Below are 288358 nucleotides of genomic sequence, written 5' to 3'. Positions count from 1 at the left end.
TGTACTTGTATATCTGTCAAGTCGTCACATATCCTGTACTTGTATATCTGTCCAGTCGTCACATTGCCTGTACTTGTATATCTGTCAAGTCGTCACATTTCCTGTATTTGTATATCTGTCCAGACGTCACATTGCCTGTACTTGAACTTATCTGTCCAGACGACACATTGCCTGTACTTGAATATCTGTCCAGACGTCACATTGCCTGTACTTGAATATCTGTCCAGACGTCACATTGCCTGTACTTGTATATCTGTCCAGACGTCACATTGCCTGTACTTGTATATCTGTCCAGACGTCACATTGCCTGTACTTGAATATCTGTCCAGACGTCACTTTGCCTGTACTTGTATATCTGTCCAGACGACACATTGCCTGTACTTGTATATCTGTCCAGACGTCACATTGCCTGTACTTGTATATCTGTCCAGACGTCACATTGCCTGTACTTGTATATCTGTCCAGACGACACATTGCCTGTACTTGTATATCTGTCCAGATGTCACTTTGCCTGTACTTGTATATCTGTCCAGACGTCACATTGCCTGTACTTGTATATCTGTCCAGACGTCACTTTGCCTGTACTTGTATATCTGTCCAGACGTCACATTGCCTGTATTTGTATATCTGTCCAGACGTCACATTGCCTGTACTTGGATATCTGTCCAGACATCACATTGCCTGTACTTGTATATCTGTCCAGACGTCACTTTGGCTGTACTTGTATATCTGTCCAGTCGTCACATTTCCTGTACTTGAATATCTGTCCAGACGTCACATTTCCTGTACTTGAACTTATCTGTCCAGACGTCACATTTCCTGTACTTGAACTTATCTGTCCAGACGTCACTTTGCCTGTACTTGTATATCTGTCCAGACGTCACATTGCCTGTACTTGAATATCTGTCCAGACGTCACTTTGCCTGTACTTGTATATCTGTCCAGACGTCACATTGCCTGTACTTGTATATCTGTCCAGACGTCACTTTGCCTGTACTTGTATATCTGTCCAGACGTCACTTTGCCTGTACTTGTATATCTGTCCAGACGTCACTTTGCCTGTACTTGTATATCTGTCTAGTCGTCACATTTCCTGTACTTGTATAGCTGTCCAGCCATCACATTTCTTGTACTTGAATATCTGTCCAGCCGTCACATTTCCTGTACTTGTATATATGTCCAGCCATCACATTTCCTGTACTTGTATATCTGTCCAGCCATCACATTTCCTGTACCTGTATATCTGTCCAGCCATCACATTTCCTGTACTTGAATATCTGTCCAGACGTCACATTGCCTGTACTTGAATATCTGTCCAGACGTAACATTGCCTGTACTTGAATATCTGTCCAGTTGTCACATTGCCTGTACTTGTATATCTGTCAAGTCGTCACATTTCCTGTATTTGTATATCTGTCCAGACGTCATATTGCCTGTACTTGAACTTATCTGTCCAGACGACACATTGCCTGTACTTGTATATCTGTCCAGACGACACATTGCCTGTACTTGAATATCTGTCCAGACGTCACATTGCCTGTACTTGAATATCTGTCCAGACGTCACATTGCCTGTACTTGTATATCTGTCCAGACGTAACATTGCCTGTACTTGAATATCTGTCCAGACGTCACATTGCCTGTACTTGAATATCTGTCCAGACGTCACATTGCCTGTACTTGTATATCTGTCCAGACGTCACATTGCCTGTACTTGAATATCTGTCCAGACGTCACATTGCCTGTACTTGATTATCTGTACAGACGTCACATTGCCTGTACTTGAATATCTGTCCAGACGTCACATTGACTGTACCTATCTGTCCAGACGTCACATTGCCTGTACTTGAATATCTGTCAAGACGTCACATTTCCTGTACTTGTATATCTGTCCAGTCGTCACATTGCCTGTACTTGTATATCTGTCAAGTCGTCACATTTCCTGTATTTGTATATCTGTCCAGACGTCACATTGCCTGTACTTGAACTTATCTGTCCAGACGACACATTGCCTGTACTTGTATATCTGTCCAGACGACACATTGCCTGTACTTGAATATCTGTCCAGACGTCACATTGCCTGTACTTGAATATCTGTCCAGAAGTCACATTGCCTGTACTTGAATATCTGTCCAGAAGTCACATTGCCTGTACTTGTATATCTGTCCAGACGTCACATTGCCTGTACTTTTATATCTGTCCAGACGTCACATTGCCTGTACTTGAATATCTGTCCAGACGTCACTTTGCCTGTACTTGTATATCTGTCCAGACGACACATTGCCTGTACTTGTATATCTGTCCAGACGTCACATTGCCTGTACTTGTATATCTGTCCAGACGTCACATTTCCTGTACTTGTATATATGTCCAGCCATCACATTTCCTGTACTTGAATATCTGTCCAGACGTCACATTGCCTGTACTTAAATATCTGTCCAGACGTCACATTGCCTGTACTTGAATATCTGTCCAGACGTCACATTGCCTGTACTTGAATATCTGTCAAGTCGTCACATTTCCTGTACTTGTATATCTGTCCAGTTGTCACATTGCCTGTACTTGTATATCTGTCAAGTCATCACATTTCCTGTATTTGTATATCTGTCCAGACGTCACATTGCCTGTACTTGAACTTATCTGTCCAGACGACACATTGCCTGTACTTGTATATCTGTCCAGACGACACATTGCCTGTACTTGAATATCTGTCCAGACGTCACATTGCCTGTACTTGTATATCTGTCCAGACGTAACATTGCCTGTACTTGAATATCTGTCCAGACGTCACATTGCCTGTACTTGAATATCTGTCCAGACGTCACATTGCCTGTACTTGTATATCTGTCCAGACGTCACATTGCCTGTACTTGAATATCTGTCCAGACGTCACATTGCCTGTACTTGAATATCTGTCCAGACGTCACATTGCCTGTACTTGAATATCTGTCCAGACGTCACATTGACTGTACCTATCTGTCCAGACGTCACATTGCCTGTACTTGAATATCTGTCAAGACGTCACATTTCCTGTACTTGTATATCTGTCCAGTCGTCACATTGCCTGTACTTGTATATCTGTCAAGTCGTCACATTTCCTGTATTTGTATATCTGTCCAGACGTCACATTGCCTGTACTTGAACTTATCTGTCCAGACGACACATTGCCTGTACTTGTATATCTGTCCAGACTTGACTGTCCAGACATTGCCTGTACTTGAATATCTGTCCAGACGTCACATTGCCTGTACTTGAATATCTGTCCAGAAGTCACATTGCCTGTACTTGTATATCTGTCCAGACGTCACATTGCCTGTACTTTTATATCTGTCCAGACGTCACATTGCCTGTACTTGTATATCTGTCCAGACGTCACATTGCCTGTACTTGAATATCTGTCCAGACGTCACATTGCCTGTACTTGTATATCTGTCCAGACGTCACTTTGCCTGTACTTGTATATCTGTCCAGACGTCACATTGCCTGTACTTGTATATCTGTCCAGACGTCACATTGCCTGTACTTGTATATCTGTCCAGACGACACATTGCCTGTACTTGAATATCTGTCCAGACGTCACATTGCCTGTACTTGAATATCTGTCCAGAAGTCACATTGCCTGTACTTGTATATCTGTCCAGACGTCACATTGCCTGTACTTTTATATCTGTCCAGACGTCACATTGCCTGTACTTGTATATCTGTCCAGACGTCACATTGCCTGTACTTGAATATCTGTCCAGACGTCACTTTGCCTGTACTTGTATATCTGTCCAGACGACACATTGCCTGTCCAGACGTCACTTGCCTGTACTTGTATATCTGTCCAGACGTCACTTTGCCTGTACTTGTATATCTGTCCAGACGTCACATTGCCTGTACTTGTATATCTGTCCAGACCTGTACGTCACATTGCCTGCCTGTACTTGTATATCTGTCCAGACGACACATTGCCTGTACTTGTATATCTGTCCAGACGTCACATTGCCTGTACTTGTATATCTGTCCAGACGTCACATTGCCTGTACTTGTATATCTGTCCAGACGTCACATTGCCTGTATTTGTATATCTGTCCAGACGTCACATTGCCTGTACTTGTATATCTGTCCAGACGTCACATTGCCTGTACTTGTATATCTGTCCAGACGTCACTTTGCCTGTACTTGTATATCTGTCCAGACGACACATTGCCTGTATTTGTATATCTGTCCAGACGTCACTTTGCCTGTACTTGTATATCTGTCCAGACGTCACTTTGCCTGTACTTGTATATCTGTCCAGTCGTCACATTGCCTGTACTTGTATATCTGTCCAGACGTCACATTGCCTGTATTTGTATATCTGTCCAGACGTCACATTGCCTGTACTTGTATATCTGTCCAGACGTCACATTTCCTGTACTTGAACTTATCTGTCCAGACGTCACTTTGCCTGTACTTGTATATCTGTCCAGACGACACATTGCCTGTATTTGTATATCTGTCCAGACGTCACTTTGCCTGTACTTGTATATATGTCCAGACGTCACTTTGCCTGTACTTGTATATCTGTCCAGTCGTCACATTTCCTGTACTTGTATAGCTGTCCAGCCGTCACATTTCCTGTACTTGAATATCTGTCCAGCCGTCACATTTCCTGTACTTGTATATATGTCCAGCCGTCACATTTCCTGTACTTGTATATCTGTCCAGCCGTCACATTTCCTGTACTTGTATATCTGTCCAGCCATCACATTTCCTGTACTTGAATATCTGTCCAGACGTCACATTGCCTGTACTTGAATATCTGTCCAGACGTCACATTGCCTGTACTTGAATATCTGTCCAGACGTCACATTGACTGTACCTATCTGTCCAGCGTCACATTGACTGTACCTATCTGTCCAGACGTCACATTTCCTGTACTTGAACAGCTGTCACATTGCCTTTACTTGTATATCTGTCCAGTCGTCACATTGACTGTACCTATCTGTCCAGACGTCACATTGCCTGTACTTGAATATCTGTCCAGACGTCACATTGCCTGTACTTGTATATCTGTCCAGACGTCACATTGCCTGTACTTGTATATCTGGCCAGATGTCACATTTCCTGTACTTATATATCTGCGTGTTATTGTTGCCATTCTCTTTGCCTTTTTCCCCCTGTTAATAAACTCATTCCCATCCTGTGGCCGGTGTTGTCCTAAGAGGTCTGGCTGTCACTGGCCATTAGGATAGCAGGGTAGGCCAGGGTAGTGCAGGCAGGGCCGCGAGTCAGGGGGTAAACTGGAGCAGAGCGTGGTTCCTTCCTGTGGCTGGCACACACACTGACCCTATACAGGTCTGCAGGGACGCTGCTCCTGTTCTTGGAAAGAGTGTAAATGTAACCCTATGCACCTCAGGGCTGGTGGGAAAGCACAGCACAACACTGCTTACAGTATCAAGGGAGTGTGCAGCACTGGGGGCTCTGGTCAAAAGTAGTGCACATTATAGGGAAAAGGGTGCCATTCGGGATGCACCCCATGCCTTTCGATGAACGAACAAGGACTGGTTGGTTGCTTGGTCAGATAAGAGAGGCTTTGTTTTGCTTTTACTCTAAAGCAGTGGAAGGTTATGTAGGGTGATTGGCTAATACACTCCTAGATATCGTTGTCCTTCAACTGCATACATACACTACATGGCCAAAAGTATGTAGACACCCCCTAAAATTTGTGCATTCGGCTATTTCAGCCACACCCATTGGGTATATAAAATCGAGCACACAGCTATGCAATCACCATAAAGAAACTTTGGCAGTAGAATGACCCATAATAAAGTGCTCAGTGACTTTCAATAAATCACAGTCATAGGATGCCACCTTTACAACAAGTCAGTTTGTCAAATTTCTGCCCTGCTAGAGCTGCACCAGTCAGCTGTAAAGGCTGTTATTGTGACGTGGAAACATTTAGGAACAACAATGGCTCACCCACTGAAGTGATAGGCCACACAAGCTCACAGAACGGGACCGCCAAGTGCTGAAACGCGTAGCACGTAAAAATGGTCTGTCCTCAGTTGCAACACTCACTACCGAGTTCCAAACTGCCTCTGGAAGCAACGTCAGCACAATAACTGTTAGTCGGGAGCGTAATGAAATAGGTTTCCATGGCCGAGCAGCCACACACAAGCCTAAGATCACCATGTGAAATGCCAAGCGTCGGATGGAGAAGTGTAAAGCTCGCCGCCATTGGACCCCCGGCGGCAGTGGAAATGCGTTCTCTGGAGTGATCAATCATGCTTCACCATCTGGCAGTCCGACAGACGTATCTGGTTTGGCAGATGCCAGGAGAACGCTACCTGCCCGAATGCATAGTGCCAACTGTAAAGATTGTTAGAGGAGGTATAATGGTCTGTGGCTGTTTTTCATGGTTCGTGATCCAGTGAAGGGAAATCTTAATGCCACAGCATACAATGGCATTCTTTCTGTGCTTCCAACTTTGTGGCAACAGTTTGGGGAAGGCCCTTTTCCTGTTTCCGCATGACAATGTCCCCATGCAATGCGAGGTCCACACAGAAATGGTTTGTCGAGATCGGTGTGGAATAACTTGACTGGCCTGCGTAGAGCTCTGACCTCAACCTCACCGAACACCTTTGGGATGAATTGGAAAGCCGACTGCGAGCCAGGCTTATTCACCCAAAATCAGTGCCCGATCTCACTAATGCTTTTGTGGCTGGATAGAAGCAAGTTCAACATCTAGTGGAAAGCATTCCCAGCAGAGTGGAGGCTGTTATAGCAGCAAAGGGAGGACCAAGTCCATATTAATGCCCATGATTTAGGAATGAGAAGTTTGACGTGTAGCTGTCCACATACTTTTGGCCATGTAGTGTACTTGGCCAAATCCTCATACTTGGCCAGTATGAGAATTGTAGTGTAATGGGGGGCTCATACGGGATTCCATTAAACCCACCGGACCCTGCTGCACTGAGCTCTCTATGATTGGTTATTGAGGTGTGATGGTAGGTTGTGAGTTTGGATGCCTACTATAAGCAATATGGTATACCCCATAATCCAATGTGTTGATTTACATTTCTCGCTAAAGGTAATCCTCTTAGGGATGCTTTATTTGTTTTAGCACATATTCCCACTATTTCTCCCGGGTCCTGGATTGTCTCTTTAATTATTTATTGGAATCTGGTACGGGTTTGTATGTTGCAATGATTTCAATAACATTTTCCCTTCTACAATACAATCCAAGCCCTGGAAACCAATAATTAACACACTCTTTGTGACGTAGAATTCCGTCACTGGCCGAGGGCAGCATTTGGTTCTTTAACGCACACATACATTCATCACTCCTCCCTGCTCCATTATCAGATAAGGTAACAATGTGGGTCGACACACAGGTTAACTTCTCTGTCTTAGTACATACATTTCACACTTCTGTCAATGTTCATATTTAATATAAGCAATATTTATTTTACTTATTGATGTTATGGATGAGCGCGTTGTTTGTTTGTTTGTTCTGTTCCTCTCTCTCTCTTCATCTCTGTAGCTTCCGGGTATGCTGGAGAAGGACCCGAGCAAAGAGAATTGGGCTGACTTTGTAGTGCCTGTCCCAAATGGCTCATTAATGTAAATGGGCATATTGAAAGACACTGTCACTGGTGATGTAATTTTGTAAATGTTATGTGATATTGTTTAATAAACATGTTGCAATGTATATACTTTAGTATGTTTAGTTAAATGGAAAATGTAGGTTTGTATAGGTAATTGCTTAATTAATTAGTGTTAATTGTTCTGAGGGGAGGGGCTAGCCCTACAAAAGGAGCCTCTCTTTCAATTCATGGAGAGGCCATTTTGGATTGAGCTGTGAATGGGGCAGCATTGTGTTTAGCTGTCCCATATGGTTTGATGACAGTACTGTTGTTTTGTTCCGGAATCACTTTGTAAATAAACACCCTGAAGCACAGAAGAACTTTTGCGACTCCGCCATTTTTTTATTTTGAGAGAGGTTAGATTTTCCATAATACAACATACTGATTTTTTTAAAACTACATTGCAGACCTCTCAAATTGAGTTGAGGCACTGAAAACAATTATGGTCAAACATGGTACTGGCATTATCTATAACATTTTGTTGTCACGCTCGCTATCCTCAAACTCCCTGTCATAAATTGACCAAGGCGCAGCGTGCATGTACTTCCACATCTTTTAATGAAAGTGAAACAACCAAAAAAACAAACAGGTAAACAGCAAAGAACGTGACACACACGGAAAAAATAATTACCCACAAAACACAGGTGGGAAAAGGCTACCTAAGTATGGTTCTCAATCAGAGACAAGGATTGACAGCTGCCTCTGATTTGGAACCATACCAGGCCACACACATAGAAGAACAAAACCTAGAACAAGACAGAATGCAAAACATAGAATGCCCACCCCAACTCACACCATGACCAAAACAAAATAGAGACATAAAAAAGAAACTAAGGTCAGGATGTGACATTTGTCATCTATAATACATAATGTGTGTGCAATAGTTATTTTTCTTTTTCTATAATTGATCTGAATGGAGAAATTGAAAATGGTCATTTTCGTATTCCTTTATGAAAGTGCATTGCTGCTGCTGTTGGTTGTTGCTGTTGTTCAGTGCTCTGTCAGGTGATTAATGACTGGTTGTTGATCTGAATCTCAGCTACACAACCATTGCACTTTTTGTCCCCTAAAGGAAACTCAGATGACATTCTTATAAAGCAATTACATTTCTGTTGTACAGGTACGATAGATTTGGGTGAATGTTCTCTCTTTTACTCAGACTTAAAGCTTGACTTGTTTAATTACATTGTATCTTCCATGCAGCTGTGTCAGCAACACCTACAGGCTGCATGCTAATGTATGCAAATAAGCCAGCCTTTCCATATGCAAAGCATTTAATTTTTAATGAACATTTCTCCCTTATTTTCCCTTTTAGGCCCCATTTTAATGATACTTCACAGTGGTGGTGGTTGTTGATATGGAGATAGTCAGTGTGTGGCGTATAAATCTGAGGGTATGCATGTCCTTGCATGCAATGTTTTCAAGCTGTGTGCATTAGGAAGACTGTGGTGTTCCTCAGTGAACTGGCAGGAGAAATACTCTCAAACCATTCCAATCATAGATGAATTGATTGCACTGCTCTCATTAGACCCCAGTCTATCCCTACTTCTCACATCGCTCTCATACCATTTTATCCCATAGGAAAGACAGAAGCCTACTACTATCTCTATTGAAAAATAGCTCCATTTGAGCTGCTGTTTGGATTAACATTTTCAACAATTGTATCGCAGAAATGTCATTGTCTATGAACTCATTCTAGGTAATTGTGTAAGTCCTCCTAGTTTCAAGCTTCTTGCCATTGCAATGCTAAACTGGTCTGGAACAACTACTGTACAGTAAACCAAGCTACATTTGTTGGCTATGTACAGTATGTGCTGTTTGTCTACTAATTGAAACACTAAATAAATAATGACAATGAGTGTTTAATCATTGTTTTTTCATCAACAACTCACATGTCCACTACTGACACTATTGTATTCCACCAGCCAGGACAGCCTATGGTATTGATCAGTGAGTGGTCAGTTCCATTGGAATCCTGTAATGACATGGTTTGTGTTTGTATGTGTGTTGCATGTATGAGCGAGCATCCGTGTATGAGCGAGCATCCGTGTATGAGTGAGCATCCGTGTATGTGCATGCATGTGTGTATGAGTGAGCATCCGTGTATGAGTGAGCATCCGTGTATGAGTGAGCATCCGTGTATGTGCATGCATGTGTGTATGAGTGAGCATCCGTGTATGTGCCTGCATGTGTGTGCGTGTGCAGTACTTGATTTGGACTGAGTGCCGGTAGCCTACTGTTTGTATTTAGGTGCAGGAGCTACACAATACTTTTGAGCTAATATTCTATAAGAGGAACAGGAGCTCTAGCAGTAGATCATTGGAGGTATTCAGCTCCGGTGAGCTCCTGCCCAAGTCAAGCACTGTGTGAGTGTAACCAGTGTGAAATGGCTGGCTAGTTAGCGGGGTGCGCTCTAATAGTGTTTCAATCGGTGACATCACACGCTCTGAGACTTGAAGTAGTTGTTTCCCTTGCTCTGCAAGGGCCGTGGCTTTTGTGGAGCGATAGGTAACAATGCTTCAAGGGTGTCAGTTGTTGATGTGTGCAGAGAGTCCCTGGTTTGAGCCAAGGTTGGGGCGAGGAGAGGGACAGAAGTGACACTGTTCCCCCTGCGTGTGTGTCTCTGTCTGTCTGTCTCTATGTGTGTGTGCGTGCGTCTGCTTGTGTGTGCATGTGTTGTCCGTGGGTTCCACTCCAGCATAATGACTGGCAGGAGATTTACTGTGCCTGTGCCTGCCATCTGATTTGGCTCTCAGTCAAATGGGAGAGAGAACATGCTGCTGAAATTTTAAGCTGGAAGTCATGCTTCCATATACAACATGGTAATGTTGACAAATGATTTGTATTTTCATGTTTATTTTCACTTTGTTTTGGTTTTTCCATTTATATTTTGATGATGGACGTTAGCACATTAGCATGTTGGGCGCACCGATTGGTGTCACCTCATTAGTCAGTTTGTGTTACACTTGTGCTGGCTTGTCATTCTGTTCGTCAGAAGGTGTTTCACCTGTGCTGGCCCAGTGCCCCAGTTGTCTTGAGAGATTTGGAGGGTAAACACCTTTAGTTTGCGCTCCCTATTAGTTTTTTTTTTAAACAATCCGTTATCTGATCTTCCTAGTGTTTTCTACCACCTCATGGTTTGCTTCCAGCCTTTAAGTTTGGTCCCGGTTTTCATTTTGTTTCGTTCTTCTTGGGAAAATGTTGTGGGCACTCATGGTGGGTGTCTTTAATGTCCCAGTTGTTGTTGCTAGTCAACTTTCAGTGGACACCCCCGTGAATGTCTTTCAGAACCCCTTTTGGCGGCAGGTAGCCTAGTGGTTAGAGCGTCGGGCCAATAACCTAAAGGTTGCTAGATTAAATCCCCAAGCCACTGAACAAGGCAGTTAACCCACTGTTCCTAGGCCGTCATTCTTAATAAGAATTTGTTCTTAACTGACTTGCCTAGTGAAGTGAAGGTTAAATAAAAAATGTAAATGTTGGTTGTAGTTAGGGACTGTTTGTTAAGTTCTGTTAGAGCGATGATTTTTGGCTTCTTGCTGGGAGCGTAACAAAATGGGGGCTCATCCGGAATCCTGTTTCCCATGAGTATGGTAGTCGCTCTAATCACCTACTCTGAAGCTCTGCTGTGCCCAGATATGATTGTTAAAAGTATGTTAAAAGTTTCTGTCACTAACATCCACCCAGAGTGATTGGTGGAATAATTTTGAAAGTTGCATAAACACACACAAAAAAAAAGCTATGGACTGATTTTAAGTTAGATGCATTTGTGTAAGACGTTACTTGGGAGATGCTAGATAAATGTACGAAGGGAAATATGCTCGCCATTGCAAAGCATTATGGCATCAAAGTTGCACATGCTGAATCAAAAGCAATAGTCAAAGAGTTAGTCTATAATGACGCGTTGTCAGAAAAGTACCCAAGAGTGTTCCAAGCATATGTCGTTACATGTGCTATGTCTAAGAAAGTTGCCTGGAGCAAGTCTAGTGTTTAGGAGGATGTCAGCGATGCCACCATGTTCGATCTGTCTGAGACATTTATGTGTGATCCTCATTTCGGTTAACCTCCTGAGTTGATCTCTCCTTTGAAAACCACAAAGGTGAGCGAGTTTGTAGGGACCACTTAAGAAAGAGATGTTCCCTACAGTTGAAATTTCAATGTCTAGGAAGCAGCTGATTGCTGAACAGCGTAAAGAAGTTTCCCTCTCCCCTCTTTTTGCTGAGATATGTCCAGAGGAGGAGTTTGACGTTTGTATGGGTTACTTTGACAGAGATGATTTTCTGATGAGGAAGAGTGGTAACCACGCCCATGAGTTTTTTTCAGAACCTGTCCTAGAACTCCATCTGTTTCGTTTTAGTTATTATTAGTGACTCTTTGTTAGTTCCCCCTTCTATTTGAGTGACAATTGTTGGTTTCTTTCTGGAGAATGTAACAAAGGGAATACTTTGTCTTGTGTGTCTTCTTCATTCCATAAGCATTTTAATGTAGGCTTACAAATATTTTTGTTGCATATTTCCTAGAAGTATTAGAAAATTAGGTTTCTATTAACTTTTAATTCAATCTATATCTAGAGGAATACTACTTAACAGTAAACTCATTGGGAAAGCTCATCTTGTGAGTCAATGTTCATCAAAACAAATCAGAATTGGCTGAGACCTGTCCATTTACTAGCTCGGGTATCCAGTGTCCCTATGGAGTGTGCAATAATCAGAGTTCTCCACAGTTTGCAACGTTTAAATTAGTCTTTCACGTCCATCTCAGCTGAGCAGGGTGACAGAGAGGAAATAGATTATGTGTAGCTGCACGTGGATGCTCCTGCTGTACACTCAAACTGTTATCAGGGTGGCAGGTAGCCTAGCGGTTAACTTCACTAGGGTAGGGGGCAGCATTCGGAATTTTAGATGAAAAGCGTGCCCAAATTAAACTGCCTGCTACTCAGGCCCAGAAGATAGGATATGCATATAATTAGTAGATTTGGATAGAAAACACGCTATAGTTTCCAAAACTGTTAAAATAATGTCTGTGAGTATAACAGAACTGATATGGCAGGCAAAAACCAGAGGAAAATCCAACAAGGAAGTACTATTATTTTGAAAGGCTGTACACCATTTCTGGTCAAAACTTGCAAACTTGTTGCTGTGCGTTTTGTTGCCAACCTTACTTTGCTACCTGACAACTTTACGGTTTTTACTTTTTAATTACCATTTATATTTTTGTTTTTTCCCTCACTCAACTTTTTTTCATTCAACTTTCTCACTCCGTACGCTTTATCTGGACGTGGTTCGTCAGGACCTCCAACAGCAGAAGCTAAGTAGTAACATTAACATGATGCCTTCTAATAGCAGTCGCTGTACTCATAATATACAGGAGAACGATCACCTTACGGCGAAGATAGCTGTGTTGCAAGCCCAGCTTCAGGCGCAATCGTTAGGCAAGGGTGATTTCAGTGTAGGAAAGGATGAAACACTGTCTGTGCCACCAGTAAGTACAGATAGTAACGTTAGTATAAATCCCCTCGCATGGTCCCCGCAGTCGGACAACTTTCTCATGGTTTCTGGAGGGAAATGCTGTAGGAATGCCGGTGTCTTAACGTTTTTAAGAAATTAGCTCCCTGGTATACAGAAAATATCAGATCTCTGAAGCAAGCTTCCAGAAAATTGTCTGGAAGTTGATACTGTTGCAAAACTAACTAAAAAAATCGAAATTCCCCAAGTGAGGATGGCTTTCACTTCAGCAGTAATAAATTCATGAACTTCTTTGAGGAAAAGATCATGATTAGAAAGCAAATTACGGACTCCTCTTTAAATCTGCGTATTCCTTCAAAGCTCAGTTGTCATGATTCTGCACAACTCTGCTAGGAACTAGGATCAAGAGAGGCACTCAAGTGTTTTAGTACTATATCACTTGACACAATGATGAAAATAATAATGGCCTCTAAACCTTCAAGCTGCATACTGGACCCTATTCCAACTAAACTACTGAAAGAGATGCTTCCTGTGCTTGGCCCTCCTATGCTGAACATAATAAATGGCTCTCTATCCACCGGATGTGTACCAAACTCACTAAAAGTGGCAGTAATAAAGCCTCTCTTGAAAAAGCCAAACCTTGACCCAGAAAATATAAAAAACTATCGGCCTATATCAAACCTTCCATTGCTCTCAAAATTTTTAGGAAAGGCTGTTGTGCAACAACTCACTGCCTTCCTGAAGACAAACCATGTATACGACATGCTTCAGTCTGGTTTTAGACCCCATCATAGCACTGAGACTGTACTTGTGAAGGTGGTAAATTACCTTTTAATGGCATCAGACCGAGACTCTGCATCTGTCCTCGTGCTCCTAGACCTTAGTGCTGCTTTTGATACCATTGATCACCACATTCTTTTGGAGAGATTGGAAACCCAAATTGGTCTACACGGACAAGTTCTGGCCTGATTTAGATCTTATCTGTCGGAAAGATATCAGTTTGTCTCTGTGAATGGTTTGTCCTCTGACAAATCATCTATACATTTCGGTGTTCCTCAAGGTTCTGTTTTAGGACCACTATATATATATTTTACCTCTTGGGGATGTCATTCGAAAAACATAATGTTAACTTTCACTGCTATGCGGATGACACACAGCTGTACATTTCAATGAAACATGGTGAAGCCCCAAAATTGCCCTCGCTAAAAGCCTGTCTTTCAGACATAAGGACGTGGATGGCTGCAAACGTTCTACTTTTAAACTCGGACAAAACAGAGATGCTTGTTCTAGGTCCCAAGAAACAAAGAGATCTTCTGTTGAATCTGACAATTAATCTTAATGGTTGTACAGTCGTCTCAAATCAAACTGTGAAGGACCTCGGCGTAACTCTGGACCCTTATCTCTCTTTTGACGAACATATCAAGACTGTTTCAAGGACAGCTTTTTTCCATCTACGTAACAATGCAAAATTCAGAAACTTTCTGTCCAAAAATTATGCCGAAAAATGAATCCATGCTTTTGTTACTTCTAGGTTAGACTACTGCAATGCTCTACTTTCCGGCTACCTGGAAAAAGCACTAAATAAACTTCAGTTGGTGATAAATACGGCTGCTAGAATCCTGACTAGAACCAAAAGAAAATTATCATATTACTCCAGTGCTAGCCTCCCTACACTGGCTTCCTGTCAAGGCAAGGGCTGATTTCAAGGTTTTACTGCTAACCTACAAAGCATTACAGGGGCTTGCTCCTACCTATCTCTCTGATTTGGTCCTGCCGTATATACCTACACGTACGCTATGGTCACTAGACACAGGCCTCCTAATTGTCCCTAGAATTTCTAAGCAAACAGCTGGAGGCAGGGATTTCTCCTATAGAGCTCCATTTTTATGGAATGGTCTGCCTACCCATGTGAGAGACGCAAGCTCGATCTCAACCTTTAAGTCTTTACTGAAGACTCATCTCTTCAGTGGTTCATATTATTGAGTGTAGTCTGGCCCAGGAGTGTGAAGGTGAACCAAAAGGCTCTGGAGCAACGAACCGCCCTTGCTATCTCTGCCTGGCCGGTTCCCCTCTCTCCACTGGGATTCTCTGCCTCTAACCCTATTACAGGGGCTGAGTCACTGGCTTACTGGTGCTCTTTCATGACGTCCCTAGGAGGGGTGCATCACTTGAGTGGGTTGAGTCACTGATGTGATGTTCCTGTCTGGGTTTGCGCCCCCCCCCCCTTGGGTTGTGCTGTGGCGGAGATCTTTGTGGGCTATACTCGGCCTTGTCTCAGGATGGTAAGTTGGTGGTTGAAGATATCCCTCTAGTGGTGTGGGGGCTGTGCTTTGGCAAAGTAGGTGGGGTTATATCCTTCCTGTTTCGCCCTGTCCGTGGTTATCATCGGATGGGGCCACAGTGTCTCTTGACCACTTCTGTCTCAGCCTCCAGTATTTATGCTGCAGTAGTTTATGTGTCGGGGGGCTAGGGTCAGTTTATTATATCTGGAGTACTTCTCCTGTCTTATCCGGTGTCCTGTGTGAATTTAAGTATGCTCTCTCTCATTCTCTCTTTCTTTCTCTCTCTCGAAGGACCTTAGCCCTAGGATCATGCCTCAGGACTACCTGGCATGATGACTCCTTGCTGTCCCAAGTCCACCTGGCCGTGCTGCTGCTCGAGTTTCAACTGTTCTGGAATCCTGATCTGTTCACGTGCTACCTGTCCCAGACCTATTATTTGGGCATGCTGGTCATTTATGAACATTTGAACATGTTGGCCATGTTCTGTTATAATCTCCACCCGGCACAGCCAGAAGAGGACTGGACACCCCTCATAGCCTGGTTCCTCTCTCGGTTTCTTCCTAGGTTTTGGCCTTTCTAGGGAGTTTTTCCTAGCCAACGTGCTTCAACACCTGCATTGCTTGCTGTTTTGGGTTTTCGGCTGGGTTTCTGTACAGCACTTTGAGATATCAGCTGATGTACGAAGGGCTATATAAATCAATTTGATTTGCTTTTTCCATTGAAAGCCTATTCACCATACAAAGTACACTAGCTCAATGGCTTCTTCTACATGTAGCCAGTCTTTAAGCCTTGTCTCAGGCTTTTACTCTGAAAAATGAGGGAGATACAGCACTTTCAATCAGTGGCCAGTGGAAATTTCCAGACATCAGCCATGCGCCTGATCGGGAATTCGCTTTTCTTGTTTCTCTTTTTCTATTGACAAAGCTATTGTCCGGTCGAAATAGTATTGATTATTTATGACAAAAACAACTGGAGGATTGATTTTAAACATCTTTTGGCATGTTTCTACTTACTTTTATTGTACTTGTTAACCTCTTCAGTCGACCCTCTACTTTTTTGAACATTCTGTTAAAAATCGCGCAACATTTCAGCGCCCTGCTACTCATGCCAGGAATATAGTATATGCATTTGCTTAGTCTGTGTGGATAGAAAACACTCAGACGTTTAAAAAACTGGTTAAATCACTGCTGTGGCTTTACCAGAACGGCATTTACATCGAAAAGCACAGGAAAAACTGATCACTGAAAATGGGGAAAATATATCCATGCGCTACTTGAACCCATTGATAAACGTGAACCACAATTAATTGACTGAGGTTGCAGTACCTACAGCTTCCACAGGGTGTCTAGAGTCTTGTCATTTCCCTTCGAGTTTTTTCTTGGTCAAACACATACAGGACACCGTATCTAATCCGGTCTAGGACCGGATATTTTCGTTGAGTTTCTAGCCGGACATTTTTCCAGACGGACAGCTAATGATCTTTACATCGCCTCCTGATGAATTTTATCGCTTATTAACGTTTACTAATACCTAAAGTTGCATTACAAACGTATTTCGAAGTGTTTTGTGAAAGTTTATCGTCGACTTTTTGAATTTTAAAAAATGACGTTACGTTTTGAAACAATGTTTTTTTCGTTTATCACACAGTCTACATATAACGATATCTAGGCTTTATATGGACCGATTTAATCGAAATAAAGACCCAAATAGTGTTTATGGGACATCTAGGAGTGCCAACAAAGAAGATGGTGAAAGGTAATGAATGTTTTCTATTTTATTGTGCGGTTTGTGTAACGCCGAAATGCTAATTATTTTGTTTACGTCCCCTGTGGGTCTTTTGGGGTGTTGCATGCTATCAGATAATAGCTTCTCATGCTTTCGCCGAAAAGCATTTTAAAAATCTGACTTGTTGCCTGGATTCACAACGAGTGTAGCTTTAATTCGATACCCTGCATGTGTATTTTAATGAAATTTTGAGTTTTAACTAATACTATTAGCATTTAGCGTAGCGCATTTGCATTTCCAGAGCTCTAGTTGGGACGCAAGCGTCCCGGGTGGAAGCAACAGGTTAAAAACCTTTCGTCTGGACTTAGTGCACGCACCTTGAGCATTCGGATTACTGGACAAAACGTGCAAACAAAAAGTACTGTCGTTTTTCCACCCTAGTTTGTGGGATGTTGTTTTTGCACAGTTGCTGTCTGCCCTGCAGAACTTTACGTTCATTTTTTTCCTTTGTTGTTTTTGTTGTTCATTCAAATAAAGTACGATGAACATTTTCCACGCTGTGCTTTGGTCTCATTCCGACGGCGGAAGTAACAATAGGCTAGCATTGAAATGGCCTGTGACCTAAAAAAAAATCCAGATGGATTTTCCTCGGGTTTTCGCCTGCAATATCAGTTCTGTTATACTCACAGACATTATTGTAACAGTTTTAGAAATGTCAGTGTTTTCTATACAATGCTATCAATTATATGCATACCCTAGCTTCTGGGCCTGAGTAACAGGCAGTTTACTGTGGGCACATCAGTCATCCGAATTTACGAACAATAACCAGTATTCCGAAGAAGATTTATTAAAGATCGAGCCAACCGGTAGTCAAGCTTCTTTACCTTGGGTTAAAGAGAACTTGGCCGAGTTCCAGCACAGAGCAGGATAGATAGAAATGTTCTTCAAAAGTACTACGACTTACCCCAGCGGTTCCCAAATTAGGGGTCACTACTCTATGTGGGGTTGCCTGATATGGAATGGGGTTAATATTATAATATCGTCTTCGTATCTCAAAATCATTATAATTTGGTTAACCTTATAAATCTAAATTATTCAAAGATAAAATTCAACCAGGGAACGCCCTTAGATCATGGGAAAAGGCCACTCTTGACAATTGCACTTGAATCATTCCCATGGTGAATGGCAAGGCCTGTTACGCTATGAAGCCACACACTATTGCAGAGACTTTGATATTACCGGCTGCAATTGACATTGTGAAAAGAATGTTTGGGGAGGTAGAAGCACAGAAACTCACATCAATGTCTTTGTCAGATAAAACCGTGAAACAAAGAATTTATGCTATTGCTAGCAATCAAGAGTAAACTCTGACTGAACGACTCAAACTCCCCAGGTTATGCTCTCCAAATGGACGTTAGCTGTGAGATGCAGAGATGCCCATGCATTGACTTTTGTTTGCTATACATGTTGGGGGATGCTATTCTTGATGACATATTGTTCTGTCTCACGATTCCTGAGCATGAAACGGCACAGGGGATGTTCAGTGTGTTGCGTGGCCATATTGACAAAAAACAGATTCCATGGGATCGAATGGTGAGAGTTTGCACAGATGTGGCTACATCTATGGTGGGACTCTGGGCAGGCCTCTGTACTCCAGTTATGAATGTGTCTCCCTCTACCATATAGACACATTGTATGATACACCGAGAGCAACTGGCAGCAAAAGAGCTGAGCACAGAACTCAGCGATATACTGCAGCAAGTAACTTTGATTGTAAACTACAGCAAAACTATGTGGCGATATGGGATGATGATGTTCAATTTCACACGAGGCTTGGTGAATATCCAGAGGGAGTGTTGGAATGATTTTTCGCATTGAGAGAGGAACTGTTGTCATTCACAATGGTTGTAAAAAAAATACTTGGTTGACTTTCTGTGTAATGAAAAGAAAATGTGTCTCCTTGCCTATGTAACAGACATATTTGGGAAACTGAGCATGCAGGGGAAATACAAAAACATTCTACATATGAGTGACCGAATCAGTGGATTCACTAGTGAATTCACTATTATTATTGGAGAGAGTCTTTCAAAAGTGAACTATGCCCCCTTCCCTTGGCTGTGCATGTTTCTAACAGAAAACAGCATCAGTAAGTGTCCCACACGAGTGATGACTGCTCACCTCCAACACTTGGAAGAGCACTTTGGGACCTACTTCCCAATCCATTCGACTGTGATCCTGGCTCTGTTGACATGCCGGTAAGTGAAATCAAACGTCTGATCGAGCTGTAATGTGACTGATTGTGTTCATGGGTCACAACGGAGGAGTTTTGGTTCCTGACTCAAAGGGAATACCCTGCCATCGCCCTCTCAGCATTAATGCAGTGTTCAAAACAACTGAGAACTCGGAACTGGAAATTCTGACATTTCTGACTTCCGACTTTACTGCATTCAATACAACTGTGAACCCGTAAAAACATGAGCTCCGACTGGGAAAAATAGTTTTCAACCGTCAACCAACTCAGAATTCAAACTCGGGAACTCTGGCCTCTTCCTAGAGCTGCGACTTTCCGACCTGAAGATCACTGACGTCATGATATTTCCCAGTTCAAGTTGTCTTGAAAGCACTATAAAACTCATAGTACCCTTCTCATAGTACCCTTCGCCAGCTCATGTCTGTGTGAAGCTGTATTCAGTGCTCTCATCTGCATTAAAACCAAATATTGATCCAGGTTGGATGTGACAGCAGAGTTGAGGTGCACACTGTCGACCACGCCCCCTGACTATGAGATGCTCTGACACAACATACATCAAGCACACCCATCTCAGTAGTGGTGGTGAGATAAGATACATTATGTCAGACTAATTTGCAATTGGCTGTCATATTCCCACATTAAAAGTATGTGATGGTGAGTTGAGAAGACAATTCGAAATACTGTTAGAATGTTTTTCTATTGACTGCCATAGCCTGAAATTAAAAAGTAAACATTGGCTGTTAATTACATAATTTTTGGTTGGGTTCGCAAGGATTTTTAGATATCAAAATGGGATCGTGGGCCAAAAAAGTTTGGGGACCCCTGACGACTTACCCTAACCCTAGAATCCTCAGGGATGTGTTTTGTCCCCACTCCTGTACATCTTGTACACTAATAGTTGTACTAGTTCCCATCCTAACAGATACCTCGTTAAGTTTGCTGATGACACTGCCTTGATCAGCACAGCCTGTTGCATGATGACGAGGAACACCATGGCCCGGTCCTAGATGACTTTGTAGAGTGGTGTGACGAATCACACTTGGTCCTCAATACCAATGAGACCAGAGAGATGTGCATAGACTTCAGGAAGCATACAACACCTACCTCGGCAACATCTATCAGAGGTCAGAACATAGAGATTGTAGAGGAATACAAATATCAGGGTGTCCTCTTGGACAGCAAGCTTCAGTGGTGATAATGTACAGAGCTGATCTACAAAAAGAGTCAACAGAAACTGTACTTTCTCAAACATCTGTGATCTTTTAATGTTAATTGTACTATATTGACTCTGTTTACAAATCTTTCATGGAGAATATTTTAACATTTTGTATTGTGTGTTGGTTTGTCAATTCCACTGTCAGCCAGAGAAATATGCTGAGAAGGTTAATCACCACAGCAAGCAAGGTACTTGGAGTCAAACAGACAGGCCTGGATGAGATCTTTAAGGTCAGGGCCCTACGCAAGGCTCACAAAATCATTTTAGACCCAAGCCACCCCCTGTACCTGGACTTTGAACTACTCCCCTCTGGGTGCAGGTATAGGGCACCCCTCGGCAGGAAAAACAAAACCAGACAATCATTTGTGCCAGGTGTGATATCGCTCCTAAATAACTTGGGCAAATGTTCCTATCCACCCAGTAAGGCCAGCAGGCTAGTCTCTTTTTATTGGTATGTAACTGTTATGAAAGTTGTATTGTCAATTTGTTTTGTTATTTAAACGCCACTTTAAACGTGTACATGACACTGCAAAAAAAATCCCCATGGGGACAATAACGTTAGTAAAAGTAAAGTAAATGAATACATTGTACTTACAGCAGTAACCCCAACCTTAACCCTAACCCTAGCTTCCTATACACATCCTCGTTCTAATCTGGGCATAACCATAACTCTAGCCTTTTGTTCAAGCCTGTCTTAAACCTAACCCTAGCTTCCTATACACATCCTCGTTCTAATCTGGGCATAACCATAACTCTAGCCTTTTGTTCAAGCCTGTCTCAACCCTAACCCTAATCTGGGAATAACCCTTTTGTTCAAGCCTGTCTCAACCCTAACCCTAATCTGGGAATAACCCTTTTGTTCAAGCCTACTTCGACCCTAACACCTCCAACTAGGGCTTTTCTACCTCTGAATTCCCCATTTAATCCCTGACTATCACTGACAGGCTGAGATACACACCAATTCACAGAGGGCTCATTTATGACAATGGGAAAGCCCTTTCAATGATACAGGCTACAGCACAATGTCATGGCAGTGAATTCAATAAAAAAAAGTATGTAACAGAATTCAACAGACCAGACCAGTGGTGGAGGGGTTAGCAGATTGGCCCTCGTCCAAAGTAGTGCACATTAAAAGGGAATAGGGTTTAAGATGCATCTGTTGTATTTTGTGCAAAATGGGTTTTCTTCCCTATTAACTTTGGGACTTATCATGAAGAATTCATGCTCTAACTTTGCAGTAACAATGTGCTGTCTGGAGGGAGGCCAGATTGGTTTATTGCAGCCCCTGCGGGCTGGGTTTACTTTAGAATGGGATTGAGATTTATGTGACATACTGTAATCTGTCAAGCTTCAAGGGCAAGAGTTAAAACAAAGAACAGTTGAAGTTGAAATCTTGGCGGATGGCCCCAAAAAGGAGTTATCTGTTGGACCGTACTTCAGTACATTTCTTCAAGCTAACAGAGAATAATCTGCTATGCTCTTAATTTACAAGCAAATAAACAATCCAGAAAAAAATTACTTCGCCCAAAAAGAGAGCGAGTTCATCTGACTTTCAAGCAAATGATTCATGTATGTAACACTATTTGTTATGATGTGATACCATATAGATGTAGGATTTTAATTTGATCACCCTGTTGCAGGAGGATGCATAAAAAGATAACCCCAAGCAAGCCCCCCGACCCCTTCCCATCCCACCCAGCAACCGAGGTTGCCGATAAGTCCCACTCTCACCCATCTATCCCCCGAGTCCCATTTTCTGCATTGAGAGATAATGCAGCCCAAGGAGGAGCTGCTTCTGATGAAGCATCTAACATATGTAATTGCTGACGGAGGTAATCCGAGGATAAACCTTTTTCTTTAACAAACCCTCTTTGGTCCGTGTGGACACAGTGGTGTATTTAGGTATAGGCGACATGGGCAACCGCCCAGGGATTTTTTTTTTGTGCGGGCACCCCATTCCCCCAGGAAGATATATATATATATATATATATATATATATATATAGTGGGGAGAACAAGTATTTGATACACTGCGGATTTTGCAGGTTTTCCTACTTACAAAGCATGTAGAGGTCTGTAATTTTTATCATAGGTACACTTCAAATGTGAGAGACGGAATCTAAAACAAAAATCGAGAATATCACATTGTATGATTTTTAACTAGAGGAGATCTGCATGGAGGAATGGGCCAAAATACCAGCAACAGTGTGTGAAAACCTTGTGAAGACTTACAGAAAACATTTGACCTCTGTCATTACCAACAAAGGGTATATAACAAAGTATTGAGATAAACTTTTGTTATTGACCAAATACTTATTTTTCACCATAATTTGCAAATAAATTCATTATAAATCCTACAATGTGATTTTCTGGATTTTCTTTTCTAATTTTGTCTGCAATAGAAGTGTACCTATGATGAAAGTTACAGGTCTCTCTCATCTTTTTAAGTGGGAGAACTTACACTATTGGTGGCTGACTAAATACTTTTTTGCCCCACTGTATATGTTTTGTCAACGAAAGCTTGATATCTAGGGTTAGACCCAGCGGTGTAGCCTTTTCAACTTGCTCATAAGTGTAAGGGGTACTGGCGGCAGAGAAGTCAGACACAGGAGAGCAAAAACTGTGTTTCCAAACCGCGCAGTTTAATAACAAAAACCCACCGGAAAACAGAACAATACAAATAATTTGTACATAACCTGACACATACCAGGACAGATGTGCACAAGCACTTACAATAAACAATCACCGACAAGGACATGAGGGGGAACAGAGGGTTAAATACACAACATGTAATTGATGGGTTTGGAACCAGGTGTGATGGAAGACAAGACAAAACCAAAGGAAAATGAAAAGAAGATCAGCGATGGCTAGAAGGTCGGTGACTTCGAACGCCGCCCAAACAAGGAGAGGGACCAACTTCGGCGGAAGTCGTGACAAATAGCCACATTATTCAATAATAGATCTAATCGAGGCTTAGCGTTGAGCAAGTGATTTATCTCAAAAATGTTGCTTTTCTTTTTTGGGATATTTAGCACCAGCCTATTGCTAGTAACCCATTCTAAAACTGTCTGGAGCTCTATTACTGGAGCATATCAGTTAAGTGTATCAGTTATTTATTTTAACGTTGCATCCGATGTGTATACTGTTGCGTTGGCAGCGTACATAGACACAGGCTTTATTCAAGGTCAGCGAAAGGTCATTTGTAAAAACAGAAAATAATGTCCCTCCTGCGGTACACCACACTCAACTGATTTTGCATGAGAGAGGCTCCCATTAACATAAACCCTCTGTGTCGTATTAATAAAGCAGAGGATGCAAATCCATAACAGCTATGTTGTTTCAGCAATAGGTTATGATCAATGACATCAAAAGCTGCATTGAAGTCTAACAAAACAGCTCCCACAATAATCTTACTATCAATTTCTTTCAGCCAATCATCAGTCATTTGTGTCAGTGCATGTTGAGTACCCTTCGCTATAAGCATGCTGAAAGTCTGCTGTTTATTTTTTTCCTGTAAAATAACATTGTATTTGATCAAACGCATTTTTTTCCAAAGGTTTGCTATGCATTTGTAACAGGCTGGTCGGCTGTTTGAACCATTAAAGGGTGCTCTTCTATTCTTGGGTAGTGGAATGACCTTTGCCTCCCCCATGTCTGAGGGCACACACCGTCTTCTAGGTTTAAGTTGAAGTTTAAGCAATTTACCATCCAGTTGTTGGTACCAGGTGGTTTGCCTTTATTTATAGATAGCAACAAAAAATAATCACCTCTTCCACACCCACTTTGTGGAACTCAATGGTCCATTATGCATGAATATGAAGACTCAGTGTTTGTTGTTTGCATGTCATACCTAAGTTTCCTAATTTGGTCAACAAAAAAGGTATTTAAGTGGTTGTCAATATCAAAGGGTTTTGTTATAAACAAATCATCTGCGTCCATGAAAGATGGCGCCAAGTTTGATTTCTTGTCTAGAATTTAATTTAAAGTACTCCAAAGCATTTGATTATCATTCTTTGTATAATTTATCTTTGTCTCATAGTGTAGTTTCTTCTTCTTTTTATTTAGTTTAGTCACGTGATTTCTCAATTTCCTCTTTTTGCCAGTCTACTGTGTTGTCAGACTTATTTTGCTATTCCCTTTGGCCCATCCCTCTTAGCCATACAATTTTTCAATTCATCATTTATCCATGGGGATTTGGCAGTTCAAACAGTCAGTTTTTTTAATTGGTGCATGTCTATCAGCAACTGGAAGAAGCAGTTTCATAGATTCTTCAAGTACAGTGTCCGGAAGTTCCTCATAATACACATTTTGTAGATTTGGCTATTATATTGTGATCACTAAATCCGATGGGTGTGGAAACTGCTTTAGAGCAGGTTGTTCAGCAATAATAATAATAAGTGTTCCTTTTACCCAATTGAAGGGGTGTCCTCATCATGGACTTATGCTGAGGGTAGCATCACAGCTATAGGCTGTGTGATTGTGCCTGGATAGCTTACCCGAATATTGAGTCAGTCAAATTGGGGTTGGCCTAGATCTGTCGGCTCGTCCCCTTGTGTGTTGGGCTTCTTCAAGAAGTCTTGAACCTCCTTGGTAGTGGAAGACGTGGAAGGTCAAGAAGTAGTTTGCGTAGCTGTGATCTCACCTCATTGTAGGTTGACCACTATTTCAGCTGTTCGGCACTCAGATCTGGGTAGATGCTGATCCTCTTCCCTGCATAGATCAGAGCCCCAAATTCCACTTCAATGAGAACAATTTGCACTTTGACTTCAAAACTGTGGATTCTTACATTCATACATTGAGATCCGTTCCGGTTGTGGTGAGCAGTGTTAATCAGCAGCATCAGACCTGAAGGAAGTTGGGATGCCCTCTTCCACACCGTTTCCACACAAGTCCTCTGACCCGCACATTGAATTTACAGGAATGATTTCTGAGTGATTCTGTTTTATTTCTTAGGAGATCCCCTTCAAACTTATTTTGCTCTATTTCCAGGTCATGGAATCGCCCCTCTGTCACATTGGCCACTGTCTCCGAACTTTCCACTTTAGTTGAGTGAGCAGTGCAGGAGATTCATTAATCGGTTTTAATTGCAGGGGCAGAGATAATGTGCTCACGAACATTCTCTTGGAAAGTAGTTGCCAAATCTTTCTGTTGTCATGTGTTGAGATCCGCCATGTTTCAACAGTTGAATTGTGAACGAACAGAATATGCCAGCTGCTGGAGCAAAATATACCTGCTACTGTTCCTTGTAAAACAGTGAACGTCCCACACCTAATGTGATGTTATATGTTGACAATTATTTGAAAATAAGTCTGTTAGTTTATTTAGCAAAAGAAAACCACGAGAAAACCATGCGTTTCAATGCCATCAGAACCTGCTCTCATAGTGTATTGTAGGGTATTTGAAGTTTATTGTCGTGTATTTGAGGTTTAAAAAGGCATCCGAACTTTGGCATTTCCACTTTGAAGGATTTTCCCTTGCATCAAAATGTATCAACCCGTACAAAACTGTCCTTTTATTGCAGGATTATTTTCCTGCTCTAGCAAAGTGTCTGAAATGAAGATCCTGCATCTGTACATCTTATTAGAGGCTTGCACCATATAATAGACCTAATTCATATCTTAATCATGTATTCTTCTCAACACTGAGTTTTATAATATAATACTTAATGGTTTAACATCAGCATCCGTCAATGTAATGTAACACTCTGCCCCTCTGTGCTCATTTACAGCACAGTGGTGGCAGCAGCTGCCTCCCTCTTATTAAGTCAGGAGATCCTATTCCCATCATCCCAATACATTATTCATGCCTGATGTCTCAGCTTTATTCATCAAAATATTTAGCAAATACACAGTAAATATATAGGGTGAAGCCAGCAATAATTTCAACTGTCAGTGAAGGCGTTGCGGTGGGATAATGCATTTTAAATTGACGAGAGCAACGTATTCTTAAGTTTTATGCAAAGGTGGCAAATCCTATAGCCCAAGGGGAATACCATACATGCCATGAATGAATGACAGTTACGCATTCACTCCAATCCATGCAATGTAATGTAATTCCATCAAATAAAGAATTTCAACTCCACATAGAATAATTTTAGCACCCCAAAAATGCTGCTTAAATTCCATGTCAAGACTCTTAATTTCTATATTAAAACGATAGATGATTGATTGTTCATTCCATAACTAGCAGTCGTATACTGTCCTTTTAGAGGTGCAGGCGAGAAAGCGAGTAATGGGTGCAACATTATGATTCACATCCCATCACGTCCTCATGCTACCTTCACCATATGCTAATACTAAGCCTCAATAACAATATATGGCACCATAAAAAGGTAAGAGGCAAAAGCCCTTGTGAAGAGCACTGAAGGAGAGAGTGAAGTGGGGAGCCATGGTGGATTCCCTATGCTCCAAAGGGGGTAAATAGGCTTTTTATTTATTTAACCAGGCGAGTCAGTTAAGAACAAATTCTTATTTACAATGACGGCCTACACCGGCCAAACCTGGACGACGCTGGGCCAATTGTGTGCCGCCCTATGGGACTCCCAATCACGGCCAGTTGTGATACAGCCTGGCTTCGAACCAGGGTGTTTGTAGTGACGCCTCTAGCATTGAGATGCAGTGCCTTAGACCGCTGTGACACTCGGGAGCCAAGTAAAGTTGGGTGTAAAAAAGTAGACGGATGTGTTATATGTCAGAGTTAGTGCTACACATGCATGGTGTCTGACACAGTGTGTTTGTAAATGGTTTCTAATCACAGTACAGTTGGGCTTTGATGGCTCTTAATTGGTAATCTAGTCCTGTTGCATTGGCAGGGTCAATCCTATCATCATTATGGTAGCATGCTGCCAAGACTAGAATTAGGGAAAGGACCCCTAGCCATCATTAACAGTTCTAGTTTGCTCGTCTCATCTGATTGATGGCCATTTATGGTGACTTCATCATTAAGGTCAATGAAACCAGCTGCCAATTGAAAATGCCTACTGCTACCAGCAGACCATTGCATCCAGGGCACCAGACAATGTTCTGAATAGAATTAAATGGCCATTAATAAATGGCAGAGTAGCTGTTGATGCCACCCGACCCTTTAGGTGACAATTAACAGAGAAGGACTCCTATCTGCATATTTTGTATCCCAGATTCTACTTCTGTTGAGCTGGGAGTTCAATGACTGGAGGTTCATCCCATGTAGCCTGTCATGTCTTCACCACCAACTTTTCTGTTTGGGGATTGACTTCAGAATTGTGATACCGGTATGTTGCTCCTGGGCTTCAGTGTTAGTCTACAGTACACGCCTTGGATTTTCATTACTCCTAAGCCCTTGATTGTTCTATTTCACTAATGGGTAAGTGAAAAGAACCTGCTTCACCCAGAAACCTCCAGAGGATCGAATATGGCCTGGTCCTTTAGAATAAACTTCCCTCTGACTGCACCCTGCACCAGCCATCCTCTCCTCATTCTTGCAGTACACTGTTTCTGAGAATGTGAGCACTGCTATTACCATCACACAAGTCTCTATGGAATGAAATGGAACCCCAAACACATGTTAATATCAAGTCAGGGATGTCCTCAACTTTCCCCTAACAAAAAGACTGGCCACATTGTTCTGTATGAGACAAAGGGCCCAGTGCAATGACCAGTGAATGTGCCGTGAAGAGGGTGCCTTGTTACACTCCCCAGTGCCATGTTACACTCCCCTCTGAACCATATCGGGTTGTCCTCATCAGTAAAAGTGAGACTGTGTGTGTGTGTGTGTGTACACGTGTTCTAAAATAGTAAATTCCTGTCCTGCACTCACCTCTCTCTGCTAAGCCCCCTGGGGCCCCAAAGACCAAACACACACACACACACACAATCTGCTCAGATCAGGTGACAGTTCAATAGAAAGTCAGCCTTGTTTGTTGGCTAACTCTGACCGCTCACATTACATCCTGACTCATATCAAATCATATCATTTTAATCCAATCTTTTATTCAATTATCAGCCATGTACCCCTCCTTCTTCTTGGGGGGAATCTTTTGGAAAAATAATATTGCATGGTAGTGTAGACGAGGGGACACTTTCATTTCATATCCCTTTCATTTCAAGTCTGAGAGCAAATGAGGTAGATAGATGGAAAGTGTAAACGATTGGCTACTACACATCACTTAATATGAGGCCTCTGAGTGGACCCCTACCTATATGTGCAGTACATATCTACCTCAACTACCTCGTACCCATGCACATTGACCACATTGTTCCGGCGCCGACAGAGATGGCCGCCTCGCTTCGCGTTCCTAGGAAACTATGCAGTTTTTTGTTTTTTTACGTGTTATTTCTTACATTAGTACCCCAGGTCATCTTAGGTTTCATTACATACAGTCGAGAAGAACTACTGAATATAAGATCAGCGTCAACTCACCATCAGTACGACCAAGAATATGTTTTCCGCGACGCGGATCCTGTGTTCTGCCTTACAAACAGGACAACGGAATGGATCGCATGCAGCGACCCAAGAAAACGACGCGGTCTTCTGGTCAGACTCCGGACAAGGGCACATCGCGCACCACTCCCCAGCATTCTTCTTGCCAATGTCCAGTCTCTTGACAACAAGGTTGATGAAATCCGAGCAAGGGTAGCATTCCAGAGGGACATCAGAGACTGCAATGTTCTCTGCTTCACGGAAACATGGCTTACTGGGAAGACGCTATCCGATGCGGTGCAGCCAACGGGTTTCTCCACGCATCGCGCCGACAGAAACAAACATCTTTCTGGTAAGAAGAGCGGCGGGGGCGTATGCCTCATGACTAACGAGACATGGTGTGATGAAGGAAACATACAGGAACTCAAATCCTTCTGTTCACCTGATTTAGAATTCCTCACAATCAAATGTAGACCGCATTATCTTCCAAGAGAATTCTCTTCGATTATAATCACAGCCGTATATATCCCCCAAGCAGACACATCGATGGCTCTGAACGAACTTTATCTAACTCTTTGCAAACTGGAAACCATTTATCCGGAGGCTGCATTCATTGTAGCTGGGGATTTTAACAAAGCTAATCTGAAAACAAGACTCCCTAAATTTTATCAGCATATCGATTGCGCAACCAGGGGTGGTAAAACCTTGGATCATTGTTACTCTAACTTCCGCGACGCATATAAGGCCCTGCCCCGCCCCCCTTTCGGAAAAGCTGACCACGACTCCATTTTGTTGATCCCTGCCTACAGGCAGAAACTTAAACAAGAGGCTCCCACGCTGAGGTCTGTCCAACGCTGGTCAGACCAAGCTGACTCCACACTCCAAGACTGCTTGCATCACGTGGACTGGGACATGTTTCGTATTGCGTCAGATGGAAATATTGACGAATACGCTGATTCGGTGTGCGAGTTCATTAGAACTTGCGTTGAAGATGTCGTTCCCATAGCAACGATAAAAACATTCCCAAACCAGAAACCGTGGATTGATGGCAGCATTCGCGTGAAACTGAAAGCGCGAACCACTGCTTTTAATCAGGGCAAGGTGTCTGGTAACATGTCCGAATATAAACAATGCAGCTATTCCCTCCGCAAGGCTATTAAACAAGCTAAGCGTCAGTACAGAGACAAAGTGGAATCTCAATTCAATGGCTCAGACACAAGAGGCATGTGGCAGGGTCTACAGTCAATCACGGACTACAAGAAGAAACCCAGCCCAGTCACGGACCAGGATGTCTTGCTCCCAGGCAGACTAAATAACTTTTTTGCCCGCTTTGAGGACAATACAGTGCCACTGACACGGCCTGCAACGAAAACATGCGGTCTCTCCTTCACTGCAGCCGAGGTGAGTAAGACATTTAAACGTGTTAACCCTCGCAAGGCTGCAGGCCCAGACGGCATCCCCAGCCGCGCCCTCAGAGCATGCGCAGACCAGCTGGCCGGTGTGTTTACGGACATATTCAATCAATCCCTATACCAGTCTGCTGTTCCCACATGCTTCAAGAGGGCCACCATTGTTCCTGTTCCCAAGAAAGCTAAGGTAACTGAGCTAAACGACTACCGCCCCGTAGCACTCACTTCCGTCATCATGAAGTGCTTTGAGAGACTAGTCAAGGACCATATCACCTCCACCCTACCTGACACCCTAGACCCACTCCAATTTGCTTACCGCCCAAATAGGTCCACAGACGATGCAATCTCAACCACACTGCACACTGCCCTAACCCACCTGGACAAGAGGAATACCTATGTGAGAATGCTGTTCATCGACTACAGCTCGGCATTCAACACCATAGTACCCTCCAAGCTCGTCATCAAGCTCGAGACCCTGGGTCTTGACCCCGCCCTGTGCAACTGGGTACTGGACTTCCTGACGGGCCGCCCCCAGGTGGTGAGGGTAGGCAACAACATCTCCTCCCCGCTGATCCTCAACACGGGGGGCCCCACAAGGGTGCGTTCTGAGCCCTCTCCTGTACTCCCTGTTCACCCACGACTGCGTGGCCACGCACGCCTCCAACTCAATCATCAAGTTTGCGGACGACACAACAGTGGTAGGCTTGATTACCAACAACGACGAGACGGCCTACAGGGAGGAGGTGAGGGCCCTCGGAGTGTGGTGTCAGGAAAATAACCTCACACTCAACGTCAACAAAACTAAGGAGATGATTGTGGACTTCAGGAAACAGCAGAGGGAACACCCCCTATCCACATCGATGGAACAGTAGTGGAGAGGGTAGCAAGTTTTAAGTTCCTCGGCATACACATCACAGACAAACTGAATTGGTCCACTCACACTGACAGCGTCGTGAAGAAGGCGCAGCAGCGCCTCTTCAACCTCAGGAGGCTGAAGAAATTCGGCTTGTCACCAAAAGCACTCACAAACTTCTACAGATGCACAATCGAGAGCATCCTGGCGGGCTGTATCACCGCCTGGTACGGCAACTGCTCCGCCCTCAACCGTAAGGCTCTCCAGAGGGTAGTGAGGTCTGCACAACGCATCACCGGGGGCAAACTACCTGCCCTCCAGGACACCTACACCACCCGATGTTACAGGAAGGCCATAAAGATCATCAAGGACATCAACCACCCGAACCACTGCCTGTTCACCCCGCTATCATCCAGAAGGCGAGGTCAGTACAGGTGCATCAAAGCTGGGACTGAGAGACTGAAAAACAGCTTCTATCTCAAGGCTATCAGACTGTTAAACAGCCACCATTGAGTGGCTGCTGCCAACACACTGTCATTGACACTGACCCAACTCCAGCCACTTTAATAATGGGAATTGATGGGAAATGATGTAAATATATCACTAGCCACTTTAAACAATGCTACCTTATATAATGTTACTTACCCTACATTATTCATCTCATATGCATACGTATATACTGTACTCTACATCATCGACTGCATCCTTATGTAATACATGTATCACTAGCCACTTTAACTATGCCACTTTGTTTACTTTGTCTACATACTCATCTCATATGTATATACTGTACTCGATACCATCTACTGTTTGCTGCTCTGTACCATCACTCACTCATATATCCTTATGTACATATTCTTTATCTTCTTACACTGTGTATAAGACAGTAGTTTTAGAATTGTTAGTTAGATTACTTGTTGGTTATCACTGCATTGTCGGAACTAGAAGCACAAGCATTTCGCTACACTCGCATTAACATCTGCTAACCATGTGTATGTGACAAATAAAATTGGATTTGATTTGATTTTGATTTGATTTGACTTGGTACTGGTACTCCCTACATATAGCCATGTTATTTTCGACTCCCTATATACGGTGCATTCGGAAAGTATTCAGAACCCTTGACTTTTTACACATTTTGTTACGTTACAGCCTTATTCTAAAATTATTAAATTGTTTTTTCCCCTCCTCAATCTACACATAATACCTCATAATGACAAAGCAAAAACAGGTTCATAAATGTTGAAAATGTATTTTAAAAAATCTAAAACTGAAATATCACATTCAGACCCTTTACTCAGTACTTTGTTGAAGCACCATTGGCAGCGAATACAGCCTTGAGTCGTGGGTATGATGCTGCAAACTTGCCACACCTGTATTTGGGGAGTTTCTCCCATTCTTCTCTGCAGATCCTCTCGAGCTCTGTCAGGTTGATTGGGGAGCGTCGCTGCACAGACATTTACAGATCTCTCCAGAGATGTTTGATCGGGTTCAAGTCCGGGCTCTGGCTGGGCCACTCAAGGACATTCAGAGACTTGTCCGGAAGCCTGCATTGTCTTGGATTTGTGCCTAGGGTCATTGTCCTTTTGGAAGGTGAACCTTCGCCTTAGTCTGACGTCTTGAGCACCCTGGAGCAGGTTTTCATCAAATATCTGTCTATACTTTACTCAATCCTGACTAGTCTCCCAGTTCCTGCCGCTGAAAAACATCCCCACAGCATGATGCTGCCACCACCATGCTCCACCGTAGGGAGGGTGCCCGGTTTCCTCCAGACGTGACACTTGGCATTCAGGGCTTGGTTTCATCAGACCAGAGAATCTTGTTTCTCATGGTCTGAGAGTCCTTGAGATGCCTTTTGGCAGACTCCAAGCAGGCTTTCATGTGCCTTTTATTGAAAAGTGGCTTCCGTCTGGCCACTCTACCATAAAGGCCTGATTGGTGGAGTGCTGCAGAGATGGTTGTCCTTCTGGAAGGTTCTAACATCTCCACACAGAAACTCTGGAGCTCTGTCAGAGTGACCATCGGGTTCTTGGTCACCTCCCTGACCAAGGCCCTTCTCCCGCGATTGCTCAGTTTGGCCAGACGGCCAGCTCTAGGAAGAGCATTGGTGGTTCCAATCTTCTTCCATTTAATAATGATGGAGGCCACTGTGTTCTTGGGGACCTTCAATGCTGCAGAAATTTTGGGGCACCCTTCCCCAGATCTGTGCCTCGACAAAATCCTGTCTCGTAGCTGTACGGACAATTCCTTTAAACTCATGGCTAGGTTTTTTTTCTGACATGCACTGTCAACTGTGGGACCTTATATGGACAGGTGTGTGCCTTTCCAAATAATTTCCAATCAATTGAATTTACCACATGTGGACTCCAATCAATGGAAACAGGATGCACCTGAGCTAATGTAACATTGTAGCTTCCGTCCCTCTCCTCGCCCCGAACCAGGGACCCTCTGCACACATAGACAACAGCCACCCTTGAAGCATCATTACCAATTGCTCCACAAAAGCCGCGGCCCTTGCAGAGAAAGGGGAACAACTACTTCAAGGTCTCAGAGTGAGTGATGTCACCGATTGAAACGCTATTAGCGCGCACCCCGCTAACTAGCTAGCCATTTCACATCGGTTACACAAAATTTTGAGTCTCATATCAAAGGGTCTTAATACTTATGTAAATAAGGTATTTGTTTTTTATTTTTAAAGCATTTGCATTCAAATTTAAACCTGTTTTTGCTTAGCCATTATGGGGTATTGTGTGTAGATTGATAAGGAAAACATTTTTTTAAATCAATTTTTTAGAATAAGGCTGTACAGTAACAAAATGTGGAAAAAGTCAAGGGATCTGAATACTTTCCGAATGCAATGTATATTATGTTCTACTCCCTATAGCCATGTTATTTTTTACTCCTCCTTTTTACTCCTTTTTACTACCTGTTGTCTACGAAGCATGTGACAAATAACATTTGATTGATTGATTTGATTCCAGGTGTACTGATATAACATAGTGAACTTTATTTTGATTTCCCCTAATGATACATTTATACATTTTAAATAATCTACCGTACACTGAGACTGTTAGAAATGAAGGGACAGTAGTTGCTGATTATATTTCCATAAATAATTAGTGACATCAAAATTGTGAAAATTACAATTCATAAAACACTTAATTGCTCTGGGAAAATCAATGAACACATGTTTATTGTCAATAATCATATCTAGCTGTTCTTTGCGGCATAGTCTTCCCTTTGGAAACTATTTCAGTGGAATTCGCATTAATTCAACTCACATGAGTGATATTGATTGTCTGAAATGCATTTTGTCAAATGAAACTATAGCTGACAGCGTGAAGCCAGAGGGAACAGATTTGTTTTGATGAATTATGTTTCTCCAGTAAATCCTTGCAATAATTCAGACATGTTTTTCGAAGGGATTTTACACATATGCAGGCACACACACACGTACACTTGCGTATACACACAAACACAGTTTGAGTTGCATTTCTTCTGGGAATAACATGATGCAGTATTATCATTCTGAAAATGCCACCTGTTTGAGTCGACAAATTGCTCCTGAGTGAGAAAAACCTTGACGAATAATCTCTGAAAACATTTCTACCCATGTACTGTAACACCTGTATATCTTCCTCTATCCCAGAGACAGAAGCCTGTTCAATAATGCAGCACGCATTCAGTTGAACCTGCTTTGTAAAGTTCTAACTTCCTCACAATCATTATGTCATTTTCCAGGCCATTATTTCAGGAAGCAGATGATATGGCATCTGATCTGTACTCTCACAGAGGGATAGTTATAAGTCAGAAGGAGCACCACACTGTTGAATTCTGCAGAGAAAACTTTACAAACACCCACAGCTTTATACAATCATTTGAGCCTGCTTCTAACAGCAGGAAAATAGTCCAACAACAGGAAATTTGAATTATTATGTGGATTAAAAATGTATGGACATTTTTGTAGCGGTTGATTTGATCTGAAATTTAATGTGGAAATTGTAAACTTTAAAAATATTTTTTAAACCTTGTACACACCTTACAATTGGCATTTCGTGCTGTGCAGGAACATTCTCTACAACAGATCTGTAACAGTAACATCTTTGTTGGTATCTCTGATGCTACGATGGTGGAACTAGAAGTGTCACTCGAGGGGTAGTAACAAATCATCTAATCCCCAATCACTGTAGGCTAGGAATGAACACGTATCCTCCTCCACAAGAGTGAAACTAATGGGATATGGAGATGATGAGTGGTTTTATGTGTGACGCATATGGTTCCAGACTGCTTCAGCCCCTCACTGATGAACTAGCGTGTAACTAGGAGAAGGAGACTGAATTAACTTAAATCCTTTTGGGAAGATTTAATACATCTCCTCATGAATATTTGACGTGTCTTTGCTATACTTAGCCTCTGAACCACGCGTCCATCATCTTGTGCAACAGATGTTCTTGCTACACCGGGTAATGGATTATCATGTTCCACAACACATCTGAACCAGCAGTGTGGGATGGAAAACAATGTGTTCACCATTGTTGGCATAGATTTGCTCTCATCATAGCCTTATTGTCTGAATCTGAGCTTGACCAAAAAGGGTCTGAAACATTCTGTACTCAGAAGGTTATGTGGCTTTATGACAAGATGATGACATCTTGGAGATACTATGCCCGTAGGCCTACAAAAAAAACAGTGTGAGAAGTCTGCCTAGTTTTTCATGTTGAGTGGCTGCTAATGAATTCACCAGGGATTTCTATTGCAACATGGTCTGGTTAGAAAATGTGACATGTCCGCTTATTGACAACTGCTCTCTATACAGATCTTAATTTGACCAGTTTCTCATAGCAGGGAAATAATTCCGCAGCAACAGGAAATGTGAATTATTATTAATCAAATGGCCACCCGGACCATTTACATTTGCCCCCCTCCCCACACATTAGTTTTTACACTGCAGCTACTCACTGTTTATTATCTATGCATAGTCACTTTACCCCTACCTACATGTACAAAATTACCTTGACTAACCTGTACCCCAGCACATTGACTCGGTACCAGTACACCCTGTATATAGTCTCGTTATAGTTTTTTATTGTTACTTTTTATTTGTATTATTATTTATTATTATCATTAGCAACTGTTCAAGCAGTTGTAATGATGAATTGCATAAAATCATCAACTCTTTACATAGATATCTCTTTTCAAATGACATAGCGTTCACATTTGTATTCCTAGGCATTAGTAATCAAGTTCCACACAAACAGACATCAATGGAGCACTCGTATTTTCACATTCACCTGAATTATTCGAATATTACTTACAATTCTGTATATCAGGAATCAAGGTAAGCACAAATGCAGACAAGTTGAATAAACAATGGTTTAATAGTCCAAGGGCAGGCAAGAGACAGGTCAAGGCAGGCAGGGGGCAATAATCCAGAGATGGGGCGAGGGTACCGGTCGGCAGACAGGCTCAGGGTGAAGGGCTGGCAGAGTTGTAAGGCAGGTGGGTACACAGACGGGACAGACGAGGGTCAAGAAGGAGGGTGGGAAAAAGAGAGTCTGGGAAAACAGCAGCTGACAGGACAAACGCTGGTAAGCTTGACGAACAAGACGAACTGGCAACAGACAAACAGAGAACACAGGTATAAGTACAAAGGGAATAATGGGGAAGATGGGCGACACCTGGAGGTGGGTGGAGACAATCACAAAGACTGGTGAAACAGATCAGGGCGTTACAGTACTCCCCCTCTAGGGGCGCCACCTGGCGTCCTACCTGGGCTCATACCTGGTTGACCGGGTGCCAGTGGTGGAAGTCAGTGATGAGGGCTGGGTCCAGAATGTCTCTAACAGGGACCCAGCACCTCTTATCCGGACAATAACCCTCCCAGTCATCCAGGTACTGGAAACCCTTGCCCCGTGGTCGAACCCTCAGGAGACGTCTCATCGTGTACGCCGGATGGCCATCGACGACACGTGAAGAGGGGTGGGCCTGGAAATGGAAGACAATAGACTGTAAGACACATGCTTAATACGGGACAAATGAAAGGTGGGGTGTATATGAAGGATCCATGGGCAGTCCATGGATCCGGAAGACGTGCTGCACCATGAGCTGGGCCGTCTCCTTGGCAGAGGGTAGTTTGGGGAGAGGAATGAGGTGGGCGGCTTTGGAGAAGCAATCCACCACAGTCAGGATGGCGGTGTTGCCATCAGACGGGGGAAAACCTGTGAAAAAGTCCAGGGACATGTGGGACCAGGGACGGTGGGGGACAAGCAGAGGTTGGAGGAGACCAGCCGGAGCTTGCAGAGAAGTCTTGTTCTGTGCACAAACTGTGCAAGCTGCGACAAATGTTCTGGCCATCGTAGGCCACAACAAGCACTGTCGCATAAAGGCCAGGGTTCGACGGGTGCCCTGGTGGCAGACCAGCCTGGAGGAGTGGGCCCACTCCCGGACCACGGAGCGGACGGTGTCAAGAACAAACATCCGGTTATCAACCCCCCACCGGCTGGGAACGCTGAGCCTCATGGACCTGCTTCCCTATCCCCCAGCTGAGTGCCATCGCCAGGCATGAGGTGGCAAGGATAGTCTTGGGTTCCGGGGTGGTATTCGTGGGGCAATAGTGGTGGGACAGTGCATCTGGCTTGAAATTCTTGGATCCCGGCTGGTACGAGAGGGAGAGTTGAACCGTGTGAACATCAGGACCCATCTGGTTTGCCTGGAGTTGAGGCGCTTGGCGGTGCGGAGATGCTCCAGGTTCTTGTGGTCAGTCCACATATGTTCTGCCCCCCCAACAGCCAGTGCCTCCATTCCTCCAATGCCATCTTCACTGTGAGAAGCTCCTGATTCCCCACATCATAGTTCCTTTTCGTGGCATGAGGCAATGGGAGAAGGCACAGGGACGTAGCTTGAGGTCAAGGGCAGAACGCTGGGACAGGACAGCCCCCACTCCGACGTCCAAAGCATCAGCCTCCACCACAAACAGACAAGATGTATCTGGATGAACCAGGATGGGAGCTGTGGTGAAGCGATGTTTTAGATCCCGGAACGCCCGTTCAGCAGCAGAGGACCACGTGAAGGGAACCTTGGGCGAGGTGAGTGCTGACAGGGGGGAAGCCAGGGTGCTGTAACCCCGGATAAAGAGGCGATAGAAATTGGTGAACCTCAGGAAACATTGCAGCTGCAACCTGGACGTAGGCTGAGGCCAATCAATCACAGCTCTCACCTTCCCGGGATCCATCTGGACGCTGCCATTAGAGATGTAACCCAGAAAGCGGTTGGTGAAGCGATGGAACTCGCACTTCTCCGCCTTCACAATCAGCTGATTCTCCGGAAGGTGTTGAAGGACCTGCCGGACGTGGAGTACGTGTTCTTGAGGAGAGCGGCAGTAGACAAGGATGTCATCAACGTAGACGAAGACAAACCGGTTCAACATGTCATGGAGAACATCATTCACCAGAGCCTGGAACACAGCAGGGATGGTTGTGAGGCCAAAGGGCATAACCAGATACTCGTAGTGGCCACGGGCCGTGTTGAAGGTGGTCTTTCACCGATCCCTATCTCGTATCCGCATCCGGGGGGTAGGCGTTCCATAGACCCAGCTTGGAAAACACAGTGGCCCCCTGGAGTTGCTCGAAGGCTGAGTAGATGAGTGGTAGTGGGTAATGGTTCTTAATCGTAATGACGTTAAGTCCCCGGTAGTCAGTGCACGGGCGCAGGGTCTTGTACTTTTTCTCCACGAAGAAGAAGCCTGCACCGGGCAGAAGAAGAAGAGGGACGGATAAATCCAGCAGCTAGGGAGTCCCAATGTAGGTATCCATAGCCTTTGTCTCCGGTCCCAACAGAGAGTACAGTCATCCCCGGGGCGGTGTGATGCTAGGGAGAAGGTCAATCCCACAGTCACAGGGTCGGTGCGGCAGAAACGGCTTGGCCCGGGCCTTGCTGGAGGTCCTGGTACTCTGCAGGAAGGGAGGAGAGGTCTGGGGCACCTTACGAGCCCCCAGGAAGACGTTCAGGGGCAGGTTGTGCTGACTTCAGGCAATGGGTGTGGCAGAACAGCATCCAGCCCATTATGGCACCAGTATACCAGTTAATGAGGGGATTGTATCGTTGGAGCCAGGAGAATCCTGATACTACGGGAATCAGATGGGACTTGAAGAGCAAGAACTGGATAGCCTTGCTGTGGTGCCCTGACACCCGTAGGTGGATTGGAGTGGTGTTGTAGGTGACTCGGCCTATAGAGCGCCCTTTCAGCACTCCAACTTTCATGGTAAAGGAAAGGGACTGATTGGGGATGTTCATTTCGGACGCCAGGGTAGCGTCCAAAAAAACTCTCGTCGGCCCCAGAGTCAATGAGAACCTGGAGAGATTTGGACTGGTCTCCCCACAGCAGAACGGCATGAAAAGGGTTAGGAGCAGGGGTAAAAGGAACGTTCTCCATATGGCCCACCAGAGTCCTTGCTCCTACAGGTGAGCCTGGCTTCTATAAAGGACAAGAGGACAATAAATTATTAAGAGTCCCGCAACACAGACAACTCTTCGTGTCAATTCTGTATTGCCGTACCGCTGGCAAGCAGTGACTCTGCAGTCTTCGGCAGCCCTCGGGGCAGGTCGGGAAACCTCGGGTCCTCTAGGCAACGAGACCATCAGGAGCTTCCATGTTGACTCGTTGGCAAGGTGGGATCCCTGGACGTGCAAGCAAAATCAAATTTCCTCTCCCTCCATCATTCCCGGAATCGCCAATCGATACGGACGGTCAAAGCAATGAGGGAATCGAGCTCCATAGGTAACTCCCGGGCAGCAAGCTCATCCTTGACTTCCTCCGAGGCGCCGTGCAGGAACATATCGAACAGTGCTTCTTGATTCCAAGCACCGTCCGTTGCCAACTTGCGGAAATCCACATGCATAATCAGCTGCACTGCGGGCGTCCTTCCGAACCTGAATTAGCTTCTGGGCGGCATCTCACCCGGAGAATGGGGCATCAAAGACCTTCCCCACTTCTCCCATGAACCTCTCCAGACTAACACATATGGCTGGCTGTTGTTCCCACACGGCAGTAGCCCAGGTGAGAGCCCTGCCGGACAACAGCGTGATGAGGTAGGCTATCTTGGAGCGATACGAGGGGAAGGAGGAGGGTTGAAGCTCAAAGACTTGGGCACACTAAGCTAGGAATGCCCGACAGATGCTCGGCTCTCCATTGAAGCGTTCTGGTTGAGGTAAGCTGGGCTCCCGAGAAGGTGGAGTGACCGATGAGCTGGCGTTGCAAGACGAACTGGCAACAGACAAAAAGAGAACACAGGTGTTACGGATACAGTTATCCTGTGTGTGTGTATCCTGTGTGTGTGTTTCTTTTCTCTCCTTCTCCCCTCACAGGTGAAAATCATCACTCCCCAATCAGTCAACAATCAATCATCAATCAGAAGACACACCTCCTCCTATTTCCTACCCTATCACAGTTCCTTCCCCATGGTTTAAAACCCCCATCATTTGTTTGTTCTAGAGCAATCTCTAGCTCAATCTCTAGCTCAAACTCTCTGTAAATGCCATGTCTGTAGGTCTCTGTGTTTCACTCTCGCTTTGTGTCTTAACCTCGCTTTTGTTTAAGCACCTCATAGCACTTTGTCATCACCTGTGAGTATTGTTTTTGGTTATGGTGTTTGTTTGTTGCTGGTGGGAAAAGGGGGAAACCAAGACAAGTCGCCCATGGGCATACACTACCCGTAGGTGAACTTTGTTAAATACACTAGTTAGAACTGGGCGGACCACCCACTGTATTTTTGGTTAGTTAGTTAGCTGTTGTTAAAGTAGGCTAGTCTAGCTTTGGGGTGTTTTTGAATACTTATTGTTTCTTTTCTTGGGTCCAGCTCAGCCCCTTTTCCTGCTCCCCCCATTACCGTGTGTTTATAAATAAACCTAGAGTTTGACGGTAGATTTCTGTTGTCGTGGTTATTTTGTGCACACTTTTACTTTGTCACAATAATAATTTGCATGAGTTATGTTACGGGTCTCATTACCATCCCCCCTAGACTGTCGGGCCAAAAGGGATTCGTAACACAGGTATAAGTACACAGGGGATAATGGGGAGATGGGCAACACCTGGAGGGGGATGGAGACAATCCCAAAGACAGGTGAAACAGATCAGGGCGTGACACTATTAATATCAGGGATGTAGTGGTAAAAACATAGGTAATGGGTCAAATATATACTCCAGTGGGCGATTGAGATAAAATGAACAACCACAGATATAACAACAAGGTATAACATTTGTAGAACTCTATTGATTGCATTTTCATTGCATTTTAATGACGGCCTATGGGGAAGATTGACCATGTGGAGAAGTTCATAATGAAACAAAGTGTCGAAAGCGTTCCACAGGGAGGCTGGCCGAAGTTGTCTCCAATACTTCCTACAGTTGTATCAAGTTGGCTGGATGTTCTTTGAGTGGTGGACCAATCTTGATACACATCAAAAAATGTTGAGCGTGAATAACCCAGCAGTGTTGCAGTCCTAGACACAAACTGGTGTGCCTGGCACCTACTGCCATACCCTGTTCATAGGCACTTAAATATTTTGTCTTGCCCATTCACCCTCTGAATGGAACACATACACAATCCATGTCTCAATTGTCTCAAGGCTTAAAAATCATTATTTTACCCGACTCCTCCCATTCATCTATACTGATTGAAGTGGATCACCTGGATTTACTTTGTATGTCTATGTCATGGAAAGAGCAGATGTTCCTAATGTGTTGTACACTGTTTATAAGTGTCAATTTCCCAGTTGTGCACTCATTCGCCTAGAGTTGTTTTTTGTTTGTTTGTGGGAAGTCTTTAGACACGGCAGGAGTTGCGGGACTGTTTTAAAATGTACTTTTGTCCGGCATCTTGCAGATACACTGTCAGTAGCGTCTCTAGTTGCCTACTTGATCCGACTCTTTTGAGCTGGGTTAGTTCGTTTCAGGTTTCAGGCCCTCGACCTGTGCCGCGAGAGGGCGGAGTTAGCCGTTTGAGAGAGTGTTCGCAAAGAGGCAGGCACGATTAGTACTCAGTCAGATCAAGAACACAAGGGTTCCGAACTTTGATCAACGCTGGGAGCTATATTTAGATGTTGACCCCGTAATTAATTTTCTTTATTGTGAGTAAAGCCAGAGTGTCTATGTATGCGGATGACTCAACGCTATACACGTCAGCTACTACAGCAACTGAAATGACTGCAACAATTAACAAAGAGCTACAGTTAGTTTCGGAATGTGTAGCAAGGAATAAGGTAGTCCTAAATATTTCCAAAACTAAAAGCAATATATTTGGGACAAATCATTCACAAAACCCTAAACCTCAACTACATCTTGTAATGAATAATGTGAAAATTGAGCAAGTTTATGTGACTGTCATGGTCAAAACATATTGATACAACAGTAGCTAAGATGGGGAGAAGTCGGTCCATAATAAAGCTCTGCTCTGCCTTCTTAACAACACTATCAACAAGGCAGGTCCTACAGGTCCTAGTTGTGTCGCACCTGGACTACTGTTCAGTATTGTGGTCAGGTTCCACAAAGAGGGACTTTTGCAGTTGGCTCAGAACAGGGCAGCACGGCTGGCCCTTAAAAGTACACAGAGAGCTGACATTAATGACATGCATGTCAATCTCTCAAGGCTCAAAGTGAAGAGAGGTTGACTTCATCACTACTTGTTTTTGTAAGAGGTGTTGATAAGCTGAATGTATCGAGCTGTCTGTTTAAAATACCTGCACACAGCTCAGACAGCCATGCATACCCCTCAAGACATGACACCAGAGGTCACTTCACAATCCTCAAATTCAGAACAGACTATGGGAGATTTCCATGTGGTCATGGCTCTCTATTCTACATCAGGTAACTGATGCAAGCAGTAGAATCAGATATATATTTTTTTAAATACACCTTATGGAACAACAGGAACTGTGAAGAGACACACAAAGGTACAGACACATCTACATTGTTGTATGGTGGTATCAAACATTTTGTATTGTAGATATGTAGTGGTGTAATAATGATTTATGATGTACTGTTTTATATATAATATAAGTGCTTTAATATTTTTGACAGCAGCTAATGGGGATTCCTCATAAATACAAATACAAATTGTGAACAAAATATATATGCCATTTGTCACGCCCTGACCTTAAAGAGCCTTTTTATGTCTCTATTTGTGATTTGGAGTGGGCATTGTATGTTTTTGTTTTCTATGATTTTGTATTTCTATGTTTTGGCCGGGTATGGTTCTCCATCAGGGACAGCTGTCTATCGTTGTCTCTGATTGGGAACCATACTTAGGTAGCCCTTTTCTCTCCTTTCTTTGTGGGAAGTTGTCTTTGTTTGTTGGCACTATAGCATTTAGCTTCACGGTTGTTTTGGATTATTTATTGTTGGCGTCATGTAAATAAAGGAATATGTACCACGCTGCACATTGGTCCTCTTCATTCGACTGTCATGACACCATTGCATACTTTCATTACTCTTGGTCCCAAATTTGTGGGATAGTTTATTATATCTTAGTGAGGCACTGTCCTTATATAGAGGTCAGATGTTATAGTGGTTCTCAAATGGCTCCTGGGTTTTTTCACCCCAAACCCATTCCATCTACTTATAGAATTTTGCAGGCTAGTGAATGTTCCATTTATTTATTTTATTTTACCTTTATTTAACTAGGCAAGTCAGTTAAGAACAAATTCTTATTTTCAATGACAGCCTAGCAACTGCCTGTTCAGGGGCAGAATGACAGATTTGTACCTTGTCAGCTCGGGGATATGAACTATGAAATTGGATGTTGCTTAAGTTCCCCCCAACATCAGCAACACCGCTGGTGTCAGCTATATGTGATCAAGCATTCTGCAATTAGAATGTGATAATGTTCTCTCCTTAACTGCTGTATCTTTCCCTTATCTATTTTGTAAATTATGATTCTTTGTTTTTGGTTTGTTGGCTGTAATATGTGTTTTCCTTTGACTTATTTACATTCGCAGTATCACAATGTTTCACATATTGTCTATCTTCTATGGGTAAGAATGATTGAAGATTGTAGATAAACTACCAGAACCTTATCAGCTAAGGAAGTCACTAGAGACTATCGTAGATGTAATGCACATCATGAGTTCTACAAATTAAGAAGTTACAGAGGGAAGGTCATTCTTGCTCACCATATAAAGATTGTCATTCTAACTCACCATATAGGCTGCTGAAGGCTGTACAAGTCACTCATAATATCTGACCAATGACATCAAAGGTCAAAAAGAGCTTCAGGGGATCTGTGTGACAGATAGAAACCTAGCTGCATGTTAGGGAAACCTATTTAATGGTACTTTCCCTATCAATTACTTTATCAAGGACATTATCTACAATCAAACCAAAGGTGTCCGTCCCAAATGGCACCCTATTCCCTATGTAGTGCACTACTTTTGACCAGACCACTATGGACCCTGGTCAAAGGTAGTGCACTACAGTGCCTACAGAAAGTCTACACCCCCTTGAACATTTTTCACATTCTGCTGCCTTAAAATTTAATCTAAAAAGAGATTCAACTACATGTTTTTTCCTACGGATTTACATGACCTACTCCAGATTTTCAAGGTGAAAAAAAGTTATAGAACATTTTATAATTAAGAATAAAAAACAAATAATAATGACATATCATAATTGGATAAATCTCAACCCCCCTGAGATAATACTTGGTGGAAGCACCTTTGGCAGCCATTACAGCTGTGAATCCTTTTCATTAATACCAACTTTCAACAACTCTTAGGACAACATGTATCCATTGTTTTTGTCAAAATTGCTCAAGCTCTTTAAATTTGGTTTGGAATCATTTATGGACAGCAATATTCAAACCTTGTCTCTAATTTTCAAGTAAATTTAAGTCAGAACTGAAACACCTCTTAAATCAGGAACATTCAACATCTCTTGGAACTGAATATACTGCAAATTTATTTTTGCTGAAAATGATTCACAGTTATATTGACTTCCAAAGGTGCCTCCAACTAGTATTGATTAGACTTATCCAATTATAATATATGATATTTCAGTTTTTAAAAACGTTCTATAACCTTTTTTCACTTTGAAAATGTGGACTAGGTTGTTTAGATCTCTAGGGGAAACAATATCATTTAATCCCTTTTTAGATTTTATTTTAAGGCAGCAAAATGTCAAAAAAAATTCAAGGGGGTTAAATTATCGAAGCAGGGTATGGTGGAGTTTCGAGAATTTTCTTCCTTTCTCCTACTTCCCTTTTAAGGGCACAAGGACACTTTCTTTCCGAGCTAAAAACAAATCGTTGAAAGATATTGGAGACCTTTCAGGGTTTTATCAAGGGGAATTTAAGGTCTATAGATTGTGTCTGTGCATGTTACATCTTACTTAACTCCTCCGTCGATTTCACATACTGTAAGTAATTGCTCCAGAAAGGAAAACAATGTGCTTTATCTGCCAGTCTGGATTCTCTGTCAAAGATAGATGAGGGTGAGGCTGTAATATGTTCATCATTAAATGTATTAGATAAGGACAAACACAATGTTGGTGAGAGCCTTATCTGATAAAAGCACCACTTGCTGTAATGTGCCAAATGATGCACTACAGAAGATTCACATGGCTTTTCTACATCCTGATGAGGGAATTGTATTGTTCTAGGTTGTTCCACAGTCAGGGTGAGATACTGCAGCTGGTCACTAGGATTTAATCGACTCCATGCAACTTGGCTGTTTTCTTAAACAAGGCAGGCAATAACCTCTGATTGCTTTATTCAACTTATGAGAATACAAGACTGATTTCCGTTTATCTGAATCTTTGTTGTACTGAGATTACTCAGGTTAAGAATGTAATACAGAGCCTTGCAAAGCATTCATACCCCTTGGATTTCTTCACATTTTATTGTGTTAATAAGTGAGATTCAAATGGATTTCATTCAATTTTTGTCAACAATCTACACAAAACGTTCTAATGTCAAAATGGAAGAAATGTATTACATTTTTTAAAAATATTAATAGATGAAATGACTAATATATAGTCATTGCATAAGTATTCAGCTCCCTGAGTCACTACATGTTACAAAAACCATTGGCAGAGATTATAGCTGTGAGTCTTATTTGTTAAGTCTCTAAGAGATTTACACAGACTGGATGTAAGGATTGGAAAGCAGCACTAAATCCTATGCCTGTTGTCCTCCCTCCCTGTACTGGGAGAAAAGCAGAGTGCACTGATACATCTCCAACTCATCTGTCTTGAAAGGATATAATAACATCTGAACTTCAAGCTGCTGCGTCTGGCTTTTCTCTTCTCCTCCCAATCTACTGTATGCTCATCAGACACAGATCTGACAGAGAGGACCTATCCATCAGCTGCAGACCAAGACTACGTCCCAAATAGCATCCTATTCCCTTTATAGTGCACTACTTTTGACCAGGGATCTGGCATGGGGTGCCATTTGGGATTCACGCTGATGTGAGATGACCTACAGGTATAGGAACTTAATTTGATCACTCTTTTGTTATTCTCTTTTGTTGCTCTCTTTTGTTGCTGTTGTGATTTACATCAATTCACTGAAAAACCACATTAAACCACCTTTATATTAACAGTATTTCATTTTCATGTAGTCTACTTTTGGCCAGCTAATAGCCTATAGGACTAAATGTTAAAATCCTTTTGCTGCAGGATTATTTTGCTGCGACAATATAGGTCAAATTAAGATCCTGCATTTGTATCCATTGGCTGCAGACTGTGAGATATGACCTCATATAACCTTCCCCACCTTCACCACCATGAAATGCTCTGTCTATCATACAGAGACATAAAGAGAGTGACAGAAAGGATTCCAGAGTTGAATGAACTCATGTATCAGAGAGCAATGAGAGAGCAATCAGACTTTGTAATAGAGTCAAATCCCCGCTCCCAAGGTTTTCCTGACAATTAATAGAATATAAAATGTTTTAGATTAGAACATTGTTTCTGATATCTGACTTTTTGGCTGCCTGCTCGTGAGAACGTTTCACTGATTTTGTCCTGCCATAAAATAAGATTGCCAACATGAACAATTTTGCATTAATGCCCATATTTTGAATGGGGTTTCAAGAAAAGTAATGAAAAAAGAGTGAAGAGATATAGCATTTCATTATAAACGGAGATAGCTGCCTGCCTCATATGGAAATTCTTCTGTACTCTTTCCAATAGATGTAATTTTAAAATGCTATCGCTCCCACAATGACCCAGAGAAAGTGTAGACCAAGCATATCTGTACACTCTGATGGAATGAAGCAAAACAAATTCCCTATAGAAAATAGACATTGCTCATAATATAATTTAAAAATTGCTAAGGTTGCATTCAACAGCACCACGGTTGTCAAGATTAAGCTCCAATAAGCATTTTTTCAGAGGTAGTTGTTTTCAAACTCACTTTTTGACTTTAAGACTCAGGGCTGGATTCAATCCATATTGCAGAAGTAGGCTATTATGGAAGATATACGTTTTAGCTTGATTTAAATTTAAAGGAAATGTTCCTGTGTTCGAAGAGACTGCATTCACGGTGAACTTTGCATATGTCGGCTCAATCGGATATTACCTTAAATATTTTATGCGGATCTTCCACGATACTTCCGCGATATGAATTATATCCAGCCCTCAGTCTATGAAAATGAACATCCTATAATTACACATTACTGCACTGTGCCATTGTCTCATTACTGGCAACAAGCACCACAGCCTCTCTCAATGCCACACCATAGTCCTAAGTGACCTTCATGGAAGTCACAGAGGATGTAATCCTGTTATAGCTCCATTAGTGATGAGCCCTGCTGCTTTCCTGATAGAGAACCATGTCTAATGGGTTACTTTGTTTGTGGGGGTGTTTAATTTTGTATTAATCACCATGCATGGATTCTATAGGACTCGTACTTAATTCAAATTTTAAAAGTAGTTCCGATATATTGTTTTTGTGTAAAAAAAATGTAAAAAGTTTATTGGAATTTAACAAGGTTCAGTGGATATACAGTTAAAGTCGGAAGTTTACATACACTTACGTTAGAGTCATTAAAACTTGTTTTTCAACCACTCCACAAATTTCTTGTTAAAACTTCTTATGGCTGCAATCCCGTTAACGGGAGCGATATGACAACAATCAGTGAAAGTACAGGGCGACAAATTCAAAAGAACAGAAATCTCATAATTAAAAATGTTTCTTTTTTTCTTTTTTGTTGTTTTCAAGGTAGTCTTGTTGTTAATCCCACCACAGTGTCCGATTTCAAATAGGATTTACGGGGAAAGCACCACAAACGATTATGTTAGGTCACCAACAACTCACAGAAATACACAGCCAATTTTTCCAGCCAAAGAGAGAGAGAAAAAAACAAATAGAGATAAAATTAATCACTAACCTTTGATAATCTTCATCAGATGACACTCATAGGACTTCATGTTACACAATACATGTATGTTTTGTTTGATAAAGTTCATATTTATATAAAAAAATCTGAGTTTACATTGGCGCGTTACATTCACTAGTTCCAAAAACATCCAGTGATTTTGCATAGCCACATCGATTCAACAGAAAAACTCATCATAAATGTAGATGATAATACAAGTTATACACATGGAATTATAGATATACCTCTCCTTAATGCAACCGCTGTGTCAGATTTCAAAAGAACTTTACGGAAAAAGAAACCCATGCAATAATCTGAGATGGCGTACAGAAGTAAAAATCACCACAGCAGCAACGATGGCGTCAACATAAACAAGAGATTACATGATAAATATTCCCTTACCTTTGATGATCTAAATCAGAAAGCACTCCAGGAATCCCAGGTCCACAATAAATATTTGTTTTGTTTGATAATGTCTGTTATTTATGTCCAAATACCTTCTTTTGTTATCGCGTTTGGTATACATATCCAAACGCTCATTCTGGCAAGCGTTACATCGGACAAAAACTTCAAAAACTTATATTACAGGTGGAAGAAACTATTCAAACTAAGTACAGAATCAATCATTAGGATGTTTTTAACATATAGCTTCAATAAAGTTCCAACCGGAGAATTCCTTCTTGTCTTCATGAGCAATGGAACGCAAGTGGGTACCATGAGGAATAAGCGTGATCAGAAAATGGCTGCTTGATAGACACCTGATGCATTCTGCTCTCATTCACACCCACAACACCATAGAAGTCTCATTAAAATGTATAATATTGGTTGACATCTAGTGGAACCCCTAGGCAGTGCAACTTCATTAATATCTCAAGGGGATTTCATTGGAGACCCTGGTGAATATATACAAAGCTCATATTTCTCACTTCCTGTTTTGATTTCAACTCAGGATTTTGCCTGCCATATGAGTTCTGTTACACTCACATACATCATTCAAACAGTTTTAGAAACTTTATAGTGTTTTCTATCCAATACTAATAATAATATGAATATAAAACTGAGACTGAGGAGCAGGCCATTTACTTTGGGCAACTTATTAAACCAAGCTACTCAATACTGCCCCCCAGCCATAAGAAGTATTAACAAACTATAGTTTTGGCAAGTCAGTTAGGACATCTACCTTGTGCATGACACAAGTCATTTTTCCAACAGTTGTTTACAGACAGATTATTTCACTTATAATTCACTGTATCACAATTCCAGTGGGTCAGAAGTTTACATTCACTAAGTTGATTGTGCCTTTAAACAGCTTGGAAAATTCCAGAAAATGATGTCATGGCATTAGAAGCTTCTGATAGGCTAATTGACATAATTTCGGTCAATTGGAGGTGTAACTGAAGGTACCACGTTCATCTGTACAAACAATAGTAAGCAAAGTATTAGCACCATGGGATCACGCAGCCATCGTACCGCTCAGGAAGGAGACGCGTTCTGTCTCCTAGAGATGAACGTACTTTGGTGCAAAAAGTGCAAATCAATCCAAGAACAACAGCAAAGGACCTTGTGAAGATGCTGGGAACAGGTACAAAAGTATATATATCCACAGTAAAACAATTCCTATATCGACATAACCTGAAAGGCCGCTCAGCAAGGAAGAAGCCACTGCTCCAAAACCGCCATAAAAAAGCCAGACTACGGTTTGCAACTGCACATGGGGACAAAGATCGCACTTTTTGGAGAACTGTCCTCTGGTCTGATGAAACAAAAATAGAACTGTTTGGCTATAATGACCATTGTTATGTTTGGAAGAAAAAGGGAGAGGCTTGCAAGTCGAAGAACACCATCCCAATCGTGAAACACGGGGGTGGCAGCATCATGTTGTGGGGGTGATTTGCTGCAGGAGGGACTGGTGCACTTCACAAAATAGATGGCGTGATGAGGAAAGACAATTATGTGCATATATTGAAGCAACATCTCAAGACATCAGTCAGGAAATTAATGCTTGGTTGCAAATGGGCCTTGGACAATGACCCCAAGCATACTTCCAAAGTTGTGGCAAAATGGCTTAAGGACAACAAAGTCAAGGTATTGGAGTGGCCATCTCAAAGCCCTGACCTCAATCCTATAGAAAATGTGTGGGCAGAACTGAAAAAGCATGTGCGAGCAAGGATGCCTACAAACCTAACTCAGTTACATCAGCTTTGTCAGGAGGAATGGGCCAAAATTCACCCACGTTATTGTTGGAAGCTTATGGAAGGCGACCCAGAAACACTTGACCCAAGTTAAACATTTTAAAGGCAATGCTACCAAAATCTAATTGAGTGTATGTAAACTGCTGACGCACTGGGAATGTGATGAAAGAAGTACAAGCTGAAATTAATCATTTTCTCTACTATTTTTCTGCCATTTCACATTCTTAAAATAAAGTTGTGATCCTAACTGACCTAAAACAGGGAATTTTTACTAGGATTAAATGTCAGGAATTGTGAAAAACTGAGTTTAAATGTATTAGGCTAAGGTGTATGTAAACTTCCGACTTCAACTGTATGTGTCTCTAATATGGTCATACATTGGGCAGGAGGTTAGGAAGTGCAGCTCAGTTTCCACCTCATTTTGTGGGCAGTGTGTACACAGCCTGTCTTCTCTTGAGAGCCAGGTCTACCTATGGCGGCCTTTCTCGATAGCAAGGCTATGCTCACTGAGTCTGTACATAGTCAAAGCTTTCCTTAAGCTTTGGTCAGTCACAGTGGTCAGGTATTCTGCCACTGTGTACTCTCTGTTTAGGACCAAATAGCATTCTAGTTTGCTCTATTTTTTTGTTAATTCTTTCCAATGTGTCAAGTAATTATCTTTTTGTTGTCTCGTGATTTGGTTGGGTTTAATTGTGTTGCTGTCCTGGGGTTCTTTGGGCTGTGTTTGTGTTTGTGAACAGAGACCCAGGACCAGCATGCTTAGGGGACTCTTCTCCAGGTTCATCTCTCTGTAGGTGATGGCTTTATTATGGAAGGTTTGTGAATCGCTTCCTTTTAGGTGGTTGTAGAATTTAACGGCTCTTTTCTGGATTTTGATAATTAGTGGGTATCGGCCTAATTCTGCTCTGCATGCATTATTTGGTGTTTTACGTTGTACACGGAGGATATTTTTGCAGAATTCTGCATGCAGAGTCTCAATTTGGTATTTGTCCCATTTTGTGAATTCTTGGTTGGTGAGCAGACCCCAGACCTCACAACCATAAAGGGCCATGGGTTCTATAACTGATTCAAGTATTTTTAGCTAGATCCTAATTGGTATATCAAATTTTATGTTCCTTTTCATGGCATAGAATGCCCTTCTTGCCTTTTCTCTCAGATCGTTCACAGCTTTGTGGAAGTTACCTGTGGCGCTGATGTTTAGGCCAAGGTATGTATAGTTTTTTTGTGTGCTCTAGGGCAATGGTGTCTAGATGGAATTTGTATTTGTGGTCCTGGCAACTGGACCTTTTTTGGAACACCATTATTTTTGTCAGGGCCAAGGTCTGGCAGAATCTGTGCAGAAGATCTAGGTGCTGCTGTAGGCCGTCCATGGTTGGTGACAGAAGCACCAGATCATCAGTAGACATTTGACTTCAGATTCTAGTAGGGTGAGAACGGGTGCTGCAGACTTTTCTAGTGCCCTCGCAAATTCATTGATATATTTGTTGAAGAGGGTGGGGCTTAAGCTGCATCCCTGTCTCACTCCAGGGCCCTGTGGCAAGAAATGTGTGTGTTTTTTGCCTATTTTAACCACACACTTGTTGTCAGTGGACATGGATTTTATAATGTCATATGATTTTCCCCCAACATCACTTTCCATCAATTTGTATAGCAGACCCTCATGCCAAATTGAGTCAACGGCTTTTTTTAAATCAACAAAGCATGAGAAGACTTTGCCTTTGTTTTGCTTTGTTTGCTTGTCAAATAGGGTGTGCAGGGTGAATACGTGGTCTGTCATCCGATAATTTGGTAAAATGCCAATTTGACATTTACTCAGTACATTGTTTTCAAATCTGCTGTTAATGATAATGCAGAGGATTTTTCCAAGGTTGCTGTTGACGCATATCCCACGGTAGTTATTGGGGTCAAATTTGTCTCCACTTTTGTGGATTGGGGTGATCAGACCTTGGTTCCAAATATTGGGGAAGATGCCAGAGCTAAGGAGGATGTTAAAGAGTTTTAGTATAGCCAATTGGAATTTGTTGTCTGCATATTTGATAATTTTTTTGGCGGATACCATCAACACCACATGCCTCTTTGGGTTGGAGGGTTTTTATTTTGTCCTGTAGCTCATTCAAGGTAATTGGAGAATCCAGTGGGTTCTAGTAGTCTTTAATAGTATCTCTCTCTGTATTTTTTTCTTTCTCTCTCTCTCTCTCTCTCTCTCTCTCTCTCTCTCTCTCTCTCTCTCTCTCGCTCTCTCTAGCACTCCTGTTATCTCTCTTTATTATTCAAAATGTTTCTTAAACCTTTGTTACCTACTGTAAGATATATGATATTGCTATTATTATCTCTCACATTGCCATAGGAAGAAACAAATATAACTAAATTATTCTGTTCTGGAAGGAGCAGATGACCAGATGACCAAGCAAACAGTTTCATTCTAATTTAGAGACTCTGAGAGGCAGGAGAGACAAACAGTCAAATCAGTCAAATCAAGTTGGTGTTTTACACATTTGTTTATTATGTTTCTTCCTTTGGCAAACACACCAGGTTGATTTGACTGATTTGACCATGTAGTAAGCTACTGTGGTAGTATGGGATTAAGTGGGAGAGGTTTCTTCTCCCAATGCATTTCAGCTACACCCTTTCTCCTTGCCAGCTTGGATTTCTTTCTCATCATTGACTTTGTGGAAGCGAGAGTTTTGACTTTGTTCTTGTGAAAGAATATTGAATTTAATTATAAAAAATGAGGGAGAGATTGAAGAGCGGGTCAGCGCTGAGATGAGGCGAGAAGAAGCGCCATCATGCGTGGATTAATCAAGCTGTGAGAACTCAGCAGAATCTTGCGGGAATGAGATAGAAAGACAATAGAGAAAGAAAGTGTTGACATTTGCACTCTATTATACTTGACTGTTTTCCTTGTTTTGCTTTGATGTGAGGGGCCGTCTCTGTCTGATTGGGAGATTCTGTAGAGATGCTGGAAAAGCACTAAAATGTTGCTACAGCTTTACTTTGGTTTAGCTTCGGGGCTCAAAGGGTGACCTCTATACTACCTCGTTATTGGAATTATTGGAATTTAACAAGGTTCAATGGATATAAATGCGTGCACCAGTTCTCTTACTTCAGTGCCAGCCATTCATTAACAAACATTTCCCGTGAAGTGTAAGCCTCCATCACAGAGACCCAGTTGCTCTTCTCCAGGGGTACTAGACGTATTTATTCACATCGTGGGAAAGAAGGAAAACATTTATTTACAGAGAAGAACCTATCACCCAGACAGATCGAGAGTAACCAACAGACATAGCTACTGCATGTTTATCAAACTTTGAAGCAAAAGCACTTTTTTCTTCTGTGCTAGTGGTTTTGCCTCATGGCTGCGGTGCATAACAAATCCATCTTTAAAAGTTTCTGAGCGATGCTCTTTTGAAAATCGATCAGATCATTGTTTTCTGGAAATTGGGAACTGCAGGCAACACGTGATTTCTAGTATGGAGAGATCATTGACCCAATTAACAGCTAACATGTTTCTGCAACGTGGTTTGTGCCGCTATGTTCAACATAGCTGAATAAACCTGATTCATCTGACTAATGATAGAAAGATAGAATGGAGTATTTTTTTCTGTTCTCTTTCTCACTCTTCATCTCTCTCTCTCTCTCTCTCTCTCTCTCTCAATTCAAGGGCTTTATTGGCATGGGAAACATGTGTTAACATTGCCAAAGCAAGTGACGTAGACAACATACAAAGTGAATATATAAAGTGAAAAACAACAAAAATGAACAGTAAACATTACACATACAGAAGTTTCAAAACAGTAAAGACATTACAACTGTCATATTATATATATATACAGTGTTTTAACAATGTACAAATGGTTAAAGGACACAAGATAAAATAAATAAGCATAAATATGGGTTGTATTTACAATGGTGTTTGTTCTTCACTGGTTGCCCTTTTCTCGTGGCAACAGGTCACAAATCTTGCTGCTGTGATGGCACACTGGAATTTCACCCAGTAGATATGGGAGTTTTTCAAAATTGGATTTGTTTTCGAATTCTTTGTGGATCTGTGTAATCTGAGGGAAATATGTCTCTCTAATATGGTCATACATTGGGCAGGAGGTTAGGAAGTGCAGCTCAGTTTCCACCTCATTTTGTGGGCAGTGAGCACATAGCCTGTCTTCTCTTGAGAGCCATGTCTGCCTACGGCGGCCTTTCTCAATAGCAAGGCTATGCTCACTGAGTCTGTACATAGTCAAAGCTTTCCTTAATTTTGGGTCAGTCACAGTGGTCAGGTATTCTGCCGCTGTGTACTCTCTGTGTAGGGCCAAATAGCATTCTGGTTTGCTCTGTTTTTTTGTTCATTCTTTCCAATGTGTTAAGTAATTATCTTTTTGTTTTCTCATGATTTGGTTGGGTCTAATTGTGCTGTTGTCCTGGGGCTCTGTAGGGTGTGTTTGTGTTTGTGAACAGAGCCCCAGGACCAGCTTGCTTAGGGGACTCTTCTCCAGGTTCATCTCTCTGTAGGTGATGGCTTTGTTATGGAAGGTTTGTGAATCGCTTCCTTTTAGGTGGTTGTAGAATTTAACAGCTCTTTTCTGGATTTTGATAATTAGTGGGTATCGGCCTAATTCTGCTCTGCATGCATTATTTGGTGTTTTATGTTGTACACGGAGGATATTTTTGCAGAATTCTGCGTGCAGAGTCTCAATTTGGTGTTTGTCCCATTTTGTGAAGTCTTGGTTGGTGAGCGGACCCCAGACCTCACAACCATAAAGGGCAATGGGCTCTATGACTGATTCAAGTATTTTTAGCCAAATCCTAATTGGTATGTTGAAATTTATGTTTTTTTTGATGGCATAGAATGCCCTTCTTGCCTTGTCTCTCAGATCGTTCACAGCTTTGTGGAAGTTACCTGTGGCGCTGATGTTTAGGCCAAGGTATGTATAGTTTTTTGTGTGCTCTAGGGCAACAGTGTCTAGATGGAATTTGTATTTGTGGTCCTGGTGACTGGACCTTTTTTGGAACACCATTATTTTGGTCTTACTGAGATTTACTGTCAGGGCCCAGGTCTCTCTCTCTCTCTCTCTCTCTCTCTCTCTGTTTCTCTCTCTCTGTTTCCCTCTCTTTCTCTCTCTGTCCTGCTCTCTCTCTCTTGCTCTCTCTCCTGCTCTCTCTCTCTCTCGCTCTCTCTCTCTTTCTTTCTTTCTTTCTCTCTCTCTCTCTCTCTCTCTCTCTCTCTTTCTCTCTTTCTCTCTTTCTCTCTCTCTCTCTCTCTCTTTCTCTCTTTCTCTCTTTCGCTCTCTCTCTCTCTCTCGCTCCTGCTCTCTCTCTCTCTCTCGCTCTCTCTCTCTCTCTCTCTCTCTCTCTCGCTCCTGCTCTCTCTCTCTCTCTCTCGCTCCTGCTCTCTCTCTCGCTCCTGCTCTCTCTCTCTCTCTCTCTCTCTCTCTCTCTCTCCTGCTCTCTCTCTCTCTCGCTCCTGCTCTCTCTCTCTCTCTCGCTCCTGCTCTCTCTCTCGCTCCTGCTCTCTCTCTCTCTCTCTCTCTCTCTCTCTCTCTCTCTCTCTCTCTCTTTTCAATTCAAGGGGCTTTACTGGCATGGAAAACAAATGGTAACATTGCCAAAGCAAGTGATAATATACACAAGTGAAATAAACAATAAGAATATTGAATTTAATTATAAAAAATGAGGGAGAGATTGAAGAGCGGGTCAGCGCTGAGTTGAGGCGAGAAGAAGCGCCATCATGCGTGGATTAATGATTAATCAAGCTGTGAGAACTCAGCAGAATCTTGCAGGAATGAGATAGAAAGACAATAGAGAAAGAAAGTGTTGACATTTGCACTCTATTATACTTGACTGTTTTCCTTGTTTTGCTTTGATGTGAGGGGCCGTCTCTGTCTGATTGGGAGATTCTGCAGAGATGCTGGAAAAGCAGTAAAATGTTGCTAAAGCTTTACTTTAGTTTAGCTTCAGGGCTCAGAGGGTGGCCTCTATACTACCTTGTATGACGAAAGCATGTGTCTGAAAATCTCCATCCGATGTAACAAATTGCAATACTACAAAATGTATATAAATCAAATATATCCTAGAGGAAGTGAAGATCATGGACGTGGACATATGTGAGGAAAGACATTTATATGAAAAATGTTGTCATTATTCAAATGAAAAGCACTTCTCCATCAGATTAAACTGATCACATAAATATTACAACAATTTAGAGTGCTTAATAATGGAGTCATAAAACAGTTACTGTCATAATACTGTCACACCCTGATCTGTTTCACCTGTCTTTGTGATTGTCTCCACCCCCCTCCAGGTGTCACTCATCTTCCCCATTATCCCCTGTGTATTTATACCGGTGTTCTCTGTTTGTCTGTTGCCAGTTTGTCTTGTTTGTCAAGTCAACCAGTGTTTTTGCTCCTGCTTTTTCCAGTCTCTTTTTTTCCTCACCCTCCTGCTTTTGAACCTTGCCTGTCCTGTGTCTGAGCCTGCCTGCCTGACCAATCTGCCTGACCCTGAGCCTGTCTGTCGCCCTGTACCTTTGCCCCACCTCTGGATTATTGACCTCTGCCATCACTGAGCCTGCCTGCTGTCCAGTACCGTTGCCCCATCTCTGGTTTACTGACCCCTGCCTGCCTTGACCTGTCTATTGCCTGCCCCTGTTGGATTATTAAGCCATTGTTAATTTGACGTTGTCTACATCTGGGTCTTACCCTCATACCTGATAAATACGTTGCACACAACAGGATAATTGGTTGTAGGTGAAATAGACTAGCTACACTCTACACAATTAAATTGTGACTGCCATCAAAAAATAACTTAAATACCCGTGTTACAGTGCACCTCGGGACTGGATCAATGTCTGATTTTTAAGGTAATTGTAACCCAATGATATTAAGGTCTTATTTACCACATAAGACACCTTAAATATAGTGTACACCATACTGATGATAAGTGCAGGCTTTCTCCCTCTCACATGCTGAGGTCATTGATTTGTGACTTCTCTAAATTTGAATAATGAACAGAGCAGACAGTCAATAATGGGACTATTTTCATGTTGATTTGTGTTGGAGTCAAACATGTAGCTAGTTGACAGATTACTTCTAGAGGAATCCAATGAACACAATGTTAGACATAGACTTGCAAACCAAAATGTCACCCTATCCTCATAGCACACTTCTTTTGACCAGGGAATAGGGTGCCATTTGGGACACCGTCATGGACTCCTAAAGCATCAACTCAGTGTGAGAGTAATGGGGATTGGTACACTTTCTCTTTCCGATTGATGAGGTTGAACTTCCCTTTAAAAGCAGCCACATTTTATAGACTCCTCTCCGGCGGTAAATCATACCATGTGAGCATAGATATTCTCCTCTCATCATAACTGACTGCCCGGCATGATTTGATTTGTGGAAGGCTGCCCGTGCTCTGAATGAGATTTGTATTCTCACCACCTCTTTATGTTAGGCATTATGTTGAAGTTTTTACCAGCCCAATATAGTCTTACTATAGTGGTGGATACAGTGCCAGGACTGGAATTTGCTAATCACTCAAACGTGGTTACAGGTATAGCCAACATAGCTCTATAGTGAAGCCTGCTATGGAGAAAGACAAGGGGCATTACAGAGGAAAACTCATTCGCATGTGTGCTATGAGGTTTCATCTGTTTGCATGGGAAGCTACTCAGTTTCACTTCTCTAAGTGGGCCCAATTTTACCAAGACTTAGTCACTGAAAACATCCTGGATTAAGTGTAATTCCCAGTGAATCCCACAACAAACCACTAAATGTCATCAAAGAGAGAACATGTATTGTGTTGCTAAATCTGATTGACATGAACGTTATTATGAAACACGATCTCGTATATCGCAACCAGATCCCAGAGAAATGGCAATGTTAAACTATTTTCAATGTCGTGCCGGACACTTGAGAGCACAGGAACAATGCTTTTGTTTTGCTTGACATCTACAGAGCCTGTATATGAGCTAATTGATGAGAGCCTTTCACCAAGTTAATATCTTTGCTGAAAAGTATCTTTGTTTCCATAACCCCCTGACAGTTAATAAACAAACAAAATGTAACTGTTGTAAAATAGATTGTCTGTAAAATGTGTATAATATGTATAAACTGAAGGTAGAAGCCTAAGTGTTATTGTTTATATATTAACTCCAATTGGGGGAGGGGTGGTAGGGTTTGCGGGGAATAATAAAGATATATGAAGAAAAAAAATGTATATACAGTATGTATGTATATACATATGTGTATATGTATGAATTTTTGTGTGTGTGTACATATATATACATGTGTGTGTATATATATGTGTGTGTATATACAGTGCCTTGCGAAAGTATTCGGCCCACTTGAACTTTGCGACCTTTTGCCACATTTCAGGCTTCAAACATAAAGATATAAAACTGTATTTTTTTGTGAAGAATCAACAACAAGTGGGACACAATCATGAAGTGGAACAACATTTATTGGATATTTCAAACTTTTTTAACAAATCAAAAACTGAAAAATTGGGCGTGCAAAATTATTCAGCCCCCTTAAGTTAATACTTTGTAGCGCCACCTTTTGCTGTGATTACAGCTGTAAGTCGCTTGGGGTATGTCTCTATCAGTTTTGCACATCGAGAGACTGAAATTTTTTCCCATTCCTCCTTGCAAAACAGCTCGAGCTCAGTGAGGTTGGATGGAGAGCATTTGTGAACAGCAGTTTTCAGTTCTTTCCACAGATTCTCGATTGGATTCAGGTCTGGACTTTGACTTGGCCATTCTAACACCTGGATATGTTTATTTTTGAACCATTCCATTGTAGATTTTGCTTTATGTTTTGGATCATTGTCTTGTTGGAAGACAAAATCTCCGTCCCAGTCTCAGGTCTTTTGCAGACTCCATCAGGTTTTCTTCCAGAATGGTCCTGTATTTGGCTCCATAGACCTTCCCATCAATTTTAACCATCTTCCCTGTCCCCGCTGAAGAAAAGCAGGCCCAAACCATGATGCAGCCACCACCATGTTTGACAGTGGGGATGGTGTGTTCAGGGTGATGAGCTGTGTTGCTTTTACGCCAAACATAACGTTTTGCATTGTTGCCAAAAAGTTCAATTTTGGTTTCATCTGACCAGAGCACCTTCTTCCACATGTTTGGTGTGTCTCCCAGGTAGCTTGTGGCAAACTTTAAACGACACTTTTTATGGATATCTTTAAGAAATGGCTTTCTTCTTGCCACTCTTCCATAAAGGCCAGATTTGTGCAATATACGACTGATTGTTGTCCTATGGACAGAGTCTCCCACCTCAGCTGTAGATCTCTGCAGTTCATCCAGAGTGATCATGGGCCTCTTGGCTGCATCTCTGATCAGTCTTCTCCTTGTATGAGCTGAAAGTTTAGAGGGACGGCCAGGTCTTGGTAGATTTGCAGTGGTCTGATACTCCTTCCATTTCAATATTATCGCTTGCACAGTGCTCATTGGGATGTTTAAAGCTTGGGAAATCTTTTTGTATCCAAATCCGGCTTTAAACTTCTTCACAACAGTATCTCGGACCTGCCTGGTGTGTTCCTTGTTCTTCATGATGCTCTCTGCGCTTTTAACGGACCTCTGAGACTATCACAGTGCAGGTGCATTTATACGGAGACTTGATTACACACAGGTGGATTGTATTTATCATCATTAGTCATTTGGGTCAACATTGGATCATTCAGAGATGCTCACTGAACTTCTGGAGAGAGTTTGCTGCACTGAAAGTAAAGGGGCTGAATAATTTTGCACGCCCAATTTTTCAGTTTTTGATTTGTTAAAAAAGTTTGAAATATCCAATAAATGTCGTTCCACTTCATGATTGTGTCCCACTTGTTGTTGATTCTTCACAAAAAAATACAGTTTTATATCTTTATGTTAGAAGCCTGAAATGTGGCAAAAGGTCGCAAAGTTCAAGGGGGCCGAATACTTTCGCAAGGCACTGTATATATGTGTGTATATATATATATATATATATATATATATATATATATATATATGTGTGTGTGTGTGTGTGTGTGTATATATATATATATATAAATGTGAAAATATATATATATATATATGTGTGTGTATATATATATATATATATGTGTATATATAGTATATGTGTATATATATATACATATGTGTGTGTGTATATATATATATATATATATATATATATATATATATGTATGTGTGTGTGTGTGTGTGTGTGTGTGTGTGTGTGTGTGTGTGTGTGTGTGTGTATATACACTGCTCAAAAAAATTAAGGGAACACTAAAACACATCCTAGATATGAATGAATGAAATATTCTTATTAAATACTTTTTTCTTTACAAAGTTGAATGTGCTGACAACAAAATCACACAAACATTATCAATGGAAATCAAATTTAAATCAAATTCATCAACCCATGGAGGTCTGGATTTGGAGTCACACTCAAAATTAAAGTGGAAAACCACACTACAGGCTGATCCAACTTTGATGTAATGTCCTTAAAACAAGTCAAAATGAGGTTCAGTAGTGTGTGTGGCCTCCACGTGCCTGTATGACCTCCCTACAATGCCTGGGCATGCTCCTGATGAGGTGGCGGATGGTTTCCTGAGGGATCTCCTCCCAGACCTGGACTAAAGCATCCGCCAACTCCTGGACAGTCTGTGGTGAAACGTGGCGTTGGTGGATGGAGCGAGACATGATGTCCCAGATGTGCTCAATTGGATTCAGGTCTGGGGAATGGGCGGGCCAGTCCATAGCATCAATACCTTCCTCTTGCAGGAACTGCTGACACACTCCAGCCACATGAGGTCTAGCATTGTCTTTCATTAGGAGGAACCCAGGGCCAACCGTACCACCATATGGTCTCACAAGGGGTCTGAGGATCTCATCTCGGTACCTAATGGCAGTCAGGCTACCTCTGGCGAGCACATGGAGGGCTGTGCGGCCCCCCAAAGAAATGCCACCCTACACCATGACTGACCCACCGCCAAACCGGTCATGCTGGAGGATGTTTCAGGCAGCAGAACGTTCTCCACGGTGTCTCCAGACTCTCTCACGTCTGTCACATGTGCTCAGTGTGAACCTGCTTTCATCTGTGAAGAGCACAGGGCGCTAGTGGTGAATTTGCCAATCTTGGTGTTCTCTGGCAAATGCCAAACGTCCTGCACGGTGTTGGACTGTATAAGCACAACCCCCACCTGTGGACGTCGGGCCCTCATACCACCCTCATGGAGTCTGTTTCTGACTGTTTGAGCAGACATATGCACATTTGTGGCCTGCTGGAGGTCATTTTGCAGGGCTCTGGCATTGCTCCTCCTGCTCCTCCTTGCACAAAGGTGGAGGTAGCAGTCCTGCTGCTGGGTTGTTGCTCTCTTACGGCCTCCTCCACGTCTCCTGATGTACTGGCCTGTCTCCTGGTAGCGCCTCCATGCTCTGGACACTACGCTGACAGACACAGCATATCTTCTTGCCACAGCACGCATTGATGTTCCATCCTGGATGAGCTGCACTACCTGAGCCACTTGTGTGGGTTGTAGACTCCGTCTCATGCTACCACTAGAGTGAAAGCACCGCCAGCATTCAAAAGTGACCAAAACATCAGCCAGGAAGCATAGGAACTGAGAAGTGGTCTGTGGTCACCACCTGCAGAACCACTCCTTTGTTGGGGATGTCTTGCTAATTGCCTATAATTTCCACCTGTTGTCTATTCCATTTGCACAACAGCATGTGAAATTTATTGTCAATCAGTGTTGCTTCCTACGTGGACAATTTGATTTCACAGAAGTGTGAATGACTTGGAGTTACATTGTGTTGTTTAAGTGTTCCCTTTATTTTTTTGAGCAGTGTATATACTGTACATACATGTACCTATGTATATATATATACATGGGGGATATCCAAGGATCACACAAACACCTGTTGGATATTTGAAGCCTTTAATTGCAGTCATCCTGTGGACTGAGATATATAAATACATTTAGTGATAAAGCAAGTAGAACCTTTATGACTAGAAACCTGTCTTATCAGCTTAGGCAGGACTGGCACAATTATCCCACCATTAGCCTAGAGGGGAAACAACAAAAACTCTTGGAAAATGCCCTATTCTTCCCCATGCCTGATTTAACAGATTTTGAAGATGAGCTGGAAAGAATACAACGTATTGTTTAGCTAAAATAATCATATCATTGTACTGTGCACACCTTAAGAAATGATTGAATGGCAGGTGGCCTAGCGTTTAAGAGCGTTGGGCCAGTAACTGAAACGTTGCTGGTTTGAATCCCTAAATCAACTAGGGAAACAATGGTGCCCTTGAGCAAGGTACTTAACCCTAACCGCTCCTATAAGTTGCTCTGAAGATGTGTCTACTAAAATGTAAAAAATCTATACATCAGTCTACAGGGAAAACAATATTTGATAAAAGCTGATATATTTGATAAAACTCTCTTTCCTTTATCCATACCCGATTTTCTAGTTTTAGATATGAACTGGAAATAATCACATTTATCATATATCACAGACAGAGTAGGGTAAGTTGAGCAATGTTTTACATTTACCATCACTCCATTAAAGGGAAATGTACTATTCTATATAACAAAGGAATCTTCATATATTTCAGGATCTTGAGTATCCCTGGAAATAATCAGAATTCATGTAAACATTACAGTTTTGAAAACATAGCTCGTCCATAAAAAGTGGTAAATTGAGCAGAGGGACAGGGTACGTTATTCAATACTAAATGAAATATTACCACTAACTTTTTAAAAACATGTCTATCTTTCTTTCCCAAACACAATTCAACACAATCACAATAGATTTTTGTTTACACTTTTAACATAGGCCCTGTTGTTACCTCATATCCCAGCGATAATGCCTTGCATTACACCAGGGAAGAAAACCCTTCAACCCGCTCAACCATTGGCTCTAGTTAACCCATGGTCATTGACTCAACTTACCCTAAGGGAAACATTTTGACTCTACTAGCCCACACATCTACCAGGATGCACTTTCATGCTAGGTTTAGGACCTCATGTTGTAGCTTATAAAGACCCCAACTGACACATAGAACCATCTTTAAATGATCTACTTTGGTTTCAATACAAGCATCATGAAACCTTCTATAACACAATACATTCATTTAACAGGGTGAAAATCAGTTATTTTTTCCTAACATGCTTCCTAATTTTTCTATGTGGTTTCTTCATTTACATTTTACATTTAAGTCATTTAGCAGACGCTCTTATCCAGAGCGACTTACAAATTGGTGCGTTCACCTTAAGACATCCAGTGGAACAGCCACATTACAATAGTGCATCTAAATCTTTTAAGGGGGGTGAGAAGGATTACTTTATCCTATCCTAGGTATTCCTGAAAGAGGTGGGGTTTCAGGTGTCTCCGGAAGGTGGTGATTGACTCCGCTGTCCTGGCGTCGTGAGGGAGTTTGTTCCACCATTGGGGGGCCAGAGCAGCGAACAGTTTTGACTGGGCTGCGCGGGAACTGTACTTCCTCAGTGGTAGGGAGGCGAGCAGGCCAGAGGTGGATGAACGCAGTGCCCTTGTTTGGGTGTAGGGCCTGATCAGAGCCTGGAGGTACTGAGGTGCCGTTCCCCTCACAGCTCCGTAGGCAAGCACCATGGTCTTGTAGCGGATGCGAGCTTCAACTGGAAGCCAGTGGAGAGAGCGGAGGAGCGGGGTGACGTGAGAGAACTTGGGAAGGTTGAACACCAGACGGGCTGCGGCGTTCTGGATGAGTTGTAGGGGTTTAATGGCACAGGCAGGGAGCCCAGCCAACAGCGAGTTGCAGTAATCCAGACGGGAGATGACAAGTGCCTGGATTAGGACCTGCGCTGCTTCCTGTGTGAGGCAGGGTCGTACTCTGCGGATGTTGTAGAGCATGAACCTACAAGAACGGGCCACCGCCATGATGTTAGTTGAGAACGACAGGGTGTTGTCCAGGATCACGCCAAGGTTCTTAGCGCTCTGGGAGGAGGACACAATGGAGTTGTTAACCGTGATGGCGAGATCATGGAACGGGCAGTCCTTCCCCGGGAGGAAGAGCAGCTCCGTCTTGCCGAGGTTCAGCTTGAGGTGGTGATCCGTCATCCACACTGATATGTCTGCCAGACATGCAGAGATGCGATTCGCCACCTGGTCATCAGAAGGGGGAAAGGAGAAGATTAATTGTGTGTCGTCTGCATAGCAATGATAGGAGAGACCATGTGAGGTTATGACAGAGCCATAGAGACAGAGACATTCCTTCACAGACTCCATGAAAATATGGCCTCTTCCTAAATATTTGGTCAAATTATTAATTTTTGTATGATATCTTAGAAACAAAGGTGGTTCAACTTACCTCTTTGGCTCAACCACACTCCCCTACTGTCTCTCTTACCCATATTGTGGCAAAGGAAAAACAAATAACTACACCATGTAAAATGTGATGTAGTCCTTTTTTGCAGGAAATTGTCCTGCTAGTTTCTGTTCTTCTCCTGTAAATGCCGAATGAGAGAATGAGTGATGAACATTTTTAAAACATTGAGTGCCCTGAAGGAGGCAGTCCCTCACTACATGACAATGTCAGTGTTAGAGATCAGGCTGATAAATCACACAGCTGTCAAGTGAATGATTCTCTCAGCCGCTGAGAAATGTCACTGTCACTGTCATTGGCCTCATTGTTGCATTTCTTATCATGCAGCTACATTAACTGTCTGAAGATATACAATTCCTTCAGCAATTTGTAATACATGAATTCCATCATGTTATTAACACACTCTTAGAAAAAAAGGGTTCCAACAGGGTTCTTTGGCTGTCCCCATAGGAGAACCCTTTTGGTTCCAGGTAGAACCATTTTGGGTTCCATGTAGAAACCTCTGTGGAAAGGGTTATTCATGGTACCAAAAACAGTTTTACTTGGAAACAGAAGTATTCTACCTGGAATCAACAAGGGTTTTTCAAAGGGTTCTCCTATGGGAACAGCCCAAAGAACACTTTTAGGTTCTGGATAGCACCTTTTTTCTAACGGGTAGGGTAGGGTACTGTGTAGACCGAGTGGAATATGAAAAGAAAATTGTCTTGATTTTCTTTCAAATCACTCGTCTCCTCCAGCATGACTTTGTTTAAATCTCTGTGAGTTTTTTGCATTTTGAGGTGCTGGAGATTATCAGTGGCAGATCAGTGATGACTATTGCAGAGGCTCAACTCCAACATTCCCTTATCACCATTCTGCACGGGCGTATGGTAATTGTCACGGTACTAAGCAGATCTAACCAGTATAACTCAGACTCAGGGACCTATGGGTCCTGGTCAAGTGTAGTGTACAATATAGGGAATAGGGTGCCATTTGGGACTCATCCACAGACGACACAGTCTTAACTGGGGGATATCGCTTTCTTTTTTATTTTAGAACACCGTTCGTCTCCATCCAACCCGTGCTTACAGTTTTATAAAACTATAAATCATCCATTTGATCTTATCTCCACCTTTTATGCCTGAAACAGAATTAACTTACCTTTATAATTAATCACCGGGGGACTTAATTGTAATCTTCAGCAAAACGTCACATTAATTTAGCAGCAAGCCTTCTTCCACTAGGGCTGTGTAGTGTAGCAGCAGCCACCCTCAGAGAAGTAGGGCTGTGTAGTGTAGCAGCAGCCACCCTCAGAGAAGTAGGGCTGTGTAGTGTAGCAGCAGCCACCCTCAGAGAAGTAGGGCTGTGTAGTGTAGCAGCAGCCACCCTCAGAGAAGTAGGGCTGTGTAGTGTAGCAGCAGCCACCCTCAGAGAAGTAGGGCTGTGTAGTGTAGCAGCAGCCACCCTCAGAGAAGTAGGGCTGTGTAGTGTAGCAGCAGCCACCCTCAGAGAAGTAGGGCTGTGTAGTGTAGCAGCAGCCACCCTCAGAGAAGTAGGGCTGTGTAGTGTAGCAGCAGCCACCCTCAGAGAAGTAGGGCTGTGAAGTGTAGCAACAGCCACCCTCAGAGAAGTAGGGCTGTGTAGTGTAGCAGCAGCCACCCTCAGAGAAGTAGGGCTGTGAAGTGTAGCAGCAGCCACCCTCAGAGAAGTAGGGCTGTGTAGTGTAGCAGCAGCCACCCTCAGAGAAGTAGGGCTGTGTAGTGTAGCAGCAGCCACCCTCAGAGAAGTAGGGCTGTGTAGTGTAGCAGCAGCCACCCTCAGAGAAGTAGGGCTGTGTAGTGTAGCAGCAGCCACCCTCAGAGAAGTAGGGCTGTGTAGTGTAGCAGCAGCCACCCTCAGAGAAGTAGGGCTGTGTAGTGTAGCAGCAGCCACCCTCAGAGAAGTAGGGCTGTGTAGTGTAGCAGCAGCCACCCTCAGAGAAGTAGGGCTGTGTAGTGTAGCAGCAGCCACCCTCAGAGAAGTAGGGCTGTGTAGTGTAGCAGCAGCCACCCTCAGAGAAGTAGGGCTGTGTAGTGTAGCAGCAGCCACCCTCAGAGAAGTAGGGCTGTGTAGTGTAGCAGCAGCCATCCTCAGAGAAGTAGGGCTGTGAAGTGTAGCAGCAGCCACCCTCAGAGAAGTAGGGCTGTGAAGTGTAGCAGCAGCCACCCTCAGAGAAGTAGGGCTGTGTAGTGTAGCAGCAGCCACCCTCAGAGAAGTAGGGCTGTGTAGTGTAGCAGCAGCCACCCTCAGAGAAGTAGGGCTGTGTAGTGTAGCAGCAGCCACCCTCAGAGAAGTAGGGCTGTGTAGTGTAGCAGCAGCCACCCTCAGAGAAGTTAAACACATGAAGGAATTAAAGAAACATGTTTCATATGACAAATCTCTTTCCAGCACATTAAGTTACTTTTTGTGCCAAGACCCAGGGCTGTCAAATAAAATGTTGAGTTATTAAATGACACTAAGTATGCAACCCACTGAATTATTAATCATAAAAGTGTTTATCAGATTACAACAGAAGCAATCTTTTTACAGGAGGAAAATGAAAATAAGATTCAGAAGAAAAAATATATTAGATTCAGATAACAAATGCAGAATGCTGTGTGTATATTAAGATGAATAGCACAATTGTCTTCATGCCCACCAGGACTCTCTGTAGATGTTTCGCTTAAATTGCTTAAGTGTACATGTATGGAGACCATATGGGTCCAATCTTCTACGGCACAGTAACTGATGGTTCAGCTGTGACCGGTGTTGTTCTATGGTTATATAATTATGCACCTCATTTGGTTTCATTTGTCTGTTGCACAATCAAGCCTACGCAGTACCATACGGTACCACCTGTTATATTACTACTGCACCAGTCACTTTGCTCAAACCTGAAATAACAACAACCCGAACAACAGAGGACATCGAGGTATGACAGTATGTGTTGCTCTGTTCATTTTCCACAGACAGGATCGGGGACATGACATGCTCCATCTCCTCCCCCTGCCTAATGGAGTCACACCTCCTCCATGCGTGTTCTCCTTGTAGAGCAGGTCATTAAAGCTGCATGCGATTCATCCGCCACCACCGTGCCACACTTGGCTGCATGCTCTCTCTCTCTCTCTCTCTCTCTCTCTCTCCCTCACTCTCTTTTGCTCTCTCTCCTCCATCGAGTTCCCTCTCACTCAACCCGATCAAAGGAACAGGCCCCAGGCATCCAACACACTGGAGAATTTCAACACCCTTCATTGTCTCCACTCTATCTCTCTGCTGCTATGTGTTGATGGCCTTTTATATGAGGGAAAAAAAAGTCTTCTTTACGTATGACAGCAATCTGAATGCACATGGATGTTGATGTAGAGTTAGTGTAAACCTCTGATGTGCAGGCAGCAGTCTACTCATGGCCTCGATACAGCACTAGTACATCACGGTGCAATATGATCAGGCTTTAGACCTGTTTTATCTGGATGGTTGCACACTGTACACATTCCATGACAATTCTGTCAGCTCGGCTGAGTTAGTGTGTTGTTGCGTGTGTTGCGTGCGCTGTTGCGTGCGCTGTTGCGTGCGCTGTTGCGTGCGCTGTTGCGTGTGTTAGTGAAGCTAAAAGCCTGGTGGGATTGAAGGTAGTAGCATGAGATCAAGCATAAGCGGTTGAGTCCATAGTGTCCTTGCAGGATGACCTGAGCCTGCAGACGTTTGTGTTTCTGCTTCCTGTGGCTGAGGATCAGCATAAGGGACTTAGACAGAAGCATTGTAGGGGGAGGGGCATGCAGGCAAACTCTTCTGAGTCAAATGTGAACTAAGGTTACTGTGGTAATGGGTGGAGGTCATGACTTGAAATGATCTTCCCTCACTGCGTGACATCTGAATTAACTGTACTTCTACTACTGAGAGAGAATCAATCATGTGTTTCTCTATTATGAAAATCTGTTAGATTCAAATCTAAGATTCTGCTTGTATTTTCACACATTGATGGAGTCATTTATTCAATACAAATATAGTCGCTGTTTTGATGAAAACACAACATTCATAACACCAATGTTTGCCTTGTTTAGACCTGTGGCACTTTCCCAGCATGCCGTGGAAGTGTAAACATTAGCAGTCATTTCCATGCCAGTCCTATTCTAATAAAGTTATTAAAAAACATGTATTCAAGTAACACCATAATATTACAACAATTGGCTACACATATTAACAGATTTAAAAACCACATTGTGGACCACTCAGAGAGAGTATTGAGACACTGTTATCTTCTGTAGGCAATCATAGTACAGGCCATCAATCTATTCTAATATTTTATAATTGGAAGCCAAAAGGGACATAATAATACAGGAAATAATTATTTGATGTGGTGTTGTCAGTCTGGTATTTAAATTGTCCAAACCTTGACAACTCTCACAGGCGATCTCCACAAAGAAGACAAGGACACCCAAGATGTCTCTGCCTGTCTGAAATACATAATATTATTCCAATGACAGCCATTGTTTCAGCTGAGCACTCACTCACGCAGAGGACAACACTTTGCACCCTTCTTAACAATTCCCCTGAATCTTTAAATGGCTCAAGCCTCCACTATACAGACAGCAAACTATAACCTTTTCCTCTGAGTGAATATCTGTGTTTACGTCGGCGATCTGTCAGTCACTACGCCTCATCTCCATACAGATGGCTGGAGACACAGGTCGCGTCACAAATGGAACCCTATTCCCTACATACAGTTGTGCACTACTTCTGATCAGGGCCCATAATGGGACCAGGGCCCATAGTGGGACCACTATAGGGACCATTAGTTGCACCAGGGGCCCATAGTGGCACCAGAGCCCATAGTGGGACCAGAGCCCTTAGTGGCACCAGGGCCCATTAGTGGCACCAGAGCCCATAGTGGGACCAGGGCCTATAGTGGGACCAGAGCCCATAGTGGGACCAGGGACCATTATTGGGACCAGGGCCCATAGTGGGACCAGGGCCCATTAGTGGCACCAGAGCCCATAGTGGCACCAGAGACCATAGTAGGACCAGGGCCCATAGTAGGACAAGAGCCCATAGTGGCACCAGAGCCCATTAGTGGCACCAGAGCCCATAGTGGGACCAGAGCCCATAGTAGGACAAGAGCCCATAGTGGCACCAGAGCCCATTAGTGGCATCAGAGCCCATAGTGGCACCAGAGCCCATAGTGGGACCAGAGCCCATTAGTGGCACCAGGGCCCATTACTGGGACCAGGGCCCATAGTGGGACCAGGACCCATAGTGGGACCAGAGCCCATAGTGGGACCAGGGCCCATTAGTGGGACCAGAGCCCATTAGTGGGACCAGAACCCATAGTGGGACCAGGGCCCATTAGTGGCACCAGAGCCCATAGTGGCACCAGAGCCCATAGTGGACCAGAGCCCATAGTGGGACCAGGGCCCATTAGTGGCACCAGAGCCCATAGTGGCACCAGAGGCCATAGTAGGGCCAGGGCCCATAGTGGGACCAGGGCCCATAGTGGGACCAGGCCCCATAATGGGACCAGAGCCCATAGTGGGACCAGGGCCCATTAGTGGCACCAGAGGCCATAGTAGGACCAGGGCCCATAGTGGGACCAGGAAACAACCTGAGGCTTGATTATAAAAAACGTTTGACATGTTTCTACGAACATTACGGATACTATTTGGAATTTTCGTCTGCGATGTCGTGACCGCTCGAGCCTGTGGATTTCTGAACATAACGTGCCAACCAAATGGAGGTTTTTTGGATATAAAAATCATCTTTATGGAACAAAAGGAACATTTATTGTGTAACTGGGAGTCTCATGAGTGCAAAAATCCGAAGATCATCAAAGGTAAGCGATTCATTTTATTGCTTTTCTGACTTTCGTGACCAATCTACTTGGCTGCTAGCTGTTTGTAATATTTTGTCTACTGAGAGAGACGTCCTTACATAAACGAGATGTCCTTACATAAATGTTAATCCACGCCAGATGGATTAACAACAAGCTAAACTGTGTTGCACTTGTGATTTCATGAAAATTAAATATTTTTTAGTAATTTAATTTGAATTTGGCGCTCTGCAATTCAGTGGATGTTGACGAAAATGATCCCGCTAACGGGTAGGTGCATCAAGAAGTTAAATTACCAACAATTGCCTCTCCCTGTTCAGCGGGGCTCGGCGGTCGTCGTCGCCGGCCTACTAGCTGCCACCGATCAATTTTTCCTTTTCGTTTGTGTCTGTCTGTTTTGTTTACAGTTATGTCCTATTAGTTAATTTTGGTGGGTTTCTTAACCTCCGCTGCGTGCTAGTCTTTGTGCGGGATTATTTTGCTGTTGTTACTTTGTCAGGGGTGCGTGTTTGCACCACGGGGTTTTCTTTCTCGCGGTAGTTGCACCGTTTTGGAATGTGTTTAGGAGCAGAGGTATCTCCTCTGTGTGTTGCGTTTATTTCTCTGTGTGTGGCGACTTCGTTTGGGCATGTTCCCCCCTGTTGTTGTTGAGTTGGGACTTCTAAATAAACGATTGTACCACTGGGACTTCCTTGCTCTCCTGCTCCTGATTCCTGCACCTCCCTCCTCTTAGGAGGCACATAACAATATCTGTCCTCCTATGTGGGGATCATAGCATTATTATAGCTAGCCTTAGGTGGTGGCCCAACACTTTAAAACCACAGGTGAACATTTTCTGCGTCCCAGATGGTATCCTATCCTAACTTCCGGCGCCGACAGAGATGGCCACCTCGCTTCGCGTTCCTAGGAAACTATGCAGTTTTGAGTTTTTTTACGTGTTATTTCTTACATTGGTACCCCAGGTCATCTTAGGTTTCATTACATACAGTCGAGAAGAACTACTGAATATAAAAGCAGAGTCAACTCACCATCAGTACGACCAAGATTATGACTTTCGCAAAGCGGATCCTGTGTTCTGCCTTTCACCTAGGACAACGGAATGGATCCCAGCCGGCGACCCAAACAAATGACTTCGTAAAAGAGGGAAACGAAGCGGTCTTCTGGTCAGACTCCGGAGACGGGCACATCGAGCACCACTCCCTAGCATACTTCTCGCCAATGTCCAGTCTCTTGACAACAAGGTTGATGAAATCCGAGCAAGGGTAGCATTCCAGAGGGACATCAGAGACTGTAACTTTCTTTGCTTCACGGAAACATGGCTCACTGGAGAGACGCTAACGGAGTCGGTGCAGCCAGCTGGTTTCTCCACGCATCGCGCCGACAGAAACAAACATCTTTCTGGTAAGAAGAGGGGGGGGGGGCGTATACTTTATGGTTAACGAGATGTGGTGTGGTTACAACAACATACAGGAACTCAAGTCCTTCTGTTCACCTGATTTAGAATTCCTCACAATCAAATGTCGATCACATTATCTACCAAGAGAATTCTCTTCGATTATAATCACAGCCGTATATATTCCCCTCCCCCCAAGCAGACACATCGATAGCTCTGAACGAACTTTATTTGACTCTTTGCAAACTGGAATCCACATGTCCTGAGGCTGCATTCATTGTAGCCGATTTTAACAAGGCCAATCTGAAAACAAGACTCCCTAAATTGTATCAGCATATCGATTGCGCAACCAGGGCTGGCAAAACCTTGGATCATTGCTATTCTAACTTCTGCGGCGTATATAAGGCCCTCCCCCGCTCTCTTTTCGGAAAAGCTGACCACGACTCCATTTTGTTGCTCCCTGCCTACTTACAGAATCTAAAACAAGAAGCTCCCGCGCTGAGGTCTGTTCAACGCTGGTCCGACCAATCTGATTCCACGCTCCAAGACTGCTTCCATCACGTGGACTGGGATATGTTTCGTATTGCGTCAAACAACAACATTGACGAATACGCTGATTCGGTGAGCGAGTTCATTAGAACTTGCGTTGAAGATGTCGTTCCCATAGCAACGATTAAAACATTCCCAAACCAGAAACCGTGGATTGATGGCAGCATTCGCGTGAAACTGAAAGCGTGAACCACTGCTTTTAATCAGGGCAAGGTGACCGGAAACATCACCGATTACAAACAGTGTAGCTATTCCCTCCGCAAGGCAATCAAACAAGCTAAGCGTCAGTATAGAGACAAAGTAGAATCGCAATTCAACGGCTCAGACACGAGGTATGTGGCAGGGTCTACAGTCAATCACGGATTACAAAAAGAAAAACAGCCCAGTCACGGACCAGGATGTCTTGCTCCCAGGCAGACTAGCCCGCTTTGAGGACAATACAGTGCCCCTGACATGGCCCGCAACCAAAACATGCTGACTCTCCTTCACTGCAGCCGAGGTGAGTAAAACGTTTAAACGTGTTAACCCTCGCAAGGCTGCAGGCCCAGACGGCATCCCCAGCCGCACCCTCAGAGCATGCGCAGACCAGCTGGCTGGTGTGTTTACGGACATATTCAATCAATCCCTATCCCAGTCTGCTGTTCCCACATGCTTCAAGAGTGCCACCATTGTTCCTGTTCCCAAGAAAGCTAAGGTAACTGAGCTAAACGACTACCGCCCCGTAGCACTCACTTGCGTCATTATGAAGTGCTTTGAGAGACTAGTCAAGGAACATATCACCTCCACCCTACCTGACACCCTAGACCCACTCCAATTTGCTTACCGCCCAAATAGGTCCACAGACAATGCAATCTCAACCACACTGCACACTGCCCTAACCCATCTGGACAAGAGGAATACCTATGTGAGAATGCTGTTCATCGACTACAGCTCAGCATTTAACACCATAGTACCCTCCAAACTCGTCATCAAGCTTGAGACCCTGGGTCTCGACCCCACCCTGTGCAACTGGTTACTGGACTTCCTGACGGGCCGCCCCCAGGTGGTGAGGGTAGGTAACAACATCTCCACCCCGCTGATCCTCAACACTGGGGCCCCACAAGGGTGCGTTCTGAGCCCTCTCCTGTACTCCCTGTTCACCCACGACTGCGTGGCCACGCACGCCTCCAACTCAATCATCAAGTTTGCGGACGACACGACAGTGGTAGGCTTGATTACCAACAACGACGAGACGGCCTACAGGGAGGAGGTGAGGGCCCTCGGAGTGTGGTGTCAGGAAAATAACCTCACACTCAACGTCAACAAAACTAAGGAGATGATTGTGGACTTCAGGAAACAGCAGAGGGAACACCCCCCTATCCACATCGATGGAACAGTAGTGGAGAGGGTAGTGAGTTTTAAGTTCCTCGGCGTACACATCACAGACAAACTGAATTGGTCCACCCACACAGACAGCATCGTGAAGAAGGCGCAGCAGCGCCTCTTCAACCTCAGGAGGCTGAAGAAATTTGGCTTGTCACCAAAAGCACTCACAAACTTCTACAGATGCACAATCGAGAGCATCCTGTCGGGCTGTATCACTGCCTGGTATGGCAACTGCTCCGCCCACAAACGTAAGGCTCTCCCGAGGGTAGTGAGGTCTGCACAACACATCACCAGGGGCAAACTACCTGCCCTCCAGGACACCTACACCACCCGATGTCACAGGAAGGCCATAAAGATCATCAAGGACAACAACCACCCGAGCCACTGCCTGTTCACCCCGCTATCATCCAGAAGGCGAGGTCAGTACAGGTGCATCAAAGCTGGGACCGAGAGACTGAAAAACAGCTTCTATCTCAAGGCCATCAGACTGTTAAACAGCCACCACTAACATTGAGTGGCTGCTGCCAACACACTGACTCAACTCCAGCCACTTTAATAATGGGAATTGATGGGAATTTATGTAAAATATATCACTAGCCACTTTAAACAATGCTACTTAATATAATGTTTACATACCCTACATTATTTATCTCATATGTATACGTATATACTGTACTCTATATCATCTACTGCATCTTTATGTAATACATGTATCACTAGCCACTTTAAACTATGCCACTTTGTTTACATACTCATCTCATATGTATATATTGTACTTGATACCATCTACTGCATCTTGCCTATGCCGCTCTGTACCATCACTCATTCATATATCTTTATGTACATATTCTTTATCCCTTTACACTTGTGTGTATAAGGTAGTAGTTTTGGAATTGTTAGTTAGATTACTCGTTGGTTATTACTGCATTGTCGGAATTAGAAGCACAAGCATTTCGCTACACTCGCATTAACATCTCCTAACCATGTGTATGTGACAAATAAAATTTGATTTGATGATTTGATTTGATTTATATATTGCATTACTTTCGACCAGAGTTGTATGGGTATGGGTAAAGTAGTGCACTAAATAGTCAACAGTTTATCGTTTGAAAGCACAATTTTCTAACCTCCTTAACCTATGTTCCTCAAACACAACCGTATTGTTTAGTTCCATAATGCATCTGTACTGAGTTGTTCCTTCCCTAGGCCCTTTGCTGCTCAGCTCTGTTATAATGGTGCCTGCCCTTTTTAAAGAGAGCACTTACCAGCAGAGGGCACTTGCCAGCAGTAATCATTGTGAACAGCTGGCCTTTAGCTGGGGCCTTGAATGCACTGTGCCCTTGGTCTAGGGTACAGACATTAGCACAATAACCTAATCATTCTCCTTCCCTGCCCCAGCCCGGTTCCCCCAACCCAGACCCAAGCCCCAGCCTGGTTCACCAGCCCAGTTATCCTTCCTGGTTCTCCAGCCCCAGCCCGGTTCTCCAGCCCCAACCCCAGCCCGTTTCCCAGGCCCCAGCACGGTTCCCCAACACGGTTCCCAGCCCCAGCCCAGTCACCTGCCGTAGCTCACTTCCCAAGCCCCAGCCCACTTCCGCAGCCCCAGCCCAATTTCCCAGTCCACAGACCATTGCCCTAGTCCAGTTCCCCTGCCCCAGCCCGCTGCCTGCCTGACACCCTCTGGTTCTGTTTCACGATACAAACGTTTTTTTTCTGTCTGTCGACTCTGACCTTTCACTATTTCATGTGTCTATTTTTCCAAATGTCAACATATTGGCACTGTCTGTTAAACCAGTTGTGTTAAACATGATCTGAAGTTCATGTCTTGGGACCAAATAATGGGTTGAATGGACAATGCACGTAAAGTCATCATTACTTTTTCCCCTTCTGGAAAAACTCCTATATTCTCTCCTGTGAAAGAGTGAGTCACAATGTTGATGTTTTCATGCTCCTTGCCTCCATATGATTGGTATGTCATTATCACATTCTAACCACAGTGACCTTATAACAATGACCTTTGAAAAACAGCACAACGACACTTTTACCCAAGTGTAAAGGATGTTCAGCATGTGTCAGAAACAGTCGGACAGAAAACAGAGCTCTGTACATCACAATAGAGGAAATACTAGTCCCCTTCCCAGCTCCTCTGACTTCTTTGTTTATTGTCTAGGCCAAACTATACTCAGTGCGTAGAAATGTAAGTGATAGGATATTATTGCCTTGCTTCAGGCTTCCATGTTTTTATCAATGTTAAAACTTCAACTCTTATTTCATAATCATTGTGATCATATGATGTCAATGTGTAGCGTATGCTACTTCTGCACGTCTGCTAAAGTCCTGTACTTTGCAACTAAAGATACAGTGTTCAGTTTGACCACAAGGTGGAGTAATGGTCCAAAGAAATAGTGGTGACTCAATGGAGAAAATAGTATTTCTGAGGGAATGTACAATACACAATCAGAACTAATGATACACATCCCATGGTTTTTAAAGAATGCCCTTTAAAATGTTAGTATGTCAAATATTAATAGTTCATTCAAATTGGTCTAAATATCACTTGAGATTCAAAATATATCTGTAATATATATTTAACAAGGCAAGTCAGTTAAGAACAAATTCTTATTTACAATGACGGCCTACCCCGGCCAAGCCCTAACCTGGACGACGCTGGGCCAATTGTGCACCGCCCTATGGTACTCCCAATCATGGCTATTTGTGATACAGCCTAGGATCAAACCAGGGTGTTTGTAGTGATGCATCTTGCACTGAGATGCAGTGGCTTGGACTGTTGCGCAACTCCAGAGCCCGAGTGACTTGAAGTGATCTGTAAAATACAGTAGTGAAACATACAAAAACTGTTCATAGAGTTGAAGTCAGAAGTTTACATACACTTAGGTTTGAGTCATTAAAACTCGTTTTTCAACCACTCCACAAATTTCTTGTTAACAAACTATAGTTTTGGCAAGTCGGTTAGTAGTATCTACTTCGTGCATGACACAAGTAATTTTCCCAACAATTGTTTACAGACAGATTATTTCACTTATAATTCACTGTATCACAATTCCAGTGGGTCAGAAGTTTACATTCACTAAGTTGACTGTGCCTTCAAACAGCTTGGAAAATTACAGAAAATGATGCCATGGCTTTAGAAGCTCCTGATAGACATCATTTGAGTCAATTGGAGGTGTACCTGTGGATGTATTTCAAGGCCTACCTTCAAACTCAGTGCCTCTTTGCTTGACATCTTGGGAAAATCAAAAGAAATCAGCCAAAAAATGGTAGACCTCCACAAGCCTGGTTCATCCTTGGGAGCAATTTCCAAACGCCTGAAGGTACCACGTTCATCTGTACAAATAATAGTACGCAAGTATAAAGACCATGGGACCACGCAGCCATCATACCACTCAGGAAAGAGACACGTTCGGTCTCCTAGAGATTCATGTACTTTGGTGCGAAAAGTGAAAATAAATCCAAGAACAACAGCAAAGGACCGTGTGAAGATTCTGGAAGAAACAGGTACAAAAGTATCTATATCCACAGTAAAACGAGTCCTATATCGACCTGAAAGGCCGCTCAGCAAGGAAGAAGCCACTGCTCCAAAACCGCTATAAAAAAGCCAGACTACGGTTTGCAACTGCACATGGGGACAAAGATCGCACTTTTTGGAGAAATGTCCTCTGGTCTGATGAAACAAAATTAGAACTGTTTGGCCATAATGACCATCATTATGTTTGGAGGGAAAAGGGTGAGGCTTGCAAGCCGAAGAACATCACCCCAACCGTGAAGCACGGGGGTGGCAGCATCATGTTGTGGGGGTGCTTTGCTGCAGGATGGACTGATGCACTTCACAAAATAGATGGGGATGGAAAATTGTGTGGATATATTGAAGCAACATCTCAAGACATCAGTCAGGAAGTTAAAGCTTAGTCGCAAATGGGTCTTCCAAATGGACAATGACTCCAAGCATTCTTCCAAAGTTGTGGCAAAATGGATTAAGGACAACAAAGTCAAGGTATTGGAGTGGCCATCACAAAGCCCTGAGTTCAACCCTAAAGAACATTTGTGGGCAGATCTGAAAAAGAGTGTGCGAGCAATGAGGCCTACAAACCTGACTCAGTTACACCAGCTCTGTCAGGAGGAATGGGCCAAAATTCACCAACTTATTGTGGGAAGCTTGTGGAAGGCTACCCAAAACATTTGACCCAACTTAAACAATTCAAAGACAATGCTACCAAATAATAATTGAGTTTATGTAAACTTCTGACTAACTGGGAATGTGATGAAAGAAATAAAGCTGAAATAAATTGTTCTCTCTACTATTATTCTGACATTTCACATTCTTGTGGTGATCTAACTGACCTAAGATCGGGAATTTTTACTAGGATTAATGTCAGGAATTGGTAAAAACTGAGTTTAAATGTATTTGGCTAAGGTTAAGGTGTGTGTAAACTTCCGACTTCAACTATAATTGTATAAATACTCTGTGGATAAGTAATACATTGACCTACACTACTGTTCAAAGGTTTGGGGTCACTTAAAAATGTCCTGGTTTTTGAAAGAAAAGCAAAAAAAAAAGTCCATTAAAGTAAAATCAAATTGATCAGAAATACAGTGTAGACATTGTTAATGTTGTAAATGACTATTGTATCGGGAAACAGACTATTTTTTTAATGGAATACTGTATCTCCATAGGCGTACAGAGGCCCATTATCAGCAACCATCACTCCTGTGTTCCAATGGCAAGTTGGGTTAGCTAATCCATGTTTATCATTTTAAAAGGCTAATTGATCATTAGAAAACCCTTTTGCAATTATGTTAGCACAGCTGAAAACTGTTGTGATGATTAAAGATAACCGGCCTTCTTTAGACTGGTTGAGTAGCTGGATCATCAGAACTTGTGGGTTCAATTACAGGCTCAAAATGTCCAGAAACAAATTACATTCTTCTGAAACTCGTCAGTCTATTCTTGTACTGAGAAATGAAGGCTATTCCATGCGAGAAATTGCCAAGAAACGAAATATCTCGCACAACGCTGTGTACTACTCCTTTCACAGAACAGCGCAAACTGTCTCTAGCCAGAATATAAAGAGGAGTGGGAGGCCCCGGTGCACAACTGAGCAAGAGGACAAGTACATTAGAGTGTCTAGCTTGAGAAACAGACACCTCACAAGTCCTCAACTGGCAGCTTCATGAAATAGTACCTACAAAACACCAGTCTCAAAGTCAACAGTGAAGAGGCGACTCTAGGATGCTGGCTTTCTATTATGACGGCAAGGAAGGACTGCATGTTGAAGAATGTGTTATCAGGAATTGTTGTCTTGCAATGGAAGATGGGACACATTAAGTAATCAGGAACATATGGCAAAAACCTTCATTCATTAAAAGAACAAACTAATGTCTCTTTTCAATCTGTAAAGATGAAGAGTTACAGATTCTGCGCTGGTAATGTAAAGGTCATTTCAGATTGAGCCAACATGTGCAGTGTTTACTGTGAATGCAGTCTGTGGTAAAGAGGGAACATTGCCTTTAAATTTCAATCACGCTGTAAAGCTGATCTCCCTCGGTGCGGATTGAATAGAGCCCTTAAGTATATGAAGAAGCAGTATACATCCTATATACAGGAGGATATTAGTGACAGGAGGTAGAGTAGAGGTAAAGAATAAAGAGGTCTTATAGGACACACACACACACACACACACACACACACACACACTGGGAGGGAGGGCAGTGCCTGGGGTTCAGAGTTCATTGGAGCATGCCCAGGTGACCTGAACTAGCAGGAGCACAACCTCCCCCAGGGCCAGGTGGAACCAATAAATCCAGACATATAATAGTTTGTTTACTTGTTTCAACTACAGAAGAGGGCAAAGGGCTTGTTTATACAATTTTATTGTAATTCAAAGTGCTAGCACAGCAGGATACTGTAATAAACAGATTGTGCTAAATTCTCCAGTAAGTCCCAGAGCAGTCCAAAAGTACACAGACAACATTAATTGATATTAGCGTAAAGATGGCATGAGCTAGAGGTGTGTTTGTGCTACCCTGAGCATACAGAACATTAATAACATCTGCTCTTTCCAAGACAGACTGGCCAGGTGAATCCAGGTGAATCCAGGTGAACGCTGTGATCCCTTATTGATGGGTAGCACAAACACACCTCTAGCTCATGCCATCTTTGATGTCACTGTAGATGAAGGGGAGGAGACAGGTTAAAGAAGGATTTTTAATCCTGTAGACAACTGAGACATGGATTGTGTGTGTGTGCCATTCAGAGGGCGAATGGGCAAGACAAAACATTTAAGCGCCTTTGAACGGGGTATGGTAGTAGGTGCCAGGCACACCGGTTTGTGTCAAGAACTGCAACACTGCTAGGTTTTTCATGCTCAACAGTTTCCCATGTGTATCAAGAATGGTCCACCACATAAAGGACTTCCAGCCAACTTGACACAACTGTGGGAAGCATTGGAGTCAACATGGGCCAGCATACCTGTGGAACGCTTTCTCCATCTTTTAGAGTCCATGCCCCGACGAATTGAGACTGTTCTGAGGGCAAAAGGGGTTCCTAATGTTTTGTACGCTCACTGTATATCTTTATAGCCCTACAGTGTGGAGGAAATGCATCATTGGGTCATTAGATATCGCTCTGTACGTGAGAGCCTACTTTAGAATGCTCTGGTGGGGTTTTCACAGTGTAATGCACTGCTATGACGACACTGAACACAAATTCAGCAGAGCACAGGTACAGTGGCTTTGTGCCGAATGGCACCCTATTCTCTATATAGTGTGCTGCTTTTGACCAGGGCTACTGTATACTTAAGAAGGTGCCATTTGGAACACAGACACTGTGAGTAACGTTATCAAAGAGTCAATAGGCATTTCTTAGTGTGTTAGATAGTGTGACAAGCTCTAGGTGGTACTGTACGAGACGTTGGTGGAACATTTGTGGACATGAAGGGCAGTAAACAAAGCTGCGGTGAGTCAGAAACAAGACAAAGCAGCTGTCATCTCTCTCTCTCTCTCTCTCTCTCTCTCTCTCTCTCTCTCTCTCTCTCTTGCTTTCTATCTCTCTGTCTCCCTCTGATAAGCTTTATTAGCATAAATGACAAGGCCACTGTTGCTAAAGCAAGCTGAGATAATGACATGAACAATAACAGCATAATGATCTTTGTCTGCTGCAAACACACACACACAAACTCACACAGACAAACTCACAAACACTCACACAAACTCACAAATACACACACAAACTCACAAAGACACACAAACATATGAAGGTAATTAAACACTATGTAAATAAATGCCCCTATCTGGTGAGACAGCTTGCACCTCAAAAAAAAAAAAAAAAAAAGATAAGCAGTGAAAAGAGGTCTAATTTAGGCTCCTGGCTGTTCTCCATCATTCTGCAAACTTTGTTTGCAAAACAACATTGAAGGTAGTAGACGGTAGCTGGTGGGCTGACAGTCTCAGTAATGTGTTGCTTGCTACCAAGACTGCTATTCCATAGTATGTGTTATGCAGAGAGGTCTATCACACCCAGCCAGGCTAGCAATCTGACATACCCCCTGCCTGCCTGACAGCTTAGCGTTTCCATGCCTGCTCCTACTGCCTGTTAGAATTTGTGTTTACATGGTTATTTATCACATTTTAGAGTCATGTGTAAGATAAATCGTGACAGTATTAACTTTCTTGATCCACAGTCACACCTGTATGCATTTGGTCTTTGGTATTGAAAGAAAAGGCTGATAGGGAATTGGGGGTTTGATCTGTGTCTGACTGTCAGTCACAAGATGCTTAAGGCATTATTACCAGAGACACTAAGATGGATCTACTCACCAGAGTGGAACAGAACAACACTGCTAGGTGTAATACAAAGCACTAGGTGTAATAACAAGCACATGTAATACAAAGATATGACGAGATATGGCTCTACATAGAAAAAGACCAGAACGTGAAAGGGAATAGGGTAGCCTGTAATAATGTAGTATGATTCCTTTATAATATTAAAATGTTATACAATTTAAATGTTTATTAGGTACACCCATCTAGTACGGGGTTGGATCCCTTTTGCCTCCAGAACAGCCTGAATTCTTTGGGGCAAGTAAACATTGCTCAATTGGTTTCAAGGGACCATGCCACAAAAACATTCCCCACACCATTACACCACCGCCACCAGCCTGTACCTTTGACACCAGGCAGGATGAGGCCATGGACTCATGCTGCTTACGCCAAATCCTGACTCTACCATCTGCATGACGCAACAGGAACCAGGATTCGTCCGACCAGGCAATGTTTTTCCACTCCTCAGTTGTCCAGTGTTGGTGATCTTCTTGTTTTTAGCTGATAAGAGTTGAACCCAGTGTGGTCGTCTCCTGCAATAGCCCATCCATGACAAGGACCGACGAGTCGTGCGTTCCGAGATGTCGTTCTGCCCACCAATATTGTACTACCCCATTATTTACCTGTTTGTGGCCCGCCTGTTAGCTTGCACAATTCTTGCCATTCTCCTTCGACTTCTCTCATCAACGAGCTGTTGTTGCCCACAGGACTGCCACTGACTGGATGTTTTTTGTTAGTTTCACCATTCTCTGTACACCATAGACACTGTTGTGTGTGACAAGCCCAGGAGGCCGGCTGTTTCTGAGATACTGGAACAGGTGCGCCTGGCACCAACGATCATACCACTCTCCATGTCACTTAGGTCACTCGTTTTGCCCATTCTAACATTCAATCAAACAGTAACTGAATGCATCGATGCCTGTCTGCCTGCTTTATACTGCAAATCAACCAATGGCCATGTGACTCACTATCTGTAGGAGAGAACCATTTTCGTGAATGGGGTGGGTTACCTAATAATAATTTTCCTAAGCATGTATGACCCTGTTGTCATGTCTTATAATCATCTTATAATGATCCTGACTAAATACCTTCGAAATTACAGAGGTGGTTACGGCATGGTCAGCCACACTGGCGGGCTGACATCTGAGCTACTTATGGGCTTTAGGTGCCAGGCTGCTGCACGTGATAAGGTGACCTGGCCTGGCCTGCCTGGCATACTCTCTGACGCGGTGCCCTCTCTAACTTACTCTGACTTGGCCTGCTGGGTTAATCTGAGCAGGTTTCAAACTGGATCTGAAGTCGTGGTGGCCGAGCTCATGCAGATCCGGCTGGGGTGTACCGGCAGTTTACTGACTGCTGCTAGTACTAGTGTGCTCTTTCTCTCTCTCTCTCTCTCTCTCTGTACAGCCAGATGCATACTTACTGTCTACTCAGCTCTGAGTGTCTTAGATGTGGTTTGGACATCTGCTGGGCCTTTCCCAGAAGCTCTCTGATGTTATTGTCTGTCAAACCCAGAAGTTATTCTGGGGCTTGTTATTTTAAACATTGTCTTGAACTTTTCAAAATGTCATAATTTCTAATGTTTTTGTTATTTTGAACTTGTTCAAATAACTCTTTCCAAACTTTGGGAGTTGTTTTGCTTTGTTACACAACGTTGATATGATGATGAACTCTACTCTATTATTGACAGTGTGTTGTTGGTAGAAAACTGCCCAATTGTTACTTCAATAAATGTGCAGAAACCAATATGTATTTGTCATTGCAACACAGCAGAAGCAGCTAAAACATAGAATAGGAGTGGTGAAACAAAGAGCAGGGATGCAGAAGAAATCATGTCAAAGGACATCATTATCCTCTCATTTCTGGATTTGAAGTCCCTGCACACAGCATTTAGACATATAAATATATTGCACTCTATTGTCCCCCTTGGCTGGAGTTCAGAGGTTAGTCCAGAGTTAGCACCTCTCCATAACCTCTGAGTGCCTTTCAGAGAGGTTGGGTTAAAAGGGGAAGTCAAATTTAACTTTCACCTTGTGTTACCTTAATGTTAATTGAACATACTGAGCACAGACCCCTTTCCTCACAGTACTGTATGTTACCCCATGGGTGCGTCCCAAGTGGCACTCTAGGCGCTGATCAAAAGTACAGAAGTAGCAGCACCGGTACTCCCTGCATATAGCCTCATTATTATTATGTACTCCCTGCATATAGCCTCATTATTATTAGGAACCTCCTGTATATAGCCTCATTATTATGGACCCCCTGTATATAGCCTCATTATTATTAGGAACCTCCTGTATATAGCCTCATTATTATGGACCCCCTGTCTATAGCCTCATTATTATGGACCCCCTGTATATAGCCTCATTATTATGGACCCCCTGTATATAGCCTCATTATTATGGACCCCCTGTCTATAGCCTCATTATTATGGACCCCCTGTATATAGCCTCATTATTATTAGGAACCTCCTGTATATAGCCTCATTATTATTAGGAACCTCCTGTATATAGCCTCATTATTATGGACCCCCTGTATATAGCCTCATTATTATTAGGAACCTCCTGTATATAGCCTCATTATTATGGACCCCCTGTCTATAGCCTCATTATTATGGACCCCCTGTATATAGCCTCATTATTATGGACCCCCTGTATATAGCCTCATTATTATGGACCCCCTGTATATAGCCTCATTATTATGGACCCCCTGTATATAGCCTCATTATTATGGACCCCCTGTATATAGCCTCATTATTATGGACCCCCTGTCTATAGCCTCATTATTATGTACCCCCTGTATATAGCCTCATTATTATGGACCCCCTGTATATAGCCTCATTATTATGGACCCCCTGTATATAGCCTCATTATTATGGACCCCCTGTCTATAGACTCATTATTATGTACCCCCTGTATATAGCCTTATTATTATGGACCCCCTGTATATAGCCTCATTATTATGGACCCCCTGTATATAGCCTCATTATTTTGGACCCCCTGCATATAGCCTTATTATTATGAACCCCCTGTATATAGCCTCATTATTGTTATTTTATTACCTTTATTACCAGGGACTGTAGTGATGCCTCTAACACTGAGATGCAGTGCCTTAGACCTCTGTGCCACGAAGGAGCCCAAGTTCTCTCTCTATTACTGAGTAAGTATTTCACGGTAGGACGGTAAGGTCTATCTGTTTTATTTGCGCCTGTGACAAATACCTTTGATTTGATTTGTAAGTTGATGCTGATAAAGAGTGAGTTATGAGACTAGGGTGACTGCGGAAAATATAACAATTCTAAGATCTCTATGAAGGTGACACAGACCTTGTGATTATAATGGTTTGTCAAATCAAATCAAATGCTATTTGTCACATACACATGGTTGGCAGATGTTAATGCAAGTGTAGCGAAATGCTTGTGCTTCTAGTTCCGACCATGCAGTAATGTCTAACAAGTAATCTAAGTATTTCACAACTACCTTATACACACAAGTGTAAAGGAATGAATAAGAATATGTACATCAAAATATAAATGGATGAGCGATGGCCGAACGACATAGGCAAGATGCAATAGATGGTATAGAGTACAGTATATACATATGAGATGAGTAGTGTAGGGTATCAAATCAAATCAAATGTATTTATATGGCCCTTCTGACATCAGCTGATATCTCAAAGTGCTGTACAGAAACCCAGCCTAAACCCCCAAACAGCAAGCAATGCAGGTGTAGATGCACGGTGGCTAGAAAAAACTCCCTAGAAAGGCCAAAACCTAGGAAGAAACCTAGAGAGGAACCAGGCTATGAGGGGTGGCCAGTCCTCTTCTGGCTGTGCCTGGTGGAGATTATAGCAGAACATGGCCAAGATGTTCAAATGTTCATACATTACCAGCATGGTCAAATAATATTAATAATCACAGTAGTTGTCGAGGGTGCAGCAAGTCAGCCCCTCAGGTGTAAATGTCAGTTGCCTTTTCATAACCAATCATTAAGAGTATCTCTACCGCTCCTGCTGTCTCTAGAGAGTTGAAAACAGCAGATCTGGGACAGATAGCACGTCCGGTGAACAGGTCAGGGTTCCATAGCGGCAGGCAGAACAGTTGAAACTGGAGCAGCAGCACGGCCTGGTGGACTGGGGACAGTAAGGAATCATCATGCCAGGTAGTCCTGAGGCATGGTCCTAGGGCTCAGGTTCTCCAAGAGAAAGAAAGAAAGAAAGAAAGTAAGAAAGAAAGAAAGAAAGTAAGAAAGAAAGAAAAAAAGAAAGAAAGAAAGAAAGAAAGAAAGAAAGAAAGAAAGAAAGAAAGAAAGAAAGAAAGAAAGAGGGAAGGAGAGAATTTGAGCGCATACTTAAATTCACACAGGACACCGGATAAGACAGGAGAAGTACTCCAGACATAACAAACTGACCCTAGCCCCACGACACATAAACTACTGCAGCATAAATACTGGAGGCTGAGACAGGAGGGGTCAGGAGACACTGTGGCCCCATCCGATGATACCCCGGACAGGGCCAAACAGGAAGGATATAACCCGACCCACTTTGCAAAAGCACAGCCCCCACACCACTAGAGGGATATCTCCAACCACCAACTTACCATCCTGACACAAGGCAAAGTATAGCCCACAAAGATCTCCGCCATGGCACAACCCAAGGGGGGCGCCAACCCAGACAGGAAGATCACGTCAGTGACTCTACCCACTCAAGTGACGCACCCCTCCTAGGGACGGCATGAACGAGCACCAGTAAGCCAGTGACTCAGCCTCTGTAATAGGGTTAGAGGCAGAGAATCCCAGTGGAGAGAGGGGAACAGGCCAGGCAGAGACAGCAAGGGCGGTTCGTTGCTCCAGAGCCTTTCCGTTCACCTTCACACTCCTGGGCCAGATTACACTCAATCATATGACCCACTGAAGAGATGAGTCTTCAGTAAAGCTTTAAAGGTTGAGACCGAGTCTGCGTCTCTCACATGGGTAGGCAGCCCATTCCATAAAAATTGAGTTCTATAGGAGAAAGCCCTGCCTCCAGCTGTTTGCTTAGAAATTCTAGGGACAATTAGGAGGCATGTGTCTTGTGACCGTAGCGTACATGTAGGTATGTACGGCAGGACCAAATCAGAAAGATGGGTAGGAGCAAGCCCATGTAATGCTTTGTAGGTTAGCAGTAAAACCTTGAAATCAGCCCTTGCCTTAACAGGAAGCCAGTGTAGGGAGGCTAGCACTGGACTAATATAGCCGTATTTAGCACTAACTGAAGTTTATTTTGTGCTTTATCCGGGTAGCCAGAAAGTAAAGCATTGCAGTAGTCTAACCTAGAAGTAACAAAAGCATGGATACATTTTTCTGCATAATTTTTGGACAGAAAGTGCAATGTTACGTAGATGGAAAAAAGCTGTCATTGAAACAGTCTTGATATGTTCGTCAAAAGAGAGATACGGGTCCAGAGTAACGCCGAGGTCCTTCACAGTTTTATTTGAGACGACTGTACAACCATCAAGATTAATTGTCAGATTCAACAGAAGATCTCTTTGTTTCTTGGGACCTAGAACAAGCATTTCTGTTTTGTCCGAGTTTAAAAGTAGAAAGTTTGCAGCCATCCACTTCCTTATGTCTGAAACACAGGCTTCTAGCGAGGGCAATTGTGGGGCATCACCATATTTCATTGAAATGTACAGCTGTGTGTCATCCACATAGCAGTGAAAGTTAACATTATGTTTTCGAATGACATCCCCAAGAGGTAAAATATATAGTGAAAACTATAGTGGTCCTAAAACGGAACCTTGAGGAACACAGAAATTTACAGTTGATTTGTCAGAGGACAAACCATTCACAGAGACAAACTGATATATTTCTGACAGATAACATCTAAACCAGGCCAGAACTTGTCCGTGTAGAACAATTTGGGTTTCCAATCTCTCCAAAAGAATGTGGTGATCGATGGTATCAAAAGCAGCACTAAGGTCTAAGAGCACGAGGACAGATGCAGAGCCACGGTCTGACGCCATTAAAAGGTCATTTACCACCTTCACAACTGCAGTCTCAGTGCTATGATGGGGTCTAAAACCAGACTGACGCATTTCATATACATTGTTTGTCTTCAGGAAGGCAGTGAGTTGCTGCGCAACAGCTTTTTCTAAAATGTTTGAGTTTTTTATATTTTCTAGGTCAAGGTTTGGCTTTTTCAAGAGATGCTTTATTACTACCACTTTTAGTGAGTTTGGTACACATCTGGTGGATAGAGAGACGTTTATTATGTTCAACATAGGAGGGCCAAGCACAGGAAGCAGCTCTTTCAGTAGTTTAGTTGGAATAGGGTCCAGTATGCAGCTTGAAGGTTTAGAGGCCATTATTATTTTCATCATTGTGTCAAGAGATATAGTACTAAAACACTTGAGTGTCTCTCTTGATCCTAGGTCCTGGTAGAGTTGTGCAGACTCAGGACAACTGACCTTTGGAGGAATACGCAGATTTAAAGATGAGTCAGTAATTTGTTTTCTAATGATCATGATTTTTTCCTCAAAGAAGTTCATGAATTCATTATTGCTGAAGTGAAAGCAATCCTCATTTGGGGAATGCTGCTTTTTAGTTAACTTTGCGACCGTATCAAAATTACATTTCGTATTGTTCTTATTTTCCTCAATTAAGCTGGAAAAATAGGATGATCGAGCAGCAGTGAGGGTTCTTCGATACTGCACGGTACTGGTACTGTCTTTCCAAGCTAGTCGGAAGACTTCCAGTTTGGTGTGTCGCCATTTCCGTTCCAATTTTCTGGAAGCTTGCTTCAGAGCTCTGATATTTTCTGTATACCAGGGAGCTAGTTTGTTATGACAAATGTTTTTCGTTTTTAGGGGTGCGACTGCATCTTGGGTATAGCGCAAGGTTAAGTTGAGTTCCTCAGTTAGGTGGTTAACTGAATGTAAACATTATATAAAGTGGCATTGTCCGACGCTATGCGGAACATATCCCAGTCCACGTTATCGAAGCAATCTTGAAGCGTGGAATCAGATTGGTCGGACCAGCGTTGAAAAGACCTGAGCACGGGCATTTCCTGTTTTAGTTTCTGTCTATAGGCTGGGAGCAACTAAATGGAGTCGTGGTCAGATTTTCCAAAAGGAAGACGGGCCAGGGCTTTGTATGCATCGCGGAAGTTAGAGTAACAATGGTCCGGGATTTTTTCCGCCCGGGTAGAGCATTCGATATGCTGATCAAATTTAGGGAGTCTTGTTTACAGATTAGCCTTGTTAAAATCCCCAACTGCAATGAATGCAGCCTCGGGATATGTGGTTTCCAGTTTACATAGAGTCCAATGAAGTTCATTCAGGGCCATCGATGTGTCTGCTTGGGGGGATATATACGGCTGTGATTATAATCTAAGAGAATTCTCTTGGTAGATAATGCGGTCGACATTTGATTGTAAGAAATTTTAGGTCAGGTGAGCAAAAGGACTTGAGTTCCTGTATGTTGTTATGATCACACCACGTCTTGTTAATCATCAAGGCATAACCCCCAGCCCTTCTTCTTAGCAGAGAGATGTTTATTTCTGTCGGCGCTATGCGTGAAGAGACCAGGTGGCTGTACCGACTCCGATAGCGTGTCTCGAGTGAGCCACGTTTCCGTGAAACAAAGAATGTTACAATCTCTGATGTCTCTGAAGGCAACCCTTGCTCGGATTTTGTCTACCTTGTTGTCAAGAGACTGGACGTTGGCGAGTAGTAAATTCGGGAGCTGTGCGCGATGTGCCCGTCTACGGAGCCTGACCAGAAGACCGCTTCTTCTGCCCCTCCTGTGGCGCCGTTGTTTTGGGTCGCCGGCTGGGATCCAATCCATTGTCCTGTGTGGTGTACCAAACAGAGAATCTGCTTTGGGAAAGTTGTATTCCTGGTCGTAGTGTTGGTAAGTGAGAGAATGACAGGGAAAGAGAGAGACTGTGAGAGACTGTGTCCACCTCTGTTTCCTGTATTACCGGATCACTGGAGGATATAGACAGAAGAGGAAGTTCATGCCCTGAATAGAGTGACCCTACAGTACATACTGTTCAGTACATAATGACTGGTTTATGTTCAGACAAAGAGACATTGGATGATCAATATGGAGACCCATACAGCATAGGATGAGAGGCTGCATTAAAGACTGCAATCAATCCTATAGACACAAGGAACTGTGTTATCCACTGAAATACCTTTGCATGAAAACAATTAATAGTAAACATACAAAAGAATGACCCTTCATAACTGCCCAACACATCAGGAAGTAGAGTGAAATATCTGACTACACCAGAGAACAGAGAGAGGTGACAAAGCCTGACTAAATATCCGCTAAATATCCGCTCTTTCATCGGCCTACCGCCTGACGTTTGCCAAGCCTGATACGGATCAAGCCGCGAAGCAATAGAGGCTTATCAGTTTCCCTTCCCTTTATCAAGTTCCTGTCTTAACTGATGGATGAGGGGCGAGTCTGCACAGGGAAAGAGCCATTGTTAGGTCCATGTTTCTGGAGAACTGTGAAACTACTAACACTTGTAGGTCTAACAAGGCCTCTTATCTACACAGAGGAGGTGTTATAGATTATTAACAGAGACTGGACAACTCCCCAAAATCAGAAAACTACACCATCCCTATTTATGTATCACTAAGGAGAAGGGACACCATAGTGTTAGTTTTAGATGTGGGGGTGGGGTTGGCAGTGCCCATCGGAACACCTTAGTGCTGTAAAAGAGGTTTAATATTTATTTCAAGATTACAAATCTTGAAATTGAACATTGACTTGATTGTGCTGCGCTGCTGCACACTCACACACATTATGTAAACACAAAGTTACCTGTAAGTGTAAGAATCTTGAGCACAGATGACACAATATCCGCATGTTGAGAGTGAGACGACACCCATTGTGATCCGTTTACAGTGCAAAGTGCACTCTTAAAATCCCACAACGCCTGGTTCAAGCACCCACTGGCCTATTACTCTTCATCAGTCTCTGTGTAGGTGTTACCAGCCAAGCACCTGCATTATACTAGGTGCCAGTGATGGGATCTGCCTGCATATGTCCTCACTGTACTCTCAAAGAATGGATGTTGTGTTATCTGTGCTCAAGATTGCCCCCGACCACCACTGATAACAGTTGACTCTTGGAATGGCACCTACATTCAGCCATTACGTCAGCCATTACATTCAGCCATTACCTTATGTTCACTTCCCAGAGTGTCACGTTGGCATAAAGGATCGGGAGACAGATGCAGGAATGCGTAATATGGGTTTTTATTACACCCAAATTACGGCATGCCGTGGAAGGGCACGGGGACAAAGACCAAACAAGCACTATACAAAAACACAGGGTTGAAACCCAAACAAAAGAGGGAGGAGTACCTCAAATAAATAACACAAGCGCACAATGATTAACGCACGGGACAAGACCTGTAATCATCTGCGCAATCCACAATGTCATGAAAGCCAAAACACACAGCACAGGTACTCACACGCACCAACGGACATAGTAACAGTAATCGACCGCCCAAAGGAAACCAAAGGACACATATATACAAATACAATCAGTCAGAATAGGGCCAGGTGTGCATAATGAAAGTTCCAGAGGGATCCATGACACAGAGATAATGTTACAACATGCCAGAAATTGTGATTTTTGCCCATTTCAAGTTCAAAGACAATTCTACTGCAAAATCAAAGACAAGTCTACTGCAATATCAAAGACAATGCTACTGCATGTTCAAAGACCATTCTACTGCAAAATGAAAGACAATGCTACTGCAAGTTCAAAGACAATTCTACTGCAATATCAAAGACAATTCTACTGCCATATCACAGACAATTCTACTGCAAGTTTAAAGACAATTATACTGCAAAATCAAAGACAATTGTACTGCAAGATCAAAGACAATTCTACTGCAAGATCACAGACAATGCTACTGCAAGATCACAGACAATGCTACTGCAAGATCACAGACAATGCTACTGCAAGATCACAGACAATTCTACTGCAATATCACAGACAATGCTACTGCAAGATCACAGACAATGCTACTGCAATATCACAGACAATGCTACTGCAAGATCACAGACAATTCTACTGCAATATCACAGACAATGCTACTGCAAGATCACAGACAATTCTACTGCAAGATCACAGACAATGCTACTGCAAGATCACAGACAATGCTACTGCAATATTACATTTACATTTAAGTCATTTAGCAGATGCTCTTATCCAGAGCGACTTACAAATTGGTGGATTCACCTTATGACATCCAGTGGAACAGTAGTGCATCTAAATCTTTTAAGGGGGAGGGGGGGTGAGAGGGATTACTTTATCCTATCCTAGGTATTCCTTAAAGAGGTGGGGTTTCAGGTGTCTCCGGAAGGTGGTGATTGACTCCGCTGTCCTGGCGTCGTGAGGGAGTTTGTTCCACCATTGGGGGGCCAGAGCAGCGAACAGTTTTGACTGGGCTGAGCGGGAACTGTACTTCCTCAGTGGTAGGGAGGCGAGCAGGCCAGAGGTGGATGAACGCAGTGCCCTTGTTTGGGTGTAGGGCCTGATCAGAGCCTGGAGGTACTGAGGTGCCGTTCCCCTCACAGCTCCGTAGGCAAGCACCATGGTCTTGTAGCGGATGCGAGCTTCAACTGGAAGCCAGTGGAGGGAGCGGAGGAGCGGGGTGACGTGAGAGAACTTGGGAAGGTTGAACACCAGACGGGCTGCGGCGTTCTGGATGAGTTGTAGGGTTTAATGGCACAGGCAGGGAGCCCAGCCAACAGCGAGTTGCAGTAATCCAGACGGGAGATGACAAGTGCCTGGATTAGGACCTGCGCCGCTTCCTGTGTGAGGCAGGGTCGTACTCTGCGGATGTTGTAGAGCATGAACCTACAGGAACGGGCCACCGCCTTGATGTTAGTTGAGAACGACAGGGTGTTGTCCAGGATCACGCCAAGGTTCTTAGCGCTCTGGGAGGAGGACACAATGGAGTTGTCAACCGTGATGGCGAGATCATGGAACGGGCAGTCCTTCCCGGGAGGAAGAGCAGCTCCGTCTTGCCGAGGTTCAGCTTGAGGTGGTGATCCGTCATCCACACGGATATGTCTGCCAGACATGCAGAGATGCGATTCGCCACCTGGTCATCAGAAGGGGGAAAGGAGAAGATTAATTGTGTGTCGTCTGCATAGCAATGATAGGAGAGACCATGTGAGGTTATGACAGAGCCAAGTGACTTGGTGTATAGCGAGAATAGGAGAGGGCCTAGAACAGAGCCCTGGGGGACACCAGTGGTGAGAGCACGTGGTGTGGAGACGGATTCTCGCCACGCCACCTGGTAGGAGCGACCTGTCAGGTAGGACGCAATCCAAGCGTGGGCCGCGCCGGAGATGCCCAACTCGGAGAGGGTGGAGAGGAGGATCTGATGGTTCACAGTATCGAAGGCAGCCGATAGGTCTAGAAGGATGAGAGCAGAGGAGAGAGAGTTAGCTTTAGCAGTGCGGAGCGCCTCCGTGATACAGAGAAGAGCAGTCTCAGTTGAATGACTAGTCTTGAAACCTGACTGATTTGGATCAAGAAGGTCATTCTGAGAGAGATAGCGGGAGAGCTGGCCAAGGACGGCACGTTCAAGAGTTTTGGAGAGAAAAGAAAGAAGGGATACTGGTCTGTAGTTGTTGACATCGGAGGGATCGAGTGTAGGTTTTTTCAGAAGGGGTGTATCACAGACAATGCTACTGCAAGATCACAGACAATGCTACTGCAAGATCACAGACAATGCTACTGCAAGATCACAGACAATGCTACTGCAATATCACAGACAGTATGTATGCTACAGACCCTGAAAAATGACATTGGGAAATTCCATGACACTGTTGGCCTGTTTCATCCACAGTGCAGTGTGGCAAAAAATACTTTTATCTTTTCCTTCTTTGAACCTTTACATAATCCATCGTTACAGAATTTGCATCACTGACAACCTAAAAATACATGCAAATAAATAAACCAAAACCTAAAAGTGATACATAAATAGCAGCTGGGGTCGGCCATTGTGCTGTGTCTTGCCTTAGCTTCCTCCTCAGGCCTATAGTCTAGCTGCACCTGCACGGCCAGGAGCAGACCAGGGTGGGGAGAGGGCGCTGGGGGGCTGGGGGGTTAGTGTGAGGGGCGGAGGGGACAGGACAAGGGAGTGAAGGGAAGAACAATAGCAAGGCCACATGGTGGAACTAGAGCGAGACAGCCAGTCTGCCGGCCGCCCAGCCCCAGGAGGAACCTCAGCTTCACAAAGGAAAAGGCTTCTCTGGAGCTCTCCCCGCACGCGTACACAAACACACACACACACATGACAGACATACAGATATATATATATATATACACACACACACACACACACACACACACACACACACACACACACACACACACACACACACACACACACACACACACACACACACACACACACACACACACACACACAGAACAATAGAGACCCCCAGCCATCCCCGGTCCGGCAAGCCCTGCCCCGAACATGACTCCAGCTCCAGGGACTTAACGCACACAACTGAAGGAACAAGCAGTCCTGTCAGAGGGAGGGAGGGAGGTATACAAAAGGTTAGAATAACTGTTCTGCATGTAGGGATCCACCACTATGCCCTGTTGCACATTGATGTAGTGCTGAGGTGTACAGTAATGGGTTGAGAAATGTTTTATTCAACCATTGATGAATGGTTTAAGGCCTAGCTCGATGGGACAGACTGACCTGAATGGGACAAGCTGAACTGAATGGGACAACCTAGTTATGTAGACAAAGGTTAAATAAATAAAAGACATACAATTCAACAACAAAAATATATTTTCGTCTTGTCTTCAAGAGTCAGAAACGGAATTGAAACGTGTGCCTGCATGCAACTGGGCACAATCCAATTGCTTTTTCCTCTGTCTAAGAACTATGTGATTGTTTTTAACATTGACCTCATCAACGATCACATTTTCCTTCTCATAGTGTGTGTGTGTGTGTGTGTGTGTGTGTGTGTGTGTGTGTGTGTGTGTGTGTGTGTGTGTGTGTGTGTGTGTGTGTGTGTGTGTGTGTGTGTGTCACTGAGAGTGTGCCTCACTGATGGATAACCCACTTGTTAAATCAACATGCGTAATAAAGCCACGGCAACAGGAAGAGACAGCGGAGCAATGCACAGCTGAACCAGACCAAATGTTTTGCTTGGGATGTGAAAGAATCAACAGTATGTCTCCATGGTCCCACTCTGGGCACATGACGGGGAAGCAAGGGTCAGCTCCAACACAGTGGACTGACGCAACACACACACCCTGGCCTCAATGTACCGCCCAGCAGCACCAATCCTACACAAATGGTGCCTAACACACAATACACTGATTCATCCAAAAACAACAGAGGCCCTTAGACTAAAGTCAGTTGTGTGTCGCTGTCTACGACATAACGCCAGTGATTAACACCCACAAGAATGTGCCAAATGCTAGGAATCCCCTCTCTGAGGTCCTAGAACCAGAACCGGTTGTTTCTGCGTGAATATTTTGTGTTCCTCTTAAAGGACAAGTCTCGATCAGTGTTGTTCATGTCCATCATTACCTTTCACACATTCCAGTTTTTCCTGTATGGAGACTACCTTTTCATCCCCTTTGACTGTTGGGTGGTCACTCTCTAAGCCAGCCAGCTGCTTTTGACACACGGCTGAGAGATTGACATAGAAAGGAGAAAAGTCGGCCGTAGCAACAGAAGCCCTATTTATACCTGCTGTAAATATGCGTCCTTTGTCCTGATCATGTCCTGATCTTGACCTGATTTTGTCTGTTTACTTAGACGATCTGATCACAATCATATCACAATGTGTCTTTTAACCGTCTACACAAATTGGGGACAAAATCAGGACAAAGACTGCACATTAGAGCCAGGTATAAATAGGGCTTAAATGCTTAGGTCAGAATCATCAAACAGCAGGAGGTGTGAGACCAGGGGTGTCATGCACCCCAACAATCTGAGGGGGCACAAAGTATGTAAGGATGGCTGGGGGGTGATCCGGAGGGGGGCAAGGCCCCACCTCTGTATGTTTTTTTGTTGTTGCATTTTTCAAAAACAGCTTTTTCCTGCATTCTAGAGCCATAATCCTTATGCTTAACAGAAAAAAAGGGCTATTGAGTTTTAGCGCTGAGTGTGATATGCTGAATGGTCATTCACAGTCAGTCTGTTTTCAATTGTGTTTTATAACCCTTCTTAACAGAAAATGCCAGTAAAATATTTAATTGCTTTGTTGTGGGTAACACTTGAAACCAAAGGAGTTGCTCAGCAGATGGGATGCATGGTTCACAGAGTTCTTACCAGAACAAACCTGGACTGATGCATTATAATCTGTTTACTGATATATCATTTCCCAATTTACAACTTCTGGGATCAGTCTGTGTGGCAATCTGACCCAGGGAATTGAGGGAAACCAATGTCTATTTTAGGAGATGCATTTAAGAGTTTAGAAAACCGTAAAACTTCAATTAAACACTGTGTCTCAAATAGCCACCTGTCCCTTTTAATAGCTGGACATCAGCACACATTTCAACAAATAAACGCCCGTTTCAAAATAAACGCTGGGTCTAAATGAATTGTTTATGAGGTTCCCATGGACACAGTTCTGATGTTCCCATTGTGATGTGCATGAAACATATATGTAAAAAATGATCTCGTCGTAGCTAGCCATGGCGCCACCAACATGAAAACAGAACATCAAATTCATGGGGCTGAAGCGTGAAATCAGGGGTGTATGATAGGCAGCCTATTCTTTGCAAGTCTGATCTGCAATGGATTTGTTATTATAATGTTTATAATGGTCACAATAAATGGTGTGGTAGTCTTTTCGACATTTTATTCAGCAAAATATGTGTGCATTAAGGAAATAGAAACCTGGCTCCAATAGAAAACTGTCTCTAATAAGCATTGGTTGTGTTCAGTGATTAAAGCAAATAAACACCCAGACTATTCATTTTTTATGGTACTTCTTGGTTTTAAACTCCTATAGAAATTTCTTCAGTTAACATTCAAATATAGCTCTATGATTTGTCACTAGTGTCTTTTTCAAGAATATGAAACTCAATTGAGAGAATAAGGAACAAGAGAGCTAGATTTAGGAGCGAGTTTGTATTAAAGATTTGGTTAATATAAGCCTAGTACTATGCCAGGATTTATAACAGAGAAAATGTTGAGAAGGGGCAGCTTTTCCCTCCTTTATCAAGGAAGTAAATGTGAGTCATGAGGATAACTTGTGGTTGTTTATACTTGTTTCTAACATGTGGCCTTTGTCCTGAAATTTGTCCACATTCTGATTGTGCCTGGATTTTTAGACAAGTGTAGACGGTTAAAAGACGCATTGTGATCTGATTGTGATCAGATCTTATAAATGCAAATATACCAGATCAGGACATGATCAGGACAAAGGACGAATGTTAGAATCAGGTATGAACGGGGCTTTAGTTCCTCTTTTTAAAGCGAGTGGTTAAAACCGGTCTACTCCGGAATCAGAGGCTAGTTAGCCTCTCTGGTCATAAAATCCTGTCTCCCTCTATTTCTCTTTCTCTTGCTCCGTCTCTACCTGTCACCGTGGCAATGGCCCAAACATAAAGGCTAAAAGGTTGTGTGTCTGTTAACAGTGTCTGTTAACATCAAAGTGTTGCAGCACTGATCGCTGTATGAAAGGGAGGAAGAGGGTGGGAGAGGAGGACAGCCCTGAGTTAAACATATCACCCAGCCACCTAGACAATTGGTTTAAATATTTAGCTTTCTTTTAGCTTTGTTTTCCGAAACAATTGGGTAGCCTTAAAAGGAAAAGAGGGAAATCAATGCTGTCCTCTGCGAGATGATACACAGAGCAACCGAACTGGAACAACTAGTTGTGCAAAAACCCTAAAAATGGACTCTAAATCTAAATCTATACCAATAATGTCAGACACTTTGTTTGAAACAGGGGTGGACAGTTTCCTTTTTATTGTGTTTATGGAACAAAACGTTGTCTTTGATCTTCACAGTTTTTAACAGCAGCTACGTCTGTGCATTTGTGTGAGGGTGACAGAAAGAGAGTGAGAGACTGAGAGAGAGGTGTTTTATGACGACTTAGCGCCAGCATGCCTGAAAAATGTGGATATTCACCTGAGAAATCTCCACCCGCAGGCTAGGGTTTCCTGTGTCTACGGTTCCCACTGCGGCAGGAGGGCGGCACATGCAGAGGCCAGGTACAGTCAGATGTCAGGTGATGCATCCCTTAGCCTCAGAACTGGTTTGAGCCGGGAGAGAGACTATCAAAGCAATGAGATTAGCAGACATCCACTCGCTGATCCCCTTGGCTCCAGCTAAGCCAACCCATAGCAAAACCCTGACCAAAAGTACAGACCTGATAAAAACCCAAACACTGTGTGAAAATATGGAATCTGTTATTATAACATTTTAATAGGTGATATTGACACCATGTCTCCTGTTCTGTCTGATGAGAGACAGTTAAAGGCATTGTGTTGTATAACCTCTAATGCAGCAGGCCTAAACCCTGTAATACTACTTAAACAAGCTCTTATCTGCAGAGTGGGGATGTTGAGATACACCTTACACAAACACTGCTGTGCACTGCAGAAAACCTCCCCAGCAGAACTGGTTTGCACTGGTCTGGAGGAAGCCCCATGAGGGAAACCTGATAAAGGTTATCCACATCAAGCCATGTGTAACTTTACCCCCCCCCCCCCGAAACACCTTTATTTCAACATTGACAGAGAGAAAGTGAAATCATGAGAGAATTTCTGAGAAATTAGCTATAGTTCCTAGAATACATGACTTGACATTTATTCATTGTCATTTGCTATTATATCATATTCTTATGATGAATATGAATATGAATACTTATAATTTGATATGATAACGAATAATGATATCATAATTATAATTTTATGGTAATGAAAAGATAGACTCCTTCTTGCTCTGTTTGCATTGGGATCTATGGGCTCCTGAGTGGCGCCGCAGTCTAAGGCACTCAGTGCTATCTCAGTGCTACAGACATCCAGGTTCAAATCCAGTCTGTATCACAACCGGCTGTGATTCGGAGTCCCATAGGGCGGTGCACAATTGGCCCAGCGTCGTCCAGGTTAGGGCTTGGCTGGTGTAGGCCATCATTGTAAATAAGAATGTGTTCTTAACTGACTTGCCAAATTATATAAAGGTTAAATTTTAAAAAAGAGACATTGGAGAGGCCATAAATGATGTAAGGCTGGTTGCAGGTGAAGAGGGGCCACACTGACGTTTACGCTACACTGTGTTAACCCATTTCAAGACAACTGTGTGCAGTTTTAAAGTGCTAAGCACCCCTCTCCATGAATATCTCCCTTCAAACAACTAAAATGGATCTATAATAGTGTATAAAGGTGTCATTTTGGAATTAGAGATGAAGCCCATATTAAAATAATAATACTAAAAAAGACAGTGTATTTACAATCTAACCTGAAAAGATACCTATCAGAGATCATTCAGAGTTTGTATCAAACAATATCAAACAGTCATTCTAAATGAAAGCAAAGATAATAGAAGTTATATTTCATAAATAATTTATTAAAGAAATTGCAAAAGGACATTTCATAAATGCATGTCATCATGGTCCTATAAAATGTTTTGACAAATAAATTGGTGGTATCACAAAGTTAAAATGATACAGAGACAAGGCATGTGTTTTCACAGGAACAGGCATTTTCAGGCAGTTTATCTTTTTACAGTTATTATTCACCAGCAAATAGGAACCTATGAGGTGCACATTGACAGCCGAGCATTCAACAGAATGCATAGTCAGTCAGGGAGAGCGTCATGTCTCCCTGTTTCTTTGTTCGGGACAACAGCCCCCAGTATTCCCATTCTCTCCTTTCTTCATCCAGCACGATGTATCCATACGAACCAGTGCATGCCGCTATTACGCATGGAGCGCATCTTCGTGGAATAGTCACACTTTGTTGTCTTCGAAGACAGTGGTTTGAATTTAGGCTTCCTCCATTCCAGGACGTTGCTTCTCCTTCTCCTTGCCAGGTGACAGTTCGGTGTCACCTGCCCAACCACCACAGCGTCATTCTAGTGCACTTCAATTCAACTCGTTCAGTAGAGCCGAGAAGAGAATGTTCAACGCAGTTTCAGCATGTGGCGAACCATGCCTACAATCTGGAGGAACTTGTCCTTCTTTCGCTGCTTGAGCGCCATCAGGGCTTTGGCCGTCTCCGCTGGATCTTGGGTGAAGGAGAAGATGCTCCTCACCCTCTCCTCCGCTTTCATGTCCCCCGTTTTCTGGAACAGCCTCATCAGTGCGTCCTGGTTGACATTCTCGAATATGTTGGGAACGGCCTTCTTGCGGTGCGCCGTGTCGAATTTGTTCCCGTGGACCGATGGACTGACACGGCGAGAGTCGGAGGATACAACGTAGTTAGACATCTTGTTGGCTCTCTCTTTTTAGCTGGTCCAGCAACTTCTTTGACTGGGGTTGTATGAGGGAGAGGGAACACTACTCGCTCATGCGCTAGGGATTGGAGTGAGTGAGCACTGTGAGCGCCGCCTGCGATATTTAAAGGGCTGTTAGGGACGCTCATGCTGTCAAGCCCCAGTTACAGAAGTGACATCACTGCTGGTGCTTCCCTCCTGCAGGGAACGCCTCTGCACTGTTGCTGTGCGCACATCAAACCGACTGAAACAGTAATTATGTATGATCCAGCAGAGGCAGAGCCTACTGAGGTGCAGGATGAGTGCAAATGTTCTGTAGCCCATATCTACTGTGTATTGAGAAGGCAGTTGTCACAAGTTCAGTAAATACATGTTAACATATCATGTAAACATATATCTGTTCCCACAAAAGACATGTAAAGGAATTTCGATCTCAATTGCCACACACTGTAGCTAGTTGAGTCATTATAGTACAGAATAACGTAAATAATTATTTCCGTCTATGTCTAAAAAAAGCATCATATCCTGTTGACAATAGTTCAAGAGTCCCTGTTTAGATGAGATAGTGTGTTTTGGTTGAGTAGGACCGTAGTTTAGGCCCACTTGTTTCTTCATTGTCTTTTCATTTTCAACCCACACTTCTCATATCTCTGTCTCTGTCACGACTTCCACCGAAGGTGGCTCCTCTTCCTGTTCGGGCGGCGCTTGGCGGCCGTCGTCGCCGGCATACTAGCTGCCACCAATCCCTTTTCCTTTTCTGTTGGTTATGTCTGTTTTGTGTATCACCTGGTTTCACTTTGGTTAATTAGGGGGGTTATTTAATTCCACATTTCCTTTGGGGTTTTGAACTGTCAGTGAGGTTGGGGTGCATTTTATTTAGCTCATGTTCTACAGGGAGTTTCCCTGGACTGTGTCTGAGTGGGGGATTTATCCAGTGTATTTTACTGTAGGCCTGAGTCCTGTTGGTTTTCTTTTGAGCTTGTGAAAATCAAACGCCCTTTCTTTGGAACTCGGTTCTCCTGCGCCTGACTCTACACCCACATCTCCTTGAGATCTGACAGTCTCACTTTAAATGAAGAGTAAAAGTCTATGCAGTTTTTCTGAAGTTACTTGCTATAGGAGTTGGCAAATTGTTTCTACAGTGAGTAATAATCCTCTTACAATTCACTATCCATTCCTGGAGATATCCAAATTAAACCTTGATCAGCTTTAATAAAGGCATCCTGAACATTACTCAAAATGTTCCTTCAGTTGAGCATGAAATGAATATCAGTGTTCATAATGGGAATTCCTAGATGAAGAGAAAGGAGAACAGACATAGATCAAATCAATCAAAATCATTTTGGTTTAATTACAAGTTGCAACAAGGAGACACCTCCAGAGAAATGTCTAACAGGCCTTCTCTGAGAAGGCATTTATAAATGAATCAGACAGTCCAAAATGTTCTGTAAACATCAGCTCAAGAGGCTTGTAAGGAAGTCACAACATCAGCTGCTACAAAATCACCGTCTCACATATACAGTACATTATCAGAGTGTCCCAGGCCCAGAATGGCGTCAAACTTTAACCATAACATTCAACGATTGCAGACATTTGATACTGGCAGTTAAGCAGGTCCAAGGTAGGTACATCAGTATTATAGTTACAACGGATAATTGTAGAAAGTTAAGTATTGACACATGCTTGGTTGAGTCCTGTTTCCCTTCCCCCAAGGGATACATCTGTCTGCGTCTCCCATACCATCAAGTTACACATCAGTCCATATCAACAGTTAATCAAACACAGGAAATGGTGAACCAAACAATCCCCAGTACAGTGTTGTATTGTATGTTACTGGGTCAATCCACTAATTAGATGTTTTTTTGAGTATTGTAACTTGGAAAAAGGCACTAATTTCTTGAAATGACTCTGACTTTATTTACTGTAAGATGAATATAGGTGACATTCAATAATTCCAGCTAGTAGCACTATAAATACCCTTCGTTATGTTTTCCAAACCACGGGGAAGGTTTGTCTACTGGCAGGTCTGTCTGGGCTGGAGGTGAGTGAACTGAAACCCATCCCCATACTGATTGATGGCTGTTGATAACAGAGTGTACGTCCCAAATGGCAGCCTATTCCTAATGGGCACTGGCCAGAAGTAGTGTACTATATAGGGTGCATGTGGGACAGAGAAAGAGAAAGGCGTTCCCCTTAAGAGATGTTGGAATATATTAACTTCACTGAATACATAAACCTCTAGGGCACATATCCTGGAAATACCCACTGTGAATGTTCATAGAGCTTCAACCCTCAAGCTACACTCATTCCTCAACCTACACACTACACAACCCCTCATTCACTCTGTTTTTGTAGAGGGCTGTCTGTATATCAAATCAAATCAAATTTTATTTGTCACATACACATGGTTAGCAGATGTTAATGCGAGTGTAGTGAAATGCTTGTGCTTCTAGTTCTGACAATGCAGTAATAACCAACGAGTAATCTAGCTAACAATTCCAAAACTACTACCTTATACACACGTGTAAAGGGATAAAGAATATGTACATAAAGATATATGAATGAGTGATGGTACAGAGCGGCATAGGCAAGATACAGTAGATGGTATTGAGTGCAGTATATACATATGAGATGAGTATGTAAACAAAGTGGCATAGTTAAAGTGGCTAGTGATCCATGTATTACATAAGGATGCAGTAGATGATATAGAGTACAGTATATACGTATACATATGAGATGAATAATGTAGGGTATGTAAACATTATATTAGGTAGCATTGTTTAAAGTGGCTAGTGATATATTTTACATCATTTCCCATCAATTCCCATTATTAAAGTGGCTGGAGTTGAGTCAGTGTATTGGCAGCAGCCACTCAATGTTAGTGGTGGCTGTTTAGCAGTCTGATGGCCTTGAGATAGAAGCTGTTTTTCAGTCTCTCGGTCCAGGCTTTGATGCACCTGTACTGACCTCGCCTTCTGGATGATAGCGGGCTGAACAGGCAGTGGCTCGGGTGGTTGTTGTCCTTGATGATCTTTATGGCCTTCCTGTGACATCGGGTGGTGTAGGTGTCCTGGAGGGCAGGTAGTTTGCCCCCGGTGATGCGTTGTGCAGACCTCACTACCCTCTGGAGAGCCTTACGGTTGTGGGCGGAGCAGTTGCCGTACCAGGCGGTGATACAGCCCGACAGGATGCTCTCGATTGTGCATCTGTAGAAGTTTGTGAGTGCTTTTGGTGACAAGCCAAATTTCTTCAGCCTCCTGAGGTTGAAGAGGCGCTGCTGCGCCTTCTTCACGATGCTGTCTGTGTGGGTGGACCAATTCAGTTTGTCTGTGATGTGTACGCCGAGGAACTTAACTTACTACCCTCTCCACTACTGTTCCATCGATGTGGATAGGGGGGGTGTTCCCTCTGCTGTTTCCTGAAGTCCACAATCATCTCCTTAGTTTTGTTGACGTTGAGTGTGAGGTTATTTTCCTGACACCACACTCCGAGGGCCCTCACCTCCCTGTAGGCCGTCTCGTCGTTGTTGGTAATCAAGCCTACCACTGTTGTGTCTATCCGCAAACTTGATGATTGAGTTGGAGGCATGCGTGGCCACGCAGTCGTGGGTGAACAGGAAGTACAGGAGAGGGCTCAGAACGCACCCTTGTGGGGCCCCAGTGTTGAGGATCAGCAGGGTGGAGATGTTGTTGCCTACCCTCACCACCTGGGGGCGGCCCGTCAGGAAGTCCAGTACCCAGTTGCACAAGGCGGGGTCGAGACCCAGGGTCTCAAGCTTGATGACGAGCTTGGAGGGCACTATGGTGTTAAATGCCGAGCTGTAGTCGATGAACAGCATTCTCACATAGGTATTCCTCTTGTCCAGATGGGTTAGGGCAGTGTGCAGTGTGGTTGAGATTGCATCGTCTGTGGACCTATTTGGGCGGTAAGCAAATTGGAGTGGGTCTAGGGTGTCAGGTAGGGTGGAGGTGATATGGTCCTTGACTAGTCTCTCAAAGTACTTCATGATGACGGAAGTGAGTGCTACGGGGCGGTAGTCGTTTAGCTCAGTTACCTTAGCTTTCTGTCTCGCCACAGGATAACTGGCTGTCTCGAGCTGTCATGGCAGTTATGACAGAGGACACAGAATATTAGCCAGGTTCCGGATTGTCAAAGTCAGCAAAAATGTAATGTTTATGACATAAAGTAGTTCAGAGCAGAGACACAGTCAGACCAGCGCTACACAATGAGATCTCTCAGATCAGCCAGAGGGGAAATGGATGTGCAGTGGATTGGGCCGTTCTCCCATACACACAGTGTCTCCATATTAACCACATTAATAACAAAAGAGTGCTAAATGTACCGAGGGTCAAAGGTCTTATCATTATTCTTCTCCTTGGGGTCAACTCTGTGGAGACACTCTGGGGAGAGTCCTTCTACAGACATAAACTGTTTCTGCTGGCTTGGCAGAACACTTTATTATAGTTAGCCATATCTCAATGTCTGTAGCAACCTCTATCTCCTGTCCCCATGTCTGTCTGTAGCTACCTCTATCCCCTGTCCCCATGTCTGTCTGTAGCTACCTCTATCCCCTGTCCCCATGTCTGTCTGTAGCTACCTCTATCCCCTGTCCCCATGTCTGTCTGTAGCTACCTCTATCCCATGTCCCCATGTCTGTCTGTAGCTACCTCTATCCCCTGTTCCTATGTCTGTCTGTAGCTACCTCTATCCCCTGTCCCCATGTCTGTCTGTAGCAACCTCTATCCCCTGTCCCCATGTCTGTCTGTAGCAACCTCTATCTCCTGTCCCCATGTCTGTCTGTAGCTACCTCTATCTCCTGTCCCCATGTCTGTCTGTAGCAACCTCTATCCCCTGTCCCCATGTCTGTCTGTAGCTACCTCTATCCCATGTCCCCATGTCTGTCTGTAGCTACCTCTATCCCCTGTCCCCATGTCTGTCTGTAGCTACCTCTATCCCCTGTCCCCATGTCTGTCTGTAGCTACCTCTATCCCCTGTCCCCATGTCTGTCTGTAGCTACCTCTATCCCCTGTCCCCATGTCTGTCTGTAGCTACCTCTATCCCCTGTCCCCATGTCTTTCTATAGCTACCTCTATCCCCTGTCCCCATGTCTGTCTGTAGCTACCTCTATCCCCTGTCCCCATGTCTGTCTGTAGCTACCTCTATCCCCTGTCCCCATGTCTGTCTGTAGCTACCTCTATCCTCTGTCCCCATGTCTGTCTGTAGCTACCTCTGTCCCATGTCCCTATGTCTTCCTGTAGCTACCTCTGTCCCCATGTCTTTCTGTGTCTACCTCTGTCCCCATGTCTTCCTGTAGCTACCTCTGTCCCCATGTCTTTCTGTAGCTACCTCTGTCCCATGTCCCTATGTCTTCCTGTAGCTACCTCTGTCCCATGTCCCCATGTCTTTCTGTAGCTACCTCTGTCCCCATGTCTTTCTGTGTCTACCTCTGTCCCCATGTCTTTCTGTAGCTACCTCGGTCCCATGTCCCTATGTCTTCCTGTAGCTACCTCTGTCCCCATGTCTTTCTGTAGCTACCTCTGTCCCATGTCCCCATGTCTTCCTGTAGCTACCTCTGTCCCATGTCCCTATGTCTTCCTGTAGCTACCTCTGTCCCATGTCCCCATGTCTTTCTGTAGCTACCTCTGTCCCATGTCCCCATGTCTTTCTGTAGCTACCTCTGTCCCATGTCCCCATGTCTTTCTGTAGCTACCTCTGTCCTCTGCCCCCATGTCTTTCTGTAGCTACCTCTGTCCCCTGCCCCCATGTCTTTCTGTAGCTACCTCTGTCCCATGTCCCCATGTCTTTCTGTAGCTACCTCTGTCCTCTGCCCCCATGTCTTTCTGTAGCTACCTCTGTCCCATGTCCCTATGTCTTCCTGTAGCTACCTCTGTCCCATGTCCCCATGTCTTTCTGTAGCTACCTCTGTCCCCATGTCTTTCTGTAGCTACCGCTGTCCCATGTCCCTATGTCTTCCTGTAGCTACCTCTGTCCCATGTCCCTATGTCTTCCTGTAGCTACCTCTGTCCCATGTCCCCATGTCTTTCTGTAGCTACCTCTGTCCCCATGTCTTTCTGTAGCTACCTCTGTCCCATGTCCCTATGTCTTCCTGTAGCTACCTCTGTCCCATGTCCCCATGTCTTTCTGTAGCTACCTCTGTCCCCATGTCTTTCTATAGCTACCTCTGTCCCCATGTCTTTCTGTAGCTACCTCTGTCCCCATGTCTTTCTGTAGCCACCTCGGTCCCATGTCCCTATGTCTTCCTGTAGCTACCTCTGTCCCCATGTCCCTATGTCTTCCTGTAGCTACCTCTGTCCCCATGTCTTTCTGTAGCTACCTCTGTCCCATGTCCCCATGTCTTCCTGTAGCTACCTCTGTCCCATGTCCCTATGTCTTCCTGTAGCTACCTCTGTCCCATGTCCCCATGTCTTTCTGTAGCTACCTCTGTCCCATGTCCCCATGTCTTTCTGTAGCTACCTCTGTCCCATGTCCCCATGTCTTTCTGTAGCTACCTCTGTCCTCTGCCCCCATGTCTTTCTGTAGCTACCTCGGTCCCATGTCCCTATGTCTTCCTGTAGCTACCTCTGTACCCATGTCCCCATGTCTTCCTGTAGCTACCTCTGTCCCCATGTCTTCCTGTAGCTACATCTGTCCCATGTCCCTATGTCTTCCTGTAGCAACCTCTATCCCATGTCCCCATGTCTGTCTGTAGCTACCTCTATCCCCTGTCCCCATGTCTGTCTGTAGCTACCTCTATCCCCTGTCCCCATGTCTGTCTGTAGCTACCTCTATCTCCTGTCCCCATGTCTGTCTGTAGCTACCTCTATCCCCTGTCCCCATGTCTGTCTGTAGCTACCTCTATCCCCTGTCCCCATGTCTGTCTGTAGCTACCTCTATCCCCTGTCCCCATGTCTGTCTGTAGCTACCTCTATCCCATGTCCCCATGTCTTTCTGTAGCTACCTCTGTCCTCTGCCCCCATGTCTTTCTGTAGCTACCTCTGTCCCATGTCCCTATGTCTTCCTGTAGCTACCTCTGTCCCATGTCCCCATGTCTTTCTGTAGCTACCTCTGTCCCCATGTCTTTCTGTAGCTACCGCTGTCCCATGTCCCTATGTCTTCCTGTAGCTACCTCTGTCCCATGTCCCTATGTCTTCCTGTAGCTACCTCTGTCCCATGTCTCCATGTCTTTCTGTAGCTACCTCTGTCCCCATGTCTTTCTGTAGCTACCTCTGTCCCATGTCCCTATGTCTTCCTGTAGCTACCTCTGTCCCATGTCCCCATGTCTTTCTGTAGCTACCTCTGTCCCCATGTCTTTCTATAGCTACCTCTGTCCCCATGTCTTTCTGTAGCTACCTCTGTCCCCATGTCTTTCTGTAGCTACCTCGGTCCCATGTCCCTATGTCTTCCTGTAGCTACCTCTGTCCCCATGTCCCTATGTCTTCCTGTAGCTACCTCTGTCCCCATGTCTTTCTGTAGCTACCTCTGTCCCATGTCCCCATGTCTTCCTGTAGCTACCTCTGTCCCATGTCCCTATGTCTTCCTGTAGCTACCTCTGTCCCATGTCCCCATGTCTTTCTGTAGCTACCTCTGTCCCATGTCCCCATGTCTTTCTGTAGCTACCTCTGTCCCATGTCCCCATGTCTTTCTGTAGCTACCTCTGTCCTCTGCCCCCATGTCTTTCTGTAGCTACCTCGGTCCCATGTCCCTATGTCTTCCTGTAGCTACCTCTGTACCCATGTCCCCATGTCTTCCTGTAGCTACCTCTGTCCCCATGTCTTCCTGTAGCTACATCTGTCCCATGTCCCTATGTCTTCCTGTAGCAACCTCTATCCCATGTCCCCATGTCTGTCTGTAGCTACCTCTATCCCCTGTCCCCATGTCTGTCTGTAGCTACCTCTATCCCCTGTCCCCATGTCTGTCTGTAGCTACCTCTATCTCCTGTCCCCATGTCTGTCTGTAGCTAACTCTATCCCCTGTCCCCATGTCTGTCTGTAGCTACCTCTATCCCCTGTCCCCATGTCTGTCTGTAGCTACCTCTATCCCCTGTCCCCATGTCTGTCTGTAGCTACCTCTATCCCCTGTCCCCATGTCTGTCTGTAGCTACCTCTATCCCCTGTCCCCATGTCTGTCTGTAGCTACCTCTATCCCCTGTCCCCATGTCTGTCTGTAGCTACCTCTATCCCCTGTCCCCATGTCTGTCTGTAGCTACCTCTATCCCCTGTCCCCATGTCTGTCTATAGCTATCTCTATCCCCTGTCCCCATGTCTGTCTGTAGCTACCTCTATCCCCTGTCCCCATGTCTGTCTGTAGCTACCTCTATCCCCTGTCCCCATGTCTTTCTATAGCTACCTCTGTCCTCTGCCCCCATGTCTTTCTGTAGCTACCTCTGTCCCATGTCCCCATGTCTTTCTGTAGCTACCTCTGTCCCCTGTCCCCATGTCTGTCTGTAGCTACCTCTATCTCCTGTCCCCATGTCTGTCTGTAGCTACCTCTATCCCCTGTCCCCATGTCTTTCTATAGCTACCTCTGTCCCATGTCCCCATGTCTTTCTGTAGCTACCTCTGTCCCATGTCCCCATGTCTTTCTGTAGCTACCTCTGTCCCATGTCCCCATGTCTTTCTGTAGCAACCTCTATCTCCTGTCCCCATGTCTGTCTGTAGCTACCTCTATCTCCTGTCCCCATGTCTGTCTGTAGCTACCTCTATCCCCTGTCCCCATGTCTTTCTATAGCTACCTCTGTCCCATGTCCCCATGTCTTTCTGTAGCTACCTCTGTCCTCTGCCCCCATGTCTTTCTGTAGCTACGTCTGTCCCCTGTCCCCATGTCTTTCTGTAGCTATCTCTGTCCCCTGTCCCCATGTCTTTCTGTAGCTACCTCTGTCCCATGTCCCTATGTCTTCCTGTAGCTACCTCTGTCCCCATGTCTTTCTGTGTCTACCTCTGTCCCCATGTCTTCCTGTAGCTACCTCTGTCCCCATGTCTTTCTGTAGCTACCTCTGTCCCATGTCCCTATGTCTTCCTGTAGCTACCTCTGTCCCATGTCCCCATGTCTTTCTGTAGCTACCTCTGTCCCCATGTCTTTCTGTGTCTACCTCTGTCCCCATGTCTTTCTGTAGCTACCTCTGTCCCCATGTCTTTCTGTAGCTACCTCTGTCCCCATGTCTTTCTGTAGATACCTCGGTCCCATGTCCCTATGTCTTCCTGTAGCTACCTCTGTCCCCATGTCCATATGTCTTCCTGTAGCTACCTCTGTCCCCATGTCTTTCTGTAGCTACCTCTGTCCCATGTCCCCATGTCTTCCTGTAGCTACCTCTGTCCCATGTCCCTATGTCTTCCTGTAGCTACCTCGGTCCCATGTCCCTATGTCTTCATGTAGCTACCTCTGTCCCCATGTCCCCATGTCTTCCTGTAGCTACCTCTGTCCCATGTCCCCATGTCTTTCTGTAGCTACCTCTGTCCCATGTCCCCATGTCTTTCTGTAGCTACCTCTGTCCTCTGCCCCCATGTCTTTCTGTAGCTACCTCAGTCCCATGTCCCTATGTCTTCATGTAGCTACCTCTGTCCCCATGTCCCCATGTCTTCCTGTAGCTACCTCTGTCCCCATGTCTTCCTGTAGCTACCTCTGTCCCATGTCCCTATGTCTTCCTGTAGCAACCTCTATCCCATGTCCCCATGTCTGTCTGTAGCTACCTCTATCCCCTGTCCCCATGTCTGTCTGTAGCTACCTCTATCCCCTGTCCCCATGTCTGTCTGTAGCTACCTCTATCCCCTGTCCCCATGTCTGTCTGTAGCTACCTCTATCCCCTGTCCCCATGTCTGTCTGTAGCTACCTCTATCCCCTGTCCCCATGTCTGTCTGTAGCTACCTCTATCCCCTGTCCCCATGTCTGTCTGTAGCTACCTCTATCCCCTGTCCCCATGTCTGTCTGTAGCTACCTCTATCCCCTGTCCCCATGTCTGTCTGTAGCTACCTCTATCCCCTGTCCCCATGTCTGTCTGTAGCTACCTCTATCCCCTGTCCCCATGTCTGTCTGTAGCTACCTCTATCCCCTGTCCCCATGACTGTCTGTAGCTACCTCTATCTCCTGTCCCCATGTCTGTCTGTAGCTACCTCTATCCCCTGTCCCCATGTCTTTCTATAGCTACCTCTGTCCTCTGCCCCCATGTCTTTCTGTAGCTACCTCTGTCCCATGTCCCCATGTCTTTCTGTAGCTACCTCTGTCCCCTGTCCCCATGTCTGTCTGTAGCTACCTCTATCTCCTGTCCCCATGTCTGTCTGTAGCTACCTCTATCCCCTGTCCCCATGTCTTTCTATAGCTACCTCTGTCCCATGTCCCCATGTCTTTCTGTAGCTACCTCTGTCCCATGTCCCCATGTCTTTCTGTAGCTACCTCTGTCCCATGTCCCCATGTCTTTCTGTAGCAACCTCTATCTCCTGTCCCCATGTCTGTCTGTAGCTACCTCTATCTCCTGTCCCCATGTCTGTCTGTAGCTACCTCTATCCCCTGTCCCCATGTCTTTCTATAGCTACCTCTGTCCCATGTCCCCATGTCTTTCTGTAGCTACCTCTGTCCTCTGCCCCCATGTCTTTCTGTAGCTACCTCTGTCCCCTGTCCCCATGTCTTTCTGTAGCTACCTCTGTCCCCTGTCCCCATGTCTTTCTGTAGCTACCTCTGTCCCATGTCCCTATGTCTTCCTGTAGCTACCTCTGTCCCCATGTCTTTCTGTAGCTACCTCTGTCCCATGTCCCTATGTCTTCCTGTAGCTACCTCTGTCCCATGTCCCCATGTCTTTCTGTAGCTACCTCTGTCCCCATGTCTTTCTGTGTCTACCTCTGTCCCCATGTCTTTCTGTAGCTACCTCGGTCCCATGTCCCTATGTCTTCCTGTAGCTACCTCTGTCCCCATGTCCCTATGTCTTCCTGTAGCTACCTCTGTCCCCATGTCTTTCTGTAGCTACCTCTGTCCCATGTCCCCATGTCTTCCTGTAGCTACCTCTGTCCCATGTCCCTATGTCTTCCTGTAGCTACCTCTGTCTCATGTCCCCATGTCTTTCTGTAGCTACCTCTGTCCCATGTCCCCATGTCTTTCTGTAGCTACCTCTGTCCCATGTCCCCATGTCTTTCTGTAGCTACCTCTGTCCTCTGCCCCCATGTCTTTCTGTAGCTACCTCTGTCCCCTGCCCCCATGTCTTTCTGTAGCTACCTCTGTCCCATGTCCCCATGTCTTTCTGTAGCTACCTCTGTCCTCTGCCCCCATGTCTTTCTGTAGCTACCTCTGTCCCATGTCCCTATGTCTTCCTGTAGCTACCTCTGTCCCATGTCCCCATGTCTTTCTGTAGCTACCTCTGTCCCCATGTCTTTCTGTAGCTACCTCTGTCCCATGTCCCTATGTCTTCCTGTAGCTACCTCTGTCCCATGTCCCCATGTCTTTCTGTAGCTACCTCTGTCGCCATGTCTTTCTGTAGCTACCTCTGTCCCCATGTCTTTCTGTAGCTACCTCTGTCCCCATGTCTTTCTGTAGCTACCTCTGTCCTCTGCCCCCATGTCGTTCTGTAGCTACCTCGGTCCCATGTCCCTATGTCTTCCTGTAGCTACCTCTGTCCCCATGTCCCTATGTCTTCCTGTAGCTACCTCTGTCCCTATGTCTTCCTGTAGCTACCTCTGTCCCCATGTCTTTCTGTAGCTACCTCTGTCCCATGTCCCCATGTCTTCCTGTAGCTACCTCTGTCCCATGTCCCTATGTCTTCCTGTAGCTACCTCTGTCCCATGTCCCCATGTCTTTCTGTAGCTACCTCTGTCCCATGTCCCCATGTCTTTCTGTAGCTACCTCTGTCCCATGTCCCCATGTCTTTCTGTAGCTACCTCTGTCCCCTGCCCCCATGTCTTTCTGTAGCTACCTCTGTCCCATGTCCCCATGTCTTTCTGTAGCTACCTCTGTCCTCTGCCCCCATGTCTTTCTGTAGCTACCTCTGTCCCATGTCCCTATGTCTTCCTGTAGCTACCTCTGTCCCATGTCCCCATGTCTTTCTGTAGCTACCTCTGTCCCCATGTCTTTCTGTAGCTACCTCTGTCCCATGTCCCTATGTCTTCCTGTAGCTACCTCTGTCCCATGTCCCTATGTCTTCCTGTAGCTACCTCTGTCCCATGTCCCCATGTCTTTCTGTAGCTACCTCTGTCCCCATGTCTTTCTGTAGCTACCTCTGTCCCATGTCCCTATGTCTTCCTGTAGCTACCTCTGTCCCATGTCCCTATGTCTTCCTGTAGCTACCTCTGTCCCATGTCCCTATGTCTTCCTGTAGCTACCTCTGTCCCATGTCCCTATGTCTTCCTGTGTCTACCTCTGTCCCCATGTCTTTCTGTAGCTACCTCTGTCCTCTGCCCCCATGTCTTTCTGTAGCTACCTCTGTCCCATGTCCCTATGTCTTCCTGTAGCTACCTCTGTCCCATGTCCCCATGTCTTTCTGTAGCTACCTCTGTCCCCATGTCTTTCTGTGTCTACCTCTGTCCCCATGTCTTTCTGTAGCTACCTCTGTCCTCTGCCCCCATGTCTTTCTGTAGCTACCTCTGTCCCATGTCCCTATGTCTTCCTGTAGCTACCTCTGTCCTCTGCCCCCATGTCTTTCTGTAGCTACCTATGTCCTCTGCCCCATGTCTTTCTGTAGCTACCTCTGTCCCCATGTCTTTCTGTAGCTACCTCTGTCCCCATGTCTTTCTGTAGCTACCTCTGTCCCCATGTCTTTCTGTAGCTACCTCTGCCCCCTTGTCTTTCTGTAGCTACCTCTGTCCCCATGTCTTTCTGTAGCTACCTCTGTCCCCATGTCTTTCTGTAGCTACCTCTGTCCCCATGTCTTTCTGTAGCTACCTCTGTCCCCATGTCTTTCTGTAGCTACCTCTGTCCCCATGTCTTTCTGTAGCTACTTCTGTCCCCATGTCTTTCTGTAGCTACCTCTGTCCCCATGTCTTTCTGTAGCTACCTCTGTCCCCATGTCTTTCTGTAGCTACCTCTGCCCCCATGTCTTGAACGCGGCTACCTCTGCTCCCATGTCTTGAACGCGGCTACCTCTGCTCCCATGTCTTGAACGCGGCTACCTCTGCTCCCATGTCTTGAACGCGGCTACCTCTGTCCCCATGTCTTTCTGTAGCTACCTCTGCTCCCATGTCTTGAACGCGGCTACCTCTGCTCCCATGTCTTGAACGCGGCTACCTCTTCTCCCATGTCTTGAACGCGGCTACCTCTGCTCCCATGTCTTGAACGCGGCTACCTCTTCTCCCATGTCTTGAACGCGGCTACCTCTGCTCCCATGTCTTGAACGCGGCTACCTCTGTCCCCATGTCTTTCTGTAGCTACCTCTGCTCCCATGTCTTGAACGCGGCTACCTCTGCTCCCATGTCTTGAACGCGGCTACCTCTGCTCCCATGTCTTGAACGCGGCTACCTCTGTCCCCATGTCTTGAACGCGGCTACCTCTGTCCCCATCTCTTTCTGTAGCTACCTCTGCCCCCATGTCTTGAACGCGGCTACCTCTGCTCCCTTGTCTTGAACGCGGCTACCTCTGCTCCCATGTCTTGAACGCGGCTACCTCTGTCCCCATGTCTTTCTGTAGCTACCTCTGCTCCCATGTCTTGAACGCGGCTACCTCTGCTCCCATGTCTTGAACGCGGCTACCTCTGCTCCCATGTCTTGAACGCGGCTACCTCTGTCCCCATGTCTTTCTGTAGCTACCTCTGCTCCCATGTCTTGAACGCGGCTACCTCTGCTCCCATGTCTTGAACGCGGCTACCTCTGCTCCCATGTCTTGAACGCGGCTACCTCTGTCCCCATGTCTTGAACGCGGCTACCTCTGTCCCCATCTCTTTCTGTAGCTACCTCTGCCCCCATGTCTTGAACGCGGCTACCTCTGCTCCCATGTCTTGAACGCGGCTACCTCTGCTCCCATGTCTTGAACGCGGCTACCTCTGTCCCCATGTCTTTCTGTAGCTACCTCTGCTCCCATGTCTTGAACGCGGCTACCTCTGCTCCCATGTCTTGAACGCGGCTACCTCTGCTCCCATGTCTTGAACGCGCTACCTCTGCTCCCATGTCTTGAACGCGGCTACCTCTGTCCCCATGTCTTTCTGTAGCTACCTCTGCTCCCATGTCTTGAACGCGGCTACCTCTGCTCCCATGTCTTGAACGCGGCTACCTCTGCTCCCATGTCTTGAACGCGGCTACCTCTGCTCCCATGTCTTGAACGCGGCTACCTCTGCTCCCATGTCTTGAACGCGGCTACCTCTGCTCCCATGTCTTGAACGCGGCTACCTCTGCTCCCATGTCTTGAACGCGGCTACCTCTGCTCCCATGTCTTGAACGCGGCTACCTCTGTCCCCATGTCTTTCTGTAGCTACCTCTGCTCCCATGTCTTGAACGCGGCTACCTCTGCTCCCATGTCTTGAACGCGGCTACCTCTGCTCCCATGTCTTGAACGCGGCTACCTCTGTCCCCATGTCTTGAACGCGGCTACCTCTGTCCCCATCTCTTTCTGTAGCTACCTCTGCCCCCATGTCTTGAACGCGGCTACCTCTGCTCCCATGTCTTGAACGCGGCTACCTCTGCTCCCATGTCTTGAACGTGGCTACCTCTGTCCCCATGTCTTTCTGTAGCTACCTCTGCTCCCATGTCTTGAACGCGGCTACCTCTGCTCCCATGTCTTGAACGCGGCTACCTCTGCTCCCATGTCTTGAACGCGGCTACCTCTGTCCCCATGTCTTTCTGTAGCTACCTCTGCTCCCATGTCTTGAACGCGGCTACCTCTGCTCCCATGTCTTGAACGCGGCTACCTCTGCTCCCATGTCTTGAACGCGGCTACCTCTGCTCCCATGTCTTGAACGCGGCTACCTCTGTCCCCATGTCTTGAACGCGGCTACCTCTGTCCCCATCTCTTTCTGTAGCTACCTCTGCCCCCATGTCTTGAACGCGGCTACCTCTGCTCCCATGTCTTGAACGCGGCTACCTCTGCTCCCATGTCTTGAACGCGGCTACCTCTGTCCCCATGTCTTTCTGTAGCTACCTCTGCTCCCATGTCTTGAACGCGGCTACCTCTGCTCCCATGTCTTGAACGCGGCTACCTCTGCTCCCATGTCTTGAACGCGGCTACATCTGCTCCCATGTCTTGAACGCGGCTACCTCTGCTCCCATGTCTTGAACGCGGCTACCTCTGTCCCCATGTCTTTCTGTAGCTACCTCTGCTCCCATGTCTTGAACGCGGCTACCTCTGCTCCCATGTCTTGAACGCGGCTACCTCTGTCCCCATGTCTTGAACGCGGCTACCTCTGTCCCCATCTCTTTCTGTAGCTACCTCTGTCCCCATGTCTTTCTGTAGCTACCTCTGTCCCCATGTCTTTCTGTAGCTACCTCTGTCCCCATCTCTTTCTGTAGCTACCTCTGTCCCCATGTCTTTCTGTAGCTACCTCTGTCCCCATGTCTTTCTGTAGCTACCTCTGTCCCCATGTCTTTCTGTAGCTACCTCTGTCCCCATGTCTTTCTGTAGCTACCTCTGCCCCCATGTCTTGAACGCGGCTACCTCTGTCCCCATGTCTTGAACGCGGCTACCTCTGTCCCCATGTCTTGAACGCGGCTACCTCTGCTCCCATGTCTTGAACGCGGCTACCTCTGCTCCCATGTCTTGAACGCGGCTACCTCTGTCCCCATGTCTTGAACGCGGCTACCTCTGTCCCCATGTCTTTCTGTAGCTACCTCTGCTCCCATGTCTTGAACGCGGCTACCTCTGCTCCCATGTCTTGAACGCGGCTACCTCTGCTCCCATGTCTTGAACGCGGCTACCTCTGCTCCCATGTCTTGAACGCGGCTACCTCTGCTCCCATGTCTTGAACGCGGCTACCTCTGCTCCCATGTCTTGAACGCGGCTACCTCTGCTCCCATGTCTTGAACGCGGCTACCTCTGCTCCCATGTCTTGAACGCGGCTACCTCTGCTCCCATGTCTTGAATGCGGCTACATCATATGACACCATATGGTGCCACCGATAACCACAATCTCCTCTAATATCAGTAGAATTTCAATAATATTGATATTACGGCCAGTGTTATGAGTAGCTTTCTAGTGGTTTCAATGAGCTGAACTGTTTTTATTTGACGTCTTCTCCATCCTGTCTGTGCATGTTTGGCTTACCTAACTCTAACACAGCTGGAGTTTGACTTGAATCATTGTAGGATATTCTTGCAACTCCCCTGTGTCTGGAGTGGATGATTTCATACATTGTAGTTTGGCACATGATGTCAACCAGCAAGATAACTTGCCCATGTCCTATACTCATTAACAATATAGGCAATGGGACGTTGAAACTCTTCAGTATAATCTTAGTGCTCCTTTATCACACAGAGCAGTCTGGGACGCTGCCTGTGTCCCAAATGGCAACCAATTCCCTATTTACTGCATCTCTTTTGACAAGAGCCCATAGGACAGTTCAACTGGACTGTTACATAACATGTCCGCCGGGCTGCACATTTGAATGTGTTTTCAGCTTGGGTTGTTCGATACGGAGGAAAGCATTGATCATAAAACCAATACTCAGTATTAGCCTTCTAATGGGAAGCCGGCTGTATTGGATAGAGAAAACAGGAAAGGGTAGAGTTATTGGGTATTACACTGCTGACAAATGTGTCCAATATGTACGTCAAGCTCTGTTGTTTACTAGGCTACTGACGTTCAGAAGAGCACAGTTATTCAAGCAATAAGGCCCGAGGGGGGTGTGGGTGTGGTATATGTCCAATATACCATGGCTATGGGCTGTTCTTACGCATGAGGCAACGAGGAGTGCCTGGACACAGCTCTTAGCCTTTTTGGCAACATATCACAAACCCCTGAGGTGCCTTATTGCTATTATAAACTGGTTACCAATGTAATTAGAAAAGTAAAAATAAATGTTTTGTCATACCGTGGTATAGGGTCCTATGTACCACGGGTGTCAGCCAATCACCATTCAGGGCTTCAACCACCCAGTTTATAATATGAGATACTGCATTGACATATCATTTTCTTTGTATTGTTGCTATAGTTCTGCCCTTCTGTTCTGTTGCTGATCGGCACAGTTCTCTTATCATATAGGGCATGATGATTTCAAATAAAATAAAATAAAATAGTTTTGGTCACATACAAATATTTACCAGATGTTATTTCGGATGTAGCGAAATGCTACAGCTGTATCGACTGCTCTGTCAACTCTGACATCTGATACCAATGACCTGCAGCTGGACAATAATGGAAATAATACATAATGCTATTCATAACCCACAATAAAAAATTATTATAAATCCACTGATTCCTATAAGAACAAATCAAAGTAAAAAGTATCAAAAAACAATTTATGTGGTACAAAATTATACTATGCTAAAAATTCCGAAGGAAGCAAATCTGTTGACAGCCAAATGAAATATCCTGGGGCACAGTACCACTGACCAGTAAATAGTGACTCATGGAATGTAACAGGAAATAGAGCACAGCAGATCAAGCAGCTGACCATAGAGCCCATAGCTGTGTGTTTATGTGTACACGTGACCTTCAAAGCACCCTTGTTTGGAAGTCTGATTCCCTTTGAGGAATCTGTAGTGCTGGCAGCAATCATCCCATAACTATGACAGGTTGATTACTGGACCCATTACCCCCTTATTACAAAGGGCATTTATGAGAGTTAATGGGAAGTGTCTCTCCATGGGCCCTGGCTGTGTTTTGAACAGATCTTACGCATGGCACCTCTCCAATGGCAACAGACAGCTAGCTTCTCATAGTATGAACCAGACAAGGCCGGCATACCAGCCACATTCCTGCTTCTGACTGACAGTCTGACAGGGTCTCAGAGGGATGGAACACGGAACAGGGCCCTAGAACCCAGAATGGAACAGGGCACTGGAACATGGAAGCACTGCAGCTGAACTGCTCTGGGATGGTAAACACCAGCACTGCAGAGGGATATTAAACTGGTGTGTGTGTGTTTTCTCTCCTGACGGTAACACGAAAACCACACAGCAACGCTTGATTGACTTTTAAAGCCTATTACAGAGAGGAGCTCCTCAGTTGGGGGTCCAATCTATCTGCCTAGAGTTATGGGAAATAGGCTTAGTAAATCATCTAGCGGTGGAAGGTTTACCAGAAAATGTTTTGTGTTTACAATGACAAATCTGTGAGGGGGAAAACAAATCAGCTTTTTCCTTTTTTTTCTGGGATAAGTTACATAACCCTCAGGAAGCCTGGTAGAGATGGGCGAGATTGGTCAGAGATTCTGGAGGCAGCACTGGCACGCAGAGAGCAGGTGGAGCTACGTATATAGAGCTTGTGTTACCTCTTTCTTCCTCCCACCTCCTCTCCCTCCCTTCTTTACTCCAGGGACAGACCTGAGCACTGTTGGGGAACAATCAGAATTAGTTGGTAACATAGATAAGATGTTTTATATTCATTATATGCTTGTGAGATACTTCTCATCAGAATGTCTATTTTTGGATAATACTGTTGGCCGGTTGCAGTTATCTGTTCTCTGACATGGGGTCAGTTACTTGGGCCGCAGAGGGGGGAGGGGTCAAGATTGTATTCATATGTAAACATATCTTTTAAACCAATTATCTCTTGGATCCACAATGTCTGTGTGCCAGTCACTATGTCTCTGTGATCTTGTCGAGGAGGGGTGTATTTGATATATGCCTGTTGATAGGTGTTGTTTTATGGTCCTGAGAGCGAGATAAGAACATAGTTTAGGAGACAAAGCTGAACGATAATTTATAGCCAATGCTGTCTGGCTATGTGTGTCTTTGCTATAAAGGATCTCAGTTGCAATGTGTAAGCACTCTCTGAGGATTCATTGATAGACACTGAATTGATCTGAGAGTCACAGGGTTGTGATGGAGCTCATATAAATAAAGATGGATTTTATGATAACTCTGACTTGTGTGTGGTTTGCTCTCATGATTTGGTAAATACAGGAAATTTCCACGACAGCGCATAGATTAAACGACTGTGCATCTCTACCACACATGAAGCCCAGGCACCATTACACAAAATCGGTCGCTGCCCAATCGCCTCTCCCCCTGATCATGAATGGCTGCATTAAGACCTCCACGAGGTCCATGGCACAACCGTCTTCACATCACTCTCCAATCACAGAGTCTGAAAGCCAGATGCATCAAGGCAACACACGATCAGGAACATCATATTAGGTCACTGCAGGGTTGGACCTGGGGTGTCAGGATGACATTCCAGATTAGCAGGGGTGTAAAATACTTTAAAGTACTATGTAGTTTTTGGGGGTATCTGTACTTTCCTTTATTAGTTTTACATTCCTAAAGAAAATAACTCTCATACATTTTCCCTGACACCCAAAAGTACTATGTTGCATTTTGATTGCTCAGGCACATTCACGAATTTATCAATATAACGTGTTGTCATACCTACTGCCTCTGATCTGGTGGACTGAAAATGAGTGTGCCTCTGGCTATCCGCAAATAAATAAAAACACAAAAATTGTGCCGTCTGGTTTGCTTAATATAAGGAATTTGATGTATAGCATTTACTTTTACTTCTTACTCTTACAAAAGTATGACAATTGAGTACTTTTTCCACAACTGTACTGAAGTACATTTTAAACCAGGTACTTTTAGACTTTTATTCAAGTAGCATTTTACTGTGTGGCGTTTATTTGAGTCATTTTCTAGTAAGGTATCTTTTACTTTTACTCAAGCATGAGAATTGGGACCTTTTAAACAGGTCAACATTCACAAGACCGCAGGGCCAGATGGATTACCAGGACGTGGTAATCTATAGGGTGCAGGCCAGGCAGCCGGCTGTTAGCCAGCCTGCCAGCATAGTGGAATCTGCCACTAGCAAAGTCAGTGTAGTCAGCTCAGCTATCCCCATTGAGACCGTGTCTGTGCCTCGACCTAGGGTGGGCAAAACTAAACATGGCGGTGTTCGCCTTAGCAATCTCATTAGGATAAAGACCTCCTCCATTCCTGTCATTATTGAAAGAGATCGTGATACCTCACATCTCAAAATAGTGCTACTTAATGTTAGATCCCTTACTTCAAAGGCAATTATAGTCAATTAACCAATCACTGATCATAATCTTGATGTGATTGGCCTGACTGAAACATGGCTTAAGCCTGATGAATTTGCTGTGTTAAATGAGGCCTCACCTCCTGGCTACACAAGTGACCATATCCCCGTGCATCCCGCAAAGGCGGAGGTGTTGCTAACATTTACGATAGCAAATTTAAATTTACAAAAAAATAAAATAAAGTTTTCGTCTTTTGAGCTTTTAGTCATGAAATCTATGCAGCCTACTCAATCACTTTTTATAGCTACTGTTTACAGGCCTCCTGGGCCATATACAGCGTTCCTCATTGAGTTCCCTGAATTCCTATCAGACCTTGTAGTCATAGCAGATAATATTCAAATTTTTGGTGACTTTAATATTCACATGTAAAAGTCCACAGACCCACTCCAAAAGGCTTTCGGAGCCATCATCGACTCAGTGGGTTTTGTCCAACATGTCTCTGGACCTACTCACTGTCACAGTCATACTCTGGACCTAGTTTTTTCCCATGGAATAAATGTTTTGGATCTTAATGTTTTTCCTCATAATCCTGGACTATTGGACCACCATTTTATTACTTTTGCAATTGCAACAAATAATCTGCTCAGACCCCAACCAAGGAACATCAAAAGTCGTGCTATAAATTCACAGAGAATACAAAGATTCCTTGATGTCCTTCCAGACTCCCTCTATCTACCCAAGGACATCAGAGGACAAAAATCAGTTAACCACCTAACTGAGGAATTCAATTTAACCTTGCGCAATACCCTAGATGCAGTTGCACCCCTAAAAAAGAAAAACATTTTTCATAAGAAACTAGCTCCCTGGTATACAGAAAATACCCGAGCTCTGAAGCAAGCTTCCAGAAAATTGGAACGTAAATGGCGTCACACCAAACTGGAAGTCTTCCGACTAGCTTTGAAAGACACTACCGTGCAGTATCGAAGTGCCCTTACTGCTGCTCAATCATCCTATTTTTCCAACCTAATTGAGGAAAATAAGAACAATCCGAAATGTATTTTTGATACTGTCGCAAAGCTAACTAAAAAGCAGCATTCCCCAAGAGAGGATGGCTTTCACTTCAGTAGTTATAAATTCATGAACTTCTTTGAGGAAAAGATCATGATTATTAGAATGCAAATTACGGACTCCTCTTTAAATCTGCGTATTCCTTCAAAGGTCAGTTGTCCTGAGTCTGCACAACTCTGCCAGGACCTAGGATCAAGAGAGGCACTCAAGTGTTTTAGTACTATATCTCTTGACACAATGATGAAAATAATCATGGCCTCTAAACCTTCAAGCTGCACACTGGACCCTATTCCAACTAAACTACTGAAAGAGCTGCTTCCTGTGCTTGGCCCTCCTATGTTGAACATAATAAACAGCTCTCTATCCACCAGATGTGTACCAAACTCACTAAAAGTGGCAGTAATAAAGCCTCTCTTGAAAAAGCCAAACCTTAACCCAGAAAATACAAAAAACTATCGGCCTATATCGAATCTTCCATTCCTCTCAAACATTTTTTAAAAAGGCTGTTGCGCAGCAACTCACTGCCTTCCTGAAGACCAACAATGTATACAAAATACTTCAGTCTGATTTTAGACCCCATCATAGCACTGAGACTGCACTTGTGAAGGTGGTAAATTACCTTTTAATGGCGTCAGACCGAGACTCTGCATCTGTCCTCATGCTCCTAGACCTTAGTGCTGCTTTTGATACCATCGATCACCACATTCTTTTGGAGAGATTGGAAACCCAAATTGGTCTACACGGACAAGTTCTGGCCTGGTTTAGATATTATCTGTCGGAAAGATATCAGTTTGTCTCTGTGAATGGTTTGTCCTCTGACAAATCAACTGTAAATGTCGGTGTTCCTCAAGGTTCCGTTTTAGGACCACTATTGTTTTCACAAAATTGCCCTCGCTAGAAGCCTGTGTTTCAGACAGGAAGTGGATGGTTGCAAACGTTCTACTTTTCAACTCGAAGAAAACAGAGATGCTTGTTCTTGGTCCCAAGAAACAAAGAGATCTTTTGTTGAATCTGACAATTAATCTTGATGGTTGTACATTCGTCTCAAATAAAACTGTGAAGGACCTCGGCGTTACTCTGGACCCTGATCTCTCTTTTGACGAACATATCAAGACTGTTTCAAGGACCATATAAATAAATTTGATTTGATTTGACGTCTGTAGCCATGAAGTGCTTTGAAAGGCTGGTCATGGCTCACATCAACACCATTACCCCAGAAACCCTAGACCCACTCCAATTTGCATACCGCCCCAACAGATCCACAGATGATGCAATCTCAGCTCAGCATTCAACACCATAGTCCCTTCAAAGCTCATCACTAAGCTAAGGACACTGGGACTTAACACCTCCCTCTGCAACTGGATCTTGGATTTCCTGACGGGCTACCCACAGGTGGTAAGGGTAGGTAACAACACATCCGTAGCGCTGATCCTCAATACAGGGGCCCCTCAAGGGTGTGTGCTTAGTCCCCTCCTGTACTCCCTATTCACTCATGAATGCATGCCTAGGCACGACTCAAACACCATCATTAAGTTTACCAATAACACAACAGTGGTAAGTAGGCCTGATAACCAACAACAATGAGATAGCCTATAGGGAGGAGATCAGAGACCTGGTCATGCGGTGCCAGGATAACAACCTCTCCCTCAATGTGATCAAAATAAAGGAGATTATTGTGGACTACAGGAAAAGGAGGACCGGCCACACCCCATTCTCATCGACGGGGCTGTAGTGGAGCAGGTTGAGAGCTTCAAGTTCCTTGGTGTCCACATCACCAACAAACACACCAAACACACCAATACAGTCGTGAAGAGGGCACAACAAAGACTATTCCCCCTCAAGAGACTGAAAAGATTTGGCATGGGTCCTCAGATCCTCAAAAAGTTCTACAGCTACACCATCGAGAGCATCCTGACCGGTTGCATCGCTGCCTGGTATGGCAATTGGTCAGCCTCCAAACGCAATGCACTGCAGAGGATAGTTTGTACGGTCCAGTACATCACTCTGTACCAGGAGGTGTCAGAGGAAGGTCCTGAAAACTGTCGAAGACTCCAGCCACCCTAGTCATAGACTGTTCTCTCTGCTACCGTACGGCAAGCTGTACCGGAGCGCCAAATCTAGGTCCAAAAAGCTTCTTAACCTCATAGTACGCCGCATCCCGTATGCGGTATCGTGACTACAGCCTCAAGCTCATTACCATAACGCAACGTTAGTGATTTCTAAAAATCGCAAATGAAATGAAATAAATATGCCTGCTCTCAAGCTTATCCTTTTCTTAACAATCCTGTTGTCTCAGATTTTCAAAATATGCTTTTGAACCAGAGAAAATCAATCATTTGTGTAAGAGTGGTGATAGCTAGCTTAGCATTTAGCGTTAGCATTTAGCACGCAACATATTCACAAAAACCAGCAAAGGAATCAAATAAAAATAATTTACCTTTGAAGAACTTCAGATGTTTCAATGATGAGACTCTGTTACATAGCAGATGTCCAGTTTTTCCTGAAAGATTCTTGTGTAGGACACATCGTTCCGTTTTGTTACTATGCATTTGGCTACCGAAACTACCTACACGTCGAACTTTTTTCCGAATTAACTCCATAATATCGACTGAAACATGGCAAACGTTGTTTGAATCAATCCTCAAGGTGTTTTGTCATATATCTCTTCATTGAAATGCCGTTCCTGGAAGCCTGCATTGTTCTCAGATTCGAATGGAAAAATACTAGTAGGTGAGTTTTGCGCACCAATTTACACGCAGGACACCGTGCGGGCACTTGGCAATTGTAGTCTCTTATGGTCAATCTTCCAATGATATGCCTACAAATACGTCACAATGCTGCAGACACCTTGGGGAAACGATAGAAAGGATCCGTTCATTCCTGTCGCATTCACAGCCATATAAGGAGATCATGGAAAACGTAGCTTCGGAAATCCTGTTCATTTCCTGGTCGCTGAAACATCTTGGTTTTGCCTGAAGCTTTTGTTCTAAGGCACTCACAGTGAAAATCTTTGCAGTTCTGGAAAACGTCAGAGTGTCTTCTTTCCAAAGCTATCAATTCCAAGCATAGTCGAGCATCTTTTCGTGACAAAATATTGCGCTTAAAACGGGCACGTCTTTTTATCCAAAAATGAAATAATGCCCCTAGAGGACTATCAGGTTAACAGCTTCTACCCCCAAGCCATAAGACTCCTAAACAGCTAATCAAATGGCTACCCAGACTATTTGCATTGCCCCCCTCACACACTTTTTTACGCTGCTGCTACTGTCTGTTTATTATCTACGCATAGTCACGTTACCTCTACCTACATGTACATATTACCTCAATTACCTCGACTAACCTGTGCCTCGCACATTGACTTTGTACCGGAACCCTCTGTGTATACTGTTATTTTACTGCTGCTCTTTAATTATTTGTTTTTGTTATTTTTTACTTATCTATTTTTTACTGAACACGTATTTTTCTTAACTGCATTGTTGGTTTAGGGCTTGTAAGTAAGCATTTCACTGTAAGGTGCATGTGAAAAATACAATTTGATTTGATTTGAGTACTTTTTTCACCACTCCAGATGAGGTATGGGTCCAAAATGTCACCCTATTACTTATGAAGTGCACTACTTTTGACCAGATGGTGGCATTTGTGACACACATTGATGCTGCTGCTGCCTACTGTAGTGTACTGTACTCTGTAACTTCCTCACTCAGCATCAACACTCTGCTAGGGATGTTCTATTTCTCCTTTGGGTCACCTTTCTCCTCAATTTTCTTTATCATTCACACTTTCAATTAGATGGAGGAAAAAGGAAGAATTTATATGAAATATCAGATCAGGAACATAAGGCTGTAGCCATGTGCCGGTTCCTTTGTCTTACATAAAACATAAACATGACCTTGACATTGTTAAAATCAAATCAAATCAAATCAAATTTTATTTGTCACATACACATGGTTAGCAGATGTTAATGCGAGTGTAGCGAAATGCTTGTGCTTCTAGTTCCGACAATGCAGTGATAACCAACAAGTAATCTAACTAACAATTCTAAAACTACTGTCTTATACACAGTGTAAGGGGATAAAGAATATGTACATAAGGATATATGAGTGAGTGATGGTACAGAGCAGCATACAGTAGATGGTATCGAGTACAGTATATACATATGAGATGAGTATGTAGACAAAGTAAACAAAGTGGCATAGTTAAAGTGGCTAGTGATACATGTATTACATAAGGATGCAGTCGATGATGTAGAGTACAGTATATACGTATGCATATGAGATGAATAATGTAGGGTAAGTAACATTATATAAGGTAGCATTGTTTAAAGTGGCTAGTGATATATTTACATCATTTCCCATCAATTCCCATTATTAAAGTGGCTGGAGTTGGGTCAGTGTCAATGACAGTGTGTTGGCAGCAGCCACTCAATGGTGGCTGTTTAACAGTCTGTTACCGCATGACCACTCAAATGCGAAAAACAGGCTTATCGAATTATCATGAATTATCGACTGTAAATGTCATTTGATAAATGTCCAAAATAATGTCCAAAATAATAAACACTAAAAGCAGAGTTGACACGTTGTTGCTGTCTCTGTGTATCATTAGCTAACACACACAGAGAGAGAGAGAGAGAGAGAGAGAGAGAGAGAGAGAGAGAGAGAGAGAGAGAGAGAGAGAGAGAGAGAGAGAGAGATTTTACCAAAGGGAAGGGATTTCCAACACTACCCCAATTCCGTTGTGACAACGAGATCAGGTGAGTGGGGAGAGGGGATGGAGGAGGGGAGGGTAAAGGACATCAGAGTTGTGGACTGAGTCACCAATCACCATAGTATTGCATTCCCACTCACAAACAACAAAGTGTTACTCAGAGGGGTTGGTTCACTGGAATCTACAACTAGATTGTGGCTTCCTGTCACAGTGGCTAATGGTTTTCCATGGAGCTAGGGTGTGATTGTGGGCTGGGTGAACACGTCAGAGGGGTGGTTAGTGCAATCTTAGCCCTTAACCATTTTTTTTCCAACTTCACTGGGGTGATGTCAGAATTGGACATCCCTGGCCTCCCGAGTGGCGCAGCAATCTAAGGCACTGCACCGTGCTTGAGGCGTAACTAAAGACCCAGGTTTGATCCCAGGCTGTGTCACAGCTGGCCGTGAACGGGAGACCCATGAGGCGGCACACAATTGGCCCAGTGTCATCCGGGTTAGGGGAGGGTTTGACCAGCCGGGATTTCCTTGTCCCATCGTGCTCTAGCGACTCCTTGCGGCGAGCGGGGCTCCTGCAAGCTGATTTAGGTCGCCAGCTGGATGGTGTTTCCTCCGACATTGGTGCAGCTGGCTACCGGGTTAAGCGAGCAGTGGTGTGGGGGCTGTGTGGGTGGGTGGGGTTTTATCCTGCCTGTTTGGCCCTGTCCGGGTGTATCGTTGGACGGGGCCACAGTGTTTCCCAACCCCTCATGTCTCAGCCTCCAGTATTTATGCTGCAGTAGTTTGTGTCAGGGTGCTAGGGTCAGTCTATTATATCTGGAGTATTTATCCTGTCTTATCCGGTGTCCTGTGTGAATTTAAGTGTGCTCTCTAATTATCTCTCTTTTCTCTTTCTTTGTCTCTCTTGGAGGACCTGAGCCCTAGGACCATGCCTCAGGACTACCTGGCCTGATAACTCCTTGCTGTCCCCAGTCCACCTGGCCGTGCTGCTGCTTCAGTTTCAACTGTTCTGCCTGCGACTATGGAACCCTGACCTGTTCACTGGACGTGCTACCTGTCCCAGACCTACTGTTTTCAACTTTCTAGAGACAGCAGGAGCGGTAGAGATACTCTGAATGATCGGCTATAAAAAGCCAACTGACATTTACTCCTGAGGTGCTGACCTGTTGCACCCTCTACAACCACTGTGATTATTATTATCTTACCCTGCTGGTCATCTATGAAAATTTTAACATCTTGGCCATGTTCTGTTATAAATCTCCACCCGGTACAGCCAGTAGAGGACTCATAGCCTGGTTCCTCTCTAGGTTTCTTCCTAGGTTCCTTTCTAGGGAGTTTTTCCTAGCCACCGTGCTTCTACACCTGCATTGCTTGCTATTTGGGGTTTTAGGCTGGGTTTCTGTACCGCACTTTGACATCAGCTGATGTAAGAAGGGCTTTGTAAATACATTTGATTGAATAAGACGTCAAATGGGCGGTCATGTGTGTTTGCGAGGCAGAGGAGCCGAGACAGAGTACCAGTAAGGACTTGTGAGGAAGGAAGCTGTACTGGTGGTTAAACAAGCCCAGTGACACTAATGATGCCCAGGTTAACTCATAACCCGCGTGGGGCGGGCAGGTTTAGGGTCCTGAAATACTGAGTGGGTGAGAGTCGGGCGGGCAGGTTGAATAAAGACAAAAAAAACATTAATGTATAATTATTGAGCAATTTATATCTATAGCCTACATTAAGGTTTTTACTTTCATTCTTTGGCATTAGTGCGTAAGCCTAAACTTCAGGACTTAACTCTACACACACCAAATAGACTACACACCAATTTCCAAATGCTTTTGGGAAGGGCAGAAAAAGTTAACATCGATCCACTGAGGTGAAAAGATCAATGTCAGAGTAAATTCAATAACTGCAAAATGGAGTCTTGAAAACAAAGAAGTAACGGCCAAAAAAGTAATGTTTGGGAAAGAATTGGTAAAGTGGTAAAAGAGACTTATGTCAGTGCGAGCTACAGTGGCTTGCGAAAGTATTCACCTCCTTGGCATTTTTCCTATTTTGTTGTCTTAAATTGGAATTAAAATATATTTTTGGGGGGGGGGTTGTATCATATCACACAACATGCCTACCACTTTGAAGATGCAAAATATTTTTCTTGTGAAACAAACAAGAAATAAGACAAAAAAACTGAAAACTTGCATAACTATTGCATAACTAAGCGAGCATAACTATTCTCTTGGGGTATGTCTCTATTAGCTTGGCACATCTAGCCACTGAGATTTTTGCCCATTCTTCAAGACAAACCGGCTCCATCTCCTTCAAACTGGAGGGGTTCCGCTGGTGTACAGCAATCTGTAAATCATACCACAGATATTCAATTAGATTGAGGTTTGTGCTTTGACTAGGCCATTCCAATACATTTAAATGTTTCCCCTTAAATCACTTGAGTGTTGCTTTAGCAGTATGCTTAGGGTCATTGTCCTGCTGGAAGGTGAACCTCCGTCCCAGTCTTTGGAAGACTGAAACAGGTTTCCCTCAAGAATTTCCCTGTATGTAGCGCCATCCATCATTCCTTCAATTCTGACCAGTTTCCCAGTCCCTGCCGATGAAAAACATCCCCACAGTGATGATGAGAGGTGTTGCGTTTGCACCAGATATAGCATTTTCCTTGATGGCCAAAAAGCTCCAGTTTAATCTCATCTGACCAGAGTACCTTCTTTCATATGTTTGAAAAGTCTCTCAAATGCCTTTTGGCAAACACCAAATGTGTTGCTTATTTTTTTTCTTTAAACAATGGATTTTTTCTGGCCACTCTTCCGTAAAGCCCAACTCTGTGGAGTGTACGGCTTAAAGTGGTCCTATGGACAGATACTCCAATCTCCGCTGTGGAGCTTTGCAGCTCCTTCAGGGTTATCTTTTGTCTCTGTTGCCTCTCTGATTAATGCCCTCCTTGCCTGGTCTTTGAGTTTTGGTGGGCGGCCCTCTCTTGGCAGGTTTGTTGTGGTGCCATATTCTTTCCATTTTTTTATAATGGATTTAATGGTGCTCCGTGGGATGTTCAAAGTTTTGGATATGTTTTATAACACAACCCTGATCTGTACTTCTCCACAACTTTGTCCCTGACTTGTTTGAAGAGCTCCTTGGTCTTCATGGTGCCGCTTGCTTGGTGGTGACCCTTGCTTAGTGGTGTTGCAGACTCTGGGGCCTTTCAAAACAGGTGTTTATATACTGAGATCATGTGACAGATCATATGACACTTAGATTGCACACAGGTGGACTTTATTTCATTAATTATGTGACTTCTGAAGGTAATTGGTTGCACCAGATCTTATTTAGGTGCTTAATAGCGAAGGGGGTGAATACATATGCACGCACAACTTTTTATTTTTTTTAAACAAGTTATTTTTAAAATTTCACTTCACCAATTTGGACTATTTTGTCTATGTCCATTACATGAAATCCATTTTTTTTCTTTTTAATTACAGGTTGTGATGGAACAAAATAGGAAAAACGCCAAAGGGGATGAATACTATTGCAAGGCACTTTATAAGGGGCCACGTCAAATAGACTTGGCACGTCAAGGGATCTGTAGCCTAGACCTGCAGTTCAGATGGGTTAAATGAAAAACAAATAATAATCTGGACACTAACTGTAGGTCCTCGCACATATCCTTAATATGAACTCCTGCAGAATTAATTAAGCATTTCTTGCAGTAAATTTAATCACTAAGTAAATTTGGACTCGGAAACAGGAATGGAGAAATATGATTTATTTATTTCAGCATCTTGAAAGAATGTGAATGCGCAGAAAATCTTTCCCGTTTCGTTTTTTCTTTCATTTTATCCCATGTCCCTAAACGCCTTTGCTATGAAGATTACCGAACTTTACTGATGTCAACTAGATTGAAGCATTCATTTTATCGATTTAAGAAATAATTCTGGATGAGCAAGGCTTTATTTAGTCTTCTAGGGTAACAAGTAGTCCAATGACAGAAGAGAAGCTGCATGTATCTAATTATAGACAAGTTACAGTGGGGCAAAAAATGATTTAGTCAGCCACCAATTGTGCAAGTTCTCCCTCTTAAAAATATGAGAGAGGCCTGTAATTTTCATCATAGGTACAGTTCAACTATGACAGACAAAATGAGGGGGAAAAATCCAGAAAATCACATTGTAGGATTTTTTATAAATTTATTTGCAAATTATGGTGGAAAATAAGTATTTGGTCACCTATTGGTCACCTACAAACAAGCAAGATTTCTGGCTCTCACAGACCTGTAACTTCTCCACTCGTTAGCTGTATTAATGGCACCTGTTTGAACTTGTTATCAGTATAAAAGACACCTGTCCACAACCTCAAACAGTCACACTCCAAACTCCACTATGGCCAAGACCAAAGAGAAACAAAATTGTAGACCTGCACCAGGCTGGGAAGACTGAATCTGCTATAGGTAAGCAGCTTGGTTTGAAGAAATCAACTGTAGGAGCAATTATTAGGAAATGGAAGACATACAAGACCACTGATAATCTCCCTCGATCTGGGGCTCCATGCAAGATCTCACCCCGTGGGGTCAAAATGATCACAAGAACGGTGAGCAAAAATCCCAGAACCCCACGGGGGGACCTAGTGAATGACCTGCAGAGAGCTGGGACCAAAGTAACAAAGCCTACCATCAGTAACACACTACGCCGCCAGGGACTCAAATCCTGCAGTGCCAGACATGTCCCCCTGCTTAAGCCAGTACATGTCCAGGCCCATCTGAAGTTTGCTAGAGAGCATTTGGATGATCCAGAAGAAGATTGGGAGAATGTCATATGGTCAGATGAAACCAAAATAGAACTTTTGGTAAAAACTCAACTCGTCGTGTTTGGAGGACAAAGAATGCTGAGTTGCATCCAAAGAACACCATACCTACTGTGAAGCATGGGGGTGGAAACATCATGCTTTGGGGCTGTTTTTCTGCAAAGGGACCAGCACGACTGATCCGTGTAAAGGAAAGAATGAATGGGGCCATGTTTCGTGAGATTTTGAGTAAAAACCTCCTTCCATCAGCAAGGGCATTGAAGATGAAACGTGGCTGTGTCTTTCAGCATGACAATGATCCCAAACACACCGACCGGGCAACGAAGGAGTGGCTTCGTAAGAAGCATTTCAAGGTCCTGGAGTGGCCTAGCCAGTCTCCAGATCTTCAACCCCATAGAAAATCTTTGGAGGGAGTTGAAAGTCCGTGTTGCCCAGCAACAGCCCCAAAACATCACTGCTCTAGAGGAGATCTGCATGGAGGAATGGGCCAAAATACCAGCAACAGCGTGTGAAAACCTTGTCAAACGTCTTCTGTAAGTCTTCACCTCTGTCATTGCCAACAAAGGGTATATAACAAAGTATTGAGAAACTTTTGTTGTTGATCAAATAAATTCATAAAAAATCCAACAATGTGATTTTCTGGATTTTTTTTCTTCTCATTTTGTCTGTCATAGTTGAAGTGTACCTATGATGAAAATGACAGGCCTCTCTCATCTTTTTAAGTGGGAGAACTTGCACAATTGGTGGCTGACTAAATACTTTTTTGCCCCACTGTAACTAACAAATAGCCTAACAAAATGTCTGAGATTATAAGCAGAAGCATATCTAAATGAGGCCCCAAAAAAATCCTGCACCTCATGTCCAAAAAATGTTTCTGCCGTCTCTGACTGTGGCCTACAGCACAGTTTCTATAGTTGCGGGTTAGGATCAGGTACGGCCTCAGATTCACTTCATCACATATAGTTGGGCGGTTGCGGATGGGGGCCTCAGATTTCACTTCATCACATATAGTCAGGCGGTTGAGGATGGGGGCCTCAGATTTCACTTCATCACATATAGTCGGGCGGTTGCGGATGGGTTATTAGCAATTGCGGGTGAACAAACGGCTTATCCGCGCACCACTACCAGTTACAACAATGGCCACATTTACTTGAGCAACAATCAAACTGATAGTCTCTAGGTACTACTGCCAAGAACAATTTTTATCTGGGATCTACGTAAGAAGGTCTATCCTATTGGCCGTGCCGACTTGATATTTTGCCTACAGTACAGAAGGGAGTCGTTTGGACTGGCGCCTGTTGAAGGAAAGGAAAGTACCAGAGGAAAGCGGGAGAGTCTCTGGGAGGGACAAGCCCATTGTCCATCCTGACTGGAGGACAAGGTCAGAGCAGGCAGACAGGCTTGAGGCTGGAGCTCCCTCTCCTGTGTGTCATCCTGACTCCCCGCTCCCCAAGGCTGGGCCCTCCCCACTCTCTACACTGTTCATTCCCCTCTCTCCTCTCCCCACTCCACTCTCCCTGCTTCCTATGGCTGGGGCCTGCGACTAGCTCCTTACCTCAATCCCTACAGCTGAGGCCTGCCCACTCCCCACTCCATTCCTCTCCCCATGCCTGGAGCATCCCCACTCACGATTCCCCACACCCACGGCTGGGACTGGAGCCGGTGACTAAGTCATTTGCGTGTGTCTGTCGTAGAAACAGCTCACTCCCTCCCTTACTCACTGAAAGCAGAGCAGGCTGAGCGCCAGAGGACACATTGGGACTCAGAGCACTGTGCCAAGAACCCTAGAGGCAACAGATTACACCATAGTGGATAAGGGAGAACACTACTTATACATAGGAAAGCAGCACTTATTTACAGTAACTAACTGCAGACTTAGATGGATTGGAAACCCTGGCTAAAGCTTGGGATATCCACAGCAGCACCTTCAATGGAAAAGCTAGTGTTATTGAACTTTAAATAGTAGGGCTGCCCTGTACTACAATACCAAAACAAAACGAATGTGTGATTCGTCTGGTAAGGATCAAAGTGGAGCAAATCCATGTCAGACAGGAAGTGATCCATTCTACAGCTGTTTTACAGCACAATGAAAAGTGTTACAAATGTTAGTCTGTATCGTTTCCATAAAGACACGAATATGGCGCACATTTATTACCCTTCTCCACACAAAAAAATAAGAATCACAGAAGTTGATTAGGTCATCCAAACAGTCAGTACGGTACCTCCTATTATACAACCTGCAGTGGGGTGTTTTTATTCAAATTCATACTCTACAAATCCCAATGCGATTTGCACATAGTAATTTATAACTCTAATAATAAAAACATAAGGATTGACCACAACAGAGCCGTCTCGAGTCTGGCCCCGCAGGAAACAGTGTGAGCTCAGAGGTTTAATTGTGCTTAGCATGGCTGCTTGGATGAGGAGCTGAGCACCGCCGGCCCGCCAGGGCCTAATGCAGTCTGTTTTAAGCTGGTTCAAACCGGTCGCCCGGAGAAATCAAACAATCTTGTGGATGACTTAACTAACCACAAGGCAAGGCCTTGGATACCCATCAGCACAGTAGCAGCACTTGGGCCAGACAATGGAGAAAAGTAAAATATAGGGTGCTTATATTTGTCCTGTTTTACACATGTACAAGTGTGTAACCCGTAGTGTGTGTGAAATAGAAATGTGTTTCTTGCATATTCCACTCCTCCTGAGACACCCTCAGATAGTGGGGTCATGGCCAAGAATCAGACATTATTGATGGAGACCCTGGAGCAATTAGGGTTAAGTGCCTTTCTCAAGGGCAGATTGACAGATCTTTCACATAGTCGGTTTGGGGATTAGAACAAGCAACTTTTCTGTTACTGGCCCAATGCTCTAACCGCTAGGTTACCTGCCTGAAGAAAGCAGATCAGAGAGGAGAGCGCTAATATCAGTATCAGCAGCTCACCATACAGAGAGAGACAGGCAGGGAATAACATTCAACCTAGCCAATAATTCCTTGCCCAGCATCTCAGGTTGATTAGAAGGTATATAGCCTCACCTGAACCTTGATCATAGAATGAAGGAAGGAAAGAGGAACAGAATTAGGTCAAAAAGACCTGACTCTCCAACTCCACAATGAGACTAATTCTATAAAACTATTCACGTGTTTAATGGTTTCTAAATATAGCAGAGAAGACAAGAGGGTTATTTTAAGAGAGCGTAATAGAACATGGGTAGTAGGCAACATTATACCTGCTCTTATTTCAAGTCCTAAACTTGCAGTAAGACCCCAAAGTAACTCCATCTGCAGATTAGTACCACAGACAAACATTGGCTGTGTTTGAGAGCATCAAATATAGAAGTCACTGTTTAACAAACCACATTTTATCCTAAAAAACTCAAGAACATCTACAAATCACCTTTCATTCTAAATAACTAAAGAACACCTACTAATCACATTTCATCCTAAATAACTAAAGAACATCTACTAATCACCTTTCATTCTAAATAATAACATATCAGTTCTACAGACAAGCTACAGTTTCAAGGTGCAGATTCATCTCCTTCTGCAGTGCCAGGGAATCAGGAATCATGCAACATGGTGCCTATTAGAGAAAGTGTTCTGCATAAGAAGATCCAATCCCAAATTCTAGCCTAATCTCCCTTCTGTCTCCCAAAATTGTCATGCAGGCATTTTTCTTACTGTCGGGGATGGTATGCTTTGTCTTTCTTCATTGGTGACATGCATTATAAATAGTGCATAGAAATCCAATTGTAAAAGGGTGGTGCACCGTCATGCAACACGCTTTCCCTCTGTCATCAAGGGCAAACCAGCCATATAACAGATTGCCGTGTCCCTGGCAACAAGGCTCTACCCTAAAGCATCCCAATGCCGCTAGGCTGGAATGTCTCTCTGTCTGCAATCAATAAAGTCACATTGTCCCACAGAGAGATGAGCAAGCAACCCCAGCCAGCGGTTCTCCCTTTGCCCTGCCCTTGTGCTCATATCGGCCCCGGGCAGGCAGACAGGGAAGGAGAGCAGGCAGGCAGGGAAGGAGAGCAGGCAGGCAGGGAAAGAGAGCAGGTAGGCAGGGAAGCAGAGTAGGCAGGGCAGGGAAGCAGACAGGCAGGGTAGACATGCAGGCAGATGAGCAGGGTAGGCAGGCAGGGAAGGAGAGCAGGCAGGCAGGGAAGGAGAGCAGGCAGGCAGGGAAGCAGAGTAGGCAGGGCAGGGAAGCAGACAGGCAGGGTAGACGTTTGGGCAGATGAGCAGGGTAGGCAGGCAGGGAAGGAGAGCAGGCAGGCAGGGAAGGAGAGCAGGCAGGCAGGGAAGCAGAGTAGGCAGGGCAGGGAAGCAGACAGGCAGGGTAGACGTTCAGGCAGATGAGCAGGGTAGGCAGGCAGGGAAGGAGAGCAGGCAGGCAGGGAAGGAGAGCAGGCAGCCAGGGAAGGAGAGCAGGCAGGCAGGGAAGGACAGCAGGCAGGCTGGGAAGCAGAGCGGGCAGGGCAGGCAGGCAGGGAATGAGAGCAGACAGGGGAGGAGATCAGGCTAGGAAGAAGATCAGGCTGGGAAGAAGATCAGGCTGGGAAGAAGATCAGGCAGGGAATTAAATCAGGCAGGTAGAACAGGCAGGCAGCTTAGCTGAGATTCACTGGGGAGTGCAGATTCACTTGGCTTGAGAGCCTGAGGTATTAATGAGGAGAGATCTCCCTCTTGTGGTGGTATTCTTTCATCACATAATTTTACTGTCAAAGGTTAGTCTGTCCTAACACGAATGAAAACAGCTCACCAGAGGCCAGTGTTCACATGAGATTTGGATGCTGGCCTAGACAATGGTGTAAACTCACTGTGTTACCTAATGAATAATGACAACTTTGCTTTAAAATGAAGATTTCTCAGTGGTGAGTATTGCTTACCTGTATTTCTGAAAAATCTATACGTTTTTCTTTACACTGATAGATATATTGTAACCTGCTGGCCATCTCTGCATGTCACACCTCCAAAAAAGTGCCCTTGGACCAGCTATAGGGTCATCAGCCTGTGACCACCACTCCTCAGTGATTCCCCTGTCCCGTTACATCTACTGGTGCGTCTCCCTGCTCTGTCTCTCTGCTGTCCCCTGCAGAAAAACAAATAAAGAGAGATCAATGAAACATCCCAGCTGCCCTTTGACACATTTCGTCACTGTCTATGTCTGAAATCATTGTCTGTCATATGGCTTCATCTGTCAATGTGGAATAATGATAGTGTCATCATCTGAATTTCAGGTACAAGGAATAACAAATGTTCTGTAGACGTGAAAGGTACATGAAAGAAGAAACAAATATATTTGGTTGCTCTGAAGTCACTATATTTTCAGATGGAAGTGCTTTAACGGATTGGGAGATAGGCTACAGGAACCCAACATACATACATACCTTACCCACTAGGGGAGGCTAAAGCATCTGAAAACTTAGACTTAGATAGACAACACTAGTGCCCAAAACCCTGTTTTAGCATATGCAGCACCATTGAGGACTCACCATTTTCAAGTAGTCAACTGGGTGGGACATCCTATAGGTTAAGAACGGATCCCATGATTTCATCCAGGTCACCAGGAGGGATCAGCCAATCAATTATACTTGTGAGAAAACATTCCATAACTGCAGGCGGCAGGGAATCACCAAACTTGCCTCCTACCTGTTCAAACAACACACTCCAGGTGTGTACCCTTTCAGTTTGTTTGTCAACTCGCATCTCTGAGACTCACTTAGATAATGCCTTTGATAATACAGTGGTAGCAATACATGGTTATAACATTTACAGAATATACAGAAATACCAATGGTGGAGGTGTTGCTGTTGATATTCAGAAGCACATTCGTGTAAAGCTTAGAGAGGAACTCATTTTAAATACTGTTCAAGTAATATGGCTACAGGTTCATCTGCTTCACCTAAAGCCCATTATTGTGGGAAGCCGCTATAGACCACAAAGTGCTAACAGTCAGTATCTGGATAAAGTGTGTGAAATGCTTGATAATGTATGTGGTATCAACAGAGAGGTATATTTTCTGGGTGATTTAAATATTGACTGGCTTTCATCAAGCTGCCCACTCAAGAAAAAGTTGTAACCAGTGCCTGTAACCCGGTTCAGGTTATCAGTCATCCTACCAGGTTAGTTACAAACAGCACAAAAATGAAATCATCAACATGTATTGATCACATCTTTACGGATGCTGCAGAAATTTGCTTGAAAGCAGCATCCAGATCCATCGGATGTAGTGATCACAATATGGTAGCCATATCTTGGAAAATCAAAGTTCCAAAGGCTTGGCCTAATATAGTGTATAAGAGGTCATACAATAAGTTTTGAAGTGATTCCTATGTTGTTGATGTAAATCATTTATTGTTCTGTGGTGTGTAATGAGGAGCAACCAGATGCTGCACTTGGCACATTTATGAAAATGCTTATTCCAGTTACTAATAAGCATGCACCCATTAAGAAAATGACTGTAAAAACTGTTAAATCCCTGTGGATTGATGAGGAATTGGAAAATTGTATGGTTGAGATGGATGAGGTATAAGGAATGGCAAAGAAGTCTGGCTGCACAACAAATTGGCAAATCATGTGACTAAACTGAATAAAAATAAGAAACTATAATATGAAACTATATTATATATATCAATTATATGAATGATGATCGTAAAAATCTCTGGAGCACCTTAAATACAATTTTGGGCAAAAAGGCAAACTCAGCTCCATCATTCATTGAATCAGATCGCTCATTCATCACAAAACCAACTTATATTGGTTATTACTTTAATGATTTTTTAATTGGCAAGATTAGCACATTTAGGAATGACATGTCAGCAACAGATGCTGACACTACACATCCAAGTCTAACTGATCAAATGATAAAAGACAAGCATAATTTTGAATTCCGTAAAGTGAGTGTGGAAGAAGTGAAAAAATGATTGTTGTCTATTAACAATGACAAGCAACCCGGGTCTGACAACTTGGATGAAAAAATGACTGAGGATAATAGTGGACGATATTGCCACTCCTATTTGTCATATCTTTAATTTAAGCCTACTAGTAAGTTTGTGCCTTCAGGCCTGAAGGGAAGCACATTTCCTTCTGCTAATTAAAAATAGTAAAGTCTGCTTTACTGGCTCAAATTGCCAACCAATCTGCCTGTTACCAACTCATAGTAAAATTTTGGAAAAAAAATATATTTTTATAATATACAAATGAATAACAGACTTTCAGAACGCTTATAGGGAAGGACATTCAACAAGCGCAGCACTTACACAAATGACTGATGATTGGCGGAGAGAAATTGATGAGGGGATATTTTGTTAGACTTCAGTGTGGCTTTTGACATTATTGATCATAGTCCGCTGCTGAAAAAACCTATTTGTTATGGCTTTACACCCCCTGCTATATTGTGGATAAAGAGTTACCTGTCTGATAGAACACAGAGGGTGTTCTTTAATGGATGCCGCTCCAACTTAATCCAGGTAGATTCAGGAATTCCCCAGGACAGCTGTGTAGGCCCCTTACTTTTTCAATCTTTACTAACATGCTGTAGTAACTGATGTGAATAGTGTCGAGTCGGCCGCATACATAGACACACTGGCTTTACTCAAAGCCAGTGTGCTCTGAGTAAAGCCAGTGTGTCTATGTATGCGGATGACTCAACTCTATACACATGAGCTACTACAGCGATTTAAATGACTGCATCACTTAAGAAAGTGCTGCAGTTAGTTTCAGAATGGGTGGCACGGAATAAGTTGGTCCTAAATATTTCAAAAACTAAAAGCATTGTATTTGGGACAAATCATTCACTAAACGCTAAACCTCAACTAAATATTGTAATGAATAATGTGGAAATTGAGCAAGTTGAGGTGACTAAACTGCTTGGAGTAAGCCTGGATTGTAAACTATCATAGTCGAAACATGTTAATACAACAGTAGCTAAAATGAGGGGGAAGTCTGACCATAATAAAGCGCTACTATTCAATCGTGTGGTCAGGTGCCACAAAGATGGATTTAGGAAAATTACAATTGGCTCAGAACAGGGCAGCATGGCTGGCCCTTAAATGTACACAGAGAGATAACATTAATGATACTCATGGCTCAGAGTGGAGGAGAGAATGACTTCATTACTACTTGTTTTTGTAAGAAGTGTTGACAAACTGAATGTACTGAGCTGTCTGTTTAAACTACTAGCACACAACTCGGACACCAATGCATACCCCACAATACATGCCACCAGAGGCCTCTTCACAGTCCCCAAGTCCAGAACAGACTACGGGAACTGCAGTACTACATAGAGCCATGACTACATGGAACGCTATTCCACAATAGGTAACTGATGCAAGCAGTAGAATCAGATAAAAAAACAGATAAAATACACATGAAGCAACACAAACATAGGGACAGACATACATACACACACATGATAAAATACGCACTATACACACGTACACATGGATTTTGTGTTGTAGATAAGTGGATTGGAGTAGGGGCCTGAGGGCACATACTTACTGTTTTGTGAAATCTGTTATGAATGTATTGTAATGTTTTTAAAATTGTGTAACTGCCTTAATTTTGCCGGACCCCAGGAAGAGTAGTTGTTTCACAATAGAGATTGCCTCAATGGTACTGCCCGTACTGTCACAGATGTCATAATGGGACATACAAAGATGCGATGTCTATCTACAGTAAGTCAGGGCTGTTCAATGTCAGTCCTGGAGGGCCGAAACACAACTGGTATTTGTTTCTACCTGGTAGTTAATTGCACCAAACTGGTGTCCCTTATTAGGTCTGACTTAGTCCCTTATTAGAAGGAGAGGATGAAAAACAGAAGTGTTTCGGCCCTCCAGGACCGACATTGAACGGCCCTGATCTAAATCTATGATTTCACCTCACCTAGCCAGAGCCCCATAGTCTGGTGGAACCAGTCTGATCTAAGTCTATGATTTCACCTCACCTAGCCAGAGCCCCATAGCCTGATGGAACCAGTCTGATCTAAGTCTATGATTTCACCTCACCTAGCCAGAGCCCAATAGTCTGGTAGAACCAGCCTGATATAAGTCTATGATTTCACCTCACCTAGCCAGATCCCAATAGTCTGGTGGAACCAGCCTGATCTAAGTCTATGATTTCACCTCACCTAGCCAGAGCCCCATAGTCTGGTGGAACCAGTCTGATCTAAGTCTATGATTTCACCTCACCTAGCCAGAGCCCCATAGCCTGATGGAACCAGTCTGATCTAAGTCTATGATTTCACCTCACCTAGCCAGAGCCCAATAGTCTGGTAGAACCAGCCTGATCTAAGTCTATGATTTCACCTCACCTAGCCAGATCCCAATAGTCTGGTGGAACCAGCCTGATCTAAGTCTATGATTTCACCTCACCTAGCCAGAGCCCAATAGTCTGGTGGAACCAGCCTGATCTAAGTCTATGATTTCACCTCACCTAGCCAGAGCCCAATAGTCTGGTGGAACCAGTCTGATCTAAGTCTATGATTTCACCTCACCTAGTCAGAGCCCCATAGCCTGATGGAACCAGCCTGATCTAAGTCTATGATTTCACCTCACCTAGCCAGAGCCCAATAGTCTGGTGGAACCAGTCTGATCTAAGTCTATGATTTCACCTCACCTAGCCAGAGCCCAATAGTCTGGTGGAACCAGTCTGATCTCGTGATAGCTCACATTGACCAAGCTACACAGAGGACTACCTTGGAAATAATTGTGGTATCTTGTTGGACTTCTTTGTACTTTTAAATTGTTTTTAAACTGTACAAATTGTTTTACCCCAAAATAAATAAAATCACAGTTAGGTCTGTGGCAGTCATGACATTTTGTAAGCTGATGAATGTCAAGCAAATAACTGTCGGTCTCACGGTAATTGACCGTTAATTAACATAAACGCATTTAGTTTATCCTGGCTTCCACACATAGCCTACAAGCTACTGAAGCAGACCTTTGGAACATCTACATTTTTTAAAGTTGAAATAATCCATGTAATATAGCCTACACCATCACAATGAATCCATGATTTATTTTAGACAGTTCTAAAGAAACATAATATGAAGAAAATGTAGTCTATTTCAAAAGACCAGAATAGCATACTCTGAGTTGTCCTTGTGTTAGGCCCTGATCTGGCTATGCCATATAGCTTTCGGCTACACTAGTTCATTTAGCAGACAAGATTTGCTTAGAATTCCGTTGAATCATTTTATATTATTTTATAGTATGAAGAATACAATTGAACATAGCTGAATAAAATAGAAAGGATATTTTCTCCAAACGATTTGAGGGAGTGCACACATGCAGCTATTCTGTGTTGAGCGGTTAACAAAGAAACTCCTATATTATAATTTATTTAGTTATTTATGCAACTTTAGTTGTGATACAAATGTCGGGGTATATGTTTTGATTTTTAATACATTCCAAGGCTGTATGATATCGAATCTAATGATGATTTCTTTAAAGTTGCATGAAAGGCATGAGCTCTGCTTTGTTTTTTGTGCAGGCTGTACACACTTCATCAGTCGCTCATTCATAATTTGACTAGCAATTGATAATATTTAGAATTTCCTGGCATTTTGCGGCCAGTGGCTGTTGTGCAATTCTGGCTGAATATAATAATTATAATTCCCTTCTCCCAGCTGCTTGCCGAAGCACCTCTCTCTATGTCATGTGATCGGGTCTTTCTCATAGGCTACAAGTGAAGACAAACACATCAATTTTGAAGATATTGTAAGAACTGTCTACATTTACTTTTCATCAGCCAACAGAGGAGTAGGCCTAACGAACAGCAAAAGCACTAGCTTATGTCAATCTACTATCCCTCAAAGTACAACAGTTGACCTATTCTGGGCGAGAAATAAACAGTCTGGGACTGTTGTGGGATGCGATAGATCCCAACTGAATACAACCACTATCATCAAATAACCTATTTTTAGCAATGAGCTTGACACAACAGATGAGAACCTTTAGCTTAAAATGTTGATAAACTCGCAGTGGTCTAGGGCACTGAATCTCAGTGCTAGCTGTGCCACCAGAGACTCTGGGTTCGAGCCCAGGCTCTGTCGCAGCGGGCCGCGACCGGGAGGTCCTTGGGGCGACGCACAATTGGCCTAGCGTCGTCTGGGTTAGGGAGGGTTTGGCCAGTAGGGATATCCTTGTCTCATCGCGCACTAGCGACTCCTGTGGCGGGCCGGGCGCAGTGCACGTTAACCAGGTCGCCAGGTGCACGGTATTTCCTCCGACACATTGGTGCGGCTTACTTCCGGGTTGGATGCGCGCTGTGTTAAGAAGCAGTGCGGATTGGTTGGGTTGTGTTTCGGAGGACGCATGGCTTTCGACCTTCATCTTTCCCGAGCCCGTACAGGAGTTGTAGCGATGAGACAAGATAGTAAGTACTAACAATTGGATACCATGAAATTGGGGCGAAAAGGGGGTAAAATAAAATTTAAATAAAATAAAAAAACATTTTAAAATGTTGTTAAACTATTAGGCTATTTCTTCACATTATAAGATCAGCAATGCGCACACGGCAGTAGTCTATAAGCGCGAATGTGCCATTAGCAGGAAAACACCATTCTCAAAAGTGACCATAAATGCCATTATGCATGTAATGCTTTTATAAGGAATGTGCTTTTTTTATGGTGAAAATTATCTTCCCCAAACTTGAAACTCATGCATGTTTGTTTGTATGCCAGTTAGGCTCTTCACCAGTTGTAAAGCGGACTAATGTGCTTCATTTTGAGAATTTATTTGGCCACTTTAGGTGTGATACAAACCTTATGGGCTATGGGCTAGGCTACATAAGGTGTGCAACTATGATTTTAAAAAGTTGCACAAAAAAAGCATGGCTGTTTCTTGCCTTAAATTGGACATCATTCAAAAGTGAAAATCTGTCATTCACAACTGACAAGCTAATAATGTGACCCATCACACTATTCTTGATTTAACCTTGTCTCTACATATACTAAATAATATATATGTGAAATTTGTTTTTATTTTGAATGGACCATTATCATGCACCTGTCTCAAAACAGGAGCAACAGGAAAAAATACATGAAATTGGGGCGAAAAGGGGTAAAATAAAATTAAAATAAAATGAGGAGGATGCTTTTCCCGTGGTTCATTTTAATGCCAGCCAGGTAAGCTATACTCCTGTTGTAAAGAGAAGCAATGTACTTAATATTAGGAAGGTTGAGAAATAAATATAGTTGGCCTAGCCTATATAAAGCTGATGGGAGACTCCTCTTTTTAACAAAGGCCATCACTCTGTTTTCTCACACAATTGCATAGCCTATAGAAATGTTGCACAACATGAGCTGATGAGTCTCATTAAGTGTTTGGTTAGATTTTAGAATACATTTGCATTGATATCAAGAGTGATTAGAGGGACAATAGAGTGCTGAGTACCAGGCAGTTAGAACGTTTGGTAGGCTACTAATGACCATCAGAAGCATCAGAGCTTGCAGAAGCCTAATTACCGTGACTAAACAGTCACGTGGAATTTGACTGCCTTCATGACTCGTGACCACCGGAGTAGCGGTAATATGGTCACCGTCACAGCCCTAATCACAGTGCATTTCTTACTGATTGAGAAACCAACATCTTTGTCAATGCAGTGAACAGTGACATAACCCAGAGTGACCCTATTCTCAACCATGACATTCTTGAGATGGGTCCTTCCCAGCTTCCCAGCCAACCGGCCTCAGGGCACCTCATTCTTTCATTGTCAACCATGTATCACAGTGCCACCAGATCATTGAAAAACCACACACGTTAAAATAGGTAGTAGGCCTACATCTAGTGTACCAATGGGGTAGTTTATATCATTAAAGTAGAGAGATGGTCTCATCTGAGAAGAAAGTATGACTTATGTATTTTTGCTATTATTAGATCCCCAGGGACACAGCATACATTTCTCCCCATTGTTCTGGATTGGCCTTTGCAGGGTAGCCTAGTGGTTAGAGCATTGGAATAGTAACCGAAAGGTTGCACGTTCAAATCCCTGAGCTGACAAGGTACAAAATCTGTCGTTCTGCCCCTGAACAGGCAGTTAACCCACTGTTCCTAGGCCGTCATTGAAAATAAGAATTTGTTCTTAACTGACTTGCCTGGTAAAATAAAGGTACAATTTTAAAAAATTAAAAACTCACTGTACATAGACTTCTTGTTTTCTTTTGTTCTACTGTATTATTGACTATGTTTTGTTTATTCCATCTGTAACTCTGTGTTTTTGTATGTGTCGAATTGCTATGCTTTATCTTGGCCAGGTCGCAGTTGCAAATGAGAATTTGTTCTCAACTAGCCTACCTGGTTAAATAAAATACATTAAAAAAATAATAATTCTCTAGTGTGAGAGACAGCCTTATTGTCTTCTAAGACGTCAGTATTTTGGGTGTGATCTAAGCATGCGTATAGTGGGTGAGAGAGCCGCTGGGCAGCAAAACTGCTACTGATAGGGTTCAAGTCTTTATTTGACATGGACAATGAATTGTCTCGGCTATATATGAACAGACTGGGACAGAGTGTGACAACGTAGAAAACAGAAGTGAACTGCTTTATGAAACTCCTAAATAGGAAAATGACAGTGATCATCATCATCATCATCATCATACAAGACCACAAGCTGTTTCAAGCTGATTCATGCTGACTCAGGCAAGCTAAAGGAGAACTAAGTCTTCTAAATAAAAAGCTACAAATAAAAATGTATTAACTTACTGTTACTAATCTCTGTATTGTAATGATAAAGGGAACTGTGGGAACATAGTTTCTACATAAACTGGTTTAAACTAATTAAAGTGAATTGACAAATATATATTTTCTAACTGTTACCATTGTGTGTGTGTGTGTGTGTGTGTGTGTGTGTGTGTGTGTGTGTGTGTGTGTGTGTGTGTGTGTGTGTGTGTGTGTGTGTGTGTGTGTGTGTGTGTGTGTGTGTGTGTGTGTGTGTGTGTGTGTGTGTGTGCTTGCATGCGTGTGTATGTTGGTAGGATGGGAGGTTACAGGAAAAAAGCCAAAGTTATGCAAAACAAATGTTGTGTAAACACCTTCAACACCATTGGTACCTGGTATTTTCCCCTGCATTCTTTCAATTAACCTGGAGTGTGTTTATACAAGTCACTGTGTGCATCCCAAATGTCACTCTATTCCCTCTGTAGAATACTACATTTGACACTTTATAGGGAACAGGGTGCCATTTGGGACACACACACACACACTGTAGCAAGTTGTGTGTACACTAGCTATTACAATCAGGAAGTGGCTGTGATACTAATAAGGTGTGGCCTGTGGACGGTAGATAACATGACATGAGCATGCAGCCATGTAACCTATAAAGCCCCCAGTCACTCTCTTCTGTTTCAGCAGCTGTCTGCACGTCGACAATGGCACATAAACATATATTGTGGATCTTTACCCTAACTGCTTCACTCAATCTCTCAGGTAAGTCATTGGATACACCCATCTCCACACAATACAATGCCAGGTTAACTAAACCCCAGTCAGCCATCATCTCATTGCACTTTATTCAGACTACTACAGAGACTGTATATATATTTTCATGGGAGAAAGTAAAACAAGGATTAAAGTGAGGAATAAATATAATATGAGTTGTTTAATACTGAAGCAAAATATAAAATATTTAGATGAAGGGGGGCAAAGAATATCTCTACTGTATATGTCTTTCTGAGGGAGTGAAATAATGTTTTGATTAAATTGGAAGTCTATGTGAGCTTTCAGATTTCCCCATGGATTTGTTAAGTAACAGAATCCGAAATAGCAGCCAAAGTACAATGTGTGTACAAAACATTAGGATATAGACTGACCAGGTGAATCCAGCTGAAAGCTATGACCCCTTATTGATGTCACTTGTTAAATCCACTTTAATCAGTGTATATTTCAGTCGAAACTACTTTTCATCCATGTTTCTTTCATGGCTTCTGAAAATACAGAAAGTCATGATGAAGACCTGTGGCACCGACAGAGCACTAGACAGTGCTATCAGTTCTACATAGTATAATAGTATAATAGTTACAGTAGTAATTACGGTCAATGAATATGGACAGATAACAGACAAAGAGTACTTTTTTGTGAAATTGTGTGGCTGAAACTGGACTTTGTAACACAACAATGCCACATTTCTCAGTTCTCTCACTCTCTTTCTCTCCCTTTCTCCTTACCTGATCAGGTGAGGTGAGTATCTGTAAGCCCCTGTAAATACGCTTAGTGATGAAACCTTAACTTAGACTAATTTTCACAACAACTATTGGGAAACATCATTGTAGTAGTGTTAGTAAGTATTGACATTTGTTATGCAGATTTTGTTGAAAAACATTTCTTAAATGGAAGCAACCCGAATCAAACGAGGAGGGACCTTCCTGAATTTGTCCAATAGAAACTATCATATTGCTCTGTTTGCTTCCGTTTGGTAAACAGTTTCCACAATGAATAAATCCGAGGAATGGTTAGAATGAAAACACAGAGATAATTGCATTCTCTGGTAAATTCCCCATGATTGTCTTGGGCATGGCCAGTATTTCAAAACCTTAGCTCTTCCAATAAGTAGAGACATGGAATGAGACTGCCTCATTTGCTCAGTATTGTTTGTTTTAATGTGAACAGTTCGTTGTAAAACATACAATTAAAAAGCCAGCAAATCATGCAAATTCACTTGAAAATACCCATACGTTTACCAAAATAATAACCTCATCCCACAGCTATTGCGCAAAGGTGGAAGTGACGGGAAAACGAAATGACCAATATAATTACATAATTCCCAATGTTCCTCTGTGGCCCAATCACAAAGCAGTGGATATGTACTGCAATTCAATTGCCATGGTCAAGTACAAATCAAAACAGGCCTGACAGAGAACAAGATGGGGCATCAAAATAACGAAACATCTGGATCCATTTGTGTCATACACGAACAAAACATAACACAGAGTATAATTATTGCTGGAATTCTCATAGGAGCAGGAGCCTACAGTAGGTCCTGTTTCTGTAGAGTGAGGCAGACTGATGTACAAGTACACCCCCTGGACAGGACGCAAGTCTATCGCAGTCTATTATCGTATGCAAGGGTCAAACAGCCTGTGTTCATTGTGTATTTGCGGTATTCATACTGTAGTTTGAAGAAACAATGTGTAAACAATAATGAAATGCATTAAAGTTCCGCACAAAGGCCTCGCTTATTAAAAGATAGGGCCAAGTCAGCAGAAGCTTTCATTACAAGATAGTTGCCGTAGCTCAACCAAAGGTCCAACTGTGTTGTTAGTGTACGCACCACACATTAATTTGTCATGGTTTGGTAGACACACAAAATGGAAGAACCCATACCCATAATTATAGGGTTGGCTGCACAAGGGACTGAGGGGATGACGTGGCTGGAAGTTGATGAACAACCAGATGATCAAAATGCAATGTTCAGGAGATCAGGAATTTCAATAGAGTAACTTATATAAGGAAATACGGGATTGTGCTGCTGCAGTTCAAGGGCAAAACACTGCTATACTGCCACCTGACTGTTCCTTACCATTGGACCAGTCAATGCCTGGAGACAAGCAGGTTAACATCGTCCTCTCCAGGTTATTATGTTTAGAATAGGTAGGATCAGTGTGGGGATAGACAAAGTGGGTCCATTCTTGAATTTTCTCTCATCTCTCTACCACTCCATCTCTCTCTCTATCGCCCCACAGTGAGTCATGGTCCTCTTGAAGGAGTGAGCGACTATGAGGTGGTCCGACCCATCAGGCTACATTCTCTGCAGAAAAGAGAAACACAAGTAAGTCTTCTCCTGTTCTTCCTTCCTGCACAGGAGCTGTTTTGATGTGAAATACACACCAATACCAAAATATTATTTGTTAACCTGTTCCACCCCAGTCCTAGACAACAGCCAATGAAATTGCAGGGCGCCAAAAACAAATCAAAACAAATCTCATAAATCAAATTTCTCAAACATAAAAGTATTAGGCACCATTTAAAGATACAATTCTCATTAATCCAGCCACGGTGTCTGATTTTTAAAATTCTTTACAGCGAAAGCTCCTCAAACGATTATGTTAGGTCACCACCAAGCCACAGAAAAACCCAGCCATTTTTCCAGCCAAAGAGAGGAGTCACAAAAAGCACAAATAGAGATCAAATTAATCATTAAACTTTGATGATCTTCATCAGATGACACTCATAGGACTTCATGTTACACAATACAGTATGTTTTGTTCGATAAAGTGCATATTTATATCCCAAAAATCTAATTTTACATTGGTGTGTTATGTTCAGTAGTTCAAAAACATGCTGTGATTTTGCAGAGAGCCACATGAATTCACAGAAATACTCATTATAAATGTTGATGAAAATTCAAGTGTTATGCAGGGAACTTTAGATACACTTCTCCTTAATGCAACCGCGGTGTCAGATTTCAAAAATACGGAAAAAGCATAATCTGAGTACGGCGCTCAGAGCCCAAACCAGCCAAAAGGAATATCCGCCATGTTGCGCAGTCAATATTAGTCAGAAATAGCATTATAAATATTCACTTACCTTTGATGATCTTCATCAGAATGCACTCCCAGGAATCACAGTTCCACAATAAATGTTTGTTTTGTTCGATAATGTCCATCATTTATGTCCAAATAGCTTATTTTCTTAGGGCGTTTGGTAAACAAATCCAAACTCGCATTCAGGTCTAGTCGGACGAAATGTTCAAAACGTTATATTACAGGTCGAAGAAACTTGTCAAACTAAGTATAGAATCAATCTTTAGGATGTTTTTATCATAAGTGTTCAATAATGTTCCAACCGGAGAATTCCATTTTCTGTAGAAAAGCAATGGAACGAGAGATACCTCATGTGAACGCGCGTGACTGAGAACGAGGGTGCTGCCAGACCTCTTAGTCAAACAGCTCTCATTCACTCCCACTTCATAGTAGAAGCCTGAAACAACGTTCTAAAGACGGTTGACATCTAGTGGAAGCCGTAGCAAAATAACCCATATCCCACCGTGAATTCGATAGGGGCTCAAGTAGTTCAAAAACTACAAACCTCAGATTTCCCACTTCCTGTTTGGATTTTTTTCTCAGGTGTTTGCCTGCCATATGAGTTCTGTTATACTCACAGACATAATTCAAACAGTTTTAGAAACTTCAGAGTGCTTTCTATCCAATACTAATAATAATATTCATATATTAGCATCTGGGACTGAGTAGGAGGCAGTTTACTCTGGGCACGCTATTCATCCAAAAGTGAAAATGCTGCCCCCTATCCCAAAGAAGTTAACATCTGTGTTTATTGCTTGTAATAAAGTGGTGGAAGACCAACCATGTTAATGTAGTGAGGAGATATTATACTGCATCTAGAGTATCAACTAATCCTAATTCTCTGTAACACTTTGTTTGGATAGTCCATCTGTAGATGCTCTACAAAGTATCTACAGTCTATCAGTAACATTTCAACTAACTATCTATTAACCCTCACCTTAAACTTAACCCTTACCCTAACTGTGACGCCTTGATCTTAGAGAGCCTTTTTATTTATCAATTTGGTTAGGTCAGTGTGTGATTTGGGTGGGCATTCTATGTTTTCTATTTCTTTGTTTTTCTGCCGGTATGGTTCCCAATCAGAGGCAGCTGTCTATCGTTGTCTCTGATTGGGTATCATACTTAGGTAGCCTTTTCCCCACCTGTGTTTGTGGGTAATTATTTATTTTCTCTGTGTGTGTTTGTGCGCCCCACGATTGCGTCGGTTTCTGGTTATCTGTTGTTTTTTTTGTGTGAAAGTTTTGCTTTATTAAAAGATGTGGAATTACATGCACGCTGCGCCTTGGCTCATCTATGACAGGGAGTTTGAAAACCGTGAACGTGACACTAACCCTATCTCTAAACATAGCAAGCAGTTGCTTATCAACAGAGTTTGTTGATAGTATAGTAAACTATCCATATAAAGTGTGACCTAATTCTCTCCATCAGTCATCCAGACTGGAAACTCTGAAGTATGCAATGAGAGTGGGTGGGAAAGACATTGAGATGCATCTGGAGAAGAATGGGTATGTACTCTAGCAAAAGCCTCCTTCAATCTTTTTTCTCAAATATGAACCTCTCACACAACATCAGTAGAATGATCACATCCTTCTTCATTCCCCTTAACAAGAACGGTCAGTATGTAGATAACTGTCTTACCAGTGTAATTTTCAGTTCTCCTTTATGATCGCACACTGCATCATTGTCAAGCGTCATTAATGGAATGACACAATTTTGTTTTACCACAGCATGAATTCCTTTGAACATGTTGATGAAATAATGTAATAACTTTATGTTGGTTCCCTCAGCGAATTACTCACCAACGACTATAGTGAGACTTACTACACTGAGGATGGTATACCAGTCACCTCTACACCTCAGGATGTGGTAAGTGATTATAACAAACCCTTGATAGGTAGCAAGAGGCTGTGTAGAAGTGTCTTGATTAGAAGGCCCTTAAGCCTTTTAATTAATTATCATCTCCAGGACCACTGCTACTACCACGGCACCATTGTGAATGACAGTGTGTCAACGGTTAGCATGAGCACCTGCGATGGACTCAGGTAGGCAGCCCCACATCTCTACAGCATACACTACAGGTCAAAAGTTTTAGAACACCTACTCATTCAATGGTTTTTCTTTATTTTTACTATTTATAATGTTGTAGAATTATAGTGAAGACATCAAAACTATGAAATAACTATGAAATAACACATGGAATCATGTAGTAACCAAAAAAGTGTTAAACAAATCAAAATATATTTGCGATTCTTCAAATATCCACCCTTTGCCTTGACAGCTTTGCACACTCTTGGCATTCTCTCAAACAGCTTCATGAGGCTTCATTAACAGATGTGCGTTCTTAAAAGATAATTTGTGGAATTGATTTACTATTTAATGCGTTTGAGCCAATCAGTTTTGTGACAAGGGAGGTGGGGATTACAGAAGACAGCCCTATTTGGTAAAAGACCAAATCCCTAATAATGCAAGAACAGCTCAAAAAAAGCAAAGAAACGACATCATTACTTTAAGACATGAAGGTCAGTCAATACGGAGAATTTCAAGAATTTTAAAAGTTTCTTCAAGTGCAGTTGCAAAAACCATCAAGCGCTATGATGAAACTGGCTCTGGCTCTCATGAGAACCACCACAGAAATGGAAGACCCAGAGTTACCTCTGCTACAGAGGATAGGTTCATTAGTTACCAGCCTCAGAAATTGTAGGCCAAATACATTTTTCAGAGTTCAAGTAACAGACACTTCTCATCAACTGTTCAGAGTAGACTGTGTGAATCAGGCCTTCATGGCCAAATTGCTGCAAAGAAACTACTACTAAAGGACACCAATAAGAGGAAGAGACTTGCTTGGGCCAAGAAACGCGAACAATGGACATGAGACCGGTGGAAATTTGTCCTTTGGTCTGGAGTCCAACTGGGAGATTTTTGGTTCAAACCGTCGTGTCTTTGTGAGATGTAGTGTGGATGAACGGATCTCCGCATGTGTATTTCCCACCGTAAAGAATGGCGGTGTTCTGGTGTGGGAGTGTCACCAGCAAAGCACCATCTGTGAAATATTCAGAATTCAAGGCACACTTAACCAGCATGGCTACCACAGCATTCTGCAGCGATACGCCATCCCATCTGGTATGGGCTTAGTGAGACATTTGCTTTTCAACAGGAAAATTACCCAACACACCTCCAGGCTGTGTAAGGGCTATTTTACCAAGAAAGAGTGGAGTGCTGCATCAGATGACCTGGTCTCCACAATCCCCCGACCTCAACCAAATTGAGATGGTTTGGGATGAGTCGGACCACAGAGTGAAGGAAAAGCAGCCAACAAGTGCTCAGCATATGTGGGAACTCCTTCAAGACTGTTGGAAAAACATTCCAGATGAAGCTGGTTTAGAGAATGCCAAGAGTGTGCAAAGGTGTCGTCTTGGCAAAGGGAGGCAACTTTGAACAATCTCAAATTTAAAATATTTTGATTTGTTTGACACTTTTTTTTGGTTACTACATGATTCCATATGTTTAATTTAATAGTTTTGATGTGTTTCTATAATGTAGAAAATAGTCAAAATAAAGAAACCCTTGAATAAGTAGGTGTTCTCAAACTTTGACCAGTAGTGTAAGTCCACAGTGAAACATTATTTTATACCCCAAATCAGTTGTCATGTCTTTTTTATTTTAGGGGATATTTCAGAACAGCCGCCCAAAGGTACCTGATTGAGCCTCTGTCAGGGGGGGATGATGGTGATCACGCAGTGCTGAAATACGAGGACCAGAGCTCCAAGCCTGTGATGTGTGGAGTCACCAACACTAGCTGGAATGCAGACTACCCTCCCATAACTAGCAAGAGCCGCTCTCGTGGCTCAGTAAGACATAAATATAATTTCAATATAGTCTGTGGTATCTCACATCAAAACAGAAATAGCAGAACAGGAAATGATGTGTTCTAATGAAGGCCATTGATAGGTGATGTCAACCTTTTTAACTTTGAAACATTTAGTTTTTAATGGTAAGCGTGGGTTGCGCCTTTTTCTTTTCAATAATGATCACATTTTTGGGATTGCACCTCAACTCAAGTTGGATGAGCACACTCCACTTCCTTCCTAAAAATAAATTAACCATATATATTACAACAATGGTTTCCTGTTTATTAGGGTCCATCTCTACTTCAACAGCAAAAGTATGTTGAGCTCGTCCTTGTTGCAGACAACCGTGAGGTAAGAACCTGCAGACAAATATGTCAGAAACACAAGTTCCACCTTTACCAGAATCAACACAATACACTTGAACATTTCATACTTCAATATTTCATTAACATTATTTAATTGGCCATTACTTGACCTAATTATATTTAGATCAAACCAACATATATCTATAATAAACACAACATGTAATGTGTTAGTCCCATGTTTCATGAGCTGAAGTAAAATATCCCAGAAATGTTCCAATATGCACAAAAACCTTATTTCTCTCAAATGTGGTGCACAAATTTGTTTACATCCTGTTCATGAGCATTTCTACTTTGCCAAGATAATCCATCCACCTGACAGGTGTGGCATGTCAAGAAGCTGATTAAACAGCATGATAATTACACAGGTGCACCTTGTGCTGGGGGACAATATAATGCCACTCTAAAATGTGCAGTTTTGTTACACAACACAATGCCAGAGATGTCTCAAGTTGAGAGAGCATGCAATTGGAATGCTGGCTGCAGGAATAGCCACCAGAGCTGTTGCCAGAGAATTGAATGTTCCTTTCTCTACCTTAAGCCACCTCCAACGTCGTTTTAGAAAATGTGGCAGTATGTCCTACCGGCCTCACAACCGCAGACCATGTGTAACCATGCCAGCCCAGGACCTCCACATTTGGCTTCTTCACCTGCAGAATGGTCTGGGATGAGCCACCCAGACAGCTGATGAAACTGGGGATTTGCACAACCGAAGAAGTTCTGCACAAACTGTCAGAAACCATCTCAGGGAAGCTCATCTGTGTGCTCGTCGTTCTCACCGGGGCCTTGACCTGACTGCCGTTGTAACCAACTTCAGCGGGCAAATACTCACATTCGATGGCCACTGGCACACTGGAGAATTATGCTCTTCACAGATGAATCCAGGTTTCAACTGTACCATGCAGATGGCAGACAGTGTGTATGGCATCGTGTGAGTGGTATGCTGATGTCAATGTTGTGAACAGAGTGCCCCATGGTGGGGTTATGGTATGGGCAGGTATAAGCTACGGACAATGAACACAATTGCATTTTATCAATGGCAATTTGAATGCACAGAGATACCATGAGGAGATCCTGAGGCCCATTGTCATTCCATTCATCCAATGCCATCACCTCATGTTTCAGCATGATAATACCTGGCCCCATGTTGCAAGGATCTGTACACGATTCTTCCATGGCCTGCACATTCACCAGACATTTCACCCATTGATCATGTTTGGGATGTGTTCCAGTTCCCGCCAATATCCAGCAACTTCGCACAGCCATTGAAGAGGAGTGGGACAACATTCCACGTGCCACAGTCAACTCTATGTGAAGGAGATGTGTCGCGCTGCATAAGCCAAATGGTGGTCACACCAGATACTGACTGGTTTTCTGATCCTAGCCCCTACCTATTTTTAAGGTATCTGTGACCAGCAGATGCATATCTGTATTCCCAGTCATATTAAATCCATAGATTGGGGCCTAATGGATTCATTTCAATTTACTGATTTCCTTAAATTAACTTAGTAAAATCTTAAATTGTTGCAAATTGCATTTATATTTTTGTTCAGTATACAGTATCTAATGAGTCAGTAGTGAGTAATGTATTGTGAAACAGGATCTCCACTGTTCTCTTGTGAGTGTACTAAAATATGATGCTATTTCAGTACAAGAACATGAAAAGTAACCTCGGAGAGCTGCGTAAGAGGATATTTGAAGTGGTCAACTTTGTCAACATGGTGAGTCAGTCACTGCAAGGTTTGCAGTATTAGCAAACTGCCAGTAAATCCTGTATAAGATCCCCAACAGGACCGACAGTAGGTGCTTTTAGCAACAGGTCTATTTACATACTCTAGAGTTGGAGTCTCACCTCACCATAAAATTAATCTGCCTGCAGGTATACAAGCCCCTCAACACCTTCATTGCCTTGGTTGGTCTGGAGGTGTGGACAGACAATGATAAGATATCAGTGACCGCCCCTGCTGGTGCCACCCTGGATGCCTTTACCAAGTGGAGGAACAGCGACCTGGTCAACAACAAGCGTCATGACAACGCACACCTCATCAGGTAGGTCACGACGTACACAAGTTATTAGGAAGGCCCCAACGCACACTTCATCAGGTAGGCCTGGACACACCTTCAAGTGGGCTACAATGCACACTTCATCAGATACAACGCACACTTAATCCGCTAACTAAAAGAAATTGAATTGTTCATCTAAAGTGCCTCACCTCTATCTCTGACTCTCTGATTAAACACATCTGTGAGGGTCTCAAGGTTTGATTTTGAGTACAAGATAAACAGGATTTTAAACTGGGTGGATTGAGCCCTGACTGCTGATTGGCTGACAGCTGTGATATATCAGACCGTATACCACGGGTATGACACAACCTGTATTTATACTGCTCTAATTACATTGGGAACCAGTTTATAATAGCTATAACACACAATTTTTCAGTTTTTGATTTGTTAAAAAAGTTTGAAATATCCAATAAATGTCGTTCCACTTCATGATTGTGTCCCACTTGTTGTTGATTCTTCACAAAAAAATAGTTTTATATCTATGTTTGAAGCCTGAAATGTGGCAAAAGGTCGCAAAGTTCAAGGGGGCCGAATACTTTCGCAAGGCACTGTATGTGGGGTTCATGTTTCGGGGCGGCAGGGTAGCCTAGTGGTTAGAGCATTGGACTAGTAACCGTAAAGGTTGCAAGTTCAAATCCCCGAGCTGACAAGGTACAAAATCTGTCGTTCTGCCCCTGAACAGGCAGTTAACCCACTGTTCCTAGGCCGTCATTGAAAATAAGAATTTGTTCTTAACTGACTTGCCTAGTAAAATGAAGGTAAAATAAAAAATGTTTCTTGTTTCAGTGGCATTGACTTTGAGGGCTCGACGGTGGGTCTGGCCTTCATTGGGACTCTATGTTCAGATCATTCAGTTGGGATTGTGCAGGTAAAGTACATTTCATTAGATCTAGGCTGTGGTTCAAACTCATAAGACACACCCTCGTCCACTTACCCTCGCCTTATGCCCTTAGGGGAATCCCCGTCGCCATCTTGGACGGTCCAAATGATTAGCCAAGCAAGGGATGTTTGCAACGTAAGCCCCTCAGCCCTGGTTTTTAGTCAAGTTTCCAAGTGTACAATTATACTCACTCCGGGGCCTGAAACTCCCCATAATTCAATTTGCGACGATTGTACATCCACCAAGAAAAGTCCACAAACTTAAACTTCAATGGAGAAATCAACGTACAAGTAAAAACGAATGCAAATAAGTTAGAAATTGTGCTACTGATACACATGATGGCACAAATGTGTCTTTTAGAAATAAAACATTTTCCTTTTGAAGTTCCAGCTAGGCAGGCTAACATTAGTTAGCTAATTAATTAGCTAGCTATCATACAGTGTGTATATTAATAATTATATATTTAATATAAGTGCACTCATAATTGACTGTACTGCATATAAAGCACCCACAAGCTACCGGTGGCTGAAAACACAAGTGATGAATTTCCAGGCCAAGGGTGGTCCATTTAAAAATAATTCCTTTCTCCCTTGGCCTGCAAGTATATACTCATCAGACGTCCTCAGAAGTGTCCATTTGAGGGCTGAGGGTATAGGGTGTGTCTTAAGTGTTTGGACCGTATCCCTACATTTGCCTACACGATGAGCTGCCATTATTTGAATGTGGTAATAGTACCGTATTTGCTTGAGGTATTTCAACTAAATGTTGCTTCATGTGGTATTGCAATAAGCGGACAACAGAGATTTGACCAAGTTTCGAAGAAGTGACGTTTCCAAAGAGATTGTGTGTTGAATTGCAAGAGTACTCATTTTAGAAATACGTATGTGAAATGCAAAAAACTAATCGTGTGAATGGAGGAAGTAATAACTTCAAATGGTAAATTAGCCAATGAACCAAAATGTAGATAATCTAAAAAAGGAAGATCAATTGTAGTGCACTTTAATAGTGAAACAGTAACTCATACTCTATAGCAATGTAATCACTAACGAATGCATCCATGTCAGTTTCACTGATATAACATCTATTTTACAAGAGAAATATGGTCCAACACATTCAGGTTTACTGAATGTTAACTATGTGTTTTACTACAGGATCACAACCCCAAGGCCATTGCTGTAGGGGCCACATTGGCCCACGAGATGGGCCACAACCTGGGCATGAACCACGATGATTCCAGTGCCTGTACTTGTTCTGGGAATAGTTGTATAATGGCCGGGGCCCTCAGGTAAGGACTGTTTTGAGATATGATCTTGTGACTAGATTGGAATGGTGTCAATGATAAACCATCTGAATGATTATGTTGTACAAGGAAGAGGAAACATCTATTAAAGAACACTTACAGGCCTTGTTCTCTGCCCATAACACACAGCAGCCATATTGCAAAAACATTTACATGGAACATAGCTCATGAGATTGTGTAGCAATAGCACAGTGGTGTTTTATTAAATGAAAACACAGCCTATTTGGGTAACTAAAGTGTTTATTTCAGCTGGGATATCCCAAAGTCATTCAGTAGCTGCAGTAGTGTAAGCTATGACCAGTTTCTGAATAATCGTAACCCTGAGTGTCTGCTGGACAAGCCAGACTACCGGAATGTGGAATCAACCCCAGTGTGTGGCAATGGCTTCATGGAGACAGGAGAGCAGTGTGATTGTGGCTCCCTGGAGGTGAATGAACCTTTCATTTACATTCCTTACACAACCTTTTTTGTATATTTTCTCCCATTATCCTAGATCAGCAATGCACCATTCAAATCATACAAAAGTAATCTGGTTCTCATGAAGTTAATACAAGGATGTCAAGTGATTACAATATATAATTATTCAAAGCTATCTTTTACTAAAATGTTAACTTTCACATTTGATCAGATTCGGTCAAAGATTAGAGTACATTTATTTTTCGACCAGAAAAAGACAAACACTTCTGGGAAGTGTTAAGATAAGATTTACGCTTTGTCTGCTCTTGCCTGCTTTCCCTGGCTAGGGGTAAACATAAGGAATGTATATGACATGCGCAGACCTTTCCCGATAACTGAGGTATCTCCTCCACCGCCCACCTCAGAAAACCTGTGTTTGGGACATTTCTTTTCAAATGAGTGTACTGACATGGCAGTAATGTAATGATGTGATTCAAAATTGATAAAATTAAACATGCTTCACATATTTGTGCATTGTACATGTCCATGCACAGTATGATAGCCATACCTATATGATAAGCAGGTATAAGAAACTTTGATTATATTTATCCACAGTTTACGTTCAAGTCAGAGTTGGAGTTAAGTAGAGTGGTTTAGTCAAGTCAATCTGTCGAGACCTGTTAGTCAGGCTTATAAGACACTATCTTATGTCCCTGTCTTGCTGAACCACTCTTCTCTTGCAAAGTCTTGTTTGCTTCAGAGACCTGTAATTCCAGTTTCTCTTGATGGCCTACTACAGTACAATATTTGTTTTACTTAGTTAGTGTATTACACCACACTAAGACATACACTAAGGGGTAAATATGTAGTGTAAAACCACAATATGTAGTGGAAGTATACACATACACAGAGGCTTGACTATTTTGAGATACAGTATTTACATACTGGTCTCTTTAAATCATTATCAAAATGGCTTAATGACATGTACTGTTTGCTGTTATAGGAGTGTACAAACCCATGCTGTAATGCCACCAGCTGCACACTGACTAAGGGCTCAGAGTGTGCTGCAGGAGCGTGCTGTGACGACTGTAAGGTGAGAGCAATAGTGTAAAGTATTTAAGTAAAAAATACTTAAAAGTAAGCCCAAAAAACAATTTAAGGACATCTGTACTTTAATTTTCTATTTTTTTTTTTTTTTTTACAACTTTTACTTCACTATATTCCTAAAGAAAATTATGTACTTTTTACTCAATACATTTTCCCTGACACCTAAAAGTACTCGTTGCACTTTGTATGCTTACCAGGACAGAAATGGTATAAATCCACTTATCAAGAGAACATCCCTGGTCATCCATACTTCCTCTGATCTGATGGACTCACTAAACACATGCTTCGTTTGTAAATTATGTTTAAGTTTCAGCACGTGCCCCTGGCTATCTGGACTGCGTAATATAAGGAATTTTAAATTATTTCTACTTGTTGTTTGATACTTAAGGGGCGGCAGGGTAGCCTAGTGGTTAGAGCGTGTGACTAGTAACCGGAAGGTTGCGAGTTCAACCCCCGAGCTGACAAGGTACAAATCTGTCGTTCCGCCCCTGAACAGGCAGTTAACCCACTGTTCCTAGGCCGTCATTGAAAATAAGAATTTGTTCTTAACTGACTTTCCTGGTTAAATAAATGAAAAAAAAAAAAAGTATATTTTAACAATTACATATACTTTTTATACTTAAGAATAGTTAAAACTAAATACGTTTAGTCTTTTGCTCAAGAATAATTTTACTGGGTCATTTTCTGTTAAGGTATCTTTACTTTTACACAAATAGGACAATTGAGTACCTTTTCCACCACTGGGTGAGAGCAGACCACAGTTCAACCATGCCTCTGCTCTGGGAAGATCTCAATTGCATACTCCTCTCTCCTCACCTTCTTAAACCCATTGGATGAATAAGCCAGAAGTCCCTCCCCTCTGACCTTCTCCTCCAATGGGTTTTGAGAAAGAGACGAGGGGTTTGCAATTGAAATCTGTCCCCTCTACTTCCTTCTGTGTTCCTTTGATACAAACGCCCTCTTGTGGACATGCAGCAGACACGCATAACTATGTCAGACTGTTTGACTCAAATGTAAAAGTAAATTAAAGACATTTGACTTTCACTCATTTTATGAAATTTAAAGTAAAGGAATTACTGTAAGGAGAATATTTTTCATAGCATCACAATAATAAAAATGCCATAGTCTTGGATGCGTATTGTTAAGAACTTGTCTGGCAAAAGCAGCTTGCTGTGTCCCAAGTGGGTCTGCGTGTCAGACAGGCTAGTTTTGAACTTCTATTTCAGCAAACTGAGTAGATTCAGAGTGCAGTTGCAGCATGACACGTCTTTCACCAAGCTTATAGACTATCTTGCCATACTCATGGCAGTCGGCTGCGGGAAGACGATCACGCTAGTGATACGAAACACGGCAACAACAACTCTCTCCACAGATATTGTCCTCGTCCAGAGAGTGCAGAATGAAGCATGATGACTGTGACTTGCCAGAATACTGCACAGGGAAATCAGCCGACTGTCCCGAGGATGTCTTTACTGTCAACGGGATTCCCTGTGATGGAGGACGTGGGTACTGCAACAATGGCCAGTGTCCACAGCACCACACCCAGTGTGTGAAAATGTATGGACCATGTAAGTGAAAGCATTTCCTTCCGTCTCAACAACACTGATGCACCTTTCATCTGTTTAGGTGATGTAGGTAGCTCTTCTGGTTCATATTCTCACATAGCAACCTTACTGTTGCCTGTCATTTTCCATCTGTAGTGTATTAGTGTGAACAGAGGACACACATGGTAGCTTCACTACTACTCTAACGCATTGTGTAACATTGGGCGTTATCCCCTCCTTAGCTGCTGAAACCGCCAGAACGTACTGCTATGAGCAGAACACCAGAGGACTGTACTACGCCTACTGTAAACGGCCTTCAAAGGACCAGTACATCCCCTGCCAGAGACAGTGAGTCCCGACAAGCAATACCATGCTATTTTAATAGACCGTTTTTCCTACTCAAATTATAGTGTTCGTTACTGAAGCAGTGTATCACTGATATGATTTCCCCGTTCTCCTCTGTAGAGATGTGCAGTGTGGGAAACTCTTCTGCAAGAACGGTAATGACAACCCCAACTATGGTCGCATGGTGAAATTCTCAGACTGCAAAGCCTCATTCTACGATGATCACACCAGTGATTTTGGACAGGTGGACACTGGGACCAAGTGTAATGATGGAAAGGTGTAGTGATTTTTTTTTGGTGCTTTTCCCAACGAGGCTTCTGTACCTCTAGCTGTGTTTTGGGGAAATTAAACGAGATGTCAGATTTAATGTGGTGAGTGTTATTTTCTCTTAACCCTTGTTCCCATTTCCCCATCTTCTATTCCAAGGTGTGCAGCCAGAATGAATGTGTGGATTTTGAGACGGCCTACGGACCTAGAGTCACCAACTGCTCAGCACTGTGTAAAGGACATGCTGTGAGTACAGTGCTTCAAGCGGCCCCTGTCTCTGGTATTTGTGAGCTTGAGGATGACTTCCTTGGCTCTTATAAGGAACATAGGCCATTGACAAATGTCCTCCGTTTCACTCGGTTTGGGGCAGATCTTTCCAATTCACACCGCAAACAATAAAATAGAATTGTAGAAAATCCATGATAATAATGTGTGTGTTTCTGTGTTGTGCCACTACAGGTGTGTAATCACAAAATGGAGTGCCAGTGTGAGCCAGGATGGTTACTTCCCGGCTGTGATACAGAGGATGAACGCTTCACAGGTCTCTCCAGAGGTAGGCCCTTTAGACCTTGCTAAGGACATCCAGAAAAAAAAAAAAAAAAATATATATATATATATATATATATATAAAAAAAAACATGGTTTCAGTGGTTAAAAGGGATAATACTTTCCACGTCAATACAATGTTACTAGAGTGTTAGTGTTTTACTACACAGGTGTTTGAACATCTTCATGTAAAGTGTTGCCAAAAGATTTGGTCTGTGCATTCATGTATTCAGCTCATAGACCTTGCCATAACGGTCTCCCTCTCTGTGTGATTGTAGAAGGACTGATTGCCATTGTAGCGACAGTCACTCTGCTGCTCCTGGCTGCTATTGCTGGGGTAGTGGCTGTGTTCCTTAAGAAGAGACAACAGTCCCCCACTCTCCCTAGGTGAGTACACTAGGTGGACCATATATAAAGACTTCACTGCAACAAGATGACCCTTCTGATTAATTTAAATATACTCTCTTACAAGGGAGACCTGGCAATTGAGGTCTTCTGAACTTAATGGGACTTCCAGAATAAATACAGGTTAAATTAATACAAAATGTCACTGTCTGCTCATCCACCAGCTACCATACCCAGCAGAAAACCTATAAAGTGTACAACGATCACAATAACAAACTGCCAATCCCCAGCCAAAACAACACTATGCCACAACCGGTAACAGTACCTTTTGATTTATAGAGTATCATCTCAATGTAGGGTTTGGTTGACATCATTATTGTGTTCATGAACTGGACTTGTGCCTATTAGCTAATGCATCTCTTTACAATTTCCAGCCCAAGCGACCAAAGGGTGTTCCGCCCCCACTCCCTCCTGCTGCTAACCAATCACGGGCCCCAGCCCATGACTTCAGGGCCGTACGACAGGTGATGGTTGAGAATATCAGTATCTAGTTATTATGATGGATACATCCAAAACAAATGCAATGGGCTTAAAAAGAAAATAAATCCATTAGTTTTCAATACATAGTCCCTTCGGAAAGTATTCAGACCACTTGACTTTTTCAACATTTTGTTATGTTAAAACTTATTCTAAAATGGATTGAACACAAACATTTACTCAGCAATCTATACACAATACCCCATAATGACAAATGTATTAAAAATAAACAGAAATAGCTAATATATAGACAACAATAGTTAAAGATGGTTAATTAAATGTTCAACAAAATTTCTGGCTTAAGTTAAACAATGTAATTTATCTTCCAGGCTTTGAGGCCACCACCCCCACGGGTCTGATGTCGCCATCGAGAGGAGAGGAAACAGGAGGATCACACAGACCTTACCAAGATCTCAAATGCAGGGCTGCCAGAGCTGAGTGCAGTTAGTGCATTGAGACCTCACGTCTTTAGGATAGTTTTACAGATAGTTGAAGTTTACATACACCTTACCCAAATACATTTAAACTCAGTTTTTTACAATTCCTGACATTTAATCCTAGTAAAAATTCCCTGTCTTAGGTCAATTAGGATCACCACTTTATTTTAAGAATGTGAAAAGTCTGAATAATAGTGATTTATTTCAGATTATTATTTTTTTCATCACATTCCCAGTGGGTCAGAAGTTTACATAGTATTTGGTAGCATTGCCTTTAAATAGTTTAACTTGGGTCAAATGTTTCGGGTAGCCTTCCACAATAAGTTGGGTGAATTTTAGCCCATTCCTCCTGACCGAGCTGGTGTAACTGGGTCAGGTTTGTAGGCCTCCTTGCTCGCACAAGCTTTTTCAGTTCTGCCCACATTTTCTATAGGATTGAGGTCAGGGCTTTTGTGATGGCCACTCAAATACCTTTTACTTTGTTGTCCTTAAACCATTTTGCCACAACATTGGAAGTATCCTTGGGGTCATTGTCCATTTGGAAGATCCATTTGCGACCAAGATTTAACTTCCTGACTGATTTCTTGAATGTTGATTCAATATATCCACAATTTTCCTACCTCATGATGCCATCTAGTTTAAGTGTACCAGTCCCTCATGCAGCAAAGCACCCCCACAACATGATGCAACCCCCATGCTTCACAGTTGGGATGGTGTTCTTTGACTTGCAAGCATCTCCCTTTTACCTCCAAATATAACAATGGTCATTATGGCCAAACAGTTCAATTTTTGTTTAATCAGAACAGAGGACACTTCTCCAAAAGGTTATATATTTTTGTCCATGTGCAGTTGCAAACCGTAGTCTGGCTTTTCTATGGCGGTTTTGGAGCAGTGGCTTCTTCCTTGCTGAGCGGCCTGTCAAGTTGCCGATATTGGACTTGTTTTGCTCTGGATATAGATAATTTTATACCCATTTCCTCCAGCATCTTCACAAGGTCCTTTTCTGTTCTGGGATTAATTTGCACTCTTTACACCAAAGTACGTTCATCTCTAGGAGACAGAACGCGTCCCCTTCCTCAGCGCTATGACGGCTGCGTGGTCCCATGGTGTTTATACTTGTGTACATATGAACGTGGTACCTTCAGACGTTTGGAAATTGCTCCCAAGGATGAACCAGACTTGTGGAGAACTATTTATTTTTCTGAGGTCTTGGCTGATTTCTTTCGATGTCCCATGATGTCAAGCAAAGAGGCACTGAGTTTGAAGGTAGGCCTTGAAATACATCCACAGGTACACCTCCAATTGAAGCTTCTAAAGAAAGCCATGACAGAATTTCCCAGAATTTCTACAAGCTGTTTAAAGGCACTTTGTGTATGTAAACTTTTGACCCACTGGAATTGTGATAGTGAAATAATGTCTGTAAACAATTGTTGGAAAAATTACTTGTGTCATGCACAAAGTAGATGTCCTAACCGACTTCACAAAACTACAGTTTGTTCACAAGAAATTTATGGAGTGGTTGAAAAAAGTGAATGACTCTAACATAAGTGTATGTTAACTTCTGACTTGAACTGTAGCTACAAATGAGCCATAGACTGAGGAGTCCTCTCTACGAGGAACAGATGTCTTGCACTTTAGTATTTATTAGCCATATCATTTTAGACCTGTGATTTGTCATTGCCATTTGAGGGAGTGAGTGCACAGTATGTGATATAATATGCAATTTATTTTATAATACTACATTTGCTCTTGGCTGACTGTATATGCCTGACTTTGATGAATACTGTAAGCCAACAGTAAATAGCTTTTATCAATATGAAATATTACTGAGACAGACATTGCTGACTAATGTAAACACATATTCAGTGAGCGAGACCTTTTATCTTATCTTATCTTTTCAGTGTAGAATATTCAAAATTTTGCATAACCAACTGAGAAATGACCATATACCATTACTTGAGGAACAGCATTTTCTGTAACAATTGTTGCCACATCTCTGATTGTAGAAGAGGTACCACCTGATTAACATTAAGCATAAAACATAAAAAGAAATGTTTTGTTGACATGACAGTCCTGCTTATGTAGAATTGTGATATTTATAAACAACATTTAAACACTGAAGAACCCAATGACATGCATCCACCCATTCAACCTGACATGTAGAGAAAATATTAGCAACATGTAGAATAACTTCGATCAAGGGAGACTAGAATTTAACAAGAGCATTGACGTGAGAAAGCATCTGGCATACCATCGTAAAATCCTCAGAGCTAAAAACTCAGACAGCCAGGACAGGGAAACGCTTAGTATTTACATTTTATTTTTCAAGTGATTCATCTACATAGATTAAGATTTCATGGCCTCGCATGACAAGTACTGTACTTGACGAAAGGATTATTTTCCTTTTAACAGCTAAACACTTTTGAATGACATATTTCTGTACATTCTGAGAAATATTTAAACTGACAAGAGGTCAGGAATACAGCCCTACTATGGGGCCTCTACTCCCCCCTAAGTCCTAGCTAACTTCACACCAAACCAACATTTTAAGCGGTTGAGAATGTGGGATTTTTTATTTTTTTTAAAGAGCATCATTTGACCATTTTCTGAACCCTTTACTAAGAAAAAGGGGCTGTAAATAAGCATCTAGGCAGTGACAACTCAATGAACCTGACCCACATTGAGTTGAAACAGGCTCCAGGATCTCTCCATGACCACTGAACACAAGAACAGGCCATTCTCCCTCACCAGTCACACACAGGTGTTGGTGTTTGTTTAGGAAGTGGCATGGCACATTAAAAGCAACTTGTTTTAAAGCTGTAGAATATATTATACAAGGGAAAATTCACATGAGAATAACAAATCAATGCTTTTCTTGAATGATTGAAGACAATAGAATAACTACATGTGTCAGAAGCAGTTTTAGCCCCCCAAAAAATCTAGGGCTAAAACTAAGCACCGGTTCGAGTCACAAGTCCTAAAGAAGTCAATCATTAAAGGGTTCGGAGCAGGTGTTACAAAAGTGTCCAGTCCTCATTCCTGCCATGGAGGTGATAAAGACAAAAAGGTGTCAAGACCATAATACTCAAGACACTCAATCAAATGAACACAGAAGAAACATCAGGAATTACTTCTCTTTTTTTACTGCATGATCAATGTATAGAGTCTGTAGTTGGCCCCCAACTTTGCACTACCACCAATACTGAGAATTGTGTCAGTCTGTGGGATACATGATAAAGAGAAAGGAAATACCCAAAACAATCCTCACAGCATCACTGAGAATGACTCAATCTACTACTCTTCGGGCTACAGCATTCCTCAAACTGCCAGCAACTAAAGCATTTGATTGGAGCCCAGCTTTCCCTTCCGTTCATCACACTGGAGTCATCTAACACATATGCATCAAATCAACAGATGGAGTCAAGAAACCCCCAAAACATCCTTTCTGTAGTGTAGAGAGCAATATGAAATCAAAGTGTCATTATTAGTAGTATTATAACACAAATCTTATCTAAAATTAACATGGAGTTAATTTTGGGACAATATGAGCGTTTTTCCCCATCTGCTCCATGGGAAATATTACCCCTCCATCTTGAGAAGAGGACACTGGTTGTTCTTCCTTGATATTAGATTGGTATGTATGTTTCTTTACCCATCCAGAAAATCACTCTGCAGAACAGTTGGCCACTCTCAGCTCAATGTCCCAGAAAAGCTAACCAAATAGCAGTGCCACCACCACCAAGTCTTCTTGGAGATGTACCAATACATACTGTATGTCTATAACCCCTTTCAATCAGACTTTGGTTTTGCAGAAGATTATCTAAATATATTATATAATCCCCCCCCCCCTAGCTGCTTACAGTTAAGCACACTGGTAAAAAGTGACAGCCTGCAAGCAACACCAACACTATACAGAACACAGAAAACCAGAGAAACTAACCACCATCCCTTGACACGACACATCAATAATGGTAGCAAACTAGAATCAATTCTTCCATATACAATTTTTTCCATATCATTTGGAAAATGTACATTCACATGTCATTTATCAGATGCTCTTATCCCGAACAACTTACAGGAGCAATTAGGTTTAAGTGCCTTGCTCAGGGGCAGACAGACAGATTGTTCACCTAGTCGGCTTGGGGATTTGAACCAGTGACCTTCCAGTGACTGGGCCAATGATCTTAAATCTCTAGGCTACCTGCCACCCCAGGGCAGTTTCTCAAGGTTGAAAGATTAAACAGTTTACCCTAACTTTAAAATACAGGAGGAACACATTGACCCAAAGAATATCTAAACAGCATTCAGTGGTTTCAATGAAATTGGACAAAAAAAAAAACAGCTGGTGTTTTTACTGGACTTCTACTGGAGGTATAAAATAATCTTCTGCAATGGTGTCTCAAATCTAGTTCTCATAATTCTCTCCAGTTAATACACAATTTAAATATAAATGTATAAGAGCAGACACACTCAACGTTTCCCTTGTGAAACACAAATAGAAAAACTTGACTAAGAACAGATAAGGTCTCCTTCAATAACCACCTCATTCATCAACTCAAATTTACAAAATGGTCTTCACGGTTTTCACTCTGACATTTAACATTGTTATAAGAATGTCAGTATGCTTAGACATTTAAACATCTTAGAAATGTATGATTTCATAAAATTGTAGCTATGACATACCTAATAATTTAATTGAATAAATAAAAGATGTGTTTTATTCATATGGTTTTACTGCGTGGTGGCTGAAACCATTCTCCCAATGCTGTGCAGTCTTCTCTACCCACGTTCTGTGCCTGTCCAACTGTATAGGCCAGCTGGGGGCAAATTCTCAATGAGACAGAGAAAGATGAGAGGGAGAACATGAGGAGGGAGCGAGCGAGATAGAAGACAGAGTTAAAAGAGACAAAGATAGTTTGGGTGTATGAGACAGGGCCATGGCCTGGGGCTGGTGGGGATGAGAGGGGGTCCCTCTCCAGGTCTAGTCTGTGCCATTCTTGGGGGCATTTGGGTTGACTGGCTGCTGGCCATCCTTGCGTGGGGGCATTCTCTCGTTGACTTTGTCCAGGCTCTGTGCCTCTGCAAAGTCCTTGATCTTCCTTTTAGGAGAGAAGCCTTGAATGGCTGGAAGGAAGAAACGAAAAGAGGGACAATTAAAAATCAAAGGAAACAATGCTTTGAATACTTACACATTTAGTTAGTGAAAAATAGTTAGCCATTATACTGAACAAAAATATAAAAAACGCAACAATTTCATTGAATTTACAGAGTTACAGTCCATTTGAGCAAACCAGTCAATTGAAATAAATGCATTAGGTCTTAATCTATGGATTTCACATGACTGGGAATACAGATACCTTTTATTATTAAATAAATGGGCTTCAGGATCTTGCCATGGTATTTTTGTGCATTCAAATTGCCATCGATAAAATGCAATTGTGCCCGTTGTCCACAGCTTACACCTGCCCATACCATAACCCCAGCACATACATAGCACGCTGACATCAGCAAACCGTTCACACACTCGACGCCATACACGTGGTCTGGGGTTGTGAGGCCGGTTGGACATACTGCCAAATTCTCCAAAACGACATTTGAGGCGGCTTATGGTAGAGAAATTAGCATCCAGTTCTCTGGCAACAGCTCTGGTGGACATTCCTGCAAATTGCACGCTCCCTCAAAACTTGACATCTCTGGCATTGTGTTGTGACCTTTTATTGTCCCCAGCACAAGGTTAACCTGTGTAATGATCACTGTTCAATCAGCTTCCTGATATGCCACACCTGTCAGGTGGAGGGATTATCTTGGTAAAAGAAATGCTCACTAACAGGGATGTAAACAAATTTGTGCACAACATGAGAAATAAGCTTTTAGTGCATATGCAACATTTTGGGGATGTTTTGTTTAAGCTCATGAAACATGGGACCAACACTTTACATGTTGCATTTATATTTTTGTTCAGTGTATTTGAAGGATCTGCTATAAGGAATTGTAGGTAAAACCTGCAAAATGAAACAATTTACAGCTTTTTTGTGCAGATTCTCAGTTTTGCCTTGATTCGGTCAAATTGTATGCCCTTAGTGAACTCCAGGTTATTTTGTTACCAAATGCAGGTAATAGCTGACAGACTGAAAACAGTGCAGACATACATTGAATACACAGAAACTGTACGGTTGGCAAAACCACTGAACAAGCTACAACACCTCATAGTGAATGTGGGACTTACTGTAACATTCCAAGTTCCAAGGAGAAACCACAAAGAAAACATATACAGTAAGTAACTATTCCATTTTTCCCCATAATGTTTCAAAGAATGTGAACATTTAGAATAAACAGGAAAATAACACCCTAAAATGGTAGTTTGAGTTGATTTTATGATAATGTGATCTACAAAACTGCACTCAAATGGGCACTCTTGCACAACCAGAGATCTGGAGTTATAACTAACAGCTGAAGTGTCACAAACACCTTAATGCCTCTTAACATCAGTGAGAGATGATTCATTGCAAGGAAAGGCAAACAGTGGTACTTAATAGGTGAGTCGTACATAAAACATGCTCAGATAAACATAATATCAATATCATTGGACAGAAACCAAACTACCGATACTACTTCAAAATGTGCATGCGGTCAAGGAGAGTATCTGAGTGCTAAGATAGTAACATGTCAACAGGAGCAGACAGTGACAGAGTAGCAACAGCCAAGTAGCATAACAGGATTAGACTGAAAATATCCCTGGATAGCCAGGAGGAGGTATGTTCCATCTCCATTAGTGATGATGGGAGGGCTAGAAGTCTTCGCTGGCTTTGCTCAGGGACCAGCTGCCTGGACCAGTGGAAAGGAAACCAGCAACCCCGACTCTCACCCATGTGGCCTCTGCCTACAGTTTGTCTACAAATCACTGCTAGGCCTAATGTCTGACTCTCTGTGACGACTGTTTGGGCTTAGCCTTTATATTACCATGGTCCAGATCTTGCAATGCCCCTACGGCCTTAGGAATAACATAACTGTCTGGTGCAGGTTGAGGTTCAAGCTAGTCTTTCCTGCCAAATGAAGAGCCCACTGCTTGGGCATTTGAGTCCTATTATGTACACTACCATGAGTATGTGGACACCTGCTCGTCGAACAAGTTCTTCCACACTTATCTTGACAAACTATTTCTGTATGGAAATTGCTTTAGGCATGGGGACATGCTGAAACAGGAACGAGGCTTCCCCAAACTGTTGCCACAAAGTTGGAAGCACAGAATTGTCTAGAAAGTCATATGCTGTAGCATATTTCCCTTCACTGGAACTAAGAGGACTAGCCCGAACCATGAAAAACAGCCCCAGACCATTATTCCGCCTCCGCCAAACTTTACAGTTAGCACAGGATTCTCCTGTCGGACTGCCAGATGGTGAAACGTGATTCATCACTCCAGAGAACGAGTTTCCACTGCTCAAGAGTCCAATGGTGGCGAGCTTTACACCACTCTAGCCGAAGCTTGGCATTACGCATGGTGATCTTAAGCTTGTGTGCAGCTGCTCAGCTACGGAAACCCATTTCATGAAGCTCTCAACGTACATTTATTGTGCTGATGTTGCTTCCAGAGGCAGTTGTGAACTCTGTAGTGAGTGTTGCAACAGAAGACAGGTGATTTTTACATGCTATGCGCTTCAGCACTCTGTGGTCTCGTTCTGTGAGCATGTGTCGCCAACCACTTCACGGCTGAGCCGTTGTTGCGCCTAGACTTTTCCACCGGGCAGCTCTAGCAGGGCAGAAATTGGACAAACTGACTTGTTGGAAAGGTGGCATCCAATGACGTTGCAAGTCACTGAGCTCATCAGTACGCGCCATTCTACTACCAATGTTTGTCTTTGGACATTACATGGCTGTGTGCGTGATTTTATACACCTGTCAGCAACGGGTGTGGCTGAAATAGCCAAATCCACTAGTTTGAAGGGGTGCATGCATACAAAGTATGTGAACCCTTTGGAATTACCTGGATTTCTTAATAAATTGGTCATCAAATTTGATCTGATAATCTAAGTCACAACAATAGACAGTGTGCTTAAACTAATAACACTGACATTAGTATTTTTCTTGTCGTCTATATCTCAGAAGACCTAAGATTAAGAATTGTTGACTTGCATAAAGGTGGAAAGGGTTACAAAAAAGTATCTAAAAGCCTTGCTGTTCATCAGTCCACAGTAAGACAAATTGTCTATAAATTGAGAAAGTTCAGCTCTGTTGCTACTTTCCCTGGGAGTGGCCATCCTGCAAAGATGACTGCAAGAGCACAGAGCAGAATGCTCAATGAGGTTAAGAAGAATCCTAGAATGTCAGCTAAAGACTTGCATATTGTAGACTCGTCAACAGAGATGTTAGGTTGTTCCAGAGATGTTTCTAAAACAAGAATGGTATTCATGGGAGGACACCACGGAAGAAGCCACTGCTGTCCCTGGATGTTCCACAGCGCTACTGGCAAAATATTCTGTGGACGGATTAAACTACAGTTGAGTTGTTTGGAAGGAACACACAACACTGTGTGTGGAGAAAAAAAGGCATAGAACACCAACATCAAAACTTCATCCCAACTGTAAAGTCAATTGGAGGGAGCATCATGGCCAGATTGCTATCATTGAAGGAAAAATTAATTCCCAAGTTAATCAAGACATTTTGCAGGAGAATGTAAGGCTATCTGTCCGCCAATTGAAGCTTAACAGAGGTGATGCAACAGGACAACGACCCAAAACACAGAAGTAAATCAACAACAGAATAGCTTCAAAAGAAGAAAATACACCTTCTGGAGTGGCCCAGTCATAGTCCTGACTTCAACCCAATTGAGATGCTGTGGCATGACCTCAAGAGAGCAGTTCACACCAGACATCCCATATATTGCTGAACTGAAACAGTTTCGTAAAGAGGAATGGTCCAAAATTCCTTCTGACTGCTGTGCAGGTCTGATCCGCAACTACAGAAAATGTTGAGGTTATTGCTGCCAAAAGGAGGGTCAACCAGTTATTAAATCCAATGGTTCACGTACTTTCTCCACCCTGCACTGAATGTTTACACGGTGTGTTCAATAAAGACATGAACGTAGAATTGTTTGTTATTAGTTTAAGCAAAATGTGTTTGTCTATTGTTGTGACCTAGATGAAGATCAGAAAATTTTATGAACAATTTATCCAGCAATCCAGGTATTTCCAAAGGGTTCACATACTTTTTCTTGCCACTAAAATATAAAAATATACATACATACCATTGAAGTTGGAAGTTTACATACACTTAGGTTGGAGTCATTAAAACTTGTTTTTCAACCACTCCACACATTTCTTGTTAACAAACTATAGTTTTGGCAAGTCGGTTAGGAAATTTACTTCATGCATGAGAAGTAATTTTTACGACAATTGTTCACAGACAGATTTTTAAATTTATAATTCACTTTATCACAATTCCAGTGGGTCAGAAGTTTATACAATAAGTTGACTGTGCCTTTAAACAGCTTGGAAAATTGGCTTTAGAAGTTTCTGATAGGCTAATTGACATCATTTGCGTCAATTGGAGGTGTACCCGTGGATGTACTTCAAGGACTACATTCAAACTCAGTGCCTCTTTGCTTGACATCATGGGAAAATCCAAAGAAATCAGCCAAGACGTCAGAATTTCTTTTTGTAGACCTCCACAAGTCTGGTTCATCCATGGGAGCAATTTCCAAACGCCTGAAGGTACCACGTTCATCTGTACAAATAATAGTATGCATGTATAAACACCATGGGACCACGCAGCCGTCATACTGTTCAGGAAGGAGACATGTTCTGTCTCCTAGAGATGAACATACTTTGGTGCGAAGAGTGCAAATCAATTCCAGAACAACAGCAAAGGACCTTGTGAAGATGCTGGAGGAAACAGGTACAAAAGTATCTAGATCCAGAGGAGAGGTCGACCGATTAATCGGAAATCGGCATTTTTGGACACAGATTTGGCCGAAATCATCCAATTTTTTTTTTTACACCTTTATATAACTAGGTAAGTCCGTTAAGAACACATTCTTATTTTCAATGAAGGCCTTGGAACGGTGGGTTAACTGCCTTGTTTAGGGGCAGAACAAATTATTTACTTTGTCAGCTTGGGGATTCGTTTTTGCAACCTTCCGGTTACTAGTCCAAAGCTCTAACCACCTGCCATAAATTGCACTCCACAAGGAGCTTGCATGGCAGGCTGACTACCTGTTACGCCAAGGTAAGTTGCTAGCTAGCATTAAACTTATCTTATAAAAGACAATCTTAACATAAACTAGTAATGTCAACCTAGTGATTATCTAGCGTGTCCTGCATTGCATATAATCGATGCGGTGCCTGTTAATTTCTCATCGAATCCCAGCCTACTTCGCCAAACGAGTGATGTTGTAGCACCGTCGTTGCACCAAACCTAACCATTAACATCAATGCCTTTCTTTAAAATCAATACACAATTATATATTTTTTGAACCTGCATATTTAGTTAATATTGCCTGCTAACATGAATTTCCTATTAGGGAAATTGTGTCACTTCTCTTGCGTTCCGTGCAAGCAGTCAGGGTATATGCAGCAGTTTGGGTCGCCTGGCTCATTGCGAACTATGTGAAGTCCATTCATTCCTAACAAAGACCGTAATTATTTTGCCAGAGTTGTACATAATTCTGACATAACAAGGTTGTACAATGTAACAGCAATATTTAGACTTAGGGATGCCACCCCTTAGATAAAATACGGAACGGTTCCGTATTTCACTAAAATAAACATTTGTTTTCGAAATGATAGTTTCTGGGTTCGACCATATCAATGACCAAAGGCTCGTATTTCTGTGCGTTATGTTATAATTAAGTCTATGATTTGATATTTGACTGAGCGATGGTAGGCAGCAGCAGGCTCATAAGCATTCATTCAAACAGCACTTTAGTGCGTTTGCCAGCAACTCTTCGCAATGTTTCAAGCATTGAGCAGTTTAGGACTTCAAGCCTATCAACTCCCGAGATTAGGCTGGTGTAACCGATGTGAAATGGCTAGCTAGTTAGCGGGGTGTGCGCTAATAGCGTTTCAATCGGTGACGTCACTCGCTCTGAGACTTGGAGTAGTTGTTCCCCTTGCTCTGCAAGGGCCGCGGCTTTTGTGGAGGGATGGGTAACGATGCTGGCTGTCGAGGGTGGCTGTTGTCGATGTGTTCCGGGTTCGAGCCCAGGTTGGGGAGAGGGACGGAAGCTATACTGTTACACTGACAAGGAACTTAACGTTAGCTTTTTTACATTAACATGTTTCATTATTTATTTGAGGCCAATTTGATTTTATTGATGTATTATATTAAGGTATATATCTATCTATATATATATATATGTTTTAAATTGTTTTTATTATTATTTTTCTAATATTTATTTTATTTTATTTAAAATCGGCCGATTAATCGGTAGCGGCTTTTTTGGGGGGCCTCAAATAAATCTGTGTTTAAAAAAAAATCATAATCGGTCGACCTCTAACCCACAGTAAAACAAGTCCTATATCGACATAACCTGAAAGGCCGCTCAGCAAGGAAGAAGCCACTGCTCCAAAACCGCCATAAAAAAGCCAGACTACGGTTTGCAACTGCACATGGGGACAAAAATCTTTCTGAAGAAAAGTCCTCTGGTCTGATGAAGCAAAAACAGAACTGTTTGGCCATAATGACCATCATTATGTTTAGAGGAAAAAGGAGGAGGCTTGCAAGCCGAAGACCACCATCCCAAACGTGAAGCATGTGGGTGGCAGCGTCATGTTGTGGGGGTGCTTTGCTGCAGGAGGAACTGGTGCACGCCACAAAATAGATGGCATCATGAGGTAGGACAATTGTGTGGATATATTGAAGCAACATCTCAAGACATCAGTCAGGAAGTTAAAGCTTGGTCGCAAATGGATCTTCAAATGGACAATGACCACAAGGATACTTCCAGGAAGTTGTGGCAAGGACAACAATGTCAAGGTATTGGAGTGGCCATCACAAAGCCCTGACCTCAATCCTATAGAAAATGAGTGGGCAGAACTGAAAAAGTATGTGCGAACAAGGAGGCCTACAAACCTGACTCAGTTACACCAGCTCTGTCAGGAGGAATGGGCCAAATTCACCCAACTTATTGTGGGATGCTTGTGGAAGGCTACCTGAAACATTTGACCCAAGTTAAACAATTTAAAGGCAATGTTACCAAATACTAATTGAGTGTATGTAAACTTCTGACCCACTGGGAATGTGATGAAAGAAGTAAAAGCTGAAAAAGAACTACTATTATTCATTCTTAAAATAAAGTGGTTATCCTAACTGACCTAAAACAGGGAATTTATACTAGGATTAAATGTCAGGAATTGTGAATAACTGAGTTTAAATGTATTTGGCTAAGATGTATGTAAACTTCCAACTTCAACTGTGTACACACACACACAGTAGTTGCAGGCACGGGTAATGCAAGAGCAGCCATTTTGCAAAGTGACCACACACAGTGAACGTACAACAAGAATAACAAAACAAACATTTCAAAAGTGACAAAAACAGGAGTGCATAGAACATTTAAAGCAGGCCCCATTTGAAAAGGTTAAAAGTTAAACAAGGACAAGACACTGAGGGAGGGATCCGGGGACCACTTGCGTACCTTTGGCCTCCGCGGCCTCAGCGGCAGCTATGTCAATGTGAGTAGTGGTGAGAAGGAGAAAAGTGAGTCATCAATGCAGAGACCAAATAACATCAATAACAGAACAGACAGAGCCAACCAACCAGGAAAACAGGTTATACATGCTTATAAAGGCTACTCCCTGAGCAACAGCACAATTCAAATACACCTCACACCGTTTTTAGTGTGATGAGAGTCCGCCTCCCTAATGACAATTTATTCTTTTAGGATTAGGAGCACCCACAAGGTTCTGGTCAACAGTAGGCCACTATAGGGAACAGAGTGTCATCTAGGACAGTACCAGTGAGAGCGGCCTGCAGGAGATCTAGGTTGCTAGCTACAGTTAAAGGGTCATGAGGGCTTAGATGTGGATGGACAGAGATGGGGGGGCGACGACAATCAAATGACGAAGTCTGCTGGGAGGAGAAGGGAACGGATCTCCTTGCTTAATGAAGTGTGTTATGGCTCAGTTCTCAAAGGAGATGACAGCTTTAATCTTTCTATTCAACTTGTTCTTAATGAGGTGCTCTGTTACTGGTGTCACTCTGAATAACACATGGTGAATCTAGCTCTGAGACCATAACAGAACGCTGAATACAATAGCTAAAGTAAGGCATTTCCCCCTTTAGTTTTCAAAGAGCACTGGCACTGCAGTCAAAACGGCTCAGCATTTCCCTAAACATCACCAGAGCACTGTCAGGTAGCAGTGAAGACAAACAGGGATGTAATGAACCAGAACACACAACCTATCCAGGGTTTTAACTTGGCCAGTCAGCCTAGCCCCCTCGATGTTAAAGCCTTGGTCAGACTGGAGGGGCGAAAGACACAGGTGCGTCCCAATTACTAATAGGGGTCTGGTCATAAACAGTGCACTCGATTGTGAATAGGATGGCATTTGGGACGCAACCTGAGACAGACAATGGCATTCTGGTAAAGGTCACGTCGTGTGGTTTCTCTCCGAGTGCTCACAGCTTTGTGGCGACGTTCAGTACACCTCCGCCTCGCCTGGGAGACCAGCCCCCAACATGCCCTTCTCTCCTTCCTGCTGACAGGCCTGGTGTGTGTGTGTGTGTGTGTATTTCCCCCGCTGGCTGGGCTGGTTGACCTTTAGATCAGGGCTACGGCCACTTCAGTGACAGGCGGCTCTGAGCCGACCCCCCGGACACCCTCCCACAGTCCCCCCTCTACCCCACGGGGACGGCTGGCTTGATACAGAGCCCAAGACAGACGAAGGTTGTGTCCCAAATCACAACATCTTCCCTTTATAGTGACCAGTGTGGCCCATAGTAGCCCAATGAGCTAGAGGAGTGAGGGCAGCAATCTAACATGATGTTCATCTAATGTACATTAACAAAGGCCAGGTGTAGGCATCAGCGACAGTGATGGTTTCCAGAAGAGCCGGGTCTATTATATTTTTTTCCCCGAAAGTGAACTTATTCATGTCAAAATGCTAAACATTGAGTGAAGTGTACATCCTTCGGTTTACTGTGACTGGGGTAAGGCTGTGTCGCTAGTGCAGGTTAAAACTTCATGGCACCCCAGGGCCCTCTGAGGGTAGGGCATGGGAAACGGGTGGAGCTGGGGGTACAAGAGAGAGAGGAGGACAGAGACAGCAGGGTGAGGGTAGACAGGGGAGGATGAGGGAGGGTGAAAGGAACACTTACCAGTCTGCAAGGTCTGTTTGCCGCCTGATAACACTCCTAGAGGCAGCGATCCAGTCGGGGTCAATCCTTTGAGTGTCAGCACACTCTCACTCTCCTCCCTGAAGAACGAGAGAGAAACAGGAGAGAAAGGAGAAGTTAACGTAACTACATACGTTAAAACACTCCTCTGTAGCATCCAATGACATCCCTGTATATGGGCCACTAGACCTACATATAGAACATGTGTGAATTCTAGGATCTCTGTGCCGATCTGCATCTCCCTTTCCCCATTGCATTTGTGTGGCTGGCTAATGTCATTACACAGCCTCACCACGGTGCTGTGTCGTGACTCACTTTTGCCTGCTCATTAAACCTCAGAACCAGCAATGTTTTCAAACATTACTTCATTATGCACTTAACTGACTTCAGTCATGTCATGAACTAGACTCAAGTCTAAACTAAAAATAGACTTCAGTCTACTCCCAACCTCAAGGTCTTTAGTCTTTGGGTGCGTCTGAAACGGCAACCTATTCCCTAAAGTGTACTACATACAGCCAAAGCCCTAGGGCCCTGGTCAAAACTAGTGCACTATACAGGGAGGAGGGTGCAATTTGGGACACAATATAATGCTGTCTGGTGTGATACTGAGAGAGAGACCTTCTCACCTGAGAACAGAGAAGACTCTGGCCATCTTCCCAATGGCTCGGATCTTATTCCGGATCACCTCTTTGCGTACCGCTGGTATTCCACCGTCTTCTCATTAAATACAAGGGGGAAAAAATATCCTAAGCAATGTTGGAGATTTCATATTGCATTGTAATGGTTTCTACCATTTGACATACGCCAAGTCTACAAAACAACACATTAGTCCATGCCCCAACGAATTGAGGCTGTTCGGAGGGCAAAAGGGGGTGCAACTAAATATTAGGAAGGTGTTCAATTGTTGGAAAAATTACTTGTGTCATGCACAAAGTAGATGCCCTAACCGACTTGCCAAAACTATGGTTTGTTAACTTCTTGGTGACAGAGGGGCAGTATTGAGTAGCTTGGATGAATAAGGTGCCCAGAGTAAATTGCCTGCTACTCTGTCCCAGATGCTAATATATGCATATTATTATTATAGTATTGGATAGAAAACACTGACGTTTCTAAATCTATGAATGTGAGTATAACAGAATTCATATGGCAGGCAAAAACCTGAGAAAAATCCAACCAGGAAGTGGGAAATCTGAGACTTGTAGTTTTTTAACGCAACCAATATCCCAACATCTACAATATGGACTTCCTACGGCTTCCACTAGATGTCAACAGTCTTTAGAACTTTGTTTGAGGCTTCTACTGTGAAGTGGGACCGAATGAGAGAGGAATGAGCGAGATGTCTGGCAGAGTGCCACAGGTTCTGAGGCACAATCAAGAGAGTTAGCTCTCGTTCCATTGCTTTTCCACAGACATAGGAATTCTCCGGTTGAAACATTATTGAAGATTGAAGATAAAAACATCCTAAAAATTGATTCTATACTTAGTTTGACAAGTTTCTACGGGCTGTAACGGAACTTTTTGAACTTTTCGTCCGATGTTCGGCTGGACCTGAACGCGCTTTTGGAATTGTTTACCAAACGCCCTAACAAAAGAAGCTTTTTGGACATAAATGATGGACATTATCGAACAAAACAAACATTTGTGGAACTGTGATTCCTGGGAGTGCATTCTGATGATCATCAAAGGTAAGTGAATATTTATAATGCTATTTCTGACTTCTGTTGACAATCTTTTTGGCTGCTTTGTTGTCTGAACGCTGTACTCAGATTATTGCATGGTTTACTTTTTCCGTAAAGTTTTTTTGAAATCTGACACAGCATTTGCATTAAGGAGAAGTATATCTAATTCCATGTATAACTTGTATTTTCATCAACATTTATAATGAGTATTTCTGTAAATAGATGTGGCGCTCTGCACAATCACCACATGTTTTACCACATGTTTTACTACTGAATGTAACGCACAAATGTAAAATTTGATTTTATATAAATATGCACTTTATTGAACAAAACATGTATTGTGTAACAGGAAGTCCTATGAGTGTCATCTGATGAAGATCAAAGGTTAGTAATTAATTTTCTCTATTTGTGCTTTTTGTGACTCTTCTCTTTGGCTGGAAAAATGGCTGTGTTTTTCTGTGAGTTGGTGCTGACCTAACACAACGTTTGTGATGCTTTCGCTGTAAAGCATTATTTAAATTAGATACTGTGGCTGGATTAAAGATAATTTTATCTTTAAAATGGTGCAAAATACTTGTATGCTTGAGGAATTTTAATTCTGAGATTTTAGTTGTTTTGAATTTGGAGCCCTGCACTTTCACTGGCTGTTGGTGAGGTGGGACGCTACCGTCCCACATATCCCAGAGAGGTTAAGAAGAAATTTGTGGAGTGGTTGAAAAACTAGTTTATGACTCCAACCTACGTGTATGTAAACTTCCGACTTCAACTGTACATATTACCTCAACTAACCGGTGCCCCCACACATTGTACCAGTACCCCCCTGTATATCTGTATTGTCTCGCTCTTGTTATTTTACTGCTGCTCCTTAATTACTTGTTACTTTTCTTTCTTATTCTTATCTGTATTTTTTAAACTGCATTGTTGGTTAGGAGCTCGTAAGTAAGCATTTCACTCTAAAGTTGTACCGGTTGTATTCAGCACATGTGACTAATAAAATGTGATATCCAAGGTGTGCGTTTTGCAACCTGTGGACCAGCGAGGGTGAAATCCTGGCTGTTCCTCTTACCTTCACACAGGTCGTCTCCTTCTGACATGAGTTCATCATCAGAGCAGATGTTCAGCACGTTCACCAGCATCTCTGTCACTGTTGGGAAGGGAGAGGCGGCAGCACCACAGCTCAGGTTAGCACCACCACCAAAACACTCTTTGCTGCATCTTTTTGGGTGCAGACCTATTACACTAGAATGTGCCAATGCTCCTTCCTGGCATTCTACTCCGCATTCTTAACTCTGAAACACTGAGTTTGGATGGGGACCACATGCATACCTTTCTCTCCAACAAATGGCAGAGACCACGTGAAGACGTCCATAAAGTTGGGCAGCCAGTAGGGGTGGGGGGAGCAGTTGAACTGCCGAATGTTCATCACATTGTTCTCGTACTTTAATACAGCAGCTGGAAGTAGGAGCAAGAACAAAAATAATGATACACTTAGCCATTCTGACATACAGAAAATGTAGCACTGGCAAAAGTAGGACTTGTAACACATTGGCAAATTGTCATATTTTGGAGACAGAATAGGCCAGACAGAAGAAGGGAACGCCAATCCCAGCTAGTAAACATAACAGCTATATAAGACTGTGTATAAAACACTCACACACTGTCTTGATATAAGGAATACACAAACCTTTGTTGTTGTACACATCTAGGTAATTTGGTGCTGAGAAGATTGTAATTAATGAAGGAAAGCCTGTAGTCTGGCTTTTTCTGTACATCCGATACCTGGGATGAGACACTTATTTTAGTTTGACAGCACAATAGTGAAGAGACAAAAATAAATAGCTATTTTTGGTAACGTTAAGTGATCAAAAAAAAGTTTAAAAACTTACCCTGCATCCTGTGCTTCATGTGCTCTTATTACCGACAACAAGTTATTATTTATCAAAAAGTCACATACAGCCGGGTAACTGCAAGGCAAGACAGAGAGAAAAAAAACTATTAGAACAGCCAGTGGAATTAAATCTGGACCTCACAGAGTCAGTCTGGCAACCATGCAAAGTGACAGATTCTTTGAGTAAAACCATTAGAAGCGTTCTCTAGCAGTTCTTTACTTTTGGAAATACATTTTGTGTATTTCCCTCTGGCCTGGGAGGTAGGCAGGGTTTAATTAACTAGTGAGGCCAAAGTAGAGCAGAGGCAAGGCAGTGGTATTTATGAGCTCTGATAGCTGATCCAGCAGTCAAGAGAACAGGAGTTCACAGCTACAGCCAGCAAGGAGACGTGGTGTGAGTCTTAAATGGCACCCTATTCCTTATATAGTGCACTACTTTTGACCAGGGCCCTATAGGGAATAGAGTGCCATTCGAGACAGATCTCAATGTGGCTGCAGGGCTGGCTTTTACTGGGGTTTATACACAATATATTATTGTGGGGTATGCATGGTGTCCGAGCTGTGTGCTAGTAGTTTAAACAGACAGCTCAGTACATTCAGTTTGTCAACACTTCTTACAAAAACAAGTAGCGATGAAGTCAATCTCCTCCACTTTGAGCCATGAGAGATTGACATGCATATTATTAATGTTAGCTCTCTGTGAACATTTAAGGGTCAGCAGTGCTGCCCTGTTCTGAGGCAAATTTAATTTTCAGAAGTCCCTCTATGGCACCTGACCACGACTGAACAGTAGTCCAGGTGCGACAAAACTAAGGCCTGTAGGACCTGCCTTGTTGATAGTGTTGTTAAAAAGTCAGAGCAGCACTTTATTGTGGACAGACTTCTCCCCATCTTAGCTACTGTTGTATTAACATGTTTTTGACCATGACATTTTACAATCCAGGGTTACTCCAAGCAGTTTAGTCACCTCAATCTGCTCAATTTCCACATTATTTAATATAAAACTTAGTTGGGGTTTAGGGATTAGTGAATGATTTGTCCCAAATACAATGCTTAATATTTTTTGTTATATTTAGGACTAACTTTTTCTTGCCACCCATTCTGAAACTAAATTGCAGCTCTTTGTTAAGTGTTGCAGTGATTTCACTCACTGTAGTAGCTGATGTGTATAGTGTTGAGTCAGCCGCATACAGACACTGGCTTTACTCAAGCATGTCATTAGTAAAGCTTGAAAAAAGGGGCCTAGACAGCTGCCCTGGGGAATTCCTGATTCTACCTGGATTATGTTTGAGAGGCTTCCATTAAAGAACACCCTCTGTGTTCTGTTAGACAGGTAACTCTTTATCCACAATATAGCAGGGGGTGTAAAGCCATAACACATATGCATTTACAGGAGGAGATTATGATCGATAATGTCAAAAGCCATACTGAAGTCAGGCAAAACAGCTCCCACAATATTTTTATCAATTTCTGACAGCCAATCAGTCATTTGTATAAGTGCCATGCTTGTTGAATGTCCTTCCCTATATAAGCATGCTGAAAGTCTCAATTCATTTTACAATAAATTAGCATTGTATCCGGTCAAATTATTTTTTCTTAAAGTTTACTAAGGGTTGGTAACAGGCTGATTGGTCAGCTATTCGAACCAGTCAAGGGGGCTTTACTATTCTTGGGTAGTATAATTACTTTTGCTTCCCTCCAGGCCTGAGGGAACACACTTTCTAGTATGCTTAAATTGAAGATATGGCAAATAGGGGTGGCAATACCGTCCGCTATTATCCTCAGTAATTTTTAATCTACGTTGTCAGACGCCGGTGGGTTGTCATTGTTGATAGACAATTTTCTCACCTCTTCCACACTCACTTTACAGAATTTAAAATTAAACCTTTATTTAACTAGGCAAGTCAGTTAAGAACAAATTCTTATTTACAATGACAGACGACACTGGGCCAATTGTGCACTGCCCTATGGGACTCCCAATCATGGCCGGTTGTGATACAGCCTGGAATTTAACCATTTCAAATCAGTTATACTTGGATGTGTAGTGTCAGAATTTGTTGTATCACGTAGACCTATCCCTGGATACTCAGAGGATATGGAAACTATTCAAGTGGCAAACAGTATCATTTGATTTCTTTGGCCAGTATTATTGAATATAATTGATTTTTTTTACATCTGAAACTGGACACATATTGTGCTGAACTAGTACCGTACCTGAAAAAGTAGGAGCAGCCTCGCACTGAGTTGTGGTTGAAGTGTTCTGCTGTCTTTTCACTGCCGTAGTCCTCTCCTGGGTCAGCCCAGATCAGGTCACACATAGGGCCGAAAGCTGGAGGCTCCTTAAACCTGTCTAACTGTGGAGTGCGTGCACACACACACACAACACACACACACACACACAGATTAAAATCAACCAAATGTATCCACACTTGGTTTTGTAGGCAAACGTGGACTCAAACACCACTTTCTCATCAGGTGCCAGGTGAACTTACTTTCCTAATGTCGTCTAGGCAGTTGATTTCTGGGGAGAGACCACCGTGTACACACAGGAACTGTTGGTTGAGAAGAGCAGCTAGGGGCAGGCAGTCAAAGGCCTCCATGCAGGCATCATACACGCGCTCAGAGTACTTAATCTTACCTAAATATGGAACAGGTGAGACAACTTCACAATTGCTTTCAGAGAGAAACTACTAGCGCTAGTTACACACTTGATGAGACAGTACCACATGCAATTGTCACAGAGGTCAAACTAACCGTGTCTACATGCCAAAATAACTTAGTAGGAAGTAGAATCAATTAGCTACAGCCTAGTATTTCAGAGGGTTTCGTTGTTTTGTTTGTCAGCCTTTAGTAGCAACAGCATACATGTAGTGGAGGCACATACTTCACACTGGCCATTTGGGACTAGTAACCTACATATGTTCAACCACTATCTTAACAGTTACTGGCTACACCGCAGCAGATGTGTCTTCCTGGATAATTGCTTAAGCTTCTTTACTTCAGATGCTGGTGAACTTTCAGTGTAACTTGTCTTACACAACACTTACCACAGGTCAGATTAACTGACTGTTGAGGAAGTGAAGTCCATATAAGGCGGGAGAACGGCAGTGTTTCTTATTAGGCCAGTAAATTAGGAGCAGTTAGTTCGGCCTAACAACAAACCTCCCTTCCTCTCTCATTAACCAGTCCAAAAAATACCTTAAATTAAAATGCTTAGTGCTGGACAGGGGCCACTATCATTGAGAGTCCAAGGAAAGCAAGATAATCAGTGAGTACCATGATTGAGAGAGAGAAGCATTCAAACTATTCTAAAGTAGCGAAGGGAGAGAGAACCACACCGCACTCCATTTGACCTTCAGGGTTTGAAATCAGTTTATATGGAACTCATATTTCCTGACATGGTTCAAATGTTCAGAGGCCTGTCTAGGCGCACATAAGGGAATTCAGTCTTGCACTAGCCTTACACTAACCCAAAGGCTGAATGACAAACCAGAACAAGTATTTTAAATACTAGGGCCTTGGCTATAGCCCATCTAATTTACTCTACTGTTAAAGATTTTGGCGATCAAGTGAAAGCCATTCATCTGCCCAAGTAGGGCTGGGCAAAATATTGAATTAATTAGAATGTATGTTTTTGTGCGATATTTCAAAACACCTATCGCAAGAATCGAGGTTTGTTATTTTTTATGAGCGTTTGTCCGCTTGTTCTCATGCTGTATTTTTGGTCTCGTCTCCTTCGCTCTTCTGAGTCTTCTCATTTACACCAGAGATTTGTATAGAATGACAAGATGCAAGTCTCAGTTTTAGCAAGAGTGAAACCTCTCGCTTCGCCACTTACTCTACGGTTTACACACACATCAAGAGCCCCCTCCCCCTGCCTCGCACAGCAACAAAGTTGAGATTCCATCTTTCTCTTTGACAAGCGGTTTCAACTTGCTATTTGCATCGGAGGTTTGGTCCAACAGAGTCAGTCATATGGACACCAAAACACATTGAGACATTATTTTACTGTAAGAGAGATATTAAAAAGGCTATCGTTAGAAAAGTTGTCTCAACTACTCAAATTGTGCATAGAGCAGACACTACTAAAACAAGAGTATCAATGCATATTGATTCTGGAAAATGAATGCTCAGTTTGTCGTGTGCCCTACTGGGGTACCACGTACCGCTAGCAGTATTTTAGGCAAAGACTGTCATGCTACCGGTCTAGTTTGTGTTTTAAAAAGTGTGCAATAAGCATAAAACACATATTTCGGACTATATAGCATTTGCAAAGTCATCAACGGCTATTATTTCAATTCACTCAGAATTCAACCCAAAATAGACAATACAATAGACCCAGGGTATTACGCACTGGATGATTTTAAATGGAATGATATTGAATTGTGTTTGGTTGTCAACCAAATAACATTTGAAGGAGATGCATCTTCTGCTTGGATAGTTCCATCTGTGCCACTGACTTAAGTCGGGCTTTAATTTCAGTTGGTCTATAAAATTAATCATTGATGTGTTGGAGTCACATCTCCATCTCAACCAAAAATCTGTTCAATAATAGGACTAAATCACATTAAAAACATTATTTAAAGTGCATTTAAAGTTTGATTTAGTACCATTTATTAATGTAGATGTTTGGTTAAGATGAATCCAACATATCAATTGTTAATTTGTAGGCAAATTTGAATTAAAGCCAGACTAAGTCAGCGGCACAGATGGAACTATTCAAGTAGAAGATAAATCTCCTTCAAAATGCTGATATTTGGTTGTGTTTAGGCATGGGCGGCTCTCGCGCACACACTACCAGTCAAAAGTTTGGACACCTACACATTCAAGGGGTTTTCTTTATTTTTTGACATTGTAGAATAATAGTGAAGATATCAAAACTATGAAATAACACATGGAATCATTTAGTAACCAAAAAAAGTGGTAAATCAAAATATATTTTATATTTGAGATTCTTCAAAGTATCCACCCTTTGCCTTGACAGCTTTGCACACTCTTGACATTCTCTCAACCAGCTTCACGAGGTAGTCACCTGGAATACATTTCGATTAACAGGTGTGCCTTGTTAAGTTCATTTGTGGAATTTAATTCCTTCTTAATGCATTTGAGCCAATCAGTTGTGTTGTGACAAGGTAGGGGTGGTATACAGAAAATAGCTATTTGGTAAAAGACCAAGTCCATATTATGGCAAGACCAGCTCAAATAAGCAAAGATAAATGACAGTCCATCATTACTTTAAGACATGGTCAGTCAATGCAGAAAATGTCAAGAACTTTGAAAGTTTCTTCAAATGCAGTCACAAAAACCATCAAGCTCTATGATGAAACTGGCTCTCATGAAGACCACCACCACAGGAAAGGAAGATCCAGAGTTACCTCTGCTGCAGAGGATAGGTTCATTAAAGTTGACAGCCTCAGAAATTGCAGCCGAAATAAATGCTTCAGAGTTCAAGTAACAGACATCAACATAAACTGTTCAGAGGAGACTGTGAATCAGGCCTTCATGGTCGAATAACTGCAAAGAAACCACTACTAAAGGACACCAATAAGAGACTTGCTTGGGCCAAGAAACACGAGCAATGGTCATTAGACCGATGGAAATTTGTCCTTTGGTCTAGAGTCCAAATTGGAGATTTTTGGTTCCAACAGCCATGTCTTTGTGAGATGCAGAGTAGGTGAACAGATGATCTCTGTATGTGTAGTTACCACCATGAAGCATGGATGATGTGGTGTGATGGTGCTTTGCTGGTGATACTGTCTGTGATTTATTTAGAATTCAAGGAACACTTAACCAGCATATGGTTTGGGCTTAGTGGGACTATAATTTATTTTTCAACAGGACCTCCAGGCTGTGTAATGGCTATTTGACCAAGGAAGAGAGTGATTGAGTGCTGCATCAGATGACCTGGCCTCCACAATCACCCAAATTCAACCCAATTGAGATGGTTTGGGATGAGTTGGACCGCAGAGTGAAGGAAAAGCAACCAAAAAGTGCTCAGCATATGTGGGAACTCCTTCAATGTTGGAAAAGCATTCCAGGTGAAGCTGGTTGTGAGACTGCCAAGCGTGTGCAAAGCTGTCAAGGCAAAGGGTGGCTATTTGAAGAATCTCAAATATAGAAAACATTTAGATTTGTTTAACACTTTTTAGTGTGTTATGATTCCATGTGTGTTATTTCATAGTTTTGATGACTTAACTATTATTCTACTACGTAGAAAAGAGTAAAAATAAAGAAAAACCCTTGAATGAGTAGATGTCTGCAAACGTTTGATTGGTACTCTTCCTTTATGAGCTGGATTGCTGGTCTTTGCAATTACATTATCTTCGTTTGTGCTTGTTTAGCATATTTAGCCAGCAGCCCTCCATGGAAATTTGCTAATTTTGTTAGCATTCTGGTAAGACACACCCAATGGGCTTTTAATGCTTTTCTTGGTGCCCCCTTCTGTATTAACTAATAATACCGTAAATCCAACGTGAGAGAAGGATGGTATGACGATATGAACATCTGGATACAGCCCAACCCTAGTTGCATTGATAACCAAACAATTCAATATCATTTTTGAAGTACAATAAATTGCCTACAGTGGGGCAAAAAAGTATTTAGTCAGCCACCAATTGTGCAAGTTCTCCTACTTAAAAATATGAGAGAGGCCTGTAATTTTCATCATAGGTACACTTCAACTATAACAGACAAAACGAGAAAAAAATCCAGAAAATTACAACGTAGGATTTTTTATGAATTTATTTGCAAATTATGGTGGAAAATAAGTATTTGGTCAATAACAAAAGTTTCAATACTTTGTTATATACCCTTTGTTGGCAATGACAGAGGTCAAACGTTTTCTGTAAGTCTTCACAAGGTTCACACACCGTTGCTGGTATTTTGGCCCATTCCGCCATGCAGATCTCCTCTAGAGCAATGATGTTTTGGGGCTGTTGCTGGGCAACATGGACTTTCAACTCCCTCCAAAGAATTTCTATGGGGTTGAGATCTGGAGACTGGTTAGGCCACTCCAGGACCTTGAAATGCTTCTTACGAAGCCACTCCGTTGCCCGGGCGGTGTGTTTGGGATCACTGTCATGCTGAAAGACCCAGCCACATTTCATCTTTAATGCCCTTGCTGATGGTAGGCTTTGTTACTTTGGTCCCAGCTCTCTGCAGGTCATTCCCTAGGTCCCCCCGTGTGGTTCTGGGATTTTTGCTCACCATTCTTGTCATCACTTTGACCCCACGGGTTGAGATCTTGCGTGGAGTCCCAGATCGAGGGAGATTATCAGTGGTCTTGTATGTCTTCCATTTCCTAATAATTGCTCCCACAGTTGATTTCTTCAAACCAAGCTGCTCACCTATTGCAGATTCAGTCTTGCCAGCCTGGTGCAGGTCTACAATTTTGTTTCTGTTGTCCTTTGACAGCTCTTTGGTCTTGGCCATAGTGGAGTTTGGAGTGTGACTGTTTGAGGTTGTGGACAGGTGTCTTTTATACTGATAACAACCTCAAACAGGTGCCATTAATACAGGTAACGAGTGGGGGACAGAGGAGCCTCTTAAAGAAGAAGTTACAGGTCTGTGAGAGCCAGAAATCTAGCTTGTTTGTAGGTGACCAAATACTTATTTTCCACCATAATTTGCAAATAAATTCATTAACAATCCTACAATGTGATTTTCTGGATTTTTTCTTCTCATTTTGTCTGTCATAGTTGAAGTGTACCTATGATGAAAATTACAGGCCTCATCTTTTTAAGTGGGAGAACTTGCACAATTGGTGGCTGACTAAATACTTTTTTGCCCCACTGTATTAAGTACACTTGCGCCATGTACTTTTAATGTAATGTTAACTGCAATCAAGGTAATTTGGTTCTGCTATTCGATGAATCACAGTGATAACATATTAATCTTTTGTATAAATAAATAAAATCTGACAGTGTATTCTAATTTCCTGTACTTTTAAATAGTTGAAGGTGCAATGCAGTGTTGCATAGGGGTGACAACTAAACCAAAAAACAGACATTGGAATTTGGTTGTGCTTTTAGATGGTTGCAAAAAAAATTGCGATAACACATCGGAAATGCAACACACTTTTGGCTGTCTTTTTGAGTGGGTGAATATAGGTTCTCTCATTGATCAATGTCTCAACCAAATATTACCCAATTATCCACTTGAAATTATGTGGTGTGCCCAGTGGGATGGTTCAAGGTGGATCACAGTGTTGCCGTAGCAACCAGACCAGGCTTTAGAAACAAAAACACTGGGACTGAGTTTGGGAAACCATGCCCTATTCCACTATAGCTAATATGATGCAATTTGGGACGCACCCGTCTTAGACCGGTCACCCATCGCTTCTCAAAATGCCTGAGAAACACACACACTCACGTGGCGTTACAAGTCATCTTTTTCAGAGGATCAGATCTCACAACACCTGGAGAAATGTTTAACGACCCAGGAAGCTTATTACTAGACATTTTCAGACCCTTTGTTTTACTTTCATCCTGAAGAGAAGGGCAACACAGATCAGTCATGTAAACTGCCTCTGCCTGCCTAGCATTGCTCAATTAGTTTAAATGCATGCTTCGGAGTGCTTTCATTATGAACAAATTAGACAAGCATCTTTCTTTCCAATGGGTGTTTGCCAATTAAATGCTATTTGCCAATGTTGTGGCAGTCTTTCCTGTCCTGTTTGCCAAAGTGGGGTTTGTTTCTTTGCCAATACTTGCATACTATTGCCTCACACCTGTGCTGCCACTTGAATGCAATGCCACACACACATACCTACCTACCACCTCTATAAACACATTGTGGGTGTGTCAGCTCTGTGTTTAACTGTCTGAATAAGAACATGGCTTGCTGCTCTTCATGCCTCTGCAGCTCACTTTCTGTCTGTACCTTGAATAGGAGAAATGGTCTCTATGCATGAAGACATCTAAATGATGAGACGTTACATCTGATGACTGACTGACAGGCTTCCTGATCCTGGTGTCTGTCTATCACTGAACGGTTGCCAAGCTCATCAGCCACAAATACAACTGCACTAAGAGCAGCAATAGGCATCAAAGCTAAGGGGAAGAAGGTCCCCTTTAAGCATGTACTTTAGGCGCCATCTGTTTGCAGAGCAGAGCCAGGTCTGCTACTCTAGGTTGGATAGGTCCTTTGATCCCTAAGTAGTACCCTGCAGTGTTACATCACATTAGGCTTGTCCTCATTGGTGTGACCTGCCGTGCTGCAGTGACTGTACTTACATTCCTGTTTGAAGGTGAAGTACTCTGTGAGGTGCCGGCACTCGTGGTTCCCTCGCAGGAGGAAGAGTGTGGTCGGGTGATTGATCTTGAGTGACCAGAGGTACAGCACACACTGCGGAGAGAGAGAGAGAGAGAGAGAGAGAGAGAGAGAGGAGAGAGAGAGAGGGACAAGGCATGTAATTCAATAACACAAAGCCTGCATAGATCTTGAATGCCCTAAATTAATTACAAATCACTATACAGTGGGGTTGGGTGGTATCCATGCAGTCATACCGTTTCTGTACCATACCGGGGGTATACGGTATTACCAAACGGGGCACTATTTCTCTGAAGCGCAAAACAATTTAGGCAACAGGGATCTTGATCCAGGAGGGGATTGAATGTCTCTGATATAACCAAGAAGTTAGCAAACCAAATACATAGCTGGAGCCCTGAGCTAGATATAATTTATTTGACATCTTAAATTTCTATATAGCTATAATTGACTTAACGCAGCCCCCACAGCAATATTATTAAATTTAGTAGATAAACCATATGGTTAAAGAGAAAATAGCCTTAATGAAAAAAACATTAATAAACAATGGAATTATTTTTAATTAACTCTGCAACGCTTCCAACTTTGTACTTTTTTCACAACTGCCACCAGTTTGGCATCAAAACAATTACAAGACATATTGACATAGCTAGTAAAATACACAAGTGCGTAAGGGGTCGCGTTACACTTCAGAAATCTCAATTTTCAAAAAGCAGACCTCACCTGCATTTTACATGGAAAATCAAGTGTTTACTTGCGTCAACAGAGTGATCAGGGGGTGTGTAACTATAGTTCTCCTTCACAGGAAATACATTAGTGCAACATATACGGCAGAAAATCTATTCATTTTCATCAGATGACAGCAGAAGCAGAACGCCATTTGGCTGGCAGCTACACAAGTAAATGAACTTACAATGAAAAAGCAAGGTCTTTTTTTTGATGCAAAAATGAGGTTTCTAAAGTTGATCATAGAAAGAATGTAGCCAGCTACATTTCCAAACGTTACATGTGTAATGGAAGCTCAAAATGAATCTGATACCGAACAGAAATGACAATAAGGAGCATTTTAGATCCGCATTTTCAAAACACAGTAAGATATTTCTTATGGGTTCTTTTTTCCCCTGTGTTGTAAACACAGAATTCTGCATTAACGCAACACCTGGTGTAAAATATAAAGGGTATTTCATGTTGAAACACTCCTATTAAACACCAATGGTATTCACTAAGTTGATGGGTTATTATTCAGAATCATATTTTACAGATTTTTTTATTATATTGTAAAATCTTGTTTTATGTATTTAACATGTGATAAGGCCACACAAAGGGCCAGAGATGGACACCTGTGATAATCTGAAGTACCCAAAAAGGCCACTAGATGACGTGAAATTCATGAATTCCTTGAAAGTTACCAAACTCTGGTAGTTTACTGGTAAACCTTGAAAGTAACTTCCCTTTGCAATCCTAGTTAAAACATATGATCCAGCCAAATAAGATGCAGCCAAAGCCAGCTCTTCAACTAACCAGATGGCCTGTGTCTACAGTACACAGAGAAGAAGAAAAACAGCACATTGAAACTGACCTCCTCCAAAATGCAACAGACCATTTTTCTCTCTCCCCGTTTAGGGCACTTATTGGGGGAGAAAAACCACCCACCAGATTCAATCAAAATTAATTTATCCCCAGACACTCTTTGATGCTGGACCCAAAGAGTCTAGTACGCATTTAATGTGCGACAACAATATGAAAAGCTGGCAGCATTTACAATCCAAATGAGACTGCTTCCCCTTCCACCCCCAGACAACAGACAGACAAGGTAGCAGCACTCAGTCTCCACTTGGCTTGCCACTTTCAGTCTCTCTCTCAGCCTCCAGTCCTCCTCTTCAGAATAAACATACAGCCAGGAACAGAGCCCTACATTAAGTCCTGAGAACAGCGTGCCGAGGTAACCAAGGCCAGCAGGTGTGCATTCATATGATACACCAATAACAGACAATGGAAGCGAGAGGTGTGGGGAGGGAGCATTACGCTACCCTTGAATCCTAATTTCTAGGACGGACAAAGTGTTACGGAGCGGAGATGGTAACCTGAGTGTCAGTCTTTGTGCCATCATGCCAAACATGGCTTGACAATGAACGCAAAGAGTTGGCAAGAGCACAAACCAATCTGAGACCAGGCTAGGGGGCTGGCTGACCATGGGGAGAGGTTCAGGCCAGGGAGGGTGCCAGCGTGAAGAGGGGAGCAGTAGTTGGTGAAAGGACCTCTAGTGTGAGTGGATGGTGGAGGCTGAAGGGACCAGGCGTTTAAATGAGGAGAGCGCTCCTCCTGTGTTCTCTCTCTCTCTCTTGCTCCCTCTTTCAGCCAGACTGCCTGTTGGAGCCTTGAGCTGAGCTGAGCGGGGGAGGCAGACAAAGGCAGCAGAACAGCACATTGTGTGTCAGACATGAGTGGCTGCTACCTCCCTCGCCTCAACAGTCGACACACACTTCACCTCAGCCTGAGCTAGACGTGTGCTGCCTGGGGGGAGGGGGGGTCCATAGGTGAGAGCACTTTCCTGTATCAAAGAGGAAGAAATGAGACGTAGAGGCAAAGAATAAAATGGATTGCTCACATATGCTCAATTTAGACCCCCGAGCAAATCGCCAGCCTGAAATGGTAATGCTACCTACTTTCTGTGAGAGGATAAAGTCAATCTTTCCGTTACCAAGGTAACTGCATTGAGATCCCCTTTCCTTGTATAGCCTATCCTCCTTTGTGTGAGATTCCAGAGTGGCTCTGTGTGCTTGGCCATCATAGGGAACTGGAATACACAGGTTTCTGAGCCCAGCTCCGTTGAATCAAACATCAATCTGGGTGTACAGAGGCATTGGCTGGGGGATGTGGGGGATAGGGCCTAAGTGCCTGGCTGCTTCCATTCAGAGTTCCATTGGGAGGATTATACTGAGGTGGATGGAGATTAATTCAGTGGTGTAGATAGACCTCACATTGTACGTCCAAATGGCACCCTATTTTTTTTATGTACCTTTATTTAACTAGGCAGGTCCATTAAGAACAAAATTTTATTTACAATGACGGCCTACACCGGCCAAACTCAGACACTGGGCCAATTGTGCGCCGCCCTATGGGACTCCCAATCACGGCCGGTTGTGATACAGCCTGGATTCGAACCAGGTTGTCTGTAGTGACGCCTCTAGCACTGAGATGCAGTCTTAGACCACTGTGCCACTTTCCCCATGTAGTGCACAAATATTGACCAGAGCCCTATGAGCCCTGGTCAAAAGTAGTGCACTACATTAGGAAATAACGTAACATTTTGGACAGTACCACCTATACATTAATTGAGCTGTGCGTTGGTCCCCTTTCGTCCACCTTTGGCTTTCGGCCAATGGTAGATGCCATTACTGGCCTAGTTAACACACTGGTTTAATCTATGCAGCACAGCAAATACAGCTTCTCTGCGCCAGTCCTTCTAGGAGAGCAAGGCACTGACAGTACCCTCCTCCTTACCCCTACACAAAGCACAGTTGGTTATCATTACGAACCTATATATGATGTGTAACAGAGAGCACATGGAGTCATTTCATTAGTATTTATTTAACCAGGATAGTCCATTGAGTAACCCTTGCCACTGGTTTCCAGGTTGTAAAGTGAGAATCAAGTGAACAATAAACACTGCATGCTTGACTACACACTAGCTAAGTGTTTCTGACATTTTGGAAGTGGAATGAGCCTTGATTTGTACAAGCACATCCCTCCATGGTGCTTCCAGAGGTGTCACCTGCCTGGGTTATGAGGGGGAAGACAACATTTCAGTCAGAATAGTTCAATGCCCCAGGAATCACCTGTCCGGAAAGCTCCCTCAGTGTTTGACTCTACCTGTCATTCCCTATTCTCTTTCACTGACACCTTTTCATCTATGACATTTCACCCACCGCCTCCCATCAAAAGACCTCCACAGCCACAGACGGAGCTGATCAATGCTTGGCCCAGTTAGCCAACCAGGCCCTATGGCCCTGTTGGCTCTTCCATTTAACCCCCTCACAGCCCTAGTTCAAAACCCAGCCAGCCCAGCCCTGTAGCCTGTGGACCAATCCACTCTGCTGTGTGGATCCAGGTTTCCAATTTAGGGCTAAACTCATCCACACGCTGCTCTTCTCATTACTGGCTGTAAAATTCATTATTTAAATACTCTCCATCTACTCAAAAGTGAAAATGCTTCCATCCACTTTACATGACACTGGCTCCTAGACTGAAATGTTCACTTCCCACTCACATTTCAAACTAAATCATGCAGTAACCATGATGACCATTCAGAAAGCAGCAGAGAGAGAACCCATTTGAGATGTCCATGATGACGACAATGACTGTTAAAGAAATCTCTCTCTCTCGGCTGTGTTTAAGGCAATATGGTCTGAAGAGGGCTTGGCAGGGCCATCTCTGTGTGTCTAGCAGACATTATACAGAGACAGATGGCTGAGTGAGAGGCTGGCATGAAGGCAGCAAAGGGCCTTAGACTTAGCTAGCATGAGACAGCCAGTCTCCTCGCACAGAAAAACAGACACAATCATCCCTACTTGGACGAAAACAACTTAGGCTACACCATAGAAATAGAATCCAGGCTGTTTCTGTGGTCTACACACGTTCACCTAGATTAATCTAGCTGAAGTAGGGGACACTGACCCAATTCACATGCTCTGCCTTGTGGGGAGCCACAGACTTATGACCATAAACTGAGATGGCAGCTAAAATTAAGGTTTTGACTATGTGATGTAACAAAAGACTTAGCGCTCTTGGCTCTAAGCAACTTCAGACAAGACATAATGCTTAGTGAGAGCAGAGCGGGTGTCCGTCCCTCCCTGGGCCTGAGAGTGGCAACATTTCACTGAGTCAACCTTTTAATTAAACATGGCACACCAGTCCAGCAGGGACAGACAACCATTACAATGTTAAATGCCTCCGCCGCACTGCTCGCCTTCAAACTCAAGACAGGGAATTTCCTCCTGCTGCAGGATTTAAAATAGGGCCAATCGCTTTTGCCCTCTCATGTTGAGTGGTCTCTAATACTCACCAGGCAGTTGCCAACCCTGATCCCCCAATGACTCCCAGCTATTTATTCACTCTTCCCCCCTCCAAACAAATTTAGATTCTCCTTTTTCATTGGTAGCCTTAACGATAGAGGGAATTGGGGCAGTAGGGTAAACTCACTTCGATACTGAAGTAGCCTCGGTCTACGTAGTCTCCGAGGAAGAGATAGCGTGTGTTGCTGGGCAAGCCACCAACTTCAAACAGCTTCATTAGGTCAAAGAACTGTCCGTGGACATCTCCACACACTGAGGACAAACAAACAACACTGTTAGGGAAGGAAACATAATAGGTTATTATCCTCTAATACAGGAGAGGCATGGTCCTATATGACTACAGTTTGACAGTAATTTGAGCGAGTAGCCTCATTCAGTCTATGAAGAAGTAATCTATTCATGTAAAAATGTGAATTACAGGGAATAAATGTAGGTCTATATTAAATCTATACGTTTTCCTCCATTATTTTTCTGTAATACAAAAACATATTTCAGAAGAAAAAGCCTCTAATAGAAAGATGAAAGTGTAATTCAGAGTCCGGCGTGTGACAGGTACATGGCTCTGAGACCAACATCTGAGGGGGTACCACAGGTCAAACGTGCACCTCCACAATTCCCAACCAACGCTGCTCCACATAGTCTTCCACTATTCATCTGGATGTGTTAACACTTGGAGAAATTGCCTGAGCCGTGCTGAGAATTTGAAAGGTATGAAGGTTAACGGTCCAATACTCTAACCTAGAACACTGCTGTGTGTACACGTTTTGGACTCTGATATGTGCTGAAGCTGGATCAGGACGGTAAGGACAGCTGTGTCAAACAGAGTTCAGAACTCTGGCCAGTAAAATGAGTCTACTCCACTCAAATACACCTTCTTTCAACAGATGCATTAAACAGTAGTGTGGCACCATGGCATACTGCCCAGCCCAGTGCTGTGTTTACTCTGGGCCTAGTTGGGCACTATACTCACTCACTGAGCGAGAGAGAGAGAGAGAGAGAGAGAGGGGTGCATCCATCATCCTCACTCAGCATGTCTAGGCCAGAGGAAGTAGTCTAGCCTGGTGGAACTAACCTGATCCCTGTGTTCTCACCATTCTATTTTACTTGATATGTGGAGTAAAACAGAATGGTAAATGGAGGAATCAGACTGGTTCCACCAGGCTACGAGAAGGAACTAATATGTGTACTATTCAATCCATAAGACCTGGGGTTTAAAACTAACTTCCTAAACCCGGATGTTGTTTTAGACAAATTCCAAAAGGTCAGGCATCACAAGCTAAACACAACTAGACCTAATGACAGGCTAAATGTGACTATTTGCATAAGATCTGTTTGAAGTAGAGTTAGTGGAGGCCGGGTGACTGATAGCCATAGGAGCAGCAGGTAAGTTCCTCCTCAGATAAAGGGAGGGAATGTACTCAACTATCTTTTTGCGTAAAACATTGAAAGTGTGCTTCAAGTCAACAGCCAGGCACATACAGTGTACAAAACATGGGAACTTCCCATGCTCTTTCCATGACAGACTGACCAGGTGAATCCAGATGAAATCCATGATCCCTTATTGATGTCACCTGTTAAATCGACTTCACTCAGTGTAGATGAAGGGGAGGAGACAGGTTAAAAATATTTTTTTGAGACATGGATTGTGTATGTGTGCAATTCAGGTCGCGTCTACACTTGACAGTTGCATCCGACTTCTGTTGTATACGAAGACTGCATTGAAAAGACAGGTATAAAGCACAAGAGTCACTCGGTGGTCGGATTGTGTTCAGATCTGCATGACCATTTGAGGTGGTCAGGGAGGCATTGTGTAGGGGCCTCCCGAGTGGCGAGGTGGTCTAAGGCACTGCATCGCTGTGCTGGCTGTGCATCGCTGTGCTGGCTGTGCTACTAAACATTCTGGTTCAAATCCAGGCTCTGTCGCATCCGGCCGCAACCGAGAGAGCCATGGGGCGGCGCACAATTGGCCCAGCGTCATCCGGGTTAGGGGAGGGTTTGGCCGGCAGGGATGCGCTTGTCCCATTTGCACTCTAGCGGGTGCAAATGCACGCCGACATGGTCGCCAGGTGTACGGTGTTTCCGCCGACACATTGGTGGGGCTGGCTTCTGGGTTAAGCAGGCATTGTGTCAAGAAGCATCCGCGGCTTGGCTGGGTTGTGTGTTTGAGGACACACGGCTCTAAACCTTCGCCTCCAGCGATGAGACAAGACTAACTACCAATTGGATAGCACGAAATTGGGGAGAAAAAGTGGTAAAAGTACAAATAAATAAAAGGAGGCATTGTGTGCGGATTTCTCCTCAGTCTGGACACAATAAGGCTACCGAAAGCGCATACAGTGGGTAATGTCGTCAGCACTCCTCCCACAGGACTCCAGAAAACTTGTATTTTGGGACCGGGAGGCACCTTTTCATTATAACGTTGGAGGAAATACATTCCAAGTGTGTGAGGAATGCTAAAATAAAAAATAGAGTTACCCGTTTTCAATCCCTTTAGTGTTGATTGCTAGGTAGCTACAGAGGTTAGCTACTGCCATCAGTTGTGGTGGTTTCATATTTTGCCTATTCCACTGTTTGTAGAATGCATATTGCACGGGAAAAGGGAATCCAGACACAATGTGGACACGTTAGACACATTTAAATGTAGGTGTAGATGCATTACACGTTTGGAATTCCATGATCAGAACTCTATGATCAGAATTCTAAAGCTGCATTAACAGTGAAGTCAAGACACGCCTCGGAGGATGAATGGGCAAGACAAAAGATTTAAGTGCCTTTGAACGGGGTATGGTAGTAGGTGCCAGATGCAAAGGTTTGAGTGTGCCAAGAACTGCAAAGCTGCTGAGTTTTTCACACGTAACAGTTTCCCCATGTGTATCAAGAACAGTCCACCCCCTAACGGATATCCAGCCAACTTGACAACTGTGGGAAGCATTGGAGTCAGCATGGGCCAGCATCCTTGTTGAACTCTTGACACCTTGTAGCCCATGCCCCAATGAATTGAGGCTGTTCTGAGGGAAAACGGGGGAGACACTCAAAATTAGGAAGGTGTTCCTAATGTTTTGTACACTCAGTGTACAGTAGCAACAAAAAAGGTGACAAAGTTCCTTCTCTCCAACCTAATGTGCGTCTGTGTTAATATCAGAGGAGTTGTGCAGTGGAAACATTTCTGTCTCAAACGGATCAATAAAGTACTCTACTTCTCTTACCTGTGATGGGTGCCTCTACCTCCAGCATGCATTTCTCCTGTCGCAGAATGTTGGCTCCGTCGTTGATGATCCGGAGGGCCACTTCCTCCTCCAGCCGGCCCTCCTTCACCAGGTGGGTTCGGAGGGTCTCTGGGTTGGGCTTGCCATCCTCAAACAGCTCCTTCATAGACAGACGCTGCTGTGGAGGGTATGGCACAGCTGGACAGGGGAAAAGAGGGCGAAACAGGTATTATGGATGAGTACCAAAAGGAAGCCTATTACAATTTAGTACACTACTTTTGACCAGGGCTTTGGTTATAAGTAGTGTACTACATAGGCTAAAGAATGCCATTTGGGATGGGACCCTGGTCAAAAGTAGTGCACTATAGGGAATAGTGTGCCATTTGGGATGCAACCTAGATCCACTTGCATTTAGATTCAATATCTAAATGAGTGCAGCAATCTACAATGCATTATGGCCACCATTAGTGTACTACAGATTGTATGTGGTTTGCCAGCACAAATGAACAATCTAGGCTTTAAGTTAGCCTAGAGAAATAGAATGAGAACCCAGATTAGGCAATGAAACAATATTAAGCCATCCAGTAATAATTTGAAACAAACTGAACAAAGTGTTTCCCCATCTGCCTCCAGTGTCTACCCAGTCATTAATATACTAGTGAAGCGGACGGCAGCATCCCTGGTAGGCTAGTCAATCACTGTATCAAATGTCATTCCCACTGAGGTTTTATCAGGAACGGTAGACATTTAGAGAGAGTGATGAAGCCGAGCACCAATCCATCCCGGCTCACCTCACATGAACCGCCTAGCCTGGTCACTAATCTGTTCCACAGTCTCACAATCCCATCCAGAGTGCAAAAGGTTTCCATGGCATAAGAAACGTGATAATGTTTTAGCTACTGGACTATTGTCAAATTAAAATGTTCCTCTTTTTGTTCAGAAACTAGGCTAAATTGTGTAGCAAGTAGCTATGCAGGCAAGCAATTAGAAAAATATGACAATTGTTGTTTTTAGTTGTAGGTTATAATATAGACTTGGTGTGGAATGGATGGGTTGGCAGTTGGATTACATGGGGCAACAACCTCCAATCGTTAAACAGGAAAGGACTGTTCCAATGCAAATCAGCAGACAGACCGATAAGATGAGGCATTTACCATCTGAAAAATGAGGCAGGCCATATCCAGTTTGGCAGGTAAGGCCTAGCCTTGCCTCTGTCCTGGTTTGAAAGATAAGGTAAATTGACCTTTAACCTTTCACAGAGCCACACAGTAAGTGTCTTCTACTACAAGAACACTGGTCTTTGTTTTCTAAAGAAGCCCAGCAATGACAAACTAATCAAACTGTCATTAAAAACCATCCATATCGTGGTCACTTCAGATCACAGGTGTCAAACTCATTCCACGGTGGGCCAAGAGTCTGCGGGTTTTCGCTCCTCCCTTGTACTTGATCGATGAATATAAGGCACTACTTAGTAAAGAACATCCCTCATCTGGTTGTCTAGATCTTAATTGAAAGGAAGAACCCAAAAGCCCCAGACAATAGGACCTCCTTGGAAAGAGTTTGATACCTGAGAGGAGGGTACTCAGTCTCCACATGGCTCTGCTTATAACACTGTATAGAACATCAAGGATGATCATGAAAGCGACATAAACCAAAGGCTGGAAAATGAGTGAGCTCGAATTAGCTTTTGTGTGGGTGTGTTTAATCAGCGCGATGGCACCTGACTCTGCAGAGGAACAGAGGTAGCCTAATGCATTATAACCTACTATCATTCATCTCAGGTTATCAGGAGGTTGACGCTGATCTGGAGAGATAAGTGGGGAGGTTGACTTGTGCAATTTTCTGTCTGAGACAAACATGTCATGCTGAAACAAATGTTCATGCTTCTTTTCCTCACTAGCATCATTGACATCATTGAGTAGGGATGTTAACGTTAACAGTTAATCGGTTAGCTGCCGGAAATACATTTGACAGGTCATGCTTATCCGTCTAAAGGTCAATTTGCATAATTTAGTGAAATTAAATTGACACGTGCATTTTTAGGTAGCCGCTATGTATCTTATTTAAATAACATGCGCACAGCATATAAAGTGTTTGAGGAGCGGAATATTACTTTATCGGACAGCGCAAAAGCTGCAGCTCCTGGAGTGAAGTGGTCTTATAAGCCAAATCATTGTGCAACAATTCTAAATGCAATCGCGAGTTTATGGCCACGATTAAAAAGAGGATTCCATCTTTCTATGACAACATTTTTATTTCTCTACAACTAATTGAAAGGTGTCCTCCATTAGAGTGCATAGACAAAATGGTAGGACTATAAGTGTGTCAGCACCTTGTAATCTAAACTGGAGGCAGTATGCATTTTGAAAACATATAGCCTCCTTAATTGTTTGAAACCTGAATGTTTTAGTTCATATTATAAGGCATGTCTTACCTTGCTTCAAAGTAGTCTAGCCAAAATCCAACCATAAAAAACAACCTTAATATAGAGCCCTGGAGGGAATTATTTTAAAGACAAAAGTATTCAATTGCAATTGTAATATTGAATAGGCTACCAAGGGTGGCAAACCATCCTCCAGGACAGCCTTAAAGGGGCAGTGTTGTATTTAGGGACAGGCTTGAATATGAAAGACAATAGGCAGAGTGCATTCTACATTATTTTCTGATTCTCTATGGTAAAAAAAAAAAAATTTAAGTGGTTCCCCCCTTTTTTTATTACCTTAAACTAGTTAAAGGTTAAATAAATAAATCTAGGCTAAAAAATACAATAAATAAAACAAATGTTCCTTGCATCGTACAATCAGGGTTGCAAAAGGTCTGAATTTGGGAAATTCGACATAAAATCATCAAAAAAGTTAGCTTATTTTTTATTTAACTAGGCAAGTCAGTTAAGAACAAATTCTTATTTACAACGACGGCCTAGGAACAGTGGGTTAACTGCCTTGGTCAGGGGCAGAACGACAGATTTTTACCTTGTCAGCTCTGGGGATTCGATCTAGCAAGCTTTTGGTTACTGACCCAACGCTCTAACCACTAGGCTACCTGCCGCCGCAAAAGTGAACATTTTTAATCGGATACACATAAGGCAATTCTAGGTCTTGTGGCATATTTTGGTTAAAATATCCCCAATTGAATAGAATTGCAACCCTCCGCATGCACAGTGCACTTCCATCACATGTGCAGATGATTCTCAAGATCTTGCACACTAATGAGATGCAATTGAGCCCACACTACTACAGTCTGAGCCAAGGACTACATGCTTTCTGGTAAGTTTTGATTACAATACTGGGTGGGATGAATATATTTTATGACATACACGATTTTTTGTAATTAACTAGTAAACAGTAGCCTACAGAAAAGTGTTTTAAATCAGTTCTAACTTGTTAACCATTTCTGCTAGTTAGTGTTTGCTACCATATGGATTTAAAGTTGTTTGAGCCTGCTAACTGAGGAGTGTTAATTCACCGGTTTCCATACATTTAATTTTAAAACATGCATCTTACAAAGGAGTTGTTAAATCTAACTGCTTAACAATTTTTTTAGCACTCTCTGACAAAAGTCCCTCTACTTCTATTCGAGGTGAAAATTATGAATCAGACACCTTATCGACAGCAACAGCTCATGGTCCTCCTGAAATCAGAAGTTTTTTTTGAGTCAATGGAGGAACGTAGCCAAAGGAATGCTGATGAATGTCTTGCTCGAGCTGTGTATGCAACTGGTTCACCTCTGATGCTCACAGGCAATGTGTATTGGAAGAGATTTCTGAATGTTCTTCGCCCAGCATACACCCCTCCAACCAGACATGCTTTATCTACTCATTTTCTGGATGCAGAGTTCAAGTGAAGGTCAAGGAAATCATAGAGAAAACAGACTATTGCAATCATCTCTGATGGGTAGTTGAATGTTCGTGGAATAATTAACTACATCATCTCCACCCCTCAACCAGTATTCTACAAGAGCACAGACACAAGGGACAACAGACACACCGGTCTCTACATTGCAGATGAGCTGAAGGCAGTCATCAATGACCTTGGACCACAGAAGGTATTTGCACTGGTGACAGACAATGCTGCGAACATGAAGGCTGCTTGGTCTAAAGTGGAGGAGTCCTACCCTCACATCACACCCATTGGCTGTGCTGCTCTTGCATCGAATCTGCTCAAGAACATCATGGCACTGAAAACAACAGATACACTACAAGAGAGCAAAGGAAATGGTTAGGTATGTGAAGGGTCATCAAGTTTTAGCAGCAATCTACCTCACCAAGCAAAGTGAGAAGAAAAAGAGCACCACATTGAAGTTGCCCAGCAACACCCGTTGGGGTGGTGTTGTCATCACATTTGACAATCTCCTGGAGGGGAAGGAGTCTCTCCAAGACATGGCCATATCACAGTCTGCCGATATGGACAGCCCCATCATGAGGTTCCTCCTGGATTATGTATTTTGGGAGAGAGTGGTAAGCAGCCTGAAACTCCTAAAAACCTATTGCAGCAGCCATTGCACATATTTAGGGAGACAATGCCATACTGTCTGATGTTCAGACTCTGCTTGCAGATGTAAAAGAATAAATCTGTACTGCCCTGCCCACGTCACTGTTGTTCCAAGCAGAGGAAACTGCAGTTCTGAAATACATCAAAAAGTGTAAAGACTTCTGCCTGAAGCCCATACACGCCGCAGTGTACATGTTGGACCCCAAGTATGCTGGCAAGAGCATCCTGTCTGGTGCAAAGAACAACAAGGCCTATGGTGTCATCACTACCGTGTCTCGCCACCTTGGTCTGGATGAGTGCAAGGTTCTTGGCAGTCTGGCTTAGTACACTTCCAAGTAAGGGCTTTGGGATGGAGATGCAATATGGCAGTCGGGCCAACATATCTCATCAGGCACCTGGTGGAAGGGACTTCGGGATCTGAGGCTCTTTCCCCTGTTGCACAACTGGTCCTTGTTTGGGAACACACACACCAAAGCACGCAACAGGCTGACCAATACAAGGGTTGAAAAATTGGTTGCCATCCGGGCAAATTTGAGGCTATTTGAGCCTGACAACGAGCCATCCTCAACAATGTTGGAAAGTGACAGTGAAGATGAGGCCTCAGTCTGATGATCAAGAGGTGGACATTGAGGAGGTCCAGGGAGAAGGCATGGAAGCCTGAGAAGAAGACAACCAAAGCTTTAGTTTCTAGACTATCATCTTATGATGAAAACGTTTTTGGGAGATGCAATGGATCATTCAATACTCCCTTTTGTTTTTCAGTAAATCATTCCATGTGAAGAGTCAACTCATTTAATTGAAGTTCAATTCGTAACTAAATTGTTTTCTTCTATTGGAAGGATTTAATTATTTGCAATTATGTCTACTTATGATATGGTAAAATGTGTATTTTTGTCTCCATATATGGTAAATATATCCAATGCAAAAAACATCTACATTTAAATGGTATTAATATTAATTTGCATATATTTCTGTTAATTCCCATATATTCAGACAAAGTTTTCACCTCTGAATATTCCCCAAAATGTGCAACCCTACGTCAAATATAAAAATTGTGTTACACTTTATTTTGTCCAAGTGACTTCGGCTTTTAGAAAAACAAAAATATGGTAAAAACAAATTGTGTCAAACCCTGTTTTCATATCAACATGATTTATTTGTCCAGAAGCCAAAGGCACAATCATAGTCATAATAACAACGCATTGTAGTTGCTCCATCTTTAGATCCCCCCCACATTATAAGTTTCAACCTGAGATCTTCATTGGTCACACAAGGAACCGCTTGCATCAGGTGCCCTTTTAAGAATGTTTTACATTGGCTGCTTCATTACAGGAGTTGCATGTTCATGGCTGTGAGACAAAAGGCTTGCTATTGTTGCATGTTTCAATTAAGCTCTTAATGAAAAACTTGTGTTCAGTGTATGATGCTCTGTTGGTCACATTTTACTGTTTGGAACAAATTTTACAGTTTGTTAACCCGTTAATGAGAGCCAGTTAGTCGGGCAGAAAAATGTACCAAAATGTGCATCCTTACTTTGGAGCAACCATCAGTCAAACGCAAGCCCAACCTATTAACGCACTACTTTTGACCAGAACCTTATGATACTATGCAGCCTTGTTTTGGTGTGCAGCACAGAACAGGTGTGGCACAGGCTGAATATGTGATGGGCTGGCATAGGATCGGACAGCCAGTCTGCAGTAGGATTGCTACAGCAGCACACACAGTGAACTCCAACTCACCCTATGATCAGGACAAGCTGTCATGCTCTGACAAGTGTGGTATAAATAAACGTAAGCGCTCCTGGGCCTACGAGGCAGGCCGCGAAAGGAACTGTAAGCTGGGTACGAGCGTTAAGAGATTAGGGAAAAGCCTCTATTAGCCTATTATTACAGGGTCAGAGTCTGTGTATTTGGTAGCCTAGCAAGCTAGCCCCACTGGAGGAAAGATCCTAGCCCCAAGGATTCAAGAAAATATGGATGGATGGAGACTCAGTGAGGGGAAAAGGCAGGCAGCGGCGACCATATGTCAAGGGCTAGGCCTATTGGCCAGGTATAGGGATCAACGCCACCATCTCAGTGAAACTAACTGGAGCAAGGCAGTTGGATCACACGACACAGATCAGTCATGTATTCTAGGGTCACCTGCGCATGATCTCAGTCTGCAGTAGTGGTGAAAGTCAAACTGATACTGAGTCAGGAGGACCAGAAGTTTGGGAACAAAATGATAGGTTAGGATAGACATACACTAGGCTTGGGCAATATACAGTTTATACCAGGATATCATTTTCAATAGCGTTAAATTACACATTGTGGGAGCTGCGTGGTACGCCACTGCTTAGAACTATAAGAATTCTAAGATGTCAAATAAATTATATCCAGCTCAGGGTTCCAGCTATGCATTTGGTTTGCTAACTAAGTGGTTAGATGTCAGGATCAAGCTTCTTGGTTAGATCAGAGACAATCAATCCCCTCCTGGATCAAGATCCCTGTTGCCCAAACTGTTATGTGAGTATAAAAATACATATTTTGTATTTGGGGGGGAAGGGGGGTATAGCACCCCTACTGTGCACTTCCGGTAATACCATATACCCTGGTATGGTACAGAAACTGTATGACAGTACGGAAATCTGGACACCACCCAACCCTAACAGTACACCGTAAATTAATCTTTCCTTCAGATGTACTAATTAGCATGGATGTTCAATAGCCTCTGCTTCATAACAAACAAGTACTGAATCTAATGAAGTAGGCCTACATCTTACCCAAACAAACAATATTTATTTAATTCTCAGTGTTAGGATTTTTTTTCTATAATTTTTTTCCAGCCGCAGCGGCAGTTGTGGGGGATGGGATCTTCCTGTGGAATATCAACACATCTACAAGACCAACAAAAAATTATTGTGGCAGCAATGATTTAGCAGCCGCGGAGCACCGCAGCTAAATGCATATAGTGGAAACACTGAATTCTGATAAACTTGTTTCAGATTTGGTCTGTCTATTGTAGTCTGTCTATTATATAATCAAATACTCACAAAAGGGGGTAATGGCACACTGAATGATTAGGCTACAGAATCAGGGCAGTGGATGTGGCACAGGGCGCTGTGGGAAGGTCCCATCCAAATTGCCCTAATCACTGAATGCCTTTACTTTACCAAATGAATTAATTACACAGAGTTGTGGCATCACATACTCTGCACTGCACAGGACCCAACTGGGCCGCTCCCATTCAGACAGGAACACCTGCCAAGGCTACACTCAGTTTTTAATTACCATACCAAATGTTTGATTTGAGGCTCCCCATAAATCACACGAATTAAGTGGAGTGTGAAATATGAACTCACCAATAAAGAATTATGAATATCTCCTCTTTTCCATCTGGGCTACAATTGTGGTACAAGTAGAGCACTTGCACAACATCCCATCTCTTCAATAATGTAGGCTATCCAAAGTGTCAGTTTCATATCTAGCAGTGAGTGAGATCAATCGTGTGGATAGTACCACTAGCAGAGGAGTAGCAGTATCATCCTACTCACCAAGTCTCTCCTGAGCCTTGGTACAGTTAAACTGCCAGGTTGGGACCCCCACTGCTTCTGGCTGGCTGTATGAACAAACCAACTTTTCTTCCACTCTTCCTCCCTCCCGCTACTCTCTCACACCCTGTGGTAGCTAGACCATGTTGTACACATCACTGGGGAGATTCTTTCCGCAATTAACTCACCCTCTCCCTACTGGCAGACATGCGTACAAATTGCAATCCCCTGACAGGGCATTCCCTTGTTGCAGGCCCAGCACTCTCCCCGAAAGGGTCGGTAGCGCTGGGTTGATAGAGGGGGTCTCCCCGGGAGCTGGCTCGGGTTCGGCTGAAGAGACCGGTTCAGGCCAGGCTGTGCTAACGAGGTTCTGCCTGCCCAGGGAGCCACAACAGCAGAGTGCAGGAATCCCCCTTGCCAGCCTAATCACAGCAATAGCAAACCTCTCACGGCACGCACTCCCTCAGTCACGCTTGTGTGACACACTGCACACAGTCACTCAATTCCTCATGATGAGAACTTACAGGCCTATCTAGACCGCCCCACTGAAACCTGCCTAATGATGACACCCTGCATCACGTTCCTTGACAACAGACAGTCAGTAGACATGGGAGAAGGTGTCTGTCTGCAACCACAAAGCTATGTCCAGGTGATTTAAAGTAGTTTCTTAAACCTTGGGTCGGGACCCAAAGTGGGCCCTGTGAATGTGAGAGGTGGGTCATGAGTGATGAGAATACATTTATAATCACACACCATTTATTATTAATTTGGGTCGTTGGAAAACAATTTAGGTCACAGGACCACGGTCAATTTCACATTTTGGGGCTCGATCTGAAAAAGTTTAAATAACCCTGATTTAGAGCCAACTTCAAAGGGGCCCCCTGAGTCCAGTTCACAGCCAAGCTTCATGGCAGGGCTGCTATAAACCCGGTCCTAAAAATTACCAACACAAGTGTAAACCCATCACAGAGAAATTGGTGACTGTCACAAAAAACAAGCATTTTGTTTTTTTAGATTAGGCCGTCTACACCCCTGGTTATACACATTAGAAAACACATTTAAGTAGCTAGTTAACTAGACAACCATTTTTAACAAACTACATTTTTTGGATTGCGAGTAACATTAATTGTCTCTGTCCATTCTGTATATGTCGTGCCTGTTGACTACCTAGCTATAGCTGTTGAGTGAGCCATGCTAAATATATATAGCTAGTTACAAACTGTGTGTCCTAACGAAATGTAACGTTAACATTATGACAGAACTAGCTAGCCAAACTACCTAACTACTGCAGCCAAGCAGATACAAATTGTTCGTTCAATATAGTTTACTAGCATGCTGTTCTTGCAGTTTATTGTGGTCTAACGTTAGCTAGCCAACTGTCTAACCCATGGACTGTTAAATTGAAGTCTAACTAGCTAGCTCCTGCAAAGTCAACTCACCTTTTACGAGCCGCTCAGTTGTAGATTGTTTTTCTCCGGCTTTCTCCTTGTCTTTGTCTTTCCCAGACATGATTGTTTCGCCTTGCCTCAAGATTCAGGACCAAGCTCAATGACCTAGCTAGCTAGCCTCTAGCTAGCTGCTTACACTGTTTTGACGTTATGTTGAGACTGAAGAGAAACTGGCTTTATTTCCGACAATACTGATTTAATTAGCTACAGTAGTTAGCTAGCTATGCTCGATTGCTAACGAGCTAGCTAGCTAGTCTGTGTCAAAATGTCACAAACTGAAGTGGACCATCAAAACCGGGACTGCTTGTTCCGCGTATCAAAATTATTTAATATTTTGTAGAAAATCCGATTTTCCACTTTTTTAAGAGTTTAAGAGCAAACTAGCTAACTAACTGTTAGCTGGCTAACTAACGTTAAATGTCTATCAGATTGACAAATCACTAGCTATCAAGCCATTTGAATGCTAACGTTATTCAGACATCTCATCAAATGGCTTGGATTACTTAGATTAGCTACTCATTCATAAAATCTATCGACTTCAGACCTGCGTTTCCTCGTGGTTATTGAAACCTGTCCCAGGTATAACTAGCGTTCTGATCATAACCCAACGGATTAAACTCTAGCTAATCTGACAGCCCACATAGACAGGGCGCGTTCAAGCAGACCATTTTTGTCAAATCGGTGCGCCTTCTTCTTCTTTAAGTTTGTGTTGGCTGATCGCAATCGAGAAATGCATACACTGACACCTACTGTACTGGCGTGTGATACCGGTCACGAACTCCATATTAATTTATTTATTTTGTCTGGCCGTGTTTCCACCTACTGTTCAGGAGTATGAATGCATTACACTTTGTGACACAAAAAGGGAAGGCGAAAAGGACAGACAAAAGGGAGGAACATTGCCCTACCAACTAACCCCTACACCCATTAAAACCTCGCCACTACTTTGCCCTATCTGATCCTAAACCAGGCTGGCATCCTGGGAGCAGTGGTGTAAAAAGTACTCAATTGTCATACATGAGTAACAGATACCTTAGTAGAAAATCACACAGTAAAAGTCTACTTAAGTCTAAAAGTATTTGGCTTTAAATATACTTAAATATCAAAAGTAAATGTAATTGCTAAAATATACTTGAGTATCAAAAGTAAAAGTATGAAGCATTTCACATTCCTTATATTAAGCAAATCAGATGGCACAATTTTCATGTTTTTGTCAAATTAACAGATAGCCAAGGGCACACTCCAACACTCAGACATAATTTACAAATTAAGCATTTGTGTTTAGTGAGTCCGCCAGACCAGGGATGTTCTCTTAATAAGTGTGTGAATTGAACCATTTTCATGTCCTGCTAAGCATTCAAAATGTAACGAGGACTTTTGGGTGTCAGGGAAAATGTATGGAGTAAAAAGTACATTTTCTTTAGGAATGTAGTTTAGTAAAAGTTGTCGAAAATATAAATAGTAAAATACAGATACTCCAAAAAGAGAACTTAAGTAGTACTTCAAATTATTTTGACGTAAGTACTTTACACCACTGTAAACAAGTATATTTTCAGAACGAAAAATAGCATTATTAACCGGTTCTCAAGATTTTAAAATAACAGTTCTGTTCCAGAACACTATAGAGATGACTTTCATTGCTGGTTCTGTTGCCATTCCTCCAAAAATGTTTTTTTTTGTTCTGTACCCTGACCCGGTCATGATGTAGCTATGATAACGTAATGCATACATCTGCACGTCACTTGGGTGCATTCAAAATCTACAATGTTTTGGCTGTATCAGAAAGGGTTTAACACTAGAGAGGATTTGCCAAAGCTAAATTAGTTTCATCATAAATGAGAAGTCGACAATGAATTCAAAGCAGTGTAGATAGTTCCTAAATCGAGTGTCCGGTTTCATTGACATCGATTGTTAAAACATTGTTTTGTATTGAATGCACACCTATTGGACACACCTACCAGGCAGCCAACCTGTCATATCATTATCCATACACTTCAGATTTCTGTTTAGATTAGGAAAAGTCTGAATATGTTCAATTTTAGACCATAGCTAAATATTCTCCCAGAGACATCATACACACACGGGGAGAATCTTAATTACATGCTCTGTGCTTCCGTCTCATTCTCAAAACCCATTGACTTTCTCATCCAGAGGTCCCGCCGCTCTGACCTCCTCCAATGGGTTTTGAGAAGGAATCGAGAGAGGACGTGAGAGGATGCAATTGAGACTCTCCCCTGTTGTCCAAGGAACATCATATAGTAATTATACTTCATGGCAATGTCAGTAAATAAACACTAGATGGCAGTCTTGTTTCAATATACCCCGCAGCTTGATTTTACCATCAAGAGTGGCTCTTGTATTGTAATTAGGATTCATTAAAAAAAACGTCATTTAACTCCAATGTTCATTATAACATTTAACATAATCAAGATGTGACAATGTATACATCTTCACAGCGAAATATATTAACAGTGAGACAGTAGGTAAGCGTGGATGTGTTCCTAATGGATCTTCCTATTTCCTACATAGTGCACTACTTGTAAACAGAGCCTTATGAGTCCTGGTCAAATTTAGAGCCCTATAAAAGGAATAGGACTGTGAGGCCTAGGCCGTAGAGGGAGATCAACTCCATTGACATTTCATTCCAAGCTCAGATGTCATTGTTAACCTCACATTTTGGTATATAACCTTTCTATGTATTCTGAATTAAGTTGAAATGGCCAACTGTACCAGCTCTACTCCCTAACAACCTACATTAAACTTACAGATCAAGCTTTGTGATTTGGTGTGATGAAACTCAAGAGACAACAAATACATTTAATATAAAATCAAATAAAAACACAATTGATTCACCATCCTTAAAAATAGTTTTATAATTCCACCAACCACCTCTACAATCTGAAAATCTAAAAGACCTACAACATTACATTACATAGCAAACAATGTATGAAAATGAGTACTACAAATGTCTATTTTAAAGCAGCCCAAACAGCTGAATTATGCCAGTTACAGACAAACAGCTAACTACAGCAGAGGAAATCAATGATTAATTTCAGAGTTTAACAGTTTAAGTTAGAAATGCAAGTTCATCAAACCAAATGGGTATATAATAAATCACAAGCAAACGTATTGCTCCGATTGTGGACCATTTATCAAAAATATGCATTTGTTTGTTACTAGACACATTTTTAAAAAACTCTAGGAGTCCCATTGTGTTGGTGAAACATAGATATGCATAAGAACAGAAATAGTGGTCACCCACCTCAGGGCAAGCAAACCACCTTCTATTGATGGTATAAAGAAGCTGTACAAGTACCACACAAGCATTAGGCACAGTCCCTGAAGACATACCTCTCAAGCACAAATTCAGAAGCAAACTGAAGCGGTGGCACCAGCCCCATAGCACCAGTTAGGAGAGTTGAATCCTGACAGGCAGACAGAATCAAGCCTTTCTTGCCCCCAGGCATGCATAACCATCACATTAGTTGGAGAACTGAACTGGGGCACAGCCAAGGGGAAGTAAAACATTGATGGTAGGGTTAGCAAAGGGCTTGGAACATACTATACATGTACGTTCTTAGGCTAGGGGGATCCAGAGCAGCAGAGCAGTCAATCATGGTCAGTGTTCACAGATTGAGTATAGAGCAGTATGATTCTCCATAATCAGTCCAGTGTAGGCTCTTTAACAGTGCACAACTACAGCATTTAGGACAAGGTAACCAACAACTGTTTTAGGATGTGACTCCTTCAGGATAAGTATTTGTAATAAAAATGGTGCAAGAGACATTTTAGATGGGTACTAAATTATGTTTGATCCAGACTCCATTTCCTGAATATGGCGTCTGGTGTGAAGAAACAATAGGCTACAAACGTTCAAATGTGCACACTTCAAACTACTGCCATATGGGTATAAACCTAACGAATGGATATGCAGGAAGGTATGAAAATAGTACTTTTACACAACGGTTACTCAATAAACAACTTCAGAGACATTGAGATGACATGGAATCTTTGGTGTTCAATCAATATGATCCGAATCAAATCTTTAGAGCCCAACACAAACATTGTCTACATACAGAGGGTGCTACTGCTCACACAACTGTGGATGACTGGCTCAGTTATATGCTTGATTTTACATGGACTATATGGTTATATCACAGATTAAGATATATAGACTAAATCTTGTTTCAACAGCAATGACTTAAAACATCAAGAATGATAAGCTTTAGAACATGTACCCAAGTAAAATCAAGATAAAAAGTTAATTCAATGATGAAATGAATGAAGGATAAGACAAAAAAAAGGTAAAAGGCAAACAAATGTCTCAACTTTCGAGCATAAAATATGCTTATTAGATAAGTGACTAAAATATAGTTAAGGAAAATGTATTATATGGCCATGGACAGATCCTTCAGTAGGCCAGAGCAAGAGGCCCAGGTTTCAGTGTGTTTGTGACAAGAGCCCCACCCACCCTTATCAGTGCATTTTTGCACATATCTGCCCTGAGCGACAGAGACCAACTGACCTCCCTATTGGATTGAGCATGCGATCCATGCAATCCTTTGACAAATCCCTGTGCTGGAAAAGAGATGCACCCACCTCACAATTTCTGTAAAAATGTCTGTCCACTCCTTATATTATATATATATTATATATATATATTATATATATATATTAATTAATTTTAGAAGAAGTCTCAACATTTCTAAGTACCCTATGGAAATAAGTCAGCAAGTCAGAATATAATGGATACAGGTTTGTGCAGATATACCTGGGAAATAAGTTTTAAAAACAGCACAGTAAGGTCTCTGTTCGTTTTGCATATGGTTTGCCAATATCTTCCGTGAACAGTCTCTGGTAACGCAACATAAAAACAACCAATTCAAATGACACAGTAGCTCAGATGAGAAACAGCGATGAACGGCTATAGTCCCCCTTCCCTTTAGATACCTCAGACGAGGCACCGTCAGGAGAAAAGGGAGGACTGAGGACATTACTGAGGGGCATGGACTGTCTGACTGGGACAACGTGGTGAAAACCTAGGGCTCATTTAACTGGGGTGATGGCCAGTCCAGGCTACTGAGGCCAGTGAACCATACATGGACATTTATTTCACTTTAGACTACATCTAAAGCCCTGTCGCTGAGGGATTTAGCTTTGCAGACATAGGCAGACTGGTAGGTCAAGTCCTTTCTGGGGTGTTGTAGCAATGGAGTTCTGATTCTGGTAAGAGTGCAAATTCAATCCCGATGTTGTATAGATAGTTTTTTTCTTCTTCAGTTGGACGCCCAGACCAGCCTTGGCAAGTCAATCAACCCCCTTTGTGATACGTTGCACCGTATTCATAGTTCCAGCGAGGCTGCAGTGCAAGTCCACTGCATGTACTGTAATGCACCTGTACTGTGGCCCCTTCACTACTGAATCATGAAGCCAGACTGTGGAGCCATGCGAGGGGGAGGCCTCTGAGGCAGGGCAGGGGGGTACTGAGACACAAAAGGGTGCTGGTACCCAGGCTTGACACTGAGCAAAGGGTGGCCCGCCCTGGGGGGGATAGGGGGGTATGGGGTGGCAGGGTAGGAAAAGACAGCAGGCTGGGGCTGGGAGGCTACAGCTGGGGGTTGTTGGGCTGGAGGGGGAGGGGGGGCTCTCCTGGGCTGAGGCACTGGAAAGGGGTTGTGGTTGTTGGCCTCTGTGTAGAGGGGGGCTGGCCTGGCTGAGACCTCCTGAGGATGGGAGCAGGAGACTGGGACCCGAGGCAGCCGTCCACCCTTCAGCACCATCTCCTGCAGCTTGTCAATCTTCACCCTCCTCAGGTGGGCCAGCTTCCTGTTGCTCTGGTACGAGTCCATGAAGGCATCCAGGGTGACGTCCCCGTCCAAGAAGGAGTCCGCCATGTTCTGTTTAGAAAAGAGGGACGGTTTAAAAACATTCCAAGAAAGCAGTCTGGAGATTCCATGCAACCCTTTTATGGGAAAAAAAAATAAAATAAAGTATAAACAATGTGATGAATAGATGTGAGGATTCGACAGTAACAAAACTAAAGAACAAACGCAAGGTGTTCCCCCAACTTGTAACTATCAGGACCATAAAGTCAGATTAACAAATCATAAATGGATAGGGCCTCTGGGCCACAGCGGAAATAAAAACAGGAACGGCAGGACACAGTGTATAAACTGATGCCGCAGGACACATTAGGCCGTCCTTTGACAGAGAGAGGTGTTGTAATGCTGTAATGCTGCTTACCTCTGTCTCCTCTTCAATCTTGGCTCCCTCTGCCTGCAATAGAGCAAGAAATGTGTCCAATGAACTGTTCCCAGAGCTGTGGTCTGTGAACAGAAGAGAAAAAATAAACAAACAAAGTTACAATTTTGTTTTCAAATGTAGCTAGAATGCATCATGTCACAGTGACAACACTTGGAAATATGTGGTCTGAACAGAGGAGAACGGAAAGGACAAGACAAAAGTTGACATTTTGTTTTACGACAGCAACTAGAATTAATCTCAAATAGTCGCCTCATAGTCACACGACTGTTGACAATACTGCTGAAAATAATGAGTAGGCCTCAATAACATGAGAGAGTCACATGATGACTGCTACAGAAGTATAAGGGAGTATTCAACCAGTGAGCAGGGAACACACACACAGCGCTCCATATCCAGCCGTCACTCATTCTCTACAACAACCTCTGACACCAAAACCAAGGCCTCATTACGAGTTGTCAGGATAGAACCACTCCTGAGCAAAGAGACTGACTGTCTTTCATAATGAGTGGTGAACTGAAATAGATTGGGGCCTGCGTCTGTAAATGCACCCTACTCCATAAACAGTGCACTACTTTTGACCAGAGCCCTTTGTGAGTATGGGGTGCTATTTGGCCCAGTCAGAGAGTCTCCAAGGAAGCTGAACGAGAGGCCAGCCTGGTTCCTGTGTTGAGTCAGTCTGCTGACTGAAAGACAATACCAGCTGGAGCTGCTGGAATTACATGCAGGACCTGACACCAAAACAACCAGATCACACAGCAAAACTCTAGGTTTATGATCCCTAACCACTAGTGTGGTGAAAATGCCAACTCACCCACATTTCACCAACACTGGACAAATCACACCTTACAGAAAGACACAACTCATGTAGCCTAGAAGACGAGAGCATGAGTGGTTGGAAAAATGTGTATGCATAATTGAAAAAAAATCATATCTGTTATTACAATGTTTGTGTAATAACAAAAGAAGTATTGTAAAGTATTGTAATACGTGTGTAAACCCATTTGACTTGTCAGAATAAGACAGATCTGAGCTATACATCAGGGAGCTCCAGCAAGAAAGACAGAAAAGGAAAGATCGAGAAAACACTGTAAAGCCTAGACAAAGGCCTGGCCCCCTCCACCTCCCTGCGAAGTGCCAGATAAAACTGGCTTAATTTAACCAGCTTCCCCGGGCGTGATGCAAGGCGTTTCACAGCTGCCCCAGCCAACAGAGTGCACCCACTCACAGTGAATTACCACAATGACAGAGAGAACTACTGTCTGTCTAATATCACAGGAAAACAACATTTAAACAGAGAGGACAGGGAGGGGAAGTGGTCATTGGTCCAATTGACATGACTGAGATCATTTGATTTATTTGTGAACTAGACATGTCCCAAGTATAGTCTATTAGAACCAAATCCAAGCATACTGTAGGTGTGAGTTGCAGAGTGAAGTGTTAGGAGGATAGAAGCTCTTCCTCTGGCCCAGCCAAATGACTCTCTCATCCCCTCTCCACTCTAATGAGACAGACACACACAAGCATCAGCACTTCTCCACACAATGGAATGATTCTCCAACTCTGAAAGACCAGAGTGGAACACACACACAGTTTGGACCAGGGATCATGAGACTGCCATTTAGTAATGGATACAGACCAGCCTCAACTGACAGTGAAGGGGGAGTTTTTGGCCTCTCTTCCTCTCGCTCTTTCCCTCCCTCCCATGCTTTTTTTGCCCGCTGTTGTACTAAGGGGCAGGGGGCACAGTCTGTCCTGCCACCCTGGTCCCCACTCACTGCCACCCTCGAGAATGTTCTGAAGCACCCCTGTTGCAGTTGCTATGGTGGAGGGAGTCACTGTATGCGAAGCAATCCGAAATTCCTTTTTGATACTGTCGCAAAGCTAACTAAAAAGCAGCATTCCCCAAGAGAGGATGACTTTCACTTTAGCAGTGATAAATTCATGAACTTCTTTGAGGAAAAGATTATGATTATTAGAAAGCAAATTACGGACTCCTCTTTAAACCTGCGTATTCCTCCAAACCTCAGTTGTCCTGAGTCTGCACAACTCTGCCAGGACCTAGGATCAAGAGAGACGCTCAAGTGTTTTAGTACTATATCTCTTGACACAATGATGAAAATAATCATGGCCTCTAAACCTTCAAGCTGCATACTGGACCCTATTCCAACTAAACTACTGAAAGAGCTGCTTCCTGTGCTTGGCCCTCCTATGTTGAACATAATAAACTGCTCTCTATCCACTGGATGTGTACCAAACTCACTAAAAGTGGCAGTAATAAAGCCTCTCTTGGAAAAGCCAAACCTTGACCCAGAAAATATAAAAAAACTATTGGCCTATATCGAATCTTCCATTCCTCTCAAAAATTTTAGAGAAGGCTGTTGCGCAGCAACTCACTGCCTTCCTGAAGAGAAACAATGTATACGAAATGCTTCGGTCTGGTTTTAGACCCCATCATAGCACTGAGACGGCACTTGTGAAGGTGGTAAATTACATTTTAATGGCATCGGACCGAGGCTCTGCATCTGTCCTCGTGCTCCTAGACCTTAGTGCTGCTTTTGATACCATCGATCACCACATTCTTTTGGAGAGATTGGAAACCCAAATTGGTCTACACGGATATGTTCTGGCCTGGTTTAGATCTTATCTGTCGGAAAGATATCAGTTTGTCTCTGTGAATGGTTTGTCCTCTGACAAATCAACTGTAAATTAATTCCTCAAGGTTCCGTTTTTAGGACCACTATTGTTTTCACTATATATTTTACCTCTTGGGGATGTTATTCAAAACATAATGTAAACTTTCACTGCTATGCGGATGACACACAGCTGTACATTTCAATGAAACATGGTGAAGCCCCAAAATTGCCCTCGCTAGAAGCATGTGTTTCAGACATAAGGAAGTGGATGGCTGCAAACTTTCTACTATTAAACTCGGACAAAACAGAGATGCTTGTTCTAGGTCCCAAGAAACAAAGAGATCTTCTGTTGAATCTGACAATTAATCTTAATGGTTGTACAGTCGTCTCAAATAAAACTGTGAAGGACCTCGGCGTTACTCTGGACCCTGATCTCTCTTTTGAAGAACATATCAAGACCATTTCGAGGACAGCTTTTTTCCATCTACGTAACATTGCAAAAATCAGAAACTTTCTGTCCAAAAATGATGCAGAAAAATTAATCCATGCTTTTGTCACTTCTAGGTTAGACTACTGCAATGCTCTATTTTCCGGCTACCCGGATAAAGCACTAAATAAACTTCAGTTAGTGCTAAATACGGCTGCTAGAATCCTGACTAGAACCAAAAAAATTGATCATATTACTCCAGTGCTAGCCTCTCTACACTGGCTTCCTGTCAAAGCAAGGGCTGATTTCAAGGTTTTACTGTTAACCTACAAAGCATTACATGGGCTTGCTCCTACCGATCTCTCTGATTTGGTCCTGCCATACATACCTACACGTACGCTACGGTCACAAGACGTAGGCCTCCTAATTGTCCCTAGAATTTCTAAGCAAACAGCTGGAGGCAGGGCTTTCTCCTATTGAGCTCCATTTTTATGGAACGGTCTGCCTACCCATGTCAGAGACGCAAACTCGGTCTCAACCTTTAAGTATTTACTGAAGACTCATCTCTTCAGTGGGTCATATGATTGAGTGTAGTCTGGCCCAGGAGTGGGAAGGTGAACGGAAAGGCTCTGGAGCAACAAACCGCCCTTGCTGTCTCTGCCTGGCCGGTTCCCCTCTTTCCACTGGGATTCTCTGCCTCTAACCCTATTACAGGGGCTGAGTCACTGGCTTACTGGGGCTCTCTCATGCCGTCCCTGGAGGGGGTGCGTCACCTGAGTGGGTTGATTCACTGTTGTGGTCATCCTGTCTGGGTTGGCGCCCCCCCTTGGGTTGTGCCGTGGCAGAGATCTAAGTGGGCTATACTCAGCCTTGTCTCAGGATGGTAAGTTGGTGGTTGAAGATATCCCTCTAATGGTGTGGGGGCTGTGCTTTGGCAAAGTGGGTGGGGTTATATCCTTCCTGTTTGGCCCTGTCCGGGGGTGTCCTCGGATGGGGCCACAGTGTCTCCTGACCCCTCCTGTCTCAGCCTCCAGTATTTATGCTGCAGTAGTTTATGTGTCGGGGGGCTGGGGTCAGTTTGTTATATCTGGAGTACTTCTCCTGTCCTATTCGGTGTCCTGTGTGAATCTAAGTGTGCGTTCTCTAATTCTCTCCTTCTCTCTTTCTTTCTCTCTCTCGGAGGACCTGAGCCCTAGGACCATGCCCCAGGACTACCTGACATGATGACTCCTTGCTGTCCCCAGTCCACCTGGCCATGCTGCTGTTCCAGTTTCAACTGACCTGAGCCCTAGGACCATGCCCCAGGACTACCTGACATGATGACTCCTTGCTGTCCCCAGTCCACCTGGCCATGCTGCTGCTCCAGTTTCAACTGTTCTGCCTTATTATTATTCGACCATGCTGGTCAGTTATGAACATTTGAACATCTTGGCCATGTTCTGTTATAATCTCCACCCGGCACAGCCAGAAGAGGACTGGCCACCCCACATAGCCTGGTTCCTCTCTAGGTTTCTTCCTAGGTTTTGGCCTTTCTAGGGAGTTTTTCCTAGCCACCGTGCTACACCTGCATTGCTTGCTGTTTGGGGTTTTAGGCTGGGTTTCTGTACAGCACTTTGAGATATCAGCTGATGTACGAAGGGCTATATAAATACATTTGATTTGATTTGAAACACACGTGCCAAACAATACTGGGTTGATTCTGCCGTAAAACCATGCTTTTCATCTGGGTCACATGGCTGAGTTCAGTTGCTCCCAGCGCTGTGGGCTGTCTCCCAAATGGCACCCTATCCACTATATATATAAAAAAATAAAGTGCCTGTTTGGGACACAACCCTGCTCTGTCCTTCCCATGCAGATGCACTACGGCTGCTGCTTACAACAAATCTACAACTAGGATAGCCAGCACACAGGGAAACCGGTATCCTACATTTGACAAAAGCCCTCTCGCCATCAACAAACAAATGGCAGGTGGCGAGGCCTTCCATGATAGAACAGCCACACAAGTAGAGCATGGGAATATAAGTCCAGGCATTGTCATCTCCCGTCTGGACTACTGCAACTTGCTGTTGGCTGGGCTCCCTGCTTGTGCCATCAAACCCCTGCAACCTTCCCAAGTTCTCTCATGTCACCCCGTACCTCCGCACACTCCACTGGCTTCCAGTCGAAGCTCGTATCCACTACAAGACCATGGTACTTGCCTACGGACCAGCAAGAGGAACTGCCCCTCCCTACTCTCAGGCTCTGCTCAAACCCTACACTCCAACCTCCGTTCTGCCACCTCTGGTCTCTTGGCCCTTCCACCCCTATGGGGGGCAGCTTCCACTCAGCCCAGTCCAAGCTCTTCTCTGTCCTGGCACCTCAATGGTGGAACCAGCTTCCCCTTGAAGCTAGGGCAGCAGAGTCCTTGCCCATCCTCCGAAAACATCTGAAACCCTACCTCTTCAAAGAGAATCTTAAATAATCCCAAAGCACCCCCTCTCACACCAAAAAAGAATGTGTATTTTGTGAACTAACACACACACACTTGAATTTCTAGCTCTGACTTTACTGATAGCTACTTTATTGAGGAAAAATGTACGTACTAGGACTGTGATATTTGGTTGACCCACCTAGCCATCTTAAGATGAATGCACTACGTCGCTCTGGATATGAGTGTCTGCTAAATTACTAAAATGTCAATGTAAAAGTACAATACCATCTACTGTGTACAAAAGGAGGCAGAGACAGAAAGCCTGTTCAGCTGCAGGGTAAATGGCAGCCTATGCATTGAGGAGGGCCAAATCACTGCTCTTGTGATGAGAGGAGAATACAAAGACAAACTAACTTTATCAGTGAGTGCTACATCCACCACAACAAAGACTGAAGTGAAATGTTGGCATGCTGTTTGGAGGGGGTTGCCTGGCAACCTTCGCGTCATACCAGGTCATAAGTATCAGCAGTCAATTTATTCAGTGGCGTAGGATGCACCTCCACAGGCCCCGCAAGACAGGGGGGATCCCCCAAAGCTCGGGGGCCCCCCAGATAGCATATGAACACGTCAAATGTAACACAAAATGTTAAGAATTACAGGAAATTAACTTTAAAACTGCAACATTTTCTCTCAGCCTCATTGCAAAATATGTCAAATAGCATGAGATTAGCTATTAGAATTGCACATTTTTCTCTCTGACCCATTTAAAAATATGTAGAATTGCAATAAGTTAACCATTTTCCTACAAAACTTGCCTGGACCTTAAAAATTAAATACAGAAATATCTAATTTGCATAAGTATTCACACCCCTTTACTATGACACTTCAAATTGAGATCAGGTGCATCCAATTTCCTTTGATCATCCTTGAGATGTCCCTACAACGTTGAGTCCACCTGTGGCCAATTCAATTGTTTGGACATGATTTAGAAAGAAACACCTGTCTAGATAAAGGTTCCACAGTTGAAACTACATGTCAGAGCAGAAACTATACCATGAAGTCCGAAGGAAGTGTTCATCGACCTCCTAGATCAGGGATGGGCAACATTGATGGTGGTGGGGGCCACAAAAAAACAGAACTCCTCATGGGATCCGCAGTGGCTCATGGGTCTACGTATTCACATCCCCCAGAAGGACAACAGTCTCTATAGCACGTCACCAATCTGGGCTTTATGGAATAGCCAGACGGAAGCATGACAGCACGATGGGGGTTTGCAAAAATGCACATGAAAGACAGAGCATAAGGCAAAAGAATCTGTAGTCAATGAGACAAACATGTTACTATTTGGCCTGAATTGCAACACACTATGTCTGGAGAAAACCAGGCACAGCTCATCACCGGTCTACTGTGAAGCATGGTGGTGGCAGCGCCATGCTATGCAGATGCTTTTCAATGGCAGGGACTGGTATGGATCGAGGGAACATTGAATGGAGTCAAATACAGACAAATCCTTGAAGAGAACCTGCTTCAGAGTGCAAATGACCTTAGACTGGAGCGAAGATATACATTCCAACAGGACAATGACCCCAAGCATACAGTCAAAGCAATGCTGGAATGGCTTCAGAACAAAAATGTGGCCCAGCCAAAGCCCAGACTTGAATCCCATTGAAAATCTGAGAAAAGACTTGAAGATTGCTGTTCACCGCTGCTCCTCATCTATAACAAGGAGGAATGGGAGAAAATCCTCAAATCCAGATGTGCAAAGCTGATACAGTCATACACAAGACGACTCAAAGCTGCAATCGCCGCCAAAGGTGCTTCTACAAAGTACTGACTCAGAGGTGTGAATACTTAAGTCAATGAGATATTCCTGTATTTCATTTTTTATACAATTGCAAAACATTCTAAAAAACATGTTTTGACTTTGTCATTATAGGCTATCATGTCCCCCCCTCCCTCAAATCAATGCTGGATCCTGCTCAATACTGGCAGAGATTAGCTACTGCGGGAGGGAAAATTAAACTGGGTTAGGGCCACTATATGGGCCTTCTGATGGGAAAAGCTGGAGAAACTGGTCAGGTCTGTGTGTCATAATCCAATGGAAGAACAAACAAGAGGAAAATATTATGCAAACTCACAAACTACCCGCCATGACAGTAAATTACAATGTTCAAAAGCTCAAAGTGAGTTGTCAATTTGGCAATCCGGGTAATAGCATTGAACTTCTTCAAACCGTCACACAAACCATGTCAACCAAAATAAAAGTTGTTTATCATATCAACCTATTCATGTCAACAGTAATGCATTTCAAATTCAAATATATAAATTCAAACAGTAAGAAAGCCTCATCTGAGCCAGAATGGCCAATAGGGCAGGAACCCTAGTCTTGTTTCTGTAGCGTCTATTACCTAGTTTAACATATATTACCTAGTTTGGATTTGTGAACCTGGTAGGCCTCGAAGCTCTCCTGTAGGGAGCTGTAGCACCTGGTAAGCTGGCTCTTCTGGTGATTCAGTCTGGGCTGCAGTTGAAGGTTCTGCTCTGCCAGGCTCCGGTTACTGGCCAGGATCATCTCCTTGGTCTGTTGCACCTCCTGCATCTACAACATACAAAGGATCACACAGACATTGAGTATGATTATATGAATACAATAATGTGATTATTGTGGATAGTCAGATAAATACAATAGATTAAACAGTTTGCAAGAAGAAAGATTTCCCTAATAATCCTGTTTACATGGACATCAGAAAAAACATTCTACCACAGTGACCATGTTATTTTTTGGAAGCATACTTGATTCTGAGTTTGGATATACAGTATAAAGTTTGTATGTGAAAACTACTTCTAAGTAAGCATATACTGTTTTCCTGAACTACACTCACATAAGGAGTGCTAGCACATGCGCTGATCAAATACACCACAGGAACGCCGATTAAGATGTTACTGCAGCGCAATGTGTGTATTTTTTGTTGACAATTTCCATACCTTTTGGAAACAAAACACATTTTATGAAGAGGATGGGATCCACCAGCATAATTTGGGTTCCTGGATCCTTTCATAGCATTATAAGGCTGCATTGAGACAATTTTTTTATTTCACCTTTATTTAACCAGGTAGGCTAGTTGAGAACAAGTTCTCATTTGCAACTGCGACATGGCCAAGATAAAGCATAGCAGTGTGAACAGACAAGATGGTGTAGCAGTCAGACGTCTTGTCGTGTCGTGTCCCTTGTATATATCGTTTTGTTTTTTTAAACATATTTTCCTTCACATATCGCATATTAAAACATTTTGCTAAACCTCAACTTCTAAATACTCTCCTGCAACCCACCTCACCCAATGTAGCGCGGATCTGCTTTTTTTCTCTAAAGTATTTATATTTACTTCGGATCCGGAACCCCTCAACTGAAGCTAGCCAGCTATCAGTCAGCAAACCATTGCTAGCGGTCTTCAGCTAACCGGTCATCAGCTATCCTTTAGCGCGGAAAGCTCTCGCCAGTTCGAACAACGCGACTCTAACCAGAGCATAACGGACCTATTATTATTTATTTATTTTTATCCCCGGATTCCCACCGGATTCCCACCGCAAACGGAACATTTTCAGCTGGATCTTCACAACTAGCTAACTGCAACCCCGGATGATTACTGCTGGCTAGCGTTTCCATCCATTTAGCTTGAAGCTAGCCCGGCCAGAGCTCCTGTGCTACCACCGTAGAATACCACCAGGCTACAATATCCGGTCCCACGACCGGTCTATCGATGTCACCGCATGAAGAGGCATAAACAGACTCACCCCATCGCGACGTCCCCCAAAGGCTAACTTTCTAGCCCTTGCTATCTCCTTGCTTGCTAATTCGGCCTGCTAACTGCTAGCTTGTTTAGCCCCGGTCCGCTAACTGCTACCTTGTTCAGCCCCGGCCTACTAACTGTTAGCTTGCTAGCACAGGCCTGCTAACCGTCTGAATCGCCAACCACTCACCGGACCCATATTTACTTTCAATCTCTTTTCGATTTTTAATTCGATTATACCTTCCGGTAACCTGCCTCACCCAATGTGATACGGAATCGCTATTATTTAAAAATTTTAGAACACATTCAAGAACCTCCAGAAGCTAACCAGCTACAAGCTATTTAGTCATTGTTAGCCACTGCTAGCGGCCTTCACCTTCTGCACAGCCAGCCAGTTTTTTTTACCTGGATAATACTCGCCAGTCTAGCTCCCCTGCCCCATCCACCGCTGCCCCCTGGACACTGATCACTTGGCTACATAGCTGATGCATGCTGGACTGTCCATTAATCACGGTACTCCATTCTGCTTGTTTATGTTTTATCTGTTGGCCCCAGCCGCACTCAGGCTCTGTGTGTAGTTAATCCGACCCTCCCTGCCTAGTCAACGCCATTTTACCTGCTGTTGTTGTGCTAGCTGATTAGCTGTTGTTGTCTCACCTACTGTTTTAGCTACTGTTTTAGCTAGCTCTCCCAATTCAACACCTGTGATTACTGTATGCCTCGCTGTATGTCTCTCTCAAATGTCAATATGCCTTGTATACTGTTGTTCAGGTTAGTTATCATTGTTTTAGTTTACATTGGAGCCCCTAGTTCCACTCTTCATACCCCTGATACCTCCCACACATGCAGTGAACTCACCCATTACAACCAGCATGTCCAGAGATACAACCTCTCTCATCATCACCCAGTGCCTGGGCTTACCTCCGCTGTACCCGCACCCCACCATACCCCTGTCTGCGCATTATGCCCTGAATATATTCTACCATGCCCAGAAATCTGCTCCCTTTATTCTCTGTCCCCAACGCTCTAGGCGACCAGTTTTGATAGCCTTTAGCCGCACCCTCATACTACTCCTCCTCTGTTCCGCGGGTGATGTGGAGATAAACCCAGGCCCTGCATGTCCCCAGGCACCCTCATTTGTTGACTTCTGTGATCGAAAAAGCCTTGGTTTCATGCATGTCAACATCAGAAGCCTCCTCCCTAAGTTTGTTTTACTCACTGCTTTAGCACACTCTGCTAACCCTGATGTCCTTGCCGTGTCTGAATCCTGGCTCAGGAAGGCCACCAAAAATTCTGAGATTTCCATACCCAACTATAACATCTTCCGTCAAGATAGAACTGCCAAAGGGGGAGGAGTTGCAGTCTACTGCAGAGATAGCCTGCAAAGTAATGTCATACTTTCCAGGTCCATACCCAAACAGTTCGAACTACTAATTTTGAAAATGACTCTCTCCAGAAATAAGTCTCTCACTGTTGCCGCCTGCTACCGACCCCCCTCAGCTCCCAGCTGTGCCCTGGACACCATTTGTGAATTGATCGCCCCCCATCTAGCTTCAGAGTTTGTTCTGTTAGGTGACCTAAACTGGGATATGCTTAACACCCCGGCAGTCCTACAATCTAAGCTAGATGCCCTCAATCTCACACAAATCATCAAGGAACCCACCAGGTACAACCCTAAATCTGTAAACAAGGGCACCCTCATAGACATCATCCTGACCAACTGGCCCTCCAAATACACCTCCGCTGTCTTCAACCAGGATCTCAGCGATCACTGCCTCATTGCCTGTATCCACTACGGAGCCGCAGTCAAACGACCACCCCTCATCACTGTCAAACGCTCCCTAAAACACTTCTGTGAGCAGGCCTTTCTAATCGACCTGGCCCGGGTATCCTGGAAGGACATTGACCTCATCCCGTCAGTTGAGGATGCCTGGTCATTCTTTAAAAGTAACTTCCTCACCATTTTAGATAAGCATGCTCCGTTCAAAAAATGCAGAACTAAGAACAGATATAGCCCTTGGTTCACTCCAGACCTGACTGCCCTCGACCAGCACAAAAACATCCTGTGGCGGACTGCAATAGCATTGAATAGTCCCCGCGATATGCAACTGTTCAGGGAAGTCAGGAACCAATACAAGCAGTCAGTCAGGAAAGCTAAGGCCAGCTTCTTCAGGCAGAAATTTGCATCCTGTAGCTCCAACTCCCAAAAGTTCTGGGACACTGTGAAGTCCATGGAGAACAAGAGCACCTCCTCCCAGCTGCCCACTGCACTGAGGCTAGGTAACACGGTCACCACCGATAAATCCATGATTATCAAAAACTTCAACAAGCATTTCTCAACGGCTGGCCATGCCTTCCGCCTGGCTACTCCAACCTCGGCCAACAGCTCCGCCCCCCCCGCAGCTACTCGCCCAAGCCTCTCCAGGTTCTCCTTTACCCAAATCCAGATAGCAGATGTTCTGAAAGAGCTGCAAAACCTGGACCCGTACAAATCAGCTGGGCTTGACAATCTGGACCCTCTATTTCTGAAACTATCCGCCGCCATTGTCGCAACCCCTATTACCAGCCTGTTCAACCTCTCTTTCATATCGTCTGAGATCCCCAAGGATTGGAAAGCTGCCGCAGTCATCCCCCTCTTCAAAGGGGGAGACACCCTGGACAGAAACTGTTACAGACCTATATCCATCCTGCCCTGCCTATCTATCTAAGGTCTTCGAAAGCCAAGTCAACAAACAGGTCACTGACCATCTCGAATCCCACCGTACCTTCTCCGCTGTGCAATCTGGTTTCCGAGCCGGTCACAGGTGCACCTCAGCCACGCTCAAGGTACTAAACGATATCATAACCGCCATCGATAAAAGACAGTTCTGTGCAGCCGTCTTCATCGACCTTGCCAAGGCTTTCGATTCTGTCAATCACCATATTCTTATCAGCAGACTCAGTAGCCTCGGTTTTTCTGATGACTGCCTTGCCTGGTTCACCAACTACTTTTCAGACAGAGTTCAGTGTGTCAAATTGGAGGGCATGCTGTCCGGTCCTCTAGCAGTCTCTGGGGGTGCCACAGGGTTCAATTCTCGGGCCGACTCTTTTCTCTGTATATATCAATGATGTTGCTCTTGCTGCGGGCGATTCCCTGATCCACCTCTACGCAGACGACACCATTCTATATACTTCCGGCCCGTCCTTGGACACTGTGCTATCTAACCTCCAAACGAGCTTCAATGCCATACAACACTCCTTCCGTGGCCTCCAACTGCTCTTAAACGCTAGTAAAACCAAATGCATGCTTTTCAACCGTTCGCTGCCTGCACCCGCACGCCCGACTAGCATCACCACCCTGGATGGTTCAGACCTTGAATATGTGGACATCTATAAGTACCTAGGTGTCTGGCTAGACTGTAAACTCTCCTTCCAGACTCATATCAAACATCTCCAATCGAAAATCAAATCTAGAGTCGGCTTTCTATTCCGCAACAAAGCCTCCTTCACTCACGTTGCCAAACTTACCCTAGTAAAACGGACTATCCTACCGATCCTCGACTTCGGCGATGTCATCTACAAAATTGCTTCCAACACTCTACTCAGCAAACTGGATGCAGTTGATCACAGTGCCATCCGTTTTGTCACTAAAGCACCTTATACCACCCACCACTGCGACCTGTATGCTCTAGTCGGCTGGCCCTCGCTACATATTCGTCGCCAGACCCACTGGCTCCAGGTCATCTACAAGTCCGTGCTAGGTAAAACTCCGCCTTATCTCAGTTCACTGGTCACGATGGCAACACCCACCCGTAGCACGCGCTCCAGCAGGTGTATCTCACTGATCATCCCTAAAGCCAACACCTCATTTGGCCGCCTTTCGTTCCAGTTCTCTGCTGCCTGTGACTGGAACGAATTGCAAAAATGGCTGAAGTTGGAGACTTTTATCTCCCTCACCAACTTCAAACATCTGCTATCTGAGCAGCTAACCGATCGCTGCCGCCCTACATAGTCTATCGGTAAATAGCCCACCCATTTTTACCTACCTCATCCCCATACTGTTTTTATTTATTTACTTTTCTGCTCTTTTGCACACCAATATCTCTACCTGTACATGACCATCTGATCATTTATCACTCCAGTGTTAATCTGCTAAATTGTAATTATTCGCTTACCTCCTGCCTTTTGCACACAATGTATATAGACTCCCCCCCATTTTTTCTCTACTGTGTTATTGACTTGTTAATGGTTTGCTCCATGTGTAACTCTGTGTTGTCTGTTCACACTGCTATGCTTTATCTTGGCCAGGTCGCAGTTGCAAATGAGAACTTATCAGTGACCCAAGCACAGCTCAGTTAGTCCCTACCACTGTGTCGATGAGTTGTCATAATGCTATTACAGGGGCCTCCCGGGTGGCGCTGGGGTTAAGGGCTGCGCCACCAGAGACTCTGTGTTCGCACCCAGGCTCTGTCGTAACCGGCCGCGACCGGGAGGTCCGTGGGGCAAAGCACAATTGGCCTAGCGACGTCCGGGTTAGGGAGGGTTTGGCCGGTAGGGAAATCCTTGTCTCATCGCGCACCAGCGACTCCTGTAGCGGGCCGGGCACAGTGCGCGCTAACCAAGGTTGCCAGGTGCACGGTGTTTCCTCCGCTGGCTTCCAGGTTGGATGGCGCTGTGTTAAGAAGCAGTGTGGCATGGTTGGGTTGTGTATCGGGGGACGCATGACTTTCAACCTTCGTCTCTCCCGAGCCCGTATGGGAATTGTAGCGATGAGAGAAGATATTAGCTACTAAACAATTGGATACCACAAAATTGGGGAGAAAAAGGGGTCAAATTAAAAATATATATAAACAAATAAAATAAATAATGCTACTACAAAGTATATTATACCAGGGGCGTTGGTAGACACAATATAAGTAACCTATTGTATGTTCCTCTAACTGCCCTGAATGCCTCTGCTGATCCTACAGCTATTGTTTGCAGTAATCAGGTGCCAGAGTTATATTGTTAGCACTGAGGCAGTGTATTCTAGTAGGAAGTTCACTGTGTGCAGCCCACCTTGAAATAACAAAAATAACATGAGCATGTATACTTCTGCTAAGCTTCCCAGTAAAGCAATGCAAACAATCAAGCATCCCAGTAAAGAGCTAAAAATAGCCCACATTAACATATGTAAGTTAAGAAACAAGAGTCATGAAATTACTAACTTGGTAGTAACCGATAATATTCCAATTCTGACTATCTGAAACTAAAATAATACCTTCAACAATACAATAGTAGCATTACATGGTTATAAAACCTACAGAAAAGACAAATGCCAATGGAGGTGTTGATGTTTATATTCAGAACCACATTCCTGTAAAGCTTAGAGAGGATGTAATTTTAAATACTGTTGAAGTAATATGGCTACAGGTTCATCACCTAAAGCCTATTCTTGTGGGAAGCTGCTATAGACCACCAAGTGCTAGTCAGTATCTGGATAACGTGTGTGAAATGCTTGATAATGTGTGATATCAACAGAGGTATATTTTCTGGGTGAATTAAATACAGACAGGCTTTCATCAAGCTTCCCACTCAAGAAAAAGCTTCAAACTGTAATCAGTGCCTGTAACATGGTTCAGGATATCAGTCAAGCTACCAGGATAGTAACAAACAGCAAAGGATTTAAATCATCTAACGTGTATTGATCACATCTTTACGACTGCTGCAGAAATTTGCTTGAAAGCAATATCCAGATCCATCAGAAGTTGTTTTCACAATATAGTAGCCATATCTAGGAAAACCAAAGTTCCAAAAAGGCTGGGCCTAATATAGTCATACAAGACATTTTTGTAGTGATTCCTATGTTTTTAATGTAAATAATTTGTTGGTCTGTGGTGTGTAATGAGGAGCAACCAGACGCTGCACTTGACACGTTTATGAAATGGCTAATTCCAGTTACTAATAAGCATGCATCCATTAAGAAAATGACTAAAAACGGTTAAATCACAGTGGATTGATGAGGAATTTTTAAAAATGGTATGGTTGAGAGGGATGAGGCAAAAGGAATGGCAAATAAGTCTGACAGCACAACAGATTGTCAAATGTAATGCAAATAGAGAAATCATGTGTCTAACCTGAATAAAACAAAGAAGAAACTATACTATGAAACAACGACAAAAGTTCTGGAGCACCTAAATAAAACTTTGGCCAAAAAGGCAAAATCAGCTCCTTCATCACAAAACCCACTGATATCGCTAATTACTTTAATGATTTTTTTCATTGGCAAGATTAGCAAACATAGGCATGACATACAAGCAACAAACACAGACACTACACATCCAAGTCTAAATGATGAAAGACAAGCATTGTAATTTAGAATTCCGTAAAGTGAGGGTAAAATTCTTTGTTGTTGTCTATCAACAATGAAAAGCAACCGGGGTCTGAAAACTTGGATGAAAAATTACTGAAGATAATAGAGGACGATATTGCCCCACCTATTTGCCATATCTTCAAATTAAGACTACTAGAAAGTGTGTGCACTCAGACCTGGAGGGAAGCAAAAGTAATTCCGCTACCTAAGAATAATAAAGCCCCATTTACTGGCTCAAACAGCCAACCAATTAACCTTGTCGCCAACCCTTAGTAAAAAAAAAGGTGTTTGACCAAATACAATGCTATTTTACAGTAAAGAAACTGACAACAGTCTTTCAGCACGCTTATAGGGAAGGACATTCAAGATGCACAGCACTTACACAAATGACTGATAATTGGCTGAGAGAAATTGATGATAAAAAGATTGTGGGGCTGTTTTGTTAGACTTCAGTGCAGCTTTTGACATTATCGATAATAGTTTGCTGCTGGAAAAACTTGTGTTATTGCTTTACACCCCCTGCTATACTGTGGATAAATAGTTACCTGTATAATAGAACACAGGGGGTGTTCTTTAATAGTAGAAGCCTCTCCAAACTAATCCAGGTTGAATCAGGAATTCCCCAGGGCAGCCATTTAGGCCCCTTACTATTTCAATTTTTACTAAAGACATGCCACTGGTTTGAGTAAAGCCAGTGTGTCTATGTACAGTACCAGTCAAAAGTTTGGACACACCTACTTATTTTTTTTTTACATTGTAAAATAATAGTGAACACATCAAAACTATGAAATAACACATGGAATCATGTAGTAATCAAAATAGTGCTAAACCAATCTAAATATATTTTATATTTGAGATTCTTCAAAGTAGCCACCCTTTGCATTGATGACAGCTTTGCAAACTCCTGGCATATATATTTTGATTTGTTTAACACTTTATTGGTTACTACACAATTCCATATTTGTTTTTTCATAGTTTTGTGGTCTTCACTATAATTCTACAGAAAATAATACAAATTAAGAAAAACCCTTGAATGAGAAAGTATTTCCCAACTTTTACTGGTACTGTATGTAGCAAAAAAAATGCCCTCTGGGGCTTCTATTACCATAAATCTAACTAAATTTGTACAAACTGATAGCGAAATTACAGACGCTGTTAGCTAAATGCTAAGCGAAAACGAACATAACTAATTGCAATGACTCGAGTCATTTTACCACATGACTCGGGTCAGTCTCATCAAGCTACATGGACAGAAAAAGCAAGTAGCTTGGGCGTGAACAGCATCATGTGGCCCAGCTTTGGAAATGAATTAACTAACCTAATAGGCAGTAGAACACTTCTTCCAAAACAAATGATCTTGTCACGGAATGACAGAAGCCAGCCAGCAGTGTGGACTCGGGCTGCGAGTGGATGGGTATGGATGGTGACAGAGAGAAAACAACATTTCAGACAAGGCCAGATGCTAAGTGCATTCATAACCACTGTGCTTCACACACTGTACTGTCGTGACCTGACCAAACCATACAACCAACTAACTAACTTCTCAGAACCGTGTCTCAATAAGCCACTCCAACGCAGTGCACTGGAGGAAAAAAACAGCCTTAAATCGCATCCATGACTGCAGGCTTGTTCTGTCAAACCCCCCCCCCCCCCCAAAAAAAAAACACTGTTTTGCAGGGGAAGGAAATAGTTAATGACTGGATCTCCACTTTCTCTGTACAGTGACAGAAGATTAGGAACAAATTTAACAGGAGAACACCAAAACTGTCACACCAGACAGACTGTGCTGCTCACCATATTCATTTTCTTCCCATTTAAGATACCATATGACGTTATTATGCTGAAGGCAGAGGCTTTTAGCTGTGTAGGGATTGAGTACAGCGGCCATATCTGTATCAAGTGGCTCAGAGTAGGTAGGGGTGCTGATCTAGGATCAGTTCAGCCTTTTAGATCATAATTAATATGATTTTATGGACAGGGAACACCTAATCCTAGATCAACACTCCTACTCTGATGCTTGATAAACACACATACAGCCACAGAGCACAGAAGGCCAGAGGAAGCATCACACCCAAACAGAGGCTTTTATTTGGAGCCTCCTCTGGAGCTCAGTCAGGGCTCCAGACTGTGACCATCTAGTCACATTGCAAGTGCACGAAGCCATTGTAAAAAAAAAAATTTTTTTTTACATTTACTGTTAGATTAATACATGGCTACTAGCAGTAGGTGTTAACTTTAAGGCCAGAGGTGGTGTGGTATATGGCCACAATACCACAGATAAGAATGATGTATCAACAGCCCTTATCACTTTACAGAAATTCTCCCCGAACCCAAAAGTAGAGTTAGTTCTAAATAAAAATGTTATGCTCTAAACTTTAGAGTCTAAAGTGTCAAAAAACATTATAATCTAAACACAATATAAAGCCATCTATTAACTCACTGTAATCTAAAATATCAATAGTATATTGTTATGAATACTCCTTCCTTTAATGAAAGTTGAGTTTCACTGATATCATCAAGGCCCTTTTTCAGCCTATTAGCAGTCAGTTGCCAATAATGTGATTGGTCTCCAATTGTCCAAGTAAAGAGGGTCCTTCTTTAGTTTGGGCATAAAAACTAATAGTCCCCGTCTCAAAGAAGGAGGTAAAATAGGATTAGCAATACCCTCTTTGTAGACTGAAAGAAAGAACCTTCTAACATCAGGCCAAAAATGTCAATAGACATGATACTAGCAGTTCGGTGGCTATGAATAATGGAACATCCCCTCGTTTCTCTATTGCTAGAGGAATTAGGCAGGGTTGTCCAATCTCCACTCTTTTATTTATTGTAGCCAACAATTTACTGAGAATTGAAAAGGGATCAGTATCTAACAAATCTGAGAATTTAAAAAGGATCCGTATTTTTGGTAAAGATATAAATATCAGTCAATTTGCAGATGATATTGCCCTTTTACTCCCTTGGCTATTGACAGAATCAAGAAATGTTCTATGGCCTCTGGGTTGACTCATCCTTAACAAATGTGATATCATGCCAATTCACTGCTGTGACTCAAGTCAACATTGCCTCCCTACCTGTTAAAAACAAAGTTAAATATTAAGGATTTTTTATCACAAAAAAAAAATGTTTCAGAGAATCTTTCAACATTGATAGTATAATTAATTCCATGAGAGATTCTGTAAGTCAGTGGCTGCAACGTGAGGACTCAAAATTGAGTTGTGTTCTTTGTGCAAGACTGATGGTTTATCTAGAATACTTTACCCAAGTCTATTCCTTTTTCTTTCTTCTAACAACATCAAACAAGTAAATTGTTAGATTTATTTAGAGGAATAAAACACATATTTGGAAATCAAAATTTATGAAAAAGACTATTATGGATGTTTTACTTCCCATTGATTTTGAGTTGTTCATGGGTACTTTTAGGATTAAATGGTTGAAATTGTCTGTTTAATCCTACCTCTGTGGTATCATATCCCTAAAAGTCTGTTTAATCCTACCTCTGTGGTATCATATCCCTAAAAGTCTGTTTAATCCTACCTCTGTGGTATCATATCCCTAAAAGTCTGTTTAATCCTACCTCTGTGGTATCATATCCCTAAAAGTCTGTTTAATCCTACCTCTGTGGTATCATATCCCTAAAAGTCTGTTTAATCCTACCTCTGTGGTATCATATCCCTAAAAATCCTACCTCTGTCTGTTTAATCCTACCTCTGTGGTATCATATCCCTAAAAGTCTGTTTAATCCTACCTCTGTGGTATCATATCCCTAAAAGTCTGTTTAATCCTACCTCTGTGGTATCATATCCCTAAAAGTCTGTTTAATCCTACCTCTGTGGTATCATATCCCTAAAAGTCTGTTTAATCCTACCTCTGTGGTATCATATCCCTAAAAGTCTGTTTAATCCTACCTCTGTGGTATCATATCCCTAAAAGTCTGTTTAATCCTAGTCTGTTTAATCCTACCTCTGTGGTATCATATCCCTAAAAGTCTGTTTAATCCTACCTCTGTGGTATCATATCCCTAAAAGTCTGTTTAATCCTACCTCTGTGGTATCATATCCCTAAAAGTCTGTTTAATCCTACCTCTGTGGTATCATATCCCTAAAAGTCTGTTTAATCCTACCTCTGTGGTATCATATCCCTAAAAGTCTGTTTAATCCTACCTCTGTGGTATCATATCCCTAAAAGTCTGTTTAATCCTACCTCTGTGGTATCATATCCCTAAAAGTCTGTTTAATCCTACCTCTGTGGTATCATATCCCTAAAAGTCTGTTTAATCCTACCTCTGTGGTATCATATCCCTAAAAGTCTGTTTAATCCTACCTGGTATCATATGTGTTTAATCCTACCTCTGTATCATATCCTAAAAGTCTGTTTAATCCTACCTCTGTGGTATCATATCCCTAAAAGTCTGTTTAATCCTACCTCTGTGGTATCATATCCCTAAAAGTCCCTGTTTAATCCTACCTCTGTGGTATCATATCCCTAAAAGTCTGTTTAATCCTACCTCTGTGGTATCATATCCCTAAAAGTCTGTTTAATCCTACCTCTGTGGTATCATATCCCTAAAAGTCTGTTTAATCCTACCTCTGTGGTATCATATCCCTAAAAGTCTGTTTAATCCTACCTCTGTGGTATCATATCCCTAAAAGTCTGTTTAATCCTACCTCTGTGGTATCATATCCCTAAAAGTCTGTTTAAAAAAATTGGTGGACTTGAATTCCTAATGAAATGTGATTTTGACCCATGAAAATTACCTGTGAAGTTTTACCAGCAAATTACATTTTTCTAGAAAGAGATTAAAATTGATAGGAAATTCATTTTCAAAGGACTTTGGTTTGACAAGGGTATTCATTTTATCATTAGAGTTACGATCTAGCTAATATGTTTTGAGTTTCCACTTCCTCATATGGTGAATTACCAAATTGAATTAGGCCTATATACAGTGGGGCAAGCCTGGTGCAGGTCTACAATTTTGTTTCTGGTGTTCTTTGACAGCTCTTTGGTCTTGGCCATAGTGGAGTTTGGAGTGTGACTGTTTGAGGTTGTGGACAGGTGTCTTTTATACTGATAACAAGTTCAAACAGGTGCCATTAATACAGGTAACGAGCGGAGGACAGACGAGCCTCTTAAATAAGAAGTTACAGGTCTGTGAGAGCCAGAAATCTAGCTTGTTTGTAGGTGACCAAATACTTATTTTCTACCATAATTTGCAAACAAATTCATTAAAAATCCTACAATGTGATTTTCTGGATTTTTTTTCTCATTTTGTCTGTCATAGTTGAAGTGTACCTATGATGAAAATTACAGGCCTCTCATCTTTAAGTGGGAGAACTTGCACAATTGGTGGCTGACTAAATACCCCCCCCACTGTATAATATTAGTGCACATAAAGATGAAGGCAATTCATCTCTTTTTGAACTAAAAAAAACAGAAAATGTTGTAGTCCTATTTTGGCCTATTTGTTAACCCAAAATTCATGACAAATCTCTGGATTAGGTTGCATATCTAAATATTTTGAATCATGAATTCCTGTTTGGACATGTTAGAACATATTTATTGAATACCATCTCAGTAGTCTGTCACTTCTTAATAAAACATTGTGAATGACATTATAATAACTTGTAAGATGATGCTTCAAATGTATTGTGTGACGCTGCACACATTTTTTGAGGGGGAGGGGGGGGGGGGGTTCCACCTAATCATGGCCTGGTCATCACCAACTGAAAAAGTTAGTAGAGGGAAATGTTAGTCTGGAGCCCTGTTGGTCCAATAGAGGATTGCAGAGCCCTGTCTAGCCAAACAGGGAGTGAGATAAAGAGGACATGTCCCAATGTCAGGCCTGGTGTCATGACGTTGTCTCTTTGGGGTGGCGAGCCCATCCCCCTCTCCCTGCCTCCCCCTTTCCTCATTCAACTAGGCTGCTGTGGCCAGAGAGACGTCGTAAATTCCTGAGGATCTCCTCATGGACACGCAGTATAGAGAGAGTAAATTTTCATAGAGAACCAAGGAATTCCTTCCACCTCACAGAACTTGAGGTACGAACAAATTTCATGTTCCGGAGAAAGTATAAAAGATCGGTGAAGAATCCAGCTACGAACTGGTCCGTTTGTTACAACTTGGGGAAGCTCATGGGAGACGGTGTGGCCACATTACCATAATGCTGTTTATATAATAGCCTCATATGAGGTTTACATCTAATTGTTGTATAAGATGAATGAGTGAGTATGATACTGTTTACACTATTTTACAATGTGATTTTGGACTGTTTAATGAAGGAAAACTTAAAAAGGGAATTGGAGTTAACTAAATCAGAGGACCGCCCCTGAGCCCAGTTAGGGTCAGGCGTCCTGGGACAGCCCCTTTCTGCAATTCCAAATAAAACCCAACTTTGAGAAATTATCACCAGACCATGTTTTTCTCCATTAGGAGGGGACAAAGGTTGTAGACCATTGCTGAATCTTTTAACCATACCACGTGGTTAAACTCTTATGATTATCGATACCGACAGAATAAGAACAAGTCTTTGATATGAATTACTAGTCTGCAGCTAGGAATTCGGTATCATTGAACGCGAAGAACAACAACCGCCAAAAACATCCATTCTATAACAAATGAATGAATGTCACTCTGAACTATCCCCTCTAACCAAGACAGAGAGAGAGAACAAAACTCTCCAACAGAAACAAACTTTTCACCAGCGATCAAGACGACACACTGAGCGTAAAAATATATATTGATTGCAATTGTTCCCGAATGAGTGAGCGTTCATGTACAAAGGATTAGCATTTCAATTGTTAGAATTATCACTCTGTAGTGACTTCTTAGTCGACCCCCACTTCCCTTTTGTCTAACAAGCCACCATGCCGGTTTAGCCCACTAGGGCACATTCTCCTATCATTTCTTGTAACCATATTTACTGTTTGTTTATGCATTTCTGTGAATTACTTAGTAATAAATAAATTATTTAAGACAATTGACGTATGGATGACTCATAGTGAAGACTGGGTTCGTGCAGATAACCAACCATTTACGACATTTGGAATGAGACTAACGTGAGGTAAAGTAAATAATTCAATAAGACGAAGACTAATTGATCAAATAAAATATCTGAAAAGTTATTTCCTTGGTGCCCCGACATCCTAGTTAATTACCGTTACGTGATTAATCAGTTGATCGCATAATAATAATTAGAGAATTTTTGATAAAAAAAACTGTAAGTCAATTTAATGATAGTAAAGACACAACACTGGTATAGGTCTAGTTACATATCACAGTCTCTTATTCACTGACTGATACTGGCTTACACCTGTGATTATGTTCTTTTACTTCTGCAGGTCTCTTTAACTACAATCACATCAAAATGGTGACAATGTGGCTCTTCTCTACAGCTCTACTGAGAAAGAGGCTTTGCCTACTGAGACACTGATCATGGAAGGAATTCACATAGAGAGGCTGAATGACTGTACACAATCAGCTTAAACTCAAATTCACTTAGAATTTGTACATTTCACATGTTAAGTTAATCATAAGATACACCATGTGGTGATAGACAACTAGGTCACCCAGCACCCTGGCATCCAGATCCTCCCTGTAACATTTGTTCAAAGGGAACTTTCCTTGCTTGATATGCTATTCTTAGCTGGATGTGTTGGGTTGAAAATAGTGTGCAGTTTCTGCTGCCTGATCAAACCAAGGCCAGTCTGGCAGCTATAGTCCCCGTCTGTCCCTGACTAACATGCACACACACACACACACACACACACACACACACACACACACTATTAGAGAGCGCAATAAAATAATAATCCACAGAGTTAACTTAGAACAGTAGGTTTATATCTACTGGTAGGGCACAAGTTAGTCTACATCGGTTGTTTACAAAGCATGTGACAAATATAATTTTATCTCAATGTGTATGAAAATGTATGCACTCACTACTGTAAGTCTCTCTGGATAAGAGTGTTTGCTAAATTGTTAAAATGTAAATGTTGATTGATGTCTGGCTGCCAGACAAATATAAAACAGTCAGTGTGTAGCCTATGATACAAAACCAAGGTAAACCAAACAGAGGAGACTCATGTAGATTCAGACTGAGATTATTCTTCAACTCAAATAACAAGAACAGACCAAATTTAAATGTAACCCCATTTGCACACAATTACTGGGCCGGCGAGGGCGTTTCCAAATGTGTTAGCTACCCGGAAGTGGACACGTGTCTATACTTACGGGTATGCATACAATGAATTCTCATTCCTGGAGCAGTACACAGTGTACTTACTTACTGTACCTGCTCAGATTACATTCATATATTCAGAGCTGTGACGGGACAAAGGCGAAGCTGATGGGTCTTACAATATACACACACATCATATGATAAAGGTGCAGAACTTCCCAACTTACTCAATGAGGTGTGTCCTGAGTTAGTCAGAACTGCCTTTTCCAGTCATTAGGAGCACTTCTCACTTATCTCACTGTGTACCAAATGGCACCCTATTCCCTGCATAGAGCAGCACTACTTTTGACCAGGTCCCTGGTCAAAAGAGGTACAGGGAATAGGGTGCCATTTGGTACACAGACTATGACTAATTCCCTCCACTGACAGGTCAATACACAACCCTCTGTAACCTGTAATGACATAGCTGAAGGTCCATGGTTGGTAACCTACAGCATTAGCTCTGTGATATATAGCTCTATCGGCATTCGACTCCATTGCCACAAACTGTTGCTGCATCATACGGAGTAAAAGGAAACCATGGTCAGCTAGAAACAGATAGAGGGAGTAATAGAAAAGGAACTTGGACTATAAAAAGCTAATCTCTGATGATAGCACATTGAGACAAGCAAATCAATGTTTGCTGGTTTCATTGATTATTTTACAATGTCAGTTAAAGACCTTACAGATTACGAAGGCCTAGATCCATCTGTAGGAAAGGAGGATTCTATGGAATTCATGTCTAGGAACCAAGTAAGTTCACCCTCACATACAGTGGGACAGCTATGTTATTGTTTTTTGTGTGATACTAGAAGTCCTGACAAAGGAGGACTCTGAAAACTTAAGCAATCATCAGTATTAAGCCGTGGAGTGGTTTACATTCAATATAATCTAACAATGTACTGAAAGTTATTCTGTTTAGTTGAGCAGAATGCCATGGCACAGTTTGCAACTAAGTCCATTCAGCAGCTGACAACGCCATGCTTGTTGTCATCAGTGTCCTTACAAATGGCCAATCGTGGTCATATGCATTTATTTACTAACAAACTGGGTTCAGGGCAGGATTCCCCTGGGCTAAAAAGGATGCTGGTTATACAAGTGAAAATGTTATATTTTTTTTAGATCGGGCGCAAGACCATGACTTCGAGGCATTGCACCAATTTAAACAGAAATAAGTGTGAATACCTGCCCTATTGGGTCTTGCAATTGACGTTTCCCAAACAGATCCTTTCTGACCAGCTGAACTGTATGTCATGTAATTTCTGCAGCTTGGCAACATAGCGTACAGTATTTTGCTTTGTCACTTACCAACCACAATACCGGACTCCCTCCCCAGAGAGGAAGTACGTATTTTTACTATTTTCATTACATGTTGATCAATATGAATCTACTACCAAGACAAATATGGGAAGGATTCTGACCATTTTAACTACAAGTGTTGTCATGTTTCTTGTACTGTCAATCCCTGCGAGTGTTTTTACTTGTTACGCTGTAAAATGGCAAACTGCAACAGTGCTTCGATTCTACGAAACGTCTCGAGTTCCAGGAAGGTTACTTCGAGTAAGAAAGCAACGTTCTAAAAAGGTCGCAAAAGAGCGTAACACACCTGACATCGAAATAAGCTACTCTACCTCCCCGCACATAAGAGGTCAAATATAAATATATATATTGGGAAGTATGCCATTGTTCCGCAAATTCGTAACTTTCCCTGGAGGCTTCGTTGCCTACCCTACAAGCTGGCGAAAGCTAAACAAAGGGATTGACATTGAAACAATGCAGCAGAAAACCCAAGCGATATAGTAATATTGTTATAGTGGCTTACCTCTTCCATTTCTTGGACAATGCTGTTGAGTTTGTCATCATCTTCAAGCAATTCGTTGAGCTGTGTCATCGAGTACGAACTAAACTTGTTCCCAAAACCAGACATTTCTGTCACAGCTGTGTTCCTCTCTTTGCCTCGCGGATCCTTTCGGTGAAGGGCCTTCACTTCACCAAGTTTACGCGATCCGGAGAATAAACAACAGCATCAAGATAGGTGACTGGCTGAAGATACAAAAAAAGATGAAGCTACGCGATCCGGAGAATAAACAACAGCATCAAGATAGGTGACTGGCTGAAGATACAAAAAAAGAAGAAACTAGAGTATCACCGGAAGCTGTGGGTCTCTAGGACAGGATTGGTGGGGATTTGACATCATACCAAAGACAGTACATTACAGAACGTATTGTTATTATTATTTATTTTTTATTAAAATAAAAAGTAGTCATTTTAAGTTTCTTCAGAGAAAATATAAGTGTGATATCCTGTTTTGTTATTGTGTTTTAATTTGAAATTGTAAAAATAAGAGAAAAAGTACAGTTTTAGTGTTAGGTTTAGAAATGCTATGATCTAAATATACTAGTCAGAGCCATCTCTGCTACAGTAAAACCAATAGGCAACAACAACCAATATGTTTTCAGTAGCCTAGTTCAGAATGACAGTCATATCTTAGTTCAATCAGTAAATTGATGTTTAATTGTGCAAAATCAAGAATCAGACAGCATCAACATAAAATGTAATATATTCAAAATCAGCAATGATAGTGTCATAGTTTGAAGATAATGCACTTCCCATTGATTTGCAAATAATTCAAAAATAAAGTCTCCAGCGAAGGCCCCTCTCTGTCCTGTATACAGTACACATTTACCCATTAACAGAGAGAGGCTTAGTTGTTGACATGGAAGCGGAGATGCCTTTACCATTTCCACCTAGTATTGCCATAAGAAATAAAGTATCACAATACTATTACTCTTTTGTACGTCATACAATCAACAATGTTAACTTTGGCTTGAGCTGTCTCCACCTCAAAATACATGTATGTTCAACACGAAGACCACTGTGATAACCATAGACTGTATAATCGACTTTATGAAAAATAACATTGAAAACTAATTTAAGTGTTGCTCATTCAAGTCCATCAAAGCTGGTCAAATGGCTACCAAATCCCAATACTCATTGATTATTCAATAATTATGCATTATTCATGGTTTTGGACACCATTAAATCCCTTAAAAGGTTCAATGCAGCTGTTTTGATAGAAAATTGAGAAAGGGGTGGAGTTTGACCTTTAACTAATTTACCGCCTGTTGATTTCACCAATGAGGCCAAAACTCCATCCCAACAAAACAGGTCTTTCCAAACAGCTCTTACACTAAAAGGACATTATCATAATTTTCACAATTTCACAGTACTATTCCAACCGCATAGCGTGGAAATATATATAAAACACAATATATATGTTTTATTATTATTGGCCTTTAATGAATCTAGGGTACTGTAATGTAATTCCTTGGATATGGTGTACTCCTTAGTCCATGATTGTCAGTCAGTCAATGTTAGCTACCGATGGAGCTCAAGCTCTCTCAGTAGCATGGTGCTTCACATTCAGACTTACTGGGACTGCTGCTATCAGGTCCACTCCGCTGACTACCCCCCTCAGACTTCCAGGAGTGCTTCTCTGGGGTGTTGAGGACCTCTGCCCCCGTCTCGATGCCCAGGACCTGCCTCTGCACCAGCTTGCAGTACAGGCCCCCCTTGGCCATGAGTTGGTTGTGTGGCCCCTGCTCCACCACACAGCCGTGGTTGATAACTATGATGTTGTTTGCCTTTTCCACTGTGCTGAGGCGGTGGGCGATCAACAGCACTGTGTGCTGACGCATTTTGTTGTTCAGGGCCTGCTGGACCTGAGGAGAGAGAACAGGGAGAGAATCCTAAGCTACACTAAGTCTAAATAACACAATACATAGTATTCAGAAAACTAGATAAAGTGGCATCAAATTCAAGACAACAGATAAAGAGAAAATGTTTGAATGCTGGCCAACATTCTTCTGCAATAATACTGACCTTTTGAAAGCAGCATAGTTACATTGCAGACAGTTTATTTATACTAAATAGGATTCTCCAGGGTTAATAGTATCTAGTATAGTTCAATACTTGATTTGCCTGAAGACAGAGAGCAGGGAGATGACACCAGCAGCTGAGAGTCCTTATAATAACATTAGACTGCATTTAGAGAACTAGGTTATTGAACTAAAACAAAAAGTAGGTTATTGTCATAGAACTTGAGGAGATGGATATTACACAATATACACTCTTCCTCTTTAAAGCCACCAAGGCAGGGAGGGGTTTTCATTTTTCAGGATATACAGTATCTTGATCTATAATTCACAACATGATCTAATTAAACACAGATTACAGAACACGATCACAGAACACTGATTTGGCCTGCCTTTTAACCTACAACATGTTCGCTCTCTGCATCCAGTGCACTGGTGGCCTCGTCCAGGATCAGAACATGTGGGTTGCGGATGAGTGCCCTTGCGATGGCCACCCGTTGCTTCTGTCCCCCTGACAACTGGGTCCCCTTCTCACCCACTCCTAAGAAAGGAATGAGGAACAGTTCCACTGCATTAGAGATCTTAAAATAGAAATACAAAATATTATGAACATTGTGAGGATATGCTGTGTTTCTCAACATACTGATCGGCCAATTTTCACATGTTGCTGTAAACATCGTAAGATTCAGTAGTTTTTAGTTACCTCCTAAGATGTTAGTTTTTATATTTCACTCCAACAGCTTAGGCAATAGCATTAATATCACCTGTATCATAGCCATTGGTTAGACCGGTGATGAAGTCATGTGCATTTGCCTTGGTGGCTGCCTGCACCACAGCCTCCATAGGGATATCAGTCAGGCCATAGGTTATGTTCTGCTCTACAGAACGGGCAAACAGGACAGGCTCCTGGCCCACAAGTGCTACCTGCAAAAACAACACAGATACAGAGGCATATGTATAGGGATCCTGCATAGGGTTCTTTACCAGTCTTCAACTAAAAAGGAACACTGCTTCCCTCTGGTGTTTAAAAAGTATAATATATATCAAGCAAGTGTGGAGTGCTGACCTGTGAGTGGAGGAGGTCATGCTGGTAGGTGTGCACCTGCCGGCCGTCCAGCAGCACCTGGCCTTGTTGTGGGGGGTAGAAGTTCTCTAGGAGCCCCACACAGGAGCTTTTCCCACTGCCTGATGGTCCCACCAAGGCTGTCACCTCGCCAGGCCGCAAAGTGAAGGACACACTCTGGAGACACAAACCAGAGTCATATACAGTTTAGAACTACAACCCCTTGAATGTTTTTCACATTTTGTTGTGTTACAAAGTGGGATTAAAATAGATTTAATTGTATTTCTTTTGTCAACGATTTACACAAAACACTGTAATGTAAAAGTGGAAGAAATTTCAGAGTCAATACATGTTTAAAACCCCTTTGGCAGTCTCTTAAGAGCTTTGCAGACCTGAATTGCGCAATATTTGCCCATTATTCTTCTCAAAATTCTTCAAATTCTGTCAAGGTGTTGGGTATCATGGCTAGACAGCAATTTTCAAGTCTTGCCATAGATTATCAAGCAGATTGTGAATTCCAGTGTCTGGTGTAAAGCAGACTGAAGCAGGTTTTCCTCTAGGATTTTGCATGTGCTTTGCTCCAACCAGTTTCTTTTCATCCTGAAAAACTCCCAGTCTTTGCTGATGTCAAGCATACCCATACCATGATGCAGCCACCACATTGATTGAAAATAAAGAGGCAGCTACACAATGATGTATTGTGTTTGCCCCAAATATAAGGCTTTGCTTTTAGGTCAAAAAGTATATTCCTTTGCCTTGTTTTTTGCAGTATTACTTTAGTGCCTTGTTGCATGTTTTGGAATATTTGTATTCTTCTTTTCACTCTGTCATTTAGGTCATTATTGTGGAGTCACTACAATGTTGTTGATCCATCCTCAGTTTTCTCCCATCACAGCCATTGAACTCTGTAGCTGTTTTAAATTACCAATGGCCTCATGGTGCCATCCCTAAGCAGTTTCCTTCCTGTCCTGCAGCTCAGTTCAGAAGGATGACTGCATCTTTGATGTGTGGGTGGTAAAATATATCATCCACAGCATAATTATTAACTTGACATGCTTAAAGATACACTACTTGGTCAAAGGTATGTGGACACCAGCTCGTCAAACATCTCATTACAAAATCATGGTTCCTCTTTGCGGCTCAAGAAGCCGCCACTCTTCTGGGAAGGCTTTCCACTAGATGTTGGAACATTGATCCAGGGACTTGCTTCCATTCAGCCACAAAAGCATTAGTGAGGTCGGGCACTGATGTTGGGCGATTAGGCCTGGCTCGCAGTCGGCGTTCTAATTCATCCCAAAGGTGTTCGATGGGGTTGAAGACAGGGATTGGGGTAGGCCAGTCAAGATCTTTCACACTAATCTCAACAAACCATTTCTGTATCGACCTCGCTTTGTGCACTGGGGCATTGTCATGGTGAAACAGGTTAGGGCCTTCCCCAAACTGTTACCACGAAGTTGGAAACACTGAATTGTCTACAATGTCATTGTATGCTGCAGCGTTAAGATTTCCCTTCACTGGAACTAAGGGGCTAGTGAGAGGAAACAGCCCCAGACCATTATTCCTCCTCTACCAAACCTTACAGTTGGCACTATACATTGGGGCAGGTAGCATTGTCCTACTATCCGCCAAACCCAGATTCACCCTTCGGACTGCCAGATGGTGAAGCGTGATTCATCACTCCAGAGAACGTGTTTCCAATGCTCCAGAGTCGAGCTTTATACCCCTCCAGCCGACGTTTGGCATTGCGCATGGTGATCTTAAGCTTGTGTGCGGCTGCTCGGCCATGGAAACCCATTTCATGAAGCTCCTGACGAACAGCTCTTGTGCTGACATTGCTTCCAGAGGCAGTTTGAAACTTAATAGAGAGCGTTGCAACCGAGGACAGACAATTCTTACGCGCTACAGGCATCAGCCCTCAATGGTCCCGTTCTGTGAGCTTGTGAGGCCTACCACATTGCTGGCTGAGCCGTTGTTGCTCCTATACGTTTCCACTTCACAATAACAGCACTTAAAGTTGACCAGGGTAGCTCTAACTGGGCAGAAATTTGACGAAATGACTTGGAAAGGTGGCATCCTATGACGGTGCCAAGTTGAAAGACACTGAGCCATTCTACTGGTAATGTTTGTCTATGGAGATTGCATGGTGGTGTGCTTGTGCTGTCAGCAACAAGTGTGGCTGAAATAGCATAATCCACTAATTTGAAGGGGTGTCCACATATTTTTGGCAGTGTAGTGTATATTCAATGTCTGATTTGTTATTGTTACACATCTACCAATCATTGCCCGTCTTTATGAGGCTTTCGAAAAGCTCCCTGGTCTTTGTAATTAAATATGTGCTTGAAATTCATGTTGTAAGTATGGAGGACGAGGACAAGGAAAGGGTTGTCATTCAAAAATCCTGCCAACCCCTATTATTTCACACAGTGTGAGTCCATATATATTATGATGTGATTTGTTAAGCCACATTTTCCTTCTGAACATATTTAGGCTTGCCTAAACAACCAGAGGTCTCTTGACAGTTCCCAGGTCCAGAAAAGAGCCTGGGAAACACACAGTATTAAATACAGCCATGGCTACATGGAACTCCGCTGCTGTTAGGGACTGCTGCGGTGCTCCCTAAATTTTTTCAATTTGAGAATTGGTACAAGAGTTGGGAACACTATTTCTGGAAAATGTATTCTCCTAAATTCGAAATATATTATATTTATTTACCATAAATTCCATGAAAAACGATAGAATGGCAAACCAAATAAATATGTATAGCAGCCTAGAGGTAAGTAAATGGTGGTTTCTTCCCTGTCTTCTCTCTGGCGATGGCGAGAATGATGAAAAACTGTATGCTGTGTATGCGCACTGTGAAGGTCAGATGGAGGCTTGACCACTTTGGCCAATCAGAACGTTGAAAAAAACAATCGAAATCACCATGTGTTTCCCTTGAAGTCCATAAATCTCGACGGACCCTGTCTTGCGCAGTGGAACCCAGAACTATGTGTGACCAATAGGTTACCGCAACACGGTTCTGCCGTGCACACCCAAACCAAAGTAGTCACCGCAATGCCGAAGGAGCCTGAACTTCTCTAGAAGTTGCTGTAGCCGTGCTTGGGATATGTAGCTGATTGGCTATTGATTGAGACTCGTGGCCCGATCTAGCTTGGTATGTCAGTGTGGGAAATTGGAAATGTGAATTGGGCCAAATTGGAGGTAATAATGCATTTATTTAGGTTATAATTTATTGAGATGCATGAATACACCACACCAAAAGCTTGATTTGTTTCGCTGTTTTAAAACAAATTTCCTGAAATTATATTTATTAACGTTCACTACTTGGTCAATTGATTTGATAGCATGTTTACATCTAGACAAATACATTAAATGAATCTGTAGTTCAACTCTATGTTTTATTTGATTCTGTAATAGGGTATATTGTAACCACGTGTTCAAGCTAATAAATTAAATAAATCCAGGCTGTATTACATCCGGCCGTGATTGGGAGTTCAATAGGGCGGCGCACAATTGGCCCAGCGTTGTCCAGGTTTGGCCGGGATAGGCCGTCATTGGAAATAAGAATGCGCTCTTAACTGACTTGCCTAGTTAAATAAAAAATAACAGATCAATCAATCAATCAATCAATCAATACAGCGTAGTGTAAACTACACAATACAAAGAAATGCCTACGCGCAACTTAAGCTCTCCTGCAAACAGTGCAATGAAATTAAGATATATGTATTTATTAGGCTATAACCTACACATAACTATACCACGTAACCGTAAGCCTATGAGGTTATACTGAAATTATTGTTTTATCCTGAACTGGCGGAATGGCAGAGTTATCATTCGGCACCACAAATTGGTTCACGTTCTTTAATTTCATTGCGCGATCCTGGCGCTGTGCTTTCAATATCTAATAGTCTTATACTCATCACGTATTATTATGATTATTATTACAAATAGAAGATTATCACTTCCAACAATTGTGCTTGTTTAGTGAAGTTAGATTAAAGCTGAATCAATGTCTCGCAAGATCATTAGTATTTTACATAACCGAACCGAATATTCTGTAATAGAAAAGCAAAGTAGGCCTAAAACGTTACTGTTACACAAACAACAACACCTTTCTAATGAGATTTTACAATGGTTAGCTGAAGATGAAGAGTCAACATGTTTAATCATGCCCAAAACCTCAACAGAGCGCGCCACTATGCATTATACATGCTTTGATTTAAACAAAATATAAGAACGTTTAATAGTTTGTTAACACCATCTTCTCAAATTCGCTCACGAAACAGTAACTCAAGAAGATCAAAATGCATTGTCTATTACCATGAAACTTATTGAGATCATTGAAATGGATGGCATGCAGATGCAGTTTCAACATGACATTGTTGACAGTGATAACGGCCTATATTGAAATTATGTATGTGTAACAGTATAGCTTCCGTCCCTCTCCTCACCCCAACCTGGGCTCGAACCAGGGACCCTCTGCACACATCAACCACAGTCACTCACGAAGCATCGTTACCCATCGAGCGAGTGACGTCACCGACTGAAACACTATTAGCGCGCACCACCGCTCACCAGCTAGCCATTTCACATCGGCCACATATGCCTAACTTGGTGTTTGAGGGTTTTAAAAATAGAACATGTTCTTGGGACAATATATGTGGGCATAGACAGAAGTTGCAACTGGAGGATGCATTTTATGCATATTGTATAATGACAGTCTACATCTGTCCGTACAAACTTTGATAGAGGAAACGATGTAATTGACTTTTTTTTTTGTCTCCCTCACCTAAAAAAAAAATAACACTACACCACTGAACCCCAGGGAACTCAAGCTAGCAATAACACCAAATCCCCAAAAAACTGCTAAAAGAAGACCTTACAGCACGACGGGACTGTGAAGCAACAGACATTATCATGCATTTTGTTTTGTATTATCTACTGTATGTGATAAGTGGTTGGGATACGACTACGATATGGTTGTCTCGCCTATGCTCGCCTGGCTATCTTAAGATGAATGCACTAGCTGTGGGTCGCTGTGGATGCCAGCGTCTGCTGAATGGCTAAATTGTAATGTAAATGCAGTGCTATGTATGTCGATGTATGTATATTATATTTTTAATTGGTTGTGATGTTGCCATCACTGCCACATTAGAGGCTGCTGCCCTATACATAGACTTGAAATCACTGGCCACTTTAATCATTAGAACACTAGTCACTTTAATAATGTTTACATATTTTGCATTACTCATCTCATATGTATATACTGTATTCTGCCCTATTTTACTGTATATTAGTCTATGGCGCTCTGACATTGCTCGTCCAAATATTTATATATTCTTAATTCCATTATTTTACTTTAGACTGTGTATTGTTAGATATTACCTGGTAGATATTACTGCACTGTTGGAGCTAGAAACAAGCATTTCGCTACACCCACAATAACATCTGCTAAACATGTGTATGTGACAAATAACATTTTATTTGGATTTGATTTGTGTTGTTTCCTGTTTGGACCCCAGGAAGAGTAGCCACTGCCTCGGCAGCAGCTAATTGGGGATCCTAATAAATACTAAAGGGGTGAATACTTACTCAACAACAATGTGTTATTTAATTGTTATACATTTGTAAAAATGTGTAGGATTTTCTATTCACTTTGACATTATGGTTAATTTTGTGTGGATCTATGACAAAATGTTTTAATTCAATCTATTTAAATCACACTTTGTAACACAACAATGTGAATAAAGTTCAAGGGGGTGTAGACTTTCTATAGGCATTGTATGTGTGCAAAGTTATTGAAAATGAAATAAAGAAATATCTCATTTACACAAGTATTCACACCCCTGAGTTAATAACCACCTTTAGCAGCAATTACAGCTGTGAGTCTTTCTGAGTAAGTCTCTAAGAGCTTTGCACACCTGGATCTACTAGAAAATCTATTGTAAGACTTGAAAATGGTTGTCTAGCAATGATTAACAACCAATTTATTAGAGCTTGAAGAATTTTGAAAATAAAAAGTTGTGCAAAGCTCTTAGAGACTTTCCCATGAAGACTCACAGCTGTATTTGTTGCCAAAGGCAACTCTAAGATGTATAGACTCAGAGGAGTGAATACTTATGAAAATGATATATTTCTGTATTTAATTTAATACATTTGCAAACATTTCTTAACATGTTTTCACTCTGTCATTATGGGGTATTGTGTGTAGATGGATGAGAAAACAATGATTTAATCACTTTTGAATTCAGGCTGTAACGCAACAAAAAGTGGAATAAGTCAAGGGGTATGAATACTTTCTGAAGGCACTGTATGTGCTCTCTATGCACACCATTCACATATATATTTATTTATATTCCGGACTGTGACATTGCTCGTTCTGACATGTCTTAATTTTTCTTTGTACTTTTAGATGATCTGTATATTGTTATTGGTGTGTCTGCTGGTTTTTGTTTTTTCCTTTCAATTAAGACCTAGACAACCAAGTGAGGGAAGTTCCTTACTAATTAGTGACCTTAATTCATCAATCAAGTACAAGGGAGGAGCGAAAACCCGCAGACACTCGGCCCTCCCTGGAATGAGTTTGACACCCGTGCTCTAAATAGATGGCTCTGACACAAACCATCCCTTCATTCACACCCAGCCATCATGGCATGGGCATACATACAGTATATCGCAAATATACGTTTAGACATGACGAAATGTACTGACATTGATTAATAGCTTTATTTTATAACGATAGACAAGAGACGTGTAGCGGTTAACTTTACTCTATGGTAATGGTGTATAAACTTTCTACTGGCATGAAATGATACAGAATTGCCTGACAAGTTTTTCTGTCTATAGCTCCACTCAGCAGTCTAGCTTTGAGCCCAATTTTAATGGTCAGCTGACACATACCTTTAGAATTTCTGTTTCGGGCCGTGTTGGGTAGGAAAACGTGACATCTTTAAACTCGACCAGTCCTTTGCAGGTATCAGGGACCTCTTTCCCATCATGTGGGTGTTTGGACTCCCTGTCCATGTACTCAAATACCTTCTCAGCTGCTCCCACTCCCTGCATGAGACCCGTGTAGACCGATGCTATGCTCTGTAACACAATTCAATCAAGACAGGAGATAATGATAATACAATTATCATGGTCTTTTTCAGTTACTCTAGATTTTCATAGTGAAAGTCTTCATCATCTTGCCTATGGTAATGTAAGCTTTCTAAAGGGATAGGTTGTGATTGTCATGTGTACAGTTACAGATGTACAGTATATGTGCTTTTTTTTTATCAGACCTAGTGTTGTTTCCTTGCTTTTTTAAAGATCCTACTTTCTATTTCGGACCTCTGATTTTGAGCTCTGCATGGTTGAGAATGAGCTTGTAAGTAAGCATTTCACTGTATGGTTTACACCCGTTGTATTCTGTCATGTGACAAATAAGCTTTGATTTGATTTGAATGAGTCAGACTTGCCTCCAGGCACTCTCCTAGCTCCAGCTCATATAAGATGAATGATATCAGGCCCCCTCCACTCATCTGCTCAGTAACGACCAGGTGACCGCCATAGAAGAGGATAGCCACTTCAAGAACAAGCTCTGAGATCTGAAGCAATAACAAACACATTTGAAACTCTTGTGAATTTGCGAATGTAACCAACGACAAGGGTATAGCCCCGACACAGTGCATACAAAAAAAAAACACACAAAACAGATATAAAATACGAGGCAGCTCCTTAAATCTCCATCTGTTGTATGTCAGAGCAACATTCAGTCCCAGTCTATCTTTATTTATTTCACTTTTATTTAACCTGTCGAGTCAGTTAAGAACAAAATTCTTGATTCTTATTTATAGTGACGGTCTCACATCTGGGTAATACCTACACAACTGGACCACATGTAGAGGGCATAGGCCAACGCTTGCTTCTTGTTCAGCTGAAACATGACCTGTAGCCTGCCGTAGTAGGAATCAGCCTCCTGTTCCTCATTGGCAAAGCTGCGTACCGTCTTCATGGCTGAAATGGTCTCCTCGGCCACCTGGTTAGCCTGAGCCAGGGCAGTCTGAACCTCTTTGGTCAGTCTCTAAGAGAATGGTTCATAAGAAAATGTACAAACTAAATACTGTGTGAATTAATCTGTTAATACACATAAGTATTTCAACTTAATAAATGGGCTGGGGACATTTGTTCGGAAAGACAAGTGAAGTTTATTTGTGTTTGTCCATTTGAGTGTGTGCTTGCTTGTGCGTGTGTGTACCTTGTAGTACTCCCCATAGACTTTGGAGATGACTGCGATGAAGGGGAATCCCATGATGGTGACGAGAGTCAGCTTCCAGGAAATCCCGAACATGAAGATGAAGAACCCTATGCCCTTCACCATACTCTTTAGGAACATGTTGATGTTCAGTGAGATCAAGTCACTCACTTGTGTAGTGTCAGAGGACAGGCGAGAGGTGATGTCACCTGGAGGACAAACAGTTTTTTTCTTGTACTTTTTCTAAACTCTTTCCAAACTTTCGTATTCTCATTACTTTATGACAGGATAGGAACAGAAGCAGGGAAACAATGTATAGGGCTCATGCAGGGACCGAACTGGGATCACTGCCATGAGGACCAAACTCTGGGCCCAGGAGAAAGAAAAGCTTTTACACTTTGTGGAAGAGGAACATTTGATTTGTTATCTTATATGCCCTGAAGAAGGGACCGATCCGATTCCTCTTAGTTTCTGTAAGACTGCTCTTAATCAGTGTCCTTGGTATGATTTGTCTTCTGCCTGTGGGGCTGCTATCTAATGATAAGCAGAATTACCAGACTCATACGAATGACATGTAAAACACCACACCCATCCTGGGTCTGTATAAAATGTCTATGAGAACAAAGAGCGAGTTGAATTTGTTTTCTTATGCATGCTCAAATAAAGCTTTACTGTATTTTGAGATTCGATTCCCTTCAGGGTGGGTTTTTTCCTCCACAACTTTAACGCTTTACTTAAAGCCTGTAGGCATAAAGAGATATAAGCCTTGTTATAAGAAATTATCACTTTAGACATATTATACATCCTTATAACAAGTTATAAAGCATTAATAACTAGTTATAAACCATTAATAACAAGTTATAAAGCATGAACAACAAGTTAGAAAGCATGAACAACAAGTTAGAAAGCATTACAAATTGCAGGTAGACTAGCTCTTGTTATAGTGTAAGCTGATGGGGATCTAAGAAAATATTATATCTGCAGGCTTAACGTAAAGCGTAGGCAAGTGTTTTATGTATCTTCTGATCAGAGGAACAAAGGAAAAGGGAATGAATGGAAATAAGTGTTGAGGTCTACAATACCTCCTAAATGATACCCTATTCCCTATTTAGTCTACTACTTTTGACCAGGGCCCATAGTGCACTATAAAGGAATAGGACGCAATTCGGTACGCAACTGAGATGTCACCTGTGTGGTTAGCATCAAAGAAGCCTATCTCCTGACGCATCAGAGATCTGAAGAGAAGGTTCCGCAGGCGAAGATTCAGTCTGGCAAATGTTAGACTAAAGAGACCACCTCGTACTCCAACGGCAATAGAGCTGAGCAGAGATGCAAGAAATTAAACACTGCCGAGGATATACGCAAAAAACACAAGAATGTACGTCATAATCTATTCAAATGTAGAATCAAGCACAGATACAGTCCATCAGAGAAGATATAGCACACAACATAGTCTAACAAGTTAACACAACACACACAAAACTTCAACAATTCATAGTCTCTTACCTGGCTAAGGCCAACACCGTAAGGGTGATCAGGGGCTTGGTAAAGTACTCCATACTTTTGTGAATAACAACGCCATCTATAGCCTGCCCAATGTAGTAGGGGATGAAGGCCTCACCTATGAATGGGATAACATTGTGTCAACTGTTATGAAATGCTAAAAATAAGCACAACAGTGTAAAATAGAAATATGGTAATGCAACGTACTGTTGTCTCTAATGAAGGGAAATTAGTAAGAATAACGCAATAGTTATACAACATGCTTAGGTTATTTACTCATGTAGCACGAGTCATCTACTGTAATTGGACAGTAAGTTTGGCTAATAAGTAGTAGAGAAACATATTGCAACCGTAAATGCAATACAATGCTGGTATGAGTAACACCGTCATAAAACACAAACGCATGGGATCAAAACAGAACTTCAAAGATAGTATTGCGGCTTTATTACCCATGTTCACCTTTGACCTACTGTAGATAGAATACTATGTCACACAGTACTGTGTAAAGTGTATGCCTCACAATGGTGATCATTAAGCAACTTGATTTGTCATCTATAGGGCCCAGAGTTTTTCCTGACCATGTTACTGACCAACAAGAGGTGTCATGGGTCCGCACTCAAAAAGATGTCACATAAAGCTTACTTCATTTGTTGTTTTTTCACTGCACGTGTACGCTATTCCTGATGCAGTGTAAATAATAAAAAATACTTTCAAAATTAAGTAAGCTTTGTGACCTCTTTTTGAGTGTGGACTCATTACATCTTTGGATTGTATGATTTCTTCTGGGAGAGCACGATGGTCCCCTTTTGACACGTTACTGACCAAGAAGAACTCTGTGGCCCTAGTAATAAGCTATAGGAGCCATGAGTTGTTCCTGGGCAGGCCCCATTGTCTCACATCAGATAGCGCGAAGGCCGTATAGGTTGAGAGACGAGCGTAACGTGAGACATTGGGTCAAGCCCTAGTCATCTTTTAAATAAGGGTTTTGACTAGATGGGATGATTGCAGCTGTCGGAAGTGACTTTTCGTAGCAGGTTAGGAGAACTTACACAGCAGGTTAGCTGAATTAGCGTGGCAGGTTAGGAGAATTAGGTTAAAGATAGGAAAAGAGTTAGTGTTAGCTAAAATGAAACAATTATCCCACATGCAACTCAAGCATGCAACTTTTGACCAGTAGCAGTGCTTGGGTAAAATCACTGGGGAAGCCAATCCATTAAAAAAATTACATATTACAACATGTCTTGTGATAAATACATTGTTTGCTCTATAACCTTTTAGTTCACATGCCTTGACACCATGATATAGACGCCTAAAGACGAGACAATAAGAAGACAGTGGATAAATGAATTCAACCACACCTTTGTTTCACAACAAAACCGGGGAGCAACATGTGATCTGTGAATTCCACAAAACCTAAAAAAGCACTGTTCGGTTGGATGGAGAGTGTTGCTGCACAGCTATTTTCAGGCCTCTCCAGAGATGTTCAATCGGGTTCAAGTCCGGGCTCTTGTTTGCCACTCAAGGACATTCAGAGTAGAGGTCGACCGATTATGATTTTTCAACGCCGATACCGATACCGATTATTGGAGGACCAAAAATAAAGCAGATACCGATTAATTGGTGATAATGACAATTACAACAATACAGAATGAACACTTATTTTAACATCAATAAAATCAATTTAGCCTCAAATAAATAATGAAACATGTTCAATTTGGTTTAAATAATGCAAAAACAAAGTGTTGGAGAAGAAAGTAAAAGTGTAATATGTGCCATGTAAGAAAGCTAACGTTTAAGTTCCTTGCTCAGAACATGAGAACATATGAAAGCTGGTGGTTCCTTTTAACATGATTCTTCAATATTCCCAGGTAAGACGTTTTAGGTTGTAGTTATTATAGGAATTATAGGACTATTTCTCTCTATACCATTTGTATTTCATATACCTTTGACTATTGGATGTTCTTATAGGCACTTTAGTATTGCCAGTGTAACAGTATAGCTTCCATCCCTCTCCTCGCTCCTACCTGGGCTCGAACCAGGAACACATCGACAACAGCCACCCTCGAAGCAGCGTTACCCATGCAGAGCAAAGGGAACAACTACTCCAAGTCTCAGAGCGAGTGACGTTTGAAAACGCTATTAGCGCGCACCCCGCTAACTAGCTTGCCATTTCACATCGGTTACACCTGCCTAATCTTGGGAGTTGATAGGCTTGAAGTCATAAACAGCACAATGCTTGAAGCATTGCGAAGAGCTGCTGGCAAAACGCACAAAAGTGCTGTTTGAATGAATGCTTACGAGCCTGCTGGTGCCTACCATCGCTCAGTCAGACTGCTCTATCAAATCATAGACGTAATTATAACATAGTAATTATAACATAGTAACACACAGAAATACGAGCCTTAGGTCATTAATATGGTCGAATCCGGAAACTATCATCTCGAAAACAAAACGTTGATTCTTTCAGTGAAATACGGAACCGTTCCATATTTTATCTAACGGGTGGCATCCATAAGTCTAAATATTCCTGTTACATTGCACAACCTTCAATGTTATGTCATAGTTACGTAAAATTCTGGCAAATTAGTTCGCAATGAGCCAGGCGGCCCAAACTGTTGCATATACCCTGACTCTGCGTGCAATGAACGCAAGAGAAGTGACACAATTTCACCTGGTTAATATTTCCTGCTAACCTGGATTTCTTTTAGCTAAATATGCAGGTTTAAAAATATATACTTCTGTGTATTGATTTTAAGAAAGGCATTGATGTTTATGGTTAGGTACATGTTGGAGCAATGACAGTCCTTTTTCACGAATGCGCACGGCATCGATTATATGCAACGCAGGACACACTAGATAAACTAGTAATATCCTCAACCATGTGTAGTTATAACTAGTGATTATGATTGATTGATTGTTTTTTATAAGATAAGTTTAATGCTAGCTAGCAACTTACTTTGGCTTCTTACTGCATTCGCGTAACTGGCAGGCTCCTCGTGAGGCAGGTGGTTAGAGCGTTGGACTAGTTAACCATAAGGTTGCAAGATTGAATCCCTGAGCTGACAAGGTAAAAATCTGTCGTTCTGCCCCTGAACAAGGCAGTTAACCCACCATTCCTAGGCCGTCATTGAGAATAAGAATGTGTTCTTAACTGACGCGCCTAGTTAAATAAAGGTGTAAAAAAAATAACTTTTTTTTTTTTTTACGGCAAAATCGGTGTTCAAAAATAACGATTTCCGATTGTTATGAAGTCGGCCCTGATTAATCGGTCGACCTCTAATTCAGAGACTTGTCGCGAAGCTTCTCCTGCGTTTTCTTGGCTGTGTGCTTAAGGTCGTTGTCCTGTTGGAAGGTGAACCTTCGCTCAGTCTGAGGTCCTGAGTGCTCTGGAGCAGGGTTTCATCAAGGATCTCTCTGTAGTTTGCCCCATTCATCTTTGCCTCGATCCTCACTAGTCTCCCAGCCCCTGCCACTGAAAAACATCCCCACAGCTTGATGCTGCCACCACCATGCCTCATCGTAGGGATGGTGCCAGGTTTCCTCCAGGTATGACGCTTGGTATTCAGGTCAAAGAGAATCTTGTTTCTCATGGTCAGAGTCTCAAGGTGCCTTTTGGCAAACTCCAAGTGGGCTGTTATGTGCCTTTTACTGAGGAGGGGCTTCCGTCTGGCCAATCTACCATAAAGGCCTGATTGGTGGAGTGTTGCAGAGATGGGTGTTCTTCTGGAAGTTTCTCCCATCTCCACAGAGGAACTCTAGAGCTGTGTCAGAGTGACCATTGGGTTCTTGGTCACCTCCCTGACCAAGGCCTTTCGCCCCCGATTGCTCGTTTGGCCGGTCAGTCAGCTCTAGGAAGAGTGTTGGTGGTTCCAAACTTCTTCCATTTAAGAATGATGGAAGCCACTGTGTTATTGGGGACCTTTTTTCATACCCTTCCCCAGATCTATTCTGTCTCAGAGCTCTATGGACAATTCCTTCAACCTCATGGCGTGGATTTTTGCTCTGACATGCTCTGTCAACTGTGGGACCATAAATAGACAGGTGTGTGCCTTTCCAAATCATGTCCAATCAATTTAATTTACCACAGGTGAACTCCAATCAAGTTGTAGAAACATCTCAAGGATGATCAATGGAAACAGGATGCACCTGAGCTCAATTTCTAGTCTCATAGCTAAGGGTCTGAATACTTATGTAAATATGCTATTTCTGTTTTTTATTTTTAATACATTTGCTAAATTTAACCAAAAAAAATCTTTGCTTTGTCATTACGGGGTATTGTGTGTAGATTGCTGAGGATTTAAAAATATATACATTTTAGAATAAGGCTGTAATGTAACAAAATGTGGAAAAAGTCAAGGGGTGTGAATACTTTCCGAAGGCACTGTACATGCTTCCTACCCTTACTTCCTTTCATGGGCAACGATATGCCAGGCCAGCTTGTTAACATTAGCATAATACGTCTAACTCCTATCCTCTCAGATCAGGGGCACATCAATGTATGAATTTATGGTTGGATCAGAATTGGCGTTGTAATCGATGGCTGTTATAATCAAGTCCAAATCCCTATCTCCATCCACGGCTAATTTAGGAAAGGGACCATTTTAGCTAGCTAGTTAGTCACTGGAGGAAAACGACACAATGGAGATGCAACAATTCAAGTTTTTTTCTGTCAATTATACAAATAAGATAAATTATTTTGTATGTTTTTTTGTTATTTTCTTTGTCATTTTTGGGGGGAAGCCTGGCTTCCCTTGGCATCCATGAATACACGCCACTGCTTTTGACATCACCTCGACATTAGCTGCATCCCTTCTAGCCATGACCATAAATAAGGGGTTAGAGTTACTCACACACAGCAGAGATGAGGAGGAAGAGGACGGCAACCGAGAGCAGCCCAGCGTCTTTACTGCAGTAGGACAGCAGACGTCCCATTGTGGCCCCTGAGTCCGTCTGGTCCTGTGTCCCTTTCCTGCTAGCCCTCCTCCTCTTCCCCCCATGCTCCTGTCCTTGCTCCTCCACCTCTTCAGTGCCATTCTCTCCAGCTGTCTCCACCAGCCTCTCAGTCTCTTCAGAGCCCCCATGTCCTCCTCCTCCACCACCACCTCCCTCTCCTTCAGTAACAGTGTTGGGAGTCCTTCCCAGGAGCCTCCAGAGGAGCACGGTCCCCAGCGCTGACACACAGGTCCAGGAGAACAGGCTAAGAAACCAGGGTTGGTGAGCCAGATCGCCCTGCTCTGACAGGATCAGCAGCTTGGCTAAGGCATAGGTACTGATGGTCAGGCAGATGAGGAGAGTCAGGGTCCCCAGGGCAGAGACCCTGTGTGGACCGTCCACTCTGTTCCATAACACGCCTATGGAGGCCCCCAGCAGAAGGCAGACTCTGACCAGCAAAGTACCCCAGAGGTCCAGGACGGAGTGGAGAATGTCAAAGTTCTGCCCATCCTCTGTGAATATTGCAGTCTGGGATCCGTGTAAGTAGATGACAGTGGTGACAATAACATCCATCAGGATGAATACCAAGATGCAGCTCACCACTACCATGACCCCCATTCTGTTTCAGTCTGTCAGTGGTGTAATGTCAAGTCTTGGGAGAAACTCAAACTCAAACTAAACTCAAACTCAGTGAAACTCAAACTATAGCTTTTTATATTTGTTTTAATAGAGCTGGTATTAGAAGAAATGAATAGGGTATTAAAACTATAAAGGTTTTTTTCAGACTAGTTTTGAATTCAACTCAAATTGTATGCCGACCGTGATCACTAATGCGCCGGTGACATCAGGTTTCAAGGGCTTGCGTTACTTTATCACATTTCCCTACCGTTGCTTGTCTTCTCTCTGGTATTCGATTACTTAACAGCTGTCCTTGCTTCAGCAATGTATTATATTTTAGGCGACAGACCCGTCTCTCGTTCTTGTTTCATGCCTTATTGTTTAGTGTTTACGGAAGCCGGTAATAGTTATGGTGTGAGAGGCTCCTCCCTGGACAACCAGACCTGTACATTGTTATTTATATTAGGTTTATTCAAAATAGAGAGTGTGTGCGCGCGTAAATGAGGAGAGAGCATTTATGAAAAACAGAACTGACAAGTCAATATTTATTTTAATATTAACATTAAAATATGCATTAAGTGAAAGTAATATTTATCATTATAGTCTTAAAGCTGCAATATCTAATTTATTGGGTGACCCAACCAAATGCACATAGAAATCTGAGTTATATATCTCTAATTCCAATTGACAGCAAGTCTAAGAAGCTGGGGAGAACGAGTGTCCCCCTCGCGTTGAGAATTTGAAGTTCAAGGCCGACCCCGGTACTGCAGGTAATTGATTCCACAAAACAAGACCCTTCGATTATAGCCAATTCCAATGCTAGCTTAGCATGAATGTTCCAATTTTATGTTCAATCGTGAGCGACCTGCAAAGCATTTTACAGTATGTTTGCTAGTAGCAAGTGTGTTCATGAGTCATGAATACAGGTTTGTCACAGAGGTCTGTTAGCTAGCTAAATGACTTAAATGTAAATGTAATATCAACCCTGCTTGCACCTGCATTTTATGACCCAACTTCATTTATAGTCTACATTTATGTGATAAATGTTGGCTCCTGTGAACTGTAGCTAACGTTAGCTAGCTAGCTGACGTTAATGATTGACACGTGTCAGACTCAGATATGACACTTAGCTACTAGCCTTCTCTTGCCCCAGAAACGGCTAACTACTTCGTCATGGCACTAATTTAGTATTCCACCCACTGGGCATTCTATCTGACACAAACAGGATCATGACAATTAGCTAACGCTAGCTAATATATTTGGATTAATTATGAACATTTATTCGGGTTCATAGAGCTCTGGTTGCTATTGCATAAAGATAGCACAATCAGCCATGTTAGTTATAACTTGTGAATGCGAATGCCTAAGCATTGAAAAAAGATTACGCCTATTCAACATGAATAATTGTTTTGTACAGTGTGTTATACATAGGCTGTGTCATGCATGATGTAATTTCATATGTAGCTATGTGGAAACAAAACTCATTATCAAAATCAGGGGTGAAAGTAAGGCGGTAGGCAAAATAAATAGTTGGGGGTAACTTACACTGTACCGGTAAAACATGAACCTATCACAATAATTAAAACAATATTTCAAGAAAACTAGGCTATTACACCAGTATTTGTGATTACCGCATGTCAAAGGCATGAAAAATAAGCGATTGGGACTTGATAGATGGTTGGACTAGAACAGGTATTCTGAACTGGGGTTACTCCAATGGGGCTAACATTTGGGTGAGGTTTTTTTCTCGCCTCTGAGTAGTCTCATTTCACTGCCAATAATACAATTAGAGCATCTAGTGTTCAGAGAAATAACAACACAATGTCAAATACAGGTAGCCTAGTCAAATAATTAACATCCAAACACATTAACCGTTACTCTCGCGGGAATTCCACTAACGGTCCGTATGTAGCCAAACATAGCTGCTGCTCATGTTGGTATCTGTACTGATGGCGCAAAAGCCATGACAGGAAGACATAGTGGAGTGGTAACGCGCATGCAAGCAGTTGCTCCTGACGCGACTTGGGTACACTGCAGCATCCACGAAAGGCTCTTGCTGCCAAGGGAATGCCTGACAGCTTGAAAGACGTTTTGGACACTACAGTGAAAATTGTTAACTTTGTTAAAGTAAAACCCCTGAACTCTCGTGTATTTTCTGCACTATGCAATGATATGGGAAGCAACCATGTAACGATTTTACAACATACAGAAGTACGCTAGTTATCAAGGGGCAAAGTATTGACAAAAAAATGTAATTGAGAGAGGAGCTTAAAGTTTTCTTTACTGACCATCATTTTCACTTGTCTTTCGCTTGCATGATGACGAGTTTCTCACACGACTGGCCTATCTGTATGATGTTTTTTCTCGCCTAAATGATCTGAATCTAGAATTACAGGGACTCTGCAACTATATTCAATGTGCTGGACAAAATTGAGGCTATGATTAACAAGATGGAGCTCTTCTCTGTCTGCATTAACAAGGACAACACACAGGTTTGTCCATCATTGTATGATTTTTTTTATATGCAAATGAACGCAAGCTTATGGACAATGTCAAATGTGATATAGCGAAGCACCTGAGTGAGTTGGGTGCGCAATTACGCAGGTACTTTCCCGAAACAGATGACACAAACAACTGGATTCGTTATCCCTTTCATGCCCTGTCTCCAATCCACTTACCGATATCTGAACAAGAGAGCCTAATCGATATTGCAACAAGCGGTTCTGTGAAAATTTAATCAGAAGCGACTGACAGATTTCTGCTTTGGGCTGCGCTCAGAGTATCCTGCCTTGGCAAATCGCGCTGTTAAGACACTGATGCCCTTTGCAACCACGTACCTATGTGAGAGTGGATTCTCAGCATGACAACTAAATACAGGCACAGACTGTGTGGAAAATGATTTAAGAGTGAGACACTTCAAAACAACCCAACATTGCAGAGTTATGTGCATCCTTTCAAGCGCACCCTTCTCAAATCAAATTTGATTTGTCACATACACATGGTTAGCAGATGTTAATGCGAATGTAGCGAAATGCTTGTGCTTCTAGTTCCGACAATGCAGTAATAACCAACAAGTAATCTAACTAACAATTCCAAAACTACTGTCTTATACACAGTGTAAGGGGATAAAGAATATGTACATAAGGATATATGAATGAGTGATGGTACAGAGCAGCATAGGCAAGATACAGTAGATGGTATCGAGTACAGTATATACATGTGAGATGAGTATGTAAACAAAGTGGCATAGTTAAAGTAGCTAGTGATACATGTATTACATAAGGATGCAGTCGATGATATAGAGTACAGTATATACGTATGCATATGAGATGAATAATGTAGGGTAAGTAACATTATATAAGGTAGCATTGTTTAAAGTGGCTAGTGATATATTTACATCATTTCCCATCAATTCCCATTATTAAAGTGGCTGGAGTTGAGTCAGTGTCAGTGTGTTGGCAGCAGCCACTCAATGTTAGTGGTGGCTGTTTAACAGTCTGATGGCCTTGAGATAGAAGCTGTTTTTCAGTCTCTCGGTCCCAGCTTTGATGCACCTGTACTGATCTCGCCTTCTGGATGATAGCGGGGTGAACAGGCAGTGGCTCGGGTGGTTGATGTCCTTGATGATCTTTATGGCCTTCCTGTAACATCGGGTGGTGTAGGTGTCCTGGAGGGCAGGTAGTTTGCCCCCGGTGATGCGTTGTGCAGACCTCACTACCCTCTGGAGAGCCTTACGGTTGTGGGCGGAGCAGTTGCCGTACCAGGCGGTGATACAGCCCGCCAGGATGCTCTCGATTGTGCATCTGTAGAAGTTTGTGAGTGCTTTTGGTGACAAGCCTAATTTCTTCAGCCTCCTGAGGTTGAAGAGGCGCTGCTGCGCCTTCTTCACGATGCTGTCTGTGTGAGTGGACCAATTCAGTTTGTCTGTGATGTGTATGCCGAGGAACTTAAAACTTGCTACCCTCTCCACTACTGTTCCATCGATGTGGATAGGGGGGTGTTCCCTCTGCTGTTTCCTGAAGTCCACAATCATCTCCTTAGTTTTGTTGACGTTGAGTGTGAGGTTATTTTCCTGACACCACACTCCGAGGGCCCTCACCTCCTCCCTTGTAGGCCGTCTCGTCGTTGTTGGTAATCAAGCCTACCTCATTAACCTCTGGTGAGTTGTCGATGAACAAATAAGGTTTTATAGTATGTAAAATGGTTAAATTAAGAGCAGAATTCTAGATTATGATTATATTATTTGTACCCTGGTCCTATAAGAGCTCTTTGCCACTTCCCACGAGCCGGGTTGTGACAACAACTCACACTCATTCTTATGTTTAATAAATGTGTCATAGTGTGTGTGTGTGGCAGGCTTACAATGATGGCAAAAAACAACATTTGAGAGTGCGCTGACCCTAGTACTAGAGGGGGTATGCAGCTGGAGGTTGAATGTTTGAAGGGGTACAGGACTATAAAAAGTTTGGGAACCACTGGACTAGAGCATTTTACACGTGGGCAGCATTGGACGCATAAATTCAGGCCTAATGAAAATCACCAGATGTCATTACACTTTTTGATGTTTCGTGTAACAGGTGTCTTTTTCCATTCTCCACTGTTTGGAGGCTGGAAATACAGTATGTTGCAAGTGGATGAATGTGCATAACAGTGGGGTAACAGTCTGTGCCTAGTAAAGTAGCCCTTTGAAATGATTGTTTGACAAGCGCGTGCACACGATCCGTCTGTATCGGGAATTTTTACTTTCACCCCTGATGGAAAGAGACTAGGAAGGAAGGTTTTGTTGACATGTAGGGCCAACATTTATGATATAGCCATTAGCCACTGATTCTAGTAGATTTTGACTAGCTATATGCCTTGTGACTTCAGAATAACTCACTCCATCATAACCCAAAATATAACTCTGTTTACAAACGTGTAAAATTGCATTCAAAATATGTTTAGAACTCCTATCTGGATGTTAGACTATCAGTCCTAGCATCCAGAGCCCTTTCTGTGATTTTGAGAATAGTAACATTTCTCAAACCTAAACTTTTTGTAACCTCAACTTTCTGTGGCTGGGCACGTAGAGTAAATCCTCTGTTTTGAAATGTGGACTCTTTACCACTCTTACCTTAATCCTAGTTGATCCTCCAAGGTCATTTTTTAAAATAGATTATTGCCGTTATTGACATAATTGTCATCCAAGTTTTGATTTCGATATTGGTATTGATCTTCATGCATTCTAAAAAATATGTCTAAAACACCTTACAAACACTCCAAAACAACTTTTATTGTATCTGAACCCATTATGTCATATTATTTGGTTTGGAGTCTTTAAGGTGTATTTTCTAAAATACATTACAGACTATGTAAACAAAATAAGCTTCTAAACAATGGAAATAAATATAGTAAAATGGTAAATGCACAAACTACAATCAATGTATTAGTGATAAAGGGTCAACGTGTAAAAATGGAGGATTAGTCTCTATTATTTGTTTAGTAATGAACACAGGTTACATTTCTAAACCTTTATCTTTACCTTACAGTTTCCCTTTGGGTAACGAAGCCAGGCTGCAGCAGTGGATGGTCAATGTCTGGAGACAGAATTGGAAACCCAACGCAACTTCTCGTCTGTGCTCCCTCCACTTCGAGGATGACTGTTTCTCTCGAGATCCAAAGAGAAAGTGCCGCCTTAACAAAACAGCTAAGCCTACCATGTTCTCCTTCCCAAAATCGTTTGCAGAAACAGTCTGTGAGAAGTGGGGTAACAGTCTGTGGGAAGTGGGGTAACAGTCTGTGAGAAGTATGTAAGAGGTGGGGTAGCAGTCTGTGAGAAGTGGGGTAACAGTCTGTGGGAAGTGGGGTAACAGTCTGTGAGAAGTGGGGTAACAGTCTGTAAGAAGTGGGGTAACAGTCTGTGAGAAGTGGGGTAACAGTCTGTGAGAAGTGGGGTAAGTCTGTGGGAAGTGGGGTAACAGTCTGTGAGAAGTGGAGTAACAATCTGTGAGAAGTGGGGTAGCAGTCTGTGAGAAGTGGGGTAGCAGTCTGTGAGAAGTGGGGTAAGTCTGTGAGAAGTGGGGTAGCAGTCTGAGAAGTGGGGTAACAGTCTGTGGGAAATGGGGTAACAGTCTGTAAGAAGTGGGGTAACAGTCTGTGGGAAGTGGGGTAACAGTCTGTGGGAAATGGGGTAACAGTCTGTAAGAAGTGGGGTAACAGTCTGTGGGAAGTGGGGTAACAGTCTGTGGGAAGTGGGGTAACAGTCTGTGAGAAGTGGGGTAACAGTCTGTGGGAAGTGAGGTAACAGTCTGTGGGAAGTGGGGTAACAGTCTGTGAGAAGTGGGTAAATTCAACTGCAGTGGTAAGTGGCACCACACTTACAGAACATGGATACTCTTGGGTAGAGTATGTGGGGTTGCTGCTAATCACAACCATGATGTCATGATTGAGGACATCAATGAGCAGACCTTTGTTGTCATCGAAGTGACAGTGAACAGCAATGTTAGTGGGGTCAAACCAAATGAGAATTTATTTTTATATTTTTTATTTAACCTTTATTTAACTAGGCAAGTCAGTTAAGAACAAATTCTTATTTTACAATGACGGCCTACCCCGGCCAAACCCTCCCCTAAACCGGATGACGCTGGGCCAATTGTGCGCCGCCCTATGGGACTCCCGATCATGGCCGGTTGTGATACAGCCCGGGATCGAACCAGGGTCTGTAGTGACGCCTCTAGCACTGAGATGCAGTGCCTTAGACCGCTGTGCCGCTCGGGAGCAGGATGTACCTGAGAAAAGTCTATTTTCACTTGACCATAGTTACACAGCTGCATTTTCTAAAGGTTATGTTGAGACTGATCACTCCAAAATTGTGGCAACTGATGTGTCATCTCCAAGAACAGTGAAGTGGAAAATGGATTCAACACAGGGTCAGCTGAAAGCATGCCATAAAAAGTTAAAGATGCAGTGGCAGAAGACCAGCCGATTGAAGAGAAAGATTTCCTCTGTCACACAGGAACTGAAAGAATAACTACTGATCTCAACCGACTGTGCAAAACAATGTACCAAGGGAAGTCCTGTCCAGGTTACAACAGAGAGAGTGCAAAATTCTCAGAAGAACTGAGGCAATTTGCAATGATTCCACGTTTACTCCGCGAAAGCGTATGAGTATGTGCAGGTTTTAATCTTGCATTATCACACCTCCAGATGATCCGTACCTGGTACAGTAGTGTCTCAGCTGATCCTGGATTTACCGAAGCTTCATTTATTGGAGATAATAAGGAAAGAATGCAAGGTGACTCTCTGTGCTCTCATGGTGGATGAGAAGGCGAAACGCAAACAACTGGAGTTTTCAGGAGGCAAAATACAGTTGAAGTCAGAAGTTTACATACACTTAGGTTGGAGTCATTAAAACTCATTTTTCAACCACTCCACACATGTCTTGTTAACAAACTATAGTTTTGGCAAGTCACATCTCTCGATGTGCAAAACTGATAGAGACATACCCCAAGCGACTTACAGCTGTAATCGCAGCAAAAGGTGGCGCTACAAAGTATTAACTTAAGGGGGCTGAATAATTTTGCACGCCCAATTCTTCAGTTTTTGATTTGTTAAAAAAGTTTGAAATATCCAATAAATGTCGTTCCACTTCATGATTGTGTCCCACTTGTTGTTGATTCTTCACAAAAAAATACAGTTTTATATCTTTATGTTTGAAGCCTGAAATGTGGCAAAAGGTCGCAAAGTTCAAGGGGGCCGAATACTTTCGCAAGGCACTGTATATCCACAGTAAAACGAGTCCTATATTGACATAACCTGAAAGGCCGCTCAGCAAGGAAGAAGCCACTGCTCCAAAACCGCCATTATGAAAGCCAGACTATGGTTTGCAACTGCACACGTGGACAAAGAACATACTTTCTGGAAAAATGTTCTCTGGTCTGATGAAACAAAAATAGAACTGTTTGGCCACAATGACCATTGTTGTGTTTGGAGGAAAAAGGGGAGGCTTGCAAGCCAAAGAACACCATCCCAACCGTGAAGCATGGTTGTGGCAGCATCATGTTGTGGGGGTGCTTTGCTGCAGGAGGGACTGGTGCACTTCACAAAATAGATGGTCTCATGAGAAAGGAAAAGTATGTGGATATATTGAAGCAACATCTCAAGACATCAGTCAGGAAGTTAAAGCTTGGTCGCAAACGGGTCTTTCAAATGGACAATGACCCCAAGCATACTTCCAAAGTTGTGGCAAAATGGCTTTAAGGACAACAAAGCCAAGGTATTGGAGTGGCCATCACAAATCCCTGACCTCAATCCTATAGAAAATGTGTGGGTAGAACTGAAAAGGCGTGTGCGAGCAAGGAGGCCTACAAACCTGACTCAGTTACACCAGCTTTTTCAGGAGGAATGGGCCAAGAGCCCCTGCCCCTCTGTCCAGAGCTTCCGCCCCTCTGTCCCGAGCTGCCCCTCAGTCCAGTGGGGTCATTTAGAGGGGTCGCCGTGGTTAAGAGGCCACGGAAGCAGACAATAAGGCGGACTAAGACAATGGTGAAGTGGGGTCCGCGTCCCGCGCCAGAGCCGCCACCGCGGACAGACGCCCACCCAGACCCTCCCCTATAGGTTAAGGTTTTGCAGCCGGAGTCCGCACCTTTGGGGGGGGTACTGTCACGTTCTGACCTTTTATTTCCTTTGTTTTGTATTTATTTTAGTATGGTCAGGGCGTGAGTTGGGTGGGCAGTCTATGTTTGTTTTTCTATGTTTTGGGGTATTTCTATGTTTCGGCCTAGTATGGTTCTCAATCAGAGGCAGGTGTCATTAGTTGGCTCTGATTGAGAATCATACTTAGGTAGCCTGGGTTTCTGTTAGAGGAAAATATAGTTTAGATGATCAATTATGTATACATTAATGATTAGAACCATTTATGCTAATACTATTATGTTATGATTTGAAAAGTATGGGTTCTTAATTGTACTGTTACTGAAAATGTAAGCAGAAATGAATTGTGTCTGTGTCTCCTGGGAAAGTTTAAGAAGGAGGGATAAGATAGTTTTTCAAACAGATAAGAATGTTTTGGTTGGATTCCATTAGGGGAGAGAAGTTATCCTTTAGACAGGTTGGAATGTAGTTTATGAGGGGAGTGAAACTATCTCCAGGACCGAATACTACGCCATTGTAAGGCTGGGAGAGGGTGTGAAACTGATGACGTCATTTTATGTCTTCTTTCTTTAAAATGTAATGTTCTTTGTATTTTGGGTCAGTACTCTCTGGAATTAAACGCTCTTTACCTGGCTTTTAAGACTGGTCTCGATCTACTTCATGCATAATTAATGAACTTACACCTCATTAATGAATAGAAACGAGTGTGAAATTAGTTTTGGCAATTAAAGCATAGAGTAATTTAGAATTTCTCTATCAGTTTCACTGTGTGTTTGTGGGTGATTGTTCCTGTCTCTGTGTTTTGCACCAGATAGGGCTGTTTTTGGTTTTCCACGTTTATTGTTTTGTAGTGTTCGTGTTTATCTTTTTTTTTATTAAAAATGAATCAATATAACCACGCTGCGTTTTGGTCCGCCTCTACTTCACCACAGGAATACCGTTACAAAAGAAATGCTTTCAATTCAGAATTTTAACATAAATCCCTCCAAGATTTACCCGAAAACATTGTATTTCATTGTATGTAACCATGTAATAAGGACATTAGATATATTTAGAATAATCTTGGGTTTTATTAACCAAACTGCAGTAAATAACGAAACAAAGAAAAACACATCAGGCGTTTGGGTAATTAATAACATTCAACAGGTTTCATCAGAAAAGTTCAATGTGTCATCAAACTGTAGAAACATTTTCTGAGGGCATTTAGAATGCTAGAACAGCTGTAACTACAGCACTAGTGTCACCATGACTATCCTTCTCAGGAGCACCATATTCATTCATGGTTTTCTTCCTGAGAGTCTGGCCCAAACATCTCTCTCAACCTCTACGTGGCAGGATGTCACACAATGTGGGGGTGGAATCATCTCAAGGACATCATCAAACTGATACCAGTGGATGTCGTCTCGAGAAAAGCCAGAAAAATCTGTTTGGTTTTAAACGATGCATACATTTAACTTGTAAACTCATTTAATCCGTATGGAGGATGATGCTTGGATAAAGGTCATCATCATATTCCACTACACATCACTGTCCAAGATGACCTGGATTTCCCCACTGGATTTCATCCAAGTTTGTGGATCTTCCTCATTGGCTGGCTGTTCTGGAGCAGCCAGGACCTTCTGCCTGAAACTGAAGTGCTGTGTGTTAAAGCATGTACAGTTTAGGTCATTTTTTGTTGAACAAAGGCAGCTGACATCACCAGACATCAGCTCACCAGAAGCAAGGGTGATGACCTGGTGTATTCTCATGGTGGAGGGTACCGTTTTTATTGAGCTTGGCATCATCTCAATCTCATGTGCTCCTTTCTTCTCCTTGCTGCTTTTGTATGCTGTTCTCCACTGTTTACACTTCTGACGCTGGTCTCTCTCACTTTAATCACTGATTTTTTTCTTTTTCCCTGCCTCAACCTATCTTTTCCAGCTGACGCTCTCTCTCAAGCTATTGTTCCCTTTTTTCTGTCAGCATTTTGACGTGCTCAACGCTATCTTTGTCTTTCTGCTGCTGATGTGGGTGCCATCATTCTCTAGATGTTTCAATGGATAACGTTAAATCAAAGGTTCTTAGAATATATACATGTATACACTATAATCCTTGAGTAATTTAGGATCTAGAGCAAATTAAAGGAACAACTGAAGTTAAGAGCCTTGCCCACTAGGCTACCTGCTTTAAAATATATTTTTTGTTCACATGGAACACATCACAGCATGTTTCATAAGTGAATATAAACAATACATAATGTATATTATGTTGAATAATTCATTTTTTAGATGCAATATTTATAAATAAAGTAAATAACTCAACCCTGCCACAGGTTTACAACCCTGTTACAATGAAATAAGTGACGGGGGTTGAGTTTTTTGGCTCAAAATGGCCACTGCTCCTCATATGGTGAAGGACAGGAGACCACATGGTGTGCATGAAATTAATAGATTGTATATTTTCATGGGTTGAAGTATAATTTTGATAAGTACTAGTTTTCCATCTTTATTTCATGTAACAGGGTTGAGTTGGTCAGCTCGACAATCCCCACCTGACTTTAAAAAACAACAAAATACAATGATAAAATAATTTGATTGCTTGCCTGTTTCTATACCATGCAGTTGAAAATGTTGAATGATGGCACATAAGGCTGACCATTTTTATTGGCAGTTTGGTTGGCGTGACAGGGTTGACTGTAGACTGAGGGACTGAGCTAAATTGTGTGATTTTAATCAATAATCATACATTTATTTGATATACTTTCTCAACAAAATAACACAAATATATGTTTGCATTAATGGCAAAAGTCATTGTGCACATTTTGATATTAATTTCCCAAGTAAAAATTAAGTGAAATGCCTGGGGGTATAGCGACACAAGGCGAGACCCAGATGCAAACACAGGAGGCAGATGGTTTATTTATTGAACAACGAGGGGCAGGCAAGAGGCAGGTCGAGGACAGGCAAGAGTTCATAACCAGGTTATGTCCGTTTAGTCCAAACGGTAAAGGGCGGCAGGCAGGCTCGAGGTCAGGGGCAGGCAGAATGGTTAGGCAGGCGGGCTCAGTGTCAGGGCAGGCAAAAGGTCAGAACTAGAAAAGAGAGACTAGAAAAAACAGGAGCTTGGAAAAAGGCTGGAAAACTGGCAACAGACAAACAGAGAATACAGGTATAAATGCACTAAGGGTTATAAGATGGGTGACACTTGGAGGGGGTGGAGACAATCACAAGGATAGGTGAAACAGATCAGGGTGTGACAGGGGACATGACACAATTATTAGTGTCAGTTAAAAAAATAAGATTTATTAAATAAAAAGTTTAAATTAATTCTTTATTTAAATGCATTTATACTGGACATTTAAATTTATATACAAAATCTTAACATTTCATTTTGGTGACCCAATATTTGAAATATAATATAAAAAGTCAGAGGGACTGAAATATTACCCAAGCCAAAGAATGACCCATATACTGTATTCTGTCCTATTCTACTGTATCTTAGTCTGTGCCGCTCTGACATTGCTCATCCAAATATTTATATATTCTTAATTCCATTCCTTTACTTAGATTTGTGTGTATTGTTCGATATTACTTGTTAGATATGACCATACATCTGAACTACCAGCAGTTTGCCTAAACTCTACTTGATGGAATGTTGTCCTTTCAGACTGTCGGAGCTTGTGATGTCACTTCCTGGACTAGCTCAAACGGCGCATGCGATGTCCCAAAAACTCTTCCATGAAACAAGATAGCGCACGCATCAACAATGCTTTCTGGTCTTCAAAATGTGCCACTGAGCGTTCCAATACAAAATATGCCGTGATGTAATCGATGGCTTTGCCAATACCTTTTACAGTCTATGCTAAGCGGTAGATCTGTTCTATGTGAGCTATATCTATGCTTTAGTGTCATTTTTGTTTTTTTACTATCGGTTTTTGTACACCAGGTACAAACAGCTGAAAATACATTATTTTTGGTTATTGAAAATCTATTTCACAGAGATTTAGATGGTACAGTGTTTCTCAACATCAGAGTTCGTCAACTAGGTTTGACCCTAAGCCAATTTTGTTTCTGAACTAATAGTCGGCGGTCCAGAACATAATTAGTATATTTCTATCCTCATGAATGAAGGTAAAACGTAACTTTTACATTACTGAGGTAAGGTAACTTCCTTCTTGGGACATTACATTTGAGAGTTTTTGAATCTCGGGTCCGAGATTAAGTATTTTTTATGGGGGGAAAAATATTCATAATTCATTTGGGGGGCCAGATTTGGCCCCGGGGCCATCAATGGGGGAACCCTGCTCTACACTACACCTAATTTTAGTTTTTGACAAAACAAACAATGTGAACTATTAGAATTTTTGGAACGATTTCTGGATATTGCACCTTTATAGATTAAAAGGTTGATTTGTTTTGTGTTAGCTTATTTTAAAATACATTGTTTTTACTTTAGAACTCTATTGTGCTTTTCCATCCACATTTCTTCAAGGTTGCACTGGTCAATAGAATGTTGGGGCTATCGGGAATATTGAATCCATGCACAGCAATAAACCAAATGCCATCATTTGATATGGACCCTAACTAGTTATTTAAAGTCCTTCCCTAAAACATGTAGCAGACCCGAAATTCAAAGAACTATGAATGAATGACTGATTGTGAAGACAAAGTATTCTAAGTGTGGCCACAAAAAACTGATACTGACCCCAAGTGCACATACCCTGCTCCATGATGTCAATACAACTTCATTTAACATTTTTAACAAGAGTTGGAGAAAGGTGTATCCTACATGATAGGATAGTGAACATGCTCATTTCATTCACATCTTTGCAAAAAAATGCCCTTTAGCACCTACATGCCTCACAATATCAATGACTAGACCACAAATCCACCAGGCACTGACTGGAAAAATCTATGTATTTGGACATATGTCCAACCCAATATAATTTCTTATCAATATTTTTGGTCAGGCTTCTTGATTCCAGTGCCTCCATGTTCACCAATCTTCTCTCTGAGATGAAGCATCTTATGAGGACATCATGTCTCCATCATACCACTGAAGCAAGAGGTATTGTTGATCCATTAATACAACCACTGTATGCTTCTCAATTATGTTCCTTGTATACTATAACCCCCAGCATAGTAGGCCTCAATGCGCATCAGAAATCGGCAGGGGGTATTCCAAGTCACTCTTTTTGTCATCAGAGCTGCATTGCTCAGTGGCAAGGACCGTTTCCACCGGGAAAGACAGGTAAATGCTCCGTTTCAGTTTCTTCTGGGAGGACGACTCACCCGAGCCAAACAATGGGTCTGTGACTTTGAAGGTAATGGAGGGCATGTTCCGAGCTCTTCTCTTGGCATTCTTCTTCTCCTGTTTGTACGCCGCATTCATGTTGGCAATCACCTGTAAACACAAACTATTATTGACCATTTCCAGTGGAATCCAGAGAAATCTCACATGGGAATTACACACATGACCTGTGTCATACGATGACCTATGCTCCGCAGAGCTTAATAGGGTTGTAGGTCAAGTAAGTTAGCATTGAAGTAGAAATGAAAAGTGGCAACCATGAAACAAGCTCATTAGGCTCTCTTTGGCAGTGTAGCACAGCGTCTCCCAAACGGCAAGATATTCCATTTCCAATTCAAACTCACCAGTTGCTTCACAGAGTTCTGCTGCTCTTGCATCACTGTCATACACGCCGAGGCCTCTTCCTTTGAGTGATACAAATCTGTCTCTTGGTCGGTCTTGACAAAATACATTTAAAATTAATAATTCAATATTAACAACTAAGACATAGTATTAAAGCAATTCAATGTCTTTAAAAAACAAAACAATATCTCACCTCACTAGGTAAAATAGTTTTCCTATTAAACATGAGTGAATAGGGTGTGAACTTTGTTGTGGGGTTGATGGTCGTCCTAAACAGACATAAGACAGGGTCCAGGAAATCGTCCCACTCTGACTGCTTCTCTGCCACCACCTGTGTGATGGCTTCCTTCAGTAGTCCACTGCTGTGGTCGTGTAGCGGGTTCAACTCTACAGCAGACACTCTCTGCACTACATTCCACCTGTTACAGAGGTGCTTTGTCACCTAGAAGCAACATATTATACAGAGGCAATGTTGATAGACCTATAATTAATTACAATATGAGTGAAAAGGTTTTCCTTTTTTCATTTTATGTTAAAAAAAAAAGCAGCATATTTTCTGTACCTGTGATCACCTTTACACAAGTGTGTCACACATTGTATCCGACACCCTGATGAAGGCATTCATGTATTTTTACACATTAAAGGCTTTTTAACTTGCTATTCCACACGAGTGCCTGGACTTGGATTTTTTCATGCAAACTTAGCACCTATTTGTGGTTATAATCATTTTTTTATTAAAACAATTCTAGCAGCTTTTCTGTGTTTGAATAGTATGGGCGATCCCCAACAGCAGAATGGTGTGGGCGTAAACAGGTCAATAAAAATATTAATGCAAGTAGACCACTGATTGGTCAGCTCAGTCAATGAGCCAACATGACAGCATGTTCTATGAGAAAATAGCAAGCATTATTTAAACAGTCTGTTTGAGATACAAGTTTGAGCTGGATTTTTTTTCCTCAAATTCATGCTTTGGCCTCAGATACGAGTATAGAATGAGGAGTCAACATGATTTAGGTACGAGTTAATAGAATATGAACTTTTAAAAGAGAGATTTCCACTGGACAGTTACTTTAAGAGCTTGTAAATAGAAACAGGCTAATAATGTCTTACCTCGTCACAAAAGTCAACGCTTTGTGTGGAGATAACTGTTTTTGCTGCTCCAAACCTGGTAGGAAAAAACATATGGTGCTCTATCTCATTGTCACTCATGTTGGTGATGATGGTTGTATCTTGTAAATAATTGTCAAATCAAGATGAAATTGTGTGTGTGTTGAATTACCTGAAAATGGATGTAGATATACATCTGGCAACAGAGAGGGCATCTCTTTTTTGAATGGGAAACGCCTCCACCCACTTGCTGAAGTAATCTGTGACGATTACCACGCTGGAATTACCTTGCTGTGTTTTTTGGAAAGGCCCTGGTGAAAACATGAACAAATTCAACAAAGTCAGACAAACAATTGTACTCTGAGTTCATCTATTGTTGCGAGACTAGCCAAGTAGTTTCATTTTCTGATAAGATAGGAGTTTATCTACCAAATATATCAATCCCTATAATTTCCCAGGGAGCATCCACTTTGATTGGCCGAACAGTCCTTGTCATGTTTTTGTTCCTCTCTGTGTGTTGACAGGTTTCACATACCTTTATCTGAGACAGACAAGTGCACAATTAGTAAGAATAATGAATGTATGCCTCCAAGCTGTACACTGAACTCCAAATAGACAAACATACCCAGTCCACGACATCTTTTACAATACCCAGCCAGTAATACTTGCTCTGGATCCTGTGAACAGTCTTCTTCTGTCCCAGGTGATGACCAATGTCATTAAAGTGGCACTCAAGGAATATCTGCCTCTTACGTTCAGCTTCAATCACAACCTCTCGCTTCTCCTCCTTCTTGGGCCCCACATAGTACAGACGACCTTCTAGGACGACACAACCACACAGACAACAATCAATGAAACATGCCATTAGAAAGAGACACTAGGCTACATTCAACGGCACACATTTCAGATCGCTCTACGTCTCAAGCATTTTCTCTTTCTTACCATCAATGATGAATTTCTGAGCATATCTTTTGAGATTCTTCTTTCGTATGGGATTCATTGTCTCGGGGTAGCAGCCCTCGGCCACAAACGTGTAGATGTCACCCAAGCGGTTTGAGCTCGACTCCACCACCTCCTCTTCAGCCACCACTTGCAACGAGTCCACACTCAACATCTCTGCAGCGAAATGAACCTCAAACTACGTAAAATATGCAAGCCAAATTATATAATGGAAGGAGAAACCGACTTACGTGCAAACAAATATGACAAAAGAAGAACTAGCTAAAGAATTAATCAACGGAGGAAAGATTCGCATGTTGCCCTGGTATTCAGAGAACGGACGATTTATGTTGACGCATGCGGAAACACATCTCTAACATTTTTATTTTTACCGTTCCGCTTGAATCCATTTTACACCAAGAAAATTTGCCACACATTTAAATAATTAAGTAATGTTTAATATTTTGAAATGTTATATGTAGCAATGTGACTCCATTAAAGCAGTTTTGTTGATTACATACCTTGGAAACTAAATGCTAAGAGTATCGGTTCACATCGGACACATAACAACGTTGGATCACAACAAACAACTCAAAATCCGGAAGCAATACCATAACTGCTTTTGACAGCTCCTCGTTCACTCTCATTTAACTACTAACAATAGCTTTTTATTATGGATTTTACTATAACTTTGATACGTTTATGTGTATTATCTTAATATGATAATCATGCAAAACTGTAAGGATCGTAACGCAAATGTTTACACTAGTTGTTTTAGCGCTAAATATTTTCCCTGAGTTCCAACGTCATGTCAGATCAGCAGCAGTTAGAACTTATTATCAAGCGGTGGGTATCTACTAGCTAGCCAGTACAGTAGATCTACAAATAATTGTCATGTTAAAACATCTTGTTGGATAACTGTACTAGTTTGCGAGCTAACGTTAGTTAGTTAACTAGAAACCAAAAATGGTTTGCCAAACAGGTGTTATTAAGAAAGCTTGGCTGCTCCACTAACACAATGCCCACGCATTTTGAGTATTATTAAAATTGTACTGAATGATTGGTCTCGAAAACCGGAGCGTTTGAAAATTGTGGGAGGCAACGCGGATGTCTAGACACTACTGAATGATCTTTCCATTTTGATGTGTGGTTAAATGTTTCCTTTCTAGATTGCCAAAGAAGTTTAATGGCGTCAGAGCCTTGGCGTGAAGTCAGCTGAGAGCTTCTGCCATAAGGGAGTTTTATAAACCCCTCCATGTCCATGTCTACCATCTACAGGTAGGAAGGAAGCCTACAATACTTTAGTCTCCATACACACTAAGATTGTAAAGTGTAATATTTGACTTACACTATCTCTTTAAGAACCCTATCTGGCTCCAGAGTTTAAGCAGATGATGGATTATTGTCGAAGTGATGAGACCAGTAAAGAGGTTACGTTTTCCATAAAGAGTTCCTATTTGAAATAGGTGGTGCATGTCATTATTTTAAATCTTTTGAAGCCCCAATGATCTTGCGCTTGCCTGTGTTTAAAAAAAAAATGTAACGCTTCTGTGATGAGCTGGAACACTTTGAACAGTCTACAGACCCAACAGAATGAACTACAGGGTATGCTTCCTCTTTCATATAAAATACATCTGTAGGCTATTAGATATGGAGACCTCAGGCAAAATATTCAATGTATCAAGTGTTACCTGTGGTAACTCATGGTCCTTTTGTTTGCGATGTTCTTTCGTCCACACAGATCCTCCTGAACGAGCTAGGATTTGACCATGGCTTTTACCACCCTTCTCCGTGTGCAGTATCTGTAGCCTCTCACATCTCTGCTCTACCCTAACTGTTGTGGACGCTGCCTAGACAGCCACAAGGCCTTCATGGTGAAATGACATTCATGAAGACCTGGACCTCGTCTACCATTACGACAACGCAGAGGTCACTCAATGTGTCTCTGGGGGAAAAGTTCGCTGAAGGGAACCTCTACTTTGGTGACATGAAACAGGTGCCTAATCAGAGCCAATTTGGGAAGTGTAATAACCCAATATCCAATTTATTATAGATATTGAAATATTTGAATTGACCTTATGTAGAATGAAAGAACAAATTAAGCTGTGATCTTGATTTAGGTTCATACTATCTCTCATTGATTCCACGCACTGTGGTTTTAAAACCATGCCAGTTCATACAGGTTACACACTGTTATATTTCGGGTTGGGAAATCTCCCAGAAGTATTAGTTGCACAAACAAAAGTCGCCACAGCCCTATGAGTAAACATTCTCATTGTTAGTCTAGTGTGGCTCATTGGTTGATAGTGTTTTCCTGACCCTGCAGGTGCCTCTGAGTGAGAGTGTCTACAGAGGTAGAGCAGGGAATGACAGAGGGTCTCCTATACAGAGGACAACACATGCACGGTGCCCTGCCCATCTCCTCTGGCCAGTGCTGGAACATCATTGTCTGGATGAGGGCCTCACAGGAGAGGAAAAAACTGTGCCCCATGTGCAAAAAGAAGCCTACCTTGGTCGAGGGACAGGGCTTCACAGATGGCTTCACCAGTGACTCAGGGATGTCTCTTCTACAGGATGTATCATGCATTCCGCGTTAACTTAATGCTGCTGGTCCATATGTATTTGTGTATGTTAGTATGATTTGTTTCTGGATGTCTGCTTATCGTGGACATTATTGCATGTGCCAAAAAAGAGTTATAGAGAGGAAACGTGGTAGACATTAGGAACATTATTTCTACATAACACTGCACTACATACTTCATTACGCAGTGTCACATTTATTCCAATCTATTCTAAATGATCATGTCCATAAAAAATATGTGTAGCCTGTGATTTGAATGGTCTTTTGTCCCGGTAGGGACATTACATATCCAAAAGTCAATAGACACTAGTGAAGAAAACCTGAGCGTTCACCTTTGTACCTTACTTTTAGTGGGCTTGCTTCTTGTTCACAGAAATTGGGAAATATTTGAAATGCTGTAAACTTTATACATAATGTAAGTAATATAAATAAATTCATAGCTGTAGTTATCTTAGTACGTCAGTAATATATTTTTAGAAAACAATAATGCACAGGCATTTCTCTGTATTGGTAAAATCAATAATATTGAAAGGATCAACAACACATTTACACACCAAATATCTGAAGAATACAGTTCGTACATAGTATAAATCATATTTAATAAACCATAATTGATCATCAATTTCTTGCACCTCTGTGCATGCCTCTTTTGTTGTCAAGTATGGTAACCCCTAATTGTCCTCCCTTACACCCTGTTGTTCAGTGTCTGCACAGTAATTGCACACAGTCATTTACACACAGTAGGGAATAATAACGTGATTGCAAAACACTGTATTCAACCATGTTATTATCAAATCAATCCTTTTCAGCACTAAAAACAATATTCAGTCCAGTGGGCTATTCAATTTTTTTGGTTGTTTCTTTTTTCCAATGGCTTGAAAACACAAGAGGGAACAGGGAATAGGAAAGCTAGTTTGCTAGCAGAAGAGATGCACCATATAACCTCTCAACACACATACAAACACACACCAAAACATTTATTTTATTTAGCTAAATAAGGATACTCAAAAACTAATTTGTCACATGAAAAGGCAGGCCATGTTAACAATCACCTACAGTACATTGAAATTCTGGATTGCACTTAAAGTTATCCTGGACCTTATACGTTATACTTACTATACACTGTGTGTATAAAACATTAGGAACACCTGCTCTTTCCAAGACAGACTGACCAGGTGAATCCAGGTGAAAGCTATGATCCCTAATTGATGTCACTTGTTAAATCCACTTCAACCAGTGTAGATGAAGGGGAGGAGACAGGTTAAAGAACCATTATTAAGCCTTGAGACATGGGTTGTGTATATGTGCCATTCAGAGGGTAAGTGGGAAACAGAAAATATGTATTAAGTGCCTTTGAACAAAGTATGGTAGTAGGTGCCAGGTGCACCGGTTTGTATCAAGAACTGTAACCATGCTGTTTTTTTCATGCTCAACAGTTTCCAGTGTGTATCAAGAATGGTCCACCACCAAAAGGACATCCAGCCAACATGACAACTGTGGGAAGCATCGGAGTCAACGTGGGCCAGCATCCCTGTGGAACGCTTTCAACACCTTGTAGACAATGTTCCCTCTAAGCTGCGCGTGTGTGCAGAATAAATATTGGCCCATGCAGAGAAGCAGGAGATTGAACTTCACTCAACTTTCTAGAGTTTTCCCCCTTAGTTAACACTATCCAAATTTCCCTTTACTGTGGGAATTGTGATCGAATCCACCCAATATTAGTCACTTTCAATGCAGCATACCGAAACAAAACAAACTGCAAGAACTATGCAAGTAAGCAAAGCTAAGTATGCAAGAGATTTTGTTGTAGGCTTTCTATTAAATTGCCTCTCACCACTCAGCCCGTACTCTACACAAACACAGGACTGTGTTTACAGCATGAGTGGTAGTGAGTAGTTGTTTTGAGATCAAAGCCAGAGTTGCATATAGCCACCTGGGCACATTTGTTCTTATCCTTTGCTATATCCTTTGCTAGTTAGTGAGCTATTAGCCCAGTTATTGCTCATTCGTAGTCAGCAATGGGGGAGTGATTGCTTCCAACAAGAGCACAAAATGTGTACATTTCCAGACATCTTTCAAAAGCGAGTCAGGGAAAGAGCTTTTTCTGTCTTAAAGGGGTCAATGTCCTATTTTGAGACAGGCTTGAATAAGCTAAGTAGCCAATAGGCATAGGTTAGCATAATTTGTCTGATTTTCTATAATAATTGTATGGGAATAATTGTGCATTTTTTTTTGTAAAGTGTTTCTTGCATCAAACAACACAACAACATATTCAGTCACCTTGTCTGAAGAACAAATTGATAAACAGGTTATGTCAAGCCCTGCATGTTTTTTTCTAAAGTCCTGGAATGTAGGCCTACGTTGAACACCACACATTGGCTGCTATTGAAGGCTGAATGATAGAACAGCTATTTCCATGTTAAAATGTTATGGGATGCATTTTATACATTGTTTTTCATGGTAGGACACTCTGGTAGGCCTAATTTAAGATCAAATAGCCACAGGAGCCTACTTGACCACTGTTTGCAACTGTAAGTTAAAGCAGGTACAGCTTCAATGGTCATAGTAAATGGACGCTGGAAGTTGCACTGAATTTTCACAACATTCAAGTTTGCCCTCAGCAGACCTGAAATTTACTCAGTGCCCCAAACAATTTGGGGGAACATTGAGTCCATGCCCCAACGTATTGAAGCTATTCTGAGGGCAAAAGGGGATGCAACTAAATATCAGGAAAGCATTCCTAATGTTTTGTACACTCAGTGTAACTTTCTGTATGAACAAACTGTGAAAAAAATACTATATATACAGTACCAGTCAAAGTTTGGAAACACCTACTCATTTTATACATTGTAGAATAATAGTGAAGACATCAAAACGATGAAAACACATATGGAATCATGCAGTAACCAAAAAAGTGTTAAACATTGATTGTCCTGTTGAAAAACAAACGATAGTCCCACTAAGCGCAAACCAGATGGGATGGCGTATCACTGCAGAATACTGTGGTAGCCATGCTAGTTAAGTCTACCTTGAATTCTAAGTACATCACAGACAGTGTCACCAGCAAAGCACCCCACATCATCACACCTCCTCCTCCATGCTTCACGGTGGGAACCACACATGCAGAGATCATCCGTTCACCTACTCTGCGTCTCACAAAGACACAAATTTGGATTCATCAGACTTAAGGACAGATTTCCACCGGTCTAAAGTTCATTGATTGTGTTTCTTGGCCCAATCAAGTCTCTTCTTCTTATTGGTGTCCTTTAATGGTGGTTTCTATGCAACAATTCAACCATGAAGGCCTGATTTAACACAGTCTCCTCTGAACAGTTGATGTTGAGATGTGTCTGTTACTTGAGCTCTGTGAAGCATTCATTTGGACTGCAATCAGAGGTGCAGTTAACTTTAATGAACTTATCCTCTGCAGCAGAGGTAACCCTGGGTCTTCCTTTCCTATGGCGGTCCTCATGAGAGCCAGTTTCATCATAGCGCTAGATGGTTTTTGCGACTGCACTTGAAGATCTTTAAAATTTCTTGACATTTTCAGGACTGACTGACCTTCATGTCTTAAAGTAATGATGGACTGTCATTTCTCTTTGCTTATTTGAGCTGTTTTATCAAACAGGGCTATTTTCTGTATACCACCCCTACCTTGTCACAACAGAACTGATTGTCTCAAACACATTAAGAAGGAATTAAATTCCACAAATTAACATTTAACAAGGCATACCTGTTAATTTAAATGCATTCCAAGTGACTACCTGGAAGCTGGTTGAGAGAATGCCAAGAGTATGCAAAGATGTAATCAAGGCAAAGGGTGGCTACTTTGAATAATCTAAAATGTAAAATATAATTAGATTTGTTTAACACTTTTTTGGTTACTACATTATTTCACATGTGTTATTTCATAGTTTTGATGTCTTTAGTATTATTCTAGAATGTAGAAAATAGTACAAATAAAGAAAAACCCTTGAATGAGTAGGTGTGTCCAAACTTTTGACTGGTACTCTATATATTTATAGAAATATAAATATCTTGACATAAAATATATTCTTATATACAGCACATACAGAGGAGATCCTTCACTCCACCTTTCTCCTATATCCCTCTACGTTGTTTCTAAAGCTATGCGTGTCCTGAAGATTATACAGTCAACATGTTCTCAACAGAGATATCCATGACAATTTACGACAGCAAAGCGCCTCCTAGGTTAAAAGCAGAAGCTGTTGCTTGGACTTTGGACACATCAAAATGGACAGCTATATGAGGAATCAGATCAAGTATAAATGTACTGTACATTCAAGCTAAGTTATTCCATGTACATGTATTCCCGGCATCTAATTTCTTTACATTAGGTGTCATATGCTGTCAGCTGTTAGTCCATGACACCTTGCACTGTCCTCTGCAGGCATTCTAGAAGAGTCATAATGTGTGAGTGGGTCAGCGCTCTAAAGCTATGTACTGTAGAGCGTCCGCGTTCGACCCACGTATGCCACTGCTCTGTCACACTGTAGTCAGTGCCTACAGCGTTGTTTCGCTGCTCATGTCCCTGTGGCGGGGGTGGTCAGTGTCTGTGTCGTAGTCCGACTCCATCTCGATCTTCACCTGGGGCACGGGGAAGGCCATGCCACGGCCGTGGGCCATAGGCACCGCCGGGGACGATGGGCAGGAGATCTTCAGATGCAAGGTGATGCTGAGGAACGGCAAGTCCCAGTTATCATACATATCATACATACCTGTATGTATGTCCTGTGTGGTTCAGATGGGTTTGATTCTCGCTGGGGCCACCCATACGAAAATGTATACATGCACTATTGTAAGTCGCTTAGGATAAAAGAGTCTGCAAAATGACATATATGACATACACAGTGAAAGAAACAGAGAAGGGAGGGGGGACTGGAGACAGGCGAGGGGGAAGATAACCTTGGGCTAGACAGGGGTGGTCTGTAGTGAGATGTCATCTGGAGCTGGTGCCAGAGAGTACCAGAGAGTGAATTAGACTAGAGGACAGGTTGGGCAAATTAATGTGAAACAACATGATAGAGAGTTAGACGAGCTGTCAACTGTGATTGAAGTCTGTTCTTTATGCCGTAGTGTTCCAAGCCTTTCTGCGGTGTAGTTCGCAGCCTATGGGGAATGTGAGATGTGGGGAGGAATGCAATGCACAGTTTGTGATGCAAAACTAACAGTAAAAGAAACAAAGTTTCTCCTTATGTTGCAGTTTCTCCTCTCCTAATTTCACAGTCTTCAGGAGTTGTTTGTTTTTAGCAAATATGTAGGCCTAATGTATACTGCTGAACCATGCTTCCTTAAAAGCAATGCAGACATGAATTTGATCATAGTTTCTATTTGACATAAGGAGTCAAAGGCAACACGCAGATAACATGACTAAAAGGATAGAGGGGAGAGGAATATTCAACTATATGGAATGAAGACACTACTAAGAACAAAACAGTAGTGTTCGTGAATGGGACCCATCGATAGACTACTAGACTATTGGGTACATACAACAACACATGGAGGAAAAAGAAACAACCAAAACTCTGAGAAAGGCCTGATGCATGTGGTATGAGGTCACAGTGCACCAAACACTGTTCACTCTCAAATACTGCTATCTGCTACATACAGATAGAATGTCAAACTTTTATTCATCTATTCAAATATGCCACACATTTCTACAGAATATAAACCAAGCCGGTGCCTTAAAAGTAGGAAGTAAGAATACATAGGCGATAGTGTATGACTAGTGTGTTGGAATTATGCACATGCATGTGATGTGTCTACACATAGAGACACATTGACACAAAATTACACAACTAGTTTTCATAACGCATAGGAGTGCAGGGAAAATAGCAGCAAGGGCTGCTTAGCAAAACCCAAAATAACATCTGCATTGCATTAAAGTGCATGAAGAGAAGGGTATGAAGGCATATTCTCTGAGATATAGATTATACTTCAGCCCAGCCTTGGCAGAACACTATGGAATACTGGGTCTGTGAGAAATTATGTGTGGAATTATGGATGCTGTGTGTGTGTGTGTGTGTGTGTGTGTGTGTGTGTGTGTGTGTGTGTGTGTGTGTGTGTGTGTGTGTGTGTGTGTGTGTGTGTGTGTGTGTGTGTGTGTGTGTGTGTGCATGTTTCTATATCTGCTTATATCTGCCAGGCTGATGTTTCATGTTTATGTAATCTATGAATCAGGGGAAGTATTTGCCTGGCTGGCAGTGAGCAGCCCACTGTGACTGGGCGTCAACGGGCTGCAGGAGGTCACTGTAGGGGACGTGTAGTTTGAGCACACAGTACCTGCGGTCCACGTCAGACTCAGAGCTGGGCGAGCAGTTGGAGTACGCGTGGTACTTCTCCTGCATACAAACACATGCACACACACACAAAACAGACAGACACACACAAAACAGACAGACACACACAAAACACAGCCATCAGAAATTAATTATTTAGCAAGAATTGTTTTTCTCTAAACCAGCCAGCTGGTGGCAGTAAAACCTAACATGTCTCACCTCGTCTTCACTGTCGTCTGATCTCCCTTTCTTCTTGTCTTTCTTCTTTGTGTCATCTTTATCACCCTTCTTCTTCTTGTCTTTCCCAGGCAGGATATCATCTATCCAGGCGAGGTCGTGTTGAGAGAACACCATGTCCAGCATCTTACGCACCACCAGCAACCCCAGGATCTGATGGTCGCACAAGCAAATTATCACTATCCTTAACTTGTGACAAGAAAATAACATCAACAGGAAAGAAGATACATGTAAAACTCTTCATAAGTAACCAGCATTTACATCATAAGTAACCAACATTTACTTCATAAGTAACCAACATTTACTTCATAAGTAACCAACATTTACTTCATAAGTAACCAACATTTACATCATAAGTAACCAACATTTATAAGTAACCAGCATTTACTTCATAAGTAACCAACATTTACTTCATAAGTAACCAACATGTACTTCATAAGTAACCAGCATTTACATCATAAGTAACCAACATTTATAAGTAATCAGCATTTACTTCATAAGTAACCAACATTTACGTCATAAGTAAGCAACATTTACTTCATAAGTAACCAACATTTACTTCATAAGTAAGCAACATTTACTTCATAGGTAACCAACATTTACGTCATAAGTAAGCAACATTTACTTCATAAGTAAGCAACATTTACATCATAAGTAATCAAAATTTACATCATAAGTAACCAACATTTACTTCATAAGTAACCAACATTTACTTCATAAGTAACCAACATTTACTTCATAAGTAACCAACATTTACATCATAAGTGTCACAACTCCCACCGAAAGTGGCTCCTCTTCCTGTTCGGGCGGCGCTCGGCGGTCGCCGGTCTACTAGCTGCCACCGTTCCCTTTTCCCTTTTCTGTTGGTTTTGTCTTATTGGTTACACCTGTTTCTTGTTTAGATTTTTAGTTGGGCTATTTAAGCCGGTAAGGCCCGCCTGCTCTTTGTGCGGGCTTATTTTTCCCTCTGTGTTTGTGTGTGGTAATGCATTTCAGTTTTGTTTTTTCTCCGGACTGCTTAGGTCCTGGTTTTGGGCCGGTCGTTTATGTGCGTGTCCTATTTTCTCTGTGCCAAAATTAAAGCATTGTTCTGTACCTTCTGCCTTTTGCGCCTGACTCCGCACCCACTACGCCTGAGTGCTTCACAATAAGTAACCAACATTTACTTCATAAGTAACCAACATTTACTTCATAAGTAACCAACATTTACATCCTGTCAGGTCATTTGTATGTTGATGGGTGCTTGAATGTATACCGAAACACGGCCATTGGGACTGTTGGTAATACATCTAAGTAATACTTTTTTATGCATTAAAGCTTTTAAAGGGTTAAACTAATTTGATGGAGGGCCAAGTGTATGCATGTTTTCGCTCCTCCCATGTACCTGATTGATCAGTTAAGGTAATTTATTTAGTAAGAACTTCCCTCACCTGCTTTTCTAGGTCTTAATTAGACACAAATTGAAAGGAAATAGTAAAGAACAGCAGATACTATGCCCTCCATGGGCACGAGTCTGACACCCCTGCATTAATACTTGTTCCATTCAAAAGCGAGTCATGAATAATACCATGACAGGGAAGAGGATGGCCAGGACGGTGGACTTGAGCACCCAAAGGACAGCCAGACAGATGATCTGGACCAGGGTGAAGAGGTGGACCCTCCTCAGAGGCACGTGACGCAGGAAAGGGAAGTCTGGCTGGTACTTGGACGGCATCATGTACAACTTGATCCTCTCCCAGAACTACAGAGGAGTGACAGGGGAGACATAATGAGAACACACACACACACACACACACACACACACACACACACACACACACACACACACACACACCCTAGCCATGCTCTGAGCAGCCTAGCTAACACCCTAATTAAAATGCATCTCCAGTTGCTGCTTAGATGCTGCTGGAATACATAGTTACATTCCCTCCAGACACACACATTCTCAGAAGGAAGATAACCGCACCACAGAGAATACTAAAAAGCCCATACCATGAGAGTTTGATTTGACACATAACCACCGGTTGTCGACTGTTTTCTGGTCTCTACATACCTGAATGCCACTGAGAGATGCCACGCCCATGTAGAGAAACACACCATAGAGCACTGGCATGGGTATGAACTGTGAGTGGACCAGAGGGAGAACACACAGTTAAACTACATAGACAGCATCAACACATAATCCTGTTGATCCCTTGTAATGGCATGTGTTGGTATAGAAAACACACTGATTGCACCCAAAATTGCACAATATTCCTTAATCAGTGCACTACTTTTGACCAGGTTCCATAAGTCTCTGGTCAAAAGTAGTGCACAGAATGGGGAATAGGGTGCCATTTGGGCCACTACCACTGTTATCTTTCATCAATAAGCCTAGTTTAGGTTGGAGGAAATGATCATATTTTACTGACCTGTAGAACGGGAGCCAAGAAGATGGAGACTCCAGTGAGAACAAACACCAGAATCCCTGTCAGTCTCTGCTCCCTATACATTAGAGAGAGAGAGATACAGAGAGAACAAACACCAGAATCCCTGTCAGTCTCTGCTCCCTATACATGAGAGAGAGAGAGATACAGAGAGAACAAACACCAGAATCCCTGTCAGTCTCTGCTCCCTGTACATTAGAGAGAGAGAGAGATACAGAGAGAACAAACACCAGAATCCCTGTCAGTCTCTGCTCCCTATACATTAGAGAGAGAGAGATACAGAGAGAACAAACACCAGAATCCCTGTCAGTCTCTGCTTCCTATACATTAGAGAGAGAGAGAGATACAGAGAGAACAAACACCAGAATCCCTGTCAGTCTCTGCTCCCTGTACATTAGAGAGAGAGATACAGAGAGAACAAACACCAGAATCCCTGTCAGTCTCTGCTCCCTATACATTAGAGAGAGATAGATACAGAGAGAACAAACACCAGAATCTCTGTCAGTCTCTGCTCCCTATTCATTAGAGAGAGAGAGATACAGAGAGAACAAACACCAGAATCCCTGTCAGTCTCTGCTCCCTGTACATTAGAGAGAGAGAGATACAGAGAGACACAGAGAGAACAAACACCAGAATCCCTGTCAGTCTCTGCTCCCTGTACATTAGAGAGAGAGAGATACAGAGAGACACAGAGAGAACAAACACCAGAATCCCTGTCAGTCTCTGATCCCTATACATTAGAGAGAGAGAGAGAGAGATACAGAGAGAACAAACACCAGAATCCCTGTCAGTCTCTGCTCCCTATACATTAGAGAGAGAGAGATACAGAGAGAACAAACACCAGAATCCCTGTCAGTCTCTGCTCCCTGTTCATTAGAGAGAGAGAGATACAGAGAGAACAAACACCAGAATCCCTGTCAGTCTCTGCTCCCTATTCATTAGAGAGAGAGAGATACAGAGAGAACAAACACCAGAATCCCTGTCAGTCTCTGCTCCCTGTACATTAGAGAGAGAGATACAGAGAGAACAAACACCAGAATCCCTGTCAGTCTCTGCTCCCTGTACATTAGAGAGAGAGAGATACAGAGAGAACAAACACCAGAATCCCTGTCAGTCTCTGCTCCCTATACATTAGAGAGAGAGAGAGATACAGAGAGAACAAACACCAGAATCCCTGTCAGTCTCTGCTCCCTGTACATTAGAGAGAGAGAGAGATACAGAGAGAACAAACACCAGAATCCCTGTCAGTCTCTGCTCCCTGTACATTAGAGAGAGAGAGATACAGAGAGAACAAACACCAGAATCCCTGTCAGTCTCTGCTCCCTATACATTAGAGAGAGAGAGATACAGAGAGAACAAACACCAGAATCCTTGTCAGTCTCTGCTCCCTGTACATTAGAGAGAGAGAGATACAGAGAGAACAAACACCAGAATCCCTGTCAGTCTCTGCTCCCTGTTCATTAGAGAGAGAGAGATACAGAGAGAACAAACACCAGAATCCCTGTCAGTCTCTGCTCCCTGTACATTAGAGAGAGAGAGATACAGAGAGACACAGAGAGAACAAACACCAGAATCCCTGTCAGTCTCTGCTCCCTATACATTAGAGAGAGAGAGATACAGAGAGAACAAACACCAGAATCCCTGTCAGTCTCTGCTCCCTGTTCATTAGAGAGAGAGAGAGATACAGAGAGAACAAACACCAGAATCCCTGTCAGTCTCTGCTCCCTATACATTAGAGAGAGAGAGATACAGAGAGAACAAACACCAGAATCCCTGTCAGTCTCTGCTCCCTATACAAAGCCCACTTTACAATAGTGCATCTAAATCTTTTAAGGGGGGGTTAGAGAGAGAGAGATACAGAGAGAACAAACACCAGAATCCCTGTCAGTCTCTGCTCCCTATACATTAGAGAGAGAGAGATACAGAGAGAACAAACACCAGAATCCCTGTCAGTCTCTGCTCCCTATACATTAGAGAGAGAGAGATACAGAGAGAACAAACACCAGAATCCCTGTCAGTCTCTGCTCCCTATACATTAGAGAGAGAGAGATACAGAGAGAACAAACACCAGAATCCCTGTCAGTCTCTGCTCCCTATACATTAGAGAGAGAGAGATACAGAGAGACACAGAGAGAACAAACACCAGAATCCCTGTCAGTCTCTGCTCCCTATACATTAGAGAGAGAGAGAGATACAGAGAGAACAAACACCAGAATCCCTGTCAGTCTCTGCTCCCTATACATTAGAGAGAGAGAGAGACACAGAGAGAACAAACACCAGAATCCCTGTCAGTCTCTGCTCCCTATACATTAGAGAGAGAGAGATACAGAGAGAACAAACACCAGAATCCCTGTCAGTCTCTGCTCCCTATACATTAGAGAGAGAGAGATACAGAGAGAACAAACACCAGAATCCCTGTCAGTCTCTGCTCCCTGTTCATTAGAGAGAGAGAGATACAGAGAGAACAAACACCAGAATCCCTGTCAGTCTCTGCTCCCTGTACATTAGAGAGAGAGAGATACAGAGAGAACAAACACCAGAATCCCTGTCAGTCTCTGCTCCCTATACATTAGAGAGAGAGATACAGAGAGAACAAACACCAGAATCCCTGTCAGTCTCTGCTCCCTGTACATTAGAGAGAGAGAGAGATACAGAGAGAACAAACACCAGAATCCCTGTCAGTCTCTGCTCCCT

General features: G+C 42.7%; 6 protein-coding genes and 1 pseudogene across 12 annotated transcripts in view; 2 read left to right on the top strand and 5 right to left on the bottom strand.

Moving 5' to 3' along the window:
• Positions 1-99627: 99627 nt before the first annotated feature.
• On the bottom strand, positions 99628-100626 carry LOC115140600 (transcriptional and immune response regulator-like). Its single transcript, XM_029678950.1, has one exon. The coding sequence runs from the start codon at positions 100507-100509 to the stop codon at positions 100204-100206; it is 306 nt and encodes a 101-aa protein (XP_029534810.1). The 5' UTR covers positions 100510-100626; the 3' UTR covers positions 99628-100203.
• A 44802-nt stretch (positions 100627-145428) lies between these two features.
• On the top strand, positions 145429-164671 carry LOC115140260 (zinc metalloproteinase-disintegrin-like brevilysin H2a). 3 transcript variants are annotated; one of them, XM_029678513.2, is made up of 22 exons: positions 145429-145538; positions 147791-147876; positions 150059-150135; positions 150418-150496; positions 150596-150672; positions 152295-152478; positions 152767-152829; positions 154490-154561; positions 154720-154889; positions 155691-155772; positions 156936-157069; positions 157334-157511; positions 158484-158573; positions 159960-160155; positions 160374-160479; positions 160597-160753; positions 160903-160989; positions 161203-161296; positions 161568-161676; positions 161859-161949; positions 162069-162158; positions 162501-164671. In XM_029678513.2, the coding sequence occupies exons 1-22, from the start codon at positions 145481-145483 to the stop codon at positions 162528-162530; spliced, it is 2310 nt and encodes a 769-aa protein (XP_029534373.1). In that variant the 5' UTR covers positions 145429-145480; the 3' UTR covers positions 162531-164671. The 3 variants fall into 3 exon arrangements, with proteins under 3 accessions (XP_029534373.1, XP_064882833.1, XP_064882834.1); XM_065026761.1 differs by lacking the exon at positions 145429-145538 and having other exon boundaries at positions 147865-147876; positions 150571-150672; XM_065026762.1 differs by lacking the exons at positions 145429-145538; positions 150596-150672 and having other exon boundaries at positions 147865-147876.
• A 235-nt stretch (positions 164672-164906) lies between these two features.
• LOC115140258 (serine/threonine-protein phosphatase 2B catalytic subunit gamma isoform-like) lies at positions 164907-208213 on the bottom strand. Of its 5 annotated transcripts, none has more exons than XM_029678508.2 (14): positions 207513-208213; positions 198055-198252; positions 194976-195100; positions 189740-189851; positions 182999-183144; positions 182721-182860; positions 180505-180582; positions 180303-180397; positions 179945-180070; positions 179685-179762; positions 177566-177656; positions 176922-177019; positions 175240-175266; positions 164907-167732 (listed from the first exon to the last, which is right to left on the bottom strand). In XM_029678508.2, exons 1-14 carry the CDS (start codon positions 207580-207582, stop codon positions 167590-167592), a joined length of 1527 nt encoding a protein of 508 aa, XP_029534368.1. In that variant the 5' UTR covers positions 207583-208213; the 3' UTR covers positions 164907-167589. The 5 variants fall into 5 exon arrangements, with proteins under 5 accessions (XP_029534368.1, XP_029534370.1, XP_029534369.1 ...); XM_029678510.2 differs by having other exon boundaries at positions 164907-167723; XM_029678509.2 differs by having other exon boundaries at positions 177566-177653.
• Positions 208214-210376: 2163 nt separating this feature from the next.
• LOC115140257 (vacuolar protein sorting-associated protein 37B-like) lies at positions 210377-239763 on the bottom strand. Its single transcript, XM_029678507.2, has 4 exons — positions 239409-239763; positions 221683-221854; positions 213765-213847; positions 210377-213418 (listed from the first exon to the last, which is right to left on the bottom strand). Exons 1-4 carry the CDS (start codon positions 239511-239513, stop codon positions 212936-212938), a joined length of 843 nt encoding a protein of 280 aa, XP_029534367.1. The 5' UTR covers positions 239514-239763; the 3' UTR covers positions 210377-212935.
• Positions 239764-240073: 310 nt separating this feature from the next.
• On the bottom strand, positions 240074-258214 carry LOC115140256 (ABC-type oligopeptide transporter ABCB9-like). Its single transcript, XM_029678506.2, has 11 exons — positions 257114-258214; positions 252267-252381; positions 251949-252079; positions 250764-250969; positions 250392-250589; positions 249985-250113; positions 249425-249613; positions 242528-242701; positions 242226-242385; positions 241866-242002; positions 240074-241308 (listed from the first exon to the last, which is right to left on the bottom strand). Exons 1-11 carry the CDS (start codon positions 257811-257813, stop codon positions 240988-240990), a joined length of 2460 nt encoding a protein of 819 aa, XP_029534366.1. The 5' UTR covers positions 257814-258214; the 3' UTR covers positions 240074-240987.
• A 17093-nt stretch (positions 258215-275307) lies between these two features.
• LOC115140255 (2-oxoglutarate and iron-dependent oxygenase domain-containing protein 2-like) lies at positions 275308-276718 on the top strand (annotated as a pseudogene).
• Positions 276719-277280: 562 nt separating this feature from the next.
• Positions 277281-288358, bottom strand: part of LOC115140692 (electrogenic sodium bicarbonate cotransporter 4-like) — a 62842-nt gene continuing 51764 nt past the window's right edge. Inside the window, exons 20-25 of the mRNA XM_065026760.1 lie at positions 285650-285722; positions 285292-285360; positions 284806-284979; positions 283221-283391; positions 283006-283064; positions 277281-281398 (exon numbers count right to left, since the gene is read on the bottom strand). Of these exons, the coding sequence (XP_064882832.1) occupies positions 281227-281398; positions 283006-283064; positions 283221-283391; positions 284806-284979; positions 285292-285360; positions 285650-285722 (718 nt within the window). The 3' untranslated portion in view covers positions 277281-281226. The remainder of the gene's footprint in view (positions 281399-283005; positions 283065-283220; positions 283392-284805; positions 284980-285291; positions 285361-285649; positions 285723-288358) is intronic.

This window comes from Oncorhynchus nerka, linkage group LG13 (assembly GCF_034236695.1).
Source record: "Oncorhynchus nerka isolate Pitt River linkage group LG13, Oner_Uvic_2.0, whole genome shotgun sequence".
Lineage (NCBI taxonomy): Eukaryota > Metazoa > Chordata > Actinopteri > Salmoniformes > Salmonidae > Oncorhynchus > Oncorhynchus nerka.
Note: the sequence above shows the minus strand (reverse complement) of the source record. Positions and strands in the feature narration are given on the sequence as shown.

Bases quoted from the DNA above. Each gene is read 5' to 3' on its own strand.
- LOC115140600 (XM_029678950.1), bottom strand. From the start codon at position 100,509: ATGTCTAACTACGTTGTATCCTCCGACTCTCGCCGTGTCAGTCCATCG.
- LOC115140260 (XM_029678513.2), top strand. From the start codon at position 145,481: ATGGCACATAAACATATATTGTGGATCTTTACCCTAACTGCTTCACTC. The intron at 161,297-161,567 runs GTAGGCCCTTTA...GTGTGATTGTAG, and splicing joins CTTCACAGGTCTCTCCAGAG to AAGGACTGATTGCCATTGTA. The intron at 161,950-162,068 runs GTAACAGTACCT...TACAATTTCCAG, and splicing joins ACAACACTATGCCACAACCG to CCCAAGCGACCAAAGGGTGT.
- LOC115140258 (XM_029678508.2), bottom strand. From the start codon at position 207,582: ATGTCTGGGAAAGACAAAGACAAGGAGAAAGCCGGAGAAAAACAATCT. The intron at 195,101-198,054 runs GTAAGAGAAGTA...GTTTGTCCTCAG, and splicing joins GGTAGAGGCACCCATCACAG to TGTGTGGAGATGTCCACGGA. The intron at 177,657-179,684 runs GTAAGAGGAACA...GTATTTAATGAG, and splicing joins AGGAGACGACCTGTGTGAAG to AAGACGGTGGAATACCAGCG.
- LOC115140257 (XM_029678507.2), bottom strand. From the start codon at position 239,513: ATGTCTGGTTTTGGGAACAAGTTTAGTTCGTACTCGATGACACAGCTC. The intron at 213,848-221,682 runs GTAATATATGTT...TTCTGTTCACAG, and splicing joins GGTTCACAAATCCAAACTAG to ACCACAGCTCTGGGAACAGT. The intron at 213,419-213,764 runs GTAAGCAGCATT...TTTTCTAAACAG, and splicing joins AGATTGAAGAGGAGACAGAG to AACATGGCGGACTCCTTCTT.
- LOC115140256 (XM_029678506.2), bottom strand. From the start codon at position 257,813: ATGGGGGTCATGGTAGTGGTGAGCTGCATCTTGGTATTCATCCTGATG. The intron at 252,382-257,113 runs GTGAGTAACTCT...TCCCATTCATAG, and splicing joins CCTCCTCATCTCTGCTGTGT to GTGAGGCCTTCATCCCCTAC. The intron at 252,080-252,266 runs GTAAGAGACTAT...ATCTCTGCTCAG, and splicing joins ACGGTGTTGGCCTTAGCCAG to CTCTATTGCCGTTGGAGTAC.